At 44.2% G+C, this 288,358-nt stretch overlaps 11 protein-coding genes and 1 pseudogene across 27 annotated transcripts in view; 9 read left to right on the top strand and 3 right to left on the bottom strand.

Moving 5' to 3' along the window:
* Positions 1 to 2,062, top strand: part of LOC106573439 (ras GTPase-activating-like protein IQGAP2) — a 2,370-nt gene extending 308 nt beyond the window's left edge. The window contains exon 1 of the mRNA XM_014148489.2: positions 1 to 2,062. This exon is cut by the window's left edge and continues 308 nt beyond it. Within this exon, the coding sequence (XP_014003964.1) occupies positions 1 to 1,621 (1,621 nt within the window). The 3' untranslated portion in view covers positions 1,622 to 2,062.
* A 1,487-nt stretch (positions 2,063 to 3,549) lies between these two features.
* On the bottom strand, positions 3,550 to 12,049 carry si:ch1073-390k14.1 (deoxyribodipyrimidine photo-lyase). Its single transcript, XM_045697215.1, has 10 exons — positions 11,817 to 12,049; positions 10,698 to 11,470; positions 10,292 to 10,603; positions 10,025 to 10,197; positions 9,858 to 9,942; positions 9,531 to 9,763; positions 9,239 to 9,433; positions 4,776 to 5,001; positions 4,351 to 4,526; positions 3,550 to 4,167 (listed from the first exon to the last, which is right to left on the bottom strand). The coding sequence occupies exons 1-10, from the start codon at positions 12,047 to 12,049 to the stop codon at positions 3,814 to 3,816; spliced, it is 2,760 nt and encodes a 919-aa protein (XP_045553171.1). The 3' UTR covers positions 3,550 to 3,813.
* An 11,853-nt stretch (positions 12,050 to 23,902) lies between these two features.
* On the bottom strand, positions 23,903 to 38,484 carry LOC106573438 (zinc finger homeobox protein 3). Of its 11 annotated transcripts, XR_006759710.1 has the most exons (8): positions 35,848 to 38,484; positions 35,138 to 35,703; positions 34,728 to 34,956; positions 31,608 to 31,858; positions 27,363 to 30,710; positions 25,127 to 27,260; positions 24,830 to 24,948; positions 23,903 to 24,780 (listed from the first exon to the last, which is right to left on the bottom strand). XR_006759710.1 is itself a non-coding variant. In XM_014148486.2 (6 exons), the coding sequence occupies exons 1-6, from the start codon at positions 37,544 to 37,546 to the stop codon at positions 27,015 to 27,017; spliced, it is 6,339 nt and encodes a 2,112-aa protein (XP_014003961.2). In that variant the 5' UTR covers positions 37,547 to 38,484; the 3' UTR covers positions 23,903 to 27,014. The 11 variants fall into 11 exon arrangements, 2 of the variants coding, with proteins under 2 accessions (XP_014003961.2, XP_014003962.2); XR_006759703.1 differs by having other exon boundaries at positions 24,830 to 27,260; XR_006759704.1 differs by having other exon boundaries at positions 23,903 to 24,920; positions 25,015 to 27,260.
* A 6,027-nt stretch (positions 38,485 to 44,511) lies between these two features.
* On the top strand, positions 44,512 to 56,456 carry LOC106573426 (NACHT, LRR and PYD domains-containing protein 12). Of its 3 annotated transcripts, none has more exons than XM_045697070.1 (14): positions 44,518 to 45,169; positions 45,603 to 45,874; positions 45,988 to 46,101; positions 46,215 to 46,313; positions 51,640 to 51,753; positions 51,856 to 51,957; positions 52,095 to 53,888; positions 53,986 to 54,159; positions 54,277 to 54,450; positions 54,773 to 54,946; positions 55,202 to 55,375; positions 55,530 to 55,703; positions 55,841 to 56,014; positions 56,217 to 56,456. In XM_045697070.1, exons 2-14 carry the CDS (start codon positions 45,696 to 45,698, stop codon positions 56,395 to 56,397), a joined length of 3,627 nt encoding a protein of 1,208 aa, XP_045553026.1. In that variant the 5' UTR covers positions 44,518 to 45,169; positions 45,603 to 45,695; the 3' UTR covers positions 56,398 to 56,456. The 3 variants fall into 3 exon arrangements, with proteins under 3 accessions (XP_014003940.2, XP_045553026.1, XP_045553025.1); XM_045697069.1 differs by having other exon boundaries at positions 44,519 to 45,169; positions 45,609 to 45,874; XM_014148465.2 differs by lacking the exon at positions 45,988 to 46,101 and having other exon boundaries at positions 44,512 to 45,169; positions 45,609 to 45,874.
* A 5,146-nt stretch (positions 56,457 to 61,602) lies between these two features.
* Positions 61,603 to 65,294, top strand: LOC106573432 (calumenin-B-like). Its single transcript, XM_014148482.2, has 7 exons — positions 61,603 to 61,823; positions 62,363 to 62,589; positions 62,703 to 62,896; positions 63,003 to 63,169; positions 63,254 to 63,314; positions 63,506 to 63,705; positions 63,806 to 65,294. The coding sequence occupies exons 2-7, from the start codon at positions 62,366 to 62,368 to the stop codon at positions 63,908 to 63,910; spliced, it is 951 nt and encodes a 316-aa protein (XP_014003957.1). The 5' UTR covers positions 61,603 to 61,823; positions 62,363 to 62,365; the 3' UTR covers positions 63,911 to 65,294.
* A 2,966-nt stretch (positions 65,295 to 68,260) lies between these two features.
* Positions 68,261 to 71,509, top strand: LOC106573512 (synaptotagmin-1-like; annotated as a pseudogene).
* Positions 71,510 to 73,467: 1,958 nt separating this feature from the next.
* Positions 73,468 to 131,190, top strand: otogl (otogelin-like). Its single transcript, XM_045697212.1, has 54 exons — positions 73,468 to 73,484; positions 74,236 to 74,281; positions 74,482 to 74,560; positions 84,145 to 84,237; positions 86,082 to 86,358; positions 87,207 to 87,412; positions 87,927 to 88,051; positions 88,220 to 88,326; positions 88,547 to 88,653; positions 89,892 to 90,017; positions 90,105 to 90,213; positions 90,293 to 90,339; positions 90,586 to 90,731; positions 90,858 to 90,990; positions 91,155 to 91,332; positions 91,471 to 91,595; positions 91,718 to 91,927; positions 96,211 to 96,379; positions 96,903 to 96,977; positions 97,145 to 97,188; positions 97,495 to 97,678; positions 98,427 to 98,534; positions 99,215 to 99,353; positions 103,964 to 104,095; positions 104,398 to 104,544; positions 104,797 to 104,916; positions 105,384 to 105,500; positions 117,159 to 117,315; positions 117,751 to 117,777; positions 117,940 to 118,119; positions 118,221 to 118,499; positions 118,597 to 118,714; positions 118,847 to 118,926; positions 119,006 to 119,856; positions 119,999 to 120,176; positions 120,299 to 120,441; positions 120,666 to 120,689; positions 120,781 to 120,873; positions 120,976 to 121,165; positions 121,549 to 121,908; positions 122,120 to 122,305; positions 122,493 to 122,705; positions 124,534 to 124,638; positions 124,732 to 124,839; positions 124,992 to 125,093; positions 125,204 to 125,308; positions 125,476 to 125,516; positions 125,622 to 125,685; positions 125,774 to 125,952; positions 126,853 to 126,957; positions 127,225 to 127,344; positions 127,457 to 127,502; positions 129,615 to 129,694; positions 129,807 to 131,190. The coding sequence occupies exons 1-54, from the start codon at positions 73,468 to 73,470 to the stop codon at positions 130,005 to 130,007; spliced, it is 7,701 nt and encodes a 2,566-aa protein (XP_045553168.1). The 3' UTR covers positions 130,008 to 131,190.
* Positions 131,191 to 135,980: 4,790 nt separating this feature from the next.
* Positions 135,981 to 141,529, top strand: LOC106573434 (uncharacterized). 3 transcript variants are annotated; one of them, XR_006759701.1, is made up of 7 exons: positions 135,981 to 136,430; positions 136,608 to 136,739; positions 136,867 to 137,010; positions 137,213 to 137,498; positions 139,546 to 139,758; positions 139,968 to 140,151; positions 140,272 to 141,529. XR_006759701.1 is itself a non-coding variant. In XM_014148484.2 (6 exons), exons 1-5 carry the CDS (start codon positions 136,386 to 136,388, stop codon positions 139,716 to 139,718), a joined length of 780 nt encoding a protein of 259 aa, XP_014003959.1. In that variant the 5' UTR covers positions 135,981 to 136,385; the 3' UTR covers positions 139,719 to 139,758; positions 139,968 to 141,529. The 3 variants fall into 3 exon arrangements, 2 of the variants coding, with proteins under 2 accessions (XP_014003959.1, XP_045553037.1); XM_014148484.2 differs by having other exon boundaries at positions 139,968 to 141,529; XM_045697081.1 differs by having other exon boundaries at positions 139,546 to 140,151.
* Positions 141,530 to 149,141: 7,612 nt separating this feature from the next.
* Positions 149,142 to 197,449, top strand: LOC106573425 (phosphatidylinositol phosphatase PTPRQ). Its single transcript, XM_045697210.1, has 45 exons — positions 149,142 to 149,246; positions 150,472 to 150,580; positions 152,518 to 152,632; positions 157,546 to 157,746; positions 158,228 to 158,456; positions 158,615 to 158,743; positions 158,947 to 159,093; positions 159,413 to 159,576; positions 164,715 to 165,222; positions 169,389 to 169,550; positions 169,642 to 169,821; positions 170,708 to 170,815; positions 170,935 to 171,216; positions 171,426 to 171,534; positions 171,620 to 171,895; positions 172,211 to 172,384; positions 172,563 to 172,717; positions 172,883 to 173,028; positions 173,177 to 173,481; positions 174,731 to 174,900; positions 174,972 to 175,112; positions 175,193 to 175,468; positions 175,593 to 175,744; positions 175,939 to 176,080; positions 176,210 to 176,491; positions 176,680 to 176,897; positions 177,034 to 177,196; positions 188,039 to 188,157; positions 188,240 to 188,426; positions 188,548 to 188,789; positions 188,952 to 189,021; positions 189,189 to 189,347; positions 189,491 to 189,809; positions 189,921 to 189,994; positions 191,533 to 191,632; positions 192,991 to 193,119; positions 193,996 to 194,022; positions 194,243 to 194,324; positions 194,408 to 194,498; positions 194,585 to 194,661; positions 194,808 to 194,942; positions 195,028 to 195,153; positions 196,103 to 196,384; positions 196,544 to 196,667; positions 196,758 to 197,449. The coding sequence occupies exons 1-45, from the start codon at positions 149,177 to 149,179 to the stop codon at positions 196,793 to 196,795; spliced, it is 7,494 nt and encodes a 2,497-aa protein (XP_045553166.1). The 5' UTR covers positions 149,142 to 149,176; the 3' UTR covers positions 196,796 to 197,449.
* An 899-nt stretch (positions 197,450 to 198,348) lies between these two features.
* On the bottom strand, positions 198,349 to 238,728 carry iqsec3b (IQ motif and Sec7 domain ArfGEF 3b). 2 transcript variants are annotated; one of them, XM_014148479.2, is made up of 15 exons: positions 237,819 to 238,728; positions 228,389 to 228,454; positions 225,190 to 225,319; positions 224,190 to 224,540; positions 223,324 to 224,069; positions 221,947 to 222,108; positions 219,702 to 219,824; positions 210,343 to 210,509; positions 207,883 to 208,022; positions 206,015 to 206,146; positions 204,761 to 204,860; positions 203,142 to 203,300; positions 202,958 to 203,053; positions 202,834 to 202,877; positions 198,349 to 202,075 (listed from the first exon to the last, which is right to left on the bottom strand). In XM_014148479.2, the coding sequence occupies exons 1-15, from the start codon at positions 238,349 to 238,351 to the stop codon at positions 201,617 to 201,619; spliced, it is 3,408 nt and encodes a 1,135-aa protein (XP_014003954.1). In that variant the 5' UTR covers positions 238,352 to 238,728; the 3' UTR covers positions 198,349 to 201,616. The 2 variants fall into 2 exon arrangements, with proteins under 2 accessions (XP_014003954.1, XP_014003955.1); XM_014148480.2 differs by having other exon boundaries at positions 201,771 to 202,058.
* A 15,301-nt stretch (positions 238,729 to 254,029) lies between these two features.
* wash1 (WAS protein family homolog 1) lies at positions 254,030 to 271,713 on the top strand. 2 transcript variants are annotated; one of them, XM_045697079.1, is made up of 11 exons: positions 254,030 to 254,132; positions 259,688 to 259,828; positions 261,217 to 261,328; positions 261,442 to 261,588; positions 267,822 to 267,958; positions 268,041 to 268,176; positions 268,348 to 268,540; positions 268,648 to 268,818; positions 270,500 to 270,655; positions 270,937 to 271,005; positions 271,134 to 271,713. In XM_045697079.1, exons 1-11 carry the CDS (start codon positions 254,056 to 254,058, stop codon positions 271,280 to 271,282), a joined length of 1,488 nt encoding a protein of 495 aa, XP_045553035.1. In that variant the 5' UTR covers positions 254,030 to 254,055; the 3' UTR covers positions 271,283 to 271,713. The 2 variants fall into 2 exon arrangements, with proteins under 2 accessions (XP_045553035.1, XP_045553036.1); XM_045697080.1 differs by having other exon boundaries at positions 254,098 to 254,274.
* Positions 271,714 to 281,275: 9,562 nt separating this feature from the next.
* Positions 281,276 to 287,848, top strand: fkbp4 (FKBP prolyl isomerase 4). Its single transcript, NM_001140424.1, is given in 9 exon segments — positions 281,276 to 281,667; positions 282,944 to 283,088; positions 283,169 to 283,311; positions 283,427 to 283,547; positions 283,636 to 284,416; positions 284,511 to 284,696; positions 284,803 to 284,946; positions 285,066 to 285,161; positions 286,720 to 287,848. Coding segments are annotated over 5 exon segments (663 nt in total). The 5' UTR covers positions 281,276 to 281,574; the 3' UTR covers positions 283,797 to 284,416; positions 284,511 to 284,696; positions 284,803 to 284,946; positions 285,066 to 285,161; positions 286,720 to 287,848.
* Positions 287,849 to 288,358: the final 510 nt, after the last annotated feature.

The raw sequence follows: 288,358 nt of genomic DNA, 5'->3' as shown, positions 1-288,358 counted from the left end.
GGAGGTGCGCGCCAAGCTGGAGTCCTCCAGTCAGGCGCTGCGGACGGCCACAGACAAAGTGCTCAACTCCATTGTGTCGTCACTGGATAACATCCCCTATGGCATGAGATACATTGCAAAGGTCCTAAAGCATTCCCTTCATGAAAAGTTCCCTGACGCTACAGAGGATGAGTTGTTGAAGATTGTAGGGAACCTGCTGTACTACCGCTACATGAACCCAGCCATAGTGGCTCCGGACGGCTTCGACATCATCGACATGTCAGCCGGAGGTCAGCTCCACTCTGACCAGCGTCGTAACCTGGGCTCCGTGGCCAAGATGCTGCAGCATGCCGCCGCCAACAAGCTGTTCGAGGGAGAGAATGCCCACATGACCTCCATGAATAACTACATCTCCCAGACATACCAGAAGTTCAGGGGTTTTTTCCAGGCTGCGTGTGACGTCCCCGAGCCAGAGGAGAAGTTTAACGTGGATGAGTACTCTGACATGGTGACTCTGAGCAAGCCTGTCATCTACATCTCTATAGATGAGATCATCAACACACACTCGCTGGTGTTGGAGCACCTGGAGGCCATCTCCCCCGACCACAACGACCTGCTGCATGAGCTGCTGGAGGACCTGGGGGACGCGCCTGATGTGGAGGCACTGCTGGGTGAAGGAGCCGTGGATCCTAACCATCCCAACAAGGAGAGCACCCTGAGTCAGCTGGCTAAGACGGAGATCTCCCTCACACTCACCAGCAAGTTTGAGCTTCTGGAGGGAGATGACAAGGACACGAAAGGCCTGATGATGAAGACTAAGAAGCTGATAGTAGATGTGATCAGGATCCAGCCAGGAGAGACTCTCCCAGAGACCCTTGAGACCCCGGCCTCTGCCCTCCAGGAGTGTGAGCATTCTAAGGTGGTGGCGCTGCGTGCGGTGCAGGACGCCCAGACCCCAGAGGGGCTGAAGAGCAGCCAGGCGGTGCTGGAGGACAGACAGCTGCCTCTAGAGCAGAAGAAGAGGAAGATCCTGCGCAACCTCCGAACCCTGGAGCAGGCTGGCCTGGTCACCGCTAGCAACAAGTACCAAGACCTCATCAACGACATCGCCAAGGACATTCGTTACCAGAGACGCTACAGACAGAGGAGGAAGGCGGAGCTGGTGAAGCTCCAGCAGGCACTGAGCGCGCTTAACTCCAAGACAGCCTTCTATCAGGACCAGACCAACTACTACGACACTTACATCAAGACCTGCCTCGACAACCTCAACAGGAAGAACACGCGGCGGTCCATCAAGCTAGAAAGGAAGGTGGAGGAGAAGGGCAGTAAGAAGTGGAAGCATCAGTCTCTGAAGTACACAGCTGCCCGACTGCATGAGAAGGGAGTGATCCTGGAGATAGAGGGGCTGCAGACCAACCAGTTCAAATATGTAATGTTTGACATCTCTCCCAGTGAGGAAGTTGGGGACTTTGAGGTGAAGGCCAAGTTCATGGGAGTTGAGATGGAAAAGGTCCAACTCCATTTCCAGGATCTGCTCCAGCTGCAGTACGAGGGAGTGGCGGTGATGAAGATGTTTGACAAAGCCAAAGTCAACATCAACCTGCTCATCTTCCTCCTCAACAAGAAGTTCTATGGAAAATGAGGGATCATTAAACCAAAGGTGGAGGGGAAAAGATTAAGTGGGCATAGGTGTGAAAGAATTGTGTGCCTTTTGACAAAGCAACATTTGGTATAGGATGTTTGAATGGTGGTTAACGTGTTATGTATGTCTGACTGGCCATCCTCAGGCTGGTGAGCTAAACACACCCACGCACATGCACGCACACACCCTCAGGCTGGTGACCCACACACACATTTGATTAATCACTTTATACCAAAATTAAGCTCACATTGAAATGGGTTTGTTGCTTGTATTGTCATGTTATATCTGTTGCTTAATTATAGAATTTTTTTTCATGTTCAGTTTTCCACTGGGTAATTAATTGTACATGGAATATATTTTTCATAAGTATATTATAATGGCATTTACATTTTATATGTAGAAGTTATATACAGTGCATTCGGAAAGTATTCAGACCTAAATACCACAATGACAAAGCAAAAACAGGTTTTTAGAATTTTTTGCCAATTTATTCAAAATAAAAAATGAAATAATACATTTACTAAAGTATTCAGACCCTTTACTCAGTACTTTGTTGAAGCACCTTTTGCAGCGATTACAGCCTCGAGTCTTCTTGGGTATAACGCTACAAGCTTGGCGCACATGTATTTGGGGAGTTTCTGCCATTCTTCTCTGGTCCCGTGTGGCTCAGTTGGTAGAGCATGGTGTTTGCAACGCCAGGGTGTGGGTTCGTTTCCCACGGTGGACCAGTACGGAGAAAAAAAATGTATGAAATGTATGCATTCACTACTGTAAGTCGCTCTGGATAAGAGCGTCTGCTAAATGACTAAAATGTAATGTAAATGTAAATATGTGAATTGATTGCCCCCCCATCTATCTTCAGAGTTCGTACTGTTAGGTGACCTAAACTAGGATATGCTTAATAACCTGGCCGTCCTACAATCTAAGCTAGATGCCCTCAATCTCACACAAATTATCAAGGAACCTACCAGGTACATCCCTAAATCCGTAAACACGGGCACCCTCATAGGTATTATCCTGACCAACCTGCCCTCTAAATACACCTCTGCTGTCTTCAACCAGGATCTCAGCGATCACTGCCTGTGTCCGTAATGGGTCCGTGTTTAAACAACCACCCCTCATCACTGTCAAATGCTCCCTAAAATACTTCAGCGAGCAGGCCTTTCTAATCGACCTGGCCCGGGTATCCTGGAAGGATATTGACCTCATCCCGTCAGTAGAGGATGCCTGGTGATTCTTTATAAGTGCCTTCCTCACCATCTTAAATAAACATGCCCCATTCAAAAAATGTAGAACTAAGAATAGATATAGCCCTTGGTTCACTCCAGAAAATCACTGAAGCTGGAGTCTTACATCTCCCTCACTAACTTTAAGCATCAGCTGCCAGAGCAGCTTACCGATCATTGCACCTGTACACAGCCCATCTGTAAATAGCCCACACAACTACCTCATTCCCATAGTTATTTTTTTTCTCCTTTGCACCCCAGTATCTCTACTTGCACATTCATCTTCTGCACATCTATCACTCGTGTTTAATTGCTAAATTGCAATTATTTTGCCACTATGGCCTATTTATTGCCTTACCTCCCTAATTTTACTACATTCACACACACTGTATATAGACTTTTCTATTGTGTTATTGACTATATGTTTGTTTGTCCCATGTGTAACTGTGTTGTTTGTTGCCCTGCTTTGCTTTATCGTGGCCAGGTCACAGTTGTAAATGAGAACTTGTTCTCAACTGGCCTACCTGGTTAAATAAAGGTGAAATAAAATAAAATCATCGAGGATAGTCATGTATCCTACTGGAGTTTTTAAATCTGCCACACCCCAGTTGAATCAGCTTTTGTTTTGTCGGAGCAGAAAAGCATGCATACGTTTAAAAATGGTAAGTAGCGTTTATCAAGAAAATGTCTTGCACAACTAACTTAATTCATTTTGATCACTTTACACATTTATTTTTTGTGATCCACTGTAAACAGAATTTGCCTGATGACACGCGAGTGAAGGAGAGACATTTGACACAAGCACAGTTTTGTCCACATTCCCTCTCCTCCCCGCGTCTCCTCGATTTACATCTGACCATTTTCAACAGTATGTGAGGAAGGACGCAGAAGTTAAGCAAACCAATTGAGAAAAGGCCACTGGGCACCACAGTGGCTCTATCGAACCTTTAGCCCCTGCCCTTATGGTCATCTGTGAGAAGTAGCCACTCCCCCAGGCACTGTGGAGAACCTGTCCTTGGCAGCGGGGGTCCTCTTTCCCCTTCCTTGAGCTGCAAGGGGGCGTGGTAGTCCCTCCATCCTCCTCTGGTCTCGCTCCTGTCTTTCCCTCCTCTCTGTTCCCTCATTTATCACGCTGGCTGTGAAGTCTGTCTGGTTCAGGAAGGCGATGGTCTCATTCCGCCTGCGGCTCACGTAGCCCTTCAGAACGGCGTTGTAGGGGTTAGAGGCAGCGTCCGCGTCTGGATCGTCTGATTGGTGCTTGAACTCCATACGGGTGATGACAGGCAGGAGGAACTGCCCACCTGTGCTGACCATACCTCCCTGACAGAGAAAGGGAGAGAAGCTGTCACTCACTCAATTTAGTTCACAGTGTGACATTTGTATGTGAAAAATTGTCTGAAGGCATACAAAAACCATGTGGCCAAAGAAAGAAATCAAACAGGAAATACAGTACTGAGGACCACTCATGAGACATAATACGATAGAAGCAGTGAGTTGACATACACCCATGGCCTCCGAGACCAGGCGGGGGGGCAGGGGGACCAGGTCGCACCCCGAGCAGGGGTCCACGTACTCCCCAAAACGCCTCCTCACCAATGCCACGTCCTGCAAAGACTGGCTCCTCCTCTCCTCCAGATCTGTCACCACACGCTCTGGGTAGGACTGGCCTAGGACTACACCTAGAGGGAGAGGCTGAGGTTTAGCTAAAGTGTAGATGGATAAGGGGAGTTAAACACCCACAAGTCTATACAGAGAAACACATGAGAGTTGGGTTAGTGGTAAAGCTATAGTATGGCTATGGTAAGGTTATGGTAACTCTACAGTAAGATAAGGGTAAGGCTATGGTAAAGTTATTACAATAAGGTTAGACTAACTTTGGAAGTTTACGTTAAGATTAGGAGGATAAGGCTGGTGCTGTTGTCTCTCACCGGCACGGCGCAGCATGGAGGCTGGGCACTTCCAGGGTTTGTGTATGAGGTCATCAGGCAGCACCGCCAGCTCAGTGCACCACTTCCTGACATAGTTTCCGTAAGGGTCACAGGTCATGGCTGCGTCAACAGGGTGCATGACAAAGTTCCAGTGGTCCAGACCACACATGCCTCCATTCTGCCACATCATGGCATCTATGGCCACGTCAGCATCCACAAGGGTGTCCTACACACACACAGTCCAATGTTAGTATCAAATCAAATGTTTTTTGTCACATGCTTTTGTAAACAACAGGTGTAGACTTAACTGTGAAATGCTTTCTTAAGGGTCCTTTTCCAACAATGCAGAGTTAAAGACAAAGTAAAAAATAAATAATAGAAATAGTGACCCTGTGAATAACAATAACGAGTAAAAATAACATGGCTATATACAGTTAGCACCAGAACCGAATCGATGTCCACGGGTATGAGGTTATTGCGGTAGACACTATGTACATATAGGTAGGGGTAAAGTGACAAAGCAACAGCATAGATAATAGGCAGCAGCAGCAGTGTGTGGTGAGTGTGTGGCATCAGTATCCATGTGTGGGCATTTGTAGTGTGTGTGTGTTGGGGTGTCAGTGTAAGTATGGGTGAGTGAGTCCACTGTGTGTGCATAGAGTTAGTGCAAAAAAGGGTCAATGCAGCTAGTCCGGGTAGCCATTTGATTAGCTATTTTGCAGGCTTTTTTTTAGCAGTCTTATGGCTTGGGGGTATAAACTGTTCAGGGTCCTATTGGTTCCAGACTTGGTGCACTGGTACCGCTTGCAGAGAAAACAGTCTATGACTTGGGTGGCTGGAGTCTTTGACCATTTTTTGGACCTTCCTCTGACACTGCCTGGTATGGAGGTCCTGGATGGCAGGGAGCTTGGCCCGAGTGATGTACTGGGCTGTACTCACCACCATCTGTAGTGCCTTGCGGTCAGGTGCCTTGCAGTTGCCGTACCAAGAGGTGATGCAGCCAGTCAAGATGCTCTCAATTGTGTAACTGTAGAACTTTTTGAGGATCTGAGGGCCCGTGCCAAATTTTTTAAGCCTCCTAAAAGGGGGAAGAGGCGCTGTCGTGCCCTCCTCACAACTGAGTGGCTCTCGACCCGCTCCACTACAGCTCCATGATGTGGATGGGGTGTGCTCACGCATCCGTTTCCTGTAGTCCACAATCAGCTCTTTTGTTTTACTGAGGTTGAGGTTGTTGTCCTGGCACCACACTGCACACAATATAGACTGCCTCATCATCGTCGGGTCATCAGTAAACTTGATGGTGTTGGCCACGCAGTCATGGGTGAACAGGGAGTACAGGAGGATCTAAGCACACACCCCCCAGGCTCCTGAGTGGCGCAGCGGTCTAAGGCACTGCATCTGAGTGCAAGAGGCGTCACTACAGTCCCTGGTTCGAATCCAGGCTGTATCACATCCAGCTGTGATTGGGAGTCCCATAGGGCGGTGCACAATTGACCCAGCGTCTTAACTGACTTGCCTAGTTACATAAAGGTTAAATAAATTAAGTAAAATAAACACCCTTGAGGGTGCCCACATGTTGATGGTCAGCATGGTGGATGTGATGTTGCCCACTTGCACTGCCTGGGGGTGGCCCGTCAGGAAGTCCAGAATCCAGTTGCAGAGGGAGGTGTTAAGTCCCAGGGTCCTGAGCTTGGTGATAAGCTTGAAGGGGACTATTTTGTTGAATGCTGAGCTTTAGTCAATGAACAGAATTCTTACATAGGTATTCCTTTTCTCCAGGTGGGTGAGGGCAGTGTGGAATGCAATAGAGATTGCATCATCTGTGAATCTGTTGGGGCGGTATGAGAATTGGAGTGGGTCCAGGGTGTCTGAAATTATCTTGTTGATATGAGCTATTTCATGGCTATAGATGTGAGTGCTATGGGGCAATAGTAATTTAGGCAGGTTACCTTGGCGTTCTTTGGCACGGGGACTATGCTGGTCTGCTTGAAACAAGTTGCTATTACAGACCGGATCAGGGATAGGTTGAAAATGTCAGTGAAGACACTTGCCAGCTGGTCAGCACATGCAATGAGTACGCATCCGGGTATTCTGTCAGGCCTCACGGTTTTGCGAATGTTAACCTGTTTAAAGGTCCCACTTAAATCAGCTACAGAGAGCGAGATCACAGTCGTCCGGAACAGCTAGTGCTCTCATACATGGTTCAGTGTTGCTTGCCTCGAAGTAAGCATAGAAGGCACTTAGATCGTCTGGTAGGCTAGCGTCGCTGGGCAGCTCGCTGTTGGGTTTCCCATTGTAATCCATGATCATTTGCAAGCCCTGCCACATCCGTCAAGCGTCATGGTACGCATCGGTCTTAGTCCTGTATTGATGATTTGCCTGTTTGATGGCTTGTTGGAGGTCATAGCAGGATTTCTTATAAGCATCCGGATTGGAGTACCGCTCCTTGAAAGCGGCAGCTCTAGCCTTTAGCTCAGTGCGGATGTTTGCTTATGACCCTATACAGCTTGTTGAGTGCGGTGTTATTACCAGCATCAGTTTATCGTGGTAAATATACAGCTATGAAAAATAAATATCATGGTCAATACTATGGTCTGCAGCTTATCATTAGGTATTCTAACTCAGGCGAGCAACAACTTGAGACTTAAGCTGTTAACAAAGAGACACACCCCTCCTCCTTTCGTCTTACCCAAGTCTGCCATCCGGTCTTGACAATGCATAGAACAACCAGCGAGATGTACACTGAGCAGTGCTTAATTTGAGCCGGATCCACGATACCTCTCGTGGCATGAAAAATAATTTTCACTTTTTGCAATGTTAAAATTATAGTGAACGCGATCAAAGTTCATTCGAGTTGCCTCTTGGTTAATTCTCCTATAATTTCCTGATATTGTAGCCTACAATATGTGTCTCCACACAACTAGGCCTAGGCTATTGATGGATTCAAGACAAGGTCGTTTTCATTGATTCATCTCAGATTCTAAGTTTGTCAGTGTCAAAGTAACCGGTCATTTCGATCATTTGTGCAGTATTATGGTGCTTTCAAGACAACTGGGAACTCAAAAAAAAAACTAGATCGAATCATGATGTCAGTGATCTTCAGGTCAGAAAGTCGGAGCTCTAGAAAGCCGGTCAAAACTAATTTTCCCAGTTGGAGCTAGTTTTTACCCGATTTCCCAGTTGCCTTGAAGGCACTGAAGTCGGGAGTCAGAGATTTTCCAGCTCCGAGTTCCCAGTTGTTTTGAACGCGGCATTAAAAAAGATTATGCTAAAGTCTCCAGTCATGTAAAATGACGTAGAATTGCATGAAATGCGTTTATAAAAGGCCAAACATTTCCCGGACCCTAGGCCACAAAAAGAAATTCCCATGTGTGCAACTTCTGTAAGTGACTCTACTGCTCTATGCCACTACGCAAATGTGATGCTATTCATGCAATGCTGCATTATAAAGGTGATATTTTTTCTCCATGCATTCCGGTACCTCAGAGCTCTCCAAATCACCCCCCTTTCGCGCTCAATTTTGTTCCGGCAGCTCCCGATTTACAAATGAAGCACTGACACTGAGTATACCAAACATTAGGAACTAATATTGAGTTACACCCCCTTTTGCCCTCAGAACAGCCTCATTGAGTCGGGGCATGGACTCAAAAGGTGTCGAAAGCATTCCACAGGGATGCTGGCCCATGTTGACTCCAATGCTTCCCACAGTTGTGTCAAGTTGGCTGGATGTCCTTTTGGTGGTGGACCATTTTTGATACACACGGGAAACTATTGAGTGTGAAAAACCCAACAGCGTTGCAGTTCTTGACACAAACCAGCTCACCTGGCACCTACTACCATACCCCGTTCAAAGGCACTTAAATACTTTGTCTTGCCCATTCACCCTCTAAAGGCACACATACGCAATCCACTTCTCAATTGTCTTGAGGCTTAAAAATCATTCTTTAACCTGTCTCCTCCCCTTCATCTACACTGATTGAAGTGGATTTAACAAGTGACATCAATAAGGGATCATAGCCTTCACCTGGGTTCACCTGGTCAGTCTATGTCATGGAAAGAGCCGGTGTTCTTAATGTTTTGTACACTCAGTGTATATAATCCATGTCCTCGTTCAACCATGATTTTGAAAAACATCGGATATTACAGTTTTTCAGGTCTTGTTGATAGGATGGTCTCGAATGAAGCTCATCCAGTTTGTTCTCTAGTGACTGCACGTTCGCCAATAGAACAGAGGGCAATGTAGGTCTATTTGGTGGCCGACGGATTTTCACCAGGATGCTGCCTCGCCTGCCTTTTGGTGCCGCTTCCTCTTTCGATTCCCAGGGACTAGGGGCCTGGTCCGGAGTAAGCTGAACATCCAGAGCTGCCGACTCGTCGTATTAGACATTTTCATTAAACAGACAAAGCTCTATAGTCTGGTGTGTATGTCTGTGTGTGTGCGACCGTGTGTGCGTAAGTCTCACCTGGAACCAGCGATATCCTTCTTGCCATGGTAGATGGAGGTAAGCTATGAGGAAAGAAGCCACTACGTGTCTCATATAGTTGTTCATCCATCCAGTCAGCCACAGCTGTCTCATTGCAGCGTCTACTAGAGGATAACCTGTCCTGCCCTTCTGCCACGCCTTCAGATGACCCCTCTCATTGCTCCACCGAAGGGCCTGATTGGACAAAAACCAAGAAGAGAGTGAGTGTCCTGCTTTCATTGGATACAAACTAGGAAGAGAGTGCTAGAGCTAGTGTTAACCCTGTCCTTGCCTTGTATGGTGGTCTGAGTGATTCCCAGGGCAGGTCTGGGAACAATGTTAGCTGCCAGTAGGCCAGGTCCCTCCAGGCCAGTTTTCGTATGAACTTGGGGGGTCGGCAGCGCGCCCCTTTAGTGTCCCACAGCAGCCAGCGAGCACTCAGCTGGCCAAAGTGCAGGTAAGGAGACAGACAGCTGGTGTTGGGGGCATCCGCTCGCCCTGATTCCTTCTCATATCTGTACACACCTGGAATACGTACACACACACATATAACATATCTATTCTGTAGGGTGGTTTAATTCCGAGTACAGGTAGAGAAAGGGAAATGTGTGTGTCTCACCATCATTTAGAAAGGCCTCTAGACGTGACTGGGCCCCCTCCTCACTGAAGTCCCAGGAACTCCTGATGTTAGCCGCCCAGTCAATCTGGAACAGACACACACTCACATTAACATACAACCAACAATAACCCAGACCCCCATGTGCTTCAGTCCAAGGGGTTACTGACCGTGGTTCCATCCTTCCTGCAGGGCATGCGTGCCAGTCCTAGCCCCTCCAGAGGGCAGCCTCTAGGCCAGACAGAGGGTGAGGGGAGCGATATGGGGGGGTCCAGGGGAACCCCTAACCCTGGGCCAGGGTTCATCTGACAGCAACTCATGAAGTGGGATACAGAACCAATACCTGAGGGAGGGAATGTGTGTGTGAAAGAGTTACTGCTGTGTCATATTAAATGTTAATAACAGTAGTAGTGGTTGTAACTGTAGTATTACCATACCTCTGAGTCCCACCCCCTCAGTAGTAACAGTATAAGGGTCTCTGAGACAGTAGGAGTGGACCATGTTAACCTCCACTCTGTCTTTCTGCAGCGCTGACACCACTACCTGGTCCCGCTCTCTCAGCCACGGCTCGTAGAGGGCGCTAGCCAGCACCGTCTGCGCCCCTGTCTCTCTCACCAGACTCCTCAGGGCACGCAGCGAAGAACCAATCCCCTCTCTCTCCTCATCCGGCCGAAGGAAAACAAGATGGCTGCCGATGTGTTCCAGAGCAGAGCTGAGACAGGACAGGGCCTGGTGCAGCCAGAATTTACCTGGGATGAGACAGAGAAGGATTAGACACAGATCAGGAGACACAGAAGCTGAGGTAAAGAAATAATGACATAATATGTATATGTTTATACTTACAGGCCCCTCCCATAGCCACGGTTACCCCGGGACCCTCCTCCTCCTCTGGGCACCAGATAAAGACGGGGATGACCGGCCCTCCAGCCTCCAACGAGCCAATCACAGCTGGGTTGTCATGGAGACGAAGGTCCCTGCGGAACCACAGCAGCACAGGGGGTGGAGCCGAGGGGCATCGAGGCACACCTACCACCTGCTGGCCATAACCCTTCCGCCGCTGACGTCGGTTCTTTGAGCGCTTTGGCTTCTCAGATTGGTCCACTTCGCACTCCACCACTGTGACGTCATCTTTGGTTTGGTTGAGATTGGATGTCAAAGAAGTAGCAATAGATGCACACACATCCTGAGTGACGTTAGACCATTTTATGTCTGTCTGTTTCTGGGTCTTGGTTGGGCCTCTCTGTCTCTCTGTCTGAGGAGAGCTGCCATGTCCAGAGGATCTTCTGGGTGATGTGGAGTCTTGGTGTTGAGCCTGAGTCTGTCTCCTTCCTCCTGCTGCTGCTAGCTGGGCGTAGCTCGCACCCTTGGGCAGAGGGGCTGGCGGAGGCTGGCTGGAGCTACCATTAGGAGAAACTGACTGACTCTGAATGGAGCTATTCTGGGGCCTGTATGTTGCCGTAGCCTGGGTGTCTGTTTGACCCTGGAGTTTAGGGTCTGGGAAGAGGGGCTTGGTATCGGTCTGCTGTTGCCTTTTGACCTCTAATAGGGACAGAGCCAGAGCCACTGCCAACTCATCATCCTCATCCTGTAACAGACAATTACGGTCATATATACAGCTTTAGTCATATACACAGCTTTACAATGTTAGAGGTTCAAAATAGTCTCTGTCTCTGCTTTACCTTCTTGACAAATACAACTCTGCTGGAAAATCCAGCTGTACCAGCTCAAGCCAGTGAACAGCTCAAGATCCGATCTGGTCTAAACTGGATTTTCCGGCAGGGTACGTTAGGCCTACAACACTAACAAAACACACACAACTATCAAACTAACAAATGTCATTGTGTTGAGACAGAGTATCTATAATACTTTTAGAATATGACTGGACTATACACATACACACACACACACACACACACACACACACACACACACACACACACACACACACACACACACACACACAGTCGTACCTTGGAGAAGTATTCCAAATAGATGGAGGTGAGGGTGGTGTGAAGGCTGCTGTGATCGGTGGCTAGGAGCTGGATGAGCGGCAAGAAATGTGTCCGTGTATCGTTGTGTCCCAGTACAGACACACACAGACAGAAGAAGCCCTCGGCGTTCTCTCTCCCCACAAGCAACTCTCTCAGCATCTGACGAACCTGGGACATGGGGTCCTCACCACCCGATACAGGCATGGTCTATTGCTGGTGATGAAAAGCAATAAAATGGAGAGGAGTTCCCTACTGAAACTGTCAGTCTCTCTTAAAATTCAAAATGCCCAAAAATCCAGATTAGGTCGTAATCATCCATGAAAAGACACTGTTAAAGTGGATTTCGTTTGCATTTTTCTGAAGTTTTCGATTAGTGGAGATAGTGGGACTGAGAGAATCGAGTATGCTGCAAAGTGAATGAGTTACTCAACAGCTGATAGCCAGTTACACAAACTCAATCCCATGCTGTTTTGTAATTACTTCGGGTGTGATGCAATGTAACATTGTGACCAGTAGAGGGCACACAAGTCTACAATATTACAGTCATTAGTCTCACTTACTACGCTCATGGTGCTCCTGAGAAACCCTCACTGCTTCCCTCTCCACACTAAAGACAAATAAAATCATCATCCCTCTCCCGCCAAGTGTCTTTTATACCCTTCATTTATTCTCTTGATCCTCATGCTATACAAGAGGGAGAGAGATCAATAGTGTTTAAACAAAGTATGTAGGCTCTAAGTGTGTGATCAATAGAGAACAGGGAGACTAGCTGGCTCTGTCTCTCACTAACAGACAGATCAGGGAATGGACCAATCTGCCATAAGCCTAAACAAATCTGTCTGCCGTCACATGCTATCAATAAAGATCTGTTTTGAATGTATACCTAAGAGATCAAGGAGAGAAAAAGAGGTGACAGGAGAAGAGATGAGGGCTCTCCAGAGGGTGGTGTGGTCAGCCCAACGCATCACCAACGCATCAGCCACCTGAGCCATGACTGATAAACAGCTTTTATCTCCAGGCCATCAGACTGTTAAACCGTCACCACTAGCCGGCCTCCTCCCAGTAACCTGCCCTGAACCTTAGTCAGTGTTACTAGCCGGCCACCTTCCGGTACTCTAGCCTGAACCTTAGCGACTGCTGCCCTATGTACATAGAGACATTGAACACTGGTCACTTTATTCATGTTTACATACTGTTTTATCCACTTTATATGGATATACTGTATTCTAGTCATGGCTCATCCTATATAACTACTGATGTACACACCTATTCTATTCATATACTGTCCATACTGCCTATACACACAAAAAAAAGCATTTTGAAAGCATTCCACAGGGATGCTGGCCCATGTTGACTCCAATGCTTACCACAGTTGTGTCAAGTTGGCTGGGTGTCCTTTGGGTGATGGACCATTCTTGATACACACAGGAAACTGTTCAGCGTGAAAAACCCAGCAGCGTTGCAGTTCATGACACAAACCGGTGAACCTGGAACCCACTACATACCCCGGTTCGAAGGCACAAAATCTTTTGTCTCTGAATGGCACACATACACAATCCATGTGTCGATTGTCTCAAGGCTTGAAAATCCTTCTTTAACCTGTCTCATCCCCTTCATCTATACTGACATCAACAAGTGACATCAATAAGGGATCATAGCTTTCACCTGGTCAGTCTATGTCATGGAAAGAGCAGGTGTTCATATACAGTACCAGTCAAAAGTATACATATACAGTACCTACTCATTCAATGGTTTTTCTTTATTTCTACTATTTTCTACATTGTAGAATAATAGTGAAGATATCAAAACTATGAAATAACGCATAAGGAATCATGTAGTAACCAAAAAAGTGTTAAATAAATCAAAATATATTTTATATTTGCCTTGATGACAGCTTTGCACACTCTTGGCATTCTCTCAACCAGCTTCACCTGGAATGCTTTTCCAACAGTCTTGAAGGAGTTCCCACATATGCTGAGCACTTGTTGTCTGCTTTTCCTTCACTCTGCAGTCCAACTCATCCCAAACCATCTCAAATGGGTTGAGGTCGGGTGATTGTGGAGGCCAGGTCATCTGATGTTGCACTCCATTACTCTCCTTCTTGGTCAAATAGCCCTTACACAGCCTGGAGGTGTGTTGGGTCATTGTCCTGTTGAAAAACAAATGATAGTCCCACTAAGCGCAAACCAGGTGGGATGGTGGCGTATCACTGCAGAATGCTGTGGTAGCCATGCTGGTTAACTGTGCCTTGAATTTTAAATAAATCACCAGCAAAGCTCCATCACACCACCTCCATGTTTCCCGGTGGGAACCACACACGGAGATCATCCGTTCACCTACTCTGCGTCTCACAAAGACACAGTGGATGGAACCAAAAATATCAAATTTGCACTCATCAGACCAAGAACAGATTTCCACAGGTCTAATGTCCATTGCTCATGTTTCTTGGCCCAAGCAAGTCTCTTCTTCTTATTGGTGTCCTTAAGTAATGGTTTCTTTTCAGCAATTCGACCATGAAGGCCTGATTCACACAGTCTCCTCTGAACAGTTGATGTTGATATGTGTCTGTTACTTGAACTCTTTGAAGCATTTATTTGGGCTGCAATTTCTGAGGCTGGTAACTCTAATGAACTTATCCTCTGCAGCAGCGGTAACTCAGGGTCTTTCTTTCCTGTGGCGATCCTCATAAGAGCCAGTTTCATCATAGCACTCAATGGTTTTTGCAACTGCACTTTTCCGCATAGACTGACCTGACACAACTGATTGGCTCAAACACATAAGAAGGAAATAAATTCCACAAATTAACTTTTAACAAGGCACACCTGTTAATTGAAATTCATTCCAGGTGACTACCTCATGAAGCTGGTTGAGAGAATGCCAAGTGTGCAAAGCTGTCATCAAGGCAAAGGATGGCTACTTCAAAGAATCTCAAATATAAAATGTATTTTGATTTATTTAACACTCATTTGGTTACTACATGATTCCATATGTGTTATTTCACAGTTTTGATGTCATCATTATTATTCTACAATGTAGAACATAGTCAAAATAAAGAAAAACCCTTGCATGACTAGGTGTGTCCAAACATTTGGACACACCTACTCTGACATTGCTCTTTCTGATATTTCTTCATTTCTTTCATTTTACTTCTTTGAATATGTGTGCATTGTTTTGTATTGCTAGGTATTATTACTGCTCGGTTGGAACTAGAAACGCAAGCATTTTGCTGAACCATCTGCAAATCTGTGTACATGACCAATAAACTTTGATTTGATTTGAGCAACAGACAGGGAAGGGAGAGAGAGAAAGAGTAAAGGAGCAGACAATAGTGTTACTCTGTAGTCTTTGTCCTGCATACAAGGCATGTGGCCACAGCTCTGTCTCCTTAACACACACATGCAGACTCCTATATAACCATAGCATCTCCAGGAGAATTAATGGAAAGAGATTCAAAACTCAATTGAGGAGAAACAGGTCACTGGAATAGATATATGCAGATATATGCAACTCATAAATCATTCTCTCTCTCTCTCACACACACTCACACACACACACACACACACACACACACACACACACACACACACACACACACACACACACACATTAACCACAGGCTATGTACTCTCTGTTGGTGTAAATAAGACATCCAACACAGTTATTTCATTAGGTAGGTCTTCCATATGGATTACTAACAGAAAGGGAGGAGAGCACAAACACATACACACACATGCATGCTCCTACCCCACAGCAAGAGGGATATTTATTTTTCTTCACCATAACCACAATAAATACATCATCTTAACTATAATGTCCCAATTCGGCACTGGTTCCATGATAGCAAAGACTTTCCCATTCACCTATCCTCTCTCTTGCTCGCTCTCCCCCCTCTCCTCTCTCCTTCCTTCTCCCTCTCTCGATCTCTCGTCTCTCTCCTCTGTTTTACCACGGTGGTCAATCGCTCATTTGAAGCATTGAGTGAATCAGCTAGTGGAGAGAAGGAGGACAGTGAGAGGCTGAGGGGTTAATAGAGGTTAGGCGAAACAGGGAGACCACGTCACTTCAATGGCAGGTATCACAGAAGAAATCTAGCTGTGATGTGTGCTTGATGGGATCACCTAGCCCTATAGCAACCGCATAGCAACACACTGCCATCTACATGAATAGCAGAACATTAACATACATACACAGAAACACACAGTGGAGGTTGGGTAGATAATTCAGTGTTTATATTCCAGTGCCTGATCAAACACTCAGTTGTTGGTTTTGTGGATCACTGCAGGGATGTTTAGAGAGCAGAAATAGAGAGAGGGCAGAGAAGAAATGAGAATAGAGGTGAGGGGAACAGAACAGAACAGAAAGGTTGGAGATGAGAGACCATCCCCTTCTGGATGCTTTGAGAGAAGGAAGGTGTGGAGGGGACAGGAAGAGAAAGAGGAAAAGGGAATGAAGGAAGATAGTATTGAGGCTTGAGAAAAGGAAAAGGAGGTGTGTGATAAAATGGAGGATAGATAAAAGGAGAGAGAAGAGGTGTGTAATAGTGGAAGATAGAACAGAAGACAGGACAATTCCTCCCCGCAGCCCTCCTCAATAAAAAAAGTAAAAAGTAAAGTAGAACAAAAACACGCAAGAAATAAAAATAAGAAAAACACGAGAAAGTAAGTAAGCTATATACAGGGTCAGTTCCAGGGTCAGTGCCAATACCATATTTACAATGTGCAGGGATACTGGAGTGGTAGGGGTGTGTGTCTGTGTATGTGTGTGTGTGTGTAATCTGGGATTCCTTTCCTGGATTCCTGGTGTGTGCGTTAATTGTGTGATATGAGTTATGTGTACCCCAGAGAAAGGGGAGTAATGAAACTAACTTCAGGGCTTCAGCTGAACTCAACACACAGGGCGCTTTGGAGAGAGAGACAGAGAGTGAGAGAGTGAGAGATAGAGAGACGGAGACAGAGAGACAGAGTAAGAGACAGAATGACAGACAGACTGACAGAGAGACAGAGTAAAAGACACAGACAGAAAGATATAGAGGGAGGGAGAGAGAGACGGAGAAAAGAGGGCAGTGAAGAGAGGAGCTGTGAATGAGGTTGGCACGGTGCCATCCACTCAGAGCTAGTTCCCACACACTGAGATGGGGAGGGTGGTGGAGAGAGAGAGGGGGAAAGGAAAAGGAACAGAGTCTTCCACACTGATACACCAGTGCCCACAGACAGACAAGATACTCAGATGCCAGGTTGTCATTGCAAATAAGATTTTTTTGCAATTGACTTATCTGGGTAAAAAATAAATGAAGAGGAGATGAAGAGAGAAGGAAGAGCCCTTGAGACCCCTGGAGGGGAGCCGAAACAGGAAGACTAGATCTAGGAGGATGATGAGAGGAAGGACAAAAATGAGGGTGAGGATGGAGGGATGAAAAGGAGGACAATGAAGAGCATGGGCGGTTTGAGAGGCACATCAATGGCAGCTGGCTTTCAGAAGACAGGCACCATACCAACAATGAAGTGTCCACTCCCTCCATCTGCTCCCATCTCTCTCTTCTCCCTTAGCCAGCAAGTGGACAACATGCCAGCCAGCTGCCGTGGCACGCTCACAAAACAACAGAGCTAGCAGCAGAGAAACGCATCGTTAGGAGATTGTTTAGAGAGGATTCATCGCTAATCAATGTTTTTTTGATGTTGGATTGTTTGGACAAGGGTAACGGTTGCCAACGACTCCGCTTTCCAGCGATGGTATCTTTCAGATGAGAGAGACAAACAAAAAGTTGGCAGTATACCAGGGGAGAGTTGGCACTGCACCAAACACAATATAACATAACGGGTGCGAAACAAGCTGATTAAATACTAAAGAAAGAGTTTACACATGCTTATGAGACCGATGGGGTTCAAACCTGGGGATCGAAACGTATTAGCCCGCTAAGTCAATGCAACTCTTCAGACGGGATCGAAATGACAAGAGGAGCTGGATACAGTCTGCAATGGAGGGAGAGGTGGGGAAGGGAGAGTGGTTGTAAATCTGGTTTTACCAACAGTAATTTATTTTTATTTTACCTTTATTTAACTAGGCAAGTCAGTTAAGAACAAATTCTTATTTACAATGACGGCCTACTGGGGAACAGTGTGTTCACTGCCTTGTTCAGGGGCAGAACAACAGATTTCAGCTCAGGGATTCGATCCAGCAACCTTTTGGTTACTGGTCCAACGCTCTAACCACTAGGCTTCCTGCCGCCCCAAAATGTTATACAATGAGGATGGGATATTGTATGATTACATCAATACCATTGAACATGTTCATGCAAATCCCATTTGCATATCATTAAACGGTGAGAGCTCCTTTGATCCGTCCAGACGGAATGGGATTGAATGAAGAAAAATGAAAAAGGCATTTCGTTATTAAACAGCAATGTTTTATAGTCCGCCGACCAATCAATTTAATTTGGCCATAATTGAAATGCCAGAGACAATCAATCAGTCTACCAGGGATAGTACCAGCATCTCAATCTGGAAGAACACTTGAAACTGAAAAGGAACCTGACTGTGTATGGAGCTTAACATTACATTCCCCCATAACACATCCAGTATGTTTTACATTATCATTTCCTTCGCAGTTTTTCTTTTCTGAACTCTGTGTTACTGTGGAAAGAAGTGAACCACACATAAACAGTCAGATGGATCATATGTCATATTTCACTGTGCTACAACGATGCCACAACGACTTTAGCATTGTGTGTGTGTGTGTGCGTTAGAGTGTCAGTGTGCGTGAGTCCTGTGAGTGTGCAATTTCTAGGGTTGGGGTTAGGTTTAGAGGAATTGTGTCCCCACAAGGTTAGTTAAACGTGTGTGTGTGTGTGTGTGTGTGTGTGTGTGTGTGTGTGTGTGTGTGTGTGTGTGTGTGTGTGTGTGTGTGTGTGTGTGTGTGTGTGTGAGCGTGTGTGTGAGCGTCAGCGTGTGTGTGTAAAACACTTAATCATCAGCGATGTAATTAGACTGCTGGTCTTTTCGCATGCAGATCAGTTTGACAATGTGACAATCACTCAAACCTGACACACACACACACACACACACACACACACACCCATGACCCACCCCCTATCATGGTGAGTGTGTGGTGTTGTCTGAGTGTGTGGTGTATAAGGAATTGGCATAATGCGGGGTGAGTGTGTGGAACAGTCACAGTGACGCATGCCAAACTCACTGTCCTGCTATTGAGCATCTCATTATGGATGTAAAGTAGCTGCCCAGGAGAGGGGTGTGTGGAGCATAACAATGAAGAAAATGATAGATAGATAGATAGATAGATAGATAGATAGATAGATAGATAGATAGATAGATAGATAGATAGATAGATAGATAGATAGATAGATAGATAGATAGATAGATAGATAGATAGATAGATAGATAGATAGATAGATAGATAGATAGATAGATAGATAGATAGATAGATAGATAGATAGATAGATAGATATTTTTGTGCAAATGTACATACAGTTGAAGTCGGAAGTTTACATACACCTTAGCCAGATACATTTAAACTCAGTTTTCCCAATTCCTGACATTTAATCCTAGTAAAAAATCCCTTTCTTAGGTCAGTTAGAATCACCACCTTATTTTAAGTAAGTGAAATGTCAGCATAATATTAGAGAGAATTATTTATTTCAGCTTTTATTTCTTTCATCACATTCCCAATGGGTCAGACGTTTACATACTCTCAATTAGTATTTGGTAGCATTGCCTTTCAATTGTTTAACTTGGGTCAAACGTTTCGGGTAGCCTTCCACAAGCTTCCCACAATGAGTTGGGTGAATTTTGGCCCATTCCTCCTGACAGAGCTGGTGTAACTGAGTCAGGTGTGTGGGCCTCTTTTTCAGTTCTGCCCACAAATGTTCTATAGGATTGAGGTCAGGGCTTTGTAATGGCCACTCCAATACCTTGACTTTGTTGTCCTTAAGCCGTTTTGCCAAAACTTTGGAAGTATGCTCGGGGTCATTGTCCATTTGGAAGACCCATTTGCGACCAAGCTTTAACTTCCTGACTGCTTCAATATATCCACATAATTTTCCTCCCTCATGATGCCATCTATTTTGTGAAGTGCACCAGTCCCTCCTGCAGCAAAGCACCCCCACAACATGATGCTTCCACCCCCGTGCTTCACGGTTGGGATGGTTTTCTTCGGCTTGCAAGCTTCCTCCTTTTTCCTCCAAACATAACGATGGTCATTATGGCCAAACAGTTCTATTTTTGTTTCAACAGACCACAGGACATTTCTCCAAAAAGTATGATCTTTGTCCCCATGTGCAGTTGCAAACCGTAGTCTGGCTTTTTTATGGCGGTTTTGGAGCAGTGACTTCTTCTTTGCTAAGTGGCCTTTCAGGTTATGTCGATATAGGACTTGCTTTACTGTGGATATAGATACTTTTGTACCTGTTTCCTCCAGCATCTTCACAAGGTCCTTTGCTGTTGTTCTGGGATTGATTTGCACTTCTCGCACCAAAGTATGTTCATCTCTAGGACACAGAAAGCGTCTCCTTCCTGAGCGGTATGATGGCTGTGTGGTCCTATGGTGTTTATACTTACGTACTATTGTTTGTACAGATGAACGTGGTACCTTCAGGCGTTTGGAAATTGCTCCCAAGGATGAACCAGACTTGTGGAGGTCTAAAAAAAAATTCTGAGGTCTTGGCTGATTTCTTTTGATTTTCCCATGATGTCAAGCAAAGAGGTACTGAGTTTGAAGGTAGGTTGAAATACATCCACAGGTACACCTCCAATTGACTCAAATGATGTCAGTTAGCCTAACAGAAGCTTCTAAAGCCATGACATAATTTTCTGGAATTTTCCAAGCTGATTAAAGGCACAGTTAACTTAGTGTATGTAAACTTCTGACTCACTGGAATTGTGATACAATGAATTATAAGTGAAATAATCTGTCTATAAACAATTGTTGGAAAAATGACTTGTGTCATGCACAAAGTAGATGTCCTAACCAGACTTTCCAAAACTATAGTTTGTTAACAAGAAATTTTGGAGTGGTTGAAAAACGAGTTTTAATGACTTCGTCTTAAGTGTATGTAAACTTCTGACTTCAACTGTAGGTAGGTAGATAGAATTACACATATGTGTGTGAACTACGCCTTTAAGATGCTCCTGTAAAGCAGACATTTCTGGCACTCTATATACAATATATAGCCTTCCCGATGTTGTGGAGTGAATGTGGTTTTGTTTCAGAACATTCACATTGTTAATAGACTGTTACCAGGCTATCTCTCTCGCCTAGTGACCATTATAGAATCCTTAAGAAGATGGATAGAAAGCACATCTTCTAATAAACACCACTCTATACCTGTTGAAGTGCTGAGCAAACTCTCCCTCAATGACATTCACTGTGTGTGTGTGTGTGTGTGTATACTATTACTACTGTACACCATTAGGGAAATGGCTATTGCAGTATAGTATTCCATCAATCAGCTCACCATCAGGACAGTGACTGTACTGGGATCCCTAGAGATGAACAAAAACCTGATACCTTGATAATGTGAAACACACACACACACACACACACACACACACACACACACACACACACACACACACACACACACACACACACACACACACACACACACACACACACACACAGATAAATCATGAAAAAGAATCTCCTAGTGTGGGGTTGAGGCTGGAGTGGGGGTGTTATCAGTGAAAACAGAGCCCTGTGTCTTTAACTGGTGGCTGAGCCAAGGGACTCATGAATAAACATGAACTGGCTTTTCTCCTCTGCTCACACTGAACCAATTTAAATCTAAATGAGCCTATATACACAACAATACCAATGACATTATAACCCTTCTGGTCTCCCCCCACTCTCTCTCGCTGACCCCTCCCCCAGGATCACTGATACTCCAGTGCATGACATTATACCCTACTATCCCCCCTCCTTAAACCTCCTCCCTGTACCCTTCTCCCTGTACCCCCACAGCATCAAATATGTATACACAAGTAGGTAATAAACATTATATCCCCTACACACACATACACCCCCCCCACCATACCCATCCCAGCATTAGCAGCAGTATAATTCATGTGAGGTCATTAATATTCATCAAATAATTTTTTCACAAAGGAAAGTCATCTGGCTGGATGTCACTGACGTACTTACACACAGTTTGTTTTGCTATCCTTGTGGGGACCAAACAAAATTGATTCCCATTCAAAATCCTATTTTTCCTAACCCCTAATTATAACCCTAATTCTAAAATATACTTTTTCCCTTGTGGGGATCGGCAAATAAAACACAAGCACGCACACACACACACACACACACACACACACACACACACACACACACACACACACACACACACACACACACACACACACACACACACACACACACAAATAAGACATGAGGCAAATATGTACACCAAACCAGACTTTATTTACCTCAGTGGCTATAGAGTGGGGAGGGGGAGAAAACATCTGTAGGAGAACTGGGGAGAACGAACAAACAACCACTGGAGCAAAAGACTGGGACAGGTGCACAACACGGGTATATTTTGGTTATCACTACGGCAACAGCCTCCAGGAACAATAAAAAACACAATATTTACATCTTACAGTTAAATGAGAAAAACGAACAAAACAACAATATGTACATAACTGCCATGTAGTACAGAAAAAGATCATTGGTATTGTGGTTAGTTTTAGAGCTAAAACTGAGATAGTTAGCATCCTTTGGAAGGTTAGCCTGGTTTCTGTGTCCAGTTTCCCTGCATTGTTACAATCTGTGTGGCTACATGACTATGTGGCTACTCAGCTACATGGCTGCATGGATACGTGTCTATGTCACTACATGGCTACATTGTTGCCTGGCCTAAAGCAGAGACAAACATGGAAAGCTACATGGCTAAACAAGCCAGTGACACAAGAAAAGAAACAGACTGGTACACAGATCTGTGGAAGGTTTAGGGCTAGATACAATCTAACCTGCCATAGCATAGCTATGCAAGATCTTTAGTAAAGAAGTATCTTATCTTTGTAGAATCATATTATCTTCTTGGTAGCTTTGTTTAGAAACCACTGTCACATAGTAATTCATGAATGAGTAAATACTGGATCCCCAAGTATCTCTTTGATAACATCAGAATTAAAGGTCAGGTTATAAACTGCATCTTGGATGTTATAACAGTTATTACAATATTACAAAATACGTTAGCAGCAAACTGGACGTCCTCAAAGACTGAGCTGAAACAATCTATCTGGTTGGTTACATTGAGGAGGAAAGAATTTCAACCGCTCTACTGCAATGGCTCTGAAGTAGTTCCCTACTGAGTACACTAGGAGCTGGCGTCTGGTTCCCTACTCAGTAGAGTACTTTACTGAGTACACTAGGAGCTGGCGTCTGGTTCCCTACTCAGTAGAGTACTTTACTGAGTACACTAGGAGCTGGCGTCTGGTTCCCTACTCAGTAGAGTACTTCTACCAAGTACACTAGGGGCTGGGGTTTGGTTCCCTACTGAGAACTCTTCTACCAAGTACACTAGGGGCTGGGGTTTGGTTCCCTACTGAGAACTCTTCTACCAAGTACACTAGGGACTGGGGTTTGGTTCCCTACTGAGAACTCTTCTACCAAGTACACTAGGGGCTGGGGTTTGGTTCCCTACTGAGAACTCTTCTACTGAGTACACTAGGGGCTGGGGTTTGGTTCCCTACTGAGAACTCTTCTACTGAGTACACTAGGGGCTGGGGTTTGGTTCCCTACTCAAGAGTACTTTCTACCAAGTACACTAGGGGCTGGGGTTTGGTTCCCTACTGAGAACTCTTCTACCAAGTACACTAGGGGCTGGGGTTTGGTTCCCTACTGAGAACTCTTCTACTGAGTACACTAGGGGCTGGGGTTTGGTTCCCTACTGAGAACTCTTCTACCGAGTACACTAGGGACTGGGGTTTGGTTCCCTACTCAGTAGAGTACTTTACTAAGTACACTAGGGGCTGGGGTTTGGTTCCCTACTGAGAACTCTTCTACCAAGTACACTAGGGGCTGGGGTTTGGTTCCCTACTCGTAGAGAACTCTTCTACCAAGTACACTAGGGGCTGGGGTTTGGTTCCCTACTGAGAACTCTTCTACCAAGTACACTAGGGACTGGGGTTTGGTTCCCTACTGAGAACTCTTCTACCAAGTACACTAGGGACTGGGGTTTGGTTCCCTACTGAGAACTCTTCTACCAAGTACACTAGGGACTGGGGTTTGGTTCCCTACTGAATACTCTTCTACCAAGTACACTAGGGGCTGGGGTTTGGTTCCCTACTGAGAACTCTTCTACCAAGTACACTAGGGACTGGGGTTTGGTTCCCTACTGAGAACTCTTCTACCGAGTACACTAGGGACTGGGGTTTGGTTCCCTACTCAGTAGAGTACTTTACTAAGTACACTAGGGGCTGGGGTTTGGTTCCCTACTGAGAACTCTTCTACCAAGTACACTAGGGGCTGGGGTTTGGTTCCCTACTGAGAACTCTTCTACCAAGTACACTAGGGACTGGGGTTTGGTTCCCTACTGATGACTCTTCTACCAAGTACACTAGGGACTGGGGTTTGGTTCCCTACTGAGTACTCTTCTACCAAGTACACTAGGGGCTGGGGTTTGGTTCCCTACTGATGACTCTTCTACCAAGTACACTAGGGACTGGGGTTTGGTTCCCTACTGAGTACTCTTCTACCAAGTACACTAGGGGCTGGGGTTTGGTTCCCTACTGATGACTCTTCTACCAAGTACACTAGGGACTGGGGTTTGGTTCCCTACTGAGTACTCATCTACCCAGTGCACTAGGGCCTGGGGAGTTTGGCTTTGAGAAATGCTACTCCATCCTAGTACAGTAGTAGGTTTCATGGAGATTTCAGTATACAGTCACCAGTGGCCTGGTGAAGAGGCAGATACAGCAGTTCTCATACAGCAGTTCTCATACAGCAGTTCTCATACAGCAGTTCTTATACCTCATACAGCAGTTCTCATACAGCAGTTCTTATACCTCATACAGCAGTTCTCATACAGCAGTTCTCATACAGCAGTTATTATACAGCAGTTCTCATACAGCAGTTCTCATACAGCAGTTCTTATACCTCATACAGCAGTTCTCATACAGCAGTTCTCATACAGCAGTTCTCATACAGCAGTTTACCTCATACAGCAGTTCTCATACAGCAGTTCTCATACAGCAGTTCTTATACCTCATACAGCAGTTCTCATACAGCAGTTCTCATACAGCAGTTCTCATACAGCAGTTCTTATACCTCATACAGCAGTTCTCATACAGCAGTTCTCATACAGTCACTCTTCTTCCCATCATTCAATGATACATTATCAAGCTAACTTTTCAAGTTGTTTTTGTGGGCTTTATGCACCACTGGTTACAGTGTTATTATGTCTTTGGGTTGTGTTTTAAAGCATTATATATTATCATAGTTATTACTGTTATTATTATCATAACTACCACAGTAATATTAATACAGAGAGAATAAGAAGACGTCATACACAGAGAGAGAGATGGTTAGAGTGCGTGGTAACATCTTACCTAAACTCCACATCATAACGCCTACATTATGTTCTCATAAACCACTAAATAACACTTGTCTTATCAAAGCATAACAACAACCGTCAATCCATAATATTCATATTCATTAACATTTACTAAACAATGTTGTGTAGTGTTTGGTTGGAGTTGTTGTGACATATATTGGTTGGACATGATCAAAATAGCTTCTTATATGACGTCTCTCTTAAAGGACAAAGTGGACTTAGCTCAGTGCTATTTGGCCTATTATCCACATAAGGAACATTTACATGTGCATTAGAGTCATCATAGGCTTGAGAAGGTTGAGGTCTGCTTCGGCACCACATAGACCAGTCAGTCCTTTGGTACACACCTAGTACTACACCGGTCTCAGATCTACTCTTCACTGTATGGTCTGTACTGCAGTTCAGGAAATGAAAACCACCATGTTGACAACACAATCCAAGGACATGTAAGGTTTTGGTTACAAGCTTTGGAATCCAAGCCAGTCTTTGCAGAAGCTCTATGTGAAGAATATTCTTTATTTTTGTTTTCCGTAGAGGCTTTTGTTTCTTTCAGTTCTTTTACTTTGAATGAACGTTCTATACACCAAACATCTTAGACTATCTTGAAAGAATCTGTTCGTACTTGCAACAGAACTACAACACTAGTAAAGTCTTTAAACAGAAGTGGGAAGGTTACATACCATTTCCTGGTTCTCCAGATGATATGGCCTCGACAGGGACATCTGTTGGCATGGAGGGGTTAACTCCTGAGGTATCGGACAGGAGAGGAGAGAGGGAGGAACAGAGGAGTGGTGTCTTAAAGCTCTAGGAAGTCTGCCTTGTGATGTTTTTGGGCTGAGGAGGGGGTGAGGTACACTGGTAGAATGCTCTTTGGCTTCTTGGGCATGTGGTTGGTTCATGGCTGTGTGTGTGGTTGGTTCATGGCTGTGTGTGTGGTTGGTTTATTGTTGTGACTGACATGCACTTGGTTTATGGCTGTGTTCTCTCCCCTGTCCTCTGCAGTCTTTCTCTCTATCCTGTGGTTAGGTCGACTCTAAGGCTCCTGGCCCTCTTCTCGTTGGCCCGGTTATTCTGAAACCACACCTGCACTACCCTGCATGCCAGGCCCAGCTGCCGCCCCAGGCCCTCACACCGCAGGGGGCTGGGTTGCTCCCTGTAGCAGACGGAGTTGGGCAACCTGCTGGTGGGTCATCTGGGTACGCTGCCTCTGCTGCTGTCTTGGTACATGCCTATCCACACTCAGACAGACTTGGACTGGTGTTCTGGTCAGTCTTGAACGTTGAAGCTCGCCATTCCATAATTGTATCCCTGAGACAACAGATTGCTACGGTTACCCTCATGAGCCTGGTCAGACGAAGGGAATATTTTTACTGACAGATGCTCTTCCTCTTCTTTCTCCTCCTCTTCAATTTTGGGTTTGTTCAGGTCAAAGGACAAATCGGTTTTCCCAGAAATGTATTTTCTCTCAGTGGGGGCGCCCCCTGGGCTTGGGGAGGGATGAAATGGGTTTGGGGAGGGATGGAGGGAGGGAGAGAGAGGATGGTGGGAGAGAGAGGGAAAAGGCTGGATGGAGAGAGAGGGACCCTCCCTGTCTCTGTAGGATCAATGGTTGTGAGAGAAGCTGGAGTCATCTGCAGGACCCATCTGATTAAATGAGCCATAGGCAGCTCTGTCAGTCTGTGAACAGTGGTGGGCCCTGACATGGGCGTCCAGGGTGTTCTGAGCCTTGAAGAGAGCCCTGCAGAACGGACAGCGCCTGTGGTTCTCACCCAGACACAGACCTCCTCCTCTCCCCAGGGTCTGGAGCTGGCCCTTCCTCTGACGAGCTCTGGTGTTCTGGAACCAAACCTGAGGAAGGACAGACAAACACAGCAGTATTACATGTTATTACACAAAACATGATCACCATTACATAATTATAGAAATGTTACTATGAGAATGATAGAGTACCTGCACTACACGTTTCTTCAGGCCTGTGTCCCTGGTGATGCCCTCCAGTACAGAGCGGGTTGGGTTGGAGTTCAGACTGTAGCGCTGGTACAGAACCTCTAGCTGCTCCGCACTGATGGTGGTCCTCTGGCGCCTATCCCTCCTCTGCTCATCACCCTCTCTCTCTCCCTCTTCCTCTCTCTCACCGTCCATCACATCCCTCATAGGTGTCCCTTCCTCCAGCCTACGCTTCAGAAAGGGCAGGGCTGGGCTAGGAGCACAGTGTGTGTTAGTGTATGGGGGTAGAGATGGGCTAGGAGCACAGTGTGTGTTAGTGTATGAGGGTAGAGATGGGCTAGGAGCACAGTGTGTGTTAGTGTATGAGGTTAGAGATGGGCTAGGAGCACAGTGTGTGTTAGTGTATGAGGTTAGAGATGGGCTAGGAGCACAGTGTGTGTTAGTGTATGAGGTTAGAGATGGGCTAGGAGCACAGTGTGTGTTAGTGTATGAGGTTAGAGATGGGCTAGGAGCACAGTGTGTGTTAGTGTATGAGGGTAGAGATGGTTTGTGGGTGGAGTGAGCGTTGGTGAATAGGGATAGGGGTGGTTGGTGGCCAGATGATAACAGGGACTGGTACTGAAGCATAGTCTGGAGTGCTATGGGCTGCATTAGACCAAGGGGGAGGAGAGAGAGGTCTATGTGGAAGGGAAGAGTGGGGAGGCTTGGTAAAGGAAGAGGGGGCAGGGGGAGTTGGGATAAGGGGAAATGCATGGAGAGATTAGACTGGGGTATGATAGTTGGAGAGGGTGCAGGGGTGGTTGTCGATGTCATAGTGTCCTGCTGCTGCTCTGGAAGTGGTTGTGTTTGGGAAGAGGGTGGAGGAGGAGAGGGTGTTGGTGAGGCTTGGGCTGGGCAGGAGGAATTAACTGGGGCTTGGTCTGTGTACAGGGTTACAGGTACAGATGCTGGTGTGGTGGGTACAGCTTGATCTGGACCTATGGCTGAGGTTTGGGAGAGGGATTGGGCTTGGTCAAGGATTGAATCTGAGACTGGTGCTGGGGGTAAGGGTGCAAGTACAGGTGCTGTGGCTGGGGTTAGACGTGCAACAACAGTATTATCATTGTCCCCCACTGGGAAGGGTGTGAGGGGGTAGAGGCAGTCATACTGCAGCCTGTACTGTCTGGAGAACGTCTCCAACACTACCGGAGTGATCATTTGCTGGTGAACAAACTCCTGATGGCTCTTCAGGATCAGAGAGTCAGAGAACCGCTTCCCACATTCTCCACACTGCTTCTCCTCCTCCAGGCATCCACCCGTCTCTCTGTTCTGTTGTCTCTGTCTGCTCTGATTGGATTGCAGGGCCAGCTCCCAGCCATATCTCTCCAGCAGAACTCTGAGGGCCTTCTCTGCTCCATCCCTCTTCTCGCTCTCCTGCATCTCTCCATCTCCCTCAGGAGAGGAGGATGGGTTTGACTCGTTCTCCGCCTGGTGAAGGGAGGAGTCACTGTCAGCTGTCTCAGCCTGGGTCTCACATTTCGGGGGCTGGGCTAGAGACTGGATGCTAGTTGTCACCAGCTTTGGAGAGGGATGTTTAAGCCCATTTGTCTGAGAGGAGAAGGCAGAGATGGTCTGGAGAGAGAGGGCTGAGGTGATCTGACTAATGTTCATGTTAGGGTTGAGCTGCAGACCTCCAGAGAGGTAGAAGGACTGGAGCATCTGCTGCTGTAGAGAGAACAGGCTGTCTGGGGAGAACTGGAGGGGAGAGAGGAGGTTCCTCTGTTGGAGACTCTCTGCTGCTGAAGGGAGGAACTGCTTTAAGAGGTTCTGCTGCAGTAAGGGGAGGTGCGGGAGCAGTGTTGGACTAAAGAGCTGGGGCTGGAGGAGGGCTGTGTGTTCCTGTATATGGGCCTGGGCTAACTTATGTTGCTGTTGTAGCATCTGGGCCTGGGCTAACTGCTGTTGGAGTAACTGCTGTCCTCCAGATGCTGTCAGGTCCTCTACTCTCCGCCTCTTAGCCTGGTGGCCCTCAGCCTTCCCAGAGACACCCACACTCAGCTGGGCTTCACTGAGGGAGGAACAGGGACTTGGGGAGGAAGGGGCTGATCTGGTGGCTGTTGGGGGGGTTCCCCTGGTAGATACCTCTCCTCCCCCTGGTGAACGGCTGGAGGCAGTGGTCTGCACCAAGGCTGGAACTAGGGTTTGGCGGGTGTGGGGGTTCAGTGATAGCTGGGTCCGAGCTCCACGGGCTCGTGTTTGGTGCAGTACAGAGCGGAGGTGGATGTCCAGGGTGGAACTCTGGCTGAAAGCCACCCGACACGTTCTGCAGCGGTAGGAACTTGGGTCCGGGGCCGGGCTGCAGCGGGTGTCAGGGGGACTGGGGCTGGAGTCCTGCAGGACCCGTCTGGCTCTGGCTCGGTGGGACAGAGAGTTATAGTGGACCGGCAGGATGGTTCTCTGAGTGAAGGACTCACAGCAGACGGAACACTTGTAGGGCCGAGCCAGGTCCAGGAACTGCTCCAGAATGGGGTTGGGGTTGGGTTCTGACCCTGCCTCCTTCTCCTCCTGCTGCCTTGAACCCTGGTCACTGTCACCAACCCTTGAACTGGGCCTCTCCTCCTCCTCATCTGGGTCATCCTTTTCATCCTCCTCTCCTTCATCTCCCTTTCCCTGCTCTCCTTCCCCCTCCTCATCATCTTCCTTCTTCTTCTTATCTGTCTCTTCTTCACTCACACTCTCCCCCTCCTCTTCCTCCCCCTCCAGGCTGATTGGTTGTTGGATGTGTGCTCCACTCTGGTCAGGATGTGTACCCTGTAGGTGTAGGTCCTGTAGGTGTGTGTTGAGCAGGTGTCTCTGGAGGGCCTCTTGGCTGCGGCAGCGTCTGGGGCAGAGGTGGCACTCTGTCGCCGCCCTCATGGCGTGGTACTGCCAGTGCAGCTGCAGCTTCTTCTGCCTTCGGACCGCTAGACTGCACCTGCCGCTGCGAAACCTGTAACCATGACAATCAGAGGGGGGAGGGGCATCAATGGGAGGAGACGGGGGTAAGTTGGATGAAGGGAGGTTGCTGGGGGAGAGAGAGGAAAGAGTGGGTGGGGAAGGGGGAGAGCTGGGGGACTCAAGGAGGTGAGAGGTGTTGTCCTCTGCTGGGTGCTGGTCCTCACAGGGAGGAGTCAGAAGAGCAGGGACATCTTTGGCTGTGATTACTTTTTCTTTTTTTGTATGGTATTCGTTTGTTTGAGACTCGTTTGTGAGGGATTCCTTCGTGTAAGAGCTGTTTGTGTTGCAATCGTTTGTTTGAGATTCCTTTATATTTGAGTGGGATTCCATCTGCAGTGTCTCTTTCTGCAGAATCTCTGGCAGCTCCACTGCCACCTGGAAAAGAAACCAACAACAAAGGTTTAAAACGTCAGTCTGAATCTATCCAGATGACTGATTGCCTTTATAGTCAGTCAAAACAGTGTCTTTCCTGTTTGATAGTGCAGATGGAATAATAATAGTGATGCTCCTTTATTGTCTACATCACCTCATTCTCCCATTACACACTAATAATAGTGTTTTTAAATCAACCACACACACACACACACACACACACACACACACACACACACACACACACACACACACACACACACACACACACGCGCACACACACACACACACACACACTTGCATGGCAGAGACAGAAGAGAAGCATACACATAATATGTATATGCCCCAGTGAGAGAGTGAAGGTCAGGCTTAATCTAAACAGAGACATTAGAAAGCACGGAACATAATGACCATCATAACCCAAGTCTGAATTAATGAACCTATGCTATTATCATAGAGAAAGAGGGGGAGGGGAATGGGGGGTGGGGCGCAGAGAGAAAACGGCGGGCTGGGGAGGGGGAGGGGAGACAGAGACAGAACAGGGGGTGGAGAGATGGGAATAGAGAAAGAACAAGGGGGCGCAGAAAGAAAGATGGAGAGGTAGAGAGTGGAAAGTGATGGATAGAGAAAGTGAGAGAAGATGGAGAGATAAGAAAAGGGAGTAAAGAAAAAGGGAGTAGAGAAAGGGTGAGAGAGGGATGAAGGGGGAAATAGGAAGAGGGAGTCAAAGAGGGAGACAAAGAGCACTGATCATGCTGGGCAAAGTAATGGAGGTTGGTGATGTGGAGAAAAATGAGCACTCTGTTTGCTGGAGACACTAAAAGCGAGCTCCTTCAGCTTGACTGCCCTTCTGCTAATAAAAGGTAGCTAGAACACACACACAGAAACACACACACTTACCACACTCATGAGCTTGTCCACACAGTCCTGGACCACACTGTGTGTGAGTATGAGGTGGCGTCTCAAGTGTGTGTATACTAGTGTGTCCTGGCACAGTGGGCACTTGGCAGTAGCCTGTTGGTGAGTAGTGCGCTGGTCTGTTCTGGGGCGTTTGGGAGAGAGGGGGCTCTGTGTCTCCTCCAGCCCAGAGAACGATCGCTTGCCTGGAGAAAGGGAATCTCTCCTCTCCCCCTCCTCCTCAATGCTTCCACCTAGAAAGGTAACACATACAGTACCAGTCAAAAGTTTGGACACACCTACTCATTCAAGGGTTTTTCTTTATTTTTACTATTCTCTACATTGTAGAATAATAGTGAAGACATCAAAACTATGAAATAACACATATGGAATCATGTAGTAACCAAAAAAAGTGTTAAACAAATCAAAATATATTTTAGATTCTTCAAAGTAGCCACCCTTTGCCTTAATGACAGATTTGCACACTCTTGGAATTCTCTCAACCAGCTTCACGAAGAGTGCTTTTCCAACTGTCTTGAACAACTTCCCACATATGCTGAGCACTTGTTGGCTGCTTTTCCTTCACTCTGCGGTCATCTGATGAGGCACTCCATCTCAATTGGGTTGAGGTCGGGTGATTGTGGAGGACAGGTCATCTGATGAGGCACTTCATCTCACTCCTTGGTCAAATAGCCCTTACACAGCCTGGAAGTGTGTTTTGGGTCATTGTCCTGTTGAAAAACAAATGATAGTCCCACTAAGCGCAAACCAGATGGATTGGCGTATTGCTGCAGAATTCTAGGGTAGCCATGCTGGTTAAGTGTTCCTTGAATTCTAAATAAATCACAGATAGTGTCAATAGCAAAGCACCCCACCCCATCACAACTCCTCCTCCATGCTTCCCGGTGGGAACCACACATGCGGAGATCATCCATTCACCTACTCTGCGTCTCACAAAGACACGGCGGTTGGAACCCAAAATCGCAAATTTGGATTCATCAGACCAAAGGACAGATTTCCACCTGTCTAATGTCTATTGCTTGTGTTTCTTGGATCAAAGAAAGTCTCTTCTTCTTATTGGTGTCCTTTAGTAGTGGTTTCTTTGCAGCAATTCGACCATGATGGCCTGATTCATGCTGTCTCCTCTGAACAGTTGATGTTGAGATGTGTCTATTACTTGAACTGCAATCTAAGGTGCAGTTAACTCTAATGAACTTATCCTCTGCAGCAGAGGTAACTCTGGGTCTTCCTTTCCTGTGGCGGTCCTCATGAGAGCCAGTTTCATCATAGGGCTTGATGGTTTTTGTGACTTTACTTGAAGAAAAGTTCAAAGTTCTTCAAATTTTCCGGATTGACTGACATTCATGTCTTAAAGTATTGATGGACTGTAGTTTCTCTTTGCTTATTTGAGCTGTTCTTGCCATAATATGGACTTGGTCTTTTACCAAATAGGGCTATCTTCTGTATACCACCCCTACCGTGTCACAACACAACTGATTGGCTCAAACGCATTAAGAAGGAAATAAATTACACAAATTAACTTTTAACAAGGCACACCTGTTAAATGAAATGCATTCCAGGTGACATCCTCATGAAGCTGGTTGAGAGAATGCCAAGAGTGTGCAAAGCTGTCATCAAGGCAAAGGATGGCTACTTCGAAGAATCTCAAATATAAAATATATTTAGATTTATTTAATACTTATTTTGTTACTAGATGATTCCATATGTGTTATTTCATCATTTTGAGGTCTTCACTATGTAGAAAATAGTAAAAATAAAGTGTGTCCAAACTGGTACTGTATGTTAATACACAGCAACACACACACACATACTGTATACTAATTGATCTAGTATACATTTTCTATTAGGAAACCCTCTGGGGTTCAGACCAGTTCATTCAGACCGAATATTGGTATTGACTGTTGACTGTTTAATACAGAGTCGCAGACTGAGTTAGACCAGATTTAAATCCTGACAGTTAGACCAGATTTAATCCTGACAGTTAGACCAGATTTAATCCTGACAGTTAGACCAGATTTAATGCTGACAGTTATACCAGATTTAATCCTGACAGTCAGTCCAGATTTAATCCTGACAGTTTGACTAGAGGAAAGCAGTCATTAGAGTCATCGGAAAGGTACTCTCCCTCTATCTCTCTGTGTAGCTCTCTCCATCTATCTCTGTCTTCTGCACCTGCTCTCTCCATCTATCTCTCTGTCTATCTCTCTCTCTACTGCACCTGCTCTCTCTACCTCTGAATGCTTGGCTATGAAAAGAAACTGACATTTACTCCTGAGGTGCTGACCCGTTGCACACTCTATAACCACTGTGATTATTATTTGACCCCGCTGATCATCTATGAACGTTTGAACATCTTGAAGAACAATCTGGCCTTAATGGCCATGTACTCTTATAATCTCCACCAGCACAGCCAGAAGACGACTGGCCACCCCTCAGAGCCTGGTTCCTCTCTAGGTTTCTTCCTAAGTTCCTGTCTCTCTAGGGAGTTTTTCCTAGCCACAGTGCGTCAACATCTGCATTTCTTGCTCTCTGGGGTTTTAGGCTGGGATTCTGTATAAGCACTTTGTGACATCTGCTGATGTAAAAAGGGCTTTATAAATGTATTTGATTGATACACTGAGGGAAGATTTCCCAGGTCCTGATTAAGCCTAGTGCTGCTAGACTAAAAATCATTCAGGAGAATCTCTATTGACAGTGCTTTTTAGTCCAGGATTAGGCTTTGAGTCTGGGTAACTGACCCTGAAATCTCTATTCTAGAACATTAAAGTTCAATACCAGTGTCTCAGTGGCGACGTCTCAAGTTAGTGTTGTCGGGGGCAATATGGGATGTAACAAGCTTGTTTCGACAAATCAATTAACCCAATAGATCCCTGACCATAATCAATCATTCCTTCTCTCTCTCTCTTCACCCTGAATTATAGGCCTACAGATAATTTTCTCCATTCTATTCGTCAACTTGTTCTGGACTGGTGTACAAATATGGTTGAAACTCCCTATTGCCAATGCCTTCACTAATCATAAACTTTTAAATTCATCAGGGGGACTGAACAAGTGCACACTTCAGATAGGAGGGATTTGGAAAAGACCAGCTATGTCTCTTACCTGTCTCAGGACTGGGACACTTCCTAATGGTGAAAGTAGCCGCTAGCCCCTCCCCTTCCTCCAGGCTCCTCCCTCTCACTAACTGCAAGTAGTGACGCTCCCTCTTCTGATGACCAGGGGAGTGGGTATGTCTCAATAAGTGGAGTTTAGAGCAGGAGGAGTAGTTACACAGGACACAGTGGAACAACCAGGACCCTCCATCTACTGTACTGTCATACTGCTGTAAGAACTAGAGAGAGAGGAACATAGGGTGATAGGTTGGGGTTAGACTGTGATAGAGAGAAAGATGCACTAAATAAATCTAGTCCCTGTGCTTTATTTGCTGTCTATATGCCAGATATTTAGAAAGAATCTTATAGTCCAAGTACAGCAATGACACAGGCCTCCAAATCATGTGTGTGTGTACTGACCCTGTAGACTTTGAGGCTGGCCTGGTGTTGGCTGTTGATGCTGTGTATTTTCAGTTTCTCCAAGCTGGTGGTCTGGAAGTCACACAAGTTACACTTCAGCTGGACTGGGTTGCCTGTAGCAACCAACTTCTCAAATTCCTCCCTGTCCCCGGCCTCCCCCTTCTCCCAGAGGTGGGAAGCCAGCTGGTACTGGGCCCTGTGTCTGTCTGTCTGGCAGTGCAGGGTGAAGTTAGCCCTGAGGGGGGTGCTGTAGCCACACAGCCTGCAGTAGCAGCCTCCAGCCACCAGAGAGCGCCACTCAGACTGGGGCAGGGAGCAGGGGGCGCTCAGGTGAGACCTAAGAGACTCCAGACTGTCAGAGGAGAAACTGGAACACACCAGGCACTGGAACACACCACAGGAAAGAGGATAAGAGGGGGGGAGAGACAGTGGAGGAGGGGGAGAGGGGGAGGGAGAAGGGGATGGTGAGGAGGAGGGAGGAGGAGAGGGGGAGGGGGTCAGGGTTGAATCCGGGGCGACTGGCTCCTCTGCTGATAGTTGATGCATATCCAAAGACTGTTCCCCACCTAGAACACACAGCACACAAACAGGCCGTGAGAAAACATACTGTACATATAAGCATGGATATAATCAAGTATCAACCTAACTTGATGTGCCAGCGAACAGAGCCCAACAGAACAGTTATTGAGTATGTGTGTGTGGTCTCTCACCTATGCTGTGTAGCAGTGTGAGTTGAGGAGGCAGACTCGTGCAGTGGGCCAGGTAGTAGCTTCTCTGTAACACGTTGTGTGTTTGTTTCAAGCGCAGCACGTTATGCATGTGTTTCTCGCTGGTGGTGTGTATGCGCAGATTCCGAGCAATGCTGGTCTCATAATCACACACCTCACACCGCCACCTCTTACCCTGGGAGGAGGGATGGCTGGGGTAGGGTGTTGTGTGTGCAGGGGGCTGTGTGACTGTGGGGTGTGTGCGTCCGTAGCCCCCATTGTGTGCGGAGTGTGTGTGTGTGCCGTGCGCAGGGTGTGTGTGTCCTGCTACCTGTACGTTGCTGAGGTGTTTGTCTGACTGCATGTGTATGCTGAGGTTTCCTTTAGAGGAGGTCGTGTAACCACACACACCACAGCGGTAGGGCTTGTACTCACAGACATAACTCTCTCCCCGGGACAGACGAGGGTGGGCCTTCCCCGTGCTACAGTACACACACACACCCCTTGACCCTCCACACACACACTTCTCCCCCGAGCCCCCACACACACACAAGCCCCCAGACGCAGGGTGTTTTTCTCTGAGGTGGGCATGCAGTGTCTGCTGGGACTTGTAGTGCCAGTTACACTTGGGGCATTTGAGCATCTTGCAGGAGTTCCAGGAGTGCATCAAGGCCATGTGACTGTCCAGTGAGCCAGGAGAGGACAGAGAGGGGTAGAGGTATTTAGAAACGGTCTTTAAGTTCTCATCTATCGCTCCATCTCCCTCTCTTTTTCCATCTATCGCTCCATCTCCCTCTCTTTTTCCATCTGTCTCTTTCGGGTTGTTGTTTGGTTTTGGAACTTTGGCGGTGTCTCCATTGGCAATAAGGGAAGTGTGAGTTGTGTCTGCCCTCCTATCATCCGTAACAGGTGTGCTGGTGGACTCAGGCAGGGCTGACTTCTGGGGTTTTATAAAGCTCAGAGGAAAACTAGGACTACTGCCCTGCACTCCTCCTGTATCACTCATCTCTGTCTCGCTCTGAGAGGAAGGAGACGAGGGAAAAAAGGTAGAGCATTTTGGAGAAGAGGAAGGAGTGATGAGGGTGTTATTGTTCAGTGTACCACTGGCCATAACAATGCAGGAGGCAGAGCTGTGCTGGCTCCGTCGAGGTAATAGACAACATTTGGATTTGGTTTGGCTTTGGTTTGAGATGGCCTCTTCCCTCTTCTCCTCTTCCCTCTGTTTCTCCTCCTTTCCTCCTCTGTCTTTGCTACTAAAGGCTGGTGCAAGGTTCTCTCTCCCCACCGTTTCCTCTCTGTCATCCACCAGTAACACTCTTTCTTTCTCCTTCTTCTCCTTTAGCTTCTCTTCCTCTTCCTCCAGTCTGCCTCCATGTGAATGTCCAACCCTCTCCCCTCCCTCCCCTCCTGGGGTCTCCTCTCTGCCTGCGGTCCCCTCTGCACCGCCCTGCTCTGTCTCTGTCTGGATCAGGGTGGGGGGCTCTTTGGCAGGGGACAGGGCTAAGGTTCGAGAGGACAACCCCTCACAGGAAATCACTTCCAGGGTCAGGAGAGGATGGGATAACAGCTTGGGGCTCTTTTCAGGTTCTCTCTCCTGTCCTCCCTCTCTTCCTCCATCCCTTCCTCTCCCTCCCTCACCGCTGTTCATAATGGTGCTTACAAAAGCCACACAAAAATACTGTGAATAAATTAAGAAATGCATATACACTACCAATAACTTTGTTACTGCAACACAATAACCAACAGACTTGTAGGCATTGGCAAAACTCGACTAATTTATAGCTGCTCCCCTGGCCCTAAAGGTTTTCATTTACACACAGATCAATAACCTGGGGCTATGTCCAAAAAATGCCCCCCAAAAAACACTAAAAACCGTGGAACTACTGTATCTCTCTAACAGTAGCCTGCAACTGCTGCTGGTAACCAACATACACCGGCTGACATATATTATTTAACTGGAATGGTGACTATGGCGATGTTAAAATATTCCTGTAGCCTACTTCTGTCTTCGTTTAGCCTACTCAAGAGAGAACAAGTACAAACAGCCCGCACCCGTTTACAAAGGCACAACGCTCTTCTTTCCAGTCAACAACCACAGCCAAACAAAGGTGACACTCAAAACTCGCACTGACGAAACGAACACATTTGCGATAAGATAAACAATCCGCTGGTCTGTAGAATAATTATGTCTAGGTTAGCCTATAATAAAGTAATACGAATGTCGATATAACAGGCACCAGTAGCCTTCAACAACGAACCCATGCAGCTATCATTACCTGGGCTACATGGGCTGTCAGGGATTTCGCCGACAGTTAGAAAAAACGCAGACTCACATCTGTGCGGCGGTGTCGTCTGTGGACTCCTTGGAGCAGTAGTAATCCAGTCACATAGAGGGTCTACTGAACATCCACATATTACCTTTGGACCAGAGAGAGCAGCATAACAGTCTGTGTTCCTAAAATCTTCTTAAAGCTATATCTACTGTAAACATTGGGACGGAGGGGGAGAGGTACAGTTAGGTCTGATCATATAGGAGAGAAAAACACTTAGCTATTTATTATTCCTGCTAGTTGGTTTCCATCAGATGGCTAAAACACCCCACTGCGCATGTGCGTAATTGCGCAGACAGTATCAATGGGATGCGGCGGAGGAGAGGGAGGGGAACGAGTGGGAGAGGTAGACTACGGAGGAGAGGATGAAGGATGAAGGGAGAAAATAGTGAAGTAATGGAATTATCATTCTAATGCTGATATTGTATGTTATAGAAAATAAGAAAGAGATGGAATAATTGATCAATTTTGACACAACAATGCTTAAGTGAAATGTAGATTTATAGGCCAAATATAGTTGAGTTGTGGATATACAGTATATCTAACCCATAAACCTTGTATCATCTGTACCATCAGATGCATGCTTGAAATAGAACACCAGGGTTTGGGAGTAATCATGGATATATGTAATGGATTACAAAAAACGGTAACTGTAATCCGTTACGTTACCTGCAAAAAAAATATTGTAATCAGATTACAGATACTTTTGAAAAAAATAGAGGATTACTTAAATTCAGAAAGGACGACACTTCTCTGTTTTCTCAATGACATTCAAATAAGCATTGAAAAAAAGGCGCAGATTTAAATTTGTTCCACCAGAGCGAGTCTGACCACAAATCAGAGACCACTATGATGACACACCAAATGTGTTTGATGGATCGCGGGAAAAGAGCAGGAATAGGTTTTTGTAGGCTACAGTCCAAACTGTCTTCCAATGGTGCAACTGCTGTCGGCATCCAAAGATGATCCAACTTGAATAAACGCTTAGAGGTACAGTAAGGAAGACAGCAGTGAGGTAGTCTACAGCGATACGGATAACACTTTATTATTGATATCTACATAGCGCATTGATGTGAATCACACTGCTGCTCTCTCATTTAGCTATTTACGCCTTACGGATTGTGGTTGTTGTGGATGGCTGTTCACAAATCTAAATGTCTATTTGAACCCAATAATGGTTGAATTCAAGAATTGAATCAGCCTATCAATCATTGTTTTTGAAACCAGTGGACAGCCAGTGAAAAATGCGCTCTTGCAACAGCTGCATAGTGCGGATCCCAGCATATGGAATAAAAGAAATCTAATTAATGCTGATAAAAAAACCTGCACACTTTTGATTGCTTCTTTAAGTCTATCTGTAGTTGCTACATCCATGTTTTGACTTGTATATATATATATATACACACACACATACACACATACATACATACATACATACATATACATATATATACACACATATATATATATATACACTGCTCAAAAAAATAAAGGGAACACTTAAACAACACATCCTAGATCTGAATGAAAGAAATAATCTTATTAAATACTTTTTTCTTTACATAGTTGAATGTGCTGACAACAAAATCACACAAAAATAATCAATGGAAATCCAATTTATCAACCCATGGAGGTCTGGATTTGGAGTCACACTCAAAATTAAAGTGGAAAACCGCACCAGCATATGGTCTCACAAGGGGTCTGAGGATCTCATCTCGGTACCTAATGGCAGTCAGGCTACCTCTGGCGAGCACATGGAGGGCTGTGCGTCCCCCCAAAGAAATGCCACCCCACACCATAACTGACCCACCGCCAACCCGGTCATGCTGGAGGACGTTGCAGGCAACAGAACGTTCTCCACGGCGTCTCCAGACTCTGTCACGTCTGTCACGTGCTCAGTGTGAACCTGCTTCATCTGTGAAGAGCACAGGGCGCCAGTGGCGAATTTGCCAATCTTGGTGTTCTCTGGCAAATGCCAAACGTCCTGCACGGTGTTGGGCTGTAAGCACAACCCCCACCTGTGGACGTCAGGCCCTCATACCACCCTCATGGAGTCTGTTTCTGACCGTTTGAGCAGACACATGCACATTTGTGGCCTGCTGGAGGTCATTTTGCAGGGCTCTGGCAGTGCTTCTCCTGCTCCTCCTTGCACAAAGGCGGAGGTAGCGGTCCTGCTGCTGGGTTGTTGCTCTCCTGCGGCCTCCTCCACGTCTCCTGATGTACTGGCCTGTCTCCTGGTAGCGCCTCCATGCTCTGGACACTACGCTGACAGACACAGCAAACCTTCTTGCCACAGCTCGCATTGATGTGCCATCCTGGATGAGCTGCACTACCTGAGCCACTTGTGTGGGTTGTAGACTCCGTCTCAGGCTACCACTAGAGTGAAAGCACCGCCAGCATTCAAAAGTGACCAAAACATCAGCCAGGAAGCATAGGAACTGAGAAGTGGTCTGTGGTCCCCACCTGCAGAACCACTCCTTTATTGGGGGTGTCTTGCTAATTGCCTATAATTTCCACCTGTTGTCTATTCCATTTGCACAACAGCATGTGACATTTATTGTCAATCAGTGTTGCTTCCTAAGTGGACAGTTTGATTTCACAGAAGTGTGATTGACTTGGAGTTACATTGTGTTGTTTAAGTGTTCCCTTTATTTTTTTGAGCAGTATATATATATATGCAGATCCTCTCAAGCTCTGTCAGGTTGGATGGGGAGTGTTGCTGCACAGCTATTTTCAGATCTCTCCAGAGATGTTCAACACTCCCCATCCAACCTGACAGAGCTTGAGGATCTGCAGAGAAGAATGAAAGAAACTCCCCAAATACAGGTGTGCCCAGCTTGTAACATCATACCCAAGAAGACTCAAGGCTGTAATCGATGTTGGCAGGGATGCTGGGTTCAGGGGGCTATGACTCTGGCTCCTTGTAGACAACCATCTGGTCATTTCTGCACTCCACAGCCATGTTGACAAGCCTTTCGTACACTTTCTTCACCATCCACTGCAGATGCACTTATTTTCTGCTGAGCTGATTATGTTTGCTGATCGGATATTTCCCTCTTTGAAGTGAAGGGGAAAATCGATAGAGTGGCATCACCTTTCAAAGTTTGACGACATGGCAACCCCATCAGTTGAGACTTCAGTTCCATTTTGAAATCATCTGGCTGAAAGTGCTGGCTACAAACACAAACATTTTGATTTTTCTCACACCTCCACGGGGTGTTCCTCCACGTCCTGAAATCGCTATGAATTCTGGATATTGTGGTTTTCTTACAACCAGGTAATGTAGCTGCCCCATTTCTACTTGTGAGATGCAGAACCGCTTGTATTTGCATGTAGTGAGAAATTCAAAATTTTTATGACACATATATGTTAATAACATATTAATGGACATATATAGTGAAATAGAGCATTGGTGAAATATCCCTTTAACATGGCATATGTCATGGCAAAATGTGTGGAATTGCAGGAAATTAGCTTTAAAACTGAAAATATTTTTTACATTTCTTTATTTCACCTTTATTTAACCAGGTAGGCTAGTTGAGAACACGTTCTCATTTACAACTGCAACCTGGCCAAGATAAAGCAAAGCAGTTCGACACATACAACAACGCAGAGTTACACATGGAATAAACAAACATACAGTCAATAATACAGTAGAAAAAGTATATATACACAGTGTGTGCAAATGAGGTAAGATAAGGGAGGTAAGCCAATAAATAGGCCATGGTGCTGAAGTAATTACAATATACCAATTAAACACTGGAGTGATAGATGTGCAGAAGATGAATGTGCAAATAGAGATACTGGGGTGCAAAGGAGCATGATGAATAAATAAAGTATGGGGATGAGGTAGTTGGATGGGCTATTTACAGATGGGCTATGTATAGGTGCAGTGATCTGTGAGCTGCTCTGACAGCTGGTGCTTAAAGCTAGTGAAGGAGATATGAGTCTCCAGCTTCAGTGATTTTTGCAGTTTGTTCCAGTCATTGGCAGCAGAGAACTGGAAGGAAAGGCGGCCTAAGGAGGAATTGGCTTTGGGGGTGACCAGTGAGATATACCTGCTGGACCACGTGCTACGGGTGGGTGCTGCTATAGTGACCAGTGAGCTGAGATAAGGCGGGGCTTTACCTAGCAAAGACTTGTAGATGACCTGGAGCCAGTGGGTTTGGCGACGAGTATGAAGCGAGGGCCAGCCAACGAGAGTGTACAGGTCGCAGTGGTGGGTAGTATATGGGGCTTTGGTGACAAAACTGATGGTACTGTGATAGACTGCATCCAATTTGTTGAGTAGAGTGTTGGAGGCTATTTTGTAAATGACATCGCCAAAGTCAAGGATCGGTAGGATGGTCAGTTTTACGAGGGTATGTTTGGCAGCATGAGTGAAGGATGCTTTGTTGCGAAATAGGAAGCCCATTCTAGATTTAATTTTGGATTGGAGATGCTTAATGTGAGTCTGGAAGGAGAGTTTACAGTCTAGCCAGACACCTAGGAATTTGTAGTTGTCCACATATTCTAAGTCAGAACCGTCCAGATTAGTGATGTTGGATGGGCGGGCAGGTGCGGGCAGCGATCAGTTGAAGAACATGCATTTAGTTTTACTTGCATTTAAGAGCAGTTGGAGGCCACGGAAGGAGAGTTGTATGGCATTGAAGCTCATCTGGAGGTTAGTTAACACAGTGTCCAAAGAAGGGCCAGAAGTATACAGAATGATGTCGTCTGCGTAGAGGTGGATCAGAGAATCACCAGCAGCAAGAGCGACATCATTGATGTATACAGAGAAGAGAGTTGGCCCGAGAATTGAAACCTGTGGCACCCCCATAGAGACTGCCAGAGGTCCGGACAACAGGCCCTCCGATTTGACACACTGAACTCTGTCAGAGAAGTAGTTGGTGAACCAGGCATTTGAGAAACCAAGGCTGTTGAGTCTGCCGATAAGAATGAGGTGATTGACAGAGTCGAAAGCCTTGGCCAGGTCGATGAATACGACTGCACAGTAATGTCTTTTATCGATGGCGGTTATGATATCATTTAGGACCTTGAGCGTGGCTGAGGTGCACCCATGACCAGCTCTGAAACCAGATTGCATAGAGGAGAAGGTACGGTGGGATTCGAAATGGTCGGTAATCTGTTTGTTAACTTGGCTTTCGAAGACCTTAGGCAGGGTAGGATAGATATAGGTCTGTAGCAGTTTGTGTCTAGAGTGTCTCCCCCTTTGAAGAGGGGGATGATCGTGGCAGCTTTCCAATCTTTGGGAATCTCAGACGATACGAAAGAGAAACAGGCTGGTAATAGGGGTTGCAACAATTTCGGCAGATAATTTTCAAAAGAGAGGGTCCAGATTGTCTAGCCCAGGTGATAAATCTCCACCCCATGGCAAAATGTGTAGAACTGCAGAAAACTTGCTTTAAAACTGCAAAAATTACTCTCTGCCCCATGGCAAAATGAGTAGATTTGCATGAAATGTGTTATAAAATTACTACATTTTCTCTCCGTCCAATGGCAAAATGTGTAAAATCGCACAGATCACTGGAAAGGCATTCTGGTCTTATTAAAATCTACTGTAAATGTTATATTGTTCATAGAGGATATATATTTTTTAAACAATGTACAATTGTGTTTATATATGATCTTGTGACAGGCGCAGCATGTGGAGAAATCTCTCAGGGGAATATGTGCGTGTCAGAGGCATGCATAGGCTGTATATTCAGAGAATGTAGTAAACAGCAACTAAACACATACATGTGATTGTGGAGAGAGAGAGAGAGGGAGAGAGAGAGACAGACAGACAGACAGACATCGACATCTGTGTGGGAATGCAGATTAGATCAATAAAACAACCATCATGCAACCAACCCAAATGTAATTACACACACACACACACCTGATGCCAGTCGCCACTCCCACTGCCAACAGGCGTGTGCCAGGAGGTGTTGCTATCACTGTAATACAGTTTGATCCACCACAGATTTACCCTGTTCCTGCTAATGTGGCAATTAACCACGGATAACGAGACCCCTAACACCCCTAAACCCTTCCCAGAAACCCCAACCTCAAACCCCCACCTTCCCAGACCCTATTTGACATTTATATGTCTTTGGTTACAGTATGGTATCCGATGGTATCCCACCTAAATGAGCGATTGCTATGGTAACATCCTTTCTAGTCGACATGGCAACCCCACTGAAGTCCAGCATATTGGAGATGGTGCATAGAGACAGAGAGAGTTGGAAAAAGAGAGAGATAGAAAGAGAGAGAGAAGGAGAGAAATAGATCAATATAAAAATAGAACCATAGAGATAAGTAAAAAGGTATATTGAAAAACACAAACGTAGGGGAAGTAAAAAGGTATTTTGGCAGTAGGATTTGGCAGACGAGGAGGAGCACGTGACAAACCTCACCATTCATTAAACAACAGTGCTCTCTGGTGGAGAGAGACACTGTTACAGTGGGCGTAAAGTAGGCGTAAAGTATCTACATTTATCAGCAAAGATATTTTCTTTCTTATCAAATGTACAACTGTTGGATAACAGTGGAGGCTTTGTTTGTTTGTACTCCACACTGAGTCACTTGTTAATCCACCTTTAATCCATTTTATTCCAGGTTTTAAAACAGGATGTTTCACAAGGTTTCATATGCAGACAGCTGGTGTAAATTTCTTCCTGTTTTTTTATTAAATCACTTCGGACAACTTTGGTGATGCACATTGCCCTTTATCCTATGTCAGTCTGAAGATTGTGGCTCAGAAGAATACTCTGTTTCCATGCGCCCACACAGAGTAAAATCATCCGTAAAGATCACAGAGAGAGGGAAGAGGCATAACAACCTACCAAGCAAATGTAGCTAATCTAGCTATCAAATTACCATGAGGCGGAAGTCAAATACGGTTCCTGCCCTGGCTTGCCCTCCCTTCTTTCTGCCCTTCTCTCCTTTGAGCAGTCAAACAAAGAAGCTACAGCCTACAGCAACATTCTCAAACCGAGGAACCCATCTCAGTGGTAAGCATTACAGACTGTTTTTGTTTCTTGCTACAAGAAAATAGAAAGTTATTGAAAGAGAAGAGTAGAGCAGAGATGGGGAAAAGGGGAGATTAAGGAGTAGCGTATTTAATGTCTATTCAACTATGGGTACTGTTTGCGAACTAGCCAGCTAAGAAAATACACTGTTTTCAGAAAGGACCACCTCATTCGATTAAATTCTACTAATTTTTGTCACTGCTATGGCTTGTACATGCTAGCGAAGTTGCTAACAAGCTAAAGTAGTCCAGTTGACAATAGCTGGCAAATGCGTAAACAGTCGAAAGTGATACACTTCCTGGATAACCAACAAATGTTACAGAAATCAGCCTCTTAAATTGGGTAGTGTGTGTAGTAGCTATTTGACTGCATTGTGTATGATTGATACTCTCTCTCTCCCTTTCTCTCTGTATGGGTGGAGGTGGGTGTGTGTGTGTTCACAGGGCTGATCTAGGTCAGAGGACAGTAGTATTTGTCTGCTCATGAGAAGGGAATTACGACCTCTAAAATGAGTCTCTCTGCAGAGAGAGAGGAGGGGGACAGTTTTTCGAAAAAGATTGTCTCAGGCGAGAAAGAGGAGCAGGAGAGACCAGTATCTCCTGTACCCAGCTGTGTGTCCATGAAGAGTGACATGTCAATTGATCATCCATTTAACTTCAGTAAAGAACCATTGTCCAGTGAACAGGGGTAACAAGACTTTTTACCACACACCTACATAATTCTGATACAGATATCTGAGCACCGTCAAAAACTATTTCTTCCCCAGTCAGACTAACAATAATCTCCATGGTCTTTGTCAGGGTCCATCAGGATAGACCAGCATCTCCTGTACCCAGCTGTGTGTCCATGAAGAGTGACATGTCAATTGATCATCCATATAACTTCAGTAAAGAACCATTGTCCAGTGAACAGGGGTAACAAGACTTTTTACCACATGCCTACATAATTCTGATACAGATATCTGAGCACCGTCAAAAACTATTTCTTCCCCAGTCAGACTAACAATAATCTCCATGGTTTTTGTCAGGGTCCATCAGGAGAGACCAGCATCTCCTGTAACCAGCTGTGTGTCTGTGAAGAGTGACCAGTCTATGGGACCACCAATAAACTTTTCCAGTGAACTGGGGTAATAAGACTTATTGTTTTAACCACAAATATACAGTGCATTTGGAAAGTATTCAGACCCCTTGACTTTTTCCACATTTTGTTACGTTACAGCCTTATTTCTAAAATTGATTCAATTGTCCCCCCCCCCCATCAATCTACACGCAACACCCCATAATGACAAAGCAAAAACACTGAAATATCACATTTACAAATTCAAATGTATTCAGACCCTTTACTCAGTACTTTGTTGAAGCACCTTTGGCAGCGATTACAGCCACAAGTCTTCTTTGGAATGATGCTACAAGGTTGGCACACCTGTATTTGGGGAGTTTCTCCCATTCTTCTCTGCAGATCCTCTCAAGCTCTGTGAGGTTTTTTGTTTCTTTTATTTAACCTTTATTTAGCTAGGCAAGTCAGTTAAAAACAAATTCTGATTTACAATGACTGCCTAACCTGGCCAAACCCTAACGACGCTGGGCCAATTGTGCGCCGCCCTATGGAACTCACAATCACGGCCAGCTGTGATACAGCCTGGAATCGAACCAGGGTCTGTAGTGACGCCTCTAGCGCTGATATGCAGTGCCTTAGACTGGTGTGCCACTCGGGAGTCCAGGTTGGATGGGGAGCGCCGTTGCACAGCTATGTTCAGGTCTCTCCAGAGCTGTTTGATCAGGTTCAAGTCCGGGCTCTGGCTGGGCCACTCAAGGACATTCAGACACTTGTCCCAAAGCCACTCCTACGTTGTCTTGGCTCTGTGCTTAGGGTCGTTGTCCTGTTAGAATGTGAACCTTTGCCGCAGTCTGAAGTCCTGAGCGCTCTGGAACAGGTTTTCATCAAGGATCTCTCTGTACTTTGCTCTGTTCATCTTTCCCTCAATCCTGCCACCACCATGCCTCACCGTGGTGTGAGGTTTCCTCCAGACGTGACGCCTGGCATTCAGGCCAAAGAGTTCAGTCTTGGTTTTATCAGACCAGAGAATCTTGTTTCTCATGGTCTGAGAGTCCTTTAGGTGCCTTTTGGCAAACTCCATGTGGTCTGTCATGTGCCTTTAACTGAGGAGTGGCTTCCGTCTGGCCACTCTACCATAATGTTCTGATTGGTGGAGTGCTGCAGAGATGGTTGTCCTTCTGGAAGGTTCTCCCATCGCCACAGAATAACTCTGGAGCTCTGTCAGTGACCATCGGGTTCTTGGTCACCTCCTTGACCAAGGTCCTTCTCCCCCGATTGCTCACTTTGGCTGGGTGGGCACCTCTAGGAAGAGTCTTAGTGGTTCCAAAGTTCTTCCATTTAAGATTGATGGCCATACAGATATCTGAGCACCCTTACCCTTCCCCAGTCAGACTAAAAATAATCTCCATGGTTTTTGTCAGGGTCCATCAGGAGAGATCAGCGTCTCCTGTAACCAGCTGTGTGTCTATGTAGAGTGACCAGTCTATGGGACTACCAATAAACTTTTCTTGTGAACAAGGGTTATAAGACTTATTGTTTTAACCACACACATATAGTACCAGTCAAAAGTTTGAACACACCTACTCATTCAAGGGTTTTTCTTTATTTTTACTACTTTTGTAGAATAATAGTGAAGACATCAAAACTATGAAATAACACATATGTAATCATGTAGTAACAAATCAAAATATATTTTAGATTCTTCAAAGTAGCCACCCTTTGCCTTGATGACAGCTTTGCACACTCACGGCATTTTCTCAACCAGCTTAATGAGGAATGTTCTTCCAACAGTCTTGAAGGAGTTCCCACATATGCTGAGCACTTGTTGGTTGCTTTTCCTTAACTCTGCAGTCCAACTCATCCCAAACCATCTCAATTGGGTTGAGGTCGGGTGATTGTGGAGGCCAGGTCATCTGATGCAGCACTCCATCTCTCTCCTTGGTCAAATAGCCCTTACACAGCCTGGAGGTGTGTTTTGGGTCTTTGTCATGTTGAAAAATAAATGTTAGTCCCTCTAAGCGCAAACCAGATAGGATGGCATATTGCTGCAGAATGCTGTGGTAGCCATGCTGGTTAAGTGTGCCTTAAATTCAAAATAAATCACAGTGTCACCAGCAAAGCACCCCCACATCATCACACCTCCTCCATGCTTCACGGTGGGAACCACACATGCGGAGATCATCCATTCAGATACTCTGCGTCTCACAAAGACAAAGTGGTTGGAACCAAACATCTCAAATTTGGACTCATCAGATCAAAGCACAGATTTACACAGGTCTAAACGTCCATTGCTTGTGTTTCCTGGCCCAAGCAAGTCACTTCTTGTTATTGGTGTCCTTTAGTAGGGGTTTCTTTGCAGAAATTCCACCATGAACATCTGATTCATGCAGTCTCCTTTGAACAGTTGATTTTGAGATGTGTCTGTTACTTGAACTCTGTGACGTATTTATTTGGGCTGCAATCTTAGGTGCAGTTAACTCTAATGAACTTGTCCTCTGCAGCAGAAGTAACTCTGGGTCTTCCTTTCCTGTGGCGGTCCTCATGAGAGCCAGTTTCATCATAGCGCTTTATGGTTTTTGCGACTGCACAAAGTTCTTGGCACTTTCAGGATTGACTGACCTTCATGTCTTAAAGTGATGATGGACTGTCATGTCTCTTTGCTTATTTGAGCTGTTCTTGCCATAATATGGACTTGGTATTTTACTAAATAGAGCTATCTTCTATATGTCACCCCTACCTTGTCACAACACAACTGATTAAAACTTCTTCAGGATTGGTGGGTCCCCTGTGGGAGGTTTGAGCTAACCTAGGCTAATGCAATCAGCATGAGGTTGTAAGTAACAAGAACATTTCCCAGGACATAGACATATCTGATAATGGCAGAAAGCTTAAATTCTTGTTAATCTAACTGCACTGTCCAATTAACAGTTGCTATGACAGTGAAAGTATACCATGCTATTGTTTGAAGAGAGTGCACAATTTTGAACATGAAAAGTTATTAATAAACTAATTAAGCACATGTGGGCAGTCTTGATACAACATTTCGAACAGAAATACAATGGTTCATTGGATCAGTCTAAAACTTCCACATACACTGCTGCCATCTAGTGGCAAAAATCTAAATTGCACCTGGGCTGGAATAATACATTATGGCCTTTCTCTTGCATTTCAAAGATGATGGTTCAAAAAAACCACAAAAGAACGGTTGGTTTTTTCTTTGTATTATCTTTAACCAAATCTAATGTGTGATATTCTCCTACATTCCTTTCACATTTCTACAAATGTCAAAGTGTTTCCTTTCAAATGGTACCAATAAAATGCATATCCTTGCTTCAGGGCCTGAGCTACAGGCCGTTAGACTTGGGTATGTCATTTTAGGCAAAAAATTTTTTTTAAATGGGCCGATCCTTATTAAGAAGGAAATAAATTCCACAAATGAACTTTTAACAAGGCATTCCTGTTAATTGAAATGCATTCCAGGTGTCTACCTCATGAACCTGTTTGAGAGAATGCCAAGAGTGTGCAAAGCTGTCATCAAGGCAAAGGGTGGCTACTTTGAAGAATCTCAAATATAAAATACAGTGCTCAAAAAAATAAAGGGAACACTAAAATAACACATCCTAGATCTGAATGAATGAAATAATCTTATTAAATACTTTTTTCTTTACATAGTTGAATGTGCTGACAACAAAATCACACAAAAATAATCAATGGAAATCCAATTTATCAACCCATGGAGGTCTGGATTTGGAGTCACTCAAAATTAAAGTGGAAAACCACACTACAGGCTGATCCAACTTTGATGTAATGTCCTTAAAACAAGTCAAAATGAGGGTCAGTAGTGTGTGTGGCCTCCACGTGCCTGTATGACCTCCCTACAACGCCTGGGCATGCTCCTGATGAGGTGGCGGATGGTCTCCTGAGGGATCTCCTCCCAGACCTGGACTAAAGCATCCGCCAACTCCTGGACAGTCTGTGGTGCAACGTGGCGTTGGTGGATGGAGCGAGACATGATGTCCCAGATGTGCTCAATTGGATTCAGGTCTGGGGAACGGGCGGGCCAGTCCATAGCATCAATGCCTTCCTCTTGCAGGAACTGCTGACACACTCCAGCCACATGAGGTCTAGCATTGTCTTGCATTAGGAGGAACCCAGGGCCAACCGCACCAGCATATGGTCTCACAAGGGGTCTGAGGATCTCATCTCAGTACCTAATGGCAGTCAGGCTACCTCTGGCGAGCACATGGAGGGCTGTGCGGCCCCCAAAGAAATGCCACCCCACACCATGACTGACCCACCGCCAAACCGGTCATGCTGGAGGATGTTGCAGGCAGAAGAACGTTCTCCACGGCATCTCCAGACTCTGTCACGTCTGTCACGTGCACAGTGTGAACCTGCTTTCATCTGTGAAGAGCACAGGGCGCCAGTGGCGAATTTGCCAATCTTGGTGTTCTCTGGCAAATGCCAAACGTCCTGCACGGTGTTGGGCTGTAAGCACAACCCCCACCTGTGGACGTCGGGCCCTCATACCACCCTCATGGAGTCTGTTTCTGACTGTTTGAGCAGACACATGCACATTTGTGGCCTGCTGGAGGTCATTTTGCAGGGGTCTGGCAGTGCTCCTCCTGCTCCTCCTTGCACAAAGGCGGAGGTAGCGGTCCTGCTGCTGGGTTGTTGCCCTCCTACGGCCTCCTCCACGTCTCCTGATGTACTGGCCTGTCTCCTGGTAGCGCCTCCATGCTCGGGACACTACGCTGACAGACACAGCAAACCTTCATGCAACAGCTCGCATTGATGTGCCATCCTGGATGAGCTGCACTACCTGAGCCACTTGTGTGGGTTGTAGACTCCGTCTCATGCTACCACTAGAGTGAAAGCACCGCCAGCATTCAAAAGTGACCAAAACAGGAAGCATAGGAACTGAGAAGTGGTCTGTGGTCACCACCTGCAGAACCACTCCTTTATTGGGGGTGTCTTGCTAATTGCCTATAATTTCCACCTGTTGTCTATTCCATTTGCACAACAGGATGTGAAATTTATTGTCAATCAGTGTTGCTTCCTAAGTGGACAGTTTGATTTCACAGAAGTGTGATTGACTTGGAGTTACATTGTGTTGTTTAAGTGTTCCCTTTATTTTTTTTGAGTAGTGTATATTTAGATTTGTTTAACACTTTTTTGGTTACTACATGATTCCATATGTGTTATTTCGTAGTTTTGATGTCTTCAGTATTATTCTACAATGTAGAAAATAGTAAAAATAAAGAAAACCCTGGAACGAGTACTCTAGGTGTGTCAAAACCTTTGACTGGCACTGTAGATTATAATTACTCCTCAACAACAATTTTGACTATTTCTTCCTTAGCCCGACTAAATATAATTTTCTTGTTTTTTGTCAGGATCCAACAAGAGAGACCAGTGTCTCCTGTACCCAGCTGTTTGTCTATGAAGAGTGACAAGTCTATGGCCCTGCCAATGAGGTTCAGTAATGAACCACTTACGTCAAATAAAAGGTTATTGCAATATTTACAGTTCATGGTTTCTTTAAAACAAAACTCATAAACACGCACCCATGACTTCTTGTTCTTTGTAAAGATTTAAGTTTGTTTTGACAGGGTCCCTCCACTCCCTCAGCAGAGACAGGACTGTCCTCCTTCCTGCACTGTGTCCATGGAGCCATATGAAGGAGCGAATGTCTTACCCGTAGATCAGAAAATGTGAGTGTCTGCTGTTTCTATGGCTTCATATCACTTGGGGACCACATTGTCTCAGGTCTTCATAACTGTAGAAATTCAGTTTCCATTTGTTCCTCCTTTGATACAAAAGGTTTAAACATTTTATGTCATTTTTCCAGGCACCAAAATGTCAGTGCTGAGGCAGAAATCCAGGAGAAGCTCAAATCAACTCTGAAGAAGAGATTTCAGTGTGTTTTTGAGGGACTAGCACAGCAAGGAAACCCCACACTTCTCAATGACATCTACACAGAGATTTTCATCACTGAAGGTGGAAGTGGAAAGGTCAATAATGACCATGAGATAAGACAGATTGAGGCAGCATCCAGGAGACCAGCAACACAAGATACACCAATCAAATGTAATGACATCTTTAAACCCTTACCAGGACAAGACAGGCATATAAAATCTGCGTTGACAAAGGGAGTCGCTGGCATTGGAAAGACCATTTCCGTGCAGAAGTTTATTCTGGACTGGGCCGAAGGAAAAGCCAATAAGGATATTCAGTTCATATTTCCACTTCCTTTTCGTGAGCTGAATTTGATGAGGACGGAGAGATGCAGTTTGATGGAACTTTTACAATCTTTTTTCATGGAAATTAAAGAATCCAAAATGATTAACTATGATGAGTGCAAAGTCCTGTTTGTATTTGATGGTCTGGATGAGTGTCGACTCCCTCTTGACTTCCAGAAAAATAAGACCTGTTTTGATGTCTCAGAGTCAACCTCAGTCGATGTGCTGCTGACAAACCTTTTTAAAGGGAATCTGTTACCCTCTGCGCTTCTCTGGACAACCTCCCGACCTGCAGCAGCCAATCAGATCCCTCCAGAGTGTGTTGACCAGGTGACAGAGGTACGAGGGTTCAATGACCCACAGAAGGAGGAGTACTTCAAGAAGAGATTCAGTGATGAGAACCTGGCCAGCAGAATCATCTCACACATTAAATCCTCAAAGAGTCTCTACATCATGTGCCACATACCAGTTTTCTGTTGGGTTTCAGCCACTGTTCTAGAGAGAATGTTGGGTGAAGCAGAGAGTGGAGAGATCCCCAAGACTCTGACTCAAATGTGCACACACTTCCTGATCTTTCAGACCAAACAGAGTACTAAAAAGTATCTTGGAGAAGATTACATTGATCACCACTGGAATACAGTAATGATAATGACACTGGGGAAACTGGCTTATCAACAGCTGGAAAAAGGTAATCTGATCTTCTACGAGGAAGACCTAAGAGAATGTGGCATTGATGTTACAGAAGCATCTGTGTACTCAGGAGTGTGCACACAGATCTTCAGAGAGGAGAAAGGGCTGTGCCAGGAGAAGGTATACTGCTTTGTACATCTAAGCATTCAGGAGTTTTTAGCTGCTCTGTATGTGTTTCTCACATTCAAAAACAACAATGTAAATCTTCTCTCTGGAGGTGTAAATATTAAGACAATGTCAGGAGAAACACCTGCATTGTTTCTACACAAAAGTGCAGTGGACAAGGCCTTACAAAGTATGAATGGACACCTGGACCTGTTCCTCCGTTTCCTTCTGGGCCTATCACTGGAGTCCAATCAAACTCTCTTACAAGGCTTACTGATACAGACAGAAAGCAAGTCCCAAAGCAGTGAGGAAACATCCAAGTACATAAAGATGAAGATCAGGAAGAATCCCAATCCAGAGAGGTGCATTAACCTGTTCCACTGTCTGAATGAACTGAATGACATTTCTCTAGTGGAGGAGATCCAAAGCTATCTGAGCTCAGGAAGTCTCTCAAAAGCTGAACTGTCACCTGCACAGTGGTCCGCTCTGGTCTTTGTTTTGCTGACTTCAGTGGAGAAGCAGGATGTGTTCGAACTGAGAAAGTATTTCAGATCAGAGGAGGGTCTTCTTAGGCTGCTACCAGTGGTCAAAGCCACCAGAACAGCAATGTGAGTATTTATGGACACATTTTCATAATTTCCTCATGGTCTTTGTAGTCTTTACCCTGTTTATGGACCAAATGTGTTGTTTTATTATTTATTCCAGCCTGAAAGATTGTAACTTGACTGAAAGTTGCTGTAAGTCTTTGGCTTCAGCTCTCAGATCGAGCTCTTCTTCACTGAGAGAGCTGGACCTGAGTGACAATAAACTGCAGGATTCAGGAGTGAAGCTGCTCTCTGATGGATTGAAGAATCCAGGTTGTAAATTGAAGACACTGAGGTAAGGGCATCTCTCAGAGTGGAAATGTATATTTACTTTCGTTTCTGGAAATGTTAAATTATTCAACTATTTTAAATGTCCAGTTGCGTATAGAGCTGAGTATTTTTCCCACTGCAGGCTGAAGAGCTGTGGCATCACAAAGGTTGGCTGTGCTTCTCTGGCTTCAGCTCTAACGTCAAACTCCTCACACCTGAGAGAGCTGGATCTGAGCAGTAATATCCTTGGAGACTCTGGGCTAAAGCTGCTCTCTACTGTACTGGAGGATCCACACTGTAAACTGGACATACTGAGGTTAGTTTCATACAGATGTCGGATCTTAATTTGAGCCAGTTTGCTACAGCAGGAAAAGAATCCTGCGGCAACAGGAAATTTGAATTATGTGGATTATAATTCATGGACATTTTTGTAGGGGTTGATACATTTTTCTTATGGGAAAGTTGAAATTACAAACTTCAGAAGCCTATATTACAAGTTTTACATTTCCTGCATTGCAATACATGGACCTCTAATAGCTGTTTACATGAGGATAGTTATTATCTAACTCTAAGTCAGCCTGGATAAGATTGTCTGCTAAATGGCTAAAATGTAAATGTAATTCTCACTCCATCTGTAGCCTTTCTGGTTGTGGAGTCACAGAGGAGGGTTGTACTTCTCTGGCTTCAGCTCTGAGGTCAAACCCCTCACACCTGAGAGAACTCGACCTGACCAACAACCAACCAGGAGACTCAGGAGTGAAGCTGCTCTCTGCTGTCCTGGAGAATCCACAGTGTAAATTGCAAAAACTGAAGTGAGTACTAGAACATCTCAAGAATGGTCTGTAATTTCAGGATTTAGGTCAAGTGATTATGTGATTTGTGATCTGATTTTGTTGAGGATATCTGGGCATGGGCATTTCATTCTGAGATCAGAAACCTAAGGGAGAATGAGGAAGTACAGCTCTCCAGTTGCTCTTAGAAACTTGAAGTTACTTCTCAATGAGTAATGAAGTGTACTACAATGCCGATGACAGTAGGACATTAAATGATGCTGATTCCCTCTGCAGGCTGTATAACTCTAAAATCACAGAGGAAGGATGTTATTATCTGGCTTCAGCTCTGATAACAAACCCCTCACACCTGAGAGAGCTTGACCTAGGTGGAAATAAGTTAAGAGACTCAGGAATTAACCATCTCTCTGCTGCACTGAAGGAACCACAATGTAAACTGGAAACACTGAGGTGATGTGTAATTAAAATACATGTTCTTCAATGAAATAAACAATGTTCACAAAGGATAAAGGAAAACTAAATTGGGTAGTTATATGTTTGAACATGAATAATGTCATCATGTGCTATGAAACTGCATATCATACAAACGAACCACTGTCTGCAGGATGTTAGGCTGTGGAGTCACAGAGGAGAGCTGTGCTTCTCTGGCTTCAGCTCTGAGGTCAAACCCCTCACATCTGAGAGAGCTGGACCTGATCAACAACCAACCAGGAGACTCCGGTGTGAAGATGCTCTCTGCTGTCCTGGAGGATCCACTCTGTAAACTGGAAAGACTTTCGTAAGTATTACAGCATATTCCAAGTCAGAATAGGGGTGCTATAACTGATCCACCTGGAGGCTTGCAGGCAGCTTGCTGATGGACATTAACATTGCACAGTCACAATCTATAAATATTACCTTCATATTTATTCCCAGGCTGAAATGCTGTAACCTCACTGAGAAATGCTGTGGGTCTCTGGCCTCAGTTCTTAGCTCAAACTCCTCTAGTCTGAGAGAGCTGCACCTGAGTTACAATAACCTGCAGGATTCAGGAGTGAAGCTGCTCTCTGCTGGACTGGGGAATACACACTGTAAATTGGAAAAACTGGGGTAAGGCCATCTTTCTTGGAGTCCATTAAGTTGCATGAAAACAAATTATAAACTAAATGTAGTGATCAAATATAGCATGTTTTAACCTTTTTAAGTTGTTGCCACCCATCAGGCAAATAATGTGCTGTTGAGGAAAGCAATCAGAACTTGTTTTTCAGTGTGTCCAGAACTGACAGAATGACAGGTGTTTCTCCCTCTGCAGGCTGTCATATTGTTCGGTCACATGGGAAGGCTGTGCCTCTTTGGCTTCAGCTCTGAGGTCAAACCCCTCACACCTGAGAGAGCTAGAGCTACAAATGAATAAACTAGGAGACTCAGGGGAGAAGACGCTCTCTGATGTCTTGGAGGATCCACTCTGTAAACTGGAGAAACTTACTGTATAATGTACTCTGTACAACGTTTTTGTCTGATAAAACTATTATGGTACATTTCCACCTTTTAATGCATTTTCATACATTTCAAGAAGAGTTTGCTGTGAAGAAACCTTTTCTGTCTGCAGACATTTTCACTGCATGTATGGGGAAATGTCACACATTGTTATAACAAGAAACAAGAATGTTTGTTGCATCCTTGTGAATGCTGGGTTGTTATCTAATAATTCAGAGACAACGGGAAGATATATTTTTAAAACTATACACTACCGTTCAAAAGTTTGGGGTCACTTATAAATGTCCTAACCAGAAAAGAAAGAGGAGTGGGAGGCCCCGGTGCACAACTGAGCAAGAGGACAAGTACATTAGTGTCTAGTTTGAGAAACAGACGCCTCACAAGTCCTCAACTGGCAGCTTCACTAAATAGTACCCGCAAAACAACAGTCTCAATGTCAACAGTGAAGAGGCGACTCCGGGATGCTGGCCTTCTAGGCATAGTTCCTCTGTCCAGTGTCTGTGTTCTTTTGCCCATCTTAATCTTTTCTTTTTATTGGCCAGTCTGAGACATGGATTTTTCTTTGTTGGTTGCTTTTCCTTCACTCTGCGGTCCAACTCATCCCAAACCATCTCAATTGGGTTGAGGTCGGGTGATTGTGGAGGCCAGGTCATCTGATGCAGCACTCCATCACTCTCCTTGGTCAAATAGCCCTTACACAGCCTGGAGGTGAGTTTTGGGGTCATTGTCCTGTTAAAAACAAATGATAGTCCCTCTAAGCTCAAACCAGATGGGATGGCATATTGCTGGAGAATGCTGTGGTAGCCATGCTGGTTAAGTTTACCTTGAATTCTTAATAAATCAACCAACAGTGTCACCAGCAAAGCACCCCCTACACCCTCACACCTCCTCCTCCATGCTTCACGGTGGGAACCACACATGCTGGGATCATCCGTTCAGCTACTCTGTGTCTCACAAAGACACAGTGGTTGGAACCAAAAATCTCACATTTGGATTCATCAGACCAAAGGACAGATTTCCACTAGTCTAATGTCCATTTCTTGTGTTTCTTGGCCCAAGCAAGTGTCTTCTTCTTATTGGTGTCTTTTAGTAGTGGTTTCTTTGCAGCAATTCAACCATGATGGCCTGATTCAGGCAGTCTCCTCTGAACAGTTGATGTTGAGATGTGTCTGTTACTTGAACTCTGTGAAGCATTTATGTGGGCTGCAATCGGAGGTGCAGTTAACTCTAATGAACTTATCCTCTGCAGCAGAAACAACTCTGGGTCTTCCTTTCCTGTGGCGGTCCTCATGAGAACCAATTTCATCATAGAGCTTGATTGTTTTTCCGTCTGCACAAAGTTCTTGACACTTTCAGGATTGACTGACCTTCATGTCTTAAAGTAATGATGGACTGTCATGTCTCTTTGCTTATTTGAGCTGTTCTTGCCATAATAAGGAGTTGGTGTTTTACCAAATAGGGCTATCTTCTGTATACCACCTCTACCTTGTCACAACTCAACTGATTGGCTCAAACGCATTAAGAAGGAAAGAAATTCCACAAATTAACTTCTAACAAGGCACACCTGTTAATTTAAATGCATTCCAGGTGACTACCTGTGTAACCGATGTGAAATGGCTAGTTAGTTAGCGGTGGTGCGCGCTAATAGCATTTCAATCAGTGACGTCACTCGCTCTGAGACTTGAAGTAGGGTTTCCCCTTGCGTTGCAAGAGCCGCGGCTTTTGTGGCACGATGGGTAACGATGCTTCGTGGGGTGTCAGTTGTTGATGTGTGCAAGGGTCCCTGGTTCGAGCCCGGGTTGGGGCGAAGAGAGGGACACTGTTACATTGATGCTGTAGACCCGGATCATTGGTTGCTGCGGAAAAGGAGGAGGTCAAAGGGGGGGGGTGAGTGTAACCGATGTGAAATGGCTAGTTAGTTAGCGGTGGTGCGCGCTAATAGCATTTCAATCAGTGACGTCACTCGCTCAGAGACTTGAAGTAGGGTTTCCGCGGCTTTTGTGGCGCGATGGGTAACGATGCTTCGTGGAGTGTCAGTTGTTGATGTGTGCAAGGGTCCCTGGTTCAAGCCCGGGTTGGGGCGAAGAGAGGGACGGAACCTACACTGTTACACCTGCAAAGCTCTCATTAAGGCAAAGGGTATCTACTTTGAAGAATCTCAAATATAAAATATAACATAACACTTTTTGGGTTACTACATGTTTCCATGTGTTATTTCATAGTTTTGATGTCTTCACTATGATTCTACAATGTAGAAAATAATAAAAATTAAGAAAAACCCTTGAATGAGTGGATGTGTACAAACTTTTGACTGGTACTGTATATATATGAGAGTGTACAAAACATTAATAATACCTTCCTACTATTGAGTTGCACCCCAGCCTTTTGCCCTCCAGAACAGCCTTAATTTGTCGGGACATGGACTACAAGGTGTCGAAAGTCTTCCACAGGGATGCAGGTCCATGTTGACTCCGATGCTTCCAACAGTTGTGTCAAGTTGGGTGGTGAACCATTCTTGATTCACATGGGAAACTGTTGAGCGTGAAAAAAACAGCAGCGTTTCAGTTCTTGACACAAACCGGTGCACCTGGCACATACTACCCTACCCCGTTCAAAGGCACTTGTCTTTTGTCTTGCCTATTCACCCTCTGAATGGCACTTATACATAGACACAATCCTTCTTTAACCTGTCTCCTCCCCTTCATCTACACTGATTGAAGTGGATTTAACAAGTGACATCATTAAGGGATCATAGCTTTCACCTGGATTCATCTGGTCAGTGTGTCATGGAAAGAGCAGGTGTCCTTAATGTTTTGTACACTCAGTGTATATTTCGGACTCCGAAATTGCTTGTTCAGAATGTTTTTTTTAAAACATTTTGGATTAGATGTGAATTGTTTTGTATTACCGCACTGTTGGATCTAGAAACACAAGCATTTAGCTGCACCTGCTATAATGCAGATCTGTGTATGCGACTAATAAACTTTGATTTGACACTTACTCACTCACTCTCACACTGGACTCTCTCTCTCTCTCACACACACACACAAACACACAGTGAGCCTTCACTTTCACATACCAACACACTGCTGTGCTGTGCTCTCTATCTTGGATCGATTGATAACTGAGGCGGGGTTGGACCTTTTCTTCTAGTGACTCCAATCAATGCCAAATGTACTGCGCAAAATGTTACCTTTGTAGTCAAATACAAACATTTAGATGCTTTAATTCAGCTCAGTTTTTTATGCCATATCAATAAGCTTAAATGCGGCTGTTTGTGTTGTTTGTTGCCGTTTCTGTTGCAGGAGACTTACAGTTTCAGCCACTGAGTGACTGAACGTTCCCAGCCAGACACGACTCTTACTTCATCCAGAACACAAAGAGGACCTCCAAGCCAACAGGGGGTTTAACACGCTCATTGTGGAACGCGTTTGGGTCTTGCGTGTCAAAAAATATACACTTCAAATAACACTATTTGACCCGTTACATGAGCTTTTACTTTGACACGTAAAATAACACATATTATAGAATGTTGTGTTCTGAATTTGCACGTGCAAGCCAAGCGCCACCACCACTATCTGTAGCACTGTCAAAGTTGTACAAAAAAGTCCGCAAACAAGCAAACACCAGTCATGAACGATGCGTTTACAATACCGCGTAATAAGGCATTATTTGTTCGACCGCAACTTCTGGGGTAGCTAGCTTTAGCTTGGTACCTAGCTAACACCAATACAACCAGTCTGAAAACAATGACCAGCAGAAACTGCAGTCTTTTTCATTATTCTTAGCAATGATTTAGGAATCCTTGTAAGTATTAGCTAGGTAGCCACTTGTTCGACTATTGAAATTGAACTAGCTAGCCAGCTGCGTAACCCTGTTGCCCAAAGCTAACCTTATAAGGTGATTTCACACAGTCACAGTCCCGCGATAAGAGCTACAATGCTAATATTTGCGTAAACTCTTCACAGTTGTGTTCTGTCGGTGTCACCGAGTAGACTGATACTCAATTTCATTGTTTAACATTATCTAATCTATATATGGCATAATTCCAGCCAATTGTAATCTTCAGCATCACTTTCAAAGAGGTACTTTTATTTTGAAGGCAAACAGCAAACGCCACTATTATGCCTAATCGTTATTGTGGCCAGCTTCACAACCCATAACCAGGTCCGGTTGAGCGTCATTAGCCACGTGAATCAAACCCCAGTCAGCCTGGTGTGTGTATTGACATTCATATTGCACTGTAAAGCTTTACCTAAGGATGGGGGATCAATGAAATGGGGTATCAGTCTACTCAAAACCCAAGATAATTTTTCCCAACATCCTCTGAGTCATCAGACTCCAAAACATACACGCAGTATTGTTTTTCCTTGTGAATAATGTCCAATACACATAGGTTGTCAATAAATGTGGCTCAATTCACAGTTGTTTCAGAGTTCCGCAATAAGAGCTACGATGCTAATGTTCTCTGGGTGTCATTGAGTAGACTGATACCCTGTGTCATTGATCCACAATCCATAGGTAAGGCTGTACAGTGAAATAAGTATACCCCCAATGCAATTCTAAAGTATAATACATTCAGTGTGATTTCAACAGATTTTTGTCAAATTAACAAATGATTGTCTTTTGTTGATTTTATATAACAACATTCCAACCTCGTTTAGCATGATCTATTCAATTATGGCATAATTCTACTATTTGTATGCACTTGCATCACTGTCAATGACATACGTTTATTTTGAAGGCTAACCGCAAAATACACTATTGTGGCTAATCCTTATTGTGGCTAGCTTCACATATATGGACCCGACCACCATTAAATAAATAAGAACTATATTATGAATTAGGGTTATTTTAGATGATGACACCTAGCTATATAGTTAGCTAGCTAACTATAGCTACTGAAACAGATGTCGTGTTCTATGTTTTTGGGGAAGAACATTGTTTGCATCCATGAACTAGCTAGCTTTCTTTTAAATGACCAGCACTGTAGGTGCGCAAAACAACTTTACCAGCATCATAGCATACGTATCGATGAATCGTTGTGACATATGAAATGTGATTGTGTAATCAATGTGCAATAACTACGTAAAAAACAAACTACGTAAAAAGGTATGAAGGCGTTAAATTATTATGTGACGTGCAGTCATATTCATGTCCTGATTGATTGGTCAACAATCTTATTTGACACGTCAAATAACGTTTTTGACAGCAAAGACCCAAGCCGCGTTCCATAGCTCATAGCTTGAGGACGTGGCGATTATTGACCAATCACAAGGCCGCAGCTGTCCTGAAGTGGACCAATGGACGAAAGGCAAGACACAAACGCATATGTAACGCTGTTGGCTGGTTGAGTTTTTAGTACCGGAAATGATGAGTGTGTAGATATTCAAAATCGAAAGACTTTTCAGAAAGACCCGTGGTGAGTAAAGTATCTATTTTAGGCTTACGTAAATGCACAGTTCATCTATGTTTTCCCCCCCTGCTTAGTTATTGTAACATTAACGTTACACACACTGAAGTAGGCAGTGCAAATGACATCCTGCGTTTAGTTCAACAACTGATGTCGGGCTAGCTTGCTTGCAAACTGCACCGGTACCAAGGGTGTATTCATTACGCTGATTCTGTTGCAAAACGCTTCTTCTACGGAAGCAAACGGAACGAAACGTGGAGTGACCTACCTGAATTTGTTCTATAGAAATTCTCGTTTTGCTCCGTTTGGTTCTTAAACTTTTTCCGTAATGAATACGCCCCAGTACTCTCAAATTAGCTAGCTACCCTGTTTATTTTAGCCAGAAACGGTGAAACCGCATCTGAGTAGGGGAAACCCCGAATTACTTAAACTGAGGAAAGTCATGACGAATTCCTGTTAACTAAACGCACTGTCACAAACTATTGTTGTGTAGTAAACCAAGTTAGTTAACGCCGCTCTCTGCTCTCGCTCCTGTGTGTATGTGTCAGATTATGGAGCTGCGGCCGTTGGTCATGTGCTTTGCGCTGTGCGTGGTCTATGCCTCTAGTAAACCCACCATCGAGAAAAAGGACCGCGTCCACCACGACGACCCGCTTAGCAGCCGCGACCATGAAGATGCAGAGAACTTTGATTACGACCACGAGGCGTTTCTAGGACAGGACGAGGCCAAGACCTTCGATCAGCTCACACCAGAAGAGAGCAAGGAGAGACTTGGGTAACACACACACACACACTAAGCAGCAACATTTGTATAGAAGTGAGAGATGGATTTGTATAGAAGAAATGAAAAGATGGTTTAACACGCCATCTCTCTCTCTCTCCCTACAGTATGTTGGTAGAGCGTATAGATGAGGACAAGGATGGGTATGTGTCAGTAGAGGAGATGAAAAAGTGGATCAAACACAGTCAGAAGAGGTGGATCTATGATGACGTGGACCGCCAGTGGAAAGGTCATGACCATAATGGAGATGGACTGGTGTCCTGGGAGGAGTACAAGAACGCTACATATGGATACATACTGGGTACGGGGGACACTCTGAAAGGAGTATAAGAATGTAATCTACGACACCTGATCAGTGCCTTTTTACTGGAAGGTCTGAATTTTCTAATCGGTGTGTGACCTTTTAGATGATCCAGACCCAGAGGATGGCTTCAGCTACAGACAGATGATTTCACGCGATGAGAGGAGATTCAAAATGTCTGACCTGGATGCTGACCTGAAGGCCAATAAAGAGGAGTTTACAGCCTTCCTCCATCCTGAGGAGTACGACCATATGAAGGATATAGTTGTACTGGTAGGTCACAAAACAACTTAAATGTTTTATTTATTGTCTAAGGTAGCCAGGCAGTAACATCTTTGTGCCGCTACCCTCCTGTAGGAGACCATGGAGGACATCGATAAGAACGGAGACGGCTTCATAGACCTGGAGGAGTACATAGGTAAGTTATAACATCTGGAGAAGTACATGGGTTATTTAATGCCTGTTATAGTACATGGAGTTCTTAAATGTTATTACACCTGGAGGAGGACATAAGTGCCATTTATAGCATCAACAGAGCCTGAGTGGGTGAGAACAGTGGTTCATTAACATTTCTCTCTCCCTTTCTTTCACCTCTCTCCCATCCTCAAGGTGACATGTATAACCAAGAGGGGGATCCTTCAGAGCCGGAGTGGGTGAGGACAGAGAGAGAACAGTTTACTGAGTTCAGAGACACAAACAAAGATGGCCGCATGGACAAGGAGGAGACCAAAGACTGGATCCTACCTTCAGACTACGACCACGCAGAGGCAGAAGCCAAACACCTGGTCTACGAGTCAGATAATGACAAGGTGTGTACACACACGTGTTGATGTTTGAGCTAGTTGCGTACATCGTATGTGCATTTAAGCATATACTGAAACACTTCTTATTTTTTTTCTCCCTTTGTAGGATGGCAAACTGACCAAGGCAGAGATCGTTGAGAAGTATGACCTCTTCGTTGGTAGCCAGGCTACTGACTTTGGAGAAGCCTTGGCAAGACACGATGAATTCTAGCCCTTCCACTTCCCATGCTGGGTTGGGCTCAATTCCAATTCAACTCAGTCATGGAATTGAAATCCCAACTTAAAAGTAGCGCACTATATGGAGTGACATTTGAGATGGAGCTTTTCACTCTGATGACAAGGACAATTTTATTTGATTTCCTGGCCTATTATACACACTAGTGAATGCATTACTTTGTACTAAGTAGTACACGATCAGGACTCACCTCCTTGTTCCAGCTCTACCTCCACCACCCTCTCGGACAATGTAAAGGATATTTCCTTTGGCTTGTCTTTTTGTTTGCAGAGCAACTTTGTTATTTAAAAAAAAATATATGATTTATAGAATACAGTAGTAAGTGTTTTGTTCAAACAAGGTTACAAAAAAATCTATCGTGCATGCAATTAAGTGCGAAATGCGTGTTGGGGTCAATTCCGTTTTCAATTTAGGAAGTGAAATAAAATGTAATAGAAAACAAACTGAATTGATCTCAACCCTGGTGTGTGTATAGCCTTGTGTGTATTCTGCTATGCACTGGACTATGAAGGGGAGCTATAATACAGGTGGGCCACTCTATGGGCTACCACCACAAACTGCTCTTTGAGTTGATAAACATACCACCAATGTGGCCAATCCTCCCAGGGTTAGTGGTCGTAGCCCAAGGAGTGGGCCTGAAAAGCTTAATGCGTCGTCCAATAGCGGTCCTCGGTGACCCCTGTGTGTGCAGGTTTTAGTCCCTTGGTAATGCTTAATTAGGGGTTAGATCAGTGTTTCTCAACTTTAGTCCGAGAACCCCCTGGGTCATACATTTCTGATCTACTCCCTGTATTAGCACAACATATTCATAGCCCTGTGCTAGTATAGGGCTGGATCATCCTGTTTTATTTTGGAGTCTGCTGAATTCTATGCTGTGACACACTACATACACATTCTACACTATGTTTGGAGGATAATTAAAGTCCGCTTTCCTCTCAGGCTTCTTTAGTTATCGTTGTCATAACTATAATGCCCCTCACCTACTGTATGACCATCTATAACCACTGTTATTGTTCTGGTTCAACTTCACTTAAACCCTTTGTTATAAGGGCTACTTAACACTGCAATAACACGTCATAAACAGTCATGACTGTTGGTGTAAAATCAGTTGAGATAAATTTACACAGTATGATTGTTTATGACACGTTATGTAGCCCTTATTACGGAGGGTTCTAGTGAAGTGTTTGCGTTGTCTTATATAATGTTTATGATATAGCTGTTTTTTACACACAATGCAGCGCCATGCCTGTCACTGGTGACTGCCCTGTACATACATTGTCACCTGTTGCTTTGTCGACAGTGTATGTGCTGTTACCAATCAGATGAAGTGTTTTTCTGATTAAAAGGATGTTGTGGAGTACCGATATGTGGTGGTGGTTTAATAGAAATATAATGAATCATTCTAATTCCATGGATGCTATGTATTATATAGGGTGAAATGTTTTAGACCAATCTAAGTAAAATATGTTACTACATATTTTAGAACCATCGGATCAACCAAGACTATATTAAATTAGTATTCAGTTTATTTAAAAAATGAAACCGGAATAGAATGCTGTGGGTGTATCTAAATGAATGACCCTCTTATAGTGCCTCCAATCACAGAGTACATTTAAGCAATAAGACACGAGGGTGTGTGGTATATGGCCAATATACCACAGCTAAGGGCTGTTCTTATGCACGACGCATCGCGGAGTGCCTGGACACAGCCCTTAGCCGTGGTATATTGGCCATATATCACAAACCCCCGAGGTGCCTTATTGCGATTATAAACTGGTTAGCAACGTAATTAGAGAAGTACATTTTTTTGGGCCATACCCGTGGTATATGACCTGCTATACCACTGCTGTCAGCCAATCAGCATTCAGGGCTCGAACCACCCAGTTTATAATTCCCTATAAGACATAAATCAACACACCACCGAATCATCAGCAAGGTGAACAACAGAGTTGAAGTCACAATGCTCCACAGAGGTCTAAGCTCTATGTGTGTGTGTGTGTACAGTATGTGTGTGAATCTGCATCTCGTTGCTGGAGAAACCGCATCCTACAGTTCTAATTCAGGCAGCAGCATCTATACATAGAGTCAATATGAGACAAAACGGTATCGACCACCGGAAACATAATGCATACTGGTTTTCAGTATATGCCCGCACAATCACACATACAGCAATGCCTATGTCATAAATGCATACGCAATTACACAGAGACATGTATACATTAATACCAGTCATCCAGTTGGAATGTAGATGTTGTCTACTGCTGAAGTCTCAGTATGCTAACGAGCCTATAAAACGACCTATGAGGGAGCAGCAGAGGTCACAAGGGGCGGGACTTGGATCAGAGGGACTCAACCCCCTGGGACTTGTCCTAATGGACAGAACACACACATCCTCATACTTATGCTGCATTCGTAACCAAGTGGGAAGTGGGAATTTATCACATACGACTAGGAAAAATCCACTTGAACAGATTTTTTGACACTATAATTTGTTTACAAGCATGTTATCTGTACTTTTAGTTTATGGTTTACTCAGCTTGTTGGCCATTAGCCAATCAGAGTTTCTCAACAAGTTAAAAGCATATGAATGCATCTATTTACGACTTCACAACTGGTAGATTCCCTACTCCCACTTGGTTACGAACGCAACATAATACACACACATACACACAGCCAACTAGAGATGCGCTCTCTCTCCTGCCCCTTTCTCTCTCTCCTTAATTTCCTCTCTCTCTCATTCCCTTTTTCCTGTCATACCTGTGCTCCTTGTCTCAGAGACTCTTCTGGATGAACAGAAGGTTTAAACAAACGACAAGAAACTGCCTCATCTCCTCTCCTCTTTCCTCTTGTCATCCCTTTTGTCCTCCTCCACCTCTGTTGTCATCTTCTCCTCTCTCCTCCTCCTCCTCGCTCTCTCTTTCTTTTTGTTCAGAGGTGTACCTGGGAGTCCTCCCTCTCTCCACCCTGCAGCCAGACAGAACCAAAACCAGGACACACACACAGGTAAGACTCCCTCTCTCTCTCTCTCTCTCTCTCTCTCTCTTTTCTCTCCCAGGGTGTGGTCAGTGATGGGTATTGAGGTGATGGTGGGGTTGGGTTAGAATATTGTGTTGCTGTTAGATATTTGACTCTGGATTAGGGTTAATGTCATTTCCAGTCTCGGTTGTAAATGGGGGGATATAAGCACCATATAAATACAGTATGTTTTCTTTATCTTAATCCTTTATTTAACCAGGCAGGTCTAACTTCTAACCAGGCAGGTCTAAAGAGAGTGGGTTAGAGTCCGAGTGAGAGAGTTCAACCATGATGGAATAAACAATTCTGAGACAATACACTGTGGAAGTGACTTGCCATGCACTTGTAGTACGTATCCATTAGTAGCAAAGCATGCTGGAGACAAGCAAAACAGAAAAATTACATCAAAAGTGTTTTTCTTCCTGATTAGCAACAGTGTTTGACATGATGATGTCAATGTAATTGCGTATTACAGTAGTTGTAGAATGCTAGACTGCCTTCATGGAATATTTGCCACCAACATGGATGATGGTTAGGAGCTGAGTGAGTCGGTTTCCCAGATTCAGATCTGAAAACATAGAAGGTTTAGGACAAACGTGAAGGGCTAGGAAGGGAATTGGGACAGTTCCTACTCTGGACAGAAACATTCTCACATCCTTTCTTTAGAGATCTCACACTCATGATGGCCTTTCTTCTGTCCCCCTCTCTCCCTCCACACCTCTCCCCCATGTGCTGTGTTGTCAGCAGGTTTGACAGGGAACAAGGTTGTGTATCCTTTGAACAGCAGGTCTTAGTGCCAGACTAGCAGAAACACAAGAGGCCATCTGACACACGCACGCGCACATGCACACACACACACACACATCTATAATCACTCTATAACACATACGTCTGGATGTATCTCAAAACATGCACTTTTATGAAGTCCATGAGATGGTGGCGATCATTTATATTGATCTAAAGTTAACAGCATGTGCTACAGATGCATGCAATGTTCCTGCCAGCTGCAGTCTCCCACACTAATTTTCTAATAAGCACTGTCTATTTGAAATGTTACAGTAATTTTTGGCAAGCTCTCTGGAATGTTGCGGGACTGTTAGTTACTTTTAAATAAAACAATATGTAATTTAAACAGCCTGCCATGTCACTTTGTTTGGTATTCTAAGGGATGGGTCTGGGAAATGTAACCACTCACTCAAATTTAAATACAGAGCTAGTTTGGATGCAATAATTTACATATTTTGACAGACTCTCCGTGTCTCTGTGTGTCTCTCTCTCTCTCTCTCTCTCTCTCTCTCTAGGACCTAGGTGATGACAGGCAGTCATATGGGCACCCAGGCAAAGCCCAGCCCCTCCCCCTCTCCCCTGTCAATCAACCCAAATGCCACAGCAACCCCAGAACCTGGGCCTGGAGGCCACACCCCCACAAAGTTTATGGCGAATTGCACCCCCTCCACAGTGAGTAACAACCAATCAGGGGAGGGTTTCCAGAGCCTTCAAAGCTCTAAGTTAATTGTCAGAACCAAGTTAAAGTACCGTTAAAGTGCATAAAGTACTCAATTGAGAAATAAAATATTCTCACAAGCTAGTGAAACCCTCCGGTGTTATATAAAACACTTGGTTTTGATATATTAACATTGCGTATGCTTATGTGTGTGTGCGCGCGTGTGTGTGCGCGTGTGTGTGCGCGCGTGTGTGCGCGCGTGTGTGCACTGCCATCCTGGGCTGTAGGAGCTCTATGCATGGTGAGTGTGTGTCTGGTGTTGTCATACTGTTTGTGTGTGTGGAGGAAATGTCTGAAAAATAAAGTAAAGGACACAGATAAGGAGAAGAAGGGAAAGAACGGCTTGAACACGTACACTGAGCTGGATGGAGACAACTCTGAGGTACACACACACACACACACACACACACACACACATTGCGTAATATCATCTCTCTGTGGAGGGCTACACACAAACTTTTAATAATTAGCGTGGCGTAAAGCAACAACCTCTTGAGGATCGGACCCTTTTTTTTCAATTTTTGTCTAAAATGACATACCCAAATCTAACTGCCAGTAGCTCAGGCCCTGAAGCAAGGATATGCATATTCTTGGTACCATTTGAAAGTTTCCTTTCAAATGGTACTTTGGAACTTTGAACTTTGTGGAAATGTGAAAGGAATGTAGGAGAATATAACACATTAGATCTGGTAAAAGAAAAAACCAACCATTCTTTAAAACAAAAAAGTCTACCATCATCTTTGAAATGCAAGAGAAAGGGCATAATGTATTATTCCAGCCCAGGTGCAATTTAGATTTTGGCCATTAGATGGCAGCAGTGTATGTAAAACGTTTTAGACTGATCCAATGATCCATTGCCTTTCTGTTCAAAATTTTGTATCAAGACTGCCCAAATGTGCCTAATTTGCTTATCAATAACTTTTCATGTTCAAAACTGTGCACTCTCCTCAAACAATAGCATGGTATTCTTTCACTGTAATAGCTACTGTAAATTGGACAGGTCAGCTAGATTAACAAGAATTTAAGCTTTCTGCCAATATCAGATATGTCTATGTCCTGGGAAATGTTCTTGTTACTTACAACCTCATGCTAATCGCATTAGCCTACGTTAGCTCAACCGTCCCGTAGGGGACCCACCGATCCTGAATACGTTTTTTAAGCTGTGTAGGTCTGCTGCTTAGTATGTATCAGGTTTTTCTGTGTGTTTGTGTGTGTGTCCTGTAGCCCCTAAAGGATGAGGGTGACACAGAGACTGGATTGACTGGCAGGGAGGAGGAGCCTAAAGAGGAAGTGAAGTTGGGCAGACTGGAGTTCTCATTGGACTACAACTTCACAGAGAACACGGTGAGAACTCCTTGTTCTAACACATCTGATTCTGCTAACCAATGTCCTGCGGAGCAGGACTGAGTAACAACATATTATTCCATCTGACACATGCTATAGCTGTGGGTCTTCTCCCTACCCTCTGCCCCCCTTTCCCGTTTATAGATGGTAGTAGGTATCCTGCAGGCTTGTGATCTCCCAGCCATGGATGTGGGGGGAAGTTCAGACCCGTTGTTAAACTCTACCTACTACCAGACAAGAAGAGGAAGTTTGAGACTAAAGTTCACAGGAAGACACTCAACCCAACCTTCAATGAGACTTTCCCCTTCAAGGTAGCCTAACCATGACTCCTAATCTCTGACCTCTAAACCCTAACCCTGACCCCACATTCAACAACATTTTTGTGTGTGTGTCTATGTGCATGCGTACGTGTGTGTGTGTGTATACTGTATGTGTATGCAGGTACTGTACAGTGAGCTGGGAGGCAGGACTCTGGTGATGACAGTGTATGACTTTGACCGTTTCTCTAAACATGACGTGATTGGGGCACTACGAGTCCCAATGAGCAGCCTGGACTTCAGTCAGATGATACAGGAGTGGCGGGAGCTGAAGAAGGCAGAGAAAGAGGAGGTGAGAGTGGAGAGACCAGGAGGATAGATAGAGTAAAAAAGAGAGAAGGAAGAAATATATAGGAAAGAAAGTCACAAAGCACTTACCTCTGGCCCTCTCTCTCTCCAGTCAGAGCAGCTGGGTGATATCTGTCTGTCTCTGATATGATATGTTCCTAGAACAGGGAAATTAAGCATCGTTGTCCTCGAGGCAAAAAACCTAAAGAAGATGGATGTAGGAGGACTGTCGGGTGAGCTGGGTGTGTGTGTGGGAGAGAGAGACAGAGAGAGAGAGAGAAAGAGACAGCGAGAGACAGAGAGAGACAGAGAGAAAGAGAGAGCGTTTTTGTGTTAGGTGGATCTCTATCTCTTCTGTTAGACCCCTATGTAAAGATCCACCTGCTGCAGAATGGAAAAAGATTGAAGAAGAAGAAAACCAAAATCAAGAAGAACACTCTCAACCCTTACTACAATGAGTCCTTCAGCTTTGAGGTGCCCTTCGAACAGATACTCTCCCACACACACTCTCTCTCTCTCTCTCTCTCTCTATCTCACTTATCCCTTACAATTCCTTTATAATTTATCAACCCTTCGAGCAGAGGTCTGTGTTTCTCTGTGTGTAGAAGGTGCAGGTAGCAGTGACAGTGTTGGACTATGATAAGATTGGGAAGAATGATGCCATCGGGAAGGTGTTTCTGGGTGGAGCCAGCAGCGGCACGGAGCTCCGTCATTGGTCAGACATGCTGGCCAACCCCCGCCGGCCCATCTCCCAATGGCACGGCCTCAAAACTGAGGACGAAGTCAACGCTGAACTGGCTGCCAGGAAGTGATGTCACACTACTAGGCAGCTGTCTGTAGCAGACTGACTTTGCCCTCCTACCCACCACAGGAGGTTGGTGGCACCAAATTGGGGAGGACGGGCTCGTGGTAACGGCTAATGCGGAATCAGTGGAATGGTATCAAACACATCAAACACATGGTTTCCAGGTCGTTAGATGCCATTCCATTCGCTCCCTTCTGACCATTATTATGAGCTGTCCTCCCCTCAGCAGACTCTACTGCTACACACTTACCCACTCCAAAATACCTGATACCCATCCACCACTCATGAACCCCCATCAGCAATCCCACTCCTTAACCCCCCAATACTTCATTGGTATGCAACCCTATCAAGCCTTACTCAACCCCCACTAACTTTCTAACAATACCACCAGTCGTGCCACCCCAAACCCCCTCCTCTACTGTTTAAAGTATTTAAGACACATTATGTATCCAGGACATTAACATGTATATCATGATAATACTATTAAACATGTACATTATACTGTTATTAAACATTCAGAGATTTTTGCTCGTGTCCATTTTCACTCATATCAGATAGGCATACATCAATGGCCAGCAGAGGGAGTCCAAGTCTTACACACACACAGACACACACACACACACAGACACACGCACACGCACACGCACACACACACACACACACACACACACACACACACACACACACACACACACACACACACACACACACAATCTCATTTATAATTTTATTCAAGTTAAATGACTGTCTCTAAAGTAAGACTACATTTGTAATCATAAGTAGGCCCTACAGTCAAGTAATTTGTCTGTTTTTGTGTCCTAATCTCAGGGAATCTCTCTAACTTGCAGGTAGTCCACTATTCTCCTGTGGATACTGCAATCAGGGATCCTTGGAACATCCATACCCATACTCTAACCTTAACTCCTACCCTACCCTACCCTACCCTACCCTACCCTACCCTACCCTACCCTACCCTACCCTACCCTACCCTACCCAACCCTACCCTACCCTCAACCTTAACCATAACCCTTACCTAACCATAACCCTTACCCTTAGTTTGGACACACCTACTCATTCCAGGGGTTTTCTTTATTTTTTACCTTTTTCTACATTGTAGAATAATAGTGAAGACATTAAAACTATGAAATAACACATACGGAATCATGTAGTACCCCAAAAAGTGTTAAACAAATCAAAATATATTTTATATTTCAGATTCTTCAAAGTAGTGACCCTTTACCTTGATGACAGCTTTGCACACTCTTAGCATTCTCTCAAACAAGCTTCACCTGGCTTTTCCAACAATCTTAAAGGATGCAATCTTGTTCCTTATTAAAATATATTTTGATTTGTTTAACACTTTTTTGGTTACTACATGATTCCATATGTGTTATTTCATAGTTTTGATGTCTTCACTATTATTCTACAATTTAGAAAATAGTAAAAATAAATAAAAACCTTTGAATGAGTAGGTGTGTCCAAAGTTTTGACTGGTACTGTATATGTACTGTTTAGTGACTTAACAACAGTAGATGCAATTACAAAAATATACTTACCTATCAAAAGTAAAAGTATAGCGGATAGCTAGGGCATACTCCAACACTCAGACATCATTTAGAAACTAAGCATTTGTGTTTAGTGAGTCTGCCAGGTCAGAGGAAATAAGGATGACCATGGATGTTCTTTTGATACGTGTGTGAATTGGGCCCGTTTCCTGTCCTTCTAAGCATTCAAAATGTAAAGAGTGCTTTTGGGTGTGAAGAAAAATGTATGGAGTAAAAAGTACATTATTTTATTTAGGAATGTAGTGAAGTAAAAGTAAAAGTTGTCAAAAATATAAATAGTAAAGTACAGATTTCCCCAAAAACTACTTAAGTAGTACTTTAAAGTATTTTTACTTAAGTACTTTACACCACTGGGTAATATATCCTTTCAGTCGGTTTGATGTCACCAGTTTGGCACAAAATTCATTCACACCCCGCACCTGCACGCAGGTGAACTCGTGCACTCGTCATCCATCGGAGGGACACGCTCAACTATGTGCGCGTGGACGTGAACCGCGGGAAGTCCGGTAACGAACAGAGATCCTCCTCTACTCTCCGGTCTGTCCTGTGAAATGTTCCGTTAACCTCCGGGTGGATAAGCTCTGAGATGAACGGTCCACGTAGAGTAATACTGGTTCTTCTTTCGTGGTGTTCAGTTCTCCAACTGCTGACAGCACACGGTGAGTCTCCCAGCGACACACGCGCATCATATCAAAATGCATAACTTAGATGTGTACTATAACCTTTACTGTTTCAACATAAACGTTTGACGTTCTAAGAGTGATTCCAAAAATGTCAAAGAGAGAGCAGAAAACTAGCACCAGTGTTGTATGCGCGAGACATTTTTGAAAAGTTTATATTTTGCTGTTTTAACCTTGGAATGTGGGTTTCAACCCCCCGGCAGTGACATCGTTATGGCCTTGAGGAAATATGATTGACAAATGTTTTCCTTTGGATAGGAATACATTGGAGCTGATACTGTCTTGTAAATCATTCAGAGGTGTTGCCTAAATTGTTGCCGTTCAATAATGTGCCCCAGTGACCCTAAATTATAACGTTTAAATGAATACATTTGATATGTTTTGTCGACTTGTGGTATATATGTGATGATATTTTATGTGTTGTGATAGTGCAATTAAGTAATAATTGTGAGTGTGTGTGTGAGGTTTTAGTGATGTTTTTTTGTTGTGTTCAGCAGCACAGAGCCAACTGACAGAGACAGACAGTAGACTACAGAGGTAAGAGAGGAGATGAAGCGAAAAACATTCATCATCTCTGGGGATTCATTAATTCAATGTCATGGCTAAACTGATGCATGTGTGTTTGGTTTGGATGTATTCAAGTGGTCAAAAGTGCACTTCAGTTTGCATGTTTCTCCACATAATGAATGCATATTTCCCTGTGCTATGTGTGTGCTGTGTGTGTGTGTCCTGTGTGTGTGTGTGTGTGTGTGTGTGTGTGCGTGCGTGCGTGCGTGCGTGCAGGAGGGCTAATGCACTGCGGAGGAAACGGGATCTCCTAGGGGAGGAGGTAGGCACACTACACCTAAGAGAAGCAGATGAGGTCAGGGCATACACACACACAGCACCCTGACTAGCACAAAGACACCTTTGTAGGACACACACATACACATACATACACTGCTGCAACTACACACAGGGGTAGAGATACACATTTACTACACAAGTTTGTGCATGTGTGTGTGATCATCAGTGTTCTCTCCTCTCCAGACATTCAGTCCTCTTCTCTCTGAAGCAACTCTCCCTCGCAGTGTTCTACACAATTACACCGCCCGCGATGCCTCCTCAGGTACACACACACACACACACACACACACACACACACACACACACACACACACACACACACACACACACACACACACACACACACACATAGGGCCTAAAGTGCCTTCAGAAAGTATTCACACCCCTTGAATTTAAAATTGATAACATTTTGATTTTGTGTCACTGGCTAGACACAAATCTCATAATGTCAAAGTGTAATAACTGTATGCTTTTAGACATTTTTACAAATTAATTCAAAATGAAATGCTGAAATGTCTTGAGTCAATAAGTATTCTATCCCTTTATTATGGCAAGCTTAAATAAGTTTAGGAGTAAAAATGTGCTTCTTCGGGATCGGTGTCCCGTCAACGGGACGGTTGAGCTAACGTAGGCTAATGCGATTAGCATGAGGTTGTAAGTAACAAGAAAATTGCACCTGGGCTGGAATAATGCGTTATGGCCTTTCTCTTGCATTTCAAAGATGATGGTACAAAGAAAATTACAAAAGAACGGTAGTTTTTTCCTTTGCGTTGTCTTTTACCAGATCTATTGTGTTATATTCTACTACATTCCTTTCACATTTCCACAAAGTTCAAAGTGTTTCCTTTCAAATGGTACCAAGAATATGCATATCCTTGCTTCAGGGCCTGAGCTACAGGCAGTTAGATTTGGGTATGTCATATTAGGCGAAAAACTTTAAAAAAGGTGCCGATATTTAAGAGGTTCAAGTCACATAATAGGTTGCATGCAGTGAAGGCTCCTCAAAGGAGGAAGGGGAGGACCATCCTCCTCAGTGAATTTCATAAAAATAAAAATAGTGAAACTTAGATAAAACTATGCTAAATATATTCACGTCACCAAATAATTGATTAAAACACACTGTTTTGGAATCAATGTCTACACTACCCTCAACATCACTCTCTAGTGTAGCACCATGATGTAGCCGGAGGACAGTTCGTTTCCATCCTCCCCTGGGTACATTGACTTTAATACAAAACCCAGGAGGCTCATGGTTCTCACCCCCTTCCATAGACTTGCACAGTAATTATGATAACCTTCGGAGGATGTTCTCCAACCTATCAGAGCTCTTGCAGCATTGCAGTTTCCCACCCAATCAACGAATCATAGAATTAATCTAGTACTGAAAGCATAAGCTATAGATAGCTAGCACTGCAGTGCATAACATGAGGTGAGTAGTTAACACAAATAGAGAGAAAGACAATAGTTGAACAGTTTTGAGAGAGATATTTTTTTCACTTTCATTACTTAGCTAGCAAATGCAGCTAGCTGATTTAGCCTACTCAAACACCCAGTGGTGGAAAAAATTGCCAATTGTCATACTTAAGTAAAAGTAAAGATACTGTGGGAAACCGTGGGCGCAAAAAAGTACCCCATGTAAAATATTACTTGAGTAAAAGTCTGAAAGTATTTGGTTTTAAATATACTTAAGTAAATATAATTGCTAAAATATACTTAAGTATCAAAAGTACAAGTATAAATCATTTCAAATTCCATTTATTAAGCAAAGCAGAGCCACATTTTCTAGTTTTTAAATGTTGTTACATATAGCCAGGGGCACACTCCAACACTATAATTTACAAACAAAGCATGTGTTTAGTGATCTGCCAGATAAGAGGCAGTAGGATGACCAGGGATGTGCTCTTGATACGTGTGTGAATTAGACAATTTTCCTGTCCTGCTAAGCATTCAAAATGTAACAAATACTTTTATATGTCTGGGAAAATGTATGGAGTAAAATGTACATAATTTTCTTTAGGAATGTAGTGACTTAAAAGTAAACGTATAAAAAAATATAAATAGTAAAGTAAAGTACGGATACCCCAAAAACGACTTAAGTCATACTTTAAAGTATTCAAACAGAGAGGGATGCTATGTTAGCTAGCTGGCTATAGTTATCCGACGCTGGAACTCTTCCAAGTCAAGGTAAGCTTTTGGTTTTATTATTTTATTGCCACTGGGGCCCGGCGGTGTAACTGCTTGCTGTACACTATACTGCATGATTGTAGCGGGTTTACTAATATGTCAGGTCTAGAAGCTATGTTGACTATGACGGTAGCTAATATGGTGACAACGATGTAGGCTGTGTGTAGCGGTTATCGCTTATGGCATGAAGGTTTGGCTTGGAAAGTGTTTTTTGCCTGGTCACAGACAGTTGTTGTGTTGTGCACTGAATTCCACAAGCGAAGGAAAAGGTGAGAGAAATATAGTGCTCAGATGCGAGAAGGAATTATACAAAGACCAATGTTATCATGCTGTTTTTATGTGGCTGCTATGAAAGTGAACTGTGTTTGCGGGTGATCAGGGATGTGTGGATTCATTCTGACGATTCTGTTGAAAAACTTTTCTTATACTGAAGCAAACGGAACAAAATGGGAATAAACATATTTTAATTTGTCCAATAGAAATTCTCTTCTGCTTGGACTAATGATTATACCCTAGATCAGCTAGATGCAGGCAAGAGTGGGCAAAGTGGTATTGAATGTGTTTGTCTTTCACCTAGATTACTATAATTTTTCTCTCGCCCTGTGTACCCTAATAATGGCGCCGGAGGGGATGGCTGGCGTTTTACGGGCTCCTAACCAACTGTGCTCTTTATTTTTTTTTTTCACATTGTTTGTAACTTATTTTGTACATAATGTTGCTGCTACCGTCTCTTATGAAAAGAGCTTCTGGACATCAGAACAGCGATTACTCACATCAAACTGGACAAAGATTTTTTTCTTTAACGAGTCCGACGCAAAGGATATGCTGCTTTCTCGAGACCAGGCCCAAATCCCCATCATTCACGTGAAGAAAAGACGGAGAAAAAGGGGGTGGAGGTCATGGTGCCTTGTGAGAATTCGTAGGCGAGTGAGTAAACCTGCACTACCATCTGTACTATTGGCCAACGTGCAATCATTGGAAAACAAAATGGATGATATACAATTGAGACTATCCTACCAACGAGACATTAAAACTGTAATATCTTATGTTTCACCGAGTCGTGGCCAAACGACAACATGGATAATATAGAGCTGGCTGGATTTTCCGTGCATCAGTAGGACAAAGCAGCTACATCTGGTAAGACAAGGAGCGGGGATGTGTATCTATTTGTCAATAACAGCTGATGTGCGATGTCTAATATTAAAGAAGTCTTGAGGTATTGCTCACCTGAGGTAGAGTACCTCATGATAAGCTGTAGACCACACTATCTACCAAGAGAGTTCTCATCTATATTATTCGTAGCCGTCTATGTACCACCACAAACCGATGCTTGCACTAAGACCGCACTCAGCGAGCTGTATAAGGCCATAAGCAAACAATGCTCATCCAGAAGCGGCTCTCCTAGTAGCCGGGGACTTTAATGCAGACAACCTTTACTCCACACACAGAGACGCATACAAAGCTCTGCCTCGCCGTCCATTTGGTAAATCTTACCATAATTCTATCCTCCTGATTTCTGCTTACAAGCAAAACTAAAGAAGGCAGTACCAGTGACTCGCTCAATACGTAAGTTGTCAGATGACTTGGATGCTAAGCTACAGGACTGTTTTGCTAGCACAGACTGGAATATGTTCCGAGATTCATCCAATGGCATTGAGGAGTACACCACCTCAGTCACCAACTTCATCAATAAGTGCATCAACGACGTCGTCCCCACAGTGACTGGACATACATATCCCAACCACAGGCAACATCCGCAATGAGCTAAAGGGTAGAGCTGCTGCTTTCAAGGAGCAGAACATTAATCTGGACGCTTATAATTAATCCTGCTACGCCCTCAGTCAAACCATCAAACAGGCGTCAATACAGAAATAAGATTGAATTTTACTACACCGGCTCTGATGCTTGTCGGATGAGGCAGGGCTTGCAAACTATTACGGACTACAAAGGGAAACCCAGCCGCGAGCTGCCCAATGACGCGAGCCTACCAGACGAGCTTAATGCCTTTTATGCTCGGTTCGAATCAAGCAACACTGAAGCATGCATGAGAGCACCAGCTCTTCCGGATGACTGTGTGATCACACTCTCCGTAGCCGATGTGAGCAAGACCTTTAAACAGGTCAACATTCACAAAGCTTCGGGGACATGGATTACCAGGACGTGTACTCAAAGCACGCGAGGACCAACTGGCAAGTGTCTTTACTGACATTTTCAACCTCTCCCTGACCGAGTCTGTAATACCTACATGTTTCAAGCAGACCACCATAGTCCCTGTGCCCAAGAAAGTGAAGGTAACCTGTCACAACAGTGGTAGGCCTGATCACCGACAACGATGAGACAGCCTATAGGGAGGAGGTCAGAGACCTGACAGTGTGATGCCAGGACAATGACCTCTCCCTCAATGTGAGCAAGACAAAGGAGCTGATCGTGAACTACAGGAAAAGGCGGGCCAAACATTAACATTGACAGGGCTGTAGTGAAGCGGATCAAGAGTTTCAAGTTCTTTGGTATCCACATCACCAACGAACTATCATGGTCCAAACACACCAAGACAGTCGTGAAGAGGGCACGACAACACTTTTTCCCTCTTCGGAGACTGAAAATATTTGACATGGGTCCCCAGATCCTCAAAAAGTTATACAGCTGCACCATCGAGAGCATCCTGACCGGTTGCATCATCGCCTGGTGTGGCAACTGCTCGTCACCTCAAGGTGCTACAGAGGGTAGTGCGTACGGCCCAGTACATCACTGGGGCCAAGCTTCCTGCCATCCAGGACATATATACTAGGTGGTGTCAGAGGAAGGCCCAAAAATTTGCCAAAGACTCTAGCCACCCTAGTCATAGACTGTTCTCTCTGCTACCGCACGGAAAGTGGTACTGGAGCACCAAGTCTAGGACCAAAATGCTCCTTAACTGCTTCTACCCCCAAGCCATAAGACTGCTGAACAATTCATCAAATGGCCACCTGGACTATTTACATTGACACCCCCTAATTTTTACACTGCTCCTACTCGCTGTTTATTATCTATGGATAGTCACTTTACCACTACCTATGTACAATTTACCTCGACTAACCTGTACCCCCGCACATTGACTCGGTACCAGTACCCCCTGTTTATACCCTCGTTATTGTTATTTTATTGTGTTACTTTATTTGTTATTTTTTTTACTTTAGTTTATTTAGTTTTATATTTTCTTAACTCTATTTCTTGAACTGCATTGTTGGTTAAGGGCTTGTAATTAAGCATTTCACGGTAAGGTCTACTACACCTGTTGTATTCGGCGCATGTGACAAATAAAATTTGATTTGATTTGATTTGTAAATTTTAATTAGTAGGCTAGGTTGTAGCAACCTCATGATGGGTATAGGGAAAATTTGACTATCATGTAGTAGCCTAACCTATCAATGTTACATTGAGCTTGGTGAATGGAATATGAATAACAGTCATTCAATATGCTGTAATAGAAATAAAAAATATACTATTTTCTTTTTTAATCTTTCCTAATCTTAAATGGCACCGACCACCACTGGTTGCATGGACTCACTCTGTGCGCAATAATATTTTTTAACATGATTTTTGAATGACTACCTCATTTCTGGACCCCACACATGTAATTATCTGTAAGGTCCCTCAGTCGAGCAGTGAATTTCAAACACAGATTCAATCACAAAGACCAGGGAGGTTTTCCAATGCCACGCAAAGAAGGGCACCTATTGGTAGATTAGTAAAAATAAAAAAACAGACATTGACTATTCCTTTGAGCATGGTGAAGTTATTAATTACACTTTTGATGGTGTATCAATACACCCAGTCACCACAAAGATACAGGCATCCTTCCTAACTCAGTTGACGGAGAGGAAGGAAACAGCTCAGGAATTTCACCATGAAGCCAATGGTGACTTTAAAACAGTTACTGAGACTAATGGCTGTGATAGGAGAAAACTAAGGATGGATAAACAACATTGTAGTTACTCCACAATACTAACCTAAATGACAGAGTGAAAAGAAGGAAGCCCGTACAGAATACATATATTCCAAAACATGCGTCCTGTTTGCAATAAGGAACTAAAGTAGAACTGCAAAAAATGTGGCTAAGCATTATGTTTGGGACAAATCCAACACATCACCGAGTACCACTCATGATATTTTCAAGCATAGTGGTGACTGCTTGTCATCGGGAAGGACTAGGACATTTTTTGGTATAAAAAGAACCGGAATAGAGCTAATCACAGGCAAAATCCTGGAAGAAAACCTCGCTTCAGGTCCTTAGGAAACTATGCAGTTATTTGTTTTTTATGTATTATTTCTTACATTGTTAGCCCAGAAAATCTCAAGTGTTATTACATGCAGTCGGGAAGAACTATTGGATATAAAAGCGATGTCAACTTACCAACATTACGAGCAGGAATACGTCTTTTCCGAAGCGGATCCTTTGTTCGGACCTCCACCTTGGACATTGGATCTTATCCCAGAGGCCATCCCGTCAGACTCAGAAGGCGAGCACACCATCCACCGCTTCAGAGCATATTACTCGCTAATGTCCAATCTCTAGATAACAAGGTGGATGAAATTAGGGCATTAGTTGCCTTCCAGAGATACATCAGAGATTGTAACATTCTATGTTTCACGGAAACATGGCTCACTCGGGATATGTTGTCAGAGTCGGTACAGCCACCCGGTTTCTTCATGCATCTCGCCGACAGAAACAAACATCTCTCTGGTAAGAAGATGGGCGGGGGTGTATGCCTTATGATTAACGACTCATGGTGTAATCACAACGACATACAGGAACTCAAGTCCTTTTGTTCACCTGACCTAGAATTCATTACAATCAAATGCCGACCGCATTATCTTCCAAGAGAATTCTCTTTGATTATAGTCTTAGCTGTGTATATCCCCCCCAAACAGATACCTCGTCGGCCCTGAAAGAACTTCACTGGACTCTATGTAAACTGGAACCATACATCCTGAGGCTGCATTTATTGTAGCTGGGGATTTTAACAAAGCTAACCTGAGAACAAGACTTCCTAAATTCTATCAGCATATTGAATGCACGACACGAGCTGGTAGCATTCTGGACCACTGCTACTCTAACTTCCGTGATGCATACAAAGCCCTCCCCCAACCTGCCTTCGGCAAATCTGTCCATTACTCCATTTTGTTGCTCCCAGCCTATAGACAGAAACTAAAATGGGAAACGCCCGGGCTCAGGTCTATCCAACGCTGGTCTGACCAATCGGATTCTACGCTTCAAGATCGCTTCGATCACATGGACTGGGATATGTTCCAGATAGCCTCAGACAATAACTTTGATGTATACGCTGACTCGGTGAGCGAGTTTATTAGCAAGTGCATTGGAGATGTCATACCCACTGTGACTATTAAAACCTTTCATAACCAGAAACCGTGGATTGATGGCAGCATTCGCGCAAAACTGAAAGAGCGAACCACCGCTTTTAATCATGGCAAGGCGACTGGAAACATGACCGAATACAAACAGCTATTCCCTCTGCAAGTTAATCAAACAAGCAAAGTGTCAGTATAGAGACAAAGTAGAGTCGCAATACAACGGCTCAAGCACAAGACATGTGGCAGGGTCTACAGTCAATCACGGATTACAAAATGAAAACCAGCCCTGTCGCGGACATTGACATCTTGCTCCCAGACAAATAAAAAATGTCTTTGCTCGCTTTGAGGACAATACAGTGCCACTGACACGGCCCGCTACCAAAGCCTGTGGGCTCTCCTTCTCCGTGGCCAACGTGAGTAAAACATTTAAATGTGTTAACCCTTGCAAGGCTGCCGGCCCAGACGGCATCCCTAGCCGTGTTCTCAGAGCATACGCAGACCAGCTGGCCAGTGTGCTTCCCGACTCACAGCTTACACGTTACAGAATAACACCTCACCAAAGGGAAGCAACAGGGATCTTTTTTTTTGTCCCATTGTGTCCAAGTGTGGCTGCTGAAGCAACCGGGGATGCCTCAGCTGGCTCGACAGGTTCTCAAGCCTCGGTTGGCTCGGCAGGCTCCCGCACCTCAGCCGGCTCTACAGGTTCCCGTGCCTCAGCCGGCTCTACAGGTTCCCATGCCTCAGCTGCCTCGACAGGTTCCCGTGCCTCAGTAGAAGCGACCGGCCCGTTCTCGGTCATCGGGACTGTCCCTCTGGCCGGTGTCGTCCTGCGGTTGGAGCAGTGCATCAGGAAGGGGGTACTGTCACGTGTACTCCCGCTCCCCCTCTCCGGCACTCGACATTGCCAGATTATTATGCACACCTGCCACCATCGCTACATGCACCACATGCACCCCATGACACTCACCTGGACTCCATCACCTTCCTGAATACCTCCCCTATATCTGTCACTCCCCTGGTTTCTTTCCTCAGACGTTATTGACTCTGTTTCTGTTTCATGTCTGTACGCTTTTCGTGTTTCTTGTTTTGTTCCATGTTAGTTTATTTATTAAATTATTCACTCCCTGTACTTGCTTTCCGACTCCCAGCGTACACGTTATACTGGGAGACAAATTCACCTTTCACCAGGACAATAACCTAAAACACATACTGGATTTGCTTACCAAGACAACATTGGATGTTCAGATTTGGACTTCACATTTCCATATTATAAAACTCATGTAATTTACAGTATCAACGTTTATGATCGCTACACTGTTCCTAGGCCGTCATTGAAAATAAGAATTTGTTCTTAACTGACTTGCCTAGTTAAATAAAGGTAAAATAAAGGTAAAAAAAATAATAATTCTGTTCTCAACAGAATGAGCTCATGTTTGTCATATTGTGAAGGAAATTAGCCATGGAGAACACATACTGTATGAATGTACTCATGACTCCATTCTATGAGCACCATAATTACTATCTGTTTCTCCTTGTGAAAGCCAAACACTGTAAGACTGTATTTTATAACTTAGCTAGTCATGTTGGCAATTTGAATAAGCTTTCAAATTATGCCCACCTGACCCATTTCGTGATTCATAATGGACCGTTTTTGGATTCCGTAAACAACAACAGTAATTGTCCGATGGGGGGATGCAGGAATGTGTTCCAAACAAAAAACGACATGTTTTCTTGCTTCAGTTCCTCAATGACACAGCTAAGAGAGCTCAAAAAAGCACCTAATAGTTGAAGGCTCTTTCCTTGAGAATTGAAATTACTTAGGAACTGTGCACACTTTGGAGAGGTGTGTGGACCCTTGTCATTTTTTTAAATGTTGCACTGACCCCAAATCTTCCATGAATATTCTTATTATGTTACTAAATCTATCCAGAGTATTTTCTGATTTCGATGTTGACAAATAATGTGAAAAGTTCAGTTACTGTAAAATGAACATAAAATCAACAGTGTAATGTTTTGATTCAATCTTGTGTCAGGTGAACTGTTTGGTCCTTATCTTTGGTCTGATCATTTCTCCATAATCTCCAAAGTGTTCCCTTTCAATTGCTACCATGGTTATGCATATGCTACTTATATTTCTTCTGTTAGAAACATTTTAATTTGGCCCTATACATATAGGCCAATTCTCACAAGTGTAAAGGGTTAAAGCAATCTGTCTCGTAAAGAATAAGTTATTCATCAATTGGTGAATCTCAAAGTATTTCCAGAGGAGATCTAAGGAATTGAGGAAAGATTGTGTCTGTGTTTCACCAGAGTACTGTGGCTGTCTGAATGGGGGCTGGTGTCAGGAGGGAGGTGTGTGTGACTGTGCACAGTTCCAGGCCCTCGGAGACCGCTGCCAGATCAGTGAGTAACACACACACATCTTGAACCTAGAACCACAATGTATGTTTCATTTTGGTGTGTGTGCCTGCATGAGAGTCAGACTGACACATCCATCAGCAACCATTAATAAGCTGTCCACACTGTCATAAATAACCACACACACACACACACACACACACACACACACACACACACACGCACGCACGCCCGCACGCACGCACGCACACACACACGCACACACACACACACACACTCACCAGTCCATAGTGTGTATGATTAAGTCTGGGGGATTAGGGTTGAGTTTCTGTAGACTACACAGGGTCTCTATACATCAGAGATGGGTCTCAAGTGGAGCCTCTATAGCAGTGGTCACCAAACTTTTCTGAGTCAAGATCACTTTCACAGTCAAAAAGCAAGCTGAGATATACGCTCAGATTTCTTTACATTAACCTCAACACAAACAACAGTTTTGTAGGAATGAGGTTTGGACAGTAGGCCTAATACATTAGCACAGCATATTGGCTATATGATTGGCCTGCCAATATTGTTAAACAGACCATATTATATTTCAAAACTCAAGCTTTGATAACAAAATAGATCAGTTGGTTTCGAATTTTGTTATTTTACTGGACTGATGGTACCTGCATCTGATGGTCAACAAGGTCAAATCATGACGTCAGTGGTCTTCAGGTCGAAAAATCGGAGCTCTAGAAAGATGCCCGAGTTTCCGACTTGGAATTCCCGAGTTGGATGACCGTTCAAAACTATTTTTCCCAACCGCCTCTCACGGTCCCTGCTCTCTCTTTCCTTTCCTCCGGTGAGACTGACCAGAGAGAGGGGACATCGTCTTCCACATGATGATGAAACCTGAGCGCACTGCGTCTGCCTCATGTACAAATTGTTGTTCCTATGACCAGAGAAAGTTTAATATTATTTAATATTAAAATCGACACGATGAGCTGCTAATAAAAATAAAATGCAGGGCTATCGATACTTGGCTACTCATTCATTGCAGCTGTATGGAATACAGAGAAGCGCGTTTTGTAATAGTGTTGAATAAAAACAGTGACAGTGCTGAATTTAAACTTCAACATGAACTCACTCATAAAAACAGCAGCTCTTTGCTGTATTCATTGACAGTCTCTCTGTGGTCATGGTTTTAAAAGTTATTAAATCTTACGTAGGCTAGTAGCCTGTTAAACTTGGCTGTGGCCAGGGTCCCGGAAGCTCTGTAGCCACGGTGATTTGAGCTATCCGATTGGGCAGCGCAGTAGGTGCACTCGATTTAGTCACAGATTTGCCGGTCCGCCGGGTAGGCGGAGTTTGTCTCATGAATCAAGTGCACCTACCGGCAACAGCTCAACACGATTTAAAAAAAGAAACGCAAGCCTTTATCGTTCGTTGGCTTTTCTACAGAAATATTTGGTGATCGACTAGGAATCGCGATCGACCGGTTGGCAACCACTGCTCTACAGTAATACCTTGCCTGAGACCTAAAGTAGTGTTTCCCTCACCTAACCACCATGGTTTTGTTGGCGCGATGGTAAGCACACTAGCGTCAGGAATATGAAGTGTTGCTGTTCGGTTCTCATGCTGGGTGTGGCAGATGAACTCTGATACACACTGTTCCTGTCAACCAAGTACCTACCTGGCTAAAGTACCACCAGAGCACCAACACTGTTAGACAGTGGGTGTAGTTGGCTAGGTATGGCACAGAGACGGGGTTTCCTGTAACTGAGCGGCTTTTAGTGAGCTAGCACCTCCTCCCCATGCCCCCCACACACAAACAAACACACCAGCGCACCATAATGCCAATTCAGAGTTGAGATAAGTGTGCACAACTCAGAGTGTGTGTGTGCATGTAGTTCCTAACCAGGGCCAGGACAGAGATGGGATCTGCAGGTCTTGGGGTCAGCACCACTATGAGACGTTCGATGGCAGCTACTTCTACTACCCTGGGACCTGCTCCTACATACTGGCCCAAGACTGCCGCTCAGCCACACCACAGTACACTGTGTGGGTCCATAACAGCCGTGTGTGTGAGGGAAGTGTGTACTCCTGTCCCAGGGCTCTCAGTCTCTTCTTCCCCAGCGAGGAGGAGATCCACATCTCTGGATACCAAGTCCACCAGGGGGGCCGCAGGTGGGTGGGATATGGAGGAATGTGTATGTTTTCTGTTGTAATGTGTATGTGTGTGTGTGTGTGTGTGTGTGTGTGTGTGTGTGTGTGTGTGTGTGTGTGTGTGTGTGTGTGTGTGTGTGTGTGTGTGTGTGTGTGTGTGTGTGTGTGTGTGTGTGTGTGTGTGTGTGTGTGTGTGTGTGTGTGTGTGTGTGTGTGTGTGTGCGTGCGTCTGTGCAGAGATGGGCAGTATTTGAAATATGTATTTTAATTACTTCTGAGTATTTTGTCATTTGAATTACACTCCAGTGTATTTTGTCAAAATCCTGTAATTTGTATGTTCAAAATACAAAATAATTCTATACAATTTTTTTTAATAGAAGTTCATATTTTGTGTCCACCCTTTCACCCTGCACTGGTATCAGAAGTCTGATAGCACTATGGTGTGATAAAAGCGTGTGCTAAATGAACTAAATATAAATGTATATGTAAAAATGAACAATTGCAAATCATGTTGAGTATAATTCTAATGAGCTCCGGCCGAAACAATACACAGTGTGCTTTGCAGTTCTTTTTGGTATGTTCATTTTCACATATACATTTATGTATTGGTCATTGAGCAGACACACGTATCCAGAGTGACTTGCTCAACTAAGGTAGTTAAACAACAACATATCACAGTCATAGCCAGTAAAAATATGTTGTTGCTGTTCGGGCCGGCTACTTGCAAATGTATACATTTTTTTTTAAATACATTACAAAACACATGTATTTTGTAGTTTATTTTGATACCTTGATCTTTATGGTATTTTGTATCTGTATTTTGTAATTGTATTTTGACATTTTTTGCCCATCCCTGCATATGTGCATAGGCTGAGCCTGCCCCAAACAATAGGAGGTGTGTTTATAGAGCGTCTGGCTGACTACCTTCTGGTGAAGAGTGTGTTTGGCTTCTCTCTGGCGTGGGACGGAGAGAGTGGAGTATATCTGAAGATGTCTGAACAGCACCACGGCACCCCCTGTGGCCTCTGCGGGAACTATAACAACCTGCCCAATGATGACCTCACCACTGCCCGCGGTGAGACAGACACACTCACTCACAATAGTCACACACACCTCATCAAAGCCCACTGTAAGACTGGACAGATGGGTCCGACCAGCCTCTTATCCTCCTTCCTCCACCCATCTCTTATCCTCTGTCTCAGCACCCAATCATCCTTCCATCACAACCTTTCTCCTCTCAGCACCGCAGGGAACCGTTATAGTTATTAATACTGAGGAGGATGTAGTAGTCCTGTAACATGACCTAGACAGGAGAGGAGAGTGGGAAACGAAGAGGAGAAGAGAGGAGAGAGGGAAAAGAGAACAAAGGGGAAAGGAGAGCAGAGGAGAAGAGAGGGAGGAAAGGAGACAAGCGGAAAGCAGAGGAGAGGAGAAGAGAGGAAAGTAGAGCAGAGCGTAGCAGAGGAGAGAAGTTATTTTAATATTCAGTCATTATACAGTTATTCTATTATATTAGATTATTTTCAGGCATGTAGAGGAAGGATCCCTAACCGTGTGTGTGCATGTTTTGTGTGTGTGTCTGTGTGTAGGTGTGCAGACAGAGGAGCCAGCAGTGTTCGCTAACAGCTGGTCAGTCGATCTGCCCCATGAGAGAGGCTGTCCTCTGGTGGACATAGACTTCACTGGACCCTGCCACTCTGAGTCTGACATGGACGTAAGAGCTGTCTGTCTGTGTCTGTCTGTCTGTCTGTCTGTCTGTCTGTCTGTCTGTCTGTCTGTTTGGAACGTATTACTTGAACCCAGGTTCTCAGTGTGTCATAAGACTGTCACTGATTTTCTGTGTTTTATTGTATTATGTTGATGTTTGTGTATGTGTGTGTAGGATGCCATAGAGAAGTGCAGTGCTCTCCTGTTCTTCCCCTTCCTGTCCTGTCATGATAACATTGATCCAAACCCCTACGTGGCCAGCTGTGTCGCCGACCTTTGTGTGTAAGTCACACCCCAGTGTGTGTGTGTGTGTGTGTGTGCGTGTGTGCGTGAGTGAGTGAGTTGCCTGTCTTCTGGCTGACTATTGTCAAAGTGTTGTCTCACTATTCTCTGAATGTTGTGTGAGTGTTGTCTGAGTGTTGTCTGAATGTCCTCTGACTGTTGTCTGAGTGTTGTCTGACTGTTGTCTGAGTATTTCTGAATGTTGTCTGCTGTGATCCAGGTCTGATGATGAGGAGACGTTTTGTCGTGCGTTGGTGGAGTACACACGAGCCTGCAGCCATGTAGGATACCCTGTACGAGAGTGGCGAGACAGCTTCCCTTCCTGCAGTCAGTAACATTATACTAACCTAACTTAAAGATGCAGTCCAGGATCTTAATGGGAAACTTAATTTTTTTTATAGTTCATATTCATCTTCTCCAGCACCACCACAACATCAACATATGTGAAAATGGCGAGTTTCTACACTACCGTTCAAAAGTTTGGGTTCACTAAGAAATGTCCTTGTTTTTGAAAGAAAAGCAAATTTTTGTCTATTAAAATAACATAAAATTGACCAGAAATACAGTGTAGATATTGTTAATATTGTAAATTACTATTGTAGCTGGAAAAAGTAGATTTTTTATGGAATATCTACATAGGCGTACAGAGGCCCATTATCAGCAACCATCACTCCTGTGTTCCAATGGCACATTGTGTTAGCTAATCCAAGTTTATAATTTTACAAGGCTAATTGATCATTAGAAAACCCTTTTAGCACAGCTGAAATGTTAGCACAGCTGAAAACTGTCGTCCTGATTAAAAAAGCAATAAAACTGGCCTTCTTTAGACTAGTTGAGTATCTGGAGCATCAGCATTTGTGGGTTCGATTACAGGCTCAAAATGGCTAGAAACAAAGTCTTTCTTCTGAAACTCGCCAGTCTATTCTTGTTCTGAGAAATGAAGGCTATTCCATGCGAGAAATTGCCAAGAAACTGAAGATCTGGTACAACGCTGTGTACTTTTTGTATGTTTTGTGGAAAAAATATATATGAAGATTAGTGTTTCCAATGACATCATCGGTGTGCATCATGTGATTTTAACAATTATAAGTAGGCTTTGCCTACTAATCGCCTACTAATTGGTTGATGATGTCATTGGAAACACTTATCTTCCTATATCTTTTTTATTACAAAACATGGATTCGTGCAATTTTCACATATGTTGATGTTGCGGTGGTGTTGGAGATGACTATTAAGTAGAAAAAGAAAACAAAAACCCATTCTGCACAACTAATTTGCAACATATTGTACGAATTGGATTCGTTGCATATCATACAAATTGCAAGAAAAATTATGAGAATAATCTTTTGCATGACGAAACATATCATATGAAATGGATGACGTAGTACACAACTGGATGATGTAGTACACAGTAAATAGGGACCCGTTTTGGCTCGTTTGCACCACTTTCAAAACTACTGGCTGAAATGTTGTAAAAGTTCTGGAGCATAACATTAACCCCAACCTTTAATTGACAGTTAGCTAACTTATTACTGCAGTAAGTTCTTCATTTGACTGTTCCGTAGATGATGGTTGTGAGGAGAGTTTTGTCCATAGAGACTGTATTAGCTGCTGCCCTCCCACCTGTACCTTTGACAAGGAATGTCTGGGAACTAACTTGCACTGTCTGGACGGATGCTACTGCCCTGACGGTACACACAAGCACACTTATACACACACGTCGCATGCACACACGCACACACACACTCCATCTCACCCTCTGTGTCCAACTATTTTAGGGTTGATTCTACAGAATGGGACGTGTATAGCAGTGTCTCAGTGTCCTTGTGTCTATCACGGCACCTCATACACACAGGGACACACTCTGGAGCAGGGCTGCAGCGTCTGGTGAGTGTGTGTGTGTGACTTGTGTGTGTTCATGTGTGTGGGTGTGTTTGTGTGTTGCTAACCTGTGGTGTATTTACAGTGTGTGTATGGGGGGAGTGTGGAACTGCACAGAGAACAACTGTACAGGTGAGCTAACCTCTCAGGTCATATGATCATTTTTTTACATTTTTTTACATTTTAGTCATTTTGCAGACGCTCTTATCCAGAGCGACTTACAGTATTGAATGCATACATTCCATTTCATGCATTTCATTTTTTTTTTGTACTGATCAGAAACTCATATGCTGAATGATCCAATGTCACAACTTTCAATGCCTGCCGGCCTGCCTGCCTACCTTCTTCTTTCTTTCTCTCTCTATCTCTCTCTCTCAGCGGAGTGTTCAGTAGTCGGTGATGTGTTTGTGACGTCGTTCGATGGGAGAATGTTCCTGCAGCCGGGGGCGTGTCAATACGTCTTGGTTAAGAGCCGGATTGGCAACAGATTCACTGTTACCGTTCAGTACACCACCTGCACAGAGGTAACACACACACAAACACATATTGCAGTATACCACCTTCACATAGGTAACACACACACAATCTGAAACAATCTTGGTGTGTGTGTGTGTGTGTGTGTGTGTGTGTGTGTGTGTGTGTGTGTACAGGCCCAGCAGCAGGCTTGTATCCAGTCGGTGACAGTGGTACTGGATGAAAATGTTAGTCACCAGGTGACTCTGACCCGAGAGGGGGAAGTGCTTATAGGGGTCAACCCCGTTCCCACCTTGCCCTACATCAATGGTACGATACAATCAACTTACAATTGATACTCCTATCAATACTTCTTATAATATCCAGTATGATACGGATAACATCAGGTATAGAGAGAACAGTAATGGTCCCAACACATAGCCTTGTGGAACACCTTATTTAACGTCAGATTTAATATGTGTTTATGTGAGTAGATGTAGTGGAGGTGCAGAGGCTAACGTCGGTGTTCGTCCAGCTGAGGACCTTGCTTGGACTGCGTCTGCAGTATGACGGGCGTGGTGGGCGCATCTACCTACAACTGGACAGCCAATGGCGCGGGAACACGCTGGGCCTTTGTGGAACCTTCAATGGAAATCTTCGGGACGACTTCCTGTAAGGAAACTACTTCCTCTCATATTGACCCCTAAATGTTCTTTGGAGAAAAGATTTAGAGCATTTCTATTTGAGGCAGTTGAGTAAAAGAGTATTACAGTAAGTATATTCATGACATTTTGGCCTGTGTGTGTATAGTTCTCCAGCAGGGATGATAGAGGGGACTCCCCAGCTCCATGCTAACTCCTGGAGGGTCTCATCTGCTTGCTCCGCCCCCATCAACCAGCCAATTATCGACCCCTGTGAGATGAACCAGCACAACGGTAACCTCTCACCCCTGACCTCAAAACTCTAACCCTGACCTCCATTGACTGCTTGATATATCTTCACGTTTTGCTGCAGCCATATCCTCTCAAAAGCTGAGAAGTGTGTATGTGTGTTACAGTGTTCTATGCCTCTCTGTGTGAGGTTTTGTTGGGGAGTGTGTTTTCTCCCTGCCATGGTTACGTCAGTCCCAGTGTGTACCAGCAACAGTGTCGCTACCAGGCATGTCGCTGTGGAAACACCTGTCTGTGTACGGCCCTGGCCCACTACACTTACCTCTGCTCCAAACACCATGTTGCTGTCAACTACAGGGCCCACGTCTCAGAGTGTGGTGAGTCTGGGCAGTGGAGACCTGGAGAATGATATGTCTGTGTGTAGCGATGGTGTGTCTACACTGTAAAAAGTAGGTTACTGTACATTTACAGTAAAATACTGGCAGCACAGAAGTCAGTAAATTACTGTAGATTTACAGGACCTTTACTGAAACATACATTTACAGCCTATTACTCTAACACCTGACTACCAGCATGCTGTATTTCTAGAATGTACAGTGCATTACTTGAAGCACAGTGGTTAGTAAACTGTATCAGATTTACAGTGCAGGCAGCTAGTCCCAATGATGGGCAGTATTACGTAGTATTTGATATACAATGAGCTCCGGTATTGGGACAGTGACAATTTTGTTGTTGTTTTGGCTCTGTACTTCAGCACTTTGGATTTGAAATGATACAATAACTATGAGGATAAAGTGCCGACTGTCAGCTTTATTTTGAGGGTATTTCCATCCATATCGGGTGAACCGTTTAGAAATTACAGCACTTTTTGTACAAAGTCCCCCCATTTTAGGGGACCAAAAGTATTGGGACAATTTCACTTTATATGTGTATTAAATTACTAAAAAGTGAAGTATTTGACCCCATATTCATAGCATACAATGACTACATCAAGCTTGTGACTACAAATTTGTTGGATGCATGGCCGTGATTACAGGGCAAAACAGACCAAAAGGACTTGGCAAAACACTTAACCTGTAAAGGTTTAAGACTTGCTGCCGCTCTGATCTGTTCCATATCTACATGAAATTGTTAGAGCACTACGACCACATACTGTTTCAGTTCAATTGGTACACCATCCTCAAAATATGTTAATAATCCAGCAACTCTTTCCCCTCCCACAATGCAACATAATTTTTAGAATGCTGCACTACATATACAACAAAACCGCAATAAAGTACTTTATTGTTAAATTGTATTGTAATAAAATTGAATATGTAATTATATTTTACAGCAGCATACCAATGAATATTAGGTGTTTTATATCACTTGCACTTGTAATGCCCTTAACAAAGGTGTCTAAACTGGCAATGACTACAGGTAAAAACAGATCAAAAGGACATGGCTAAACACTAGTGAAGTTAGGTTTGATACCGGAGCTCCGAGGCTTGCGTTGAATTTGCTAAGCAGCTAACTTCGAAGCAATGTGCCGATGTACAGTGGGGGAAAAAAGTATTTGATCCCCTGCTGATTTTGTACGTTTGCCCACTGATAAAGAAAGGATCAGTCTATAATTTTAATGGTAGGTTTATTTGAACAGTGAGAGACAGAATAACAACAAAAATATCCAGAAGAATGCATGTCAAAAATGTTATAAATTGATTTGCATTTTAATGAGGGAAATAAGTATTTGACTCCCTCTCAATCAGAAAGATTTCTGGCTCCCAGGTATCTTTTATACAGGTAACAAGCTGAGATTAGGAGCACACTCTTAAAGTAGGAGCACACTCTTAAAGAGAGTGCTCCTAACCGCAGCTTGTTACCTGTAAAAAAAGACACCTGTCCACAGAAGCAATAAATCAATCAGATTCCAACCTCTCCACTATGGCCAAGACCAAAGAGCTCTCCAAGGATGTCAGGGACAAGATTGTAGACCTACACAAGGCTGGAATGGGCTACAAGACCATCGCCAAGCAGCTTGGTGAGAAGGTGACAACAGTTGGTGCGATTATTCGCAAATGGAAGAAACACAAAAGAACTGTCAATCTCCCTTGGCCTGGGGCTCCATGCAAGATCTCACCTTGTGGGGTTGCAATGATCATGAGAACGGTGAGGAATCAGCCCAGAACTACACGGGAGGATCTTGTCAATGATCTCAAGGCAGCTGGGACCATAGTCACCAAGAAAACAATTGGTAACACACTACGCTGTGAAGGACTGAAATCCTACAGTGCCCGCAAGGTCCCCCTGCTCAAGAATACATATACATGCCCGTCTGAAGTTTGCCAATGAACAATCTGAATGATTCAGAGGACAACTGGTGAAAGTGTTGTGGTCAGATGAGACCAAAATGGAGCTCTTTGGCATGAACTCAACTCGTCGTGTTTGGAGGAGGAATGCTGCCTATGACCCCAAGAACATCATCCCCACCGTCAAACATGGAGGTGGAAACATTATGCTTTGGGGGTGTTTTTCTGCTAAGGGGACAGGACAACTTCACCGCATCAAAGGGACGATGGACGGGGCCATGTACCGTCAAATCTTGGGTAAGAACATCCTTCTTTCAGCTAGGGCATTGAAAATGGGTTGTGGATGGGTATTCCAGCATGACAATGACCCAAAACACACGGCCAAGGCAACAAAGGAGTGGCTCAAGAAGAAGCACATTAAGATCCTGGAGTGGCCTAGCCAGTCTCCAGAGCTTAATCTCATAGAAAATCTGTGGAGGGAGCTGAAGGTTCGAGTTGCCAAACGTCAGCCTCGAAACCTTAATGACTTGGAGAAGATCTGCACAGAGGAGTGGGACAAAATCCCACCTGAGATGTGTGCAAACCTGGTGGCCAACTACAAGAAACATCTGACCTCTGTTGGTTGCCAACAAGGGTTCTGCCATCAAGTACTAAGTCATGTTTTGCAGAGGGGTCAAATACTTATTTCCCTCATTAAAATGCAAATCATTTTATAACATTTTTGACATGCGCTTTTCTGTTTTTTTTGTTGTTATTCTGTTTCTCACTGTTCAAATAAACCTACCATTAAAATTATAGACTGATCATTTCTTTGTAAGTGGGCAAACATACAAAATCAGCAGGGGATCAAATACTTTTTTCCCTCACTGTACGTATCACTTTATCAGAAGTACGTCATCAATGACGTCTGAAGCTTCATTTGATCAAGTGCTTTTTCAAACTGTGTGTTGCAAAATACGAGATCCCACTGATTTCACCATGGTTCTAGTGCCTTCTTCGATTAAAAGCTGCTTTCACCGAACACCAAACTCTACTGGACACCGGACTTACAAATATATAGTTAGGAGTTTGTCCATCAAATTTCACTTGACTGGTATCTTAGCAGGTAGAGTAGGGGACTATGGAACATTCAGGGATGTGAGGGAACGTACGGCCCAGTACATCACCTGGGCCAAGCTTTCTGCCATTCAGGACCTCTATACCAGGTGGTGTCAGAGGAAGTTCCTAAAAATTGTCAAATACTCCAGCCACCCTTGTCATAGACTGTTCTCTCTGCTATCGCACGGCAAGCAGTACCAGAGCGCCAAGTCTAGGTCCAAGAGGCTTCTAAACAGCTTCTACCCGCAAGCCATAAGACTCCTGAACAGCTAATCAAATGGTTACCCAGAACATTTTATTTTATTGTATTTGATGAGGTCGAATCCCGTTGAAGGCACAGTATTTAAAAAGTCGTTTATGTGAAACCACACTTTCTGCACTGTTGTTCAAATATTTGGTTTTAGTTAGTATAGTATAACATTCTGTCTTAAGCATCCTAAATAATACCATAGATTCAGTTAAGAAAAATGTGTAAACTTGAAGGGAAAAAAGTGAAGCATGGTGTTAACTTGGTATTCTCTCAATTATAGGCTACTAAAGCCAACGACTTGCCGCTGTGCCACAAAGTGTTAATGAAAACTAGAGATATTCATATGCTGCTATTTATTGCTGACCAGCAGAGTTCACTATATGCATTGTGAACATACAATGAAACTCAGAGTAAATAACAATTGTTTGGCCCATTTTTAGGTTTGAGACTTTCTGTCACTGATCTGTTTCCTACACATATTCAATTGTTAGGAAACTACTGCCACATTTCAGTTAAATTGGTACAGCACTCTCACTGATGGGTGCAACAAATATAGCCTCTTACAAGGCATGCCTCAAAATATGTTAATGAGCCAGAAACAACAATACCATGCATCCACTACTGTTGAAAAGGTTTTTGGCGGTACAAAAATACGGTATGGTACTGTGTTCTGAGGTGTACAGCTTTCTCACTTACGAGTGCAACAAATATAGCTTTTTACAAGGCACACCTCCAAATACGTTAATGAGCCAGACATTCTTTCCCCGTCCACAACATTTTCCCACAATGCACCATAATTCACAGTATGCTACTGTAAATATACAGCAAAATATACAGCAAAATTTTACAGCAGTGTAGCGGAATGCCATTGAGCCCCCATAATGCATTGCTTTTTACAGTACTGCACTGTACTGTAATATAGAATTACAGTAGCTAACTGTATATTTTTGGCTGTAAAGTTACAGCAATTTGTTACAGTGTAGGTGGTGTGACGAAGGTGTGTAACTCAGGTGTGTGTGTGTAGGGGTGGTGTGTATGGGTGGGATGCTGTTCCAGTCCTGTGTGTCGTCCTGTGGCCGCTCGTGCCGCTCCCTCTCCAGCGGAGAGACCTGTAACCATGAAGACTGTGCTGAGGGGTGTGGCTGCTCAGAGGGCAGTTACTACGATGACGTACGACAACGCTGCGTTCAGCCGTAAGACTCCGCCCCCTTACACATTATCACCTAACATGCATCTTGCCTGGCTACCCAAACACCTTGCTTCGGTAAAACGCTACGCCACGTCCATGGACGTTAGTTTCTTGTCCGCAATGAGTCTGGATCTTAGTATCTCCACAACGATTTCTGGAACGCAAACCAATTCTAACCGTTCTGATTGGTCCCAGAAATCGATGAGTGGGGCCAGAGCCAGAACCCATGTTTGTAAAGCAGCATTTAGAAAATTCATCATAGGCTTTGATACTCGATTGCTTATAAATGATTAAATCGCTGTTGACTTTGTTTTGGAAAACAACCCAAATTTCAACATCACCACAAACGACTTCAATGATGGCAGTCTCAGACTGAAGTATGTAGCAAACATAGAGCAGTGGAAGAATTGAGTTTGAGTAGTCAGGCAAGTATGCACCATAATCTTGATCAAAAGCACATTATCATCATCATTGTCAAACACATAGGACTTGACCCTTCCATCATCCTCTCCTCTTTTCTCTCTCAGGTCTCAGTGTCATTGTTACTCTATTGGCGGGGTGTCCCAGCCAGGGGAGGTGTCCTTCAGCGCCGCCGGCCCTTGGTAAGCAGCCTCACACACACTAGCCATGATACATAGAAGGTTCATAGAGAGGTTATAGAGAGATCACTTCACAGACATAACGCCCTTCAAACAATCTCCCTGATTGGTCATGTTAGAGCTCTGAAAAATGTTTATTCTCTTTCTCCCACTCTGTCTCCCATCAACAGTCTTTGCAGGAATGGAAGGATGGAGTGTGTACCAGAAGAAAGAGGTAAACCAACCATCCCTCTCGGCAGGTAGCTTAGTGGTTAGAGCAGTGGGCCAGTAACCGAAATGTTGCTAGATCAAATCCCCGAGCTGACAAGTTAAAAATCTGTCATTCTGCCCCTGAACAAGGCAGTTGACCCACTGTTCCTAGGCCATCATTTGTTCTTAACTGACTTTCATAGTTAAATAAAGGTTAAAATAAAGTTTTTTTTATTTTCCTCTCCATCCATCCATCCATCCATCCATCCATCCATCCATCCATCCATCAACAAAGCTCTGTTTCTGAATGACTTCTGTCTTTGTGTTTTAGAGCCGGAGCGAGGCCAGTGTCCGGAGGGAAAGGTGTTCCACGGCTGTTCTGAACCCCAGGGGGTCCAGGGGGTGGTGGCTTGGCGAGGAGGTGTGGCCTGTGAGCTCACCTGTCGGAACCTGATGTTGAACCTCACCTGTCCTCCCACCACGCCCTGCATACCTGGCTGTGTCTGCCCACCTGGGTAGGGTGTGTGTCTGTGTGTTAGTTTAACTCTTTTAAAAAAAAATGGAGTCGATTGGCGCACCCTTGCGTCAAACTAATTAACATGATAAAAAAATCCCCATCAAAATCCATCTGTTTAAGTTTTAAAGTTTTTTTGTATGGGCTGCGTCTCAATCCAACACATCCTCCAATGTCGGCCTTCCACATCTGCTGTGGAAAGTGGCAGAGCTACAGCGCTGTTTGTCAGACCTGGAGACATCCCGAAAATCAGTCTTCTCACGAAAAAACGTCTGTAGCGTCCGAATGGTTTGGCCTACAAACTATGGAAAGATAAGGTTCACAAAGATGATGGTGTTCTCAGTTTTGTAACATCCAAACCGTTTAGGGTACAAACTAATATCAGGGGAGGGGAGACTCGTTCTATGAGTTTTGGAAGTAGTATGGAAGTAGTTTTGTGCCGCAAGGAATGTGTTATTCAATGCATTTTCTATGAGCTATGGCAGTAAAGGCCAAATTCAATATTTTATCAAATAATGTTTTTAGACATTTTTTTTAATACCTGCAGGGGTCCTAAAATTCCAAATCAAATAACTAAATGATCAATGGTATGACCATCTTAAAACAATTCCGTATGTTAGCTTAATATTACCAGGCTTAGGTTTTTAACACAGAAATAAGTACTTTATTAACACACACATGCTTGAGCCCTGATTGTTGTAATGGTTCTACCTGACTGTGTGTGTGTGTGTGTGTGTGTGTGTGTGTAGGCTGGTTCTGCACCGTGGGGAGTGTTACTACCCAGAGAACTGTCCCTGTGCCTGGCTGGGCCTGGAGTATCTGCCAGGAGAGACCGTCGACACCCCCTGTTACAGATGGTAAGACCCTCCCCAAAAACCTCTACCCAAAAACAATATTTTGGTATTTGTTTCATTAGTCCATTATTGATATAGTCCCAAAATGTTTTGCATGTCAGAAATAACGTTTTCAAGATATACAGTATAACTTTCATAATACAGAAATACAGCCGCTATGATGCACATTGACTCAGTACTGGTACTCCTTGTACAGTATATAGCCTCGTTATTGTTATTTTATTGTGTTACTATTTCCTTTTTTTATTTAGAAAATATTTGTCATACTTTTTAACTCTGTATTGTTGGGAATGGGCTGGTAAGTAAGCATTTCACTGTAAAATCTTCACGTTGTATTCGGTGTATAGGACCAATACAATTTGATTTGATTTGATGCCAGCTGTATTTCTGTATTTTGAAAGTTATATATCTTGAAAACTTGATTGCTGACATGCACAACATTTAGGGACTATATCAACAATGGACTAATGAAACAAATACCAAAAGATTGTTTTTTGGTGTATGTTTCCATTAAGGATTGTTAAATGCTGTTAACATGAAATAAAATAGAGCACTAGCATCCTAAATATTGTTCAAATGCTCAATTGTGTTTCATTTACTGTCTTCTCTTTGTCTTTATTTTTGTCTGTATGTTTTTCTCCCCCTCTGTCTATCTATCTCTCCCTGTCTCTGTCTCTCTCCAGTGTGTGTCACCGGGGGTATTTTAACTGTAATTACTCTCCGTGTCCGGCAGTATGTACGGTCTACAGCGACAGACACTACCACACCTTCGATGGCCTGGAGTATGACTACCACTCGGACTGTCAGGTCTACTTACTCAAGGTGTGTGTGTGTGTGTGTGTGTTTTTTTTAATGAACCTTTATTGAACCAGGGAAACCCACTGAGCCCAGAGTTTCATTTCCAATGGTGCCCGGAGAACAGCAGTTCAAGCAATGTGAGCAACACATTTAAGCATGATCACAAAACAATTATAGTTACATCATTTCAAATAAATTACGTTACATTCAAAAGGGCAGTAGAAACAAATACATACAATCAATCAAAACAAGTGCAGTTTTCATAGATCCATTTTTTAAAATCCCTAAATTCACCTTTTGGGACCAAAGAATAAAGTTTTAGAGTGACCTGTAGGTCATTCCAGGACGGAGGGGCATAGTATCTGAAAGCTGTCTTCCCTAACTCAGAGGAGACCCGTGGAACCTCTAGTACCAACCAGTCTAGAAACTGAGTCTTATAGTCTTACTAGATTTCTGAGTCTTACTAGATTTCCAATGTGAGGTGAGTGAGGTGAAATAGTATGGGAGTTTCTGGAGAAATGCTTTATATATGAATAATAGCTAATGTTGGGCCCTTCTGGTAGTCAGAGTTTCCCAGCCAACAGAACTATAAGAAACAATGATGCATACAGAAATGATCACCAGTGGTAAAACGCAAGGCTGGGTGATAGATTGAATCTAGAGGTTTTAACACGGTGTTGCTTGAACAATTTTCCTCCTATTTTCAAAAGTGAGAAAATATTTATTTATTTACATGAAACCAATCTTTACTCGCAACTTTTTGTCAGCTTATCAATGTGTGTTTTAATGGACAACTTATCCAAATACCTACATACTTATAATGCAGGTCTAGCTCAATTTGGGCTACTGTCAATGTACAGATACAGGTCTTTAGGATCAATTTCACAAGAGCTGGAGACATAAACTTGGTTTTATCAACATTTAACACTAATTTAAGATCGGTGAGCGATTCTTGAATTGAATTAAAGCCAAGCAGAAGGTGGTGAATGGCTTGCTGCACTGAGGGGGCACGGGAATAAATAACTGTGTCATCCACATAGAGCTATAAGCCCCAGTTAGGACAGTGCAGTGCTGTTTCCTAGCTAGTGCATTAACTATGTCATTTATGACTAGAGAAGCAGCCAAGATGGTGCTGTGTCCTGGCCTAAAGCCTGACTGGTGAGTATTCAGGATACATTTTCTATCTGAAATGGACCACAGCTTACCAAGGGTTCTAATATTTTCACCTGACATGAAAGTTTTGAAATTGGGAAATAATTATTAAGATTGCAGGAATCACCACCTTTATGGAGCGGGAGAACAAGGGCTGCCTTCCACACCTTAGGAATAGTAACCAAGAGAATGGATAGATAAAAAACATATGTCAAGGGCACCATAATCAGAGGTGCAGCAAACTGTTGAAGACACGGGTCAAGCATGTCTGCCCCAGTGTATTTTTTAACATCAACAGCTAAGAGAGCGTCCAGAACATCCCTAGTAGTGACTTGCCTGAAGAGAGAACAGTGGGTCTCTCTGATTAAACAGGGTTGCATCAGAGATTAGCTTGTATTATGTTCATGAACAGTATTTCCAGAGTTGTCCTTATTGCTGCTATTTCACCTTTCAAATAAATGTCCCGCTGCAATAAAATGTTGGTTAAACTCGTCAGTTATTTCAGTTTTGTCTGCTATAGTATTGGGAGTTCAATAGAACCTCATTGGGCAGAAAGGTGTGGCTGCTTCTTTTTAGTGATTTAATAGCCTTCCAAAATGTAGTTGGATTGCCACGAGGGTCAGATATGGAATTAATGAAATAGTTCGATTTAGCCCTTTTTTATGGAAGCAGTAAATATATTTCTAAGTTATCTGAAGATGAACCAGTCAGCAGAGTTACCAGTGTGTCTGGATTCAGACCAAGCTTTGTTCCTTAGCTAAATTAACTCATCAAGTTCAGGCTTGAACCATGGATTGGCTCTATCTTTCATTCTTAATCTCTTCATAGGAGCATGTTTATCAGATACAGAGATAAACATACTAAAGAATTGTTCAAGGTCAAGTTCTGCTTCCGGAGTGTCATTAACACTAAGTAAGACTCAATGGTTAAGGTCATGTCAGAACCCTACTAATGGAAGTGTTTATAGTTTCTCTTAGCGATAAGGCATGGTTAAGTTTTAGGCAACTTTGTGTTTCTGACACAGACTTTGGGACAGTGGTCACTGAGGTCCCATAGCAAAGACACCACTAGTTAAGTATTTAGGAGGGTTATTTGTAAGTATGAAATCAATCAGAGTTGATTTAGCAGGATTCTCCACATTCAAACAAGTGGGCTCTGAAGTCAGTTGGACTAAGTTCGGATCAGTACATGCTGATTTAAGACAATCAGACGAGGGAGTAAGCTAATCGAGATTCAGACCCCCCGATATCACTATTTCAGAGGCTATTAATGGAGCTAGTTGCTCCCGCTGTGGCGTAGGGAGGTCGATAGATCCCAGCAACATAGAAATGAACATTCTGTGAAATAACATTTATAACTAGTAGCTCAACTAGTAGGTCACCTTAAAGTTGTCTTTCACATAAATTGCTACACCGCCACCCTTCTTTGTCCAATCACATCTGTAAACTTTTTAATCATGAAGTGCAATGGAATTATCATCAACAGAGCTTTTTAACCATGTTTCAGAGCACACTAAAATGTTGGGATTTGTATCCCGGACCCAAATGTCCAACATGTCCATCTTGGAGATAATACTTTGGACAATTAGCCAAAGCCCGAGCCTCATTTTAAAGTCTGCTGGAGAGTGTACAGTTGGAGACTGGCAGAGCAAACAGTACTAATGGGGGAAATAGCTCAACAGGATTACTGATTTTAGCAGCCCTAGAACTGAGAGAATTTCTAGCAGACCATACACGGGACTGAGTAGTAATAACGGGAATAATCTAGGGGCTTGGGCTGTCACTGGGTTAGCGACTGTGCTATGTTTGAAGAGAGCCGCTGTGCTCCTCGGCCGTTTGTGTGTGTGTGCGTGTGCGTGTGTGTGTGTAGGCAGATTGGGATCAGGGAAAGGGGATCCAAGGAGTTTCTTTAATCTGGGAACGATTTTTAATTAGAGCGACTGAGGTAAGCAAAGCTGTAGCAACACACACACACACACACACTCCTGAGTAACACAAAGAGAGGCCTGTTCGCGGCAGACTCCCAGGGATATAAAATTAGAATCAGCAGGACGTTGGGACATTCCAGTTCTAATCAAGGTTCTGTGGTGGCTGGACTGGCAGCCATATTAGGTGTTCCATCTAATGCTGATCACATCACATTTCTCTGTTCTGTTGTCTATTCTTTTACCCAGGGCTATGAGCTATTAAGTCACCCGATCCTTCCGGAAACAGATATGCCTTTTAACTGACAGGTACACTAAGATACACTACATGGCCAAAAGTTTGTAGAACATCACATTCCAAAATCATGGGCATTATTATGGAGTTGGTCCCCCTTTTTCTGCTAACAACAGACTCCACTCTTCTGGGAAGGCTTTCCACTAGATGTTGGAACATTGCTGCGGGGGCTTGCTTCCATTCAGCCACAAGAGCATTAGTGAGGTTGGGCACTGATGTTGGGCGATTAGGCCTGGCTCGCAGTCGGCGTTCCAATTCATCCCAAAGGTTTTCGATGGGGTTGAAGTTCTTCCACACCGATCTCGACAAAACATTTCTGTATGGACCTCGCTTTGTGCACGGGGGGCATTATCATGCTGAAACAGGAAAGGGCCTTTACCACAAAGATGGAAGCACAGAATTGTCTAGAATGTCATTGTATGCTGTAGCATTAAGATTTCCCTTCACTAGAATTAAGGGGCCTAGCCCGAACCCATGAACCCCCCCCCCCCCCCCCACTGACCATTATTACTCCTTCACCAAACATTTTCAGTTGGCACTATGCATTCGGGCAGGTAGTGTTATCCTGGCATCTGCCAAACCCAGATTCTTCTGTTGTACTGCCTGTTGGTGAAGCGTGATTCAGAGAACTTGTTTCAACTGCTCCAGAGTCCAATGACGGCGAGCTTTACACCACTCCAGCCGATGCTTGGCATTGCACATGGTGATCTTAGGTTTGTGTGCGGCTGCTCGGCCATGGAAACCCATTTCATGTTCCTAGACGTTTCCACTTCACAATAACAGCACTTGACCGGGGCAGCTCTATGATGGTGCCATGTTGAAAGTCACTGAGCTCTTCAGCACGTGCCATTCTACTTCCAATGTTTGTCTATGGAGATTGCATGGCTGTGTGCTCAATTTTTTATTTTTTTTCCCATGTCAGCAACGGGTATGGCTTAAATAGCTGAATCCACAAATTTGAAGGGGTGTCCACATACTTTTGTAATTATATAGTGTATGTCAGCTCTTTTCATGACTTTGCTATCTGCATCATTCAGTACGTTCCCTACCCTGAATGTGATGTTGCTACTGTAAATGTCAGAGTCCCCCAGAGGAACACTGAGCGCCAGGAATGCACTCTATCAGCCCTGGGGACAGACCTGCACACCACACACAGTACTCTTTCCCCAGAGTATAGATGAAGTGCAGTCCATAGTAGCCCAGGATAAGGACTGCTCTTTCTCTCTTGCTCGCTCTCTCTCTCCTATCTCTCTCTCTCTCCAGAGTATAGATGGTGAGGTGTCCATCGTGGCCCAGAATAAGGATTGTTATCAGAGTGGGATCGTCTGTATGAAGATGCTGGTCATCCATGTTGGATTCACCAAGATTTACTTCAACGACAACTCAGGCCAGCCTGTGCGCATCACACACACACATGCACACCAACTTTTCCCTTCTCACTCTAAAACCTGAAAGTCCGTGAGCGCTCCCTGGTGGACAGTACCAACCCTCCTTTAGGACTAGCTAGAAACTCTTACTGATCTGATAGCCGCTCTAACAAACAAATTATTTGAGTTTATGTGTTTAGTACATGTGACACTCTGATGTGTCAAAACCAAAGTCTGGTCCGGTGTGTGTGTGTGTGTGTGTGTGTGTGTGTGTGTGTGTGTGTGTGTGTGTGTGTGTGTGTGTGTGTGTAATCTCTTCTCTTCATCCAGAGCCCCTCCAGTGTGGTAGGTAAGGGGTCAGAGTTTGAGCTGTGGTCAGCAGGCTACTACACAGCCATCCACTTCCCCAAACAGGACCTGACCGTTCTCTGGGACCGCAAGACAACCGTGCACATCAGAGCTGGACCACAGTGGAAGGTCAGGATACTTTTACCTCTCTCTCTCTCTCTCTCTCTCTCTCTCTCTCTCTCTCTCTCTCTCTCTCTCTCTCTCTCTCTCTCTCTCTCTCTCTCTCTCTCTCTCTCTCTCTCTCTCTCTCTCTCTCTCTCTCTCTCTCTCTCTCTCTCTCTCTCCAGAACTGAGTTGGAACAGTCACACATCCACCCACCCCCACCCCTATTCCGTCTTTTTCTTTCTCGCATCTCCCTCTTTCTCCCCGTCTGTCTCTAGGGTCTCCTGAGTGGTCTGTGTGGGAACTTTGACAGTGTGACGGTGAATGACATGACCACGTCCAGTCACATGGAGGTCAGCAATGCTCAGGGCTTTGGAGACAGCTGGGCCCTGGGACAGGTACACACACAAAGTGGAACTTTAAACTCCGAACCATCTGCTCTAACTCCCACTTGGAACGATAACTACTGAACTAAACAGATTCACAGCGATTTTTGGATTTCTCTCTAATGATAAAAATTAAGCCTAGAGTAATGAATACCAGCTGGCTAAAAGGGGGAACATTTCTTTAGTTGGGAAAGTGAAAGAGGTCTATTTCCCCGCCCCTACCCTTATTCCAACTGCCCCCCCCCCTGCTTCCACCCTTCAACCCAGTCTCCTGCGTCTCTAGGGCCTACCTGTGATATTTAAGAGAAATCAGACACCCACTCACTGTGTGTGTGTGTGTGTGTGTGTGTGTGTGTGTGTGTGTGTGTGTGTGTGTGTGTGTGTGTGTGTGTGTGTGTGTGTGTGTGTGTGTGTGTGTGTGTGTGTGTGTGTGTGTGTGTGTGTGTTTGTGTGTGCGTGCGCGTGCCTGCGTGTGTCAGTGTGAGAGTGACTATGTGGTGAAGAGAGCGTGTGAAGGAGACCTGGGTAGACAGCCGTACGCCAAGAGAGAGTGTGCACTACTCTACAGTGACATCTTTATCCCCTGTCACAACGTGGTGAGTACACACACATACACACACACTCACACCCACACTGGGGAGTGGGTTATGGGAACGATTCTTATCTGCTCTCAGTAAACATGCTCTACTCTCAGGAGATATACACTAATGGACACACACGTACAGGGTTCAGGTTAAATGTGGGCGGCAGGTAGCCTACAGTCTTAGAAAAAAGGGTTCCAAAAGCGTTCTTCGGCTAGGAGAACTATTTTTGGTTCCAGGGTTCTAGGAGTTCTATCTGGAACCAAATGGGTTCTACCTGCAACCAAAAAAAGGTTATTCTAAGGGTTTTCCTATGGGGACAGCCAAAGAACCCTTTAAGGTTCTAGATAGCACCTCTTTTTCTAAGTGTAGCCGTTAGAGCATCCGACCCGACAAGGTGAAAAATCTGTCAATGTGCCCTTGAGCAAGGCACTTAACCCTAATTGCTCCAGTGTCACCAAGATAATGGCAGACCCTGGCCATGGCCCCACTCTCCAAGGGTGTGTCAGGGGGAGTTGGGATATACAAAAAACACATTTCCAATTCAGATATTAATACACACTAGTATATGTGTGAAAAAGGACAAATATAAGCACCCACCAAATTATTATTAAGTGTGTGCAGCCCTGGAAGGTGGGTTGTTGGAAGTTGTGTGGTCTTATTCCCTGAGCGGCCAAAAGATGGTGCTGAATGACACCATCTGCTTACAAATTCAATAATAAAACAATAACAAGAGTGACCCTTATTACGCTGACAGTTTTAGTAAGATAATGTATGTGAAGGTTTATTTTTGAAAATATTATTGTTTATTGGGTGTAGTTTGTTGTCATGACAAAGACTGCACACATGCACATGCATACCATGCATCTCTAATGTCTAATCTGTATAGGGCCATAAGCAAACAAGAAAATACACATCCAGAGGTGACACTACTCATTGCCGGTGATTTTAATGCAGGGAACCTGAAATCTGTTTTACCTCATTTTTACCAGAATGTCACCTGTGCAACTAGAGGCGACAAAACTCTAGATCACCTTTACTCCACACATAGAAACGCATACAAGGCTTTCCCTCGCCCTCCCTGGTAAATATGACCATAACTCTATCCTCCTGATTCCTGCTTACAAGCCAAAACTCAAACATGAAGTACAAGAGACGCGCTTAATACGGAAGTGGTCCGATGAAGCAGATGCTAAGCTACATCACTGTTTCACTAGCGAAGACTGGAATATGTTCCAGGATTCATCCAATAACATTGAGGAGTTTACCACATCAGGCACCGGCTTCATTAACTTCTCTAGGGTAGGGGGCAGTATTTTGACGTCCGGATGAAAGGCGTGCCCAAATTAAACTGCCTGCTACTCAGGCTCAGAAGGTAGGGTATGCATAGTATTAGTAGATTTGGATAGAAAACACTCTGAAGTTTCGAAAACTGTTTGAATGATGTCTGTCAGTATAACAGAACTCATATGGCAGGCAAAAACCTGAGAAAAATCCAACCAGGAAGTGTGGAAATCTGAGGTTTGTAGTTTTTCAAGTGATTTCCTATACAGTATACAGTGACTTAGGGTTCATTTTGCACTTCCTAAGGCTTCCACTAGATGTCAGCAGTCTTTAGAACGTTGTTTCATGCTTCTACTGTGAATATGGAGCGAACAAGAGGGCCTGGAAGTTGATGAGTGAGAAAATGACATGAGCTCAGAGGTGCGCGCTCACGTGAGCGTTAGCTGTGTTCCTTTTCTTTTCTGAAGACATTGGAATTGTCCGGTTGGAATATTACTGAAGATTGATGTTAAAAACGTCCTAAATATTGATGCTATACATCGTTTGGCATATTTCTGCATTTGGAGTAGTGGACTGAACACGCAAACAAAAAGGAGGTATTTGGACATAAATATGGACTTTATCGAACAAAAAAAACATTTATTGGGGACCTGGGATTCCTGGGAGTGCATTCTGATGAAGATCATCAAAGGTAAGTGAATATTTATAATATTATTTCTGAGTTTTGTTGACTCCACAAAATGGCGGGTTTGGTTTCATGTATGAACGCTGTACTCAGATTATTGCAAAGTGTGCTTTCGCTGTAAAGTTTTTTTGAAATCTGACACAGCGGTTGCATTAAGGAGAAGTGTATCTATAATTCTTTGAATAACAGTTTAATATTTTATCAACGTTTATGATGAGTATTTCTGTAAAAAGATGTGCTCATTCACCGGAAGTTTTGGGAGGCAAAACATTTCTGAACATTACACGCCAATGTAAAATGGGTTTTTTGGATATAAATATGAACTTTATCGAGCAAAACATACATGTATTGTGTAACATTGAGTCCTGGGAGTGTCATCTGATGAAGATCGTCAAAGGTTAGTGATTCATTTTAGCTGTATTTTTGGTTTTTGCTTGGAAAATGGCTGTGTGGTTTTCTTGTTTAGGTGCTGTCCTAACATAATCTAATGTTATGCTTTCGCCGTAAAGCCTTTTTGAAATCGGACAATGTGGTTGGATTAACGAGAAGTGTATCTTTAAAATGGGATATAATAGTTGTATGTTTGAGAAATTTGAATTATGAGATTTTTGTTGTTTTGAATTTGCCGCCCTGCTATTTCACTGGCTGTTGAATAGTGTGTCCCGCGGGTGGGACGCTAGCGTCCCACATACCCCAGAGAGGTTAATAAGTGCATAGACGACGTCCCCACATTGACTGTACGTACAGTACATAGCCCAACCAGAAGCCATGGATTACAGGCAACATCCTTACTGAGCTAAAGGCTAGAACTGCTGCTTTCAAGGAGCGGGACACTAATATGGACGCTTGTAAGAAATCCTGCTATGACCTCAGGCGAGTCATCAAACAGGCAAAGCATCAATACAGCACTAAGATTGAATCCTACTAGGCCAGCTCTGACAATCGTTGGATGTAGCAGGGCTTGCAAACAATCATGGATTACAAAGGAAAACCAAACCGCGAGCAGCTCAGTGACATGAGCCTACCAGATGTGCTAAATGTCTTCTATGCTCACTTCGAGGCAAGCAACACTGAACCAAGCATGAGAGCACCAACTGTTCCAGACGACTGTGTGATCTCGCTCTCCATAGCCAATGTGAATAAGACCTTTATCCCTTTGACGTGCACAAACACACAGGTGTGATCCTTTCACAGTGGTCCATGCAGCAAACCGGTGTGATTAGAACACTTGATTAGAACATCTAGCATTTGAGCTGGCCACACCGTTTTTTCACATATTTTCTTTCTTATAAAAACAGTCTTTATAACGCTATGTCCTCAATGTGAGCAGTTTATTTTTGGATGCAATGTTCAGACATTCACAGAAGTAGCAAGAGTGTAATACAATTCTCATCCATATCGGAGAAATGTAGGCTACATTAGTCCTAGTGCTAACTGAATAAAGAGTGAGCTAACGCAAACTGTCATATTTAGCCAACTCTCAGCTGATAGAAACCATAATATGAATTAGCTAAGAGCAATTACTATTTACAATTTATCAAATCACGGGTGAGCTCACCAGTGATTGAAGTAATTGAGTAAAACACTTTCTAAAACACTAATGTAATCTGACGGTGGGCAGAGTTTGTCCGCACTGCCATGTTTGTTTTTCTGTGTCAACCAAATATAAGAAGAGGTGACAAGATGAGTTGGGTCTGTTTGCAGTATGCATTTCAAAGGCGAAAGGGGCTGTGTGATCTACCATCATTTACTTCCCATCATTCTCTTCCTGAAGTTTACTCGAAAGATGAGTGAACCATCCCATCACCTCGTTTTTCTATAATATCTTTGGTTTGACAGACATTTATGTGATAACCAGAATGTATTGAATAATGTCAACAAACATTGCTCCACACATAGCCGGGCAAATAGCTTAGCATTAGCTCATCATACTCAGTACAACCTTTGAAAAAGTATTTTACACACATCATATGTGCCCATTAAAATCTATGCAAGAATCAGAATGCATGATTTGTCACCAGTACTTGAAAACATATGAATTAAACAACAAATAAAGAAATGATTACCACACAAACCATTTTCTGACAGTGATTTATGGATACAAGTGGCTCTTGCCGGTGTAATGATACTGATCGCCACAGATAGTTTTTTTTACGTTTCTACTGTTGTGGCTAGATGGAGTAGCTAGGCCTTCAACAGCTCTATCTGGTCATTGTGTCAGGGACAATTGTAGCTAATTATAAGCCTACGTTAAACCATCTGTGGAGACAAATCATCAGTATCAATGCAACGGCAGCCAATCACATCTCCCCTGACACTCACTTGGAGCCATTTAGTGTTGTTGTTTATGTATGTAGCTAGTGGGCTAAGCTGTAGCATTAGCAATGTCTTTCAAAAGGAGACAACTCACAAATGCGGAAATTCTGGAGTTTTTTGTCAATTCTGACAATGATTCTGACTATGACAGTGAGGAATCAGATTCTGAAAGTGACACTGAGTAGCTGCCCCCAGCCTTGTGGCCATTGAGAACCCTGAATCTGAGGAACCTTTTCCAACCGACAAAGTCCCAGATCCCTTTGAAGATGCTGGTGGTGATGGAGGGAGACCAACAGTGGGTAAAGTACGAAGGGCCTGCGGTAGCTGGAAGGCCGCCAGCCATTTCACCCTTCCTGGTCCTGCTGTTTGCTTTGATGAGTTCCAGTCGGGAGTGCAAAGTCCCTTGCCATCTCCCTCCGAGGCAGAGTGCTTCAAGCTATTTCTGACAGAGGAAGTGGTGGAGACATAGTGGAGGAGACCAATCGTTATGCCTTGGACCTACAGGAGAAGAGAGCCACAGGGAAGGTGGACCACCTGATGGGTGAGAGAAAGATCAACCCAGACTGTGTGCTTGACTATAATCGCAAAATGGGGGCAGTGGATATGGCGGACATGATGAACAGCTTTGTGGCATGCGCTAGGAAAACCACCAATTGGTATATATTTTTCCATCTGATCGGTACTGCTGTCCTCAATGGCTAACAAATGAAATGATTACTGAACAAGGTTTTTTGTAATTGGACATACAGTTCACATACAAATCAAATACAGTTCCATTATGCAATTAAATGGATAATATCTCACCCACCTCCTCACTCCCTCATCCTCCCTACTCCCTCTCCAAACAGTATGTTGCGAGCATACAAAAGCTGTCCTCAATCTTCGGCAAGAAAGATGTCCAGTTCAAGTTACGATGTTGGCATGTTATGTTTAATACTGTGTGTGTGGTTTCTGAAAGTACAGAATAAAGAGGAATTATAGGTAATTATAATGAAATATCAGGATATAGCAATACATCCATATTACAAAGAAGTAACTTAATAACTGAAGAGCTCCACAAGGGCTCCACTAGGGAGCAGGGTAGTAGAGCTATGAGGGCAAAATGAATACACAGGCCAATGCAATGGTCATGATAAGGCCAGGGCAGCTTTAAAGGTTTAATACTTCTTTGACTCCATTAGCGTTAGCATTGTTTTACATAACTAATAGAAAAATGTAACTAAACTCAGCAAAAAAAGAAACGTCCTCTCACTGTCAACTGCGTTTATTTTCAGCAAACTTAACATGTGCAAATATTTGTATGAACATAACAAGATTCAACAACTGAGACATAAACTGAACAAGTTCCACAGACATGTGACTAACAGAAATGGAATAATGTGTCCCTGAACAAAGGGGGGGGGGGGTCAAAATCAAAAGTAACAGTCTGTATCTGGTGTGGCCATCAGCTGCATTAAGTACTGCAGTGCATCTCCTCCTAATGGACTGCACCAGATTTGCCAGTTCTTGCTGTGAGATGTCACCCCAGTCTTCCACCAAGGCACCTGCAAGTTCCCGGACATTTCTGGGGGGAATGGCCCTAGCCCTCACCCTCCGATCTAACAGGTCCCAGACGTGCTCAATGGGATTGAGATCCGGGCTCTTTGCTGGCCATGGCAGAACACTGACATTCCTGTCTTGCAGGAAATCACGCAAAGTACGAGCATTATGGCTGGTGGCGTTATCATGCTGGAGGGTCATGTCAGGATGAGCCTGCAGGAAGGGTACCACATGAGGGAGGAAGATGTCTTCCCTGTAACGGACAGCATTGAGATTGCCTGCAATGACAACAAGCTCAGTCCGATGATGCTGTGACACACCGCCCCAGACCATGATGGACCCTCCACCTCCAAATCGATCCCACTCCAGAGTACAGGCCTCGGTGTAACGCTCATTCCTTCGATGATAAACGCGAATCCGACCATCACTCCTGGTGAGACAAACCCATGACTCGTCAGTGAAGAGCACTTTTTGCCAGTACTGTCTGGTCCAGTGACGGTGGGTTTGTGCCCATAGGCGATGTTGTTGCCGGTGATGTCTGGTGAGGACCTGCCTTACAACAGGCCGACAAGCCCTCAGTCCAGCCTCTCTCAGTCTGAGCACTGATGGAGGGATTGTGCGTTCCTGGTGTAACTCGGGCAGATGTTGTTGCCATCCTGTACCTGTCCCACAGGTGTGATGTTCGGATGTACCGATCCTGTGCAGGTGTTGTTACACGTGGTCTGACATGGCGAGGACGATCCGCTGTCCGTCCTGTCTCCCTGTAGCACTGTCTTAGGCGTCTCACAGTACGGACATTGCAATTTATTGCCCTGGCCACATCTGCAGTCCTCATGCCTCCTTGCAGCCTGCCTAAGGCACGTTCACGCAGATGAGCAGGGACCCTGGGCATCTTTCTTTTAGTGTTTTTCAGAGTCAGTAGAAAAGCCTCTTTAGTTTTCTAAGTTTTCATAACTGTGACCTTAATTGCCTACCGTCTGTAAGCTGTTAGTGTCTTAACGACCGTTCCAGAGGTGCATGTTCATTAATTGTTTCGAAAGCATGGGAAACAGTGTTTAAACCCTTTACAATGAAGATCTGTGAAGTTATTTGGATTTTTACGAAATATCTTTGAAAGACAGGGCCCTGAAAAAGGGATGTTTCTTTTTTTCTGAGTTTACATAAGCACAATTCTCCTATAACACCATAAAGTTTTGAAATCAGTACCTCAAGGGTGCACGGTAAAGGAATACACACAGAATACATTATACTCCATACATAAATAAGGTGTGCTACAGTAGAAATTACATAACACAATACACAGAAACTGTATTATGATAAGGTAATAAGGAATGTACTTTGATAGGAATTCACATAGTAATTATTAGTAAGGAAAACAATGACAAAGGCAATGCGGGCGCCAGCCGGAAAATGCACCAGGGGGAAAAAGTTTGGGCAGGTTCTGTTCTGACTGGAGATGCACAAATATCTGCATATGACCTGAGAAAACTTTAGGGGAGTGCTTGGGCTCTCATGGAGTAGAAAAATGTATCCGGCTCATCTAGCTAATCCTCGCCTTACATTAGCATAGCATGCCTCTAATGTAAATTGTCTGACACGGTGAAATGGGCTACTTCTATGTTCATTAATAAGGAGGCGGAACGCACATAATTTCAAACTGTTTGAAAATCATGTAAAATGTACAACTTGAAACATAGCCTATAATTAGCAGGCAGCGAGCCTTGATTTGAGGGCAGTTAACTGTCCTGTTGCGTAACAATTACATTTTAGAACAAATTCTGGCATCACACACATAAGAAAACTCATGCTGGGGGGACCGAGATATTTGGAACTCACGTGAAAAGGTTAAACAAGTTAAGATTCACATGGCCCCTGGACCCACTCCAATTCGCATACCACCCAACAGTTCCACAGATGACACAATCTCAATTGCACTCCACACTGCCCTCTCCCACCTGGACAAGAGGAACACCTATGTGAGAATGTTGTTCATTGACTACAGCTCAGCGTTCAACACCATAGTGCCCTCCAAGCTCATTACTATGCTCAGCATTGGCGTGTGTTCATGGATGCCAAAGGAAGCCAGGATTCCCCAAAAAAATGACCAAGAAAAAAACATAAAAATAATTTAGCTTTTGTCTTTCTGTGTTTCATAAATTTCCTTTAATTCGCAGGAGGTTAAATGTCTCTCACCGGAGAAAGCATCCAATTGAAAGAAACAGCACCCCTCTGTCTCTGTATGTGTAGCCCATCTATGGTGTCTGATCAAAAAGCGTATGACATTGTTGCTGCCCGTAGCTTTGAATGCAAGGGAAGCCAGCGAGCATTTGGCGTCCCTTGATAAAAACATTATAAAATAATAGCCAATCAGCATTGTGCTAAATTGAGTGAGCTCAGCTGTGAATGGTCCTGGCTCACCAAAGAAAAGTCTCACGGGATTGGTTTCAGACCAATCACATCAGAAGACAAACGTCATTGACAGAAAACTTGAATTGTTGCATATTTAAAATCGTCCCTTTCCTTATTAGCCATGGATGTAGATAGGGATTTGGACTTGTGGTTTTACTTTATTCTCCGTACTGGCCAATTATTATAATTGGGATTCTGATCCAAGCATATAGTGCATTCGGAAAGTATTCAGACCACTTCACTTTTTCCACATTTTGTTACATTACAACCTTATTCTAAAATTAACAAAAACAAATTTTCCTCATCAATCTTCACACAATACCCCATAATGACAAGGCGAAAACAGGTTTTAGAAATGTTTCCAAATGTATAAAACATTTAAAAAACGAAATACCTTATTTACATAAGTATTCAGACCCTTTACTATGAGACTCGAAATTGAATTCAGGTACATTCTGTTTCCATTGATCATCCTTGAGATGTTTCTACAACTTGATTGGAGTCCACCTGTGGTAAATTCAATTGATTGGACATGATTTGGAAAGGCACACACCTGTCTATATAAGGTCGCACAGTTGACAGTGCATGTCAGAGCAAAAACCAAGCCATGATGTCGAAGGAATTGTACGTAGAGCTCTGAGACAGGATTGTGTCAAGGCACAGATCTAGGGAAGGGTACAAAAAATTTCTGCAGCATTGAAGGTCCACAAGAACACAGTGGCTTCCATCATTCTTAAATGGAAGAATTGTGGAAGCACCAAGACTCTTCCTAGAGCTGGCTACCCGGCCAAACTGAGCAATCGGGGGAGAAGGGCCTTGGTCAGGGAGGTGACCAAAAACCTGACGGTCACTTTGACAAGAGCTCCAGAGTTCCTCTGGAGAGACCTGAAAATAGATGTGCAGTGATGCTCCCCATCCAACCTGACAGAGCTTGAGAGGATCTGCAGAGAAGAATGGGAGAAACTCCCCAAATACAGGCGTGCCAAGCATGTAGCATCATACCCAAGAAGACTCGAGGTGTAATCGCTGCCAAAGGTGCTTCAACAACGTACTGATTAAAGTGTCTGAATTCCTTATGTAAATATGATATTTCCATTTTTTTTTAATACATTTGCAAACATTGCTAAAAACCTATTTTTGCTTTGTCCTTATGGGGTAATTTGTGTAGATTGATGAGGGTTTGAAAAACACATTTAATCAATTTTAGAACAAGGCTTTAACGTAACAAAATATGGAAAAAGTCAAGAGGTCTGAATACTTTCCGAATGCACTGTAATGTAGGCTAATGTTAACTAGCTGGCCTGGCGCATCGTTCCCCGTGAAAGGAAGTTAGGGTAGCGAGCCAGCATTTTAGCCAAGTAGCCAAGGCAACATGAAAGAGGAGAATGGCATTGGCGTTTCTCTACAAGTAAGATCAGTCAACATGTTTTTTCTACTTGCACGTACACACACACACACACACACACACACACACACACACACACACACACACACACACACACACACACACACACACACACACACACACACACACACATAAATCAGTACCATGGACAGCCACACTATATTTAGCTTACGTTGATTGGGCTAAATCGTTTTTGGTATATTTTAGTTGTCACTGTATTAGATGTTGAAATGGTGCTGGAATAGTGGAGGCAACACCTGTTTTCTTTGCGACTTGCGCTAACTCTCCGTGGTTCTAAATCAATAGTTGTTTAGTAGTCCGAAAATGTGGGAAACATTCATTTGCTTGACCATTCTGTAGGTCATGTAAGGGTTTGTGACATGCAATATGTTTTGTGGACTTCTTCGGACAGATGAAACAAAGATGTGGTTGAATTTATTCTGACACTGTGTCTTATTGTCTCAGCTGTAGACCTATAAATCACGGTGTCAAGGCATATGAACTAACAGGTTATAGAACAAACAACGCAATTATCACAACACATAGGTTGTAATATGGCTTTTTTTCCTGGCATTCCTTCCCCGTTGATTTTGCCCACTCTCCGCTACTGAAGCTCATGACCCTAGGACTGAACACCTCCCTCTGCAATTGGATCCTGGACTTCCTGACAGGCCACCCTCATATGGTGAGGGTAGGCAACAACACATCCGCCACGCTGACCTTCAATATGGGGGCTTTCAGGGGTACGTGTTTTGTCCCGTACTGTACTCCCTGTTCAACCATGATTGCATCTCAACCTACGACTCCAAAACCATCAAAAGTTTTGCTGACGACACGATGATGGTAGGCCTGATCACCAACGACAATGAGACAGCCTATAGGGAGGAGGTCAGTGACAACCTCAACGTCAGCAAGACAAAGAAGCTGATCATGGACTACAGAAAACGGAGGGCCGAGCATGCCCACATCAACGGGTCAAGAGCTTCAAGCTCTTCGCTGTTCACATCACTAAAGAATTAATATGGTCCAGACACACCAACACAGTCGTGAAGAAAGCACAACATGGCCTCTTACCCCTCAGGAGGCTGAAAAGATTTGGCATGGGCCCTCAGATCCTCAAAGTTCTACAGCTATACCATCGAGAGCATCTTGACTTGCTGCTCCACCGCTTCATATGGCAACTGCTTGGCATCCGACCACAAGGTGCTACTGAGGGCAGTGCATATGGCCTAGTACATTACTGGGGTCGAGCACCCTGCCATCCTGGACCTTATACCAGGTGGTGTCAGAGGAAGGCCCTAAAAACTGTCAATGACTCCAGCCACCCAAGTCATAGACTGTTCTCTCTGCTACCGCACGGCAAGTGGTACCGATGCACCAAGTCTGGAACCAACAAAAACCTGAACAGCTTCTACCCCCAAGCCATAAGTATGCTAAATAGTTAACAAAATAGCTACCCAGACAATCTCCATTGACCCTTTATGAACTAACTCTTTGACTCATCACATATGCTGCTGCTACTGTTTATTATCTATCCTGTTGCCTAGTCACTTTACCACTACCTATTTGTACATATCTACCTCAATTACCTTGTACCCCTGCACATCAACTCAGTACTGGTACCCTGTGTATATAACGTTCCTCATTGTGTATTTCTTCCTCGTGTTATTCTTTTTCTATTCTTTTTCTATTTTGTCTCTCTGCATAGTTGGGAAGAGCCCATAAGTAAGCATTTCACTGTTAGTCTACACCTGTTTACGAAGCATGTGACAAATAACATGTGATTTGATCCCTGTGTTCCAGAGTTTAACCCACGTCTCATTGTTCTGATGTCCCATCACTCCTATTCACTCCCCTTCAACACACACAAACATGTCACTCATTCCTACCTACATTATTCACACACACTCCTAACCCACATCTAACCCCGATGACCTGTCTCCCACTCTAAACCCTCACTCACCCCCCAAGTAGATATGACCTGGTTCTAATGTACATCTGCAACCTGTGTGTGTGTGTTTTTGTGTGTGTGTAGGTGGATGTATCATGGTTCTATAGGAACTGCTTGACAGACACGTGTAACTGTAACCGAGGCGGAGACTGTGAGTGTCTGTGTACATCCATTGCTGCCTATGCACACACCTGCTGTCAACACGGTGTCACTGTGGTCTGGAGAAACCCCTCTGTCTGCCGTGAGTACAGACACACATACACACACAATGTGTGTCTGTTCCTCTGACTTTCTCTCTGTCTGTCAGCATAGGTGCTGGGTCAGTCAATGCTCCTACACGCCCGCATGCACACACACATGCCAGTACACAGAACTATAGAGTCCCCCCTCTGACCCTAAAATATTTATATCTGTCATCAAATGACCACACACACACACACACACACACACACACACACACACACACACACACACACACACACACACACACACACACACACACACACACACACACACACACACACACACACATGCACTCTTACACAATACCATGGTCTCTCTATCCCTGCTTGATCTACACAGTATGTCTTGGCTATGAATGGCTACAGTACTATTACATACTGTACATATGTGATATTGTATGTTTCTAAATGTTTGTACTTGTTTTTTCTTTCAGCCTATGATTGTGAATACTACAACCAAGGTCTGTTTGAACGCTAACCAAAATGACTCACAAAGAAACACCATTCAATCACACAAAAATACAAATACACATATACAAACTGAGCTAACTAATATATTCACTCAACATTGAGAATATCCTCCTCCTCTCTCTCTCTCTCTCTCTCTCTCTCTCTCTCTGTAGAGTTAGGTGAAGGACCGTTTTCGGTGGTCAGTGCTGTATATAACGCTACAGTCTTTGGTGTGAACAGAACCAGTGGGTCAGTGTTTCCTCTAGTTAGGGAGTTCGTAGGCGGGCTGCCTCCCCCTGGGCTACTCTTCAACTTCATGATCACAGCAGGACTACAGAAGGACCGCACATCACGTGAGTCTCACACACACACACACACCTACACACACACACACAAAACACACACAAACTCAACTCACATGAGCTTCACCCATATGTTAAACTCTGTATTACAGGTCTCCCGGTGGTCTCTCTGGAGTCAGCAGAGCGTCCTAACTACTTCCTGGTTGTGTCTGAGCGTTCTGGGCTGCGGTTGGAGCAGTGGACCCGAGGGGAGGAGTTTGGCCACAGGGCTTCCTTCCTGCAGCACCAGGGGGTGTTCCTGCCTGGCCACACCTCTTTCGAGTTGATTGGCCAGCCAGGAGTGTTCCTGACTCTGACACGCACGTCTGCACGAGCTCAGAAATATGACAACTCTGACAACTTCAAGACCAGCAGCTCCTTTACCCTGGAGGGTTAGACAGAAATTCAAATTCATAATACGCAGCACACACAGTTTATTTTAGTGTAGTTCTTATGTGTATGTTCACAATGTGTATGTTTGTATTACAGAGAGCAATTTTGTGATCCCGTACCGTATGATGTGTGAGTGGCGCTACCATGCATGTGCCAGTCCGTGTGTCCGTACATGCAGCGACCCCGCTGCCACACGCTGCCACTTCCTTCCCCCGTAAGAACACGCCTAACACACACTTAGAAATGCACGCTTACAAACGCACACTTACAACATGGTTATACACTGTAAGGGCATGCTTAATACGCGCTTTGAACGTTTGTCCGTGTCTATATGTGTGTCTGGCAGGGTGGAGGGCTGTTTCCCTCGCTGCCCCAAAAACATGGTTCTTGATGAGGTCACCAGGAGATGTGTCTACACAGAGGACTGTGAGTAGAGTGCATCACACCAGGATCTGTAAAGTTACATCGTTTTTAGAGTAATGTATGTCTGTGTGTCTTTCCTCAGGTGTGTCCCTACCTCCCACTCCTACACCCTACGCCTTCGTAAACCGAACAACCACCACCCCAACTACTACTACTGTTAGGCCTACTAGTACTACTACCACATCTAGGACCACTACTACTAGTACCAGAACTACAACCAGTGCTGCCTCTACAACTATTACTGCCACCAGAGCCCCCACTACGCCCAGTACAGCCCACATGACGGAGAGTTTCACTCCCACCCTCACCCCTCCTCGCTCCCCCTCTCCTCCTCCCCCTTCTCTGCCTGCACCCTCCACCCCCACTGTGACTTCGGACACCCCTTTACCTGCAGTCTCTCCCTCCATCTCCCCCTCTCCCTCCCCCACCATTACTAGCAGCACCACTGGGGTCATGACCCCGACCCTGACCCCTGCAGTGGTCACTAGAGTAACTATGGAAATGCCATCCCCTACGTCCCCCAGCCTGGTAGTGACCGAATCCACCACTCCTCCTCTTCTCTCTCCTGCTTCTCCCTCTCCCCCTCCTCCACCTCCTGCTACCCCTCCCCAGCCTTCCACCCAGCCTTCCAGCTCCCCCTCAGCTCCCCCTATCTCCTCCCCCACTTCCTTTTCCCTTCCTCCCCCTCTCTCCTCCTCCACCCCCACCCTGACCACCACAGAAAGACACCGTCCTGTTGCTACGCCCACGGAGACTACCTCTGTATTCCCCGTCATTTATGACACCTCCATTACCATGTCGACATCACCCCCCGAGACGACGGAGTCCATAACAACGGAAACAGCCACTAGCCCAGACTCCTCTCATACACCTGAGGCAGTCAGCATGCCGACAGTGCTGTCCCCCTTCCTCCTGCCCACCACCCCCTGCACAGTAAGAGCCAATCAGTGAGAGACAGTGTGTATGGACATGATAAGAGGGCCGAGCATGCAGCCCTGGAGAACTCCCTTTGCCAGAAGCTGAATTTTTTATCTCTCTGATCTCCCTCTCTCTCATCTCTCTCTGTTCTCTCCAGCCCCCGTATTCCTACCGTGTTGATGAGTGTGCAGAACTGATCTGCTTTAACGGGGAGCTGCTCCTCCATAACTCCTCCCTCCACTGTCGGTACAACACTACTCCTCCTCGCTGCTCTCTGCTGGGCATGGCTGTCCTCACCAACACCGACCCCTGCTGCCCGCTCTGGCAGTGCCCCTGTAAGAACACACACTACTGTACATAGACACACACACTACATACGTACCAACACACACACATTTTACAGACATACTGTGCTTGTGTGTGTTTGCCTATCCGTGCATGTGTGTGTATGTGTTAGGTCGCTGCTCTGTGATGTCAGACCTGCGTGTGATAACGTTTGACGGTAACAACGTGGCGCTGTATGATAACGGCTCCTACATCCTGGTCTACCTGCCCACAGAGAACATCATAGGAACAGTGAACAAATGCCCTACCAGCCAGGTACACGCACACACACACACACACACACACACACACACACACACACACACACACACACACACACACACACACACACACACACACACACACACACACACACACACACAAGCTAAAACACACACACAAACTCTCTCTGTTTTAAATACATTCGCTATTATAAACTGTCATAGGATGCTATAAGCACCTGATTCTGATTGGTTGACTTTTTCTTGTTTCATATTTAGAGCGTCAACTCCATCAGACGACCTGTGAGTTTCCTTTTAACATCTAATCATGATCATTATCATAGTAATTATATGGTCATTATGACACTGTTTTACTTGGACATCTTTCTCTCAGAGCCCTAGTGGTGGAACGTCAGGTCTGTGTTTCAAGAACTTGAACATCACCACTCCCTCCTACAGGATCATCATCAACCGTCTTGACCGCAAGGTGACCATCACTGACCGCAACCGACTGACCCCTGAACCATTACTGATCGCATTCACTGTAGAACACAACTCATGCTATATCTGTGTGTGTGTGGGTATACAGGTGTCAGTGAACCACATCAAGGCGCGGCTGCCTTTCTCCCGCCAGGCTCTGTCAGTAGAGGACACAGGCAGTATGTACCTGATCACCACTCCTGGAGGAGTCAATATACAGTGGTACCACAGCACTGGCATCATGGTGCTGCAATACACCGCCCCCTCCAATACCTCTGCTCCTACTAGAGGCCTCTGTGGTAAGACATCCATGAAATAAGCTAGATTTGGCATTTACTCTCTCGCTTCCATCCTTCATTGTCAGATCAGGGATGTGGGTTTGTTTTGAAGATGTCCACTAGCATGATTTAATGAACCTGGAGAAGAGAGAACGTTTATCTCAGACCTTACCCTATTCCTGGCCTATTTCGTCTGGGTGTGCGCGTGTGGGCGTGCATTTGTTCATCCGTGCATGTGATGAACATGAGTGTATCCGTAACAGTTTTGTAAATAAAGTATCAAGTTGTTTTAAATTGTGATTGAGAGTTGCGCCTCTTCCTTCTCAATGCTCATGCTATTATTTGGTTGCACCTTGTCTCACGTTGGTTGAGCACCTTTTACTCCCTGCTGGTGTGTCTCCCAGGGTGTTGTGACGGGAACCCGGCTGATGACCTGAAGCTGCCTAACGGTACGGTGGTGAGGGAGGTGGCAGACCTGGGTCTGTTCCTGCAGGCCTGGAGGGTCCACACCTCAGAGGACACAGAACACACACGACGCATCGGAGACAACTGTACCACTGGAGACTGCTCCACCTGTCTCTCCATGCTCAGACAGAGACCTTTCACTCCCTGCCACAGCAAGGTGTCTCCAGAGCAGTTCTGTGATGTGATGTGGGCAGGGGACCTCCACTATAAGGCCCACCAGTGTGACTTCCTGGCAGCCTACGTAGCTGTCTGCTACACTTACCAAGTCTGCATCAACTGGAGACGACACAACTTCTGCCGTAAGGACCTCGTACACACACGCACCAATACACACTAATACACACACACATCAGGTCTGCATTAGCTGGTGACGTCACAACGGTATGTTCTTGCGGTGTGTCTGTGTGTGTGTGTGTTTGCGTGTCTGTGCATGCTTGTGCATGTGTGTGTGTGTGTGTGTGTGTGTGTGTGTGTGTGTGTGTGTGTGTGTGTGTGTGTGTGTGTGTGTAGCGTTGAGGTGTCCCTCAGGTAGGGAGTACCAGGCGTGTGTGTCGACCTGTACCACCCGGACCTGTCAGAACAGAGAGTTCTATGAGGAGACCACCTGCTCCCACATCAGAGAGGAGTGTGTGTGTCGCTCTGGAACCATCCTGCACCGAGCAGACTCCACTTACTGCGTCACAGAGGAGCAGTGTGGTGAGTATGTCAGCTCTATGTCAGCTGTATGTCAGCTCTATATCAGCTGTATGTCATGTGTATGTCAGTGTATGTCAGCTGTATGTCAGTGTATGTCTGCTCTAGTATGTCAGCTCTATGAGCTTGTGCTCTGCTTCGGTGTTTTTTAGAGTGTACTGATAACGTGTGTCTGTGTGTGTGTTTGTAGTGTGTACGGATAACGAGGGGTCTCCGCGGGCCCCTGGGGAGGTGTGGAACGGGTCATTGCGTGGCTGTTGTCTGTTCCGCTGCCTGGAGAACGGTTCTGTGGTGGCAGTAGAACCTGACTGCAGCTTTAGTCCCACTCCGCTGTGTGAGAGGGAGGGAGAGTACGTACTGGATGTCCTGGAAGAGGGGGCCTGCTGTCCCAAGAAGATCTGTGGTGAGGACACACACACACACATGCATGCTTAGACACCTGCATATACCAGCGACTCTCTCTCTCTCAATTCAATTCAAGAGGCTTTATTGGCATGGGAAACTTATGTTTACATTGCCAAAGCAAGTGAAATGGATTAAAAAAAAAGTGAAATAAACAATAAAAAGTGAACAGTAAATATTACACTCACACAAGTTCCCAAAGAATAAATAGTTAAAGTAAAAAAGGTCAAATAAATAATCATAAATATGGGTTGTATTTACAATGGTGTTTGTTCTTCACTGGTTGCCCTTTTCTTGTGGCAACAGGTCACAAATCTTGCTGCTGTGATGGCACACTGTGGTATTTCACCCAATAGATATGGGAGTTTATCAAAATTGGATTTGTTTTTAAATTCTCTGTGGGTCTGTGTAATCTGAGTGAAATATGTGTCTCTAATATGGTCATACATTTGGCAGGAGGTTAGGAAGTGCAGATCAGTTTCCACCTCATTTTGTGGGCAGTGTGCACATAGCCTGTCTTCTCTTGGGCGCCAGGTCTGCCTACGGCGAACTTTCTCAATAGCAAGGCTATGCTCACTGAGTCTTTACATAGTCAAAGCTTTCCTTAATTTTGGGTCAGTCACAATGGTCAGGTATTCTGCCACTGTGTACTCTCTGTTTAGGGCCAAGTAGCATTCTAGTTTGCTCTGTTTTTTTGTTAATTCTTTCCAATGTGTGAAGTTATTATCTTTTTGTTTTCTCATGATTTGGTTGGGTCTAAATGTGTTGCTGTCCTTGGGCTTTGTGGGGTCTGTTTGTGAACAGAGCCCCAGGACCAGCTTGCTTAGGGGACTCTTCTCCAGGTTTATTTCTCTGTAGGTGATGGCTTTGTTATGGAAGGTTTGGGAATTGCTTCATTTTAGGTGGTTGTAGAATTTAACAGCTCTTTTCTGGATTTTGATAATTAGTGGGTATCGGCCTAATTCTGCTCTGCATGCATTATTTGGTGTTTTACGTTGTACACGGAGGATATGTTTGGTATTTGTCCCATTTTGTGAATTCTTGGTTGGTGAGCGGACCCCAGAACCATAAAGGGCAATGGGTTCCATAACTGATTCAAGTATTTTTAGCCAGATCCTAATTGGTATGTCAAATGTTATGTTTCTTTTGATTGCATAGAAGGCTCTTTTTATTGAACCTTTAACTAGGCAAGTCAGTTAAGAACAAATTCTTATTTACAATGACGGTCTACACCGGCCAAACCCGGATGACGCTGGGCCAATTGTGCGCCGCCCTATGGGACTCCCAATGACGTCCGGTTGTGATACAGCCTGAATTCAAACCAAGGTGTCTGTAGTGACGCCTCTAGCACTGAGATGCAATGCCTTAGACCGCTGCGCCACTCGGGAGCCCCTTGCCTTGTCTCTCAGATCGTTCACAGCTTTGTGGAAGTTACCTGCGGCGCTGATGTTTAGGCTGAGGTATGTATAGTTTTTTTGTGTGCTCTAGGGCAACGGTGTCAAGATGGAATTTGTATTTGTGGTCCTGGCAACTTAACCTTTTTTGGAACACCATTATTTTTGTCTTACTGAGATTTACTGTCAGGCCCAGGTCTGACAGAGTCTGAGCTTAAGATCTAGGTGCTGCTGTAGGCCCTTCTTGGTTGGGGACAGAAGCACCAGATCATCAGCAAACAGTAGACATTTTACTTCAGATTCTAGTAGGGTGAGGCCGGGTGCTGTAGACTGTTCTAGTGCCCTCACCAATTTGTTGATATGTATGTTGAAGAGAGTTAAGCTGCATCCCTGTCTCTCTCTGTCTCTGTCTCTCTCTCTTTCTCTCTCTCTCAGAGTGTAATCTGACCATCTGTGAGAGTGAGGCTCCGCCCTGTGAAAATGGGAACCGGCTGGTGATTGGTTACAGTGCCTTGTCCTGCTGCCCAGAGTACCGTTGTGGTAGGTACTGAACCAAAAGATAATAGCTTTAATCATTCACTGGTATTGTTAGGTGTGGTTTAATAACTGAGTCCTGTGATTGGTCCGTCTCAGAGTGCGACCCCCATGCCTGTCCGCCCATCACCGCCCCTGACTGCAGAGAAGATCAGTTCCTAGTGGAGGTCCGTGAGGACAACTCCTGCTGTTACTCCTTCCTGTGTGGTAAGGTCAAACCTTCTACTGCTTCCTGGGTCGACCGTCTCTGTCCAACATTACTACAGCTGGACTTTGGGTAGAAGTTGCCCTTAAGTAGAGGACCGACGATCGGACAAAAACAGTCAGTGGCCAACGGTGTGTGTGTCTTCTTTCTGCAGTGTGTGAGTCATGTATCGAGCCCATCCCAGCCTGTTCCGATGGCGAGATATTAGCTGTGAATCTAAACACCACCAACAGCTGCTGCCCTCAATACCACTGTGGTAACATACACACATTATACTCTACACACTATACAAGCTGTACAGACACACACATACATGTACACACACACACAGTGTTGATGTTTACAGCAGTGTTCTCCTGTGTGCAGTGTGTGATGTGAACCTGTGTCCTGAGTTGTCTCTGACCTGCTCTCCTGGCCTGTCTCTGGTCCAAACCACCCACCCTGGACACTGCTGCCCCGACCACCGCTGTGGTACACACACACACACACACAAACACACATTTTTGCACACACACATCTAAATGCACACACATACCATCATGCCCAGAACTGTGTCTTTAAAAAATCTTGTGGTCCAAACAGAGCATGGTTCTAGGCCTCCACTTCTGTAGTAAACACAGTCTCTCTTCTTCTCTCAGAATGCCAGTGTGAGGACAGCTCTCTCCCAGTCTGTCAGGTGGTGAGTCAGTCAGCTTCAGGAATATTCCTGTTTGTGTGTGCAATGTGCATGCGTGCATGTGTGTGTGTGTTTGTGTGTGTCATAGTAACGTCTCTGGTCTCTCAGGGGGAGATGCAGGTGGAGGTTCCAGATAGCAGAAGCATCTGTGGCTGCCCCCGCTACACCTGCAGTAAGTACACACACATACACACACACTATGCACAGACACACCCTAGGCTACTAACCCCTAACCCCTGACCCCTGACCTCTGTGTGTAGAGAAGGCAGAGGTATGTGTGTTCCAGGGAGTCACGGTGCTGGGGCCAGGGCAGAGCCTGATTCAGTACTATGAAGGAGAGCTGTGTTACACCGTTCACTGTTTGACACACCGTGACACACACACCGGATACTACGCCATGGACGTGTCCGCTGTCAACTGCTCTCAGAAGTGTGGCCCGGTATGTCTCTCTCTCTCACACACACCCCAAACTTCCATCCTGATCAGAGTTACGTAAACCTTTCTGACTCCCCCCCTTCTGACTTCTCCCCCCTTCTCACCCCCCCCTTCTGACTTCTCCTCCTCCTTCTAACTTCTCCCCCTCCTTCTAACTTCTCCCCCTCCTTCTGACTTCTCCATTCCTCTGACTTCTCCCCCCCTTCTGACTTCTCCCCCTCCTTCTGACTTCTCCCCCTCCTTCTGACTTCTCCCTTCCTCTGACTTCTCCCCCTTCTGATTTCTTCCCCCTTCTGAATTCTCCCCCCCCCCTTCTGACTTCTCCCCTCCTCTGACTTCTCCCCCCTTCTGACTTCTCCCCTCCTCTGACTTCTCCCCCTTCTGACTTCTCCCCTCCTCTGACTTCTCCCTTCCTCTGACTTCTCCCCCCTTCTGACTTCTCCCTTCCTCTGACTTCTCCCCTCCTCTGACTTCTCCCTTCCTCTGACTTCTCCCCCCCTTCTGACTTCTCCCCTCCTCTGACTTCTCCCTTCCTCTGACTTCTCCCCCCTTCTGATTCTTCCCCCTTCTGAATTCTCCCCCCTCCTTCTGACTTCTCCCCCTCCTCTGACTTCTCCCCCTCCTTCTGACTTCTCCCCCTTCTGACTTCTCCCCCTTCTCACCCCCCCTTCTGACTTCTCCTCCTCCTTCTAACTTCTCCCCCCTTCTGACTTCTCCCCCTCCTTCTGACTTCTCCATTCCTCTGACTTCTCCCCCCCCTTCTGACTTCTCCCCCTCCTTCTGACTTCTCCCCTTCTCTGACTTCTCCCTTCCTCTGACTTCTCCCCCCTTCTGATTTCTTCCCCCTTCTGACTTCTCCCCCCCTTCTGACTTCTCCTCCCGTCTGACCTCCCCCATCTCTCAGCACCAGCTTTACGTAGCATCGTCAGATCCTCAGGTGTGCTGTGGCTCCTGTAAGAACGTCTCCTGTTCCTTCAACATCCACAACAGAACCACTGAGGTCTTCACTGTGAGAACACACACACACACACACACACACACACACACACACACACACACACACACACACACACACACACACACACACACACACACACACACAGCCTAATACTGCCAAACAGATACAAATAATCTACCTAACACACAGGAAAGTCCTGGATGGATAACTTTGATGGTGTGTGTGTGTGTGTGTGTGTGTGTGTGTGTGTGTGTGTGTGTGTGTGTGTGTGTGTGTGTGTGTGTGTGTGTGTGTGTGTGTGTGTGTGTGTGTGAACAGGCGGGGAGCTCCTGGGTGGATAACTGTACACGGTACGACTGTGTGGAGACGGCAGGGGGAACCGTGGTGCTGGCTTCAGGGGTGGTCTGCCCCCCCTTCAACGACACAGAGTGCACTCAGGTACACACACACACACACACACACACACACACACACACACACACACACACACACACACACTAACATTCACACACAATGAGGTCTGTCTGTAACCTTTCTTCAATCATTGCAGAATGGGGGCGTGGTCCAGAGCTATGTGGACGGCTGTTGCAGAACGTGTAAGTGACCGATCACATTTGCTTCTCATATGCTTTCAGCTGTCAATCACAGGGGTGGGCAGGGCGTTGCCTGGCAACGGTTGGGCTTATTGGCTGACTGGTTGGGGGGTGTGGCCTGTAGCAGCCTAAGGCAGAGTAAAAGCTTGTGGTTGGTTGGCAACAACCAGCATGAATCACTACACTACCCAGCAGCCTCTGCTGTAGGGGTGGTCCTAGATCTGCCTGATGGTCCTGATACACTGTCATGATAATATTGAAGAAGGATTTTACTGTTGATTGGAAAGTACTTTATTTAGTGGATAAATTATCATAACTCACAGTTATCTGGAGAATAACAGCATGCAAACAATGGTCCGTCCTACCACTCCAATTTTCTTTTACACTCAATGACGCTAATGACAAACTGTAGCTAAACAGACTCTCTAAATCCATAAAGTACTTTCTAGATATCCGTAAGAGGAAGGCAGTTTGTATTTTAAGTGAACTGCAGTGTTGGAAAAAGTATCCATTTGTCATACTTGAGTAAAAGTAAAGATACCTTAATAGAAAATGACTCAAGTAAAAGTAAAAGTCACACAGTAAAATACTACTCGAGTAAAAGTCTAAAAGTATTTGGTTCTAAATATACTTAAGCATCAAAAGTATAAATCATTTCCAATTCCTTTTAAGCAAAGCATATGGCATCATTTTCTTGTTTTGAAAGTGTATGATTAGCCACAGGCATTCTCCAACACTGAGACATAATTTACAAAAGATGCATTCGTATTTAGTGAGTCTGCCAGATCAGAGGCCGAAGGGATGACCATGTGTTGTCTTGATAAGTGTGTGAATTGGACCATTTTCCTGCTAAGTGGTCAAAATGAAGTACTTTTGGATGTCAGGTAAAATGTATGGAATAAAAACTACATTATTTCTTTAGGAATGTAGTGAAGTAAAAGTAAAAGTTGTCAAAAATATAAATAGTAAAGTAAAGTACAGGTACCCCAAAAAACTAATTAAGTAGTACTTTAAAATATTTTTACTTAAGTACTTTACACCACTGGTGAACTGTCCCATTAAACACAAATTGTGCATGTAAAGGTGAAGAACACAGACCCAGTCTGCTCTCCCAGTAATACAGCAGCTCTGCCTCCTTGTCCGCTTGCCTGCTTTACCAGTTTGGCCAATGGGAATGCTTATTTTTGTTACATTTTGGCCAATGGTGATGCTTGGTGTTTAGTTTGGCCAATGAGAATGAGTCTTGGTGCATCAGCGTGTAGTAATCCTGAGTGTTTGGCCGTCTGGCTGTCTTCCCCAGTCTCAGAGAGCATTGTCTGGCTCCCATGGCTGTGCATGCCACTGCGCTGATTCCTCTGTGTGTTTTCAATGTGTTCTAAACCAACGTTAACCTGTGTGTTCTCCTATCGTTCTCCTGACGTTGATGTTCCTGCCGCTGCTCCCAGGTTCTGGAGTCGGTGTTATACCGTTTACCGTTAACCCCGTAACCCCCACTGGTAGTACTAACTGTGACAAAGGTACCACGACCTCTCACCTTTCATCTTTAACCTCTCACCCCATAACCCTCACTGGTAGTACTAATTGTGACACAGGTACCACGACCTCTCATCCTTCACCTATCACAGTGTGTGTTTGTCTAGCCCTAACCCTACCACACCATACATATAAACTACAGGTCAAGGTTCACCTAACATTCCTCAGGACAAAACCCCATTCCAATGTGTCAACATGTTATTGCTGTGCTGAATCCTCTATGTGAGTAAGAATCATCCCCATTCCTTCACATATACAGAGAGTTTGGCCAAGTGTAGAGCTGGACGCCATGTTGCTACCTCTCAACATTCCATCATCCCCCGCCCCTCTGCCCCCTGTGGCTTACCCCCGATTGGCTAGAGTGAGTTTAAGTTCAGGCCAGTGGCCAATGGGAGCTGGGTCTCTGGCATGAGAACTGCCCCCCCAGTCAGCTGGCTGTCAATTAAACTGAGCCCCCGCTGCTAGGCAAAATAGTCCTGCTCAATAGGCCTTTTACTGTGTGAATGACAGGACTCTGGGGCTAAAAGCTGTGTGTGTGCTTGCGTGTATCTCAGCATTTCCTCTGTGTGCGTGTGTGTTTAGGTAAGGAGGACGGTAAGACGTGTAAGCGTGTAGCAATCCGAACCACCATCAGAAAAGACGACTGCAGGAGCAACGCACCAGTAAGAGAGAAACAGTATCAATAAGACATTTTTTTTTTTATTGAGTATAAAATCTTACCACCTCTCTCTCTCTCTCTCTCTCTCTCTCTCTCTCTCTCTCTCTCTCTCTCAGTTGACAGTGTATTCGTGTGATGGGAAGTGTCCGTCTGCCACCATCTTTAACTTCAACATCAACAGCCACGCCCGCTTCTGTAAGTGCTGCAGAGAGAGTGGACTACAAACCCGCTCCGTCACCCTCTACTGCTCACGCAATGCTACCCTGGTGGACTACAGCTTCCAGGAACCTCTAGACTGCTCCTGCCTATGGAACTAAAGAGATCTACTGTAATCCAGGGATAGGCAACTAGATTCAGTCGCAGGGCAATTTTTGTCGGAGAGGATGATCGGGGGCATGGAAAATAATTATAATAATTTGTACACTGTACACAGGTACCTACACACTGAAGAAGGCTGTACAGACGAAACGTCTGTGGGCGCTATCCCTGATGCAGTAAAAAAATGTAACACATTGAATAATGAAGTAAGCTTTATGCAACATATTTTTGAGTGTGAACCCATTACACCTCTTTGTCTGAATTCACAGGTTTTATGCACCAGCTAAGCTTCTGGGAGAACGCGATGGTTCTCTTTTGATTAGTTACACTGCAAATTGACCACAACTAAGACAAAAAATAAATGGTATTTGAAAATAACAATAATTTCATACATTGAGACACTATCATGTCTTTTCTTTATTTGTGGGAATACTTGGAAACATTTCCTAAACTAAACTCATTTTTAGCTGAATTCCTTGTGATTTTACAGTCTTTTTTAACGTAAAACTAAAGTCTATCTACCCTGATCTAGTCAATGTGAGCTCCAGTATGGCAAACAGTAGGTTGGACGGAGGATGGAACTGAGGTTAGAGGTCAGACAGGTCAAGCGTCCAGGTAGGCGAGTTCTTTAGTCTTCCTTCAGTCTGTTGTTGAAGGGTGTATGCTGGCCTGTAGTAGTGACCCTGTCACTACAGATGTGTAGTGGTCAGATGTGTAATCTGTTCCTGCTGTACTATGATAACACTAGTCCTATCTGTACTGCTGTTGCCTGCTCCTCCTCATGTGTAACACTAGCTAGTCCTCTCTGGCTTTATAATGTTCAGTGCTGATTTAGTATGTCAGTGATCTAGTGCTCTCCTGATGACTGACATGTTTAATATGCCGCTAATATTTGTCTTAGAACAAAAAACATGAATTACAAATGTAAAGCTTTTATACAGAAGTATTTGGATTTAAATCAATGAATTATTAATCCACCTAAGCATCTGGTAGTAGATGATCTGTAGTTCTACAGAAGGCTGTATCTGGGGTATTGTTTCTAGTGACGCATTGTGCCAGTAATCATACAGTATGTGCTGTATTGTTTCTTGTGAAGCATTGTGCCAGTAATCATACAGTATGTGCTGTTGCCATCACACAGATGTTACCACTCAGAATAGAACAATAAAACACTCAACAGTGTCTGACTGACTGGTTGGTGTTTTTTTTGCATGAATGAAAAACTTTCCATCCTCCTCCTCCTCTTCCTCCACACACACACTCCCCTGCTGACTCAGTGTGTTCAGTGCTGACGTGTGTTTGTGTTTCTCTGGCCTGGTAGTGTGTAATTATGGTTTGGGAGTCTGTAACAATGTGTGTGTATATACACTGAGTGCACAAAACATTAGAAACACCTTCCTAATATTGAGTTGCGCCCCCCTTTGCCCTCAGAACAGCCTCAATTCATGGACTCTACAAGGTGTCGAAAGCGTTCTACAGGGATGCTGGCCCATGTTGACTCCAATGCTTCCCACAGTTGTGTCAAGTTAGCTGGATGTCCCTTGGGTGGTAGACCATTGTTGATACACACAGGAAACTGTTGAGTGTTAAAAACCCAGCAGTGTTGCAGTTCTTGACACACTCAAACCACCTGGCACCTACTACCATACCCCGTTCAAAGGCACTTAAATCTTTTCTTGCCCATTCACCCTCTGAATGGCAAACATACACAATCCATGTCTCAATAGTGTCAAGGCTTAAAAATCATTCTTTAACCTGTCTCCTCCCCTTCATCTCCTAACCAATTGTGCTATTATGTGTTTTTTTCGCGATATTTGTGAATTATTTTGTACATAATGTTTCTGCAACCGTATCTTAAGGCAGAAAAGAGCTTGTAGATATCAGGACAGCGATCAGTCACCTCGGATTAGACAAAGATTTTTTCAACAACAACAGCAGCAGCAGCAAGCAGGACTCACGATATTCTCCAAACACCCCACAGGGCAGACGTCCCAATTATACGCTAAAGGAGGCGACGCAGAGGAAGAAGAGCGGGATGCCTCGTCCGGACCCGAAGAAGGCAACTAGGAAAGCTGCCGTTACCGTCAATATTACTCGCCAACGTGCAATCATTGGACAATAAACTAGACGAGGTACGATCATGAATATCCTACCAACGGGACATCAAAAACTGTAATATCCTATGTTTCACGGAATTGTGGCTGAATGACGACATGGATATTCAGCTAGCGGGATACACGCTGCACCGGCTAGATAGAACTGCACACTCCGGTAAGACGAGGGGGGGTGGTCTGTGCATATTTGTAAACAACAGCTGGTGCACAGAATCTAAGGAAGTCTCTAGATTTTGCTCGCCTGAAGTAGAGTATATTGTGATAAATTGCACGACACACTACTTGTCTAGAGAGTTCTCAGCTATACTTTTCGTGGCTGTTTATTTACCACCACAGACAGATGCTGGCACTAAGACCGCACTCAGCCAGCTTTATAAGGAAATAAGCAAACAGGAAACCAGAGGCGGCGCTGCAAGTGGCCGGAGACTTTAATGTAGGGAAACTTAAATCAGTTCTACCATATCTCTGTCAACATGTTAAATGTGCAACCAGAGGGAAAAAAAATCCAGATCACCTGTACTCCACACACAGAGATGCGTACAAAGCTCTCCCTCGTCCTCAATTTGGTAAATCCAACCACAACTCTATCCTCCTGATTCCTGCTTACAAGCAAAAATTAAAGCAGGAAGCACCAGTGACTCGATCTATAAAAAAATGGTCAGATGAAGCAGATGCTAAACTACAGGACTGTTTTGCTATCAAAGACTGGAACATGTTCCGGGATTCTTCCGATGACATTGAGGAATACACATCAGTCACTGGCTTTATCAATAAGTGCATTGAGGACGTCGTTCCCACAGTGACTGTACGTACATACCCCAACCAGAAGCCATGGATCAGAGGCAACTTTCGCACTGAGCTAAAGGGTAGAGCTGCCGCTTTCAAGGTGTGGGACTCTAACCCGGAAGCTTACAAGAAATCCTGCTATGCCCTGCGACGAACCATCAAAGAGGCAAAGCGTCAATACAGGGCTAAGATTGAATCATACTACACCGGCTCCGACGCTCGTCGGATGTGGCAGGGCTTGCAAACTATTACAGACTACAAAGAGAAGCACAGCCGCGAGCTGCCCAGTGACACGAGCCTACCAGACGAGCTAAATCACTTCTATGCTCGCTTCGAGGCAAGCAACACTGAGGCATGCTTGAGAACATCAGCTGTTCTGGACGACTGTGTGATCACGCTCTCCGTAGCCGACGTGAGAAAGACCTTTAAACAGGTCAACATTCACAAGGCTGCGGGGCCAGATGGATTACCAGGACGTGTGCTCCGGGCATGTGCTGACCAACTGGCAGGTGTCTTCACTGACATTTTCAACATGTCCCTGATTGAGTCTGTTATACCAACATGCTTCAAGCAGACCACTATAGTCCCTGTGCCCAAGAACACAAAGGCAACCTGCATAAATGACTACAGACGCATAGCACTCACGTTCGTAGCTATGAAGTGCTTTGAAAGGCTGGTAATGGCTCACATCAACACCATTATCCCAGAAACCCTAGACCCACTCCAATTTGCATACCACCCAAACAGATCCAGAGATGATGCAATCTCTATTGCACTCCACACTGCCCTTTCCCACCTGGACAAAAGGAACACATACGTGAGAATGCTATTCATTGACTACAGCTCAGCGTTCAACACCATAGTACCCTCAAAGCTCATCACTAAGCTAAGGAACCTGGGACTAAACACCTCCCTCTGCAACTGGATCCTGGACTTCCTGACGGGCCGCCCCCAGGTGGTGAGGGTAGGTAGCAACACATCTGCCACGCTGATCCTCAACACTGGAGCTCCCCAGGGGTGCGTGCTCAGTCCCCTCCTGTACTCCCTGTTCACCCACGACTGCATGGCCAGGCACGACTCCAACACCATCATTAAGTTTGCGGACGACACAACAGTGGTAGGCCTGATCACCGATAACGACGAGACAGCCTATAGGGAGGAGGTCAGAGACCTGGCCGGGTGGTGCCAGAATAACAACCTATCCCTCAACGTAACAAAGACTAAGGAGATGATTGTGGACTACAGGAAAAGGAGCACCGAGCACGTCCCCATTCTCATCGACGCGGCTGTAGTGGAGCAGGTGGAGAGCTTCAAATTCCTTGGTGTCCACATCAACAACAAATTAGAATGGTCCAAACACACCAAGAAAGTCGTGAAGAGGGCACGACAAAGCCTATTCCCCCTCAGGAAACTAAAAAGATTTGGCATGGGTCCTGAGATCCTCAAAAGGTTCTACAGCTGCAACATCGAGAGCATCCTGACCGGTTGCATCCCTGCCTGATACGGCAATTGCTCGGCCTCCGACCGCAAGGCACTTCAGAGGGTAGTGCGTACGGCCCAGTACATCACTGAGGCTAAGCTGCCTGCCATCCAGGACCTCTACACCAGGCGGTGTCAGAGGAAGGCCCTGAAAATTGTCAAAGACCCCAGCCACCCCAGTCATAGACTGTTCTCTCTACTACCGCATGGCAAGCAGTACCAGGGTGCCAAGTCTAGGACAAAATGGCTTCTCAACAGTTTTTACCCCCAAGCCATAAGACTCCTGAACAGGTAACCAAATGGTTACCCGGACTATTTGCATTGTGTGCCCTCCCCCTGCTACTCTCTGTTTATCTTATATGCATAGTAACTTTAACTATACATTCATGTACATACTACCTCAATTGGCCTGACCAACCAGTGCTCCCGCACATTGGCTAACCGGGCTATCTGCATTGTGTCCCACCACCCGCCAACCCCTCTTTTTACACTGCTGCTACTCTCTCTTCATCACATATGCATAGTCACTTTAACCATACCCACATGTACATACTACCTCAATAAGCCTGACTAACCGGTGTCTGTATATAGCCTTGCTACTCTTTTTTTTCAAATGTCTTTTTACTGTTGTTTATTTCTTTACTTACCTACACACACTCACACACACATACCTTTTTTTCCACACTATTGGTTAGAGCCTGTAAGTAAGCATTTCACTGTAAGGTCTACCTGTTGTATTCGGCGCACATGACAAATAAACTTTGATTTGATTTGATCTACACTGATTGAAGTGGATTTAACAAGTGACATAAATAAGGGATCATAGTTTTCACCTGGATTCACCTGGTCAGTCTATGTCATGGAAAGAGCCGGTGTTCCTAATGTTTTGTGCACTCAGTGTATAATTACCATGTCAATAAACCATGTTAATGACACTTCGTCATCAGTAAAACACCAGTGGCCTCCACCAGGAAGAAGTGAAGTATTGAAGAGGCAGTAAACCACATTGATCCGTCATTGATTAGTGATTGATCAGTAAATTATTCATTTTTTTCTCATTCTCCACAGACCACTAGCTCACATTCAACTACTCGCTGTTCAGCTCTCTGGGTGTGCACACTCACTCTCTCTCATACACACACAGACTGTTTTGATCTGCCGTGTGGAACACACAGCAGTGGGGTTGGTTAGCAAACCACTGCATCAATGTGTGTCTGTGTGAGAAAGAGAGAGTGGTCCTGAATGCACTGGAGAATGAATCTGCAAAGAGGCTGAGGTGTATGGAATGTTGTCTATCTGGTCGACTTTAAGTTCTTTACTTTCAGCCTGTTCTTTCTCCCTACCCTTCTCTCTCCCTTTCTTTCTTTCTTTCTTTCTTTCTTTCTTTCTTTCTTTCTTTCTTTCTTTCTTTCTTTCTTTCTTTCTTTCTTTCTTTCTTTCTTTCTTTCTTTCTTTCTTTCTTTCTTTCTTTCTTTCTTTCTTTCTTTCTTTCTTTCTTTCTTTCTTTCTTTCTTTCTTTCTTCCTCTCTCCTCAGGAGTTGCTCTCTGTGTGGCTGCAAGCCTGGTTGTCAGAGCTATGGTTGTCATAGCTCTTATCCCAACAAAGAGGAAAGGGCAGCAGGGCAGAAAAAATTGGGCTGAACGACACACACACTGATTGAATTGGACTGTGCGTGTCTTCACACGAGGCTCTGCTTCTCGGAAAGCTACAGCTAAATTCAAAGTTGTGTTGCGTCACTGGGGAGGACTCCTCGGTGCAGTTCAGCTGTGATTACACTCCTCCTCCTCTTACACAGAGCTCTGACAACCTCAGTCCTCACTGAAGCCACTGGACGTGTAGTTACCTCGCTCTTCGGTACATAGATGAGATATCCAAACAGCCAGGTATTCTGATTCCAAAGCCATATTGATATTGGATGTATGCATGTTGTGGTACTATCTTTAGAGGATAGTGCATGCCACTCCTGTTGTGCACTGATGAGATGACCAGGCTTCCCCATGGATGGAACGGTGCGTGTGTGGCTGCTGGTAGGGTTCATCCAGGTAAGACACACACAAACAGTTTCTAGCTATTACTTTTAGGTGAAACAGTTCTATCTATCACAACACTCGTTTAACAGTCTGTGTCAAAGTTTCAAATGTGACACCTATAGTCTGAGCGATTTATAGAATGTCTATGTATAGAACATCTCTCTCTTTTCCCTCTCCCTCTCTTTCCAGGTGGTCAGTCTCTCTTGTGTCCAGTGCTCCGAGCCGGCGGTCGTGGTTGTTGAGGTTATGTTTGGCTGCTTCCCCTCCGGTCAGGATCCAGACTGCTACACTATCTCCTACAGAACGGCACACAACCTCACGGTCAGAACCCACCCACCACACCACCTCCATACAACAATCACCCAACCTCACGGTCTGACCACACAACCACCGGACAACCACAAACATATCGCAACCACTAAACCACTCTCTGTCCTCACCCCTTCAGGTGTGGCTTGATCCTATTGGCCACTCTGAGAGTTCGCCTGACTGCAGGCTGCTGCTCCTCATGGCTGAGGAGCCAGTAGAAAGTAACATCACACTGAACGCTATAAAAAAAACGCCACACTGGAGATTAAGACCTTTCATATTGGTGAGCCTAACCTTGACCCCTGACCTCTATGGTCCTGTTATAAAACAGAATTGAACAGATAATGGATGAAAAGGAATGGTTTACTGTTTCACAATTAGGCTTGTGCAGTTGTAACAGGTTTGTGTGTGTGTGTGTGTGTGTGTGTGTGTGTGTGTGTGAGTGCGTGCGTGCATTTGTGTTTGTTTATGTGTGCACTCTGTAGCTCCTGTCCCCCTCCTCTCTCCGTGTCGAGGTGACCACCACCAGTGCTTTGCTGTCCTGCAGCCTACAGAACCAACAGACCCTCACTGCCCTCAGTCTTCACAACCATGCACACCAAACACACACACACACTGAACACACACACAGACCACACACACACAACTCCTCGTACGCAGTGAGAGGTCTGCAGTCTGGAGCACACTACAGCATCACAGCAGAGTTGACCACGCCGTTCACACACCTCAACATCAGCCTCACCCAGAGACTACACACCACCATAGAGACAGGTATATTTTTAGATTTTTTTCCTTTATTTAAGCTGGGGGTCAACATTGAGACCAGGGCCCTGCATATACCAGAGCCCTGCATATACAATTTCATGAGACAAAATCACAAATCGAATACAATATAAACCAAGTTAAATACAACATAAATATTCACGAAAAACAATTCCATTCCTCAATAAGAAGGTTCCCAATCAGTATTTGAAATTGCTCGAGCAACACCAGAACATCCAATCGTAATGTATTTTGTAGTTAGTGCCAGCAGTGAGGTGTTTTAAAACTAAAAGTGGATTTACCTAGTTCGGTGGAGACCCAAGGAACCTCAAGAGTTAACCAACCTTGTTAACAGGTTTGGTATCTCATATTTTAATAGTGAAGTTAGGTGAGTTGGAATGTTGTGTAGTAGAGCTTTGTAAACAAAATGGGAATAATGAAGTGATCTACGGGACTTTAATGAGGACCAGCCAACCAGATTCAGATTCAGATCAACTTTATTATCCCACCAGCGGGAAAGTCATTTGGTCATGTGCTTGAAAAGACAGTAGATAAAACATGACAACACAAAAACGACACAATAAAATTCAGTCAAAGTGCTATAGCTCCACATTTAAAATGAAAGTGTAATATACTGTGTTCACGAAGGACCAACAGACTATCTATTATACAGCCTAATGGATAAACCAGTCCCCATATTTATCTGTTTTGATTTTCTTTTGAAGAAGTCTCTTTCCCCTTGTTCGGCTGCTGCTGTGACTGAATTCTAAGTGAAGGGGATGAGTACTGTCCTGTAAAATGCTTTCAAGTTTTAGGAGGATGAGTTTTGTGTACAGGTTGATGGCTAAAGGTGTAAGAGAACTTTTGCCTTATGGCAAGGTGCTCCATCATGCTTGAAAAGGCATTGTTCGTCACCAAACTGTTCCTGGATGGTTGGGAAAAGTTGCTCTCGGAGGATGTGTTGATACCATTCTTTATTCATGGCTGTGTTCTTAGGCAAAATTGTGAGTGAGCCCACTACCTTGGCTGAGAAGCAAACTCACACATGAATGGTCTCAGGATGCTTTACTGTTGGCATGACACATGGTTGCGCTCACCTTGTCTTCTCCGGACATGCTTTTTTCCGGATGCCTCAAACAATCGGAAAGGAGATTCATCAGAGAAAATGACTTTACCCCAGTCCTCAGCAGTCCAATCCCCGTACCTTTTGCAGAATATCAGTCTGTCCTTGATGTTCTTCCTGGAGAGAAGTGGCTTCTTTGCTGCCCTTCCTGACACCAGGCCATCCTCCAAAAGTATTCGCCTCACTGTGCGTGCAGATGCACTCACACCTGCCTGCTGCCATTCCTGAGCAAGCTCTGTACTGGTGGTGCCCCAATCCCGCAGCTGAATCAACTTTAGGAGACGGTCCTGGCGCTTGCTGGACTTTCTTGGGCGCCCTGAAGCCTTCTTAACAACAATTGAACCGCTCTCCTTGAAGTTCTTGATGATCCGATAAATGGTTGATTTAGGTGCAATCTTACTGGCAGCAATATCCTTGCCTGTGAAGCCCTTTTTGTGCAAAGCAATGATGACGGCACGTGTTTCCTTGCAGGTAACCGTGGTTGACAGAGGAAGAACAATGATTCCAAGCATTCCTTTTGAATTTTCCAGTCTGTTATTTGAACTCAATCAGCATGACAGCGTGATCTCCAGCCTTGTCCTCGTCAACACTCACACCTGTGTTAACGAGAGAATCACTGACATGATGTCAGCTGGTCCTTTTGTGGCAGGGCTGAAATGCAGTGGAAATGTTTTTTGGGGATTCAGTTCATTTGCATGGCAAAGAGGGACTTTGCGATTAATTGCAATTCATCTGATCACTCTTCATATCATTCTGGAGTATATGCAAATTGCCATCTGATAAATGATGTCACCATAGTCAAGAACTGCCAGGGGGGTTGACTGTATAATCTTCTTTCTGTTATTTTGGCAAGAGGCAAGATCTATGAAAAAAAGAACAATACACATTAACGTTGACTGGTATATGTCTGAGTTGACTATTGTCTCTCCTCAGCCCAGTGTCCTATTGGTTGGCTGGCGAGTGGAAGGAGCTGCTATAGTGTGAGTAGGCAGAGCCTGTCATGTGGCGACGCCCAGCACACCTGTATGGGCATGGCTTCAGGCGGTCACCAGGTAGAGGTTAAAACAGAGACAGACCTCCTCCTCCTCTCACCTGACCACACATAACAATCTGCTACTGCTCTGGACCGCTCTCAATGACAGAAAGGTAACACACACATAAGCGAGTGAGTGAGAGAAACGGGCTGTGTTAGCATGAATGGTGTTTGCTTTTCTAAACAGGCAGACACATTAGTTTCCTCCTTACAAAGGAGCGTGTTAGTCTGTGGTTTAAAACTAATGTTTGGGACATTCTCAGCATGTCTGTCTGACACGAACAAACACAAAATGTTTTTTTGTTGTTGTTTCTCTTCACAGGATAAGAGGTGGCCCCACTCGTCCGATGGCTCCTCCTACAACATGACTAGTGCTATGATATCATCATCGCTGCCAGCCAATCAGACGGACTGTTTTGCCCTGCAGAAGAACTCTACTGGACCCGGCTACTTTCTTACGCCGTTCTTCTGCCACATCCTTTTACCCTTTATCTGTCACTGGGAAAGTATGCATTAATACAGTCAATACCCAAGTAAATATACACCCCAATGCCTCTTTACCACTGCCAGACAAACATTAACCCTATCTCTCTCTGTCTCTCTTTCTCTCTCTCTGTCACTCTCAGTCCCTCTCCTCCCTCGTTTGTTCACCTTTGACCTGCTGGACATAACAGAGAGAAAAGCAGATATCCACTGGAGTGACGTCACGTTCCTAAACTCCCAACCCGCCCCCCAGCTCTATGTCCAATACAAAGATCAGGAGGAAGGGGAAGAAAATGGAGAAAAGGAGAAAGAAAGGGAGAAGAGAAGTGCAGGTCGTGTCCCAGTGTCCCTCTTGTCCAGAGGGCTGAAGGTGCCAGGTCTGTCCCCAGGGAAGGTCTACTCTCTGTCCCTCAGAGCCTCTCACTTCACTGGGGCCGCTTGGCACCTTGGGAACACGCACATCACTCACACACGGCCCCTTCCCCCTCGGAACATCACCATTTGCAATGTGACAGCCAGTCAGATCACAGTAAGCTGGACGGCCCCAGACTCCCAGCATGCTGTGCAGTGGGGCTTCCTGGTTTGCTGGGGGGATGTAGCTTCAGGCCAGGAGAGGAGAATGGGCGTGGCCAGCAGTTCCAGGTCAACTGTGATTGGAGGACTGGAGGGGTTCAGGAAGTACAGGGTCAGAGTTAACTCAGTCACAGAGCATGGTGTGGAAAGCTGTGGATGAACTGACCATACACACTGGTATGAAACTCTGTGTTTGTGTAATTCTTTAGGTGTGCTTCTGCCTGGTTGTGTGTCTTATAAATATATTGAGTTGTGTTTATGTGGTTCTGTACAGTATATTGACTGTGTGTGTGTGTGTGTAGCGGTGAGCCCCCCAGGTTTTGTGTATGTTTCTAGCAGAGGGGAGAATCTGACAACGTGTTGGCCGACCCTGTCAGGTGCGTGTGTGTAGTTCTGCCATCACCCAGCAGTGTGAGAGAGGGCTCAGTAACAGAGTCGTCAGTAGAGATGCTTTGGGATCCAGCCCCTGGACATGGACACAACTATGAAGTCATCTGTCTCGACTGTCACCACACACTTACGATACGTCTGTAGAGTGTGTGTGTGTGTGTGTGTTTATAACGTGTGTGTGCATGTATACTGTGTGTATGTGGTCGAGTAAATCAAATGTCATGTAGACTAAGAGTGAAATACTTACCTAAGCAGCATTTTTTGGGCCCTTCCTAACAATGCAAAGAGAAAACGAGAAATTATAGAAAAATAATAAGACCAGGAATAAATATCCAATGGGTAACGATAACTTGGCTATATACACGGGGAACGAGGACCGAGTCAATGTGCAGGGGTACGAGGTAATTGAGGTAGATAAAGTTGAAGTCGGAAGTTTACATACACTTAGGTTGGAGTCATTAAAACTTGTTTTTCAACCACTCCACAAACGTCTTGTTAATGAACTATAGTTTTGGCAAGTCGGTTAGGACATCTACTTTGTGCATGACACAAGCCATTTTTCAAACAATTGTTTACAGACAGATTATTTCACTTATAATTCACTGTATCACAATTCCAGTGGGTCAGAAGTTTACATACACTAAGTTTACTGTGCCTTTAAACAGCTTGGAAAATTCCAGAAAATTATGTCATGGCTTTAGAAGCTTCTGATAGGCTAATTGACATCAATTGAGTCCATTGAAGGTGTACCTGTGGATGTATTTCAAGGCCTACCTTCATACTCAGTGCCTCTGCTTGACATCATGGAAAAATGTAAAGAAAACAGACAATACCTCAGAAAAAAATTGGACACCTCCACAAGTCTGGTTCATCCTTGGGAGCAATTTCCAAACGCCTGAAGGTACCCCGTTCATCTGTACAAACAATAGTGCGCAAGTATAAACACCATGGGACCACGCAGCCATCATACCGCTCAGGAAGGAGACGCTTTCTGTCTCCTAGAGATGAACGTACTTTGGTGCGAAAAGTGAAAATCAATCCCAGAACAACAGCAAAGGACCTTGTGAAGATGCTGGAGGAAACAGGTACAAAAGTATCTATATCCACAGTAAAACGAGTCCTATATCGACATAACCTGAAAGGCCGCTAAGCAAGGAAGAAGCCACTGCTCCAAAACCGCCATAAAAAAGCCAGACTACGGTTTGCAACTGCACATGGGGGCAACGATTGTACTTTTTGTAGAAATGTCCTCTGGTCTGATGAAACAAAAATAGAACTGTTTGGCCATAATGACCATTGATATGTTTGGAGGAAAAAGGGGGAGGCTTGCAAGCCGAAGAACACCATCCCAACCGTGAAGCACGGGGGTGGCAGCATCATGTTGTGGTGGTGCTTTGCTGCAGGAGGGACTGGTGCACTTCACAAAATAGATGGCATCATGAGGAAGGGAAACTATGTGGATATATTGAAGCAACATCTCAACACATCAGTCAGGAAGTTAAAGCTTGGTCGCAAATGGGTCTTCCAAATGGACAATGACCCCAAGCATACTTCCAAAGTTGTGGCAAAATGGCTTAAGGACAACAAAGTCAAGGTATTGGAGTGGCCATCACAAAGCTCTGACTTCAATCCTATAGAAAATTTGTGGCCTACAAATCTGACTCAGTTACACCAGCTCTGTCAGGAGGAATGGGCCGAAATTCACCCAACTTATTGTGGGAATCTTGTGGAAGGCTACCCGAAACGTTTGACCCAAGTTAAACAATTGAAACGCAATTCTACCAAATACTAATTGTAAACTGTATGTAAATCTTATGTATGTAAACTGTATGTAAACTTCTGACCCACTGGGAATGTGATGAAAGAAATAAAAGCTGAAATAAATCATTCTCTCTATTATTATTCTGACATTTCACATTCTTAAAATAAAGTGGTGATCCTACCTGACCTAAAACAGGGAATTTTACTAGGATTAATGTCAGGAATTATGAAAAACTGAGTTTAAATGTATTTGGCTAAGGTGAATGTAAACTTCCGACTTCATCTGTAGGTAAGGATAAAGTAAATAGTCAACAGGATAGATAAGAAACCGTAGCAGCAGTGTATGTGATGAGTCAAAAGAGTTAGTGCAAAAAGGGTCAATGCAGATAGTTAAATAGTTAACCAATAGCTACCCGGACTAACTATTTAGCAGTCTTATGGCTTGGTGTAGAAGCTGTTCAGGGTCCTGTTGGTTCCAGACTTGCTGTATCGGTGCCGCCTAGTAGAGAGGTCCAGGATAGCAAGGGAGCTCGGCCCCAGTGATGTACTGGGCCGTATGTGCTACCCTCTGTAGCGCCCTTAGGTTGGATGCCAAGCAGTTGCCATATCAAGTGGTGATACAGCTAGTCAAGGTGCTCTCAATGGTGCAGATGTATAACTGTTTGAGGATCTGAGGGCCCATGTCCAATCTTTTCAGCCTCCTGAGGGGGAAGAAACATTGCCGTGCCTTCTTCATGACTGTGTTGGTGTGTGTGGAGTGGGCCATGATAACAGCTGGTGCTCTCATGCATGGTTCAGTGTTGATTGCCTCTAAGCAAGCATAGAATGAATTTAGCTTGTCTGGTAGGGTTGCGTCACTGGGCAGCTCGTGGCTGGTTTTCCCTTTGTAATCTACAATTGTTTTCAAGCCCTGCCACATCCAACGAGCGTCAGAGGATTCAATCTACGTCCTGTGTTGATGTTTTGACTATTTGATGGCTCATCAGAGTTCATAGCGGGATTTCTTATAAGTGTCTGGATTAGTGTCCTGCTCCTTGATAGCGGCAGCTCTAGCCTTTAGCTCAGTGTGGATGTTGCTTGTAATCCATGGCTTCTGGTTGGAATATATAAGTACAGTTAGTGTGGGAATGATGTCATTGATGCAGTCATTGGCAGCCTGCATACTCACAAGCCCTGTCACTCATTGAGCATGTTTTGGATGCTCTGGATCGACAGCGTGTTCCAGGTCCCGACAATATACAGCATCTTTGTACAGCCATTGAAGAGGAGTGGGACAACATTCCACAGGCCACAATCAACAGCCTGATCAACTTTATGGAAAGGAGATGTGTTGCACTGCATGAGTCAAATGGTGGTCACACCAGATACTGACTGGTTTTCTGGTGTTTTTACATTTACATTTTAGTCATTTAGCAGACGCTCTTATCTAGAGCAACATACAGTAGTGAATGCATACATTTCACACATTTTTTCCCCATACTGGTCCCCCGTGGGAATCGAACCCACAACCCTGGCGTTGCAAACACCATGCTCTACCAACTGAGCCATGCCCCTATAATTTTTTTAAGGTATCTGTGACCAACAGATGCATATCTGTATTCCCAGTCATGTGAAATCCATAGATTAGGGCCTAATGAATTTATTTAAATTGACTGATTTCCTTATATGAACTGTAACTCAGTAAAATCTTTGAAATTGTTGCATGTTGCGTTTCTATTTTTGTTCAGTCCATGTCCTTGTTCAGCCACGACTCCGGGAAACATAGATTATAACAGTTCTTAAGGTCCCGTTGATAGGATAGTCTCGAACGGAGCTCGTCCAGTTTGTTCTCTAGTTATTATACGTTCCTGAGGGTAGAGACGGTTTATTTACTCGCCGTCGTAGTCTCATCAGGGAGACTCTCCGGGACTTGAAAGAGATTAGGGCCTGGTTTGGAATGAGCAGTACATCCACAGCTGCTGCCTCGTTGAAAAATATGTCTTCATCTAAATTGAGGTTAGTGATAGCTGTTCTGATGTCCAGAAGCTGTTTTTGGTCATAGGAAATGATGGTGGAAATATTATGTACCAAAAAAAGTCAAGATCAGCGTAAAAAGCACACACACAAAATAACAGAATTGGTCAGGCAAGGTCAGGTAAGACGGCAGCTATCCATCTCTGCAGCGCCATCTCATGTGGGTTGCACACACATTATATAGATACTCGGCCGCATATCTATAGAATGTGTTAATATGTGTGTGTTAGGTCCAGAAGGTGTGTGTTCAGAGGGCAGTGTTCTCTGGGTTGCTACCAGGCAGGCTGTACCACTTCTTTCTGAGGACGGAGAAAGAGTCCTTCACAGACAGCCCCCCTGCACACACACACACACACACACACACACACACACACACACACACACACACACACACACACACACACACACACACACACACACACACACACACACACACACACACACACACACACATGTCTCCATCCCTGCTTAATCAGTGTGTGTGTGCGTGTGTGTGTGTGTGTTTGTGTGTGTGCGTGTGCGTGTATGTTAGCTCCCAGTCCAGTGGATGTGTTTATCCTCAGTAAGACCACCTCATCTGTGACAGTTGGCTGGGGCCAAGCCAGTGGCGAGGTGAAAGGCTTCATCCTGTCAATTACAAACCAAACCTCCAATCAGCAGCTGAACCTCTCTGCCCAGGAGACATGGTGAGTCCTGCCCTCCTGGAACACTGTGTCCTTATTGGCTGATCTAGCTGCCCCTTGCTGTCTGGGTAACTCTGGTTGTGTTTGTGGTGTTTGTGTGTGTGTGTGTGTGCGCGTGCGTGCGTGTGTAGGTCCTACAGGTTTGAGGGCCTCTCCCCAGGAAGCCATTACACAGTAGATGTTATCAGCAGCAATGGAGAGAGGAGGAGTACAAATGCTTCTGTAGACATCAACACCAGTGAGTAATGGAGACACAAAAACACACACCAGATATTTGACTGGCAACAACTGTGAGTTATCTTGGGAGGTTCCAGCAGGAACTGAAGAATTCAGAGTTTATCTCCAGTTTATGTTCCAGGTTAAGGTCAAGTTCAAATGCTTTTTTTCTACAAGCACACACACACACACACACATGCACATACACATACCTCAACAACACATCACACACACTACATATTAACCACATACAACGAACCCAGTACGATTAATTAAGATTGGTTGAGAGCGATGAGGGGAATGTTGACTGATATGACAACAGATGTTCTGATTGGTGTTTCTCTCTAGTCCCAGGAGCCCCACAGGAAGTGCTGCTGGTGGAAGAGGATGTAACCTCATCAGTGTTTGTGAGCTGGGGAGCTGCCGCAGGGGGATGGAGGATGGATCCTCTCCCTTACTCTCTCCTCTCTCTCTCTCTTATTTTCTTCTCCTCTCCTTCTTCTTCTCCTTTCCTTTCCTCTTTTCTCCATAATTTATAATTTACATCCCCTGACAAATCATTAACAATAGCAAATCATTAGCAACAACAGTCTCAGTTTACCCATTCATAATAATCCCCTTACATACACACATGCACACACAAATGCGCAAACACACAGTCATCACTCTGTCTCTCTCTCTCTCTCTCTCTCTCACACACTAACACACACACACATAGAATGAGTTCTTCGTAAGAGGAAGCAGGACAGGTGGGTCAAGTAACACTCAAGAGAACACACTCACCTGGTGGTTGCCTAGTGATCGTCGTCAGCGCAGATTGACTCTGGTTACCGGCCCTTTAAAGATGTATGACCCCCCCCACAGCCACCGCCAGGGAGAATGACCAAGCACAATACACACACGCACGTACACACACACACACACAAACACACACACAGACAGACTTACTGCTTTATTCTGTCCAGATGAACTGAAATGCTGTTCGCTCTATGCCATTGATTTGGGGTTTGTCACTGCCCAAACAACATTTGATTTTGCCCAAACAACATCCAACATTTGATTTTGTCCTCTAATGTTTTGTCTGATTGTGTGTGTTCTTCCTAGCTACTGTTGTGTCCGTCAGGGGACAAGTCATCATGTCGTGAGATGGTGGTCCATAGCAACAGTCTCCAAGTTGGAGGTTTGACCCCAGGATCAAATTATGACTTTACCATCCTTAGCCTGCTGGGATCAGACACCAGCCAACCTGTCATTACACAGTTCTCCACACGTAAGACACAAACACACACATACAAATCAACCTCTTTGTGGCAACTCTAAATGTGGCTGGCCATATCAGGGCCGTATCAGAGTTCCTAGTTGTAACCTTTGACCCTCAGATATGTGGAGAGACTGAGACAGAGCTGAGTGTGAGATGACCCAGATGAGACGTTATACTAATGTGTCTGTGTGTGTGTGCTGCAGGTCCGGCTGGTGTGTGTTCCCTCGCGGGACGCTGCCATTGGCCAGTTTGACTTCCACAGGGTAACTGTGGTAAATGGCTTGCATTCACACACGCTAGTGGTTGAGGCACGGCTGTAGCTACAACATGAGCGTGGAGCACATCAGAAGAGGAGAGGCAGGGACAGCAGCCTCCCTGACCGTAACCACAGGTACCTGAGTGCAACACAACTATTACTGAACAAAAATATTAATGCAACATGCAACAATTTCAATGATTTTAATGAGTTACAGTTCTTATAAGGGAATCAGTCAATTGAAACAAATGAATTAGGCCCTAATCTATGAATTTCACATGACTGGGCAGAGGCGCAGCCATGGGTGGGCCTGGGAGGGCATAGCCCCACCCACTTGGCAGCCAGGTCCACCGACTGGCGATTCAGGCCCAGCCAGTTAGAAAGAGTTTTTCTCCACAAAAATACATATATCTCTATCTGTCCCTCCCTCCATCTCTCTCCCTCCCTCCCTCTCTTTCTCTCTCAGTACCGGGCCGTGTGCGAGGGGTGTGTGTGGTGAGTGTGTCTGCTCAGAACTTCTCTCTGCATTGGGAGCAGTCAGAGGGGTGTGTGGACCAGTACCTTGTCAGCCTGCTGCCCATCCAAGGCATGTCAAATACTTATTTCCCTCATTAAAATGCAAATCAATTTATAACATTTTTGACATGCGTTTTTCTGGATATTTTTGTTGTTATTCTGTCTCTCACTGTTCAAATAAACCTACCATTAAAATTATAGACTGATCCTTCCTTTGTCAGTGGGCAAACGTACAAAATCAGCAGGGGATCAAATACTTTTTTCCCCCACTGTATGTACGCACCACTTTTCCGAGTTAAAAAAAAAAAAGTTTTTAAACAAGTAATTTTTTTCATTTCAGTTCACCAATTTGGACTCTTTTGTGTATGTCCATTACATGAAATCCAAATAAAAATAAATGTAATCCACAAGTTGTAATGCAACAAAATAGGAAAAACGCCAAGGGGGATGAATACTTTTGCAAGGCACTGTAGCTCCCCCCAGACCCAAACCCTTCCCAGCTCTGCTCAGCAGCCAGGTGTCAGATAACCCCCAATGTAACCTAACACACACACAGGTTGAGTAATAGAGCTCATTATTTATTTGGTAGACCTCCTGAGCTAAACCCTGAATCTTTTATTCAGTGAAGCTGCTCTCCCCAGAGAGAGTGAGATAGAGTGAGAGAGTGCCTGTGGGGAGTTATGGTGGACACAATGTCCTGACTCTCTCTGACCCTAACCGGCTGACCACTGGACGACTGGGTTACTACCAGAGCTGGACTATAACTACTACTGCTGAAGCTAACCTGTTGCTACCCTGGACTAGTACTACTACTGTAACTTACCTGCTCTAACTGTTTCTACTTTACGGTGGTATGCACTGCCCTGAAACTTTTCAACTCTAACCGGCTAACCGTGGCTAACTGTTCTTAACTGTGGACTGGATTACTACTTTAGGCCTGGACTACTGCTCTAAGAACTAAGCTGCTGTAACCTGCTCTAACACTGACCTGCTGTAGCTAAACTGCTGACAACACTGGACTGAAGAACTGCAAACTAGAACTTCACGCTAACTGCTAACTCTAGACTAAGCCCTCTAATCTAGAATCTTTCGATAATGGTTAGCACTAGACGCTAACACGGCCTCTTCCTCTCTAACCTGCTGCCTCTGACCAGCTAACTGTGCTAACTCCATCATGGGCCTCACTCTCCTCCTGCTCATCACCTACCTGGGATACACACACTCACAGGTTAGACTGGCGCAGCACACACACACACACACACACACACACACACACACACGTCTGCAACCGCATAGTTGTGTTGTAGTCATGTTCTGACCATGCGGTCTCTCATCAGGCTGATGTATCCAGTCTGAGTTCTCGAACAGCGTTTACGGTCATGGTGACTGCCGCGTCCTCCTCCAACCTCAGCCCTCCGGTCAGCCGCATTATCAACACCAACGAAACCGGTGAGACACAAACACACACACACACACACACACACGCATACACACACGCATACACAAACACTTGAATGTGTGACAGTCAAACTAATAGTGCTCTGAGGAATCGTTGGGTCTGTTCTGCTGCTGCCCTCTGCTTTATTATCTCCCACACTGTGTGTGTGTGTGTGTGTGTGTGTGTGTGTGTGTGTGTGTGCGTGGTAACTGTAGTCGTACTAAGCAGGATGAATGAGGCTGTAGTGAATGTCTGTGAAATGCCAGAGCTCTCACCAGAATAGAGCAAGCTGGTCACATACACCCACACCCAGTTGGTTGACCCAATACCAAACAACAGCAGTATCTGTAGTATCTGCAACAAGAGTAGGGGAGACCGGGGTTGGTTGTCTCACGGGTTAGTTGTCATAGATGTAATTATTCCCAGTCTAAATGGACCTGTGTAATATTTTTTAAGGTTAAAATGTGTGCATTTAAAAAAAATAATTCATCCAACTGGTCAACTCACATGCATGACAAACAATTGAGGTGAGTGAAACTATGTTTTTCATAGGTGAAAGTAAAAATAACAAATCTTGGAATTTTCTTTGGAAATGTTTGAATTATGTGAGTATCCATGAACAATTATGTTTGTAGAAAAGAGTAACAGGAGAGCTATATTTCAAGCCTATCCTTTTTCTGTCACACACCCACACACGCACACATAAATACACAAAATGTCATACGTTATTCTCACAGCATAAAATGCTGAATTTTGTTAGGAATATTGTTCGATCAAAGAAAGGCTTTGCTGTTTCTAAGACTGTATGGTATAGTGCTTAATTTCTTGTTACAAAAGGAATAAGCTACTAGCAAACATAGTGGCAACCAACCCCATACTGTGTGACATCCAACCCCACGATGGGGCTGGTTGTAACAAGTGGACAGAGTGTGTTTGATGGCTTATAATTCCATGTTGGAATATGATATGAGGATTAAAAGACTCCCCATTTCAACCCAAGACCTTGGACTTGTAAGTCTTGTAAGATATACTGGTGCTGAGAAATACACAGGAGAGTAAAAAAGTGTGACAACCAACCCCGGTCACCCCCATCTTTCACAACATCCTCCCAATTTGTTGAATAGATTTACTTGTTAAGGACTTTTATGTATGGTTTGGTTGCTTTATGATGACATATCTAATAGAATTTCAGGAGATTTTGGTGAATATGGCTTGAACTACTTCTTCTTCTGCTAGCCCCAACATCCCCACCTACCAATCTAGAGGGAGAGAGGGTAGGCTCCAATGGGATCCTTCTGTCTTGGACCATGCCCTCTGACTCTCCCATCGACGGTTATGTGATCAGGTAAAGAGACATATTGTATGATGTAAACCCAGATTAAGCTGAACTGAGCTGTGCGTCCTCTGAAACACAACCCAGCTAAGCCACACTGCTTCTTGACACAACACCCACTTAACCCAGAAGCACCAATGTGTCAGAGGAAACACTGTACACCTGGCGACCATGTCAGCATGCATTGCACCTGGCCCACCACAGGAATTTCATTTTCCATTTGTTTTGTCTTGTTTTTCCGTACACCTGTTTTACATCGCCTCATCACTCTATGTGTATATTATCTTCTGTTCTCCCCATGTCTGTGTGTGTAATTGTTTGTTACGTGTCATGTGTGACGCTTCATGCTGGTTTTTCGCCAGGTCTTGTTTGGAACCCGTGGTATTGTATGCTGTACATTATTTGTGTGACGAGTGCGCTATTCACTCTTGCCTTTGGCGGGAGTGTCGTTACGCAATTACGTCTGACTGTTTTCCTTCTGCCAAATAAAGTGTGCCTGTTCACTCATCTCTGCTCTCCTGCACCTGACTTCAGTTAACCAGTTGCGCACACTCCTGACAATGACTGATAAATAGCTAACAAAATAGCTAGATGGACCGAGTTTACCTTGTACCTTTATTGAACTTTTATTTCAATCTTTGCACCATCTCTATGCACACAGGGCCTTACACACTCACACAGCCACTCCAACACACACACACACACACACACACACACACACACACACACACACACACACACACACACACACACACACACACACACACACACACACACACACACACACACACACACACACACACTCCATCATTTGCTCACTCACACATAATATGCACATACATTTATACTGACTATACACCCTCACACCCACTCACATGCAAGCTGCTGCTACTCTGTTTATCTTACATCCTGTTGCCTAGTCACCTTTCCCCTATACATATCTACCTCTATCACTCCAGTATCCCTGTACATGTAAATATGGTACTGGAACTGATTTTCTAAATATTTCCTTTATATAGTATGCTTACTTACTTACTTTATTGTGTATTCAATATTTCTTATTCTTACTTCTCGTGTTGTTTTTCTTTCTAGTAATACATTGTTATTGATTATTGCATTGTTGGGTTTTGAGTTTGCAAGAAAGGCATTTCACTGTACTTGTGCATGCGACATTTAACATGCCACCAGGGGTCTTTTCACAGTCCCCAGGTCCAGAACAAATTCAAGGAAACATACAGTATCATATAGAGCCATGAGTGCATGAAACTCACTTCCATCTTATATAGCGCAAGTGAACAGCAAACCTGGTTTAAAAAAACAAATAAAGCAACACTTCACGGCACAATGGCTCTCTCCCATGTGACCTACTTGTTGTGTGTATGTACTGACATGCGTGTGTAACTGATAGATGCACACACACACACACACACACACACACACACACACACACACACACACACACACACACACACACACACACTGCATGTGGGCGTCAGCTAATGGGGAAAATGTATATGAAGTGCAACGGGTTTCCTCAAAGGTTTTTAGTAATGACAGCACATTGGAGTTTACAGTCTAGGCTTAATCTGGGTCGGGAATAACACTATAAGGAGAATAGGTTGTTGATATTCCACATTTATTTACTTCTAAATCAAATTTAAATAAAGTTGTTTTTATATAATCTGGTGGTTAAATGTAGGGCTCCCAAGTGGCGCAGCAGTCTAAGGCACTGCATCTCAGTGCTAGATGCGTCACTACAGACCCATGTTCAATTCCAAGCTGTATCACAATTGGCTGTGATTGGGAGTCCCTTAATAAGGTGGCACACAATTGGCCCAGCATCGTCTGGGTTTGGCCAGTGTCGGCCATCATTGTAAATAAGAAATTGTTCTTAACTGACTTGCCTAGTTAAATAAAAAAATTTTTAAAAAAATGTGTTTCTATTTCAGGTACAAGGAGATGTGTCCATATCCAGATACCACCTTCAAAGAGGTGACCAAGCACCTGGATGTCCCTGAGACCCTCCTCAACCTCTTTTTACCAGGATCTACCTATAACATTAAGGTAACACTCAATCAATACACATAAGTACACTGTAAATCCCAATGTGCTGTCATTAATCAAAACTTTTGAGAAAACCTGTTGCACTTCATATATCTGAGTACAGTCACTCTAAGTGATTTTGTAGTCATTACTCAAACCAATAGATTCACTGTGACCCTGTAGGGCAGTAGTCACCAACCGGTCAATCGCGATCTCCAAGCCATTCGTAGTTGATTACCAAACATTTCTGTATAAAATCCAACGATAAAGCTTTGCGTTCCTATTTTTATTTCTTGTTTCGCGCTGTTGACAGTAGGTGCAGTGGTGATATTAGCATGTAATACTTCGTGTGAAAAAAAATAATAATTTGGCCAGATGCATGCCAGCAAAGCCACTACACAACACAACACTAAACAATACATTAGTTGCACTGTAATGGTGACAAACGGTGCCCACAAACTGTTAGGACAGCAGTCCCAACACCTTACCACTACGACACTTGGCTATCAACGGAGCCTTGTCTGGCAGCGAAACAGTTAATTCAGCCTCATTTACTGACTTTAAAAAAACATAGCTGATATGGCTGACTTGCTTAAACAAATGTGGTTTCTACTGACAGTTGAGATGTACAAACTATGGCATTAGGGGATGACAAGCGGATAAGAGGCAATCCGTAATTTCGATTAAGACATTAATAAGCAAGCCACGACGGATGTAGTCAATATAACTATTTGATTAGCACTTTGGAAATGTACAGCGACAGAATTCAGAACATGGGCCGTTCTCCCTGTTCACCAAGTCAGAACCGTAGGATAAATAAAGGGGGCATATAAGCAGACGAGGAAAGCTTTTACAATATTCAATGATTACATTTCTCGAAAACACGTTATAGGCTACATGTGCACCACCAATTCAGAACAGTAGATGAAATGAAGAAGGGAAAATATACCAAATTATAAGGATGAGGCACATGGGCTACGAACAGCTTACTACACAACATACACTTAGTATTACTTTCTTAGCTACAGTATACATATCTCTGTGGCATATTACATCATTTATGCAGCACCATACAAGACATTTTTGGACTCACATACTGACCAGACCGGACGCATTACATACGGGAGCGTTGCAAAATACAGTATATTTACACATACATGTTATTCTATCATTGCACCAACACTGCTCGTGCGTGTTAGCGAGCGTCTGCGTAGCCAGGCGCTAAAATAGAACTTGGTTCTATTTGTGATACTCAACGTGCTGCAAGTCCTGCCTCTCCCATCTTCTCAATGGTTTTTAGGAGCATATACCCACTTGGGTGATTGAAAGATGAACTGAGGTCCCCACTGCAGTCCAGTTGGTTGTGGTAATGCACCTTAAAGTTTGTTAACAACCGCCATATAAAGTCCAAAGAAGAAGAAGCATGAATGAGGAGAGATTACTAGAAACGAACTCAGCTGACCATTTTATCTGTGGATTAATTGTCGGAGTAGAGGACCTCGTGCATTTCAGGTAAAATAACAACCCAATGTTTATGTCCCAGGACAAATGAGCTAGCAACAGCAAGCTAGCTAGCTAAATTGCCATAAATGTTTAATGCTTTTCAACCTATCCCCAAATTAATATAATTGGTTCAGAGTTTGTTTTGATATTTCAACCTACGTGTCCTGATCGCGTCTGGTGTGGGTAGACAAAATCAACTTACATGCGATGGCGCACGCGGACAAATGCATGCGTGCGGTCTGGTCAGTATGTCACCTTGTTGTGATGTGCTCACTTGAACAGGAATGTGGCGCGGCGGTCCTTCGTGGGTAAATTTTGTCATCAAAGTCTGGCATTCTCTGGATTTATGGCGCTTTCAAGAAAACTGGGAACTCTGAAAAAAAACAAAGTCAAATCATGATGACGTCAGTGATCTTCAGGTCGTAGCTCTAGAAAGAGGCCCGAGTTGGATAACCGTTCAAAACGTATTTTCCCAGTCGGAGCTCGTTTTTTCCCCGAGATCCCAGTTGTCTTGAACTCACTGAAGATTTCCCAGTTCCGAGTTAACAGTTGTTTTGAGCGCGGCAGAAATCATACTGGATTGACAGCATGGCCAATGTTGAATGTTTATAATTTTAAGCTTGGAAAAGAGACCCTTAAACCCAGAATTGGGACCACAGAACCACTCCACTGAATTTCTCTTCATTATTTCTCTTCATATGACAAGGGTTGAAAAGCATTTGCCAGTAGATCGTTGACTTGATTCATGATGATGACTGCTAGCTTGTAAGATAAGTTACTGTAGATACGTGATTTTACTTAATTGTATCTGTGGCCAATGACCTTGAGCCTTCTTGGATGGGCACTTCTAATGTAACTCGATGGCAGAACCCAAAGGGCTACAATTTTTTAGGTCTAACCCTTAGACTTGGCAGTGACGTAGTGTCCCCATGAGTGACAAAACACTGAGCCAATCACGGTGCAACGCTCCGTATTTTCTGCTGGCTTGCCCCACCACCACAGAATGCACTGAGCTAGGCTGAAACTGCCTTACTCAAGAAAACAAAGAAGAGACCATGTTTGTATGCCGCCTTATTAACTCAATGATATATAGATTTTTTTACATTGTTTGCAAACTGATATGTGACACGTATTAATGCCAAAATAACATGCAAAACAGTCAAGCTAAAAATAATTATAAACTGGGTGGTTTGAGCGCTGAATGCTGATTGGCTGACAGCCGTGGTATATCAGATGTATACCACGGGTATGACTAAAAATTTATTTTACTGCTCTAATTACATTGGCAACCACTTTATAATAGCAATAAGGCACCTCGGGGGTTTGTGATATATGGCCAAAATACCACTCCGCGTTGTGTCGTGCATAAGAACAACCATACATGGTACATTGGCCATATACCACACCTCCTCTGGCCTTATTGCTTAATTAAATCTTTATGGCAATACATTACATATCTCATGAGGTCTTATTTTGAGGCCTAGCTTTACCGTAATGGCTGTGTGTGTGTGCATGCCTGTGTGTTCTGGGCAGATGCCTCCAGCGGGGAAACTATTCTCTTGATCTGGTTGAATAATTGATTGTGATTAAATTATTTATCATATAAACACATCTATGGATCTATGTCAATATGTTGTGTGTGGTCATGGTTAATAGTTTTCAGAATGCATTAATCCTTAATTACCTGTGTGTGTGTGTGTGTGTGTGTGTGTGTGTGTGTGTGTGTGTGTGTGTGTGTGTGTGTGTGTGTGTGTGTGTGTGTGTGTGTGTGTGTGTGTGTGTGTGTGTATCACATTACCAGACGTTACTTATGTGTACTGTATAAGCACACCCAGCAGTACTGAGCGAGCTATGTGCTGCTTTGCCCTGCTCCTCATTCAATAATCTCTATCCGTTGTTTCCTTTTCTCTTCCTGGATTTTTCATATTCTCTGTTCTGTCTTCTATTAATATTCTCTGCTCTGTTTTCATAGCTATGTAGCCATTTCATTATCTTATTAGAGTCAGAACCTCACTTTAACATCTCATCTAAAGGGTACTCTCTACAGCAGGGTTGGGCAAACTATGGCCCGCGAGCCCATTCAATCCGCCGTGCAGGAGATTTGAGTAAAACCCCTTATTTTTTATTTTTTTTAAGGGGGAAATTATTATTTGGGGTTTAAATAACACTCCAGGCCACTCTTGAACATCTAAAACTAGATAGAGAGGATGTAGAAATTATAATGGATTAATATATTTTAAAATACCTGCCCTTTTTCTGGCCCGCGAAATTGATTTTGACCCCAAAAAATGTACAAAAATTATCTGTGTGGCCCTCCGTTGAATTTTGAAATCCCGATGTGGCCCTTGAGCCAAACAGTTTGCCCACCCCTGCTGTACACAGTAGTTACCCATTATATGATGCAAAACTTGTCATACTGGCTGTATTTGTATTTTTTTATTTAACTATGCAAGTCAGTTAAGAACAAATTCTTCTTTACAATGACGGCCTACCCTTGCCAAACCTTAACAACGCTGTGCCAATTGTGCGCTGCCCTTTGGGACTTCCAGTCACGGGTGGTTGTGATATAGCCTGGAATTGAACAAGGGTCTGTAGTGACACCTCTAGCACTAGAGATGCAGTGTCTTAGACCGCTGCGCCACCAGGAAGCCCCCCTAAATGTATGCCTGATTGAATGAGGAATACTGCAGATGCACATGAAATGAACCCGGGAATCGCTCAGAGATGCACACGAATTATATACATTAAAAATGGGTGAATATTTCCTTTAAGACTAATATTTCATTTAATATTGACCCCATATGGCCTCCCCAACACCACAGCCAGCATCATCTGTGTCTCCTGTCCAGGGATGATTAGCGCTATCTGGGATCCTTGGGATGTCCCTACCATAAACCCTAACATTACCTTTACCATTTTACATTTCTACTTCAATGGGGTAGGGACTTCCAAAGGATCCCCGATAGCATGGACCATCCAGGGATTGACCAGGCCCAATCCTGCTTAGCTTCATAGACAAACTAGCAGTGTGATGCTATGGCTATGTGTGTGTGTGTACCTGCCTGCCTGGTGTTGTGTGGCTGTTGCATCAGTAAACGTCCCTGATCGCTGGTAGAGATTAACATGGGGGAGATCTGATGACTGAATCTTGAATTAGTAATAATGATCTCTCTCTCTCTCTCTCTCTCTCTCTCTCTATATATATATAATATATATATATATATATATATATATATATATATATATATATATATATATATATATATATATAATCTAGGTTGCAGCAGAAAACTCTGCTGGTATTGGTCCCCTATAGCAAGTCTATGTACATCAAAACTGCTGAGGCCCGTAGGTATCCAATAAAAACATACAAATACAGACACACTTATACACACAGACAATGACATCAGTTTGTCTATCCCTTTCTCAAGCCCCCCGGCCTGGTGACTAATCTGACAGCATTTGCTCAGAACCACACGTTCGTAGTGGTCACGTGGTTCCTGCCGCTCCGCATCAACGGTCTGATCAACAAGTTTGCGGTCAAAGCCAAACACGCTCGTACCGGTCAGACCGTCCGCATGCTGGAGCTGGATGCTGAGGAAATCATGACCGTAGCGCTACCACACTGCAACGTACGTATGTCTATCTGTCTTTCTCATTATTTCTCTGTCTGTCTAGAGATACTATGACCATATCGGTAACAGAAGAATATCTAGTTTTAACTTTGGTCCTCTGTGAAGTATGTGAGATTAGCTTTTTCAACTGGTTTTTCAACTTTCAGAAAATATATTGCGGTCCAAACAGAGCAATGCTACAGGCCTCCAGTTTTTTTTCTCTCCCTCTCTTTCTTTCACTCTCTCTCTCTATTCAACTAAATTGAAAGTGGATTTATTGGCATGGAAACAAACATGTGTTTATAGTGCCAAAGCAAGTGAAAAAACAAAACAACATCGACAAAACGAAGACAAAAACAATCAGACATTAACAGTAAACATTAGAAAGCTTTTAAAATATTATATCATTAGCAGTTAAAAAATGTAGCATAACATTTAAAATGTTACATAAGCTCTGTCTTTGTGTACTTAAATACATAGTGTGTGTCTGTGTGTGTAGGATGCAGTAGAAATCTTGTCTCGTGGGACCGCAAGTCCATCAGAGGTGACAGCGTCCTCTCCTCCTGTCACCCTGTCAGCCGTCCCACCTGCCACCACATGGGCTGTACCAATATCCGTAGGGGTGGACCAGCTGCGTCCCTACACAGCATACGTCTTCGAAGTGTCCGCTTTCACCTCTGACGGAGAGGGACAGGTAGCCTCCACCATGGTCCGCATGCCTGAGTCAGGTACACAAACACACACTCCACCTCTCTACATATCTCTGCCCATCTCTCCATATTGCTTTCTATAACCGTCTACATCTCAATTCCTCCGTGTCTCTCTATCTATTCCTCGCTTCATCTCTCTCTCTCTCACCATGTGAATATGTATTTGTGTGCTGCAGCCCCAGAGGACCCACCCTACAACCTGTCGGTATGGAATGTGACGTCTAAGTCAGTCTCTGTCTCCTGGGATCCGCCAACTATTGTTACCGGACGCTTCAGCTACGTCACCCATCTCTACGGCCCCACAGGTACACACACACATGCACGCATGCAGACACACACATATACAGTACATTTCAAATACTTGCTGAAGTAAAAACACTGAAGGTGGCAGATCTAACCCTAACACTGTGTGTGTGTGTGTGTGTGTGTGTGTGTGTGTGTGTGTGTGTGTGTGTGTGTGTGTGTGTGTGTGTGTGTGTGTGTGTGTGTGTGTGTGTGTGTGTGTCAGGGTTTATCTATGAGAACAGCACAGGGGACCTTAAGTTTGTGTACTCTGGTCTGACTCCCTACACACACTACAGAGTAGAGGTCCGGGCCAAGTCTGCTGGCCTGCTGGGGCCTGAGGCCTTTTCTGCTGTACTGACACATGCTGAGGGTAAGAACAGACACGTGCCTTGAGTGATGTGCTCTACCAGTGCAGTACTTTTCCTTTCCCTATTGGTCAATGAGGTGAGTGCAGGAGTATTTTCCTACCTTGAACATCTAAACATTCTGCCTGGTTCTCTAACATTGTCTCTAAGACTGTCTGGTTCTCTCTCTCTGTTGTGTGTGTGTGTGTGTGTGTGTGTGTGTGTGTGTGTGTGTGTGTGTGTGTGTGTGTGTGTGTGTGTGTGTGTGTGTGTGTGTGTGTGTGTGTGTGTGTGTGTGTGTGTGTGTGTGTGTGTGTGTGTGTGTGTGTGTGTGTGTGTGTGTAGCTCCCAGTGCGGTGCAGGCTCTGCAGGCAGTAGCACTAGACTCTGTGTCGGTGGGTGTGAGTTGGAGAAGCCCTGCCCAGCCCAATGGTCTGATCACACAGTACAGACTCCTGGTTCTGTCTGACAACACACTGCTGCAGGACATCACTCTCATCGGAACACAGGTACCACTCTGCGGATCTGGTTTTACTATCCTTGTGAGGACCAGAAGTCCTCACAAGGATACCAAAACAAGTCAAATTCAGACAAGTGGAGAAAAAAATATATACAGTACCAGTCAAAGGTTTGGACACACCTACCCATTCAAGGGTTTTTCTTTATTTAGACTATTTTCTAAATTGTAGAATAGTAGTGAAGACATCAAAACTATGAAATAACACATGGAATCATGTACTAACCAAAAAGTGCTAACAAATCAAAATATATTTATGTTTGAGATTCTTCAAAGTAGACACCATTTTCCTTGATGACAGCTTTGCACACTCTTGGCATTCTCTCAACTAGCTTCATGAGGTAGTCACCTGGAATGCATTTCAATTAACAGGTGTGCCTTGTTAAGAGTTAATTTCTGCAATTTCTTTCCTTCTTAATTCGTTTGAGCCAATCAGTTGTGTTGTGACAAGGTAGGGGGTGGTATACAGAAGATAGCCCTATTTGGTAAAAGGCCAAATCCATATCATGGCAAGAACAGCTCAAATAAGCAAAGAAAATGACAGTCCATCATTAAGACATGAAGGTCAGTCAATACGGAAAATTTCAAGAACTTTCAAAGTTTCTTCAAGGGCAATCTCAAAAACCATCCAGTGCTATGATGAAACCGGCTCTCATGAATACCGCCACAGGAAAGGAAGACCTGGAGTTACCTCTGCTGCAGAGGGTGGACTATTTCAGATCGTCAGTGATGTGTATGCCGAGGAACTTGAAGCTTTCCACCTGCTCCACTGCGGTCCCGTCGATGTGGATAGGGGCGTGCTCCCTCTGCTGTTGCCTGAAGTCCACGATCAGCTCCTTTGTTTTGTCGACATTGAGGGAGAGGTTATTTTCCTGGCACCACACTCCCAGGGCCCTCACCTCCTCTCTGTAGGCTGTCTCGTAATTGTTGGTAATCAGGCATACTACTGTTGTGTCATCTGAAAACTTGATGATTGAGTTGGAGGTGTGCGTCAAATCAAATCAAACTTTATTTGCCACATGCGCAGAATACAACAAGTGAAGACTTTACCGTGAAATGCTTACTTACAAGCCCCTTAACCTACAGTGCAGTTCAAGAAGAAGAAAATATTTACCAAGTAGGCTAATAATAAAAAGTAACACAATAAGAAAAACAATGACGAGGCTATATACAGGGGGCACCGGTACCGAGTCAGTGCAGGGGTACAGGCTAGTTGAGGTAATCTGTACATGTAGGTGGGGGCGAAGTGACTATGCATAGGTAACAAACAGTGAGTAGCAGCAGTGTACAAAAGGGAGGGGAATTGTTCAGCAGTCTAATGGCTTGGGGGTAGAAGCTGTTGAGGAGCCTTTTGGTCCTAGACTTGGCGCTCCGGTACTGCTTGCCGTGCGGTAGCAGAGAAAACAGTCTTTAACTTGGGTGACTGGAGTCTCTGACAATTTTATGGGCTTCCCTCTGACACCACCTATTATATAGGTCCTGGATGGCAGGACGCTTGGCCCCAGTGATGTACTGGGCCGTTCGCACTACCCTCTGTAGCGCCTTACGGTCAGATGCCAAGCAGTTGCCATACCAGGCAGTGATGCAACCGGGCAGGATGCTCTTGATGGTGCAGCTGGAGAAACTTTTGAGGATCTGGGGACCCATGCCAAGTCTTTTCAGTCTCCTGAGGGGGAGAAGGTTTTGTCGTGCCCTCTTCACGACTGTCTTGGTATGTTTGGACCATGATAGTTTGTTGGTGATGTGGACACCAAGGAACTTGAAACTCTCGACTCGCTCCACTGCAGCTCCGTCGATGTTAATGGGGCCTGTTCGGGCCGCCTTTTCCTGTAGTCCACGATCAGCTCCTTTATCTTGCTCACATTGAGGGAGAGGTTATCCTGGCACCACACTGCCAGATATCTGACCTCCTCCCTATAGGCCGTCTCATCGTTGTCGATGATCAGGCCTACCACTGTTGCGTCGTCAGCAAACTAAATGATGGTGTTGGAGTCGTGTTTGGCCACGCAGTCGTGGGTGAACAAGGAGTACAGGAGGGGGCTGAGCACGCAGCCTCGTGGGGCCCCTGTGTTGAGGATCAGCGAAGTGGAGTTGTTGTTTCCTACCTTCACCACCTTGGGGGTCACCCAGTTGCACAGGGCGAGGTTCAGACCCAGGGCTCCAAGCTTAATGATGAGCTTGGAGGGTACTATGGTGTTGAATGCTGATCTATAGTAAATTAGCAGCATTCTTATATAGGTATTCCTCTTGTCCAGATGAGATAGGGCAGTGTGCAGTGCGATGATGATTGCATCATCTGTGGATCTATTGCGGCGGTAAAGCAAATTGAGGTGGGTCTAGGGAGTCAGGTAAGGTACGGGTGATATGGTCCTTAACTAGCCTCTCAAAGCATTTCATGATGACAGAAGTGAGTGCTATAGTCATTTAGTTCAGTTACCTTTGCTTTCTTGGGTACAGGAACAATGGTGGACATCTTGAAGCAAGTGGGGACAGCAGACTGAGATAGGGACAGATTGAATATGTCCTAAACACTTCAGCCAGATGGTCTGCGTATGCTCTGAGGACTCGGCTAGGGATGCCATCTGGGCCGGAAGATATCGGTTTCCGTGACGTGGCTGGTTTTCACTTTCTAGTCTGTGATTGTCCTTAGACCTTGCCACATATGTCTCGTGTCTGAGCCATTGAATTGCGTCTCCACTTTGTCTCTGTACTGACGCTTTGCCTGTTTGATTGCCTTACTTAGGGAATAACTACACTGTTTGTATTCTGCCATATTCCCAGTCACCTTGCCATGGTTAAATGCGGTGGTTCGCGCTTTCAGTTTTGCGCAAATCCTGCCATCGAGCCACGGTTTCTGGTTATGGTAGGTTTTAATAGTACACAGTGGGTACAACATCTATACACTTCTTGATAAACTCAGTCACCATATCCGTGTATTCGTCAATGATATTCTCAGAGGCTACACGGAACATGTCCCAGTCCGCATGATCAAAACAATCTTGAATTGTGGATTCCGATTGGTCAGACCAGCGTTGAATAGTCCATTGCACGGGTACTTCCTGTTTGAGTTTCTGCCTATATAGATTTGCCAAAGGGAGGGCAGGGGAGGGCCTTAACCTCTCTAGGGTCAGCGGGACGAAATCGTCCCACCTACGTAACAGCCAGTGGAATCCTGTGGCGCGTTATTCAAATACCTTAGAAATGCTATTACTTCAATTTCTCAAACATATGACTATTTTACACCATTTTAAAGACAAGACTCTCGTTAATCTAACCACACTGTCCGATTTCAAAAAGGCTTTACAACAAAAGCAAAACATTAGATTATGTCAGCAGAGTACCCAGCCAGAAATAATCAGACACCCATTTTTCAAGCTAGCATATAATGTCACATAAACCCAAACCACAGCTAAATGTAGCACTAACCTTTGATGATCTTCATCAGATGACAACCCTAGGACATTATGTTATACAATACATGCATGTTTTGTTCAATCAAGTTCATATTTATATCAAAAACCAGCTTTTACATTAGCATGTGACTAGCATGTGACTAGCATTCCCACCGAACACTGCCGGTGAATTTACTAAATTACTCACGATAAACGTTCACAAAAAGCATAACAATTATTTTAAGAATTATAGATACAGAACTCCTCTATGCACTCGATATGTCCGATTTTAAAATAGCTTTTCGGTGAAAGCACATTTTGCAATATTCTCAGTAGATAGCCCGGCATCACAGGGCTAGCTATTTAGACACCCAGCAGGTTTAGCACTCATCAAAGTCAGATTTACTATAAGAAAAATGTTCTTACCTTTGTTGTCTTCGTCAGAATGCACTCCCAGGACTTCTACTTCAATAACAAATGTTGGTTTGGTCCAAAATAATCCATCGTTATATCCAAACAGCGGCGTTTTGTTCGTGCGTTCTAGACACTATCCTAAAGGCTAAATAAGGGTGACGAGCACGGCGCAATTCGTGACAAAAGAATTCTAAATATTCCATTACCGTACTTCGAAGCATGTCAACCGCTGTTTAAAATCAATTTTTATGCCATTTTTCTCATAAAAAAAGCGATAATATTCCGACCGGGAATCTGCGTTTAGATAAACAGACAAAGGAAAACAAAGCATTCGGTCGAAGCGGGCACGCGCCTAAGCCCATAGTACTCTGAGTGGCCACTTGCCAAAAGCGATAAAGTGTTTCAGCCAGAGCCTGCCTCGATATCGTTCAACGTTTTCCCGGGCTCTGAGACCCTATGGAAGACGTAGGAAGTGTCACGTTATTGCACAGATCCTGAGTCTTCAATAAAAAGAGCCAAGATGAAACACTACTTCTCAGACAGGCCACTTCCTGCTTGAAATCTTCTCAGGTTTTGGCCTGCCATAGGAGTTCTGTTATACTCACAGACACCATTCAAACAGTTTTAGAAACTTTAGGGTGTTTTCTATCCAAAGCCAATAATTATATGCATATTCTAGTTACTGGGCAGGAGTAGTAACCAGATTAAATCGGGTACGTTTTTTATCCAGCCGTGTCAATACTGCCCCCTAGCCCTAACAGGTTAACACTTTTTTGGTTACTACATGATTCCATATGTGTTATTTCATAGTTTTGATGTCTTCACTATTATTCTACAATGTAGAAAATAGTAAAAACAAAGAAAAATCCTTGAGTGAGAAGGAGTGTCCAAACTTTTGACTGGTACTGTATATATTTTTTTTTAATTTAGTAACTCAGTACCCCCTGACCCCCAGCAACTGCGGCCCCTCATGATGAGTTCAGATTCTTTGGGGCCCCCAACACCCCCATCAAAGTTGCCCATACCTGGTTTAGGGTTAGGGTTACAATTAGTGTTAGGGTTACAATTAGGATTAGGGGTTAGGAGCTAGGGGTTAGGTTTAGGGTTAGGGGTTAAGGTAATGGTTAGGGGTAGGTTTGAATGGAAGCAAATGTTTTGGTCCCCACAAAGACAGTAAAACAAACGATTGTGTGTGTGTGTGTGTGTGTGTGTGTGTGTGTGTGTGTGTGTGTGTGTGTGTGTGTGTGTGTGTGTGTGTGTGTGTGTGTGTGTGTGTGTGTGTGTGTGTGTGTGTGTGTGCCTGATGTTTTCATCTTATCTTCAGAACCTAAATGACACTGATCTCCATGGTGATGGAACATTAGTGCCAGGTATCCCTGGTGACTCTCTGCGGCGTAAGAGATCAGCTGACCTCAGCCTGACCACCTCTCCGCTTGCATTTACGGTCACCCTGCCCGACCACACGGTCGTCACCGGCATGACCATGACCACAACCAGCCGCACACACAGCGCTTCAACCGCCCCTGACCTTAATCCTAACCTTGACCACAACAGTTACACTGTCCCCACAGTCACTGAGAGCCCCAGTCTGACCAGTATGGGCCCTGGGACTGGGACTGACCAGACCTTTGATGCTGTAACTTCAGGGACTTCTGTCCTCTCCCTGACCTCTTCAACCCCGGCCACACCCCTCCCCTGGCTCACTGCCCACTCACAGCCCGGCCAGCTCACCTCTGGCCAGCCACGCCTCTCCACCCGCTCTGCACCTGCAGTCACTGGACACCTCCAGACACTCCCCTCCACCAGGTCTGCAGCCTCCAGCACCCCGGGAGGTACTGCACTCACTCCTAACCTAGAACCATTTCACCTTTTAACCTCTAAACCCTTTTTATAGGTGCAATATGCAGAAATGGCTCTGCCCTTTCCTGGTTGCTAAAATTATAATATTTCTCCTAATTTCAGTTTACATGACCAAACAAGCACTCAAAGTGTAGAGAATCATTGTACAATCTATACCGCTGTAAAATATATTTGAAATACCCCAAAATATAGTATTTTCAGTTGTTTGAAGCTGGTGTACAAAACTGAACGTGAGACGCAAACGCGAAACTTAAGAACGGGAAGCATAGAAATAGAGCACATAGAACAGATCCACCGCATCTTAGGCTTGCTTTCAATACCAATGACAGATCTATAATTCACATTACTATGCGAATTTGGTTGGGTCGCCCAAAAAGTTACATATTGCAGCTTTAACACTATACATATCTACGTCCATCACTCCAGTATCCCTGCACATTGTAAATATGGTACTGGAACTGACTAACCCTGTATATAAATCAAATCAAAGTTTATTTGTCACGTGCGCCGAATACAACAGGTGTAGTAGACCTTACAGTGAAATGCTTACTTACGGGCTCTAACCAATAGTGCAAAAAGGTATTAGGGGAACAATAGGTAAGTAAAGAAATAAAACAACAGTAAAAATACAGGCTATATACAGTAGTGAGGCTATAAAAGTAGCGAGGCTACATACAGACACCGGTTAGTCAGGCTGATTGAGGTATTATGTACATGTAGATATGGTTAAAGTGACTATGCATATATGATGAACAGAGAGTAGCAGTAGCGTAAAAGAGGGGTTGGCAAGTGGTGGGTGGGACACAATGCAGATAGCCTGGTTAGCCAATGTGCGGGAGCACTGGTTGGTCAGCTCAATTGAGGTAGTATGTACATCAAGGTATAGTTAAAGTGACTATACATATATGAAAAACAGAGAATAGCAGCAGCGTAAAAGAGGGGTTGGGGGGGGGGGCACACAATGCAAATAGTCCAGGTAGCCATTTGATTACCTGTTCAGGAGTCTTATGGCTTGGGGGTAAAATCTGTTGAGAAGCCTTTTTGTCCTAGACTTGGCACTCCGGTACCGCTTGCCATGCGGTAATAGAGAGAACAGTCTATGACTGGGGTGGCTGGGGTCTTTGACAATTTTTAGGGCCTTCCTCTGACACCGCCTGGTGTAGAGGTCCTGGATGGCAGGCAGCTTAGCCCCAGTAATGTACTGGGCCGTTCGCACTACCCTCTGTAGTGCCTTGCGGTCAGAGGCCGAGCAATTGCCGTACCAGGCAGTGATGCAACCAGTGAGGATGCTCTCGATGTTGCAGCTGTAGAACCTTTTGAGGATCTCAGGACCCATGCCAAATCTTTTTAGTTTCCTGAGGGGGAATGGGCTTTGTCGTGCCCTTTTCACAACTGTCTTGGTGTGTTTGGACCATTCTAGTTTGTTGTTGATGTGGACACCAAGGAACTTGAAGCTCTCAACCTGCTCCACTACAGCCCCGTCGATGAGAATGGGGGTGTGCTTGGTCCTCCTTTTCCTGTAGTCCACAATCATCTCCTTAGTCTTGGTTATGCTGAGGGATAGGTTGTTATTCTGGCACCACCCGGCCAGGTCTCTGACCTCCTCCCTATAGGCTGTCTCGTTGTTGTCGGTGATCAGGCCTACCACTGTTGTGTCATCTGCAAACTTAATGATGGTGTTGGAGTCGTGCCTGGCCATGCAGTCGTGGGTGAACAGGGAGTACAGGAGGGGACTGAGCACGCACCCCTGGGGAGCTCCAGTGTTGAGAATCATCGTGGCAGATGTGTTGCTACCTACCCTCACCATCTGGGGGCGGCCCATAAGGAAGTCCAGGATCCAGTTGCAGAGGGAGGTGTTTAGTCCCAGGATCCTTAGCTTAGTGATGAGCTTTGAGGGTACTATGGTGTTGAACGCTGAGCTGTAGTCAATGAATAGCATTCTCACATAAGTGTTCCTTTTGTCCAGGTGGGAAAGGGCAGTGTGGAGTGCAATAGAGATTGCATCATCTCTGGATCTGTTTGGGCGGTATGCAAATTGGAGTGGGTCTACGGTTTCTGGGATAATGGTGTTGATGTGAGCCATGACCAACCTTTCAAAGCACTTCATGGCTATGGACGTGAGTGCTATGGGTCTGTAGTCGCCTTTGTGTTCTTGGGCACAGGGACTATGGTGGTCTGCTTGAAACATGTTGGTATTACAGACTCAGTCAGGGACATGTTGAAAATGTCAGTGAAGACACCTGCCAGTTGGTCAGCACATGCCCGGAGCACACGTCCTGGTAATCCGTCTGGCCCCACAGCCTTGTGTATGTTGACCTGTTTAAATGTCTTTCTCACGTCGGCTACGGAGAGCGTGATCACAGTCGTCCGGAACAGCTGATGCTCTCAGGCATGCCTCAGTTTTGCTTGCCTCGAAGTGAGCATAGAAATGATTTAGCTCGTCTGGTAGGCTCGTGTCACTGGGCAGCTCGTGGCTGTGCTTCCCTTTGTAGTCTGTAATAGTTTGCAAACCCTGCCACATAAGACGAGCGTTGGAGCCGGTGTAGTATGATTCAATATTAGCCCTGTATTGATGCTTTGCCTGTTTGATGGTTCGTCGTAGGGCATAGCAGGATTTCTTGTAAGCTTCCGGGTTAGAGTCCCGCACCTTGAAATCGGCAGCTCTACCCTTTAGCTCAGTGTGAATGTTGCCTGTAATCCATGGCTTCTGGTTGGGTTATGTACGTACAGTCACTGTGGGGACGACCTCCTCGATGCACTTATTGATGAAGCCAGTGACTGATGTGGTGTACTCCTCAATGCCATCGGAAGAATCCCGGAACATGTTCCAGTCTGTGGTTGCAAAACAGTCCTGTAGTTTAGCATCTGCTTCATCTGATCAGTTTTTTATAGACCGAGTCACTGGTGCTTCCTGCTTTAATTTTTGCTTGTAAGCAGGAATCAGGAGGATAGAGTTGTGGTCGGATTTACCAAATGGAGGGCGAGGGAGAGCTTTGTACTCATCTCTGTGTGTGGAGTACAGGCGATCTAGAATTTTTTTCCCTCTGGTTGCACGTTTGACACGTTGATAGAAATTTGGTAGAACTGATTTAAGTTTCCCTACATTAAAGTCTTCGGCCACTTGGAGCGCCGCCTCTGGGTGAGTGGTTTCCTGTTTGCTTATTTCCTTATACAGCTGGCTGAGTGCGGTCTTAGTGCCAGCATCTGTCTGTGGTGGTAAATAAACAGCCACGAAAATTATAGCTGAAAACTCTCTCGGCAAGTAGTGTGGCCTGCAATTTATCACAATATACTCTACTTCAGGCGAGCAAAATCTAGACTTCCTTAGATTTCGTGCACCAGCTATTGTTTACAAATATGCACAGACCGCCCCCCCCTCGTCTTTTTGGAGTGTGCTGTTCTATCTTGCCGGTGCAGCATATATCCCGCTAGCTGAATATCCATGTCGTCATTCAGCCACGATTCTGTGAAACATAGGATATTACAGTTTTTGATGTCCCGTTGGTAGGATATTCATGATCGTATGTCGTCTAAATTATTTTTCAATGATTGCCCGTTGGCGTGTAGTATTGACGGTAACGGCAGCTTTCCCACTCGTCTTTTCCGGGTCCTGACCAGGCATCCGTCTCTTTGTCCTCTGTACCTGCGTCGCTTCCTCTTGCAAATAACGGGGATGTCGGCCCTGTGGGGTGTTTGGAGAATGTCCTGTGCGTCCTCCTTGTTGTAGAAAAAATCTTTGTCTAATCCGAGATGAGTGATCGCTGTCCTGATATCCAGAAGCTCTTTTTTTGCCGTAAGATACGGTTGCAGAAACATTATGTACAAAATAAGTTACAAATAATGCGAAAAAAAACCACATAATAGCACAATTGGTTTGGTGCCTGTAAAACTGCTGCCATTTCTTCTCTTATTTTTATTTCTCGTGTTTTCTTTGTTCTACCTTATGATACTTTTAGTATTGCATTACTATTGATTCCTGCATTGTTGGGTTTAAAGCAATAAATGCATTTCACTGTACTTGTGCATGTGACATTACAACTTGAAACTTGATTGAAGACTACAGAAGTTGATGAGTGGAGTGAGGTGTGTTACCATGCACTACAGTCTGTCCTTTATACTGTGTGTGTGTTCGTTCCAGGACTGTATGTGAGAGAGGAGGTGATAGACATGAAGTCTGAGGAGCTGTCTTACCTCGTCTCTGGTCTTAGTCCCTTCACTGAATACACCTTCACCGTTACCGCGGCTACCGCTATTGGAGAGGGTCCTGCCTCACACGTCTCTGAGAAGACCCGCGAGCAAGGTACACATAGACACTATATATACATTGTTTTTTAGTAGTGTCATTGTTGTTTATTATTGTTCTTTATTGTTGTGTGTTGTTGTTGTCATAGTTCCTAGCTCGGTGGTGGCTGTGTCCTATCAGAATGTTAGCTCCACTTCCATCCTGGTCAGCTGGACTCCGCCTCTCTACCCCAATGGACGAATCACACATTACACCGTTTACGGACTCAACCTGCACAGCAACCAGACCCTGCAGAGAGTTACCCACAACACCAGCGTACTGCTCACAGGTAACTCACACACATGCTGTATGTACACATATACACACATGGGACAGGCCTGGTTCAAGCCTGTGAATATGTATTGGTGTTAAGCTGCTTGCTGTGTGTTTCAGGGCTGGGGAAGTATACAGGTTGTAAGCTGCTTGCTGTGTGTTTCAGGGCTGGGGTAGTATACAGGTTATAAGCTGCTTGCTGTGTGTTTCAGGGCTGGGGTAGTATACAGGTTATAAGCTGCTTGCTGTGTGTTTCAGGGCTGGGGAAGTATACAGGTTATAAGCTGCTTGCTGTGTGTTTCAGGGCTGGGGAAGTATACAGGTTATAAGCTGCTTGCTGTGTGTTTCAGGGCTGGGGAAGTATACAGGTTATAAGCTGCTTGCTGTGTGTTTCAGGGCTGGGGTAGTATACAGGTTATAAGCTGCTTGCTGTGTGTTTCAGGGCTGGGGTAGTATACAGGTTATAAGCTGCTTGCTGTGTGTTTCAGGGCTGGGGTAGTATACAGGTTATAAGCTGCTTGCTGTGTGTTTCAGGGCTGGGGAAGTATACAGGTTATAAGCTGCTTGCTGTGTGTTTCAGGGCTGGGGAAGTATACAGGTTATAAGCTGCTTGCTGTGTGTTTCAGGGCTGGGGAAGTATACAGGTTATAAGCTGCTTGCTGTGTGTTTCAGGGCTGGGGAAGTATACAGGTTATAAGCTGCTTGCTGTGTGTTTCAGGGCTGGGGAAGTATACAGGTTATAAGCTGCTTGCTGTGTGTTTCAGGGCTGGGGAAGTATACAGGTTATAAGCTGCTTGCTGTGTGTTTCAGGGCTGGGGAAGTATACAGGTTATAAGCTGCTTGCTGTGTGTTTCAGGGCTGGGGAAGTATACAGGTTATAAGCTGCTTGCTGTGTGTTTCAGGGCTGGGGAAGTATACAGGTTATAAGCTGCGAGTGGCTGCATCTACTGCTGTAGGAGAGAGCTCTCTGTCTGACCGAGACGATATCTTCGCTGTCACACCCGAGGATGGTACCTGGCACACACACACACACACACACACACATACACACACCCCCACCCCCAACTCTCTCATTATGTGTGTTTCATGATAGAGAGTCCAATGTTATCCCTTTCTCTCTCCCTCTCAGAACCTGACTCCCCACCCATAGGATTGACAGTGGTAGACACCTCTCCCTCCACCACCACCCTCTCTTGGTCACCCCCGGAGAGAGCCAATGGGGTGATCCAACAGTATGAGGTCCTGTACGAGAACCAATCGTATGTGGCAGTGTTGAACATCTCTGTCCCCAGAGTGACTCTGACAGGGCTGATGCCGTTCTCCTACTATAACGTGTCTGTCAGAGCATACACACGCCTCGGACACGGGAACCACACCTCAGACACACTCACTATGCTGTCTGGGGAGGACGGTGAGTCTACACACACACAAACATACACACACACATACAGTACATACAAACACACACACACACCACTCTCCGAGTGGTTACCCACTTGAACATGCAGTGAAACTGGACAAATATAAGCACCCCCTATTTGACCATTTATTTCACACAGACACAAACTAGGCACATGCACACACTAACGCCACATATTGAAGTGTGTGTGTACCCTCTAGTACCGGGAAGTCCTCCCTACGGCCTGTCCTATGAGTCCGTCAGTCCCAATGAGGTGAATGTGACCTGGGAACCCCCCCTAGTGCCCAATGGAGTTATCACGCACTACAGGTACATTTCTGCATGGATTCTGGATTTGTACTGTCTCATGATGAAAAGGCACTTTAAATTACGTTTGATTTGATTTGATTTACAGCCTTGAGCTGCGAAACTCTTCCCACTTCCTCAACCTGACCACACCCGTTAGCCACGTCCAGATCACTCACCTAAGGAAGTTTGCGCAATACACTCTGGTGGTGAAGGGACACACACGAATGGGCCCTGGAAACCACAGCAGTGACCCACTCAACATCACCACACTGGAGGATGGTGAGAGCCTCTCTAACACACAAACACACCCCAGAACCACCGCAGTAAACCACTATACATCACCCCAATGGAGTGAGGGATCTGGGGTAAGAGGGGGGAGGTAGAGGGAGACCATGGTTAGGGTCATTGTGTTTCAGGTGGCCGCGTAGTGGACTATGGTGTTAACAAGACCAGAGACCCTGGACCACAGAAGGTTCATCATCACCTCCTCTCACTTCCTCTGTCTCAAGTCTTCCTGATCCTCTGACAATACAGGTCAGAGGTCAGGGGCTACCACAGTGTTATTTAACAACATCAAAACCATCACTTCTAACCAACCAGCTTTACTTCACAGGGCTGTGCTTACAGATGAGCCAGCATGCAGGCGATATTTCCAACGATCAAGGAGCGTTTAGCTAACATTCTCTCCTCCTTCCAGTCCATTTCCCCTAGGGACGTGGTTGGTCTTAAATAATAGGAAGTGTGTTTCAGACCCAGACACTCCCCCTCAGTTCCTGTTAGCCAGGAAGTTGTCAGACTACGAGGTAGAATTGTCATGGGAACCGCCGAAAGAGGCCAACTCTGAGATCCTCTACTACATAGTCAGAGTCTGGTGAGTTTGATTTCAATATTGATCGTTAGTTTGAAACCTACTGCTGATGTGATGTTGAAAAAGATGTTGAGGGATGAGGCATTCTGATTGAAGCATGAATTACAGCTGCAACATGGCCAGCTCCAACACAGCTCCAACATGGCCTCTTCTTCTTCCTCCTTCCTTCTCTCTCCTGTAGGAATGAGTCATCTGAGGTGTGGCATAATGTAACAGGTACAGCGGTGGTGATCAGCGTTGACTCAGAAAGTCGCTTCAACGCCTCTGTCTCCAGCTGGACGCGCTTGGGGGACGGGGGAGTCCTCATATACATCAGCTTCAGTATTATTGACGCAGGTACACACACACATATACGTATGGCAAACACGCATGCACGAACACCCACACACACAAACCTTTGAGAAAATCTTGTAGTGCCAACTGAACATGCCTCCAGTTCATTTTTAGTAAACACAAGTGACATGCAACTTGCACCAAATCACTCCTGCAATTCTCTTCCAGTGCCATTTGACCCACCCCAGAATGTGTCGTTGGTGAACCTGACCTTTTCTTCAGTGACTGTCCTCTGGCAACCCCCCACTCAGCCAAATGGAATCCTCCTTCACTACACTCTGTACTACTCAGACAATACCACTGTCACAGAACAGGTGAGTTATACAGCATTACATTGTATACTACACAGACAATAACGCTGTTATAAAGCAGGTGAGTAACACACACACACTGTACGCTCATGTTTAAAAGTGTGTTATTTTCTACTGTAAAGGCATTGTTTCTCTCTCTTCTCTCCATCAGCGTATCCCAGTGTCAGAGCTGGACCCTGTCTCTCTGGGGGAAGACCTGTCCTACTGTCTGTCTGGCCTGAGAGGAGGACAGAACTACAGCCTCTGGCTGACCTCCAGCACCATGCAGGGGGACGGAGGGGTCCGTACTGATCCTTTAGACCTACTCACCCCAGATGGCGGTCAGTTTCACAGACACACACACACACACACACACACACACACACACACACACACACACACACACACACACACACACACAGAGAGAGAGAGACTGCACTGTTTTTTCCAACCTCTTGTTGAACTTGATAAAATCACGTAAAAATTCTGCGATTGAAGTGTAACTTTCAGCTGGCTGGTAAAAGGAGGTAAGTCTGTCAGTCTGACAAACTGGCCCTTTTTGTCCCTCCGAGGCCTCCGTACCTCAGACAACCAGTTTGTATCTCCTTTTACTGAACCCTTTGGAAGTTTACTCTTTGACCTGTTGGATATCTGATAATGTCTTATATTCCAAACAGAGCAATGATACAGGCATCCAGTTCTTTTGTAAACACATTGGCTATCAACATACATCCAGTAGAGATGTTTCATCATGTAGTTTTGTGAGTAGGTCATTATCGTATTAGTGTTAGTAGTTTAGTCTGTAGCTTAAGATGCAGATGAATCATTTTTAAATGGCAGTATCTGGATGATCACAAGAAGTAGCAATGTTCCTGTCAAATAAATGATGTAGATAAAAATTGTAGCTTTTGTGTTATTCAAAAGAAATGTAGTTATTGATCCTATTTGACGATGATCTCTTTGTTTTTATGTGATTTTGGGAAAAATTGTGTAGACAGACTGCTGCCTTCATCTAACGTGTAATACTGACTGCCTCTTGTTTCGCTCTGAAGATGTCTCTAATACTGACTGTGTGTCTCTGCCTCTGTGCTCCAGCCACGGGACCTCCAGCTCACCCTGCCTCTCCTGCCCTGCAAAGCCCAGCAGGGCTCACTGCCCTGGGCTCAGACACCCACACACCGCCCTCTCTCCTCCACCCATCCATCCACTTCACCAGCCTCTCAATCTGCCTTCACTGAGGTCTCCCCTCCCTCCTTATATCTTCCAACTCTGCGTCTCTCCTTCTTTCCATCCCTGTTTCCCCTGGTGCACATGCTCAGTTTGCTCTCTCCATATGGTCAGACTCAGTGACCGGAACTTAGAGGATGGACACCGGAAGTGGGTGTGGCCAGGATGAGTATCTGCTATTCAAAATGTCTCTGTTTTTTTTGTTTCTCTGGTCAAAGTTTTCTTGTTTTATTCCACACTGAGGTTATTCTCTCCATATGGCTCATGGGGTGATGAAGATGTTAATGATGACGATGTTGTTAATGATGATGATGATGACGAAGTGCTGTTTTATGTTTGTTGGTGTGTTTCTCTCCCTGGGGTGGCTCCAGTGTTTGATTGGTTGATAATGTTGCTGGTTTGGGTGTAGATGTAGTATTATGTGTACATACAGCACAAATAACCTGTAATGTTCTTCTAGTGCTAGGACTGAGTCTGAAGAATGATATTGTTCAGTCAGTGATATTAATTCCCCCTCTCTCCCCACAGTGCCCAGTGATCCGGTCCACAATCTCAGTGCTCAGATCTTCAGTTCTACAGCCATCATAGTAAGCTGGGACCCCCCTATGGAACCCAACGGACGCCCCTTCTACTTGCTCACCCTGCAGGAAGCAGGACACCCCCAACCCCCCTAAACCTCTGAACCCCTCTTACCCTAACACCAACCCCCCCCGGACCCCCCGCTGTCAACAATACCATCACCAAAACAACCAACGATAACGTCTTCCTGTTTACCAAACTGAGGAAGTACTATCCCTACGTCTTCACCGTTACCCCGGCAACCAGCGCCGGCCCGGCCCACAACCACACCAGCCTGCTGCACGTGAGGACTGATGATGATAGTGAGTCTACAGACACACACACACACAAATGCACACATGTGCATACACATACATACTATTAACCCACTCTCTCCCTCCAGTTCCCAGTTCAGCTCCAGTGCTGGTGTCTAGTAGGAACCTGTCGTCCTCTTCAGTGTCTGTGGTGTGGCAGCGCCCCCTGGAGGCCAATGGAGAGATAACAGAGTATTCCCTCACCATGTTCGGCCCTGGCGGCTCCAACACCACACACACCCCCAACACCACCCTCACACTCACACAGCTGCTGCCCTACACAGCCTACAACCTCTCCATCACCGCAGCCACCCGCAAGGGCTCCGGACCCCCGCTACTACTGATGCTGCACACCGATGAAGCAGGTAATCTCTAACCTCTCACCTTTAATCCCTACTAACCTCTAACCTCTACCCTACCATAATCCATCCAACTGCTGCTGCATACAGATGAAGGCCAGTAATGTACTCTAACATTGTGTTCAACCAGGTCCGATGTCTCCTCCCCGGAACCTGTCTTTGTATAACCACACAGCCTTCTCTGTGTGGCTGACCTGGGAACCCTCTCTGGAACCCAATGGTGTGGTCACAAACTACGGCTTCAGGATCTGGGAGATTAACACAAACACAATCAGATATCAGGTACTGCACACACACAAACACACACACTCACAAATAAACATAAACATTTTTAAACTGGAGTGCTGCAACTTTGCTATGTTCTGTCTAGAAGATGTCCTAATTTCTCTTTCTCTCTCTCTCTCGCTCTCTCTCTCTCTCTCTCTCTCTCTCTCTCTCTCTCTCTCTCTCTCTCTCTCTCTCTCTCTCTCTCTCAGAACTCTACAGGTCCGTGGACAGAAGGACAGCTGAGTGGGTTCAGGCCTCACAGCTCCTATGAGATCAGTGTGCTTAGCTACACCAGAGTGGGTCATGGAGACCAGTACAGCACTCCTGTGTCCTTCACAACCAATGAGTCCGGTATGTATGTGGGTGTATGTGGTATGTGTGTGTGGGTATGTGTGGTTGTGGAACTAGAAATAAAGTGCCATATGCATGTGGAATTGGCTATTAATCCTTTTGCATAAACCCTGTCTCTCCTGGCTCCAGTGTCTGAGGCGGTGGGTAACCTGTCCTGCTCTGGTCTGGGCTGGGATTCTGTGTTTCTACACTGGGAGCATCCAGCCAACCCCAATGGACTCATCCTGTACTACCAGGTCCAGGTGGACAGACACTCAGACTCACAGTCATACATACACCAGGCTGACACAAACCAGTATACGGTCAGCGGGCTGGCGCCGGACGCAGAATTCACACTCACCGTAACAGCTGTCAACTCTGCCGGCCCAGGAGACCAGGACAACTGTACTGCCTACACACACCCCGAGTCAGGTACACACACACACACACACACACACACACACACACACACACACACACACACACACACACACACACACACACACACACACACACACACACACACACACACACACACACACGCACACGCACACACGTATACTACACCAGGAGACCAGAGGAACTGTACCACCTCAACCCACCTTTATATCCCCCTGCAGTTCCTGGTGTCCCTCGCTTCCTGAGTGTGTCAGAGGCCACGTCCACCAGCGTGACGCTTCAATGGGCTGCTCCCCTCTCTGCTCTGGGCATGCTCACTGAGTACCGCATCACCGTGCAGCTGCTGTCACCTGACTGCCTGTTCAACACACCCCTTTCTGAAGCCACACCCCTCCCAGAGCCGAGCCCTTCCCTGGCTCCAGGCTGCGTGGATCAGGAGGTACATTTACCTGGATATCTGAATGTAAATGTTGTTAAGCTGCTGTGTCGTACATCTGTCTACATGTATATCTGCAGAATGAATTTCCTAACACTGAACTCAACATCATGTTCATGTTCATGATGTTCCTGGTCAGGTGTTGGTGTCAGTGAACGGTTCTGATGGTGTTGAGGGCAACAGGAGCATCACTCTCCAGTCTCTGGCCAAGTACCGCCTCTACCGCTTCAGAATCACAGCCCTTACTAATGCTGGGCCAGGAGAACACACACCCTGGAGATACACACACACACTAGCTGGGAGTAAGTACACACACCCACGCCCGCACACACACACACATACAGTCACATCCAATAGGATTGGAACCCTTGACAAAGATGAGCAAAAAAGACTGTTTAAAATAAATAATACAAATACCGAGCTATATTGTATGCTCCAAAAAATGAGAAAAATCTATTATTTTATACTAATACAATGTACTAATACAATGGTGAATGTGCATAAAGATTACATAATTCAGATATGACATAATTGTTTTGACTACAGTGCCAATGAGACAATAAATCAGCACAATCTACATTGTTGTTTTTTTCTAACTGTCGGCGTCTTGGAGCTAGAATTATGATAATGAATATAGTGCTAATGACGATACAAAAAAAGATTCAATGTTGAGACCAGTTGAGCCCTGTATAGCACCACAATATACATCAAAATACAATAAACACATTAAACTACACATTAAAACACACATTATTATAGACAACAATACACGAAAAGCAAAACATAATCAATAGTGGAGCGGGTCGAGAGTTTCAAGTAGAGGTCGACCGATTATGATTTTTCAACGCCAATACCGATTATTGGAGGACCCAAAAATGCTGCTACCGATTAATCTGCCGATTTTTTTCCCCCTTTATTTGTAATAATGACAATTACAACAATACTGAATGAACACTTATGTCACGTCCTGGCCAGTATAAGGGTTAATTGTTATTGTAGTTTGGTCAGGACGTGGCAGAGGGTATTTGTTTTATGTGGTTCGGGGTGGTGTTTTGGTAAAAGGGCGTTTGATTTAGTATTTCCAGGTTTTTGGTTTATGATCTATGTTTATGTAATTCTATGTTTAGTCTAGGTAGTCTGTTTCTATGTAGAGTTAATTGGGGTGGACTTCCAATTGAAGGCAGCTGTGTGGTGTTGCCTTTGATTGGAAGTCCTATATTAGTTGGGTGTGTTTGTCTGTGTGTTTGTGGGAGATTGTTTCGTGTTTAGCGTGTGTAAGCCTAACAGGACTGTCAGTATATCGTGAGTTCGTTTTTTGTTATTTTGTATATTCATTTTGAGTTTATTAAATGTTCAAAATGAACTATATCAACTCTGCTGCATATTGGTCATCTTTTTCCGACGATGATTTCGCTATATCGTCTGACGACGAAGAAATCCCTGACAGAATCTCCCACCAAACCAGGACCAAGCAGCAGAGGAAGGAGCAGAGGTATTTTGAAATGGACAAACGGGAGAGATGGACATGGGAGCAAGTAATGGCCGGAGAGGGCCCATGGAGAAAGGCGGGTAAGGACCGGGAACGTTACCGAGGAACGCGACTGGCGTTGAAGCACGAGAGGCACCCCCAATAATTTTTTGGGGGGGGCACACGGGTAGTTTGGCTAAGCCAAGGAAGAGCCAGAAGCCAGCTACCCGTGGTTATATGGAGGAGCATATGAGGTGGAGAGCGCCATGTTTCGCTGAAGAGCGCACTATCTCACCCATACGCACGCACAGTCCGGTGCGCGTTATTCCAGCCCCTCGCAGGTGCTGTGCTAGAGCGGGCATCCAGCCTGGTAGGAGGATGCCTGCGCAGCGCATCTGGTCGCCGGTACGCATCCGAGGACCAGGCTACCCAACTCCCGCTCTACGCACGGCTACCATCAGGCCCCTGCACAGCCCAGTCCGCCCTGTACAAGCACCCCGCTCGTACAGGGCTACTAGTTCCATCCAGCCAGGACGGGTTCTGCAGGAGGTAAGATCAAGACCGCCTGTGCGCCTCCATAGCCCTGGGTTTCCAGCTCCTGTCTCTCGTGCGGACCCGGAAGTGCGTCAGCCCAGTCCGACTCGTCCTGTTCCCGCTCCCCGCACTAGCCTAGAGGTGCGTGTTCCCAGTCTGGTACGTCCAGTACCAGCACCACGCACCAGGCTTCAAGTGCGTCATCCCAGTCCGACGTCGCTAGAGCTGCCCGTCAGTCAAGAGTCGCCAGAACTGCCCGTCAGTCAAGAGTCGCCAGAACTGCCCGTCAGTCAAGAGTCGCCCGAACTGCCCGTCAGTCAAGAGTCGCCCGAACTGCCCGTCAGTCAAGAGTCGCCCGAACTGCCCGTCAGTCAAGAGTCGCCCGAACTGCCCGTCAGTCAAGAGTCGCCCGAACTGCTGTCAGTCAAGAGTCGCCCGAACTGCCCGTCAGTCAAGAGTCGCCCGAACTGCCCGTCTGTCAAGAGTCGCCCGAACTGCCCGTCAGTCAAGAGTCGCCCGAACTGCCCGTCAGTCAAGAATCGCCAGAGCCGCCCGTCAGTGAAGAGTCGCCAGAGTGGCCAGACTGCCCGGAGATGCCAGAGTGGCCAGACTGCCCGGAGATGCCAGAGTGGCCAGACTGCCCGGAGATGCCAGAGTGGCCAGACTGCCCGGAGATGCCAGAGTGGCCAGACTGCCCGGAGATGCCAGAGTGGCCAGACTGCCCGGAGATGCCAGACTGCCCGGAGATGCCAGACTGCCCGGCGATGCCAGACTGCCAGACTGCCCGGCGATGCCAGAGTGGCCCGACTGTCTTCCGTGTCTGCCAGAGTGGCCCGACTGTCTTCCGGGCCAGCCCACTGTCTTCCGGGCCAGCCCGAGTGGCCCGTCTACCCGGAGCTGCCGGGGTGGGTCGTCTGCCCGGAACTGCCTGAACCAGAGCCACCTCCAGATATAGGTGGGTTGGGGAGGGGGGGTGTAGCACAGTGCCGTCGTTGACGGCAGCCACCCTCCCTTCCCTCCCTTTAGTTAGGGGGATTTTTTTGTTGTTGTTGGGGTTTTTGTTATTTTTTAGGTGCTTCCGGGGTTAGCACCTTTAGGGGGGTACTGTCACGTCCTGGCCAGTATAAGGGTTAATTGTTATTGTAGTTTGGTCAGGACGTGGCAGAGGGTATTTGTTTTATGTGGTTCGGGGTGGTGTTTTGGTAAAAGGGTGTTTGATTTAGTATTTCCGGGTTTTTGGTTTATGATCTATGTTTATGTAATTCTATGTTTAGTCTAGGTAGTCTGTTTCTATGTAGAGTTAATTGGGGTGGACTTCCAATTGAAGGCAGCTGTGTGGTGTTGCCTTTGATTGGAAGTCCTATATTAGTTGGGTGTGTTTGTGTGTTTGTGGGAGATTGTTTCGTGTTTAGCGTGTGTAAGCCTAACAGGACTGTCAGTATATCGTGAGTTCGTTTTTTGTTATTTTGTATATTCATTTTGAGTTTATTAAATGTTCAAAATGAACTATATCAACTCTGCAGCATATTGATCATCTTTTTCCGACGATGATTTCGCTATATCGTCTGACGACGAAGAAATCGCTGACAACTTATTTTAACATCAATAAAATCAATTTAGCCTCAAATAAATAATGAAACATGTTCAATTTGGTTTAAATAATGCAAAAACAAAGTGTTGGAGAAGAAAGTAAAAGTGCAATATGTGCCATGTAAGAAAGCTAACGTTTAAGTGCCTTGCTCAGAACATGAGAACATATGAAAGCTGGTGGTTCCTTTTAACATGAGTCTTCAATATTCCCAGGTAAGAAGTTTTAGGTTGTAGTTATTATAGGAATTATAGGACTATTTCTCTCTATACGATTTGTATTTCATATACCTTTGACTATTGGATGTTCTTATAGGCACTTTAGTATTGCCAGTGTAACAGTATAGCTTCCGTCCCTCTCCTCACTCCTACCTGGGCTCGAACCAGGAACACATCAACAACAGCCACCCTCGAAGCAGCGTTACCCATGTAGAGCAAGGGGAACAACTACTCCAAGTCTCAGAGCGAGTGACGTTTGAAACGCTATTAGCGCGCACCCGCTAACTAGCTAGCCATTTCACATTGCTTACACCAGCCTAATATTGGGAGTTGATAGGCTTGAAGTCATAAACAGCGCAAGGCATTGCGAAGAGCTGCTGGCAAAACGCACGAAAGTGCTGTTTGAATGAATGCTTAAGAGCCTGCTGGTGCCTACCATCGCTCATTCAGACTGCTCTATCAAATCATAGACGTAATTATAATATAATAAACACACAGAAATACGATCCTTAGGTCATTAATTTGGTCGAATCCGGAAACTATCATCTCGAAAACAAAACGTTTTTTCTTTCAGTGAAATATGGAACCGGTCCCTATTTTATCTAACGGGTGGCATCCCTAAGTCTAAATATTACTGTTACATTGCACAACCTTCAATGGTATGTCATAATTACGTAAAATTCTGGCAAATTAGTTCGCAACGAGCCAGGTGGCCCAAACTGTTGCATATACCCTGACTCTGCGTGCAATGAATGCAAGAGCAGTGACACAATTTCATGTTAGCAGGCAATATTAACTAAATATGCAGGTTTAAAAATATATACTTGTGTATTGATTTTAAAGAAAGGCATTGTAGTTTATGGTTAGGTACATTGGTGCAACGACAGTGCTTTTTTCGCAAATGCGCTTGTGTCACGGGAATTTTCGAATCCCAATGATAATAATTCACAATCAATAAAACTTGACTAATCCCCAAGGTTTGTAAGACACTGGGTTAATAATAATCAGGCAAGGACTCAGCTTTCTGCAAAAGGTCTGTACAGTTTATTCGGAGAGCGTTCTGAAGTACATTACACAAAGAAGTTCATTTTATGCTCCCTCCCCGCTTACGCACATACCTCCACACAAACTGTAGATATCCTACGCACATCCATACACACAAACAGTAGGTGAATAGTATCCCTCCCCGGACTTCTCACCACTGTTAATCACTATCCAGCGCTGCCTGTTCCTTTCCCCCGAGATTAGGGGGACCTTGAAGGTTACTCCCTGTTTCTTCCAAGCCTCTTCAGGTCAGGTCACACACACATGTCTCCAGTTCCCTTAGGCCCACTAACACACACACATTTCTCTTCCTCCTGGGCCTCTACTAGTCCTTATGGGACTTACGTTCAGTACTTTAATTATTCATCACACATGCTACATATCTACTAATTACTAATCAGTTACGTTTCAGGGAGTGATTCTTTATTCATTTACCTTTATTATATAATTTCCTTATCATTCCACCACCCTTAAATGACTAAATAATTCACATTGATTATCAAATGCTATATGGAAACATAATTGTGATACAAGGATTAACCAAACCAATACATGTATATACATCCAATACTCATCAATGACTGTCCTGGGCCTATCTCCAATTATGACACTTCATTTCAGGATTTTCATCATAATTATCATGAAAGGAACAGTCAATCTATACATTGAAAGCGGTCTCATCAAACATTGGCTCCTCGTGGTTAAAAGAGATGGAGCCATCTTCCAAGCCTGGAGGCCTGTATTCGTCATCCCGCTGGTTGGAGCTCGGAATCGGTCCATATCTCACCATCTGCTGCGTCAACGATCTCTCTAGAGTTCTGGTGATTAAACCTCTCACACATGGGACCAAACAACATCCACACAATACTAACACACTCATACAGGTGAAAGCAGCCCACAATACAGTACTTACAATACTTTTCCATTTCCCAAACATGCTATCGAACCACCCTGTCAGGGAAGTATCCACCCCAGAGTTCTCTGCTAACTCATGAGCTAATGTGGTCAAACCGGCCAGGGCCTTAGTCACTGATCCATCTGAAGCTGTGTTATCAGTAATGTATGTGCAGCAATGAAACCCAATCATTCTACCTACACCACCCTTCTCTGCCAATAACATATCGAGAGTCAGTCTATTTTACCAGGTCATGAGGGAGGTGGCGGATAATTGGTCAGAGAACCCCTTTACTGCATCCCCGGTTTCATTCATGAATATCTGTTGATTATAATAGATGTCATTAATCCATTCCACATTTTTATTTATTGTCAACCACCAAAATAATGTAGTGGTAAAGCCTTCACCTTTTTGATTCATAGCTTCATATTCATCTGGAACTCCCCTGGGGATGCCAATTGCATCCATCTAGACAAGGCTACTCCCATCCTGGTCAAAACTCCTCCTGTGCCTACTTTAGCCTCCTATAACTGGCCTCTGATGACTAACTCGAACTGGTTGGACCAATAACCCCGGGGCGCAAGTTCCTAACCACCCTTTTTGGTAGTTTCTGTCGTATGCATCCTTTGCTGGTACTAGCCCACCCTACATCAGTTATAGGTGCTGTGAGGTTAAGAATTTTCCCCTGTTCTTCTAAACCTAAGTCAGTCACATTAACGATTACCTTTCAGCCCTTAAACACCCCTTCTTCCTCTCACTTCGGAATAGTTCAATAAGGTCCATTTCCAAATGTTGGAATTTTTTTTAAAACATACTTTTTTAAAGTAATTATCCTCTAGGCCACTAAGTCTTTCCTAACCTTTAAGTAATTATCCTCTAGGCCACTAAGTATATCCAAACCTGCAGTGTTTCCTTACCTGCTCTACCATCCTTCCTCCCTGTTGACACCTGGCTCCGCCCCATGTGTCAATATTGCCGCATATCTAAACAGTGTCTTTGGTAAGATTAGTAAATTATCCTTATGTCAGACCTTCTCTTGTAGGATTGCCCCTTTCATTTTCCACATGTCCAATTCTCCCTGGGGCGTTCGTTCTCGGCTATCCTGTAACAATTCTCTGTCAAGTGTCTTATCTTCTTTAAGATTTATCTGTGCTGCTTTGTGTGGTTTTAAATGCCTATGTGCTTGTCTGTGTAAATAGTAACCATTCTCTCCCTTCTTATTTCGCAGGCTCTAGTCAATGCTACTATTTCGGCCTGCTGTGCAGAATAGTGTCTGGGCAATGGTTCAGTGTCTAACACCTTAGTTCCTGAAACCAACTAAGCTTTCATTCCCCTTTTAGTTAGGGTAACAACTACTTTCAACAAAATCATCATATCTCTTCCTAGCGAATTTACCAAACGTAAACTAAACGTAAACTAAAATACATGCCTCTCCTCCTAACTTTTCATATTCTTTTTTTTAAACCAATGGAGCCGATAGTCTCTCCATGAATTAATATCCTAAAGCTAAGCGAACCAAATTCTCTTCCCCTTTTATTCTTATTCCGTCTTTTTCTGTCTGTCACGGTATTATTTCTGTCCCCCATTTCTCGGGAGAGCCTTACACTTTGCCATCTAATCCTGTTTATAATTTAACTACGCTGGTCTCCACTCAGTAACCATTATCTAAACCTTCTGTGTCACTTCTATCTTCTCTTCCTGGCTTATGCTCTCCTCCTGCTACTCCCAAACCATCAAGGTCTGAGCAGTGCAGGGGAGGACTTCTCCGTCTGCCCTTCCTTCTATCTGTCTGTCGCTCTTTCTCATAACTGTAAGTGTCAAATATTGGTTCTGTTTCCATCTAATGACTAACTGTCTCACTGTCTCCCTGGTTGCACTCCTGGATTTTAGAAAAATCAACATGTCTATGGTAGTAATATCAAGATTATTGCATAGTTAAGTAAGTTTATCTGATACTCTCAATGATCCTGGATCACCACGGATGTCATATATCCCTGTCCTGTTGGTTTAGAATATGTCCTAAACACTTAACCTAAGTCTTACCATTATTAAACTTGTCTTGCTAAGATTATAACCTTATTCAACAACAAAATATAATAATACTATTATATCAATTCCACCACCTTGTTGTGTTAAATCTCTTCCACTGAATACAACAACAGCTGACTACCTAAGGGAAAATAAACTTAGCTAGATAATGTAGAAGAATACTACTACTGGTCAAAAGATATTCAAATAACATAATCAGATCAAAATCACTTATCTGAACAATTCCACAAAGAAAAATCATTGTACCCTTATGGTTCTAGGAAAATAGACTTAAGGAAGCCTACCCTTAGTCTAAGGCTTTGCCCTTTCAGTCTTCTCATTGGTTCAAATTACAAATATGTCTAAGAACTTTAAACTCCATCATCATTATCAGTTATACAAATTTCCTTAAAATTAATATTACAAATGACCTTAACCTGTTATGGCTAGGGGGCAGTATTTTCACGGACGGATAAAAAACGTACCCGATTTAATCTGATTATTACTCCTGCGCAGAAACTAGAATATGCATATAATTATTGGCTTTGGATAGAAAACACCCTAAAGTTTCTAAAACTGTTTGAATGGTGTCTGTGAGTATAACAGAACTCATATGGCAGGCAAAAACTTGAGAAGATTCCATACAGGAAGTGACCTGTCTGACAAGTTCTTGTTCATCTTGGCTCTTTTTATTGAAGACTGAGGATCTTTGCTGTAACATGACACTTCCTACGGCTCCCATAGGCTCTCAAAACCCGGGAAAAAGCTGAATGATATCGAGGCAGCCCCTGGCTGAAACACATTATCGCCCTTGGTAAGTGGCCGATCAGAGGACAATGGGCTTAGGCGCGTGCACGAGTCGACCCCATGCATTATTTTCTTTCGTCTTTTTACCTAAACGCAGATTCCCGGTCGGAATATTATCGTTTTTTTACGAGAAAAATGGCATAAAAATTGATTTTAAACAGCGGTTGACATGCTTCGAAGTACGGTAATGGAATATTTATAATTTTTTTGTCACGAAATGCGTCGTGCTCGTCACCCTTCTTTACCATTCGGATAGTGTCTTGAACGCACGAACAAAATGCCGCTATTTGGATATAACTATGGATTATTTGGGAGTGCATTCTGACGAAGAACACCAAAGCTAATAACATTTTTCTTATAGTAAATCTGACTTTGGTGAGTGCTAAACTTGCTGGGTGTCTAAATAGCTAGCCCTGTGATGCCGGGCTATCTACTGAGAATATTGCAAAATGTGCTTTTACCGAAAAGCTATTTTAAAATCGGACATAGCGAGTGCATAGAGGAGTTCTGTATCTATAATTCTTAAAATAATTGTTATGTTTTTTGTGAACGTTTATCGTGAGTAATTTAGTAAATTCACCGGAAGTTTGCGGGGGGTATGCTAGTTCTGAACGTCACCTGCTAATGTAAAAAGCTGGTTTTTGATATAAATATGAACTTGATTGAACAAAACATGCATGTATTGTATAACATAATGTCCTAGGGGTGTCATCTGATGAAGATCATCAAAGGTTAGTGCTGCATTTAGCTGTGGTTTGGATTTATGTGACATTATATGCTAGCTTGAAAAATGGGTGTCTGATTATTTCTGGCTAGGTACTCTGCTGACATAATCTAATGTTTTGTTTTCGTTGTAAAGCCTTTTTGAAATCGGACAGTGTGGTTAGATAAAGGAGAGTCTTGTCTTTAAAATGGTGTAAAATAGTCATATGTTTGAAAAATTGAAGTTTTTGTATTTTTGAGGAATTTGTAATTCACGCCATCATTGGCTATTGGAGCAGGTGTTCCGCTAGCGGAACGTCTAGATGTAAGAGGTTAACCTCTCTTGGGCAGGTGGGACGCTACTGTCCCACCCACGGTTCACACTATTCAACAGCCAGTGAAAAATCAGAGCGCCAAATTCAAAACAACAAAATGTCATAATTCAAAGTTCTCAAATATACGACTATTTTACACCATTTTAAAGATACACTTCTCCTTAATGTAACCACATTGTCCGATTTCAAAAAGGCTTTACGTCGAAAGCATAAAGTTAGATTATGTTAGGACAGGGACAACACAAGAAAAACCACACAGCCATTTTCCAAGCAGGAGAGGGGTCACAAAAAACAGAAATTCAGCTAAAATATTCACTAACATTTGACGATCTTCATCAGATGACACTCCTACGACTCAATGTTAGACAATACATGTATGTTTTGTTCGATAAAGTTCATATTTATATCCAAAAACAGCATTTTACATTGGCACGTGATGTTCAGAAAATATTTTGCCTCCAATACTCCCGGTGAATCAGCACAACAATTGACAAAAATACTCATCATAAACATTGATAAAATATTAAATTGTTATTCAAAGAATTATAGATAACCATCTCCTTTATGCAACCGCTGTGACAGATTTCAAAAAAGCTTCACAAGGATTTTTCTCAGGTTTTTGCCTGCCATATGAGTTCTGTTATACTCACAGACATCATTCAAAAAGTTTTAGAAACTTCAGAGTGTTTTCTATCCAAATCTACTAATAATATGCATATTCTATTTTCTGGGCCAGAGTAGTAACCTGTTTAAATTGAGTACGTTTTTCACAAGGATTTTTCTCAGGTTTTTGCCTGCCGTATGAGTTCTGTTGCAAAATAGCCCCAACAGGTTAAATAAAGGTGTAATTATTATATATATGTATATATATTTTTTAAATAAATACATTTCAAACAATCGGCAAATCAGTGGCCAAAAATACAGATTACCGATTGTTATGAAAACTTGAAATCGGCCCTAATTAATCGGCCATTCCGATTAATCGGTCAACCTCTAGTTTCAAGTTCCTTGGTGTCCACATCACCAACAAACTATCATGGTCCAAACATACCAAGACAGTTGTGAAGAGGGCAAAACAAAACCTTTTCCCCCTCAGGAGTCAGTTAAGAACAAATTCTTATTTACAATGAAGGCCTAGGAATAGTGGGTTAACTGCCTTGTTCAGGGGCAGAACAACATATTTTTACCTTGTCAGCTCAGGGATTCAATCCAGCAACCTTTTGGTTACTGGCCCAATGCTCTAACCACTAGGCTACCTGCCGCCTACATTTATTCTACAATGTAGAAAATAGTAAAAATAAAGAGAAACCCTTGAATGAGTAGTTGTGTTCAAACTTTTGACTGGTATGGTATATATATTTTTTACATTTGCATACAATATAGCTCAGTATTTGTATTATTTATTTTATACAGTCTTTTTTTATCATCTTTATCAAGGGTGGCAATAATTCTGGATGTGACTGGAAATACAAGTACCTACACACCCAGGCAGTATGTGTATATGTTTACCTGTCTCTCCCCTCAGACCCTGATGCCCCTCCCAGCAACCTCTCAATGACCATGTCCTCCAACGGCCTCCGTATCGAATGGCAACTCCCAGATGTGATTACCGGCCCCACTTCCTACCTCATAGACGTAATCTCTGTGAGTACACATGCACACACACACTCAAATAATAATGAGAAAAAAGGAGTTTCTTACATCTGTATGTTGTGTTGTTGTTCAGCTGGATAGCGAGGGGTTAAACCAGTCTGTAGTACTCGGCCCAGAGGAGCTGAGGACTGTAGTTGTGTCGAACCTGACTGCGTTCACTCGCTACTCTGTGACCGTGACCGCCTTCACTGGACGACTGGAGAACGCACGGCGGGACGGACAAGCCACTGAGCCAACTGTCATCAGAACAATGGAGGAGGGTGAGGAACCCACACATACAGTAATACAGTAGCGACTTCATTCAACTGCTAGAAGGTAGTTAAGCACTCTCTCTCTCCTCCTCCTCATCCTCCCTCCATCCCTCTCCCCTCCTCCCTCCAGAGCCCAGGGATCCTCCTAAGAACGTGACCCTCCAGATAATTCCAGAGGAAGTGACACGTGTGTTTGTGACCTTTGCCCCCCCGGAGGAGCCTAATGGGAACATCAGTTCCTATACGGTGCTGGTCTACCGCCAAGGACAGCTAGAGATGACCATCGACCGCCTCACCGTGGTCCAAAACGAGAACCGTACCCTGACCGCAGTCATCGATGGGCTGAAGGGAGGCTACAACTATAGTATACGGGTGAGGATCTCACACACACACAGGCACAACTACACAAACACATGGTTCACAACTATAATATACGGGTGAGGAACACACACAGTGTCACAGAACAATTGTGCTTTCTGAAAAATTATTCTCACCACTTGAAACACTCCGACCAACTCTCTCTCTCACACACAGATTGCAGCGGTAAACGGAGCAGGTTTAAGCCCCCCCAGCTCAGAGGTTCAGATCACTACAGGGATCAAAGGTACAGTGCTACTTAAACACTACATAACCCATTCATAATCCCTACATAACCCCTTTATAACCCCAACAGCCTTAGAAACTTAGTCGTAGGGGGTGTCATATTGTGAAAATATGTGTATGCACTATGAACACTTCATGATATAGAAATGTGTGTGTGTGTGTGGGTAGCTCCTGCCAAGCCCACCCAGAGACCCCAGGTGGTGCTGGACCGAGGAGGAGTTGCCATGGTAACCTCCAGAAGCATCATTGTTCGCATGCCAGCCTGTTTCTACAGCAATGACAACGGACCAATCAACAGCATCCAGGTCATCGTGTCCGAATCTGGGGGTACAACATCTCACACACACTAACATGCTCAGACACACACACATAAACACACATCTATCGCACAGAAAATATATCCTGAACTAAAATATATAGGAGCCACTGCTATAGGTCTAGTCTGACATCTGTCTGTCTCTCTGTCTCAGTGATGGACAGCATGAACCTGACCAACTGGAAGACAGCATTTCTCTCTCGTCCCGCCCCCTACCTAACAGACAATGGCTTCCCCAACCCACTCTGTGTGAGGGACCGTATGAGCAGGGACACACAAACCAGCAGACTCACTTTCTCACGCATTAGACACAGCATTGTGAGGGACAGGGTTCTGGAACATAGAGACTCAGGGGGGGAGCGCACAGACCACCAGGATGATCACTATGTCATCGGAGAGAAGGACAACTGTCTAACTGAAGAGTACAGTAACACACTCTGTAACGGACCCCTCAAACCAAACACTGTCTACGTGTGAGTATACACAACACAAACATGTAAACACATACACGTGTACATAGATATAAACACGTACACACATACATACAAAGTACAATACAGTGCATGTCTTTGTCCGTGTGGCAGGTTTAAGTTCCGAGCCACCAACATCCGGGGCCAGTACACAGACTCTGACTACTCTGAGCATATCAGAACAGCAGGTAAGCACTCCTCTTCTCTCCACAAACATCTTTCCTCTCCGATGCAAACTGATTAAACAACACCACTCTCACTCCTTCTGAATTTTTTACATTTTAGTCATTTAGCAGAGGTTCTTATCCAGAGCAACTTACTGTTAGTGCATTTATCTTAAGATTACTATGTGGGACAACCACATATCTCAGTCATAGTAAGTACATTTTTCCCAAAAAAAGTAGCTATCAGCAAACTCAGAGCTAGTAAGTTTCAAGTTAATGTCACATGCACAAGTACAATGAAATGCCTTTCTTGCTCTAAACCCAACAATGCAGGAATCAATAATAATGCAATACTAAAAGTATCATAAGGTAGAACAAAAACACACAATAAAAAAAATTAAAAAGAAGAAGAACACGAGAAAATTAGAATCTATATACGGGGTCAGTTTCAATATCATATTATTTTCAATGTGCAGAGATATTGGACTAATGGAGGTAGATATGTATAGTCAGTGCTTGACTTTGACTGAAATAGGTTCCGGTGTCGTGCAGAAAATCTCCCCCCCCTTCTAATTTCCTTAATTTTTTGCCTAGAGTCAAATACTTTCTATAGAACAAACTTCTCGTCAGGATAGGCAACCTAAATTAATAATTAATGTATGTGTGTTAAATTAAATATAGAGGGAGTAAAATGTTGGCAAGCAATAAACATTTCAGAACAACTACTAGTTGAATAAAACATGGGAGAGATGACGAATTTTGGCAAAGAGATTTATAGACTAATACAAAATCAGTAGCGGATTTAGGTACGGGTGACACGGCCAACCGCCTAGGGCTGCATCTTGCCGGGGGGGCGGCACAGGGCGCCCCCCGGGTGCGGGCGCTGAAGGGGGGTTCGCCCAGGGCGAAATACCAACTAGAACCGCCACATACATTTCTTCTACTATGTCAGTGAACGGAGTGAAGAGCAGTAATCTCAACTAGCAAGCAAGTCGCAGCAATGAAGAACTCGAAGAGGGGGAGAATTCTGGCATGGAGGAGATTTTCGGTACAACACCTGTTCTCATTTTGGGTGCCGGTACTGTTTACATTTAGTTGCAGGAGCTCCACGATACTTTTGAGGTAATATTCTATAAGAAGAACAGGAGCTCAAGCAGCGTAAATTATGATTGTATGTGAGTGTGTGGACGTGTGTGTGGAGTTAGTATTTGTGTGTGCATGATATGCGTGTGTTGGATTGTCAGTGTGTGTGAGTGTGTAGAGTCCTGTGAGTATGCATATACTCAGTGCAAAAATAAAAACAAAATGCAAGGGTCAACTCACATAGTCCGTGTAGCCTTTCTGTTAGCTATGTCTTGTGGCTTGGGAAAATAAGCTCTTCAGGCACTTTCTTTACGACTGTGCGTGTTTGAGTGGACCATTTTAAGTCCATAGTGATTTGGACACCGAAGAACTTGAAGCTCTCGACCCGCTCCATTGCAGCCCGTTGATGTAAGTGCAAGTGTTAGTTCTCGAAAGGCTTCTTAATTTTTCTCTTCCCCTCAACCCCTCCTGTCTGTCAGTGGATGGGTTGTTGACCAGAGATGAACAGATCATTCTGGGAGTTCTCCTCTCCTTCTTCCTGGCCCTGCTGCTCATCCTCATCATCTACGCCTCTGTCAGGTAAACTGGTTACAGCTGATGCTTCTAGTTTTGTAGTTTTTTTTTGTTGTTATTTATTTTTTGTTTTTCTATATTTAAATGTTTTTATTGTTTACTTTTTTAATAATTTGTACATTTTTATTATTAACAAATATCAACAAACAAAAGAGGAATAGTCACATGCAAACGAGCATACATACAAACTATTTACATTGCAAGCAATCCTAAACAAACAAATCATATTCATTAATAATACAAGTTTTAGTTAAAGTAGTGCCATATTGATTAAATTATTTTCTAAAGTGAAAAAAAATTGGTTTTGAATTAGACCATTTGCATTTGTGAATATGAAATTTACCTAGTATTATTAGCAGTTGAATTAAATATACTACATCTTTCTCATTATATCAAAACCATTAAATAGTACATCTGGTCCTATTTTTTTGTAACAAAATTCTGTATGTCAATCCAAAAAAATCTACTATAAATACAGGCAAAAAACTAATTCAAAATGGTCTCCTTCTCCATTCCACAGAAATCACATTTATAGTCAATATTCAGCTTGAATCTTTCCAAAACATGTTTCACAGGATAAATTCTATGTAACATTTTAAATGAAACTTCCTTTACCTTGTTACTGATACAATATTTGTTAGCAATTTTCCATGCTTTCCCCCATTGTATATCACCGTAGATATTTGACCAAAAGAATCTTGCTGAGGGAATTGTAGTATCACAAACAATATTCCTAATCTGTTTATTACTACATTTATCTTTGATGTTAATATTGCCAATGAATATATTTTCATGTAAATCTATGTTACTTACATCAACCACAGAGGAATTTAAAAGAGATACAACCCCCCTTGGAATCGCATCAAAAACAATTGCATATTTTTTCGGGGTTATTGGAATTTTAAATTTATCAAGAAATTCCCGTATGAGAGTAGATATCCATAATCATTCAGTAACTGACCAACCAAAATAATTTAATTCTCAAACCAGTTACGAAAGAAAAGACACTTATTTTTAAATCATATATCTTTGTTGTTCCATGTAAAGTATCTGTGAGGGGAAAACTGTGTTTATACGCTAACATCCAAGCTAAAATTGCCTGCTTATGGAATTTGGCCAACTTTACTGGGATTTTATCAACATCAAAATTACATCGAAGCAAAAATTCTAAACCACCAACAGAGTCAAATAAAGGGAAGACATTCCAAATACTGTTCTGGTTCTTAACATACTTCAGAATCCAATTGATTTTTAAAGTATTATTTAGAGTATTGAAGTCTAAAACCTCAAGTTTTCTAGTTCAAACCCAGCCAGCCATAGTCAGTTGTGTCAGAGTGATTGACATGTTCCTCATCCAATGACAGGATCCGTCAGCGTCAGAAGGAGGGCGGGACCTACTCTCCCCGGGAGGCGGAGATTATAGAGACCAAGTTTAAACTGGATCAACTGATTGCTGTGGCTGACCTGGAGCTGAAGGAAGAGAAACTACACCGGTCAGTGTGTGTATAACTGTGTGTGTGTCTTTTTCTCACACATACACACTCATTTTAGTCACTCCCTCTCTCTCATTTGCACACAACTTCACAAAGGTTTACCCACTGTAACATTATGCTCACTCTGCCTCTACTACTCTACCTGCATGCCTACAGAATGTGCATGGCTGCTGCTAACACACGCACATACACACACACACACACACGCACACTACAGTACACACATAAACACACACAAGGCTGTCTGTGCTTTCCACTCTCACTCTAACCCAGAGTTTTCCAAACTCGGTCCCTGGGACCCCAAGGGGTGCACGTTTTGGCTTTTGCCCTAACACTACACAGCTGATTCAAATGATCAACTAATCATCAAGCTTTGCTCCAACTCCTCTCTCAAACTCTCTCTCCAGGTATTCCTCCTTCTTCTTTAGACGGAAGGAGATATTTGTCATCCAGTAAGTTGTAGTGGGCAGTATGTGTAGCCCTTATTATATAGCACTCCATGTGTGTGTGTTGCTTTGCTACAGTTGGCAGTGTGTATTGTTGTCTCTCATAGCTTTAGTCGACTGAAGTGTTGTTCAGTGTGCCCGTCTGTAACTGTACAGTAATGGAAAGTAAAGTCTGCTGTACTCACAGTGTGCTGGTGTGACTGTACAGTAATGTAAAGTCTGCTGTACTCACAGTGTACTGGTGTGACTGCACAGTAATGGAAAGTAAAGTCTGCTGTACTCACAGTGTACTGGTGTGACTGTACAGTAATGGAAAGTAAAGTCTGCTGTACTCACAGTGTACTGGTGTGACTGTACAGTAATGGAAAGTAAAGTCTGCTGTACTCAGTGTGCTGGTGTGACTCATATTGTTCTGTCAACTCTGTTTCAGACTTCTCAGCTACAGAAAGTCTCTTAAGTAAGTCACCTAATGAGTGTGTATGTTCTATGTGTACATTATGTGAGTTGGTTGGGCAATAATATTTGGATTGGTGCCCTGTGAAGGATTTCTCTTACCCCCACCTCCTGTTTGTTTGATCTGTGTTTTCATATTTGGTTTATGTATTCATGTGTGAGCTGTGCCAAGATGTTCCTCTTGTAGGACAATAAACATGATTCTGATTATCTCTGTCTCTCAGGCCGGTCAATAAGAAGTCTTTCCTGCAGCATGTAGAGGATCTGTGTGCCAACGAGAACACCAAGTTCCAGGAAGAGTTTGCAGTACGTAACTCTAACCTCTGACCCCTGTGAAAACCTATGTGTGCGTGTATGTGGATTAACAGCGTTAACCCTGTCTTCTCCAGGAGTTGCCCAAACTGCTGCAGGATCTGGCAACTTCAGACGCTGACCTTCCCTGGAACAGATCCAAGAACCGCTTCACTAACATCAAACCCTGTATGCACACACACACACACACACACACACACACAGTGAGCGTAACACACACACACACACAGCCTAACACATTCTCTCCTCTACAGACAACAACAACCGTGTGAAGCTCTTGTCTGAACCTGGCATGCCTGGATCTGACTACATTAACGCTAGCTTCATCTCAGTGAGTCACACACACAGAGAAAAGAGAACACTCATGCTTTCAGAGAAGCTCACATTTCTAAACACCCCAACGTTTGTGTTTACTACAAAACTGGAGACCTGTGACCTACTCTGTTCTGGCTATAACATTCTTCCTCTCCCCCTTAGGGTTACCTGTGTCCTAGTGAGTTCATAGCAACCCAGGGTCCTCTCCCCGGTACTGTGGCTGACTTCTGGAGGATGATTTGGGAGACTCGCACACGAACCATCGCTATGCTCACACAGTGCTATGAGAAAGGAAGGGTAAGGACCAGACCAAGGTTTTAGTAGTGTCAGGGTTGTATGTCTGTTTAGATCCGGTCACCAATTTTTGTGTGGGTGTGTTTAGATCCGGTGTCACCAGTACTGGCCAGAGGACAATAAGCCGGTGACAGTGTTTGGGGACATCATCATCACCAAGCTGACAGAGGACGTTTATCCTGACTGGACCGTCAGAGCTCTCAAAGTGGAGCGGGTAACACACACACACAGTGCATTCGGAAAGTATTCAGGCCCCTTGACTTTTTTTCACCTTTTGTTAAGTTACAACCTTATTCTAAAATGGATTAAATTGTTTATTTTCCTCATCAATCTACACACAATACCCCATAATGACAAGGCAGAGAGCTATTTTTTTTTTACATTTAAATAAGATATTTGTTAAAAAATATATATAAATTAGCAAACATGCCAACTGTTTTGGCTTTGTCATTATGGGGTATTGTGTGTAGATTGATGAGGGAAAAAAAAATAGTTTATCCATTTTAGAATAAGGCTGTAACGTAACAACATTTGGAAAAAGTCAAGGGGTCTGAATACTCATCGCGATATGGACTCTACAAGGTGTCAAAAGCGTTCCAGAGGGATGCTGGCCCATGTTGACTCCAATGCCCTCCACAGTTGTCAAGTTGGCTGGATGTTCTTTGGGTTGTGAACCATTGTTGGTTGATACACTCAGGAAACTATTGAGCGTGAAAAACCTATCAGCACTGCAGTTCTTGACACAATCAAACTGGTGCACCTGCTGCCATACTCCGTTCAAAGGCAATTCAATATTTTGTCTTGTCAGTACAGCCTCTGAACAGCACACATACACAATCCATGTCTCAATTGTCTCAAGGCTTAAAAATCCTACTTTCAATTGTCTCCTCCCCTTCAACTACACTGATTGAAATGGATTTAACAAGTTACATCATTAAGGGATCATAGCTTTCATCTGGATTCACCTGGTCAGTCTGTTATGGAAAGAGCAGGTGTTCCTAATGTTTTGTACACTCAGTGTATATTTGAGTACCCCAGAGTAAACAAGTTCAGAGTTATCCTCTTGACAATAAAATCATTATTCTCTCTCTCCTTCTCTAACTCCCTTGCTCTCTCTCCCTCTGTCACTCCTCCCCCCTGTCTGTCTCCCTTTCTCCCCCTAGCATGGGGACTACATGGTGGTTCACCACTTCAACTACACCTCCTGGCCAGAGCATGGCGTACCAGATTCCAGCACCACACTCATACAGTTTGTTAGAGCCATCAGAGCCAACAGGCATGAGAACACCACTATCGTGGTGCACTGCAGTGCTGGTGTAGGCAGGACAGGAGTGTTTATAACGCTGGATCACCTGATCCAACACGTCAGTGATCACGACTTTGTGGACATCTACGGTCTGGTGGCTGAACTACGCAGTGAGAGGATGTGTATGGTGCAGAACCTGGTGAGAAATATGCATTTATACAACATGTATCATAATATGAAATATTCTTACTATGATATGGATATGATACTTCATAGTATGATCTAGTTTCCCCATGTTTTCCTGGTGTATTCAAACCTGCCAGACAGAATCTTAGAGTCTGTTCATGCATGTCCCCAGGCCCAGTATATGTTCCTACACCAGAGTACTCTGGATCTGCTGAACAGTAAAGGAAACAGCCAGTCCATCTGGTTCATCAACTACTCTGCTCTGGAGAAGATGGACTCACTGGAAGCTATGGAGGGTGAGCACACACATATACAAGAACACACACTAGCATACACATACGTCATTAACGCACATTTCACATATCTACTGTTTTGTGCTCTTGCAGGTGATGTTGAGCTGGAATGGGAGGAGACTACGATGTAAAGGCTGAGAACTTATCAGTCAACTTCACACCTGATGAACACACACCTATCCCTTGGTCATGGGGCCAAATCCTGGACACACTGACTGTTTGTCAGATGGATTGCTCCACCAGAGATAGAGGAGGGAGAGAGATGATAAAGAGGAGGGAGAGAGATGATAGAGAGAGAATTGTGTAGTCCAAACAGAGTAATGTTTCCTCCAGCTTCTTTGGGAACACAACTTGACCTTTTCTGGCAGGAGGGTCAAAACAACACAACAGAAACTTAGTTGTTTACCTGGCCTGAATCATCACACCATTACAGTCCTCGTGAAGTCCTGCATCTTTTGTATAAATCCACAGGCAGAAAAGAGAGGGATATATATCACACATGGAAGTTTACAGGTATCTTGCAATAGTCATTCCACTGTGTATTTCATTGGATTCTTGTATCATGTTTTTGTATATTAAGTTTTTCGGCCAAATAGTGTTGTCACTGTGTTCATATGTTTGCTTCGCTGTGTTACTACGTTTATATCACGTGTTGCTATGTTTGTCATTGTAATTGGGGGGGTTTGAGGTATAATGTATTTGTGGGGTGTTCTTGTGTATTTGATGTATTTTGTTCCACATCTGTGTTTTGGACCCGAAGTAAAATCAACTCCACTACTCACCTACTCTGTCTCTCAGTGAGCTGTTTAGTGTATAAAAATGACACCCCAAAAAGAGTGAAGCATGAAATACACTGAGAATCTCACTGCTGATACTATAGGTACTTGTGGGAGGCCGTTCCTTCTCTTGCTAGAACAAAAGCGGTACCTGCTGCGTGCCGACCCGGTAGCAACGAACCTACGCAATGCTCGTCAGTGGCCAACAACTTGACTTGGAGCCAATCAGAAAGCACAAACCCCCATGTGGGGGAGCCCAAAAAAAATCTGGGGGCTTTCTACAAAATAGAATCGTGACCATAAGCAATACGCATGGATATGCATTGCCAAACAACGCTACTGCCACCTTCTGGTTTGGAGTATTTTAACAAGGCTGAGTGGCTGACGACTTCCAAAGTCTTTGCTGTGTGAACACGAGATTGACTGACTGTCATACAATTTGTCTTCTGATGAAGAGTAAGAAATATCGGACCAATACGCAGCGTGGTAAGTGTCCATACTTATATTTTTATTCATACGTGAACACTGAAAGAAAACGCACGACAGTCCTGTAAGGTAACCTTGCCTATACATGGAACAATCACCCACAAACACAAGAGAAAATAAACCCATATAAATATGGCCTCCAATAAGAAGCAATGACAACCAGCTGCTTCTAATTGGAGGTCGTTCCCAAAACTAACATAGAAATACTAATACTAGAAATACGAACATAGAAATATAAAACATGGAACAATACCCAAAAAACCCAGACAACACAAAACAAACACACCCCTGCCACGTCCTGACCAAACTACAATAACAAATAACCCCTTTTACTGGTCAGAACGTGACACTGACACTGTTCAGAGGTGCTAAGTACTGTCGGCAGGCAAACTTTTCACACACAGACAGACAGGACCCAGGACTCAAGGCAGAGTACAAACTACTTTATTATGTAATTCTCTTCAAACAGAAATCTTTAGAAATATTCCATTAGTAAACACTAATTGTTATAAACATGATATCTTAGTAAATACTTAATGTGACGGTGCACAGGTGCTCTCTTCAACAGTGTAAGACATCTCCAAGATGGATGCAGGACAGGCGAGCCAGACTCAGGGTTAGGGTGATATGTTAGGGCTTTAGAACATGCTAAAATGTCTACTATGACTCCTGCTTGTTTTCCACTTAGCCATCTAGCTAATGCTAACGCTAGTGTGATCACAGCTACAGTATAGCCCTTTACACAGAGCTCTAATTATGATAATGTGTCATCATCTCTGTGTGTGTCTCTCATGGTAACAGTGGGATTCTGTTGCCCCCATGATCTGAAAAACAAATAGATTTCCACCTCTCTGTACAAATACATAAATACACACATCGGCAGTCCGTCCATTCCTTTTACATTATATATATATATACCACCTATATACTGTGCACATATCCAGTATTCCGATATACTCTAATAATATGGTGTAACACGAAGATCAGCCTCAGTGGGTCACCACGTGTCACAGACCTCAGAGAGAGGGGAAGGGAGGAAGAGATGTAACAACACTCTATAATAATAATAATAATGAAACATATTCAATATTCTGACAAATAAACATACTTAAGTAATTCTGTGGTTTAATTCTGTGTGTGTGTGTGTGTGTGTGTGTGTGTGTGTGTGTGTGTGTGTGTGTGTGTGTGTGTGTGTGTGTGTGTGTGTGCTGTGTGTGTACTGTGTGTGTACTGTGTGTGTATATACATTCCTATGTGACATGCAGTCCAGTGGAGAACAGGTTTAATCATGTGAGAATGGGTAATAGTTAACCCTTTAAGTGAGATTGAATATTCAACAGGACAAATTAGATAGAACGTTAGAACATTACCAGTTAATAAGATACAATGTTCATGTTATTACTGATCAAACGATAAGTTAGAATGTTGAACAGTTTGTCGTCAGTACTGGTATTTTCCTGAGTGTGAGGCTTGGACCAGTGTAGAAAAACCTCAGAGAATAGAACAATGGTATTCGCACACACATGCAAACAAGCACACACAGACACACCCTTTCACACGCACATACACTGGCAGACCCTCATATTCTCAAACACACATGCACACGCAGATATGATAATCAGGGTACAAGTCAGATATTACGAATAGAAATACAGATTGTAATCAGCTGTAAGCCAGGAGTCAGGAGAAACAGTCTTCCCTCCCTGCTACTCTGACCTACTCACTTCTTCCCTCCCTGCTACTCTGACCTACTCACTTCTTCCCTCCCTGCTACTCTGACCTACTCACTTCTTCCCTCCCTGCTACTCTGACCTACTCACTTCTTCCCTCCCTGCTACTCTGACCTACTCACTTCTTCCCTCCCTGCTACTCTGACCTACTCACTTCTTCCCTCCCTGCTACTCTGACCTACTCACTTCTTCCCTCCCTGCTACTCTGACCTACTCACTTCTTCCCTCCCTGCTACTCTGACCTACTCACTTCTTCCCTCCCTGCTACTCTGACCTACTCACTTCTTCCCTCCCTGCTACTCTGACCTACTCACTTCTTCCCTCCCTGCTACTCTGACCTACTCACTTCTTCCCTCCCTGCTACTCTGACATACTCACTTCTTCCCTCCCTGCTACTCTGACCTGCTCACTTCTTCCCTCCCTGCTACTCTGACCTGCTCACTTCTTCCCTCCCTGCTACTCTGACATGCTCACTTCTTCCCTCCCTGCTACTCTGACCTACTCACTTCTTCCCTCCCTGCTACTCTGACCTACTCACTTCTTCCCTCCCTGCTACTCTGACATACTCACTTCTTCCCTCCCTGCTACTCTGACCTACTCACTTCTTCCCTCCCTGCTACTCTGACATACTCACTTCTTCCCTCCCTGCTACTCTGACATACTCACTTCTTCCCTCCCTGCTACTCTGACATACTCACTTCTTCCCTCCCTGCTACTCTGACCTACTCACTTCTTCCCTCCCTGCTACTCTGACCTACTCACTTCTTCCCTCCCTGCTACTCTGACCTACTCACTTCTTCCCTCCCTGCTACTCTGACATACTCACTTCTTCCCTCCCTGCTACTCTGACATACTCACTTCTTCCCTCCCTGCTACTCTGACCTACTCACTTCTTCCCTCCCTGCTACTCTGACATGCTCACTTCTTCCCTCCCTGCTACTCTGACATACTCACTTCTTCCCTCCCTGCTACTCTGACATGCTCACTTCTTCCCTCCCTGCTACTCTGACATGCTCACTTCTTCCCTCCCTGCTACTCTGACATGCTCACTTCTTCCCTCCCTGCTACTCTGACATGCTCACTTCTTCCCTCCCTGCTACTCTGACATGCTCACTTCTTCCCTCCCTGCTACTCTGACATGCTCACTTCTTCCCTCCCTACTACTCTGACATGCTCACTTCTTCCCTCCCTGCTACTCTGATATGCTCACTTCTTCCCTCCCTACTACTCTGACATCCTCACTTCTTCCCTCCCTGCTACTCTGACATGCTCACTTCTTCCCTCCCTGCTACTCTGACATACTCACTTCTTCCCTCCCTGCTACTCTGACATAGTCACTTCTTCATGATCAAAAGTATTATTAGCATCTCATTATCATATTTTACCACACATCACCAAAACATAGTGTGCTAAAGAGGAGGGCTAAAACCCTAGATGATGTTGATGATGTCATTAAGGTGACCTGTCTCCATGTCCAGACAGCTCCACACATGGAGGAGATCTGTGTGTTCTATCAGCTGTGTGACATCAGGGCAGGGTTAGAGTCAGGGATCAGGGGATGAGAGGGTGCATCCTAAGTCGTTCTTTCTAAAGTCAGGAACAGATATAGATATGTACAGATGACACTGTGTCACAAGAGCTGGACGATTAGAAAATCTCTGTTTAGAAATGTTGTCAAAATGACATCCTATTCAAAAATACACATGAAATCATTAGATGACTTTGATTTTATATTGATTTAAATCCTCTCCATTATCTCCCACTCGCTTTATCGGCTTATTCCCTTTCTCTCCTTCCCTCCCTCTTTCTGTTCCTCCCTTCCTCATCTCACCTTTTCTCTTTCTTTGTCTATGAGTGTTTGTGTTGTGTGTGTTTCACCAATACAGTACATGACTATTTAACAAAAGGTCAGAGGGCACATGATAATGTGTGGTAGGGTCAGGGGTGAGGGGGTCATATGTCAGACGAGGCTGCGGGAGCCACTAGAGTTACGTCTGCGGAGGGGGTGAGGCAGGGTGTGTGAGAGAGGGCAGGGGGAGTCGGGGGGACAGTACTGGTGGGGGTGGTTGTAGGGGGGAGGAGGGGGAGGCAGAGGGGGCTCAGATCCCTCTCTGACCCGTACTGGCGTGGACATCGCTGATTGGATGAGGCGGTGGTGGGAGGCGGGGCTTCCTTGGTTGAGGAAAGCTTCCATTCTCCCGCGGCCGCTCTGGTCCATGACGATCACCTTGACGATCTGCTGGCATTGAATGAGGGTGTCTGGGCGGAGCTCTCCGGGGTGGGTGGCACTTAGCATGACCGGTGCTGCCAGAGCCAGTTGGGTGGAGTCAGGACTGGTCACATGGTAGGTCTGGAGCAGCCTATCAGGGCTGGGCTGGGTCATGTGGTAGGTCTGCAGCAGCCTATTGTGAATTGACACCTAGTTTAGAAACAGCCAGAGAATGGCATGAGGAGTTACCAGCCTGAATGCAGCCTACAGCAGCCCTCTGGTGGGTTAGATACACTGGCAGCATGCAGGCATGCAGGGAGCGAGCGCATGCTAACACACACACCAGCCCAGAGACACACCTGTGTTTGGGTGGAAGGACGTTTCAGGGTCAACATTTGGGCTCCAGTGGGTGGGTGTGAGTTTGCGTGCGTGTGTGGAGGAGGAGGAGTGTGTGTGGAGTGGGATGAGTGTGTGGGGGGAGATGACACCGAGGGCATGGTGTCTCCCCAACACAGAGATATGCAACGCTAAAGGACTGACTAAGAGTTAGGGGTTGGGGCTGCTAGGTCTGTAGAGAGGGTATTTAGAGCAGAGGAACTGGGCTTGAGTCATACATGTGCATGCATACACAGACACACACGTACATTAACTCTGAGTCTTGCCATGGAGATGGTTTTCTAGCAAGCCAGCAGGGCTTAGAAAAGCTTATGATGGCTGGGAGGCAGATGATGTGTTAGCAGGAGGCTAATAGCTAATAGATAACCCTGCATTGGCAGGTGGCTAATAGCTAATTACTGGTCTCCGTTAGCAGAAGGCTGATGGCTAAAGCTATCCCTCCAGTTGCAGCTGTGTTGCTATGAGGCACACAGAGCTGGAGGGAGCTGAGGAGGGTCTCCCTACTCCTCGCCTGTGTGCATCTTTGCTAACACACATACACTTACCTGAGGCAGAGTGTGTATGTGACTCACCTCCACAGTGTTGTTGCCAGTCTTGTCATACAGATCTTGCTGGGCTGAGGGGAGAAACACACAAGTGACACTCAGAGACACAGCATGATGTGTGGATGCTAGTCGCTAACTTCGTGTTTGTTACCAGTGGGCGATCCTGTGTGTCGACTGAGTGTGTCCATCTGTCCTCCATTGGTGTGGGGGGTGTGAGTCTGCACCCCCTGTTCTCTCTCCAGCTCCCCTACAGACAGCGAGATATGACCATATAATTACATAAAGAACATGTGTGTGTGTGCATGTGGTGTGCGTGCGTATGCGTGTGTGCTTACATTGGATGTGTATCTGCTCCATCTCGTTGACCTCAGTGATGGACTCACGTAGCTCCTCTGTGAAATTCCTGAGCTCCTCTCCGCTGGGGGAGCAGAAACTCACCAGCTGCTTCTTCTCTGAAGAGAACGGACTCAACATGGTGATGCCATGAGCATAGTCTGAACACACACACACACACACACACACACACACAAAAACAGTTAGCTATGTAACTAGAATGGCGATGTCATGGCCATAGTAGGATTCTGGACAGACAATGTCCCCGCTCATAGTTAGCTATGTATGGAGCAGTACAGTGTAATAGTATAGTAGTAGTAGTAGTAGTAGTAGTAGTAGTAGTAGTAATAACAGTAGAGTAGTAGTAGTAGTAGTAGTAGTAGTAGTAGTAGTAGTAGTGGTAGTAGCGGAGTAGTAGTAGGAGTAGCATAGTAGTAGTAGTAGTAGTAGTAGTAGTAGTAGTAGCAGAGTAGTAGTAGTGGTAGAGTAGTAGTAGCAGTAGTAGTATTAGTAATAATAGTAGAGCAGTAGTAGTAGTAGCAGAGTAGTAGTAGTTGAAATAATAATAATAATAATAATAGTAGAGTAGTACTAGTAGTAGTATAGTAGTAGTACTAGTAGTAGTAATAATAGTAATAGCAGTAGTAGTAGTAGTAGTAGTAGTAGTATAGTAGTAGTACTAGTAGTAGTAATAATAGTAATAGCAGTAGTGGTAGTAGTAGTAGTAGTAGTAGTACTCCTAATAATAATAGTAGGGTAGTAGTAGTAGCAGTAGTAGTAGTAATAGTAGTAGTAGAGTAGTAGTAGTAGCAATAGTAGTAGAGTAGTAATAGTAGTAGTAGCAGTAGTAGTAGCAATAGTAGTAGCAGTAGTAGAGTAGTAATATTAGTAGTAGTAGCAATAGCAGTAGTAGAGTAGCAATAGTAGTAGTAGTAGCAATAGTAGTAGCAGTAATAGAGTAGTAATAGTAGTAGTAGTAGAGTAGTAGTAATAATAATAGTAGCGTAGAAGTAGGTGTAGTAGAGTAGTAGTAGTAGTAGTAGTAGTAGTAGTAGTAGTAGTAGTAGTAGTAATAGTAATAGTAGTAGTAGTAGTAGCAGTAGTAGTAGTAATAGTAGTAAAGTAGTCTTAGTAGTAGTAATAATAATAGTAGAGTAGCAGTATAGTAGTAGTAGTAGTAGTAGTAGTAGTAGTAAAATAGTAGTAGAAGTAGTAGTAGTAATAATAATAATAGTAGAGTAGAAGTAGTAGAGTAGTAGTAGTAATAATTAGTAGTAGTAATAATAATAATAATAATAGAGTAGTGATAGTAATAGTATTTTTAATTTAACTGGGCAAGTCAGTTAAGAACAAATTCTTATTTTTACAATGACGGCCTATCCCGGCCAAACCCTCCCCTAACCTGGACGACGCTGAGCCAATTGTGCGCCGCCCTATCAGACTCCCGGTTGTGATCCAGCCCAGGATTGAACCAGGGTCTGTAGTGACACCTCTAGCACTGAGATGCAGTGCCTTAGACCATTGCGCCACTCGGGAGCTACTAGTAGTAGTGTAGTAGTACCAATAGTAGAGTAGTAGTAGTAGAGTAGTTATAGTAGTAGTAGCAAGTTGTAGTAGTTACATTCATTGCTGAAGAGGTGAAACTGCATGCCCAGTAGACCCATGGCTTTACAGAAGGTGTAGGAAGCAGAAGTCTTCTTCTTTGGACACAACTTCAGGATCTGTGTGAGGAGATAACAGAATGGACATAAGCCATACAGTGAGCACGCACACACACACACACACACACACACACCAGGTGGGTCTAATCCTGAATGCTGATTGGTTAAAAGCGCATTCCAGACGATGTCTATTCCACAAATTACCACCGGCTAAATGTATGACTGTTCCATCTGACTGCGCAATCCACTGTCTCATCAGCCCAGCCAGACAATTAAATGAACTTGATCTCCACTATAAAAAGCATGTTGACTTTATCTCACATTTCTTTTAGACTAACATTTAGTTTTCAACAGCGAAAATTTGTATAAACCTTGCTGTCTGTCTCTCCGACATTTGCAACATTGTTTCAATATTCAAATTCGATCTCCAACTGTCCCATAGTAATGAACGTGTTTGGGTTGAGACGAGAGAGAGGCAGGCAACGTTTTCAGCCAGTTGAAATCATGAATCAGCTGGCATCAACAACAATGGATCTATTACCGGTGTGATCATATAGCCTACCTCAAGTTTTGAAATATCATTTTTTTAAATGTCCCGAACAACAATGCATTGGCAGGTAAATTCAAGCAAAGCCAGTATGCGGTGATAATGTATTGGGCCTATAGCTTAGTGCACAAACCTCATTGCTACAGTACTGTTTTTAATTGGTTAATATTGCATAGGCTTACATTTTTTAAGTCATGTTAATACAAAATCAGAGCGGTAGATCTCGGCATGAATTTTGACTCAGAAAGTGATCTTGACTCAGAAAAGATTGGTGACCACTGATTTAGAACGAAAGACTGGGTCGCGTCTCTGGCAACCGAGCCAATAGAACGAACGACCAGCCGGCTTGGGTAGCAACCCTAGATTCGTTTTGGGACTATATCTTGTGGAAGGAAGAAAAGTATGAATAAATTCATCAGAATAACGTTTTTAATGAAAATCATTATTTGATTATGTTGGTACCGTTGTATAAAAGTGATAATGCCCGAGAAGCCGGTGTTTGGAGGATATATTGGCATGGTTTGCCAGGCACCAGTGCCAATATATCCTCCAAACACCAGCTTCTCGGGCATTATCACTTAAATAAACATTAGTCATGCTTTAACGTGTGGGTGTGTGTGTGCATGTGTCCATGCGTGCGTGTGTGTGTGCTTGTGTGTGTTCTCACCAGTATGAGGTCGTTGAAGAGGAACACCTCTCTTTGGGTGTTGGCCAGTTTCTGTTTCAGAGGTTTGTTGAAGTCTGCCACCTCGAACAAACGACAGCAGCAGACCAGCCTACGGTGGGGCACAGACAGGATCTACAGAAACACACACACACACATACAGTTGAAGTCGGAAGTTTACATACACTTAGGTTGGAGTCATTAAAACTCGTTTTTCAACCACTACACAAATTTCTTGTTAACAAACTATAGTTTTGGCAAGTCAGTTAGGACATCTACTTTGTGCATGACACAAGTCATTTTTCCAACAATTATTTACAGACAGATTATTTCACTTATAATTCACTGTATCACAATTCCAGTGGGTCAGAAGTTTACATACACTAAGTTCACTGTGCCTTTAAACAGTTTGGAAAATTCCAGAAAATGATGTCATGGCTTTAGAAGCTTCTGATAGGCTAATTTACATAATTTGAGTCAATTGGAGGTGTACCTGTGGATGTATTTCAAAGCCGACCTTCAAACTAAGTGCTTCTTTGCTTGACATCATGGGAAAATCAAAAGAAATCAGGCAAGACCTCCGAAAAAAGTCTGGTTCATCCTTGGGAGCAATTTCCAAACACCGAAGGTACCACGTTCATCTGTACAAACAATAGTACGCAAGTATAAACACCATGGGACCACGCAGCCATCATACCGCTCAGGAAGGAGACGCGTTCTGTCTCCTAGAGATGAACGTACTTTGGTGCGAAAAGTGCAAATCAATCCCAGAACAACAGCAAAAGACCTTGTGAAGATACTGGAGGAAACAGGAACAAAAGTATCTATATCCACAGTAAAACAAGTCCTATATCGACATAACCTGAAAGGCCGCTCAGCAAGGAAGAAGTCACTGCTCCAAAAACCGCCATAAAAAAGCCAGACTACGGTTTGCAACTGCACATGGGGACAAAGATCGTACTTTTTGGAGAAATGTCCTCTGGTCTGATGAAACAAAAATAGAACTGTTTGGCCATAATGACCATCGTTATGTTTGGAGGAAGAAGCCGAAGAACACCATCCCAACCATGAAGCACGGGGGTGGCAGCATCATGTTGTGGGGGTGCTTTGCTGCAGGAGAGATAGATGGCATCATGAGGCAGGAAACTTATGTGGATATATTGAAGCAACATCTCAAGACATCCGTCTGGAAGTTAAAGCTTGATCGCAAATGGGTCTTCCAAATGGACATGACCCCAAGCATACTTCCAAAGTTGTAGCAAAATGGCTTAAGGACAACAAAGTCAAGGTATTGGAGTGGCCATCTCAAAGCCCTGACCTCAATCCTATAGAACATTTGTGGGCAGAACTGAAAAAGCGTGTGCGAGCAAGGAGGCAGACAAACCTGACTCAGTTACACCAGCTCTGTCAGGAGGAATGGGCCAAAATTCACCCAACTTATTGTGGGAAGCTTGTGGAAGGCTACCTAAAACGTTTGACCCAGGTTAAACAATTTAAAGGCAATGCTAACAAATACTAATTGAGTGTATGTAAACTTATGACCCACTGGGAATGTGATGAAAGAAATAAAAGTTGAAATAAATCATTCTCTCTACTATTATTCTGACATTTCACATTCTTAAAATAAAGTGGTGATCCTAACTGACCTAAGACAGGGAATTTTTACTAGGATTAAATGTCAGGAATTGTGAAAAACTGAGTTTAAATGTATTTGGCTAAGGTGTATGTAAACTTCCGACTTCAACTGTACACCATGGGGTAAACACACACACAGACTCCACTCTCTCTTTCTATCTCTCTCACTATCTCTCACACACACACATACACAAATCTCTCTTTCTATCTCTCGCTCAGTCACACAACACACTCACAGTCTTCATGCCCAGTATGGACTGTTCCACACGGCTGACGTAGGTGACGTGGTCTTCGTTGGAGCGTAGCTCTCTCTGCTGGGTCCTCTCATAGATCCCTGTCACCATCTCCCTGGGGATGTCTGCCCCGTCGTCCACTCCTGAGGGAACAGGGACACACACTACCAGTCACACACAAGGAACTAGAGAAGGAATTCAGAAAATGAATTGCAAACTGAATTGACTCCATCCCTGGTTCAGGCTCATTGCAGGACAGGGCAGGAGTGGCTGATGTTAGGATGATCAGGGACCTCAGCCATTCGAGCCATGGCCTGTTCTCCCCACTTCCATCACTCAGATGCGGGCAGCTTCTACCCCCAGGCCATCAGGCAGCTGAATAGCCACCACTGTTCACCCCCCCCACCCACCCTTTTCTGCTTCCCCATTGGACATCCCCCCTCAACAGACATCTACCCTGCCCCCAGCCCAATGGACATGTATCATACTGAATAGCCACCACTACTCCTACCATATTATTATTATTTTATTATTAATATTATTGTTTCATTCACACCTGCACTGAGCTTAAGTATTTCACTGTACACTGCAACTACATCTGCGACCCTGTGCATGTGACAAAATAAAAATCCAATCTATCACCCTGCTGTGGCTGTATCTCACCACTAGAGGGAGAACTTGTGTTGTGTTTCAGTCAAAAGAGACTCAACAGAAGCCTCATCCCCAATAGAACATAATTATTGATGTATTTATTTCATTTAACTAGGCAAGTCAGTTAAGAACAAATTCTTATTGACAATGACGGCCTACATCGGCCAAACCCGGACGATGCTGGGCCAATTGTGCACCACCCTATGGGACTCCCAGTCACAGCCAGTTGTGATACAGCCTGGAATCAAACCAGGGTCTGTAGTGATGCCTCTAGCACTGAGATGCAGTGCTTTAGACCGCTGCGCCACTCGGAAGCGGACAGGAGTTAATCAGCCCCCAGTCCATCCTCTCTCACCCCTCGATTTGGTGTGTTCTCTAGACTCACCATCCCTGATCCCCCCACAATTCAATATGTCTCCTTCAACCAGCTGTCACTCATTCCATATGAAATTGGTCCTGTGTTGTATTAAAATATACGATGAGTATATAAAACATGAGATAGACTGAGCAGGTGAATCCAAGTGAAAGCTATGATCCCTTATTGATGTCACTTGTTAAATCCACTTGAAATCAGTGTAGATTAAGGGGAGCAGACAGGTTAGATAAGGATTTTTAAACCTTGAGATAATTGAGACATGTATTGTGTATATGTGCCATTCAGAGGGTGAATGGGAAAGACAAAATATTTAAGTGCCTTTGAACAGGGTATGATAGTAGGTGCCAGACACACCTGTTTGTGTCAAGAACTGCAACACTGCTGTTTTTTTCACACTCCAGTTTCCCGAGTGTTTCCGGTGTGTAACTTGACACAACTGTGGGAGTCAACATGGGATAGCATCCCTGTGGAACGCTTTTGACACCTTCTAGAGTCCATGCCCCGACAAGTAGAGGCTGTTCTGAGGGCGAAAGGGGGTGTAACTCAATATTAGGAAGGTGTTCCTAATGTTTGGTATACTCAGTGTACAAAGCATTGTCTGTGTGCCTGTTCTATAAATAACCGCTCCAGTGTCTCTAGTCTCTAACACCAGGCTCAGAAACGCTGTCATAAATGTTGCAAGACTTCTGCAGCTTATTATACTGAGTCAAACACACACAGGCACACACTGTCCAAAAATTACCACCGTGGACTTCAGATTATTTTTATTCTATCAGTAGGCTCAAAAGAAAAGCAAAAAAGGCAAAAACAAAGACACAACCCCCCTAACAAGCTAGGTACCGTTTAACAAGCTAGGTACCATTTAATAAGCTAGGTACCGTTTAACAAGCTAGGTACCATTTAACAAGCTAGGTACCGTTTAACAAGCTAGGTACCATTTAATAAGCTAGGTACCGTTTAATAAGCTAGATACCGTTTAACAAGCTAGGTACCGTTTAATAAGCTAGGTACCGTTTAACAAGCTAGGTACCGTTTAACAAGCTAGGTACCGTTTAACAAGCTAGGTACCGTTTAACAAGCTAGGTACCATTTAACAAGCTAGGTACCGTTTAATAAGCTAGGTACCGTTTAACAAGCTAGGTACCGTTTAACAAGCTAGGTACCGTTTAACAAGCTAGGTACCGTTTAACAAGCTAGGTACCGTTTAATAAGCTAGGTACCGTTTAACAAGCTAGGTACCGTTTAACAAGCTAGGTACCGTTTAATAAGCTAGGTACCGTTTAACAAGCTAGGTACCGTTTAACAAGCTAGGTACCGTTTAACAAGCTAGGTACCGTTTAACAAGCTAGGTACCGTTTATAGACTTGTGTGTTTCACACACGAACAACACACAGACAGACAAACACAGACACACATATACAAAGACAGCCAGTCACCTCGTAGGTTGCGTATGAAGTCGTCAAGGCCCATCTTGCGTTGAGGTTTGATGTTAGGGGAATACATATCAGTGTTGAGGAGGACCACAGCAAAGGCCAGGATGAAAATGGTGTCTGGGTTATGGAACTGCTGCACCACCTCGGGATTACACATACAATACCTCTGACTGGAGAGATGGAGAGAGAGAGAGATGTAAAGAGAGTTGTTGTTACACATACTGTACCTCTAACAGGGGGGCAGAGGGAGATATTGAAAAAGAGACAGAGAATGAGATAGTCAAAGAGAGAGAAGAGTGAAAGAGCGAGACAGTGAAAGGGACACAAAGATAAAGAGAGTGAAATAATAACTAATAATTTGGTGGATGCATAAATGTGTCCTATTTCTGTGCACTGGACATGAATTGGATGTGTTTTTTGCATATACCAACTCCCCCTGAGAGTGGGGTCAACAGCAACCCTCACGTAATTAGGGTTAAGTGCCTTGCTCAACGGCACATCAACAGATTTTCCACTTTGTCGGCTAAGGGATTCAAACTAGCAACCTTTCTGTCTGGCCCAACACTAAATGCTAGGCTATCTGCCGAGACAGAAAGGTATTATGTTGTAATAGCCTCAGAGACAAACTGCTCGTCCATTCGTGTCATTAGTTAGTAACTATTTAATGTTTCTTTCTTAACTTCAGACATTATGTAATAGTGTTTATTTGTGGGTTCTTACATCCTGAGAAGAGATACACACATACAAGCTTCCTGAGTTTTCAGATTCTTGAGAGTCCTGCTGCACATCAAATACTCTTGACACTGGAAAGGAGCAGTATGTGTGTGTGTGTTTGTGTGAGTTCAGAAGCTGATCTCCAGGTCACTGCTAACGTATTCACAAAAGCATACAGCAGGATGGGTCTAACACTTAACCCCAGAAAAACAAAGATCTTCTTCCAGCAACCATGGGAAGCAACCTGCCATCCCCCAAGATCACTGCCAAAAATACAATACTTGAAAACATTTCCAGTTTCACATACCTAGGTAGCCACCTCTCCACCAATATCCTAATGAATAATATCCTAAGACTTCACTCAATGAGCTGTATGAGGCCATAAGAAAACAGGAAAACGCTCATCCAGCGGTGGCACTCCTAGTGGCCGGGAACTTTAATGCAGGGAAACTTCAGTCTGTTTTACCTTATTTCTACCAGCATGTTAAATGTGCAACCAGAGGAAAAAAACAAGCAAAAACAAAAAAACTAAAGAAGGAAGCACCAGTGACTCGGTCAATAAAGAAGCAGATGAAGCAGATGCTAAGCTACAGGACTGTTTTGCTAGCACTGACTGGAATATATACCGGGATTCTTCCGATGGCATTGAGGAGTACACCACATCAGTCGCTGACTTCATCAATAAGTGCATCGATGACGTCATCCCCACAGTGACCATACGTACATACCCCAACCAGAAGCCATGGTTTACAGGCAACATCCACACTGAGCTAAAGGATAGAGCTGCCGCTTTCAAGGAGCGGGACTCTAACCCAGAAGCTTATAAGAAATCTCGCTATGCCCTCCAAAGAACAATCAAACAGGCAAAGCATCAATACAGAACTAAGATTGAATCGTACTACACCAGCTCCAACGCTCATCGGATGTGGCAGGGCTTGCAAACTATTACAGACTATAAAGGGAAGCACTGCCGTGAGCTGCCCAGTGACAAGAGCCTACCATACGAGCTAAATTACTTCTATGCTCGCTTCGAGGCTAGCAACACTGAAGCATGCTGGCCAACTGGCAACTGTCTTCACTGACATTTTCAACCTGTCCCTGACTGAGTCTAATACCAACATGTTTCAAGCAGACCACCATAGTCCCTGTGCCCAAGCACACTAAGGTAACCTGCCTAAATGACTATTGACCCGTAGCATTCACGTCTGTAGCCATGAAGTGCTTTGAAAGGCTGGTCATGGCTCACATCAACACCATTATCCCAGAAACACTAGACCCACTACAATTTGCATACAGATCCACAGATGATGCAATCTCTATTGCAGTCCACACTGCCCTTTCCCACCTGGACAAAAGGAACACATACGTGAGAATGCTATTCATTGACTACAGCTCAGCACCATAGAGCCCTCAAAGCTCATCACTAAGCTAAGGACGCTGGGACTAAGCACCTCCCACCGCAACTGGATCCTGGACTTCCTGACGGGCCTCCCCCAGGTGGTAAGGGTAGGTAGCAACACATCCGCCACGCTGATCCTCAACACGGGGGCCATTAGGGGGTGCGTGCTCAGTCCCCTCCTACACTCCCTGTTCACCCACGACTGCATGGCCAGGCACGACTTCAACACCATCATTAAGTTTGCAGACGACACAACAGTGGTAGGCCTGATCACCGACAACAATGAGACAGCTTATAGGGAGGACGTTGGAAACCTGGCCATGTGGGGCCAGGATAACAACCTCTCCCTCAACGTGATCAAGATCATGATTGTGGACTACAGGAAAAGGAGGACAGAGCACCCCCCATTCCCATCAATGGGGCTGTAGTGGAGCAGGTTGAGAGCTTCAAGTTCCTTGGTGTCCACATCACCAACAAACTATCCAAACACACCAAGACAGTCGTGAAGAGGGTACGACAAAGGGGACTGAAAATATTTGGCATGCGTCCTCAGATCCTCAAAAAGTTATACAGCTACACCATCGAGAGCATCCTGACTGGTTGCATCACTGCCTGGTATGGCAACTGCTCGGCCTCTAACCACAAGGCACTACAGAGGGTAGTGTGTACGGCCCAGTACATCACCGGGGCTAAGCTTCCTGCCATCCAGGACCTCTATACCAGGCACTGTCAGAGGAAAGCCCTAAAAATTGTCAAAGACTCCAGCCACCCTAGTCATAGACTGTTCTCTCTGCTACAGCATGGCAAGCGATACTGGAGCATCAAGTCTAGGTCCAAAAGGCTTCTTAACAGCTTCTAACCCCCCCCCCTTTTTACGCTGCTGATACTCTGTTTACTATCTATGCATAGTCACTTTTACTCTACATATGTACATATTACCTCAATTACCTCGACTAACCTGTGCCCCGGCACATTGACTCCGTACCGGTACTCCCTGTATATAGCCTCACTACTGTTATTTTACTGCTGTTCTTTATTTATTTGTTATTTTTAACTTATCTATTTTTTACTTAACACTTATTTTTCTTAAAACTGCATTGTTGGTTAAGGGCTTGTAAGTAAGCATTTCACTGTTAGGTCTACACCTGTTGTATTCGGCATGTGACAAATAAAATTTGATTTGATGATGAAATCCAACATCAAATTGCTCGAACAAGTGCTGCCTTTGGCAAACTCAGAAACAGGATCTTCAAGGATCGCAACACTACCACCAGGAACAAAGTGGAAGTGTACAAGCTGTGATCATCTCGACCCTGCTATACAGTGCGGAAACCTGGACCGCATTTTGAAAACACATCAAACCACTTGAAAGATTCCACCAACGCTGCCTCAGGAAAATACTTAACATCAGCTGGGAAGACAGACAAACCAACATCAGTGACCTGGAGTGAACCAACTCCTCCAATATAGATGCCATCGTAATGAGACCAACTCCGATGGGCAGGTCACCTCATGAGGATGAGCGACTCAAGGCTTCCTAAACAGATCTTCTACTCACAGCTAGAGAAAAAAGTTGCATTTTGTAGTTTATTTGAAAATACCAACTTTTGAAATACTCAAGGTAGTCGAATATAGAGATTCAACTAAAGGCATCCATTGGCATCTATTTCCTCTGATATTCAAATACAGGTCTCAGAAAAACAAATAATATTTGAAGGTATTTGAATATATGCAAGTTATTTGACTGCCAAAAAACAGTTTAACAGACATTTTTCAGAATTGCTTTACATCATGCATTACATTACTCTTTACATCATTGTCATAGCCTATGATTCTTTAACGGTCATTTTAGATCTTGGTTAATCATTTAAGATGGAAATTGCATTTGATGAACATCAAGGTCTCAAACTTAAGGTCTCAAACTTAAACTCAATATTAGGAAGGTGTTCCTAATGTTTGGTAAACTCAGTGTATATGGTTCTACACAAATGGCCTAGGACATGGACATATGATAGACACATTTTTATGTACAAAATATATAATTAATAATAATAATTAACACTGAGAGTGGTAAATCAACACTGAAAGTGTGGAGTCTGTGGACCCATATAGACACTGGAAAAGTGTTCAATTAATACACTGCTTAGTGTAAAGACTTATTCAAATATTTTCAGTGTTAATTGTCATCATTTATTATATATATTATATATATAATTTTACCACCGATAATTTGCAGTGCAGTATAGTATCGCCTCTTATTTATACTTACAGTTCCCTTTTTCTACATTTTGTTATGTTACAGCCTTATTCTAAAATTGATTAAATACTTATCCTCATCAATCTATACACAATACCCCATAATGACAAAGCAAAAACAGCATTGAAGGTCCCCAAGAAAACAGTGGCTTCCATCATTCTTAAATGGAAGAAGTTTGGAACCACCAACACTTTTCCTAGAGCTGGCCGCCTGTCCAAACTGAGCAATCAGGGGAGAAGGGCCTTGGTCAGGGAGGTGACCAAGAACCTGATGGTCACTCTGACAGAGCTTCAGAGGTCCTCTGTGGAGATGGGAGAACCTTTCAGAAGGACAAACATCTCTGCAGCACTCCACCAACCAGGCCTTTATGATAGAGTGGCCAGACTGAAGCCACTCCTCAGTAAAAGGCACATGACAGCCCACTTGGAGTTTGCCAAAAGGGACCTAAAGACTATCAGACAATGAGAAACAAGATTCTCTGGTCTGATGAAACTAACATTGAACTCTCTGGCCTGTATGCCAAGCGTCACATCTGGAGGAAACCTGGCACCATCCCTACGATGAGCATGGTGGTGGCAGCATCATGCTGTGGGGATGTTTTTCAGCGTCAGGGACTGGGAGACTAGTCAGGATTGAGGGCAAGATGAATGGAGCAAAGTACAGAGAGATCCTTGATGAAAACCTACTCCAGAGCGCTGAGGACCTCAGACTGGGGTGAAGGTTCACCTTCCAACAGGACAATGACCCTAAGCACACAGCCAAGACAACGCAGGATTGGCTTCGGGACAAGTCTCTGAATGTCCTTGAGTGGCCCAGCCAGAGCTCGGACTTGAACCTGATCAAACATCTCTGGAGAGACCTGAAAATAGCTGTGCATTGATGCTCCCCATTCAACCTGAGCTTGAGGATCTGCAGAGAAGAATGGTAAAAATTCCCCAAATGCAGGTGTGCCAAGCTTGTAGCGTCACACCCAAGAGGCTATAATCAATGCCAAAGCTGCTTCAACAAAGTACTGAGTAAAGGGTCTGAATACTTATGTAAATGTGATATTTCAGTTTTTTTTCTTATATACATTCGTAGAAATGTTTAAAAACCTGCTTTTGCTTTGCCATTTTGGGGTATTGTGTGTAGATTGATGAGGGGGAAGAAACAATTTAATCAATTTTAGAATATGGCTGTAACGTAACAAAATGTGAAAAAAGTAAAGGGGTCTGAATACTTTCCGAATGCATGGTATACTGTACAACACCTAACTGTATTTGGGAAGTACACAGAAATTCTAATTCCAATTATTTTCAATACTTAAAAATATTTTATTCCCTTTCTGAATTGACTGGAACTGACTTCAACATTGGTTAGCATACTTGGGATGCAACCATGCCTAGGATTTGACCTCACAACTTCTTGGATGCCAGCAACCTGAATTTCTTGCTTCACCACCAGGTCTGTGGCCATGACAGATATCTGCCCCAGATTTATTGGCTAGAACGCATTTCTGCACTTTGCTAAAAGCTTCGGAATCAAGTCAATAAACGTGTGATTATCTAACAACACCAACAAAAATGAAGCAGCTCTCTGGAACACTTGACATTAAGACCTAGATTCAATCAGATCAAGCATAAACACGTGATTGCCAACACCTTTTTTTGGCAGTGTTGGAGTTGTAACTGCGTTAGACCTATCAAATCGGTGAGCAGCTAGCTGTCTGTGTAATCACTGTCACGAAGCCACACCAGTCCTACTCACGTTCGAATTTCAGAACGAGAAAGTGTAGGCTACTGTCACAGTCTCCACAGAAGGTGGCGCCCCTCCTCGGTCGGGCGGCGCTCGGCGGTCGTCGTCGCCGACCTACTAGCTGCCACCGATCTATGTTTCTATGTCTTTTGGTTTTGTCTGTCTGATCCGCACCTGTTTCTTGTCTGTCATTAGTTAGGTTATTTAGTGTGTCTTTTCAGTTCAGGATTTCGTGTGGAATTGTTTTATGTCAACTCTGGACAGTTGTTAGTGAGTGCTGCTCTCTTTGTTATATATATTTACCGGGCTGCGCCCCGTGCGTCTTTTGTTTTGGGAACGTGTTTTCCCTAGTTGAGTTTATGTGCGCACTGTGCCTGTCGGCTTCTTGTGTTGTTCCCGGATTTCCTATTAAAAACCACTATCACTCCGGACCTCTGTCTCCTGCACCTGACTCTGCCTCTCTACTGATCCTGGTAATCGTGACAGCTACTCTATATAGAAATAATGACAATCAGATTTAAATCATTAAAGAAAATAGTGAGGATTTCTATCAGCCTAATCGAGGTGTAGATCACATATCCTATTCCAGTGTTCCAACTAGTAAACATGCAAGTCCTGGTATAATTCCAGGAGCCACTTGTGGATTTGACAGCTCTAATGCAGTTCCACTGTCACGGATCCCTCCGGAACATTCATTACACACACCTGCCCCCTGTTCCCACTGATTAGTACTTGGTATAAGTGTGCCCTTTGGTTTCCATTGGGCTGTCGTTTATTGTTACAATGTCCGTTGGTGCGTGTTGAGTACATGTGCTGTGTGTTTTGGCTTTCGTGCCATTGTGGATTGCGCAGATGATTATGGGTCTCGTCCCGTGGGTTAATCATTCAAGGTACTCCTTGCTCTTTTGTTTTGGGTTTCTACCCTGTGTTTTGTTACGTGTTTGTTTGGTCTTCGTCCCCGTGCCTTTACACGGCACGCCGTAATTTGGGCTTAATAAAAAATATATATTACGCATTCCTGCATCGGTCTCCCGATCCTTCATGCCAACGTGACATCCACCACCGAAACAACTGCTATGCAGGTGTTTGTTAGCGCAGATCTGATAGGGCTAGATTCTAAGTGAGCATAAAAAACTGAGCTAATATGGCTTACTTGCTTAAACAAATGTGGTTTCTGCTGACAATTGAGATGTACAAACTGTCATAAGGGGATGACAAGCGGATAAGAGGCAATCTGTTATTTCGATTGAGACTTTAATGAGCGAACTAGGACGGACGTGGTCAATATAACTATTTGTTTAGCACTTTTGAAATGTACAGCGACAGAATACAGAACATGGGCCGGTCTTACAGTATTCTCCCTGTACACCAAGTCAGAACCGTGGATAAATAAAGGGTGCATATAATGAAAGCTCTTACAATATTCGATGATGACAATTCTCTAAAACAGGCTATAGGCTACATGTGCACCACCAACAGCTAACAGCTTACTACACAACATACAGCTAGTATTACTTTCTTAGCTACAGTATACATATCTCCCTGGCATATTACATCATTTATGCAGCACCATACAAGACATTTTTGGACTCACCTTTTTGTGCTGTGCTCACTTGAACAGGAAGGTGGCGCGGCAGTCCTTCGTGGGCAAACTTTATCATCAAAGTCTATCATTCTCTGGATTTATGGTGCTTTCAAGACAACTGGGAACACGTAAAAAAACAAGGTTGAATCATGATGACATCAGTGATCTTCAGGTTGGAGCTCTAGAAAGAGGCGACCTGCAATTCTAAGTTGGATGACCATTCAAAACGTATTTTCCCAGTCGGAGCTCGTTTTTTTCCAAGTTCCCAATTGTCTTGAACGCACTCAAGTCAGATTTCCCAGTTCCGAGTTTCCAGTTGTTTTGAGCGCAGCAGAAGTCATGCCGGATTGACAGCACTGCCAATGTTGAATGTTAATCCTTTTAAGCTTGGAAAAGACACCCTTAAACCCAGATTTGGGACCACACACCCACTCCACTGAATAGCAGGCTAGTGATTGCTTTGCAATGCCTGCAGTTAGCAACTGATCCCTCCTGAACCACTCATTGTTGAATTTGCGATTTCCAACTTGTTGTGTAATGTTTATGTCCAATGGCCGATGAGCACCGATACGTTTTATCTATAATTTCTCTTCATTATTTCTCTTCATATGACAGTAGATTCTCGACTTCATTCATGTTGATGACTGCTAGCTTGCTATCAAAGCTACTGTAGATACGTGATTTGACTCAATTTTATCTGTGGCCAATGACCTTGAGCCTTCTTGGATGGGCACTTCTAACGTAACTCTGGCAGCACCCAAGGGGTTCGAATTCTCAAGCTCTACCCTTAGATTTTTCAAGGCGTAGTTTCCCCACGAGTGACAGAACATTGAACCAATCATGGCGCAACTAGAAAACATTACCAGCCCCTACGTTCCGTATTTTCCGCTGGCTGCCACACAACCACAGAAAGCACTGAGCTAGGCTAAAACACCTGCATTTTGGAGCTGCCTTACAAAATGTGGCTTTATTAACTCAATGATCATTTTTGTTATTTTTTTTACCTTGTTTGCAAACTGATATGTGACATGTATTAATGCCAAAATAACGGGTCACCACTGCTTCACATGTTGTCACATATTGCTTCACATGTTGTCACATTAACTTCACATTAAATGAGATCTCAAAAGATCACGTGCTCACATGATCACATGCAAAATGAATGTGTTTATCTGTAAAGGAATACCTCCATTAAAATGACTTCTTATGTCACCCTTATGACAGATGACATAACATCTGTTACCTAACAGACCTGTATAGCATGTCTACCCTACTACCCCCTCCCATTTCTGTATTGTGTCAACCTTGAGCTGTTCTTGTCTAATGATGTTCTGTATTATGTCATTCTGTATTATGTTTCATGTTTTGTGTGGACCCCAGGAAGAGTAGCTGCTGAATGGGGATCCTAATAAAATACCAATACCAAATACTAAAGACCCTGATCCAGGATGTAGGACACTTCTTGTTTTAGACCTGGGAGAACACTTGGTAGGTGGAATTGAGCTAATCTCTGATATTGATAGATTATCTCAGCTGCTGGGGTTATTAGTAGTTAGGTCAAATGTGGTGCGACGTCGGAACCTGCTGTTCATGAACTAGAGTGCCTAACCCTGAAGTAACCCTGATTGACTGATCAGTTTAAGGGTGTGATGTGATTGGTTGATGGGTCTGACCTGAAAGCTTCAATGAGTCTCTCCACCTTCTGGGCCTCTCCCTGGACTCTGATGTGAGACTGGAACTTCCTCAGAGCCTCATCTAGCTCCATCCCAGAGAAGTCCATCTCATCCACCACACAGCTAGAGAGACAGAGGGGGAGGAGAGGTTAGTTGCGTATGTCTCGCTCATGTCACTGTTGACGTCATTGGTGTGGTGTGTGTGTGTGTGTGTGTGTGTGTGTGTGTGTGTGTGTGTGTGTGTGTGTGTGTGTGTGTGTGTGTGTGTACAACTGCTCTTGGTGTTTTTTTTCTTCCTTTTTTAGTCATAGTTTCATTACAGAACCACTGACCTGGAACACATATACACACACACACATATGCTTACACACTTAACAAATGCAAATATACAGTACATATTCTGTCCAATGGATAAGGGCAAAGAAAGCTGTGTGAGATAGAGGGGGAGTAGAGAGAAAAGAGAGAGAAGGGCGAGAGATGTAGAGAAAAACATTGTGCTGAGTGCTGTGACCTATTTTTTCTCGAAGCAAAACACACTCTCTCCTGGCTCTCTCTCTCTCTGCAGTATGAGAGCATGCATCCATGTGTGTGTGTGTGTGTGTGTGTGTGTGTGTGCTCGCATGTACAGTGGGGTCCGGAATTATTGGATCCCTTGATAAAGATCAGCAAAAAGACTGTATAAATTAAATAATACAAATACTATGCTATATTGTATGCTCAAACTACATATACTGTACTAATACAATTGCTCAGAGAAAGAGATTTTGTTTAACAAGTAATACAAAACTCCCAGAAAACTAGAGGTCAACATTTTCTGCAAACGCAATGTTCTTTTAAAGGCCAGACCGACCATTGTGGTGCATGGCCAAACAGCTCAACTTTCATGTCAACTGACCAAAGTTTGGAGGTTTGCTAAACGGCATTGTCACTTGGATTGGAACCGGTGCTTGGTCATATGACATGAAAATAGAGGTCTTTGGCCGTGCACACTAGCGGTGGGTTTGGCCTTCGAAAGAACAATGCATATGCAGAAAATACATTATCCCTACTGTAAAATCTGGTGGTGGAGCTGTGATGTTATGGGGAAAATTTGCTTCCACTAGTCCTGGGTCTTCCAGCAGGACAATAACCCCAAGCACACATCAAAATCCACAAAGAAATCGTTAATTGACCACAAAATCAACATCACACTCAAGACATGAACCCCATTGAAAACCTCTGGTTTGAATTGAAGAGGGTAGTCCATAAGCGCAGACGAAGGATGTCAAGGATCTGGAAATATTCTGTATGGAGGGATGACCTAATATCCCTCACAATGTGTTCTCCAATCTCATAAAACATTTTAGAAAAAGGCTCAGTGTCATTATCCAATATTTAGATTTTTTGTATTTTTTTGTATTACTTGTTAAACAAAATCACTTTCTCTGAGCAATTGTATTAGTATAAAATGTTAATTAAATTGAGCATACAATACTTTTGGAGCATACAATCAGTGGTGTAAAGTACTTAAGTAAAATTACTTCAAAGTACTACTTAAGTCGTTTTTTGGGGTATCTGTAATTTTGACTACTTTTACTTCACTACATTCTGAAAGAAAATAATGTACTTTTTACTCCATACATTTTCCCTGACACCCAAAAGTACTCTTTACATGTTGAATGCTTAACAGGACAGGAAAATGATCCAATTCACACACTTATCAAGATCCCTGGTCAACCCTAGTGCCTCTGATCTGGCGGACTCATAGCACACATGCTTTGTTTGTTAATTATGGCTGAGTGTTGGAGCGTGCCCCTGGCTATCCATAAATAAATAAAACAAGAAAATGGTGCTGTCTGGTTTGCTTAATATAAGGAATTTTAAATGATTCATACTTTTACTTTTGATACTTAAGTATATTTAAAATCAAATACTTTTAGACTTTTACTCAACTAGAATTTTACTGGGTGACTTTCAATTTTTACGTTTTCATTTTCTATTATTTTCTATAAATGTTCTATTAATTACTTATACTCAAGTATGACGATTGGGTACTTTTTCCACCACTGCAAACAATATACAGTAGCTCAGTATTTGTATTATTTATTTTATACAGTCTTTTTTTCTCATCTTTATCAAGGGATCCAATCATTCCAGACCCTACTGTATGTGTAAAACATACTGTATATGCCGTATGCATGCATTCAAGTGTGTATGTGTGGTTATCTGTGCATGTGTGTGTGCTATATTATGTGTGTGGACTCACTCCAAGACATCTCTGTTGAAGAGTAGCTTACTGTTCCCCAGGAACTCTCCAATCATCTGTCGGCTCAGGCCCTTCCTCTGTAGCAGGAAGTGGGCCACGCCCATGGGCGTGTCTGGGACAAAACCACGCGTGATCAGGAAGTGGATGCCTCGCTCTGGGTTCCTACAGCAGAGATAGACAGCACAGTATCGGTGTATGCATGTGTGTGTGGGTGGATGTGGATAGGACCGTAAAGTAACAGGCAACTCTCTCAGTGATGCACTTTAGCTAATTTACATTAACTACAGGCTGCAGCCCAACAGTATGTACCACTATATATAGAGAACACCTCTCTCTCTCTCTCTCTCTCTCTCTCCCTTTTCCCTCTACCCCTCTCAAGACCAGATACCTGTTCTGTGAATAATTCTGTGAGTAGCTAAAGGACAATTCGACCCTGTATGTGTCAGGGAATTGAATTGAGAATGCCTCATAAATTCCAATTCAATTCTTGAATTTGAATTGAAGTAGTAAACAGCATGCAGAATTGCAATTTTTATTTTAATTAAAGGAAATAGAATTGAATTCAGTGAAATTAAATAAAATTCAAATGCCTCTTCTATTTTAGGTATAGTCTATACAAATAAACATCTTGTACATAAAACATCAAACATGTTGTTATATATATGCATATAAAATATTGTTGAAGCAATTGATTTTCAGGACAAACTCTTAAAAGGAATGATCAAGGAAAACAAACCCACTGGGCACAGACGTCAATTCAACGTCTACTCCACGTTGGTTCAACGTAATTTCATTTAAATGACGTGGAAACAACGTTGATTCAACCATTGTGTGCCCATGGGAAACCTGTATGCAAATATTATAGGTTATTATATTTCATTAATCCCTTACATTTGGTTTAATATGGGGGAAATACTACCTTTCCCAGAATGCATTAGTTTGACCATCATGTTGACCCTTAAAAAAACAAGCCAAACAAATGAAATGGTTGGTTGAAATATAATTGGCTATTCTAAGCATTAAGGTTAAGAGTACATGAACATTGTTTCCAGAAAATTCCATATTCTTTGTTATCTGGAAGTTTGACCTTTCAGATTAAATGAAACTCTCATGTTCTCTGACTGAAAGGAATTTCTTTGAATTCTACTGAATTAAATTCTACTTCCTGTCACTCAAACTCAAATTCAAATTCTACATCCTCTGGGTTGTGGCCAATTCAATTCAAATTTCAAATCATGAGTTGAATGGGAGCCCATTCCAAAATTCGGAATTGAGCACAACCCTGGTATGAGGTATATAAAGTCTGTATTTGCGCGCATATGTGTGCGTGTGTGTGTGTGTGTGTGTGTGTGTGTGTGTGTGTGTGTGCGCACTCACACGTTGAAGAGGTTGAGTCCAATGCGATAGAGTCGTTTGCGATGCGTGTCAGTGGAGAGTGTGGGGGATCGGCAGGAGGTAGGGTCCTGGCAGCGGTCTCTAGGCAGAGAGAGGACCAGGGCCTGGAGAGCCTCAGAGGTGGGGTCCCTGGTTGACTGGGACCCTGGCTGGGACTGGGGGTGATGAGCCTTGGGGTATGTGGAGTACTGGGGGTACTGAGAATAGGAGGACTGAGTGGTATACTGGTTAGACTGGGCTGAGGTAGAGGTGGAGGTGGAACTGAGTCTCTCTGAGCCACTCTGCCCCCCCATCTCTCTCCCCTGCCCTGTCACAGTTGACCCCCTTCTCGACCCTCCTCCCTCCAACAACTCCTCACTGGGAGGGGGGGCAGGAAACTCCTCCTCACCCCTCAGCTGGGAGGTTGTTGATTGAGTCCTCACCCCTCCTCCCCTCTCTCCCCCGTCCACTGAGGCTTGCCTGCTCCCTCCCGCTCCTGTGTTGCCGTGGGTAGCAGTGGTTGTGGAGGTGGTAGTCGTGGAGACAGTGTAGTTGTTGGTGTCGATGTGAACGGTGACGTCTCTGAAGGCCATGAGCAGGGAGCTGGCACTGCGAGGCATACAGGCATTCTGTGCAGCCATCCGAAACGCCCCTGGGTCCATCAGCAGCCCCCCTGTCCCCCCCTCAACCCCCTCCGACAGGCTCCACCCACGCAGGGCCTCGTCTATCGAATGGGCAAGTGAGCGTACCTGGAATAAGAATCATAATACTAGTCATTGGAACATCTGTAAGTTTTATGATGCTACACTAGGCTTACTGTTTACTGATTCTAGACTACGCTAGGTTAAAGTGCTACATATAAAGCCCACCTGCTCTGAGAAGCAGTCCTCCAGCTGTGTGAGCGAGGGCCCGGGGCCCGGGACCGTGGCGGGGGAGGGGGGCAGGGAGGTGGAGCGTGAAGGTGGTGGTGGGGGTGTTTTGGGGCGCAGGGGAGGTCTCCCGGTCTCTAACAGGAAGCTGTGTCGCTGGGTGGGTTTTTGGTTCCGGCTGGGGTTGGGCCGGCGCAGGGAGATGCGGCGTGGCAACTTGCTCTCTGACAGAGAGTTCCGGATCTTCTGGAAGTTCTTACTGAGCTGGTACTGACGGAACGCCATCTGAATACAACACGCAGCACGTCGCGACACCAGGTGACCCCCGTACCTCTGTTCCAACTCCTCTATCTACAAACAGAGGGAGAGAGAGGAAAGAGAAGAACAGAGAAAAAGATTGTTAGTAAGGTTTTGGAGGGGAGGGATATTGTAGTCACAGAGCAATGCTACAAGCCTCCATTTGTTAAACTGGATATTTCTCCAAAATAAAAGGATAGCAGGACAAGCTCTCCTCTCCTAAAACAGTACAACAGACTCCAATCCCTCTCCATCACAGACACCAATCACTACATTACTGTGTTTCAGGGAAATAGAAGTAAAAAAGAAAGCTATTTTATCAAGATATTCTTCTGTTTCACATACAGATGTAGGATCTTAATTTGATCACCCTGTTGCAGGACAACTTTCCTGCAATGCAGGAGATTTAAAATATTTAAAAAAAAATGTATCCAGCCCTACAAAAATGTTCATTAATTACAATCCACATAATACTTCACATTTCCTGTGGCTGCAGGAGTATTTTCCAGCTGTAGCAAACTGGCACAAATTAAGATCCTACATCTCTATTCAGCAAGCAATCCCCTTTTACTTCCTCTGAGACTCAGACTCAGAGAGAGGGGGAGTGGGAAGGAGATGCAGAGAAGGGGGAGAGAGAGAGAGAAAGAAACACACACAGACGGCAGCATGGTCCGTTCCGGCCTGTATCCCGCTACACACACACCTGTTTGGTCTTGTTCTCCAGGGCAAGTTCGTAGTCGCTGGGTCCTTCTCTCCGAGCCACACCCCCTGACCCCTCTCCATCCTGTCCGTTGGAGGAATTCCCGCCCTCCAGACTCAGCAGCTGCCCATCACTATGGAAACAACAACACTCACCTTCAACCCCTGGGAAAACGTGTGTATATACACTACCGTTCAAAAGTTTGGGGTCACTGCATTTCGCTACACTCGCATTAACATCTGCTAACCATGTGTATGTGACAAATACAATTTGATTTGATTTGAGGAGTGATGGTTGCTGACAATGGGCCTCTGTACGCCTTTGTAGATGTTCTATAAAAAATCATCAATTTCCAGCTACAATAGTCATTTATAACATGAACAATGTCTACACTGTATTTATGATCAATTTGATATTATTTTAATGGACAAAAACAAGGACATTTCTAAGTGACCCCAAACTTTTGAACGATAGCGTATGTATATATGTGTGTGTGTATGTGTGTGTGTCCTTTACTTATCTTTCTTAGTCTTTCAGTTGTTATATAAGCCAGCTCTAACAGCGCAGCTACTGTATAAAAGCAAAGACTGCTCATGCTTAAATAATGACTACATCAATAATGTTCCTCTCTGGTTCTGCTATTCAGCTAGCACAGCCTGACACACTGTGTGTGTGTGTGTGTGTGTGTGTGTGTGTGTGCGTGTGTACATGTCTCTCTCTCTCTGTGTGCGTGTGTGTGTGTGCGTGCGTACTGTACATGTCTCCATCTCTCTATCGTGTGTGTGTGTGTGTGTGTGTGTGTGTGTGTGTGTGTGTGTGTGTGTGTGTGTGTGTGTGTTGCATGCTGGAGGCTGCATTTTATTAAGACTCTATTAAAAACACCATGCCTCAGCACTGCACCAGAATACAACAAAGTACATTCAAATGTATTTAAGGCTTTAACAGACAAGTAGATATGGACAGTAATGGCTCTATAACAGTACTCCTGCTTCACACACACACACACACACACACACACACACACACACACACACACACACACACACACACACTGGTTTCTCCACCTCCTCCTCTGATGTCACAGTGAAAGAGAAATTAACATCTGTCATCTCACATCACTCAAGAGCCGCACAGCGGCCCACAGCCAGAGGACACACAAACACACACACAAACACACACAAACAGACACACACAATTCTATCTAAAATACGATGGAGCGATGACCCCCATCTTATTTTAGATAGATAATATGCAACAGTATTGTAGTAGGCCGTCTCGAGTCCGGTCTTGAGGCCACATATTTAGAGTCTCGGTCTTGTGTCGGGTATATTTTTACTCGGCCTTGACTCAGTCTTGGACAATGAGGACTCGTAATTTCTTCCTGAGACTAGCCGAGACCATAACAATCAGCTCACATTCAGTCAGAGCATGAAGCCAACAAGCTCTCACAGTCTCATTGCATAAATAGATAATACACATTCCCCAAATGTCAAATTTTGATGTTCCTCCTGCTGCTCTGTATCATTCCTCCTGCTGCTCTATATCGTTCCTCCTGCTGCTCTATATCGTTCCTCCTGCTGCTCTGTATCATTCCATTTATCCAAACATCAAATTTCGAAGTTAAGGGTTAAGTTTATGCACTCATTCCAAATGGTTATGGTAAGGGTTAAGGTTTGGGATAGGGTTAAAACATTAAGGTTAGGCACTCATCAACACCCTATCAAAACCCAAGTCTACTTGATGGTAATAGCGCTCACTGTTACCCTTAGTGGCTGGTTTTGAAGACATTTCCCAACCTCCTCAGGGCATGGATAAACGTCCAATTCTGACATCAATCTTGAACGATCTCCCTGCATAAAAACACTTCGCCAGGCCAAATATCCACACTCATTTCATGACACTGTCACTTCCTGACCATAGTAAGTGGTTATTTTCTATGGAAGAGTAGGTCAGGGCGTTTTGTTTGTATAATCTCCAATTAGAGGCAGCTGGTAGTCGTTGTCTCTAATTGGAGGTCATATTTAAGTTGATGTTTGTCCCACCTGTTTTGTGGGTGATTATATTTTGAGTAGTGTGTATTCTCTCTGCGTCATGGTTTGTTGTTTTTGTTAGTTCAAGTATTTAGTGTATTGCATTACGTTTCATGAATAAATAAAGATGTGGAACTACAAACACGCTGCATTTTGGTCCGATCCTCCAAACAGCCGTGACAGACACATTCATTTATTATCGCCTATTGAAACCTGTGCTTCCTACTTTACTGGTAACATTACTGTCATTTTCTTTAATTGAAAAATACCCTCAAACTTTGTCATGCTCGTCAGAATTTCCTTGGCAGGGAAGAGTGGGAGAAATTGGCTATAGGGGAGTGGGGGAAATTGGCTATAGGGGAGTGGGGGAAAATGTTTGAAAGTTTGGCGCTCACTATTAGTAAGGGGAGACCGGGAGAAGTTGAAACATATTTTGTATTTTGAGCTATTATCGACCTGTTTGGGTTCGTGATCATTTGTAGAGTGGCTCTCTATTTGCCCTCAGCATGCATTTTTTCGCCATTCTAAATGTTTAAAGAATCCATTATGTTCTTCTGAAACATGAACACAGAACATTTTGAACTCTTATGGTTGCTATTTGACACCATTACTATCACGGTCTTGAATTGAACTCGCATTTCTCTCGCCCCACTCGCAGTCTCGGTCTTAACTCGGTATCCCCCCCCCGGTTTTGGTCTTGACTTCCCTACTCCCAGTTCATAGACATAAAATGTAATGACAACATTGCTCTGCTCCCTCCAACCTCTTCAGGGCTAGAGAGGTTGGATCAGTCACTGGCAGCACTTTCACTACCCCGCAACCACACACAGACAGAGCTGGAGTCTGATGGCATTTGTGTAGTGTGTGGACATGGCTTGAGCAGCACACACAGACACATACCGACAAACTAAAGGGAGTTCCACAGGGGCACAATCACAGAGCCATTAGATAGCCCATCTGAGAGAATCAGTAATGGCACTGCAGGGTAGACTGGAAGGGGAAGATGAAATGAGAAAGAAAGAAAAAAAAGAAAGAAAGAGAGAGAGGGAGGGAATAAGGTGGGTAGAAGAAAATAAGAAGACAGCAAAAAAAACTGATAAATTCACAGAGGAAGAGGCAGAGAGAAAAAGAGATCCGATGGAGTGATTTCAGAGTTCAGATTTCAACCTTACCTGGAGGTGCCAGTGGGAGCAGCCTCTGGGGCAGGACAGCAGAACTGATGTAGTATTGTCTGACTCCTGTAGAGGAAGAGAGGGGGAGGAGAGGAGAGGGGGCAGAGAAGATGAGGTGAGAAGGGGAGAGTTGGGTGGGACAAGAGGGGGCTAAGAGTTGGTAAAGTGTGAGTGTTTCTTTTACTCTTATGGTATTAGCGCAGAGTTGAATCAGAACCAAACTCTATCAACACACACAAACCTTATTAACTACATCAAAAATAATTCAGACATAAGACATATCTGTTGTTTTAGTAAGATTTAACAAGTACAGATGGTTACTCAGATGGCTACTCTCTCTCTCTCTTTATCTCTCTCGCTCGCTCCGCTCTCTCTCTCTCTCTCTCTCTCTCACACACACACACACACACACACACACACTCATTCATATGCACACATGTGCAGTGACAAGTAACAAAACACTGATACAATGATAGACTAGGACAGTCACACAATAAAAAATTATACCATATACAGTACAAACAATACAACTAAAAATAATCTGATTTTTTTGGTTGTTTTAAAGTGGCACATGCTTCGTAGACAACAGGTGCTAAGAGCCTCGGCGTGACCCTGGACAACACCCTGTCGTTCTCCACTAACATCAAGGCGGTGACCTGATCCTGTAGGTTCATGCTCTACAACATTCGCAGAGTACGACCCTGCCTCACACAGGAAGCGGCGCAGGTCCTAATCCAGGCACTTGTCATCTCCCGTCTGGATTACTGCAACTCGCTGTTGGCTGGGCTCCCTGCCTGTGCCATTAAACCCCTACAACTCATCCAGAACGCCGCAGCCCGTCTGGTGTTCAACCTTCCCAAGTTCTCTCACGTCACCCCGCTCCTCCGCTCTCTCCACTGGCTTCCAGTTGAAGCTCGCATCCGCTACAAGACCATGGTGCTTGCCTCACGGAGCTGTGAGGGGAACGGCACCTCCGTACCTTCAGGCTCTGATCAGGCCCTACACCCAAACAAGGGCACTGCGTTCATCCACCTCTGGCCTGCTCGCCTCCCTACCTCTGAGGAAGCACAGTTCCCGCTCAGCCCAGTCAAAACTGTTCGCTGCTCTGGCACCCCAATGGTGGAACAAGCTTCCTCACGACGCCAGGACAGCGGAGTCAATCACCACCTTCCGGAGACACCTGAAACCCCACCTCTTTAAGGAATACCTGGGATAGGATAAAGTAATCCTTCTAACCCCCCCCTTAAAAGATTTAGATGCACTATTGTAAAGTGGTTGTTCCACTGGTTATCATAAGGTGAATGCACCAATTTGTAAGTCGCTCTGGATAAGAGCGTCTGCTAAATGACTTAAATGTAAATGTAAACAACAGTGAAATGCTTACTTAAGGGTCCTTTTCCAACAATGCAGAGTTAATGATATTTTTTATTATTATAAAAAATAGAAATAGTGACACAAGGAATAAATACACAGCGAATAAAAAAATACACATAAAGAGTAAAAATAACATGGTAATATATAGGGAGTGGAAAATAATATGGCTATACAGGGACTACCAAGTTGATGTGCAGGGGTATGAGGTCCTTTAGGTAGCTGTGTACTGTGCTTATAGATAGGGGTAAAGTGACTAGGCAACAGAATAGATAATAGACAGTAGCAGCAGCGTGTGTGTCTGTGTGTGTTTTTGTTGAACTATCCTTGAGGGTACCAGAAGTCCTCACAAGGATAGTGAAACAAGGAACATTTGGACGAGTGGGGACATTTTGGCTGTCCCCACAAGGGGAAATGCTATTTTAGGCATAGGGTTTATGTTTAGGGTTACAATTAGAGTTACAATTAAGGTTAGGGTTTACGATTAGGTTTAGAGTTAGGAGTTACGGTTAGGTATAGTTTTAGGCTTCGGGTTAGGGATTTGGGGTTAAGTTTAGGCTAAGGGTTAAGGTAAGGGTTATGGTTAAGGTTAGAGTGTGTGTGCATATGTAGTGTGTGTGTGTGTGTGTGTGTGTGTGTGTGTGTGTGTGTGTGTGTGTGTGTGTGTGTGTGTGTGTGTGTGTGTGTGTGTGTGTGTGTGTGTGTGTGTGTGTGTGTGTGTGTGATGGGGTGTCGGTGTAAGTATGTGTGAATGTTAGGGTAAAGTCCAGTGTGTGTGCAAAGAGTCAGCACAAGAGAGTTTGTGCAAAAAAGGGTCAATGCAGGTAGTCCGGGTAGCCATTTGATTAGCTATTTAGAAGTGTTGTTTAGAATTCTTATGGCTTGGGGGTAGAAGGATTCAGGGTCCTGTTGGTTCCAGACTTGGTGCATTGGTAACGCTTGCCGTGTGGTATCAGAGAGAACAGTCTGTGGTTTGGGTGGCTGGAGTCTGTTGGGCCTTCCTCTGAAACCGCCTGGTATAGAGGTCCTGAATGGCAGGGAGCTCAGTCCCAGTGATGTACTGGACCGTACCCAGTACCCTTTGTAGCGCCTTGCAGTCGGAGGCCAACCAATTGCCATATTAAGTGGTGATGCAGCCAGTCAAGATGCTCTCCCTGGTGCAGCTGTATAACTTTTTGAGGATCTGAGTGGGAAGAGGCGTTGTCATGACGTGTTAGAGTGTTTCTGCGTGTGTGTTTGTGTGTGTGGCCCCTCACAGTCCCCGCTGTTCCATGAAATGTTGTTTAATCTTTTTTTTTTAAAGGTGTTCGCTTGAGTAATTGCAAATGGGAGTTCCATGAGATCATGGCTCTGTATAATACTGTTTGTTGCTGTGAATTCGATTTGAACTTGTGGACTGTGAAGAGACCCCTGGTGGCATGTCTTGTGGGGTATGTATGGGTGTCTGAGCTGAATGTTATTTCATTACGCAGACAATCTGGAATTGTCATTACAGTAATGCTTCTTATATAAACTACAAAAGAAGCAGTTAATCTCTCGTCAACCCTCAACCAGGAAAGACTGGCCTGCATGTTGTTGATGTTAGTTCTGTATGTGCAGTAAAGGACAATGTGTGCTGCTCTGTTTTGAGACAGCTGCAGCTTTGCTAGTTCTTTCTTTGCTGCACTTGACCATATTACAGTAATCAAGATGGGACAAGATGGGACAAGATGGGACAAGACCAGAGCCTGAACAACTAGTACAGATGATTTTTGTGTGAAAAACACAGATCATCTTTTTAGAACAGACATACCCCCTCCCCATCTTCACAACAACTCTGTCAATATGACTTGACCAAGATCATTTATCATCCAATGTTATACCTAGGAGTTTAGCTTCCTCAACTTCCTCAATGGTCATACCATTTCTACATAACTCCAGTTGAGGTTTAAGTCTTAGAGAATGTTTTGAACCAAATACAATGTTTTTAGTTTGATGTATTTAAAAGCAGTTTATTATTATTCACCCATTTATGATACTGACTATAACTGCTTATTTAGAATTTCAGTGTTCTCGCTAGCTTTGGGTGCTGACATGTACAGTGTGGAATCATCCACATACATAGTCATTCTAGCTTTTATAAGACCAGTGGCAAATCATGTTTGTTGTCATGCCAAATATTGTCAAAACAACGTCAAGGTAGGAACTCCGTTACAGGAATAATTCAAACCCAGCTGGTTCAAAAAGCTCATAGGACCAACCCAGAGCTTTATCTCCAGTAACAGTGGAGTTCTCTTTCTGTCTGTGTTGGCCATAGCAAGGTCACCTCTCTGTCTGTACAACACACACAAATGCTGTAACATCTCTAACACAGAGAGCAGGTTAATATTTTAACACTACACATCTCCCTCTTCTCTCTCTCCTCTCTCACTCAGTCTCTCTCTCCCCTAGCCCAAGACTAGACACTCTAACATGTTATAAATTATCCAGGAGCGGGAGGTCAGAGCGGAGAGTTACTCTCTCTCTTTCCCACTCTCATCTCTATTTCTCTCTCTGTCCTGAGAGTAGCTGATTGCAGTTTGCGCTAAGGGCTAAGTGGGCCAGATACATGTGGACCAGCTGGAAGGGGGAGGGGGGAGAAATAAGCAGACCCACGTACCCCCCCCCCCCACACACACACACACCCTATTTTAGTGTGTACTGCATGTTATATGGTGTGCCGATTCCACATCATCTTCCACGTCATCCCCCCACATTTGCAGTTTGTGCACAGTGTCATGTGAGAGTACTGTCAATCATATGGAGAGACGTAGCGGTTGAAGGGAGACAAAATGAGAGAAGGAGAGGGAGGTAGAGAGAGCTCTGAACCCCTAGACATGGTTGTCATCGTCGGGGTAAACGATTGTAAAATGTATTTTAAAACTACCCCCGATTTTAACCCAATCTTAACCCTAACCTCAAATTAAGACTTAAAAGCTAATATTCTTGTTCTTGAATATTCACGGTATAGCAAATGTTGATAGAACAAAAGGAAGTTGATGCTGGATAATGAACAATCAAAAAAAAGCCTTTGTGCAAAAAACTTCCAGAAGTAATGAATGTAGTGGAAACATTTTAAAGCCTTTATTTTCAATGGTTTATGCATTGCAAGAATAAAAATGTTTGACTTAACCTAATTGGATATTTTCTACTGTAGTTCCTGTATATCCCGTGTGCCATTTCCTCTATGCTTCCAAAGTCTAAATATCAGTAACAGTCTACAGGTCCAACAGCCTCATGGAACCCTGGTTATTCCTCACAGTTAAGCATCATCAATCTCCCCTCCTCTCTTCCCTCTTTATCTCTTCTACTCTGTTCTTGTCCTCAGTGGCAGAGGAGTCCCAGAGAGCATAATCAGCAGTCCTGCTGGGATTTCACTCATAATCAGAACATCCACACACACACACACACACACACACACACACACACACACACACACACACACACACACACACACACACAGGGTTTAATTCAAATTAATTCAGAACCATGGACAGGGCCACTAGAGCTGTAACAGTAGAGCTGAGCTGCAGCTAAACCAACTACAGTAAGTCTACAACAGTTGTAACAGTAACCTACACAGCTACAACAGTAGAGTTGTATTCAATCCAACTACAGCCTGATATTTAAACCTCACCCCTCAACCAGGTTTCAAAGCAGTGTTTCTTTGCCAAGGGTGTAGTATGCATCTGAGCAATATCCTTCCAAACACACACACACACACACACACACACACACACACACACACAGATGTGTGTGTTATATAATCTCCTATGTTTTGGTCTCTCTCAGAAAATAATCCACTACTTTAAATTCTCCACGTCACACTCATGATGATCCTACCATTGTACCAGCCAACATCATCAGGAAAGAAGGCAGGCCTATATCTTACAACCTGGTGGGGGGGGTCTACTCGAGTTGAAATCGATGTTGGCACACACACACGCACTGTAAAAATAATCTAGTGTTTTCAACTAATTATTATTAAGTAACTGATTCCACTGCCTTTTTTTAGTTTACTCAACTTTTTGGTCCAGGTGTTGCCAAAAAAACGTTTGACCAAAAACAGCTTCTGGACATCAGAAGACATCACCAACCTAGATTTGGATGAAGATTTCTACTTCAACGAGTCAGCAGCTGCGGATGTACTGCTCATTCCGGACCAGGCACAAATCCCTGTGACTCGAAAGAGGAAGAGACGGCCCAAGAGAGAAAAATGAGCGGTCTCCCTGATGAGACTATGATGGCGAGTAAATAAACCGCCTCTACCCTCCGTTCAATTGGCGAACGTATAATAACAAGAGAACAAACTGGACGAGCTCCGTTCGAGACTATCCTATCAACGGGACCTGAAGAACTGTTATGTCCTATGTTTATCGGAGTGATGGCTGAACAAGGGCATGCCAACTAGGCACACACTGGTTGAATCAACGTTGTTTCCACGTCATTTCAATAAAATGACATTGAACCAACGTGGAATAGATGTTGAACTGACATCTGTGTCCAGTGGTTGGATAATACATTGCCTATAAAAGTATTCACACACTTTGACTTTTTCCACATTTTGTTGTGTTACAGACGGAATTTAAAATGGATTAAATTGAGATGATGTGTCACTGGCCTATACACAATACCCCATAATGTCAGTGGAATTATGTTTTTGACATTTTTACAAATTCATAAAAAATGTAAAGCTGAAATGTCTTGAGTCAATAAGTATTCAACCCCTTTGTTATGGCAAGCTTAAATAAGTTTAGAAGTACAGTTTTGCTTAACAAGTCACATAATAAGTTGCATGGCCTCACTCTGTGTTTTTAACATGATTTTTGAATGACTACCTCATCTCTGTACCCCACACATACAATTATCTGTAAGGTCCCTCAGTCGAGCAGTTAATTTCAAACACAGATTCAACTAAAAAGTACAGGGAAGTTTTCCAATGCCTCGCAAAGAAGGGGAACTATTGGTAGATGGGTAAAAAAAAAAGCAGACATTGAATATCCCTTTGAGCATGGTGAAGTGTATCAATTTACCCAGTCACTACAAAGATACAGGAGTCCTTCCTAACCCAGTTGACGGAGAGGAAGGACACCGCTCAGGGATTTCACCATGAGGCCAATGGTGACTTTAAAAGGGGTTTAATGGCTGTGATAGGAGAAAACTGAGGATGGATCAACAACATTGTAGTTACTCCATAATACTAATGACAGAGTGAAAAGAAGGAAGTTTGTACAGAATAAAAAAATATTCCAAAACATGCATCCTGTTCACAAGGCACTAAAGTAAAACTGTAAAAAATTGGCAAAGAAATTAACTTTAGGTCCTAAACCGTTGTGTTTGGGGCAAATCCAACAACACAACACATATCACTTTTCATATCATGTTATGAGTATGCTTATCTTCGGCAAGGACAAGGGAGTTTTTTTATTATAAAAATTAACAGAATAGAGCTAAGCACTGGCAAAATCCTAGAAAATAACATGGTTCACTCGATTTGAATCCCACTTTGTAACACAACAAAATGTGGAAGAAGTGAAGGGGTGTGAATACTTTCTGAAGGCACGTAATAGCCAAGTTATCGTTAATCATTATGTATTTATTCCTCGTGTTATTTTTTTCTATTATTTGTCTTTTTTCTCTCTCTGCATTGTTGGGAATGGCCCAGAAGTAAACATTTCACTGTAAGTCTATACATGTTGTTTACACAGCATGTGACACAAAAATGTGATTTGATTATTTGATTTGACATACTGTAGGCAAAAATTCAGTCAACTTAAAATGATGTGGTTGCTCAAATTGTCTCATATGTTCATTCAACTAGAAATCATTATTTGGAAATCATTGCTTACCTTAAAAAAGGCTGTGGAACTAGTTACACACACACACACAGTGCTTTTAACATACAATGTTTTCAACGTACATATTTCACACACGATTACATTGTGCATGTTCATTTATACAGTAATTAATAGTGATGTTACGTTTGATACCAGAGCTCCATATGTCACAAATCGCTAAGCAGCTAGCTCTGAAGCAGTGTGCCGATGCGTGTATCACTTTATCAGAAGTACATCATCAATGATGTCCGAAGCTTTGTTTGATCACATGCTTTTTCAAACCATGTGTTCCAAAATGTGAGATCCCACAGATTTTCGCCATGGTTCCACTTGGTTCACAGCATTCCAATCTTCCTGCTAAGCCACCATGTCTGTGTCAATGACTGATTTCACCTGTATTGCTACACTTTGCACTTCAAAGTATATCTCAACTCTGTTAAAAGTACACTCAAGAAAAACGATTGCATCTATCATAGTGATTAAGGAGTAACATTAAATGTGCCCCACAAACATTAGAAAACTATACATTAAAACCTACCATTTCTGAAATAAGTCAATCAAATCAATGATGAGAGAATAGTCAGATTAACTGATAATTGAAACAGACATGGTGGAGTAGCAGGAAGCTCGGAATGCCATGAAACAAGAGGTTCAAATCAGGGGAGAAAAAGTGCCCACTCTCATTGAAGCCATGGAAATTCCTGCAGAACGCGGTTGGCCTTCCAACTGCCGTGGCTTCAACGAGAGGGGTCAGTCGTTCTCCCCTGTTGTAACTAGTTCCACAGCTTTTTTTAGGTAAGATGGCCAAATAATAATTTCTAGTTGAATAAATACATGACAAAAGTTGAGCAAAAAAATTCATTTTAAGTTAACAGAATTTTTGCCTACGTTTTCTCAAGTTGGAGCTACATTTGGGCTAACTCATTTATTTTAAAACTTCAATTAATACCCTGCCGTTTATTTGATTAAATCACTGAACACAACCTGCGCCTATTAGAGACAGGCTTCTATTTCAGCCAGGCATCTATTTTCTTAATGCACACAGCTTTTGCTAATTTGCATATTTAATTGTTTAATTCCAGCTTCCACTATTTTAATCCATTTCTTCATTTCAGGCACTAATGTGTTATCATGTACAGTATGCCACTGTAAAAATAAAAATAAAAAAACTACATTTTCCTTGACAGAATAATTATTCTCCTCATTGACTATGCACTTTTGGCCGTTTTCACTTTCGCCAATACAGGGCGATCGGCCGATTTCTGGGGGTCTGTACTGACCAAGTTGTTGATTATTCTTGTGCTTGCCAGTTAGCTAGCAGTTCTCAGCAGAAGGAAGTGACAAGAATAAGGGCTGTCCAGAACGTCTCCTATCCATAGACGTTGAGAAACGTGGAAGAAAGGAGTGACGTTGAAGAAGTAATGGTAGTAGGAGTAGAGACACCAGATGATGTTCCTTGTCAACAGAGGGATCCTGACATGTTGCATATTAAGAAGGTGGACTTTGTAGCGTTTATTACTTTGGTTATCAACTGCACAGCGCAAACAGAGAGGAAATCGAAGAAAATAGGCATCATTGTGAGTGCGGCTGAGCGTTTTTTGGGACTAAGAGGTTTTCTGCAGAGGCATTACAAGGAATTATGTCGATGAATGCTCAGTCCTCCCAGGCACCTGAGCCTATGTAGAGATGTGACTGAAGGAGTGGGATGGTTGTTTGATTTATTTTTGTATTACAGTATGTCGCCCCCCCCCTTCTTCCCCAAATTGAATATTTTTTGGTTTCAATACCCTGTATAGTAGGTGGCGGCAATACACCAACAGGTGTAGTCTGCCATAACAATGTAAAACATATTTTTTTTTTAAAGCACTTTTCAGCCATCATTTTTCGAGTCATTACTGAATTTTTTTATGTAACAAGTCAAACATTAAACCTAAAACAATTCATGGTAATTCATGGTAACCTCCTAAACCATTCGTTTAAACGGTGTTTATTTGCTAAAATGTGTACTATTGCCTGGTTATTAAAAGGGACATGTGGCTATTTGAGACTCAGTGTTTAATTGAAGTTTTACGTAAACAAAACAAAAGTCTGTGGAACCAGTTACTTAATAGTAATTAGTTGAAACATCTAATTTGTGCTTCGTTTTTTTACAGTACACACACTTTATCACATTCGCGTTGATAAAAGATAGTAAATGGACTCACTCTGATTGATTGGCGAGAGCCAGCGAGCGGCAGAGAGTGGTAGGAGTGAGGGGAGCTAGGGGAAACAGGGGATTCAGTGTGCGGCAGCCCGGGCTGGTCCTGCCGTCTTCCCCCTTGCCAGGGCCGGCCTCGCTTGGCGGAGGGCTCGGTGACTGGGCCGGTACCAACTGCATGTCCTCCGGATTAGCGGGTTGAGGAGGCGGCTTTTCTTCGTCCGGGTGAATCTCAGGCGGAGGCTGGGCAGGCAGAGACCCGGTGTCATGAGGTTGTGTGTCTGGATGTTGGTGCTGAGGATGACGATGATGAAGGTTCGGGTTGGAGTCCGGGTGATGATGATAATGATGTTGTACTCTTGCCTCGCGTAGATTCCTGTTCTCTCCGAGCAACTCGTCCACGCGCCGGTCCAGTTCGTCAATGCGCAGGCGCTGTGTCTGGATGAGGCTCTGCTGGTTCTGAACTATAGTGGTCAGTTCTCTAAGGTACAGAATTGCCTGGACCGGGTTCTCTAGCAGGCTGGTCCCCTGCACAGCCATGACCAGAGAGAGATAGCGCAAAGGAGAGCGATATTGAGATTATCGAGTGTAGTCTTGGGAGAGGTCAATTTCTCCTCTCTTCTCCTTTGCTTTTTATTCCTTCATTAGTCCCTCCCTTCGTTGTAACGTTACTCTTCTCTTCTGTTTTTAAACCTCTTCTGTTTCTGAGAGAGATACTCGGGTGTAGAGAAGAGACTATTCCGTTGAAAGGGAAAAAAGCAAGAGAGAGACAGGAAAAAAAGAGATATGATGATCAGATGTAGAGGTACACCTTCCCGTCTTCCGGTGATGAGATTCTCCTTTTCTCCCTTGCGGCCACCGATACGGCTGTGCTGCTGATTGCTGCTGCTGATGACAGTTTTCAGATCCAGATGCGACGCAAAGCGAGTTGGGCGGGGGCGTGTGGCGTCATCACACATGAATGCGCACGCGCGCACACTCAGCCTAGCGTGTTTAACACTCCTCTGTATCTATGAGTTATTTACTGTATTTCAGAATTATGCAACACATGCTCTGCCTGTGCACTATAACCCTTCACACACGCAAGCACTCACGCACGCACACCCACACCCACCCACACACACACACACACATACACACAGAGAGGGAACCCATATTTATGTTTATTTATTTTCCCTTTTGTACTTTAACTATTTGCACATCATTATAACACTGTACATAGCCATAATATGACATTTCAAATGTGTCTATTCCTTTGAAACGTGTAAGTGTAATGTTTACTGTTCATTCTTGATTGTTTATTTCACTTTTGTTTATTATCTATTTCACTTGCTTTGGCATTGTAAACATATGTTTCCCATGCCAATAAAGACCTTTGAATTGAATTGAATTGAAAGAGAGCGAGAGAGAGAGAGAAAGATCTGTATGTGGTTGTTTGTAGCTGTGTCTGTCTCTAGGTCATCATTGGAAGGCCTAATGGTTCAAATAGGTCACCTGGACAAAGCTGTAAAATAAAGGCTGAATGAAATCAAGCTGGTGTTTGTAATCCAGTCCTATGTTGTTGCTATGGTAGCCAAGAACTGACTGTTGCCATGGTTACCCCCTACTGACTGCGCTGTTGCCATGCGGCTGCTTGATTACAGTCATGTATGTGTGTGTTTGACCTGTCTCCTATCTGTTTGCTCATGATAATAATATTTCAGGTATGTGTGTGATGGGGAGTTGGGAGAGCGAAAGAAAATCCTGTATCCCTGATAGTTTCCATAGTGCAGCAGGGAGACAAGATGAAAGGAGCACTTCTCTGTGATATAACACACACATACCCATGTGCCTATTCCCTTGCCAATCTGCCCTGCAATAATTATCTGTGACCCAGTCACTATCAACCCACACACATCCCATTTCTGGCACCAATGTAGTACACTAACAAATTGCTGTAAATTTACAGCAAAACTTGAACAGTTAGCTACTGTAATTCTATATTACAGTACAGTACTGTAAAGAGCAACGCTTTATAGGAACTCAATGGCATTCTGCTAAATTGTATTGTAATAAAATTACAGCAATTACTAACAGTGAATAAGTAATTATGTATTACAGCATAACAATTAATATTTTGTATTTTATACCAACTGCATTTGTAGAGACCTTAACAAAGGCTACTAAACTGGCAGTGACTACAGGACAAAACGAAGCTAGCTAGCTAACGAAGAACAACAAAGAATATCTAGTTAACAGAAGAAAAGAAAGAGAAAATCAGGACAGAAGAAAAAGGATATCAAAGTGAAACAGTTCTCTAAAGACACAAGATACAATAATACAAGAAACAACACTTCTGTAGCTTGTCAACTATGTGTCTGTCTATCCCTGTTCTCTCCTCTCTGCACAGGCCATACAAACGCTTCACACCGCGTGGCCGCTGCCACTCTAACCTGGTGGTCCCAGCGCGCACGACCCACGTGGAGTTCCAGGTCTCCGGCAGCCTCTGGAACTGCCGGTCTGCAGCCAACAAGGCTGAGTTCATCTCAGCCTATGCTACCCTCCAGTCCCTAGACTTCCTGGCGCTGACGGAAACATGGATTACCACAGATAACACTGCTACTCCTACTGCTCTCTCTTCGTCTGCCCACGTGTTCTCGCATACCCCTAGAGCATCGAGCCAGCGGGGTGGTGGCACTGGAATCCTCATCTCTCCCAAGTGGACATTCTCTCTTTCTCCCCTGACCCATCTGTCTATCTCCTCATTTGAATTCCATGCTGTCACAGTTACCAGCCCTTTCAAGCTTAACATCCTTATCATTTATCGCCCTCCAGGTTCCCTTGGAGAGTTCATCAATGAGCTTGACGCCTTGATAAGTTCCTTTCCTGAGGATGGCTCACCTCTCACAGTTCTGGGAGACTTTAACCTCCCCACGTCTACCTTTGACTCATTCCTCTCTGCCTCCTTCTTTCCACTCCTCTCCTCTTTTGACCTCACCCTCTCACCTTCCCCCCTACTCACAAGGCAGGCAATACGCTTGACCTCATCTTTACTAGATGCTGTTCTTCCACTAATCTCATTGCAACTCCCCTCCAAATCTCCGACCACTACCTTGTATCCTTTTCCCTCTTGTTCTCATCCAACACTTCTCACTCTGCCCCTACTCGGATGGTATTGCGCCGTCCCAACCTTCGCTCTCTCTCTCCCGCTACTCTGTCCTCTTCCATCCTATCATCTCTTCCCTCTGCTCAAACCTTCTCCAACCTATCTCCTGATTCTGCCTCCTCAACCCTCCTCTCCTCCCTTTCTGCATCCTTTGATTTTCTCTGTCCCCTATCCTCCAGGCCAGCTCGGTCCTCCCCTCCTGCTCCGTGGCTCGACGACTCACTACGAGCTCACAGAACAAGGCTCCGGGCAGCCGAGCGGAAATGGAGGAAAACTCGCCTCCCTGCGGACCTGGCATCCTTTCACTCACTCCTCTCTACATTCTCCTCTTCTGTCTCTGCTGCTAAAGCCACTTTCTACCACTCTAAATTCCAAGCATCTGCCTCTAACCCTAGGAAGCTCTTTGCTACCTTCTCCTCCCTCCTGAATCCTCCTCCCCCCCCCCCCCTCCTCCCTCTCTGCGGATGACTTCGTCAACCATTTTGAAAAGAAGGTTGACGATATCCGATCCTCGTTTGCTAAGTCAAACAACACCGCTGGTCCTGCTCACACTGCCCTACCCTGTGCTTTGACCTCTTTCTCCCCTCTCTCTCCAGATGAAATCTCGCGTCTTGTGACGGCCGGCCGCCCAACAACCTGCCCACTTGACCCTATCCCCTCCTCTCTTCTCCAGACCATTTCCGGAGACCTTCTCCCCTTCCTCACCTCGCTCATCAACTCATCCTTGACCGCTGGCTACGTCCCTTCCGTCTTCAAGAGAGCGAGAGTTGCACCCCTTCTGAAAAAACCTACACTCGATCCCTCCGATGTCAACAACTACAGACCAGTATCCCTTCTTTCTTTTCTCTCCAAAACTCTTGAACGTGCCGTCCTTGGCCAGCTCTCCTGCTATCTCTCTCAGAATGACCTTCTTGATCCTAATCAGTCAGGTTTCAAGACTGGGCATTCAACTGAGACTGCTCTTCTCTGTGTCACGGAGGCTCTCCGCACTGCTAAATCTAACTCTCTCTCCTCTGCTCTCATCCTTCTAGACCTATCTGCTGCCTTTGATACTGTGAACCATCAGATCCTCCTCTCCACCCTCTCCGAGTTGGGCATCTGCGGCGCGGCCCACGCTTGGATTGCGTCCTACCTGACAGGTCGCTCCTACCAGGTGGCGTGGCGAGAATCTGTCTCCGCACCATGCGCTCTCACCACTGGTGTCCCCCAGGGCTCTGTTCTAGGCCCTCTCCTATTCTCGCTATACACCAAGTCACTTGGCTCTGTCATATCCTCACATGGTCTCTCCTATCATTGCTATGCAGACGACACACAATTAATCTTCTCCTTTCCCCCTTCTGATAACCAGGCGGCGAATCGCATCTCTGCATGTCTGTCAGACATATCAGTGTGGATGACGGATCACCAGCTCAAGCTGAACCTCGGCAAGACGGAGCTACTCTTCCTCCCGGGGAAGGACTGCCCGTTCCATGATCTCGCCATCACGGTTGACAACTCCCTTGTGTCCTCCTCCCAGAGTGCTAAGAACCTTGGTGTGATCCTGGACAACACCCTGTCGTTCTCCACTAACATCAAGGCGGTGAACCGATCCTGTAGGTTCATGCTCTACAACATTCGCAGAGTACGACCCTGCCTCACACAGGAAGCGGCGCAGGTCCTAATCCAGGCACTTGTCATCTCCCGTCTGGATTACTGCAACTCGCTGTTGGCTGGGCTCCCTGCCTGTGCCATTAAACCCCTACAACTCATCCAGAACGCCGCAGCCCGTCTGGTGTTCAACCTTCCCAAGTTCTCTCACGTCACCCCGCTCCTCCGCTCTCTCCACTGGCTTCCAGTTGAAGCTCGCATCCGCTACAAGACCATGGTGATTGCCTACGAGCTGTGAAGGGAACGGCACCTCCATACCTTCAGGCTCTGATCAGGCCCTACACCCAAACAAGGGCACTGCGTTCATCCACCACTGGCCTGCTGGCCCCCCTACCTCTGAGGAAGCACAGTTCCCGCTCAGCCCAGTCAAAACTGTTCGCTGCTCTGGCACCCAAATGGTGGAACAAGCTCCCTCACGACGCCAGGACAGCGGAGTCAATCACCACCTTCCGGAGACACCTGAAACCCCACCTCTTTAAGGAATACCTAGGATAAGATAAAGTGATCCTTCTAACCCCCCTTAAAAGATTTAGATGCACTATTGTAAAGTGGTTGTTCCACTGGATATCATAAGGTGAATGCACCATTTTGTAAGTCGCTCTGGATAAGAGCGTCTGCTAAATGACTTAAATGTAATGTAATGTAAAAACAAATCAAAAGGACATGGCTAAACACTCAACCATTATATACTATCACGTTTCAGGTATGACCCAGTTGCAGACAGTGTTGAAGAAACAAAAGTTTATTCTTTAAACAAGGCAGGCAGAGGTCAATAATCCAGAGAGGATGTAAAGCACCGGGACAGCAGGCGAGCTCAGGGTCAGGTCAGGCAGAGGTTGGTAATCCAGAGAAGAGGCAAAGGTACAGGACAGCAGGCAGGCTCAGGGTCAGGGCAGGCAGGAATGGTTTAAACTGGGAAACTAGAAAACAGTGTCTATAGCAAAGACAGGAGCAAGGGAAAACACTGGTAGGTTTGAACGAACATAATGAACTGGCCCAGACAGACAGAAAACACAGGTATAAGCACATGGGGAAGATGGGCGATACCTGGAGGGGGTGGAGACAAGCACAAGGAGAGGTGAAACAGATCAGGGCGTGACAATATACTGTTTATTTGTTAAATATATTTGTTACACCCATTAGTGAGATTGCTGTACCCCACAGAATACAGTACATACCATATTTTGTTTATATTTGTTCTGTAAATGTACAGTAACTTACTGGCTCCCAGTAATTTACTGTAATTCAGTACCACCCCACAGTATACAGTACCACACTGTATTTTTGGAATCTAAAAACCTTTTCCTGGAAATCTACAGTAATTTACTGGCTACTGTGTTGCCAGTTATTGACTAAAATTCAGTACCACCCCCACAGAATAAAATACCATACTGTAATTTTGGAGCATCAAAAACTTTTTATGGGTGCATGGTATTGTTGAGGCTTATGAACAAATTTTGAGGCGTGCCTTGTAAGGGGCTATACTTGTTGCACCCGTTAATGAGAGTGCTGTACCAATTTAAGTGGCATGTGGTAGTAGTTCCCTAATAATTACATGTATATAGGGGACAGATAAGAGTGGCAGCAAGTCTCTAACCTTTAATGGTTGAACATTTATCCATGTTTGCAAATGTATAAAAATCCTCTGAAGCTCTGTCAGGTTGGATGGGGAGCGTCACTGCACAGCTATTTTCAGTTCTCTTCATAGATGTTCGATCGGGTTCAAGTCCGGGCTCTGGCTGGGCCACTCAAGGACATTCAGAGACTTGTCCCGAAGCCACTCCTGCGTTGTCTTGGCTGTGTGCATAGGGTCATTGTCCTGTTGGAAGGTGAACCTTTGCACCAGTCTGAGGTCCTCAGCGCCCTGGAGTAGGTTTATATCAATGATCTCTGTGTACTTTGCTCCATTCATCTTTGCCTCAATCCTGACTAGTCTCCCAGTCCCTGCCACTGAAAAACCTCCCCGCAGCATGATGCTGTCAGCACCATGCTTCCACCGTAGGGATGGTGCCAGGTTTCCTCCAGATGTGATGCTTGGCATTCAGGCCAAAGAGTTCAGTCTTGGTTTCATCAGACCAGAGAATCTTGTTTCTCATTGTCTGAGAGTCCTTTTGGCAAATTCCAAGCGGGCTGTCATGTTCCTTTTACTGAGGAGTGGCTTTCATCTGGCCACTCTATCACAAAGGCCTGATTAGTGGAGTGCTGAAGAGATGATTGTCCTTCTGGAAGGTTCTCCCATCTCCACAGAGGAACTCTGGAGCTCTGTCAGAGTGACCATCGGGTTCTTGGTCACCTCCCTGACCAAGGCGCTTCTACCCCGATTGCTCAGTTTGGCCGGGCAGTCAGCTCTAGGAAGAGTCTTGGTGGGTCCAAACTTCTTCCATTTAAGAATGATGGAGGCCAATGCTGCAGAATTTTTTGGTACCCTTCCGCAGATCTGTGCCTCAACACAATCCTGTCTCGGAGCTCTACGGACAATTCCTTCAACCTCATGGCTTGGTTTTTGCTCTGACATGCACTGTCAATGAGACCTTATATAGACAGATGTGCGCCTTTCCGAATCATGTCCAATCAATTAAATTTACTACAGGTGGACTCAAATCAAGTTGTAGAAACATCTCAAGGATGATCAACAGAAACAGGATGCACTTGAGCTCAACTTCGAGTCTCATAGCAAAAGGTCTGAATACTTGAATTTTTTTATAAATTTGCTAAAATTTCTAAAAACCTGTTTTTGATTTGTCATTATGAGGTATTGTGTGTAGATTGATGAGGGGGGGAAATTACCTTAATCCATTTTATAATAAGGCTGTAACGTATCTGGCACGTCCTGACCTTAGAAAGCTGTTATTTTCTATGGTAGAGTAGGTCAGGGCGTGACGGGGGTTTTCTAGTTTAGTTTTTCTATGTTGTCAGGTTCTAGTTTTGTATTTCTATGTTGGGTTTTGTTTGGGATGATCTCCAATTAGAGGCAGCTGGTCCTCGATGTCTCTAACTGGAGATCATACTTAAGTAGGTTTTTTTTCACCTGGGTTTGTGGGAGATTGTTTTTGAGTGAGTGTATGTTTCACCTCTGCGTCACGGTTTGTTGTTTTTTGTTCTTTGGTTTATGTTTATGTATTGCATAGTTTCACAGTGAAAATAAAATGTGGAACAACACACACGCTGCACTTTGGTCCACTCCTTCCTACGACAACCGTGACAGTATCAAAATGTGGAAAATGGGAAGGGATCTGAGTACTTTCCTAATGTACTCTAAAACACAAAATATTAATTGCTATTCTGTAATGTATAATTACGTAATCACTATTACAAATTTCTGGAATTTTATTACAATACAATTTAACAGTTATGTACTGTTTTGCTGTATATTTACTGTAGTATTCTGTAAATTATGGTGCATTGTGGACACATTTTGTGGGAGGGAAAATAATCGCTGTGTCACAACGTCTACAGAAGGTGGGGCCTCTCCCCGTTCGGGCGGGGCTCGGCGGTCGTCGTCGCTGTTCTACTAGCTGCCACCGATCTCCTTTTCAATTTCATTTGGATATGTCTGTTTTATGTTAGCACCTGTTTTGTGTTAGTTCATTAGTGGGGGTATTTAGTCTGTCTGTTTTGGTTTGGGATTGTGCGGGATTATTTGTGTCATTTTTTGTAGGTTGGGGATTTGGGTTTTCCTATGCCGTTCGGTTGTTTAGGCATACGGGTTTGCTGGGCTGCGTCCCAACTCGGTTTGAGGGTTCTTGCATGTTGCTGGATTTATTGTACCCTGCCTTGTATTTACGGCACTTTTGGACTGGTGTTTATTAAACGTGTTTTTCCACGTACCTTAGTCTCCTGCGCCTGACTTCACCCCTCCTGCATGTTAGAGTTGCATGACACGCTGGCTCATTAACATATTTTGCTTTGTAAATGTTTATATTTGGTTTGATTTGATTAACTGAATTTACCTAAACAAGAGGGGGAAAAAATCACCAGATTCACAGGGAATACATTACAAATGATGAAGTAGCAATATCCTGTTTTTTCTTAAATCGCTGATTCCTGGTCTGGTTCATTCTCTGCTCATAGGTTCAACTCTACCACTTCACATATCCCAAGCAGCAGCTCCATACTTGTCGGACATAGAGAACTGATACTGTATACTGATTGTTCAGGTGTGATTGGCGTGGGATGTGGGGGTCCATGGGTGGCTTTTGGTCATTTTATTGGATTCCTCATGTCTTACTCATTGTTAAGAAGAGTTATGGTACAAATTGGACTTTAGGTACTATATTTATTGAAAATTATATGAATCCTATAAATTAAAATAGCCAATTTGGGGGCAGTCAATTATCTTAATTTCTCAGATATCACATTATATTTCAACAAAATAATATTTACTGAATGCTAATCATTTTTATTTTTATTTATTTTATTTCACCTTTATTTAACCAGGTAGGCTAGTTGAGAACAAGTTCTCATTTACAATTGCGACCTGGCCAAGATAAAGCAAAGCAGTTCGACATATACAACAACACAGAGTTACACATGGAATAAACACACATACAGTCAATAATACAGTAGAAAAAATCTATATAGAGTCTATATACAAATGAGGTAAAATAAGGGAGGTAAGCCAAAAAATAGGCCATGGTGGTGAAGTAATTACAATAATAGATGTGCAGAAGATTAATATGCAAGTAGAGATACTGGGGTGCAAAGGAGCAAGATAAATAAATAAATACAGTATGGGGATGAGGTGGTTGGATGGGCTATTTACAGATGGGCTATGTACAGGTGCAGTGATCTGTGAGCTGCTCTGACAGCTGGTTCTTAAAGCTAGTGAGGGAGATATGAGTCTCCAGCTTCAGTAATTTTTGCAGTTCGTTCCAGTCATTGGCAGCAGAGAACTGGAAGGAAAGGCGGCCGAAGGAGGAATTGGCTTTGGGGGTGACCAGTGAGATATACCTGCTGGACCGCGTGCTACGGGTGAGTGCTGCTATGGTGACCAGTGAGCTGAGATAAGGCGGGGCTTTACCTAGCAAAGACTTGTAGATGACCTGTAGCCAGTGGGCTTTGGTGACAAAATGGATGGCACTGTGATAGACTGCATCCAATTTGCTGAGTAGAGTGTTGGAGGCTATTTTGTAGATGACATCGCCGAAGTCGAGGATCGGTAGGATGGTCAGTTTTACGAGGGTATGTTTGGCAGCATGAGTGAAAGATGCTTTGTTGCGAAATAGGAAGCCAATTCTAGATTTCATTTTGGATTGGAGATGCTTAATGTGAGTCTGGAAGGAGAGTTTACAGTCTAGCCAGACACCTAGGTATTTGTAGTTGTCCACATATTCTAAGTCAGAACCGCCCAGAGTAGTGATGCTGGACGGGCAGGCAGGTGTGGGCAGCGATTGGTCGAAGAGCATGCATTTAGTTTAACTTGCATTTAAGAGCAGTTGGAGGCCACAGAAGGAGAGTTATATGGCATTGACGCTCGTCTGGAGGTTAGTTAACACACTGTCTAAAGAAGGGCCAGAAGTACACAGAATGGTTTCGTCTGCGTAGAGGTAGATCAGAGAATCACCAGCAGCAAGAGCGACATCATTGATGTATACAGAGAAAAGAGTCGGCCCGAGGTTTGATCCAATGGCACCCCCATAGAGACTGCCAGAGTTCCGGACAACAGGCCTCCGATTTGACACACTGAACTCTATCTGAGAAGTAGTTGGTGAACCAGGCAAGGCAGTCATTTGAGAAACCAAGGCTGTTGAATCTGCCGATAAGAATGCGGTGATTGACAGAGTCGAAAGCCTTGGCCAGGTCGATGAATACAGCTGCACAGTACTGTCTCTTATCGATGGCGGTTATGCACCCATGACCAGCTCTGAAACCAGATTGCTTAGCGGAGAAGGTACGGTGGGATTCGAAATGGTCGGTAATCTGTTTGTTAACTTGGCTGTCGAAGACCTTAGAAAGGCAGGGTACGATAGATATAGGTCTGTAGCAGTTTGGGTCTAGAGTGTCTCCCCCTTTGAAGAGTAGGATGATCTCGGCAGCTTTCCAATCTTTGGGAATCTCAGACGATACGAAAGAGAAGTTAAACAGGCTAGTAATAGGGGTTGCAACAATTTTGGCAGATCATTTTAGAAAGAGAGGACCCAGATTGTCTAGCCCGGCTGATTTGTAGGGGTCCAGATTTTGCAGCTCTTTCAGAACATCAGCTATCTGGATTTGTGTGAAGGAGAAATGGGGGAGGCTTGGGCGAGTTGCTGTGGGGGGTGCAGGGCTGTTGACAGGGGTACGGGTAGCCAGGTGGAAAGCATGGCCAGCCATAGAAAAATGCTTATTGAAATTTTCAATTATAGTGGATTTATCGGTGGTGACACTGTTTCCTAGCCTCAGTGCAGTGGGCAGCTGTGAGGAGGTGCTCTTATTCTCCATGCACTTTACAGTGTCTCAGAACTTTTTGGAGTTTGTGCTACAGGATGCAAATTTCTGTTTGAAAAAGCTAGCCTTTGCTTTCCTATCTGCCTGTGTATATTGGTTCTTAACTTCCCTGAAAAGTTGCATAACACGGGGGCTATTCGATGCTAATGCAGTACGCCACAGGATGTTTTTGTGCTGGTCAAGGGCAGTCAAGTCTGGAGTGAACCAAGGGCTATATCTGTTCCTGGTTCAATTTTTTTTGAATGAGGCATGCTTATTTAAGATGGTGAGGAAGACACTTTTAAAGAATGACCAGGCATCCTCTACTGACGGGATGAGGTCAATATCCTTCCAGGATACCCGGGCCAGGTCAATTAGAAAGGCCTGCTTGCTGAAGTGTTTTAGGGAGCGTTTGACAGTGATGAGGGGTGGTCGTTTGACCGCAGACCCATTACGGACGCAGGCAATGAGGCAGTGATAGCTCCTGGTTGAAGACAGCAGAGGTGTATTTGGAGGGCAGGTTGGTTAGGATGATATCTATGAGGGTGCCGTGTTTACGGATTTGGGGTTGTACCTGGTAGGTTCATTGATAATGTGTGTGAGATTGAGGACATCAATCTTAGATTGTAGGATGGCTGGGGTGTTAAGCCTGTCCCAGTTTAGGTCACCTAGCAGCACGAGCTCTGAAGATAGATGGGGGGCAATCAATTCACATATGGTGTCCAGGGCACAGCTGGGGGCAGAAGGTGGTCTATAGCAAGCGGCAATGGTGAGAGACTTGTTTCTGGAAAGGTGGATTTTTAAAAGTAGAAGCTTGAATTGTTTGGGTACAGACCTAGACAGTAAGACAGAACTCTGCAGGCTATCTCTGCAGCAGATTACAACTCCGCCCCCTTTGGCTGTTCTATCTTGTCGGGAAATGTTATAGTCAGGGATGGAAATTTCAGGGTTTTTGGTGGTCTTCCTAAACCAGGATGCAAACACGGCTAGGACATCCAGGTTGGTAGAGTGTGCTAAAGCAGTGAATAAAACAAACTTAGGGAGGAGGCTTCGAATGTTAACATCCATGAAACCAAGGCTTTTACGGTTTCAGAAGTCAACAAATGAGAGCACCTGGGGAATAGGAGTGGAGCTAGGCACTGCAGGGCCTGGATTAACCTTTACATCACCAGAGGACCAGAGGAGGAGTAGGATAAGGGTATGGCTAAAGGCTATAAGAACTGGTCGTCTAGTACGTTTGGAACAGAGAGTAAAAGGAGCAGGTTTCTGGGCACGGTAGAATAGATTCAAGGCATAATGTACAGACAAAGGTATAGTAGGATGTGAATGCATTGGAGGTAAATAGAGAATACATCTCTTTGTAAATACGGAAACGATTTCATAACAATCTGAGATGGTGGGTGTCAAAATCCTCCTTCTTGTGCTTTTTGAGGTGGAATGAGTCTAAAGTCAAAATCCATGGCTTTCTGTCGCTTTAAGTACCAGAACCTATCACGCGGTAGGACAATGCGGAAGTAGACAGACACCTGTGAGAAACTAGCCAGAATATGGATTACCCACAATAGTGATATTTGCGGTATGCCATCAAAATACAAGTCCCCCATTGAAACTGATCCAAAGGGACACAAATAGTGGAATATTGGCATATTTGGACTAGATAATGCTAAACAAGTTTGGAATGTTCTTATATAACTTCAAAATAAATACAATAATTAATGAATTAGGCAATAAAAAGTTAAAAAAAAAAATAATTAAAAAAATAAAAGCTGTTCAAATCCCAGTGTGGATTTATTAGACTGCATAATTGCATTGGGGGCATACATACACTGAGTGTACAAAACGTTAAAAACACCTTCCTAATATTGAGTTGCACCCGCTGGAAACTGCTGAGCAATTAAAACCAAGCAGCGGTGCAATTCTTGACACAAACTGGTGCTCCTGGGCTCCTGGCGGTCTAAAGCACTTCATCTCAGTGCAAGAGGTGTCACTACAGTCTCTGGTTCAAATCCAGTTAGAATCACATCCGGCTGTAAAAAAGAATTTGTTCTGAACTGATTTGCCTAGTTAAATACAAATCAAAACTATCATACTACCATTCAAAGGGCCTTACATCTTTTGTCTCAAGGCTTAAAAATCCTTCTTTAACCTGTCTCATCCCCTTCATCTACACTGATTAAAGTGGATTTAACAAGTGACATCTAAACTCAGCAAAAAAAGAAGCGTCACCTTTTCAGGACCCTGTCTTTCAAAGATAATTAGTAAAAATCCAAATAACTTTACAGATCTTCATTGTGAAGGGTTTAAATATTGTTCCCATGCTTGTTCAATGAACCATAAACAATTAATGAACATGCACCTGTGGAAAGGTCGCTAAGACACTAACAGCTTACAGACGGTAGGCAATTAAGGTCACAGTTAGGAAAACTTAGGACACTAAAGAGGCCTTTCTACTGACTCTGAAAAACACCAAAAGAAAGATGCCCAGGGTCCCTGCTCATCTGCGTGAACATGCCTTAGGCATGCTGCAAGGAGGCATGAGGACTGCAGATGTGGCCAGGGCAATAAATTGCAATGTCCGTACAGTGAGATGCCTAAGACAGCGCTACAGGGAGACAGGACGGACAGCTGATCGTCCTCACAGTGGCAGACCACGTGTAACAACACCTGCACAGGATCGGTGCATCCGAACATCACACCTGCGGGACAGGTACAGGATGGCAACAACAACTGCCCGAATTACACCAGGAACGCACAATCCCTCCATCAGTGCTCAGACTGTTCGCAATAGGCTGAGAGAGGCTGGACTGAGGTCTTGTGGGTCTGTTGTAAGGCAGGTCCTCACCAGACATCACCGGCAACAACGTCGCCTATGGGCACAAACCCTCCGTCGCTGGACCAGACAGGACTGGTAAAAGTGCTCATCACTGACAAGTCACGGTTTTGTCTCACCAGGGGTGATGGTCAGATTTGCGTTTATCGTCGAAGGAATGAGCGTTACACCGAGGCCTGTACTCTGGAGCGTGATCGATTTGGAGGTGGAGGGTCCGTCATGGTCTGGGCCGTGTGGTGGTTTATTTCTGTATTATCAAATTAAGAGAGACAAACTTATCCCACAAGTCAGAATTATACTTAAACTACATCTTTAGTAAGAAGAGCTTTGCAATAGCAATGACTTTCAATGATTCACTATTTCTAATGATCCGTTGAGAGTGATAAAACAAAAGTACAAATATCTATTATAGCCAAGATACACCCCTTTCAACCTACATGACGAACAACAGATACATATAATAAATATGTCACAAGGTTAAGACTCCAAACTGGATAGCCATCTCTCCCTGGTACAGTATAGAACAAAACATTAACTCATGTTTTCTGGAATGCTCTTTAGGTTTTATCACCCAAAGACATCGTCAATCTCCTCTGTCAGTGTTATCTCATAGTGGCCCATCCTCAGTAGAAGACACACACAATAGTTAACAGAATACCCTATTCTGTCGAATAAAACAACCATTATAATGCAATACAAGCATTATAACATAATCTTGCAATTTCCCTGACAGCGGTGTGTCACAGCATCATCGGACTGAGCTTGTTGTCATTGCAGGAAATCTCAATGCTGTGTGTTACAGGGAAGACATCCTCCTCCCTCATGTGGTACCCTTCCTGCAAGCTCATCCTGACATGACCCTCCAGCACCCTCCAGACAATGCCACCAGCCATACTGCTCGTTCTGTGCGTGATTTCCTGCAAGACAGGCCAGCGAAGAACCTGGATCTCAATCCCATTGAGCACGTCTGGGACCTGTTGGATCGGAGGGTGAGGGCTTGGGCCATTCCCCCCAGAAATGTCTGGGAACTTGCAGGTGCCTTGGTGGAAGAGTGGGGCAACATCTCACAGCAAGAACTGGAAAATCTGGTGCAGTCCATGGGGAGGAGATGCACTGCAGTACTTAATGCAGCTGGTGGCCACACCAGATACTGACTCTTACTTTTGATTTTGACCCCCCTTTGTTCAGGGACACATTATTCCATTTCTGTTAGTCACATGTCTGTGGAACTTGTTCAGTTTATGTCTCAGTTGTTGAATCTTGTTATGTTTATACAAATATTTACATATGTTAAGTTTACTGAAGATAAATGCAGCTGACAGTGAGTGGATGTTTCTTTTTTTGCTGAGTTTATAAGAGATCATAGCTTTCACCTGAATTGTCTATGTCATGGACAGAGCAGGTGTTCTTAATGTTTTGTCCACAGTGTATAAGCGCTGTACAGCCTTACCTATGTGGTATCAGCCTACTCATAGCTCTTAAAAGTCGCTCTTTATAAGAGCGTCTGCTAAATGACGTAAATGGAAATGGAAATGTTATGGCAGGACTTTGACTGTGGGAAATCACCTCCCCACTCAGTCTATTGTGGGTATTGAATATTAATATTGGACAGTAAAGCCTAACCTATAGAACATTCCAACCTTGTTAACATTATCTAGTCTAAATACGGCATTAATCCTCTTTATATCCGTATGAATAAGTTTCAACTGGGGACATGTATTTTGAAGGCGACCCGCAAATTCCACTATTATGGCTCATCGTTATTGTGGCTGTAGCTTCACGCTGAGAGACACAGAGGGTCGTTGTTGTGTTATAGCGGAGAATAATAATAAGACACTATCAGATAGGCCAACAAGTGATATATGTTTCAGTAAGATTGGATTTTTAGCATTTATAGCAATGGTTATCAACTGTACTGCAGGGATGGAACGTAAGTCGCAGAAAATTGAGGTTGTGGTGGCAGATGCAGAGTGGTATTTGGGTGTGCGAGACGACATAAGAAGAGTTACAGGGTGTTATGTGGTGGTGTCCCATCCTTTCAGGTTGTTGGCATGAGGCAGGGCTAAATAGATTTAAATAGTGGAGTAGGATGGTGCTATTTTTATTTACAATTTTTGCGAGTGTAGTGTTAGATGGTAGGGTATTTGTTTATTTTTTCAAGCAAGTATAAGGGAGTTGTACTCCAGTCTAGTAGGTGGCGGTAATGCAACATATTGGATGACAACCGACGTTAAACCTCATCGAAGAAAGAACTCTCAGCGGCCGTGTACACACTGTATGCTGTCAGTGGTCAGGTAAGACTAATGAGAAAGCTTAGTGATTATTTGACTAATTTGTGAGTGTCAGTCTGCCGAGAAGATATGGGTCCACGGCCCTGAGCATGTAGCCGGGTAGAGTCTCTGCCGAGAGCGGGCATGATATGAGAAGCTCTCTGGTGTAAGTATTTTCGTAGTGGAGAAATTCATGTAGACAGGATTTACATGGTCTCGCTGCACATTACTAATTAGCCAACTGGACAATGCTAACGTGACCTAGCTAGCTTGCTAAGTATGCTAACGTTGTCATATAATATGGGACCTCAACATAAAGATGAGCTGCCAAGGCTGTTGCTTCACTCCCAAGTTAGTTATCTGTATATATACAGTTATTGATTGTCTGTGAAGGACAGTTGAGAGAACATTCCTTCCTGGATCTGAGGGGGGAAAGTGGTAAACCCCGTCACATGACAGTCAGCCGAGACCGACACACATGCCGCGTTCATGAACAAGAAGTCTGAACTGGGAACCTCGGAAATGTCAGACTTGCTAACTGGTTGAGTTGTAACGCAGGTTTACAAACGTTATGTCTCTCGATGAGGCTGAAATGATATTTCGGCTTGGAAAAGTTATATATTTTCAGGAGTCGGGTAATTGGTTAAGGAAGGAGGATTGGAGGCAAAAAGAGAGGATGTTGAAAAGACTGAGGGATGCAGAGGATAGGTTTGAATCTGTTGAAGGTAGCAATAACAATAACCCTCTGTATGTCGAGGATGATTGGTGTCAAGTTCAAACAGAGTGAGTCGGACCCCAGTTTGAGTTTTGGAGGTGAAATGGAAGGGGTAGAAGTAGGGTTGCACATTTTGAGGAATATTCAGAGTTGGAAAAGAAGGGGTAGAAGGTGTTGTGAGGAGCTCGAAGCTCGAGCCCTGCATTGATGGACATGGTTATGGTAAAGATACATTTGGTCCAGTAGGAGTGAGATTTTTGACGAGGTTGGAACCAGTCCTTTTGTCCTGTATTAGCGGACTGATATAGATGTTTTCAGCGCAGGATATACATTTTTTCTGCATCCCCCCTCCTCCCCGTCAGCAAAATAAGTCCCACCCCCAAATTATTTCCCGCGGCTGTGTGTAAAGGTGGATCAATTTAAGTTGAAAATTCCTGGTGTTTGTGCGATGTGGAGCGGGATGAAACAAGAGGTGACAGTCTGTTCTTCTGAGATTTGATTCGGAGTCTTTACCTGACAAAGTAATGTTAGGATAAATTAGTTATACTGTTAAAGCTGTTATGCCGAATACACTGCAGAGTTACAGGTGTCGCGTTTATGGGCATGTTGCAGAAGTGTGTAGGAGGGAGATTCCAAGATGTGGGAAGTGTGCAGGAGGACACATTTCGGTGGAAAAAGTTGTGTAGAGGTGCCCATGTTGCAGGGGATCTGCGGTGTCCTGTGTGAAAGAGGCAGGATGAGGTGGCCAGGGTCAGAGTAGTGCAGAAGATGTCCTATGCTGAGGCAGTGAATAAGGTAGAGGAGAGTGGATCAAGGGTGAGGGATTCTGAGGATCCCTGTGAATAGTAGATCTGGTCCAGAATAGAGGGATAGGCAAATGAGTGATATATGTTTAAGTAAGGTTGGCTTCTTAGCATTCATAGCAATGGTTATCAACTGTACCGCAGAGATGGAATGTAAGTTACAGAAAATAGATGTTGTGGTGGCAGCTGCAGAGAAGTACTTGGGGGTACAAGATTTTACTTCAGAAGAGTTACAGGGTGTGTTGAGTGGTAGTGTCCCGTCCTCTGTCGTTGGCCTGGGATAGGATCAGATAGGGTTCAGGAAGTGGAATAAGGTGGTGGGTTTTAATGAGTGTAGGGTAATAAAACATTATATTTAGTATTTTTATTTAAAAAAAATCCCATTTCCCCTTTTCCCATTTTGTATCACAAAATGTAATGGATTAAACTATAGTTCAATTGGGGGCGGTAATGCAACATATTGGATGCCAACCGCCGTTAAACTCCATGAAGAAGAATGCTCAGAAGCAGCTATGACGTTAGCTACCTTTCATTGCTGACAGATGGTGAAAAGACAGAACGGGTAGAGCGGTTAGTTACTGCATTCTGCTGTCAGGGAGAGAGAGCTCCATTAGCAATATCCCTTTGTCTCTGTCTCTCTCACTCTCTCACTCACTCTCTCACACACACACACAAACACACAAAAAAAATGTAATTGAAAGAGCTTTATTGGTATGGGAATCATATATTTACATTGCCAAAGCAAGTGAAATGGATAATAAACCAAAATGAAATAACCAATCATAAATGAACAGTAAACATTACACTCACAAGTTTCAAAAGAATAGAGACATTTCAAATGTTATATTATGGCTATATACTCTCCCTTATTTTACGTTTTATTTTTTTTATTTCACCTTTATTTAACCAGGTAGGCTAGTTGAGAACAAGTTCTCATTTACAACTGCGACCTGGCCGAGATAAAGCAAAGCAGTGTGACACAAAAATACAACACAGAGTTACACATGGAATAAACAAACATACACTCAATAATACAATAGAAAAAATCTATATACAGTGTGTGCAAATGAGGTAGGATAAGGGAGGTGAGGCAATAAATGAGCCATAGTGGCGAAGTAATTACAAATATAGCAATTAAACACTGGAGTGATAGATGTGCAGAAGATGAGTGTGCAAGTAGAGATACTGGGGTGCAAAGGAACAAAATACATAACAGTATGAGGATGTGGTAGTTGGATGGGCTATTTACAAATGAGCTATGTACAGGTGCAGTGATCTGTGAGCTGCTCTGACAGCTGGTGCTTAAAGCTAGTGAAGGAGATATGAGTCTCCAGCTATAGGGATTTTTGCAGTTGGTTCCAGTCATTGGGAGCAGAGAACTGGAAGGTAAGGCAGCCGAAGGAGGAATTGGCTTTGGGGGTGACCAGTGAAATATACCTGCTGGAGCGTGTGCTATGGGTGGGTGCAGCTATGGTGACCAGTGAGCTGAGATAAGGCGGGGCTTTACCTAGCAAAGACTTATAGATGACCTGGAGCCAGTTGGTTTGGCAACAAATATGAAGCGAGGGCCAGCCAACGAGAGCATACAGGTCGCAGTGGTGGGTAGTATATGGGGCTTTGGTGACAAAACGGATGGCACTGTGATAGACTGCATCCAATTTGCTGAGTAGAGTGTTGGAGGCTGTTTTGTAAATGATATCGCCGAAGTCAAGGATCAGTAGGATACTCAGTTTTACGAGGATATGTTTGGCAGCATGAGTGAAGGATGCTTTGTTGCGAAATAGGAAGCCGATTCTAGATTTAATTTTGGATTGGAGATGCTTAATGTGAGTCTGGAAGGAGAGTTTACAGTCTAGCCAGACACTTAGGTATTTGTAGTTGTCCACATATTTTAGAGAAATATGTAGACGAGGTACGGAGAAGGTACAGTGGGATTCGAAATGATCGGTGATCTGTTTGTTAACTTGGCTTTCGAAGGACTTAGAAAGGCAGGGTAGGATAGATATAGGTCTGTAGCAGTTTGGGTCTAGAGTGTCTCCCCCTTTGAAGAGGGGGATGATCACGGCAGCGTTCCAATCTTTGGGAATCTCAGACGATACGAAAGAGAGGTTGAACAGGCTAGTAATAGGGGTTGCAACAATTTCGGCAGATCATTTTAGAAAGAGAGGTGTTTCCTAGCCTCAGTGCAGTGGGCAGCTGGGAGGAGGTGCTCTTATTCTCCATGGACTTTACAGTGTCTCAGAACTTTTTGGAGTTTGTGCTACAGGATGCAAATTTCTGTTTGAAAAAGCTAGCCTTTGCTTTCCTAACTGCCTGTGTGTATTGGTTCCTAACTTCCCTGAAAAGTTGCATATCGCGGGGGCTATTCGATGCTAATGCAGTATGCCACAGGATGTTTTTGTGCTGGTCAAGGGCAGTCAGGTCTGGAGTGAACCAAGGGCTATATCTGTTCCTGGTTCTACATTTTTGGAATGGGGTGTGCTTATTTAAGATGGTGAGGAAAGCATGTTTAAAGAATGACCAGGCATCCTCTACTGACGGAATGTGGTCAATATCCTTCCAGGATACCCGGGCCAGGTCGATTAGAAAGGCCTGCTCACTGATGTGTTTTAGGGAGCGTTTGACAATGATGAGGGGTGGTCGTTTGACCGCAGACCCATTACGGATGCAGGCAATGAGGCAGTGATCGCTGAGATCCTGGTTGAAGACAGCAGAGATGTATTTGGAGGGCAGGTTGGTTAGGATGATATCTATGAGGGTGCCCGTGTTTACAGATTTGGGGTTGTACCTGGTAGGTTCATTGATAATTTGTGTGAGATTGAAGGCATCAAGCTTAGATTGTAGGATGGCTGGGATGTTAAGCATGTCCCAGTTTAGGTCACGAAACGGCACAAGCTCTGAAGATGGATGGGGGGCAATCAATTCACATATGGTGTCCAGGGCACAGCTGGGGGCAGAAGGTGGTCTATAGCAAGCGGCTATGGTGAGAGACTTGTTTCTGGAAAGGTGGATTTTTAAAAGTAGAAGCTCAAATTGTTTGGGCACAGACCTGGATAGTAAGACAGAACTTTGCAGGATATCTCTGCAGTAGATTGCAACTCTGCCCCCTTTGGCAGTTCTATCTTGTCGGAAAATGTTATAGTTAGGGATGGAAATTTCAGGGGTTTTGGTGGTCTTCCTCAGCCAGGATTCAGACACGTCTAGGACATCCGGTTTTGTGGAGTGTGCTAAGGCAGTGAATAAAACAAACTTAGGGAGGAGGCTTCTAATGTTAACATGCACCAGAGGAACAGAGGAGGAGTAGGAGACAGACAAACAAAGGTATGGTAGGATGTGAATACATTTGAGGTAAACCTATGCATTGAGTGAAGATGAGAGGGCTATATCTCTAGAAACATCATTTAAACCAGGTGAGGTCAACGCATGTGTGGGAGGTGGAGCTAAAGGGTTATCTAAGGAGTATTGAGCAGGGCTAGAGGCTCTACAGTGAAATAATGCAATAATTACTAACCAAAACAGCAATGGACAAGGCATATTGACATTAGGGAGAGTCATGCGTAGCCGAGTGATCATAGGGGTCCAGTGAGTGGCTCAGGCGGGCCGGAGACATGGCGATTCAGGCAGCTAGCGGGCCGGGGCTAGCAAGCTAGTAGAAGGGCCTTAGTGGTACGTCGTGACAGAAGAAGTCAGTAGTAGCCCCCTCGCACTGTAATGTCAAGCTGTTTTGAAATCAACAAAGAATGAAAAGGCTGTTGTTTTGTTTGTTTGTCAATAAGGGTGTGTGCAGGGTGAATACGTGGTCTGTCGTACGGTAATTTGGTAAGAAGCCAATTTGACATTTGAGGAAATGTAGGAGTCTGCTGTCAATGATAATGCAAAGGATTCTCTCTCTCTCTCTCTCTCTCTCTCTCTCTCTCTCTCTCTCTCTCTCTCTCTCTCTCTCTCTCTCTCTCTCTCTCTCTCTCTCTCTCTCTCTCTCTCTCTCTCTCTCTCTCTCTCTCTCTCTCTCTCTCTCTCTCTCTCTTATTCATTCCTCACTCACTCATTGTGTGTGTGTGTAGGATGAGTGTGAAGCAGTGTCTCGAGGGTCAGGTGTACTCGGTGCCTCTGATCCAGTCAGACCTGAGGAGGGAGGAGGCTGTTCACCAGATAGCAGATGCCCTGCTCTACCTAGAGACCATCTCTACTGACATCTTTACCAGGTACACACACAACAGAGATCGAGGAGTATAAGTCGTCCAATAAGAGCATGTGCTACATGTGTTGTTTGGTAGCTAAGATCCTCCTGATAATTCCTTACATATTGATTGATTCCATGCCAGCGGGAGTGGAAAATATTTTTGGTATCTCAGATTGTTCTGGGAATTCTCACACGGAAACTTCATTGGCAGGAAGGATGTTCAACATGGTTTTTACGTTTGTATCACAAACCATTTTTGAGAAAATCATGATGAAAGTGGCCGTTTTAGGCCCTTTTTAGACCTACACATGCCTCCTGTTAGATCTGTGAACTGTACACGATAAAGACAATATATTGGTGTCATTATACAATGCGCTTTCAAATATGAACTATGTCTAGATTCTGAAATATGTTTTCTTACATTGAGTTATTCAACATAAAAATATATATATCTCAACCTTTTTTGATTTTGCTTATTTTTAGACATATTGCTTGGAACAATATACTTTTCAAACACATCACATTTCCATAGTGGGCTCTCTGGTACTTTTAATGATATGACCCATCTTCTACATAGAAATGTAAAGTGGTTCCTCCTTTAAAAGTTGTGTCATACTGCAGCACATCTTGCGGGCTGCTGCAGAATTCTATGGCACGTTATTTAATTGTCAGCCAGTGTTACCATTAATGCTAGTTGGTGCTAGTTTGACCACCAGAGGGCATCTTTGAGAAGCATTTGATAGCCTTCAATAGTGGCTGTACTAGAGAATTTAAAAGCTTTTTTGTAAGAACATCATATATGGGATTGATTTTAAGAAATTTAGCTTAATTAATTTGATTAATATTATGGTGTTTCTTTTCCAAGAAAAACTAAAAAACTAAACCTTCAGGGTTTCCGTTAGGGTTGAATGGAAAAAATGGCGCTGTACAACGTGACGGTCGGGAGTAGACTACAGTAGTAAGAGCATAGCATTCTAACTTCAATATACTTTTAAAATAAATAAGACCTACACCACTTTTAACAGCACATTACTCAACACTAGTGAGAGTCATGTCGCCTACGGTAGGCCTACAGTATATTGAAAAATATTTTTTTCAATGATGTGACTCTCCGCCAATAATTACATTTAGAGGATTGGAGTATTCTAAATTAATATCTAAGGGGCATTTTCCATTACGACAAATCTGATCTGTGAGAATATCTGAGGGGCTTTTATAAAATGTAAAATTAATTAATAGTAATAATAATAATCGCTTTGTTTAAAAAAATAACAATATTTTGGAGATGATTTCGTCACCTAGAATGAGATAGAAAAAGGCCATTCTTGGCCATGGGGTGAGACATGCTCACTAATTTGTAAATAAAGCCAGTTTGTTATTCAGAATGTATTTATTTCTGTGTGTGTGTAGGGTATCTGAGAGTGTAGAGCGGAATCGCTGTCAGCTGCAGAGTGTGACAGATCGGATCAGGCTGGCCCAGGCCCGCGTCGACAAGATCAAAGGCAGCAAGAAGGCCACCAAGGTAACACGCTTCGCACACAAAATTGCATATATCTGCAAAATAGATTACTCACAATACTTTTGAGTACTACGAGATTTTGATGTGTGTGTGTGTGTGTGGGTGACAATGTGTAGGTGTTCTCCAGTGCTAAGTATCCAGCTCCAGATCGTCTCCAGGATTACTCCTCCATCTTCAGTGGAGCCACAGACCCCGCCTCCCAAACACGCCCCCGATACCACATACAGGCCAAACTACGACCCCTTGATGACAAGGCCCTGCAGGTAACACACACAAACACATAAATAACCAAAACTTTATTTGATCATCTGCAAAACATTACAGTACAAAGAGGTCAAATCAAACTTTGTTTGTCACATGCGCCCCGATTACAGCAAGTGTAGACCTTACTGTGAAAGGCTTACTTACAAGCCCTTAACTAACAGTGCAGTTCAAGAAGAGTTAAGAAGATATTGACCAAATAAACCAAAGCTAAAAAATAATAAAAAGTAACACAATAAAATAACAATAATGAGGCTATATACAGGGGGTACAGATACCGAGTCAGTGTGCGGGGGTACAGGTTAGTTGAGGTAATTTGTACATGTAGGTAGGGGGGAAGTGACTATGCTTAGGTTATAAACAGCGAGTAGCAACAGTACAAAACAAATGGGGGGGGGGGGGGTGTCAATGTAAATAGTCCGGTGGCCATTTGATTAATTGTTCAGCAGTCTTATGACTTGGGGGTAGAAGCTGTTAAGGAGCTTTTTGGTCCTAGACTTGGCACTCTGGTACCGCTTGCCGTGCGGTAGCAGAGAAAACAGTCTGACTAGGGTGGCTGGAGTTTCTGATAATTTTATTGGCTTTCCTCTGACCCTGGACGGCAGGAAACTTGGCCCCAGTAATGTACAGATGCCGAGCAGGCGGTGATGCAACCGGTCAGGATGCTCTCGATGGTGCAGCTGTAGAACTTTTTGAGGATCTGGGGACTCATGCCAAATCTTTTCAGTCTCCTGAGGGGTGAAGGTGTCGTCGTGCCCTCTTCACAACTGTCTTGGTGTCTTTGGACCATGACAGTTCGTTGGTGATGTGGACACCAAGGAACTTAACTCTCGACCTGCTCCACTACAGCCCCGTCGATGTTAATGGGGGCCTGTCCAGGCCCACCTTTTCCTGTAGTCCACAATGGTGATGTTGGAATCATGTTTGGCCACGCAGTCGTGGGTGAACAGGGAGTACAAGAGGGGACTAAGTACACACCCCTGAGGGGCCCCAGTGTTTAGGATCAGTGTGGCAGACATGTTGTTGCCTACCCTTACCACCTGGGGCGGTCCGTCAGGAAGGCCAGAATACAGTTGCAGAGGGAAGTGTTTAGTCCCAGGGTCCTTTAGCTTAGTGATGAGCTTTGTGGGCACTATGGTGTTGAACTCTGAGCTGTAGTCAATGAACAGCATTCTCACATATGTGTTCCTTTTGTCCAGGTGGGAAGGGCAGTGTAGAGTGCGTCATCTGTGGATCTGTTGGGGCGGTATGTGAATTTGAGTGGGGTTAGGGCAGTGGTTCCCTAACTTTTTATAGTCCAGTACCCCTTCAAACATTCAACCTCCAGCTGCATACCCCCTCTAGCACCAGGGTCAGCGTGCTCTCAAATGTTGTTTTTTGCCATCGTTATAAGCCTGCCATACACACACACACACACACACACACACTATACGATACATTTATTAAACATAAGAATGAGTGAGTTTTGTCACAACCTGGCTCGTGCGAAGTGACAAAGAGCAATTATAGGACCAGGGCAAAAATAATAATATAATAATAATCAATAATTTTGCTCTTTATTTAACCATCTTACTTATAAAACCTTATTTGTTCATTGAAAATTGTGAATAACTCATCACAGGTTAATGAGAAGGGTGTGCTTGAAAGGATGCACATAACTCTGCGATGTTGGGTTGTATTGGAGAGAGCCTGTCTTTAATCATTTTCCACACACAGTCTGTGCCTGTATTTAGTTTTCATGCTAGTGAGGGCCGAGAATCCACTCTCACATAGGTACGTGGTTGCAAAGGACAACTGTGTCTTAACAGCGCGATTTGCCAAGGCAGGATACTCTTAGCGCAACCCAATCCAGAAGTCTGGCAGTGCCTTCTGATTAAATTAAATTTTCACAGAACCACTTGTAGCAATTTCGATGAGGCTCTCTTGTTCAGATATCGGTAAGTGGACTGGAGGCAGGGCATGAAAGGGATAGCGAATCCAGTTGTTTCTGTCATCCTTTTCGGGAAATTCATCCATTTCGGGAGTTCATTTGCACACAAAAAAATCATACAATGATGGAAAGACCTGTGTCTTGTCCTTGTTAATGCAGACAGAGAAGAGCTCCAACTTCTTAATCATAGTCTCAATGTTGTCCCGCACATTGAATATAGTTGCGGAGAGTCCCTGTAATCCTAGATTCAGATCATTCAGGTGAGAAAAAACATCACCCAGATGGCAAGTTGTGTGAGAAACTCATCATCATGCAAGCGGTCAGACAAGTGAAAATTATGGTTAGTAAAGAACTTTAAGCTCGTCTCTCAATTTAAAAAAAAATGTGTCAATACTTTTCCCCTTGATAACCAGAGCACTTCTGTATGTTGTAAAAGCGTTACATGATCGCTGCCCATATCATTGCATAGTGCAGAAAATACATGAGAGTTCAGGGGCCTTGCTTTAACAAAGTTAACCATTTTCACTGTAGTGTCCAAAACGTCTTCCAAGCTGTCAGGCATTCCCTTGGCAGCAAGAGCCTCTCGGTGGATACTGCAGTGTACCCAAGTGGCGTCGGGAGCAACTGCTTGCATGTGTGTTACCACTCCTCTATGTCTCCCTGTCATGGCTTTTGTGCCATCAGTACAGATACCAACATTAGCAGCAGCTACGTTTGGCTACATACGGATCGTTAGTGGAATTCCCGTGAGAGAGTAATGGTTAATGTGATTGGATGTTAATTATTTGACTAGGCTACCTGTGTTTGACATTGTGTTGTTATTTTGCTGAACACTAAATGGTTTAATTTTATTTTTGGCAGTGAAACGCAGCTACTCAGGCGAGGAAAAAAAAATCTAATGTATAGCCCCGTTGGAAAATATAAATGGACTATTTGAAAATGTGAAGATAGATGTCGCCTCCTACCTACCAGACCTGCCAGGCATTGCACCGAGTTTGGGAATACCTGGTCTAGGGTATCCGGGAGGATGCTGTTGATGTGAGCCTTGACCAGCCTTTCAAAGCCCTTCATGGCTACCGACGTGAGTGCTATGGGGCAGTAATCATTTAGGCAGGTTACCTTCGCTTCCTTGGGCACACGGACTATGGTGGTCTGCTTGAAACGTATAGGTGTTACAGACTCGGTCAGGGAGAGGTTGAAAATGTCAGTGAAGACACTTGCCAGGTGGTCCGCACATGCTTTTAGTACACGTCCTGGTAATCCGTCTGGCCCCGCGGCTTTGTGAATGTTGACCTGTTTAAAGGTCTTGCTCACATCGGCTACCAAGAGCGTTATCATTCAGTCATCCAGAACAGCTGGTGCTCTCGTGCATGCTTCAATGTTGCTTGCCTCGAAGTGAGCATAAAACGCATTTAGCTCGTCTGGTAGGCTCACGTCACTGGGCAGCTCGCGTCTGGGTTTCCCTTTGTAGTCCATAATAGTTTTCATGCCCTGCCAAATCCGACGAGCGTCAGAGCCGGTGTAGTAGGATTCAATCTTAATCCTGTATTGACGCTTTGCTTGTTTGATGGTTCGTCTGAAGGCATAGCAGGATTTCTTATAAGCATACAGATTGCTGGACACAGAAAGCACTGTCTCCTCCTCAGCTAAAGCTGCCCATTACAGTTGATATATGTATAGTTTAAATGCACAGCATTATAGCAGTATAGGCCTAGCTGTTTAGATAAATTAAATATGACCATGCCTTTTTGGCTTTCACTCACAATATACACTACTGTTCAAAAGTTTGGGGTCACTTAGAAATGTCCTTGTTATTGAAAGAAAAGCATTTTTTTTGTCCATTAAAATAACATTAAATTGATCAGAAATACAGTGTAGACATTGTTAGTGTTGTAAATGACTGTTGTAGCTGGAGATTTTTTACGGAATATCTACATAGGCGTACAGAGGCCCATTATCTAGGCAGAGTTGTAAAAAAAAGAGCCATATCTCAGACTGACCAATAAAAGATTAAGATGGGCAAAAGAACACAGACACTGGACAGAGGAACTCTGCCTAGAAGGCCAGCATCCCGGAGTCGCCTATGGACTGTTTACGTTGAGACTGGTGTTTTACAGGTACTATTTAATGAAGCTGCCAGTTGAGGACTTGTGAGGCATCTGTTTCTCAAACTAGACACTGATGTACTTGTCCTCTTGCTCAGTTGTGCACCAGGGTCTCCCACTCCTCTTTCTATTCTGGTTAGAGCCCGTTTGCGCTGTTCTGTGAAAGGAGTAGTACACACCGTTGTACGAGATCTTCAATTTCTCGCATGGAATAGCCTTCATTTCTCAGAACAAGAATAGAATAGTTTCAGAAGAAAGTTATTTGTTTTTAGCCATTTTGAGCCTGTAATCGAACCCGCTTCTTTAATCAGCACTACAGTTTTCAGCTGTGCTAACATGATTGCGAAAGGGTTTTCTAATGATCAATTATCCTTTTAAAATGATAAACTTGGATTAGCTAACACAATTTGCCATTGGAACACATGAGTGAAGGTTTCTGATAATGTAGATATTCCATACAAAATCAGCCGTTTCGGTTACATTAAAACATTTACGTAATTTAGCAGACTCTCTTATCCAGAGCGACTTACAAATTGGTGCATTCACCTTATGATATCCAGTGGAACAATCACTTTACAATAGTACATCTATATCTTTGGGGGGGGGTTAGAAGGATTACTTTATCCTATCCCAGGTATTCCTTAAAGAGGTGGGGTTTCAGCTACAATAGTTATTTACAACATTAACAATGTCTACACTGTATTTCTGATCAATTTGATGTTATTTTAATGGACAAAAAATGTGCTTTTATTTAAAAAACAAGGACATTTCTAAGTGACCCCAAGCTTTTGAACGGTAGTGTACATTCTGCTCCACTCAGCCGTACAGCTGAGTCCACAAGTATTTAACAGCTGCATAGACAAACCTGGGGGCTGAGGTGATGGGTTTAGACCTGGCTGAGAGACACCTACCGCTAGTTAGGCTCTGACCTGACTTGACCTGCATGAGGACAGACCTGTTCTGACCTGGGGACATGAGGCCCTGACTAAAACTACCCTCAGGAAACTACTGTGTGCATGTAGTGGTGGAAAAAGTACTCAATTGTCATACTTGAGTAAAAGTAAAGATGCCTTTTAGTAGAAAATGACTCAAGTAAAAGTGAAAGTCACCCAGTAATATCCTTCTTGAGTAAAAGTTTTAAAGTAGAGTGGTGGAAAAAGTACTCAATTGTCATACTTAAGTAAAAATAAATTCTACACATGAAATTCCTTATATTAGGCAAACCAGAAGGCACAATGTTCTTGTTTTTTTATTTACGGACAGCCAGGGGCCCACTAAAACAGCAGTATTTGTGTTTAGTGAGTCCACCAGATCAGAGGCAGTAGGGATGACAACATGTTATATTGACAGGTGTATGAATTGGACCGTATTACTGTCCTGCCTGAGCATTTGAAATATATTGAGTACTTTTGGGTGTCAGGGTATTTTTACTTAGTTACTTTACACCACAGTTGTGTGTGTTTGCACCTTAGCTCAGCAGTGAAGTTGTGCGTTATTGATAGTGAACACCCCTGAGATCTCCCTCGCTGCCGGAATCGAAAACTTCCAGGAACAGTAGTATTTTGTCCTGTGTGTGAGAGAGGGAGAGAAAGATGTGGAAAACAATATTTCCTGTGTGCTTCCCTGGCTCAGAGATGTATTATTTATGAAAACTCATGCGCTGCAGAGAGAGAGAGAGAGAGAAATAGACAGAGGCTGCTGACGAAAAGGGAACGAGTGGGAGTTATTCATGCGGTTTGGAGTCTGGTTGTGTGCAGACTCCAAACCACAGGGTATTTGAATCCGTATCTCTCTCTTTTGCCTGCAAGGCTGTCTCTATCAAAAGCTACTACTGTAACTATTTTTTATATTTGTTTTTTATTTAATATTATTATTTTATTTTCTATTTTTTTCTATTGTGTTATTGACTGTATGTTTGTTTATTCCATGTGTAACTCTGTTGTTGTTTGTGTCGCACTGCTTTGCTTTATCTTGGCCAGGTCACAGTTGTAAATGAGAACTTGTTCTCAACTAGCCTACCTGGTTAAATAAAGGTGAAATAAAAAATAAAACACTTTCTTTGTTCAAAACAGAGGTGCAAAGCTAATGCATGTTTGTCTGGTGGCCATTTGTGTTTTTAAAGAAAAGTAGGTTCTTACCAGACTCATTTAATATTGGTCTTCTCTTGTTTTACGCCCCCTGTCTCTATATCCACCTCTAGGAGAAGTTGTGTTATTACCCGGTGTGTGTGAGCAGTAAGAAGCGTTCGGAGGATGAGACCGAGGAGGGCCTGGGCGGTCTGCCTCGAAACATCTCCTCTGTCAGCTCCCTGCTGCTGTTTAATACTACAGAGAACCTGTTAGTACACACACACACACACACACACACACACACACTCACTCTAACACACACTCCTCTAACTGTTTGTGTATGTGTTTAGGTATAAGAAGTATGTGTTCCTGGACCCCCTGGCGGGGGCGGTGACTAAAACACACACCACCCTGGAGACAGAGAAGGAAGAGAAACCATTTGACGCTCCGCTATCCATAACCAAGAGAGAACAGCTGGAGAGACAGGTACACACACATCGTACACACACATCGTACACACACTCCCTTACATGTGTTCACTGGAGGCCTGAAAGATTATTTCAAAGGGCCTTGCTAACAGGTTAAAGTGTACCCTTGAATTAGGACACTTTCTCTCTCCCTTCTTCTCTCATTCTCTCTTCATCTGTCCCCCTGTAGACAGCAGAGAGTTACTTCTATGTTCCAGACCTGGGTCAGGTCCCAGAGATAGATGTCCCCTCCTACCTACCAGACTTGCCAGGCATCGCTGACGACTTGTCCTACAGTCAAGACCTGGGGCCAGGCATCGCACCCTCTGGACCAACACACACCTTCCCTGAACTACCGACCTTCACTGGGGAGGACATGTCTGGTACACACGCTGTTTCTGTTGTGTGGATTATACAGAAGTTTCCCTGGAAATCGGTCATGTCAACTGACGGAACTGTTTCTATTGATTGATGTTTGTTTGTGTTACAGGTTCTCAGTTCCAAGTTGCAGTCCCACCTCCTCCGCCTCCTCCCCCACCAGAGCCCACACACACCCCCGCCCCTCCCCCTGGTCTCCCCCCTCCCCCACCTCCTCCCCCACCTCCTCCCCCACCTCCACCTGCAGACAGCCCTGCCGACCCCAACCGCACTCGGAGCACAGGTACCACACACACACACTACATACAGTACATTCGGAAAGTCTTCCAACCACTTCACTTTTCCACATTTTGTTACGTTACAGCCTTATTCGAATATATATATATATATATATAAAATCCTCATCAATCTACATGCAATACCCTATAATGACAAAGTAAAAACTGTTTTTTAGACATTTTTGCAAATGTATTAAAAATAAAAAAACTGAAATAACATTTACATAAGTATTCAGACCCTTTACTCAGTACTTTGTTGAAGCACCTTTGGCAGTGATTACAGCCTCAAGACTTCTTGGGTATGACACTACAAGCTTGGCTCACCTGTATTTGGGGAGTTTCTCCCATTCTTCTCTGCAGATGCTCTCAAGCTCTGTCAGGTTGGATGGGGAGCGTCGCTGCACAGCTATATTCAGGTCTCTCCAGAGATGTTCGCTCAAGTTCGAGCTCTGGCTGGGCCACTCAAGGACATTCAGAGACTTGTCCCGAAGCCCCTACTGCGTTGTCTTGGCTGTGTGCTTAGGGTCGTTGTCCTGTTGGAAGGTGAACCTTCGCCCATATTTGAGAACCTGCTCCAGAGCGCTCAGAACTTTATCAAGGGTCTGTCTGTACTTTGCTCTGTTCATCTTTCCCTCGAGCCTGAATAGTCTCCCAGTCCCTGACGCTGAAAAACATCCCCACAGCATGATGCTGCCACCACCATGCTTCACCGTAGGGAGGGTGACAGGTTTCCTCCAGACGTGACGCTTGGCATTCAGGCCAAAGAGTTTAACTTGGTTTCATTTGACCAGATAATCTTGTTTCTCATGGTCTGAGAGTCCTTTAGGGGCCTTTTTGCAAACTCCAAGCGGGCTGCATGTGCCTTTTACTGAAGAGTAGCTTCTGTCTGGCCACTCTATCATAAAGGCCTGATTGGTGGAGAGCTGCAGAGATGGTTGTCCTTCTGGAAGGTTTTCCCATCTCCACAGAGGAACTCTGGAGCTCTGTCAGAGTGACCATTGGGTTCTTGGTCACTTTCCTGACCAAGGCCCTTCTCCCCCGATTGCTCAGTTTGGCCGGGCGACCAGCACTAGGAAGACTTTTGGTGGTTCCAAACTTCTTCCATTTAAGAATGATGGAGGCAAGTGTGTTCTTGGGGACTTCAATGCTGCAGAAATGTTTCTGTACCCTTCCCCAGATCTGTGCCTTGACACAATCCTGTCTCGGAGCTCTACGGACAATTCATTTGACCTCATGGCTTGGTTTTTGCTCTGACATGCACTGTTAACTGTGGGACCTTGTATAGACAGGTGTGTGCCTTTCCAAATCATGTCCAATGAATTGAATTTACCACAGGTGGACTCCATTCAAGTTGTAAAAACACCTCAAGGATGATCAATGGAAACAGCACCTGAGCTCAATTTCGAGTTTCATAGCAAAGGGTCTGAATACTTATTTCTGTTTTTAATCAATTTGCAAAAATTTCTAAAACCCTGTTTTAGCTTTCTCATTATGGGGTATTGTGTGTAAATTGATGAGGGAAAACAATTATTTAATACATTTTAAAATAAGTCTGTAACGTAACAAAATGTCAAAAAAGGGAAGGGGTCTGAATCCTTTCCGAATGCACTGTATGTAAGTATACACACACACACACACACACACACACACACACACACTCCTCTCTAACTGTGTGTTTACGTCCAGCTCCTGTAGCGGGGGCTCCCAGTGAGGTGGTTGAATCAAACAGCCGGGCCAGTCTACTAGAGTCCATCCGCAACGCTGGAGGCATCGGCAAGGCCAAACTACGCAACATCAAAGAACGCAAGATGGAAAAGAAGAAACAGAAGGAACAGGAACAAGGTAAGATAAAAAGAGGGGGAGTGAGAGGGGAGAGGTGGTGGGGAGAGGGGAAGAAGAAGAATAGAGGGAGAGGAAAATAAACAGATTGCCGTTGGTTGAGTGTCTTGGTTTTCCAGTTGAATAACAAGCGAGAGATCAGTCTTGAATCTGGTGACTCTTTGAGAACATGTAGCACCAACAGAGCAATGCTACAGGCTTCCAGTTCTTTAACTTACAGAGCATATTTGGGACATAGTGTTACACACTGCTTTCTTACTGTGTTCTCCCTCCCTCTCTCTCAGTGGTAGCAGCAGCCAGTGGAGGAGACTTCATGTCAGATCTTTTCAATAAGTTGGCCATGCGAAGGAAAGGTGAGAACATCCCTCTCCCTGCCTGTCCTCCCTCCTTTGCTCATCTCCCCTGGGTTATTGTCGCAAAGGCTCTGATAATGGTGTAGAAGTATTCCTGTCTTGGTGATCGTGGTGTGTGTGTTTCCTAGGTATCTCTGGTAAGGGTCCTGGAGGCGGGGACTCTGGGGAGGGCCCAGCTGGTTCTGGCAGCGCATTCGCTAGGATGTCCGATGTAATCCCGCCTCTTCCTGCCCCCCATCAGCCAACCGCTGAAGATGAGGACGACTGGGAGGCCTAACAACTGAGACTAGCCAATCAGAACCAATGGAACTCTGAGCACATATCGGGAACGCCACTGGTTTCTTTGCGGATTATATGATTGTTTGACCATAGTGACGTGGTCCCTACGTTTTGCAATCAGCCACACTTCCAGTGTCTGCCATGTATTTGACCCAGGTGTATTCTATAGTTCGGTGACTCCCTCTGCTGGCTTTCTGTAGTTCTGATCAACACACAGGAACCATCATGGACTGATCTTTACTGAGAAAATGAAAGGACAAACAACTACAGGAGAAAAGTCAGACCTCATCTCAGCATTGTAAAGATGTTTAATAAAGTAACATGTAAATATTACATCATGTGTAACACCACACTAAAGTAGCAGAACATTTCAATCAGAATGTTAACACATTTCATTCAATAAATGGCTTTTTGCATTTAAAAACAAAAGTCAGTGGAGAGTTGACTGATCTGTACTGCTGGAGAGGTGTGTGAGACAGACAGAGCCTAAACCTACAGTGCCTTCAGAAAGTATTCACACCCCTTGACTTTTCCCACCTGTTGTTACGAAGTGGGATTAAAATGGATTTAATTGTCATTTTTTTGTCAATGATTACACAAAATACGAAAAATAAAACATCTTAAATAGTTAGGTAATTCAACCCCCTGAGTCAATACATGTTAGAATCACCTTTGGCAGCGATTACAGCTGTGAGTCTTTCTGGGTAAGTCTTAAGAGCTTTGCACACCTGGATTGTACAATATTTGCACAATATTCTTTTAAAAATTCTTCAAGCTCTGTCAAGTTGGTTGTTGATCATTGCTAGACAGTCATGTACAGTAAGTCTTTTCAAACCAAAACTAGGCCACTCAGGAACATTCAATGTCATCTTGGTAATCAACTCTGGTGTATATTTGGCCTTGTGTTTTAGGTGATTGTCCTGCTGAAAGGTGAATTTGTCTCCAAGTGTCTGGTGGAAAGCAGACTGAACAAGGTTTTCCTTTAGGATTTTACCTGTGCTTAGCTCTATCCCGGTTCCTTTTATCCTAAAAAAACTCCCTAGTCCTTGCTGATGACAAGCATACCCATAACATGATGCAGCTACCACCATGCTTGAAAATATGAATAGTCATACGCACATCCTTAAAAACATAGGTGCAGGGCTAACAAAGAATACTAGTACAGAACAAGGCCTGCACACTGTTGAAGCTCCCAATTTCAGTTTTATTGACAACGTTATGATCAAAAACGGATCTTCGACTTTTGGTCTTAACTTGTTTGATTTGCCCCAAACATAACGCTTTGTATTCTGGACAAAAAGTTATTTATCTTGCCTCATTTTTTGCAGTTTTACTTTTATGCCTTATTGCAAATAGGATGCATGTTTTGGAATATTTTTATTCTGTACAGGCATCCTTTTCACTCTGTCATTTAGGTTAGTATTATGAAGTAACTACAATGTTGTTGATCTACCCTCAGCTATCTCCCATCACAGCCATTAAATTCTTAACTATTTGGCCTCGTGGTGAAAACCCTGAGCGGTTTCCTTCCTCTCCGGCAATTAGAAGGACTCCTGTATCTTTTTAGTGACTAGGTGTATTGATACACCATCCAACGTGTCATTAATAACTTCACCATGCTCAAATGGATATTCCATGTGCTTTTTTAAATGTTTACCCATCTACCAATAGGTGCCCTTCTTTGCAAGGCATTGGAAAACCTCCCTGGTCTTTGTGGTTGAATCTGTGTTTGAAAGGAATACCTAGGATAGGATAAAGTAATCCTTCTAACCCCCCCCCCCCCTTAAAAGATTTAGATGCACTATTGTAAAGTGGTTGTTCCACTGGATATCATAAGGTGAATGCACCAATTTGTAAGTCGCTCTGGATAAGAGCGTCTGCTAAATGACTTAAATGTAAATGTAATGAAATTCACTGCTCGACTGAGGGACCTTACAATTATCTGTATGTGTGGGGTACAGAGACGAGGTAGTCATTTAAAAAATCATGTTAAGCACTATTATTGCACACAGTGAGTCCATGAAATTTGTGACTTGTTAGCACATTTTTACTCCTGAACTTATTTAGGCTTGCCATAAAGGAGTTGAATACATGACTAAAGACTCAATCTCAATTTAATCTATTTGAAATTCAGGCTGTAACAAAATGTGGAAAAAGTCAAGGGGTGGGAATACTTTCTGAAGGCACTGTGCTATATATGCTTCAACGAGTGTGTGTGTGTGTGTGTGTGTGTTTTTGATAAAAACATCCCTCCAATTGAAAAGAGAGACTCTTGTCCAATCAGAAGTCCTGGCTCCAGGCTGAGAGAGGTGAAGCAGCTTAACTTTTTGACAAGGGGTACACACCTGGCCGCACTCTTTCCCCTTCACCTTCCTCTGATAGCTGCTGCTGTTGCTTTTTCTTCTCCATGAAGAGAGAGAAGTGTTGGGTCAGAGAGGTTCTGTGCTCCAGGGTTGTGCTCTACAGGAGTGCGTGTGTGACTGTGTGTGTGCGACTGTGTGTGTGTGATTACCCATCGCAGGCCAGCGAAGGCAGGGCCGAAGCTGGCGTGTGTGCTCTGATCTAGTCGGGGAGTTTGGCCAGCGTTGCAGGTTGGGAGTAGTGTCGGTCACACAAAATAATACAAGCATAGTCTCTGTGATGACGAGGAGAGGAAATTTTCATCCCCAGAACATTGATTAGGGGTACAGATTGATTGATTAGGCCAAGGGTATACATACCTTGAGATATATACTGAACAAAAATAGCACAACATGCAACAATTTCAAAAATTTTACTGAGTTACACTTCATATAGGGAAATCAGTCAATTGAAATAAATTCATTAGGCCCTAATCTATGGATTTCACATGACTGGGAATACAGATATGCATCTGTTGGTCACAGACACCTAAAAGAAATCAGTACCTGGTGTGGCCATCATTTGCCAAATACAGTGCGACACATCTCCTTCACATAGAGTTGATCAGGCTGTTGATTGTGGCCTGTGGAATGTTGTCCAACTCCTTTTCAATGGCTGTGCAAAGTAAAAAAATATTGGCGGAAACTAGAACAAGCGGTTGTCTGGTGAGTATGCAGACCATGGAAGAACTGGGACATTTTCAGCTTCCAGGAATTGTGTACAGATCCTTGCGACATGAGGCAGTGTATTATCATGCTGAAACATGAGGTGATGGCGGCAGATGAATGGCACGACAATGGGCCTCAGGATCTCGTCACGGTATCTCGGTGCATTCAAACTGCCATAGATAAAATACAATTGTGTTTGTTGTCCGTAGCTTATGCCTGCCCATACTATAACCCCACTATGGAGCAAATCGCTCGCCCACTCGACGCCATACACACTGTCTGCCATCTGCCCAGTACAGTTGAAACCGGGATTCATTCGTGAAGAGCACACTTCTCCAGCATGCCAGTGGCCATCGAAGGTGAGCATTTGCCCACTGAAGTTGTTTACGACGCCGAACTGCAATCAGGTCAAGACCCTGGTGAGGACGACGAGCAAGCAGATGAGCTTCCCTTAGACAGATTCTAACAGTTTTGCCAAAATTATTTGGTTGTGCAAACCCTCAGTTTCATCAGCTGTCCAGGTGGCTCATCTCACTCCATCCTGCAGGGGAAGAAGCCGGATGTGGAAGTCCTGGGCTGGCGTGGTTACACGTGGTCTAAGGTTGTGAGGTCGGTTGAACATATTGCCACATTCTCTAAAATGGAGGTGGCTTATGGTAGAGAAATTAACATGAAATTCTCTGACAACAGCTCTGGTGGACATTCCTGCAGTCCGCATGCCAATTGCACGCTCCCTCAAACCTTGAGACATCTGTGGCATTGTGTTGTGTGATTAAAATGCACATATTTGAATGGCCTTTTATTGTCCACAGCACAAGGTTCACCTGTGTAATGATCATGCTGTTTCAATTAGCTTCTTGATATGCCACACCTGTCAGGTGGATAGATTATTTTGGCAAAGGAGAAATGCTCAATAACAGGGATGTAAACAAATGTGTGCACAAAATTTGAGAGAAAAGCTTTTTGTACATATGGAACATTTCTGGGATCTTTTATTTCAGCTCATGAGACATGGGACCAACACTTTGTGTTTATATTTTTGTTCAGTATACTGTAGATAGATACGTTACCTATAGATTAACTGAGAAGGTCTATAGATAGAGTACCTATGGATTGATTGACAGCCTTCATGTAGAGGTTCTCTATCACAGCCTGGCCTGGACTCCTCCCACCAGAGTGAGGCTGAAACATAACTGAGTGTGAGTGTGAATAAGCCATAGACAAACAATTAATGGATGCAGGATGGACTGAGCTTTCCATTCAACCCTATGAGAAATGGAGAATGGCGGTGTTGGGCTGATGTTGGGCGATTAGGCCTGGCTCACAGTCGACGTTCCAATTCATCTCAAAGGTGTTCGATGGGGTTGAGGTCAGGGCTCTTTGCAGGCCAGTCAAGTTCTTCCACACTGATCTCGACAAAACATTTCTGTATGGACCTCGCTTTGTGCACGGGTGCATTGTGTCATGCTGAAACAGGAAAGGGCCTTTCCCAAACTGTTGCCACAAAGTTGGAAGCACAGAATCATCTAGAATGTCATTAATTGTATGCTGTAGCATTAATATTTCCCTTCACTGGAACTAAGGAACTAGCCCGAAACATGAAAAGCAGCCCCATTTGGTCCTAGACGTTTCCACTTCACAATAACAGCACTTACAGTTGACGGGGGCAGTTCTAGCAGGGAAGAAATTTGACAAACTGACTTGTTGGAAAGGTGACTGAGCTCTTCAGTAAGGCCATTCAACTGCCCATGTTTGTCTATGGAGATTGCATGGCTATGTGCTCGATTTTATACACCTGTCAGCAACGGGTGTGGCTAAAATAGCCGAATCCACTAATTTGAAAGGGTGTCCATATACTTTGTATATATACCTATTCAATGGTGGATTCAAGTATAAAAAGGTAAAATAGTCATATTAAAAGGTGTTTAACCTCTCTCGGGTATGTGGGACGAAATCGTCCCACCTAGTCAACAGCCAGTGGAATCAAGTGGCGCGATATTCAAAAACCTTAAAAATGCTATAACTTCAATTTCTCAAACATATGACTATTTTACACCATTTTAAAGACAAGACTCTCGTTAATCTAACCACATTGTCCGATTTCAAAAAGGCTTTACAACGAAAGCAAAACATTAGATTGTCAGGAGAGTACCCAGCCAGAAATAATCACACACCCATTTTTCAAGCTAGCATATGTCACAAAAACCGAAACCACAGCTCTAACCTTTGATGATCTTCATCAGATGACACTCCTAGGACATTATGTTATACAATACATGCATGTTTTGTTCAATCAAGTTCATATTTATATCAAAAACCAGCTTTTTACATTAGCATGTGACGTTCAGAACTAGCAAACATACTGAAAACTTCCGGGTGAATTTACTAAATTACTCACGATAAACGTTCACAAAAAACATAATTATTTTAAGAATTATAGATACAGAACTCCTTTATGCAATCGCGGTGTCAGATTTTAAAATAGCTTTTCGGCAAAAGCACATTTTGCAATATTCTGAGTAGATAGCTCGCCATCACGGGCTAGCTAATTTGACACCCACCAAGTTTGGCGTTCACTAAACTCAGAATTACTATAAGAAAAATTGGATTACCTTTGCAGTTCTTCGTCAGAATGCACTCCCAGGACTTCTACTTAAACCACAAATGTTGTTTGAGTCATCATTCCCCGTTCTGGCACCTTCTCAGAGCCTATGGGAGCCTTAGAAAATGTCACGTTACAGCAGAGATCCTCTGTTTTCGATAAAGAGGCTATAGAAGGCCAAGAAATGGTCAGAGAGGGCACTTCCTGTATAGAATCTTCTCAGGTTTTGGCCTGCCATATGAGTTCTGTTATACTCACAGACACCATTCAAACAGTTTTAGAAACTTTAGGGTGTTTTCTATCCAAATCAAACAATTATATGCATATTCTAGTTTCTGGGCAGGAGTAATAACCAGATTAAATCGGGTCCGTTTTTTATCCGGATGTGAAAATACTGCCCCGTACCCTAGAGAGGTTAAGCTTGGTTTACCTTTTCAGCTGCACCCCTGATGCTCTCCTTATCCCCTCATGGAGTACTGTCTGATAGGGCAGCACCACCAGCTACACACATGCTACACACACACACACATGCTACACACACACACACACACACACACACACACACACACACACACACACACACACACACACAGAGTCAAAGACCAGGGACTTGGGGGCCTCCCAAGTGGCGCAGTGGCCTTAGAGATTCTTGGTTTGAGTCCAGGCTCTGTCGCAGCCGGCCGCGACCGGGAGCCCCATGGGGAGGCGCACAATTGGCCCAGCATCGTCCGGGTTAGGGGAGGGTTTGGCCGGCAGGGATGTCCTTGTCCCATCGCACACTAACAACTCCTGTGGCGGGCCAGGAGCAGTGCTCGCTGACACGGTCGCCAGGTGCACGGTGTTTCCTCCAACACATTGGTCCGGCTGGCTTCCAGGTTAAGTGAGCAATGTGTCAAGAAGCAGTGCGGTTTGGTTGGGTTGTGTTTCGGAGGATGCACGGCTCTTGACATTCGCCTCTCCTGAGTCCGTATGGGAGTTGCAGCGATGAGACAAGACTAACTACTACCAATGGGATACCACGAAATTGGGGAGAAAAAAAGGGTACAAAAAAAAGAGGCAAATGTTGGTTTCTTGAGGAGGGGAGCGACTCAGGCCATTTTGAAGTCAGAGGGGTCAGGGATGAGTGGATGAGGCAAGTGAGGAAAGGGAGAAGGTCTCCAGAGATGGTCTGGTGAAGGGAGGGGATGAGCGGGCAGGTTGTTGGGGACAGGTTGAAAAGCATTAAACATTTATGGCAATTTAGCTTGCATTTGCTAGCTAATTTGTCCTATTTAGCTAGCTTGCTGTTGCTAGCTAATTTGTCCTGGGATATAAACATTAGGTTGTTATTTTACCTGAAATGCACAAGGTCCTCTACTCCGACAATTAATCCACACATAAAACGGTCAACCGAATAGTTTCTAGTCATCTCTCCTCCTTCCAGGCTTTTTCATCATTTAACTTATATGGTGATTGGCATCTTAACTTTCATAGTATTACCACGACAACCGGCAACAGTTCGACTTTCAATCACCCACATGGGTATAACCAATGAGGAGATGGCACGTGGGTACCTGCTTCTATAAACCAATGAGGAGATGGGAGAGGCAGGACTTGCAGCGTGATCTGCGTCAGAAATAGGAATGACTTCTATTTTAGCCCTTGGCAACGCAGACGCTCGTTGGCGCGCGAAAGCAGTGTGGGTGCAATAATTGAATAACATAGATTCCTAGATTTATTTTGCCATGCTCGCGCACGCGACGCGAGCGGTGTGGTCAGCCTGTAAGGCAGACGTTGGGAAGTTAAAGTCGCCAAGTACGAAGAGCAGTGAGCCATCGTCAGGAAATGAGCTTATCAAGGTGTCAAGCTCATTGAGGAACTCTCTAAGGACACCTGGTGGGCGATTAGATGACAACAATGTTAAGCTTGAGTGGACAAGTGACAGTGACAGCATGGAATTCAAATGAGGAGATGGACAGGTGAGTGAGGGAGAAAAGAGAAAATCTCCACTTAGGAGAAATGAGTAGCAGTGTGCCACCACCGTGACGACCAGATGCTCTCGGACTATGAGAAAAAACATAGTCAGATGAAGAAAGAGCAGCTGGAGTAGCAGTGTTCTCTGGGGTGATCCATGTCTCCATCAGGGCAAAAAAGTCAAGGGACTGAAGGGCAGCATAGGCTGAGATGAACTCTGCATTCTTGACTGCAGATCGGCAGTTCCAAACGCTGCCAGAGACCAGGAATTCCACATGGGTTGTGTGCGCAGGGTACACTAAATTAGAAGGGTTGCCGCCAAGGGGTGGGGAGCGTCTGTAAAGCCTACAGGGAGAGGAGCGAACAGGTATAGAAAACACACACATAGTTGCCAAAGCTACAAACCAACAAAATGAGATGATGTGAAAATAACTAGGTAAGATGCTAAAGTGAGAGTGTGGTGTGGAGCCTTCCTTTCTGCAGAACAGTCTTTTTTTTAGGCGACAGTCTTAGTTTTGCGACGAGACCCCTGCCGCTGAAAAAACAGGAGCACACCTCCCAGTACTGAATTGCTGATTGCCTTGGAGAGGAATTCATTAACTTCGTGAAAAAGTTGCCCAACCAACTAACCCTGCACCCATTAAAACCTCACCACTGTTCCACTACTTTGGCCCTATCAGATCCTACTACACACCAGCAGCCTGGGAGGACGGGACACTATCATTCAAAACATTGTGTAGGTCTTCTGCAGTAAAATCTTGTACACCCAAGTACTCCTCTGCAGCTGCCACCACATCTATCCTTTGAATTGTGTTCCATTCCTGCAGTACAATTGACAAGCATTGCCATAAACCCCCCCCCCAAAACAAAACTGACTGAAGCACGTTATTCCTATCACTCTCTATTGGCCTCAGCCTACTCATTGGGACCCTCTTCTGATCCCTCACCCTGAACCCATCTTCCTCTACTACTCTCTTCACTGCCTCAGCATATGACACTTTCCGCACTACTCAACCTGCCATTCTCACACCGGACACCTCTGATCTCCAGCACCATGGGTAATGTGATGGAAATGTTTGTTTTTGTGCTTTTCTAATAATCAATTTCTGTGCTCTTCTAATAACTGTTTTCTGTGTCCATGCAAGTGACTGACTAAGTGTATCCTCACTATCAGTATCTGCAATTTGGCAGTACGCCCAGACCCTTATTTTGAGAACGAAAGATATCTCAGTGTCAAGGTCTCAGCAAGGAAAAGGCCTTGTGAGGTGTTGGTATGTCATATGCATGACCCAGTATTGGTTTGTCACATGAATTAAGCAAACATTAATGATGAATGAATTATGAATAAACTAAATCATGCAAATATAACTTGTCTGTATATAAGCGATCTAACGGGACTGCCCCGTTAGCGCTCCTGACAGACGTTCACTATGGTGCAAGTTTGTTGGAACCTCTCCAGTTAAATGGATCATTGTTTATTATCAGTTAAGATTGACTTTAAGTGTCCCTGTGTGCATTGTTTAAATAATCAGTTCAAGGACATACATGTGGTGTATTAGAAGCAATTATTGGTACCAGTATTGTCTTAGAAACATGCCTGCAGTACTGCGGTCGGCCTTAAACTTCAGCGTCTTCAAAGAGAGGGGGCAGTCATTCTCCCCTGGTCTTGACAAAGTGATCCCCTCGAATGTGCTCAATTTTCCCTTCCCTGTTCACCCACCCTGACTAGAATTTGTTTTGCCAGTGATAGATGTCTCTTTCTCTATCATCTATGCTCAGACCTCATGCATGTTTACGACAACTCTGAAATTCGGAACCTCTGACTTAAAATTAGCATAGAGCTTCCTATTGGTTGATTCTGATCGTTTCCAAACCTCATCTTTCTACGAGTTTCTAAGTCGGATATTTCCGAGTTCTAAATTGTCCTGAACGGAGCGCTGGGCTGACTGGGCTTTTATTTGGGAAAAAAGATTATTTGAGAGAGAGTTTATTCATGACAAGTCGAAAACTCGGAACCTCCGAGTTAAAATTAAAGCAAATTATTTGCGTAGAGCTTCATATCAGTTGATTCTGATCATTTCCAATTGGGAAACTCGGGCCTCATCTTTCTACAATGTGTTTACAAGTCGAAATAATAAGTTTCCGAGTTGTCCTGAATACGCCACCTTTCCCCCAAAATAAAACATTGTTTTAAAAAAGATCCCAATACATGTGTTTATCACACCATAAAACAATGTGTGAGCTCATGTATATTATGTGTATTTCGTTAGACGGCAATTGAGTCACTTGCTTCACACGACGATGACAATTCCACCACCCCCATTTCCTCGCTGCGTATCTGGAAAGTTCTCGGCTTTTCCTCCAGGTGCTAGAACTAAGCAAGCAACACAGCAACGTGGACCGCTTGATTTATTAGCCAAGCAGCTCAACAGCAAACATTCAGTTTGGAGACGGGTGCACAACGGTCGATATCCGGCATAATTTGGCGCTAAATGTGCGAAATATAGCTAACAAGACAAACGGATTCTTGATCTAGCTGATTTGTGGCGCAGATAGCCTTTCCGAACCATAGTTAGTTATTTAGCTAGCTTGCGCCCTACTAGCCAGCCGTATTGTTAGCTAGCTAACGTCAGCAGACAATTGTTTCAGGCCAGGGGCTCCAGGGCTATGACTGCTGAAGAGGTGACCAACGAAGAACAGAACAACATCCCGATGGAGGGAGAGGATATCACGCAGAAGAAAGATGGAGGGGTTTTAAAGGTAACTGAGTAAGCTACGTTAGTCAGCTAGCTTAGCTAACGTGGGCTTGCTCGCTTATCTAGCCAATGCAATCAATCATTACCAGATAACTACGGTAGCCTAAACTATTTGTCATTTGGTTAGTTAGGTTAACTTAAGACTACTTAGATGGTTTTGCGCAGTACAACGACTGAATTGGCAACATTTGGGTTTTGCCGTTTTCTAACGTTAGCCAGCGATAAATATGTTGGACTAACATGGTTAGCAAGCTAACTGGCTAGCTACCCACATCTTCGTTAGCCAGTAGATCTATAACCTTTAAGTTCATATGCCTTGCCACCATGATATAGGCCTACGGCCGAGACAGTAATATCTAAGGTATGCACCACACACAAAGGTGCTGCAACTGCCTCTGGAAACAACCGTGCAGCATTCCATTGGAAACAAATAAACGCAACATCCAACAATTTCAGACTTTACTGATTTAAACTCATTATTCCCTAATCTATGCATTTCACATGACTAGGAAAACAGATACCTTAAAAAAGGGTAGGGGCGTGGATCAGAAAACCAGTCAGTATCTGGTGTGACCATTATTTGCTCATGCAGCGCTACACATTTCCTCTGCATAGAGTTGATCAGGCTGTTGATTGTGGTGTGTGAAATGTTGGCCGCTCCTCTTCAAAGGCTGTGCGAAGTTGCTGGCTATGGGCTGAAACTGGAACACAATGTCGATCCAGAACATCCCAAACATGGTTGGACGTACTGACAAATTCTCGAATGTAGTTGGACATGCTGCCAAATTCTCTAATGACATTTGAGACGACTTATGGTAGCGAAATGGACATTCAATTCTCTCGCAACAGCTCTGGTGGACATTCCTGCATGCCAATTGTACGATCCCTCAACTCAGCATCTGTGGCATTGTGTGACAAAACTGCACATTTTAGTGGCCTTTTATTGCCCCCAGCACAAGGTGCACCTGTGTAATGATCATACTGTCTAATCAGCTTCTTCATATGCCACACCTGTCAGGTGGATGGATTATCTTGGCAAAGGAAAAATGCTCAAGAACAGGAATGTAAAACAAAGAGAAAAATAAGCTTTTTGTCCTTATTGGAACATTTCTGGGATCTTTTATTTCAGCTCATGAAACATGGGACCAACACTTTACATGTTAGGTTGAATTTTTGTTCAGTGTACTAGACCACATACAGTAACATTACCATAGGCTGACTGGGCCATACATTGCTACAGCACAACTAATCTTCAGTCTCTCCCTCCCCTCCATCTCTAGTTGGTGAAGCAGGAAGGCACAGGGACAGAGCTGCCTATGACTGGAGACAAGGTGTTTGTTCACTATGTTGGCACGCTGCTGGATGGAACCCTGTTTGACTCCAGTCGTGAACGAGGAGAGAAGTTTTCCTTTGAGCTGGGCAAAGGTGTGTGTCTATTAGTGTAGGCCAGGTGATCAAGGTGTTGGACCTTGGTGTAGCTACTATAACTTTGTGTGTGTGTGTAGGCCAGGTCATCAAGGCGTGGGACCTGGGAGTGGCTACTATGAAAGTAGGAGAGATCAGCCAGCTGATCTGTAAACCAGAGTATGCCTACGGCACTGCCGGCAGCCCCCCGAAGATTCCCCCCAACGCTACACTTGTCTTCCAGGTAACCCTCTGTCTGTCAGGGATTGAGAAGTTGTGTTTTTGAGAGAAACATTCTGTGCCAACATTGACGTGTGACTTTGTAAGAGTGCCCAAATTGAATGTTTTGTGTGTGTTAGGTGGAGTTGTTTGAGTTTCGAGGGGAGGACATCACTGAGGGAGAGGGTGGAGGAATCATCCGTCGCATCATCACTAAGGGAGAGGGATACACCAAGCCTAATGAAGGAGCTGCCGTAGAAGGTACGAGCGCGCACACACAAACGTATCATCATCAATAAGGAAAATACCTACCAGCTCTCTCTCACCTATCTCTCTCTTTCCCCTGCAGTGTGTTTGGAGGGCAGCTGTGAGGGCAAGGTGTTTGACAAGAGGGAGCTGAAGTTTGAGTTGGGAGATGGAGAGAGCCTGGGTCTGCCAAGCGGAGTGGAAAAAGCCCTGATGGCTATGGAGCAGGGAGAAGAGTCCCTCTTCATCATCAAACCCAAGTAATACCCACTACAAACCTTGTGTACATACTATGTTGTTTTGAGAAATGTGTGATTGTGTGTTCTCTTGGCATATTTCACTCTGTATCACAGGAGGTTGGTGGCACCTTAATTGGGAAAAACGGGCTTGTGTTAATGACTGGAGCGGAATGGTATTAAACACATGGTTTCCATGTGTTTGATGCCATTCCATTTGCGCTGTTTTGGCCTCAGCAGCACCCTGTGCTCTGTATGTATGGATATCTAAGTGTGTGTGTGTGTGTGTGTGTGTAGGTATGGCTATGGAAACACAGGCAACAGCAAGTACAATATTCCTGGTGAAGCCACTCTGCAGTACAAACTCAAACTGACCACCTTCGAAAAGGTATGACCCCTCATCCTTTAGCCATATCAACTCGATGGTCCTGTCCAGAAACATCCGTTCTGCATTTTATTCATGGCTTTTCCACACATTTTGCCTACTGAATGTTCCGTAGCTGTGTCTGGTGTTCTGAGAGGTGATATGCTAGCTTGCTGACTAAAGTATTTCCTATTCCCCAGGCCAAGGAATCCTGGGAAATGAACTCAGCAGAGAAACTGGAGCAGAGCATCATTGTCAAGGAGAAGGGAACACAGTACTTCAAGGTGTGTGTGTATTCACGTTTCTTTGTGTGAAGGGAAGTAGCTTCAAACATTGGTGCAGATTTACACAGGATGTAATATATGTGTTTTTGTGTAGGAGGGAAAGTATCGCCAGGCATCTGTCCAGTATAAGAGGATTGTGTCCTGGCTGGAGAATGAATCGAGTTTACCCGAGGGGGAGGAACAGAAGGCTCAGGCCCTGCGGTTGGCTGCTCACCTCAACCTGGCCATGTGCTTCCTCAAGCTACAGGAACCAAGCTCTACTTTTGACAACTGTGACAAGGTACACTCACTCAGAAGATACACACCTGACTGTATCTGACTACCTGAATATTCCACACCACACTTATTCACCTATGGTTTCTGCTCTCTCTCATTCATGTGTGTAGGCCCTGGAGCTGGACGAGACCAATGAAAAGGCTCTATTCCGGAGGGGGGAGGCGCTGTTTGCCATGAAGGAGTTTGATAGGGCGAGAGCAGACTTCCAGCGTGTCATACAACTGTATCCTAGCAACAAGGCCGCCAAAAGCCAGGTACTGTACTAGAATGGTCTTTGTGTGCCTCAGTCGAAACTTCCCTCTCCTCTTCTGGATGTCCCATCTCTCCCTGCTGTCTGTCTGATCTGGGTCTCTCTGTTTTTCTGCCCTTGCAGGTGGCTCTGTGCCAGAAACGGATTAAGGAACAGCATGAGAAGGACAAGAGGCTCTATGCCAACATGTTCCAGAAGTTTGCTGAGAGAGATGCTAAGGTGAGACAAACAGCCCTTAGCCCCTACACACTACACACTTTTCCTAGTTCCTCCACACCACACAATTCCCCTGGCCCCAATGTAAGTGGTGATGGAACACTGAAGAAAACACAGAACAAGGCTGTAGATCTCCAAATTAACCACCAGAGGGCAGACTAACTCACACTTAGCATCCTATAGACAGGTTGGTTGTTAATGAACAAAACTGACGGTATACCAAAACTTTGGTACTTTTTCGATACTAGAACATGAAAAACATTTTGATACTAGAATGTGTTACTTTCGGTAATTCTGTCATGTGTCTCACGGATCAAGCTTGTCTATCAGCACAGTCGACCCCTTATTATAGCCTGCTCCACTTAGTCATTTATAAATTAAGATACTTCTATGCAAATGTTGTTGATCAGTACAATAAGTCCCAAATGGAAGGAAAGCAGGTTGTTTGTCATCTTAGCCCCATGAAATCAGCCAACACGAGCTCAATAACTCAATGCGTGTACACACTCCTATTGAAAATGCCTTCACCTGTATTGTGGATAGGCCTAGGCTACATCTTTATTGATAAACTGGGTAAATCAAGATTTACCATTCAAATAAATGATTACCGTTGTGTAATTGGTAAAAACCAAGTCAAATTGACTGTATAATTTGATTCATTTGGAAAGCATTCAGACCCATTGAGTTTTTCTACATTTTGTTACGCTACAGCCTTATTCTAAATTGGATAAAATATATTTTTCCCCCTCAATCTACACACAATACCCCATAATGACAAAGCAAAAACAGGTTTTGGGATTTTTTTTGGCCAATTTATTGAAAATAAAAAAAACGGATGCCTTATTTATATAAATACATTTTAGATTGTAACGTAACAAAATGTAGAAAAAGTCAAGTGGTCTGAATACTTTCCAAATGCACTGTACATGGCTGTGTCTGAACAATGTTGATGTAAAAAAAAAAATGCGCATGTAATGATATTGAACTTTAAAGGTGCCCAACGATTGAACAGAGCAGTAGCTGAGTTTCTGTTTGGATGAAGTGCCATTCTGTGACTTTGGTTAATATGTCTTGTTTTTTCCCCCGTGGTATCGAGTATTGTGATACTAAACCTGGTATTGAAGTCAATTCTGGTACCATGACAACACTATGCGCAACTATGGGGCAAAACATACTGGGTTGGCTTAGACTGTTGACAACATGCAAACTATATTTGGTCTCCAAATGTTTATTGAAAACATAAATACATTTGCATTATGAGCACATGTCTCTCAAATACATTGTTATTTTAACCATATTAGCATAGATATGACACCAGTCAAAACACCTAAAAACAAGACATGGTATCATTAACGAGCCACCTACAATTCCCCACATGGTAGCAGCTTGTCATTGTTGCTAGCTATCTGACCATTCAGAATCATAACGCACGCCTTCTGGCCACAGACTCATCATTTTCATGTCGTTGTCAGCCAACCTGTCTATAAAGCTACATCACTTCTGAACATGGAACTAAACTGTATTAATATCTCTCTTGCTCTCTCTCTGCTTTGATGATCAGGAGGAGGCTGACAAGGGGATGGAGAACGGAGGCGGGATGGAGGTGGAGGAGAATGGAGGACAGGAGTAATGGCTGATGGAGACAGATGTGGTAGTCTGTCTGTCATGAAGACTTTTAACTTCAGACATTTGTGTTTCTAAAGAGAGAAAATGTTAGTGTGTGTGAGAGAGAAGTGCATGTGTGCCCATGGCTCGACTGTATCTCCTGTGTGTCTGTGTGCTATCATCATGGCAGCTAGCTGGCTGGGTGGGCCTTCTGTTGTTGACTGCACTCCAGAGGTGTGGCTAAAAGGAGTTCCCCTCCCTCTGGTTAGCATGTAGCAGGCTGCCCCCTCCCTGCACGCTCCTGCTCAGACTTCTTTGCTTAATGGAGTTGGAAGCCCAGTTCTAGATGTGTGTAATCACCCCCTCCCCCTTCCAAGGCCAACTAATCAATTCCTGGGGTCTGCTCCCTGTGTGTGTGCGCGACTGTGTCTGCTGACTGTAACAGCACCCTCTCTAGCAGAAGTCATGCTCACTAAACAATTGCTCTCTGCTTCTCAAACACTGTATGATCTTACCCTGGGTTTATGATTTCTCTCTTTAAATGTTCTTAATGGGATGATGATGATTTACTTCACGACTGGAAAGTGTGTGTGTGTGTGTGTGTGTAGTAGCTGATATGAACTAGCAGCTTCTCCTGGTTGAACTCAGCCAGTATAAAGCTCAGTCAGATTACATATATATAGTCTTACTGTAGTCTATGGATGCATCCCAAATCACACTCTATACCCTGTAGATGACATATGCCCAACTTTTTGACCAGTGCCCTGTGTCTAACCTGAGGAGGCTGCTATAAAGTAGTGCACTATATAGATAATGGGTGTCGTTTAAGATGCAGACTTACAGCATCCAGCTCCAGCGGACCTGGCTCTAGAATAATACCTGATTCAGCTAATCACGGTCCTGTGGAGCAGTTGGTTTGTAGAATCAAGTCTGTTGGAACAGGACGGAGCAGCTAGGGAGTGAGATTGGTCAGTGGGTGGGGTTTGGGGTGTCATGTGTGTGTTGATTGGGGGGGGGGTCTTTCTGATTGGAGCATTGTGGTTGGTTCTCTGACTGAAGGATCTAATAAACAGAAATGACTCAAACTCTTGTGTTTGTGTATCCACTTGTTTTGTACAATACAACTTTCTTTGGCCAACTGTTAAATCAGAAATGCATCTCCCCATTTGTGTAAAAGTAAATACCTTTAATAGAAAATAACTCATGTAAAAGTCACCCAGTAAAGTACTACTTGTGTAAAAGTCTAAAAGTATTTGGTTTTAAATATACTTAAGTATTCAGTAAAATAATTGTACATTCCTTTATATTAAGAAAACCAGATGGCACCATTTAACATTTTTTTTATATATATATTCACGGATAGCCAGGGGCACACCAACACTCAGACGTCATTTACAAACAAAGCATTTTTGTTTAGTAAGTCCACCAGATGAGAGGCAGTAGGGACCACCAGGGATGTTCTCTTGAAGTGTGTGAATTGGACCATTTCCCTGTCCTGCTCAGCATGTGAAATATAACCAGTACTTTTGGGTGTCATGGAAAATGTATGGAGTAAAAAGTACATTATTTTCTTTAGGAATGTAGTAAAGTAAAAG

The sequence above is a fragment of the Salmo salar genome, chromosome ssa16 (assembly GCF_905237065.1).
Source record: "Salmo salar chromosome ssa16, Ssal_v3.1, whole genome shotgun sequence".
Classification (NCBI taxonomy): domain Eukaryota; kingdom Metazoa; phylum Chordata; class Actinopteri; order Salmoniformes; family Salmonidae; genus Salmo; species Salmo salar.
Note: the sequence above shows the minus strand (reverse complement) of the source record. Positions and strands in the feature narration are given on the sequence as shown.

Excerpts from the sequence above, each read along its gene's own strand:
- si:ch1073-390k14.1 (XM_045697215.1), bottom strand. The coding sequence starts at position 12,049 with ATGCCTGTATCGGGTGGTGAGGACCCCATGTCCCAGGTTCGTCAGATG. Across the intron at positions 9,943-10,024 it reads GCAGGAAGGATGGAACCACG|ATTGACTGGGCGGCTAACAT; the intron begins GTCAGTAACCCC and ends TGTCTGTTCCAG. Across the intron at positions 9,764-9,857 it reads AGAGGCCTTTCTAAATGATG|GTGTGTACAGATATGAGAAG; the intron begins GTGAGACACACA and ends TACGTATTCCAG.
- LOC106573438 (XM_014148486.2), bottom strand. The coding sequence starts at position 37,546 with ATGCATTTCTTAATTTATTCACAGTATTTTTGTGTGGCTTTTGTAAGC. Across the intron at positions 34,957-35,137 it reads CCAGCCTCAAAGTCTACAGG|TTCTTACAGCAGTATGACAG; the intron begins GTCAGTACACAC and ends CTCTCTCTCTAG. Across the intron at positions 30,711-31,607 it reads TGGACAAGCTCATGAGTGTG|GTGGCAGTGGAGCTGCCAGA; the intron begins GTAAGTGTGTGT and ends TTTCTTTTCCAG.
- LOC106573426 (XM_045697070.1), top strand. The coding sequence starts at position 45,696 with ATGAGTCTCTCTGCAGAGAGAGAGGAGGGGGACAGTTTTTCGAAAAAG. Across the intron at positions 51,754-51,855 it reads CCACTTACGTCAAATAAAAG|GGTCCCTCCACTCCCTCAGC; the intron begins GTTATTGCAATA and ends TTGTTTTGACAG. Across the intron at positions 55,704-55,840 it reads TGTAAACTGGAAAGACTTTC|GCTGAAATGCTGTAACCTCA; the intron begins GTAAGTATTACA and ends ATTTATTCCCAG.
- LOC106573432 (XM_014148482.2), top strand. The coding sequence starts at position 62,366 with ATGGAGCTGCGGCCGTTGGTCATGTGCTTTGCGCTGTGCGTGGTCTAT. Across the intron at positions 62,590-62,702 it reads GAGAGCAAGGAGAGACTTGG|TATGTTGGTAGAGCGTATAG; the intron begins GTAACACACACA and ends CTCTCCCTACAG. Across the intron at positions 63,170-63,253 it reads TGAAGGATATAGTTGTACTG|GAGACCATGGAGGACATCGA; the intron begins GTAGGTCACAAA and ends ACCCTCCTGTAG.
- otogl (XM_045697212.1), top strand. Across the intron at positions 117,316-117,750 it reads GAGAAACCCCTCTGTCTGCC|CCTATGATTGTGAATACTAC; the intron begins GTGAGTACAGAC and ends TTTTTCTTTCAG. Across the intron at positions 121,909-122,119 it reads GAGACGACACAACTTCTGCC|CGTTGAGGTGTCCCTCAGGT; the intron begins GTAAGGACCTCG and ends GTGTGTGTGTAG.
- LOC106573434 (XM_045697081.1), top strand. The coding sequence starts at position 139,806 with ATGAATGGTGTTTGCTTTTCTAAACAGGCAGACACATTAGTTTCCTCC. Across the intron at positions 140,152-140,271 it reads CTTTATCTGTCACTGGGAAA|TCCCTCTCCTCCCTCGTTTG; the intron begins GTATGCATTAAT and ends TGTCACTCTCAG.
- LOC106573425 (XM_045697210.1), top strand. The coding sequence starts at position 149,177 with ATGGTGACTGCCGCGTCCTCCTCCAACCTCAGCCCTCCGGTCAGCCGC. Across the intron at positions 172,718-172,882 it reads CTTCAGTATTATTGACGCAG|TGCCATTTGACCCACCCCAG; the intron begins GTACACACACAC and ends ATTCTCTTCCAG. Across the intron at positions 194,023-194,242 it reads AGCTACAGAAAGTCTCTTAA|GCCGGTCAATAAGAAGTCTT; the intron begins GTAAGTCACCTA and ends TCTGTCTCTCAG.
- iqsec3b (XM_014148479.2), bottom strand. The coding sequence starts at position 238,351 with ATGGCTGTGCAGGGGACCAGCCTGCTAGAGAACCCGGTCCAGGCAATT. Across the intron at positions 228,455-237,818 it reads GCTCTCGCCAATCAATCAGA|GAGTCAGACAATACTACATC; the intron begins GTGAGTCCATTT and ends CTTCCTCTACAG. Across the intron at positions 210,510-219,701 it reads AGACTCATTGAAGCTTTCAG|TCAGAGGTATTGTATGTGTA; the intron begins GTCAGACCCATC and ends CCATCTCTCCAG.
- wash1 (XM_045697079.1), top strand. The coding sequence starts at position 254,056 with ATGACAACCGACGTTAAACCTCATCGAAGAAAGAACTCTCAGCGGCCG. Across the intron at positions 259,829-261,216 it reads TCTACTGACATCTTTACCAG|GGTATCTGAGAGTGTAGAGC; the intron begins GTACACACACAA and ends GTGTGTGTGTAG. Across the intron at positions 261,589-267,821 it reads TTGATGACAAGGCCCTGCAG|GAGAAGTTGTGTTATTACCC; the intron begins GTAACACACACA and ends ATCCACCTCTAG.